This window comes from Acipenser ruthenus, chromosome 15 (assembly GCF_902713425.1).
Source record: "Acipenser ruthenus chromosome 15, fAciRut3.2 maternal haplotype, whole genome shotgun sequence".
Classification (NCBI taxonomy): Eukaryota; Metazoa; Chordata; class Actinopteri; order Acipenseriformes; family Acipenseridae; genus Acipenser; species Acipenser ruthenus.
In genome coordinates, this window is record NC_081203.1 from 26,591,410 (window position 1) to 26,879,767 (window position 288,358).

At 36.4% G+C, this 288,358-nt stretch overlaps 11 protein-coding genes and 1 pseudogene across 34 annotated transcripts in view; 8 read left to right on the plus strand and 4 right to left on the minus strand.

Annotated features, from left to right (window-relative positions):
* The first annotated feature begins 21,345 nt into the window (after positions 1-21,345).
* On the plus strand, positions 21,346-31,542 carry LOC117422672 (G2/M phase-specific E3 ubiquitin-protein ligase-like). 2 transcript variants are annotated; one of them, XM_058987644.1, is made up of 15 exons: positions 21,346-21,500; positions 22,355-22,448; positions 23,340-23,437; positions 23,636-23,737; positions 25,264-25,388; positions 25,517-25,685; positions 25,952-26,058; positions 26,350-26,466; positions 26,963-27,087; positions 27,323-27,455; positions 27,764-28,077; positions 28,528-28,709; positions 29,289-29,461; positions 29,563-29,774; positions 30,416-31,542. In XM_058987644.1, exons 2-15 carry the CDS (start codon positions 22,403-22,405, stop codon positions 30,649-30,651), a joined length of 2,139 nt encoding a protein of 712 aa, XP_058843627.1. In that variant the 5' UTR covers positions 21,346-21,500; positions 22,355-22,402; the 3' UTR covers positions 30,652-31,542. The 2 variants fall into 2 exon arrangements, with proteins under 2 accessions (XP_058843627.1, XP_058843628.1); XM_058987645.1 differs by having other exon boundaries at positions 22,376-22,448.
* Positions 31,543-32,228: 686 nt separating this feature from the next.
* On the plus strand, positions 32,229-62,763 carry LOC117422480 (sec1 family domain-containing protein 1). Of its 2 annotated transcripts, none has more exons than XM_034037588.3 (25): positions 32,229-32,358; positions 33,314-33,384; positions 33,891-33,979; positions 34,222-34,312; positions 34,423-34,545; positions 34,770-34,857; positions 35,341-35,430; positions 37,153-37,208; positions 37,936-38,021; positions 39,231-39,330; positions 44,801-44,940; positions 45,225-45,315; positions 46,161-46,234; positions 46,599-46,680; positions 49,263-49,359; positions 52,591-52,661; positions 52,808-52,887; positions 53,427-53,489; positions 55,294-55,369; positions 55,693-55,746; positions 57,704-57,756; positions 59,460-59,493; positions 60,792-60,857; positions 62,069-62,137; positions 62,521-62,763. In XM_034037588.3, exons 1-25 carry the CDS (start codon positions 32,328-32,330, stop codon positions 62,542-62,544), a joined length of 1,899 nt encoding a protein of 632 aa, XP_033893479.2. In that variant the 5' UTR covers positions 32,229-32,327; the 3' UTR covers positions 62,545-62,763. The 2 variants fall into 2 exon arrangements, with proteins under 2 accessions (XP_033893479.2, XP_058843629.1); XM_058987646.1 differs by lacking the exon at positions 32,229-32,358 and adding an exon at positions 32,696-32,717.
* Positions 62,764-62,876: 113 nt separating this feature from the next.
* LOC131697645 (pinopsin-like) lies at positions 62,877-66,770 on the plus strand (annotated as a pseudogene).
* A 6,710-nt stretch (positions 66,771-73,480) lies between these two features.
* On the plus strand, positions 73,481-84,229 carry LOC117422217 (cochlin-like). The gene is made up of 12 exons (XM_034036950.3): positions 73,481-73,623; positions 74,525-74,576; positions 75,556-75,600; positions 76,629-76,785; positions 78,800-78,933; positions 79,712-79,774; positions 80,030-80,077; positions 80,161-80,308; positions 81,300-81,403; positions 81,747-81,973; positions 82,228-82,744; positions 83,350-84,229. Exons 2-12 carry the CDS (start codon positions 74,543-74,545, stop codon positions 83,520-83,522), a joined length of 1,650 nt encoding a protein of 549 aa, XP_033892841.3. The 5' UTR covers positions 73,481-73,623; positions 74,525-74,542; the 3' UTR covers positions 83,523-84,229.
* A 1,005-nt stretch (positions 84,230-85,234) lies between these two features.
* LOC117422286 (striatin-3-like) lies at positions 85,235-109,996 on the minus strand. Its single transcript, XM_058987661.1, has 16 exons — positions 109,507-109,996; positions 99,044-99,147; positions 98,441-98,514; positions 96,450-96,531; positions 96,035-96,211; positions 95,200-95,350; positions 94,845-94,986; positions 92,940-93,073; positions 92,279-92,454; positions 91,732-91,779; positions 89,803-89,924; positions 89,308-89,475; positions 88,529-88,669; positions 87,709-87,816; positions 87,024-87,110; positions 85,235-86,941 (listed from the first exon to the last, which is right to left on the minus strand). Exons 1-16 carry the CDS (start codon positions 109,753-109,755, stop codon positions 86,772-86,774), a joined length of 2,133 nt encoding a protein of 710 aa, XP_058843644.1. The 5' UTR covers positions 109,756-109,996; the 3' UTR covers positions 85,235-86,771.
* LOC117422287 (AP-4 complex subunit sigma-1-like) lies at positions 109,206-118,994 on the plus strand. 5 transcript variants are annotated; one of them, XM_058987663.1, is made up of 7 exons: positions 109,206-109,367; positions 111,419-111,602; positions 112,580-112,756; positions 114,145-114,231; positions 115,989-116,057; positions 116,743-116,779; positions 117,628-118,994. In XM_058987663.1, exons 3-7 carry the CDS (start codon positions 112,619-112,621, stop codon positions 117,666-117,668), a joined length of 372 nt encoding a protein of 123 aa, XP_058843646.1. In that variant the 5' UTR covers positions 109,206-109,367; positions 111,419-111,602; positions 112,580-112,618; the 3' UTR covers positions 117,669-118,994. The 5 variants fall into 5 exon arrangements, with proteins under 5 accessions (XP_058843646.1, XP_034761464.2, XP_033892985.2 ...); XM_034905573.2 differs by having other exon boundaries at positions 109,207-109,367; positions 116,768-116,779; XM_034905572.2 differs by lacking the exon at positions 109,206-109,367 and adding an exon at positions 110,063-110,138 and having other exon boundaries at positions 116,768-116,779.
* LOC117422284 (E3 ubiquitin-protein ligase HECTD1) lies at positions 118,319-150,737 on the minus strand. 13 transcript variants are annotated; one of them, XM_058987648.1, is made up of 42 exons: positions 150,513-150,737; positions 148,027-148,255; positions 143,678-143,912; positions 143,224-143,451; positions 142,827-143,108; positions 142,317-142,587; positions 141,909-141,985; positions 140,867-140,965; positions 140,651-140,765; positions 139,976-140,147; positions 139,702-139,840; positions 138,677-138,847; positions 137,932-138,175; positions 137,297-137,572; positions 136,712-136,788; positions 136,224-136,358; positions 135,782-135,928; positions 135,568-135,662; positions 135,374-135,479; positions 134,784-134,918; positions 134,534-134,673; positions 133,661-133,984; positions 132,637-132,803; positions 132,168-132,344; positions 129,216-130,031; positions 128,112-128,333; positions 127,720-127,865; positions 127,133-127,289; positions 126,734-126,956; positions 126,545-126,599; positions 126,113-126,295; positions 125,410-125,623; positions 124,944-125,029; positions 124,276-124,403; positions 123,571-123,772; positions 122,902-123,039; positions 121,506-122,113; positions 120,810-120,888; positions 120,625-120,718; positions 120,118-120,268; positions 119,568-119,712; positions 118,319-119,306 (listed from the first exon to the last, which is right to left on the minus strand). In XM_058987648.1, exons 2-42 carry the CDS (start codon positions 148,164-148,166, stop codon positions 119,169-119,171), a joined length of 7,737 nt encoding a protein of 2,578 aa, XP_058843631.1. In that variant the 5' UTR covers positions 148,167-148,255; positions 150,513-150,737; the 3' UTR covers positions 118,319-119,168. The 13 variants fall into 13 exon arrangements, with proteins under 13 accessions (XP_058843631.1, XP_058843640.1, XP_058843637.1 ...); XM_058987657.1 differs by having other exon boundaries at positions 129,216-129,890; positions 137,309-137,572; positions 137,932-138,154; positions 148,027-148,326; XM_058987654.1 differs by having other exon boundaries at positions 137,309-137,572; positions 137,932-138,154; positions 148,027-148,326.
* Positions 150,738-152,819: 2,082 nt separating this feature from the next.
* On the minus strand, positions 152,820-185,571 carry LOC117422320 (HEAT repeat-containing protein 5A-like). 2 transcript variants are annotated; one of them, XM_034905584.2, is made up of 37 exons: positions 185,368-185,571; positions 182,683-182,893; positions 181,851-182,062; positions 180,610-180,718; positions 179,362-179,511; positions 178,467-178,638; positions 177,589-177,746; positions 176,549-176,798; positions 175,623-175,778; positions 174,110-174,360; positions 173,801-173,912; positions 173,215-173,367; positions 172,287-172,386; positions 171,375-171,484; positions 170,131-170,294; positions 169,869-170,044; positions 169,650-169,755; positions 169,286-169,476; positions 168,561-168,720; positions 167,689-167,878; positions 167,206-167,375; positions 166,545-166,571; positions 163,557-163,701; positions 163,165-163,344; positions 162,270-162,509; positions 161,541-161,722; positions 161,303-161,371; positions 160,880-161,059; positions 160,565-160,784; positions 159,827-160,066; positions 158,185-158,312; positions 157,889-158,036; positions 157,085-157,357; positions 156,410-156,634; positions 155,831-155,982; positions 155,381-155,594; positions 152,820-154,863 (listed from the first exon to the last, which is right to left on the minus strand). In XM_034905584.2, exons 2-37 carry the CDS (start codon positions 182,806-182,808, stop codon positions 154,556-154,558), a joined length of 6,147 nt encoding a protein of 2,048 aa, XP_034761475.2. In that variant the 5' UTR covers positions 182,809-182,893; positions 185,368-185,571; the 3' UTR covers positions 152,820-154,555. The 2 variants fall into 2 exon arrangements, with proteins under 2 accessions (XP_034761475.2, XP_034761476.2); XM_034905585.2 differs by lacking the exon at positions 166,545-166,571.
* Positions 185,572-187,759: 2,188 nt separating this feature from the next.
* Positions 187,760-190,357, minus strand: LOC117422591 (D-aminoacyl-tRNA deacylase 2-like). Its single transcript, XM_034037767.3, has 3 exons — positions 189,895-190,357; positions 189,291-189,360; positions 187,760-188,353 (listed from the first exon to the last, which is right to left on the minus strand). The coding sequence occupies exons 1-3, from the start codon at positions 190,003-190,005 to the stop codon at positions 188,028-188,030; spliced, it is 507 nt and encodes a 168-aa protein (XP_033893658.3). The 5' UTR covers positions 190,006-190,357; the 3' UTR covers positions 187,760-188,027.
* A 40-nt stretch (positions 190,358-190,397) lies between these two features.
* LOC117422590 (iron-sulfur protein NUBPL-like) lies at positions 190,398-213,717 on the plus strand. Of its 3 annotated transcripts, none has more exons than XM_034905784.2 (11): positions 190,398-190,644; positions 191,845-191,992; positions 192,565-192,599; positions 193,080-193,170; positions 193,639-193,678; positions 195,688-195,778; positions 197,006-197,099; positions 203,450-203,535; positions 210,051-210,171; positions 210,905-210,987; positions 211,980-213,717. In XM_034905784.2, the coding sequence occupies exons 1-11, from the start codon at positions 190,516-190,518 to the stop codon at positions 212,040-212,042; spliced, it is 981 nt and encodes a 326-aa protein (XP_034761675.2). In that variant the 5' UTR covers positions 190,398-190,515; the 3' UTR covers positions 212,043-213,717. The 3 variants fall into 3 exon arrangements, with proteins under 3 accessions (XP_034761675.2, XP_058843647.1, XP_058843648.1); XM_058987664.1 differs by lacking the exon at positions 190,398-190,644 and adding an exon at positions 191,022-191,373; XM_058987665.1 differs by lacking the exon at positions 190,398-190,644 and adding an exon at positions 191,022-191,220.
* An 18,591-nt stretch (positions 213,718-232,308) lies between these two features.
* LOC131697596 (rho GTPase-activating protein 5-like) lies at positions 232,309-265,437 on the plus strand. 2 transcript variants are annotated; one of them, XM_058987667.1, is made up of 7 exons: positions 232,309-232,694; positions 235,142-239,047; positions 239,713-239,863; positions 258,915-258,992; positions 259,627-259,758; positions 261,872-261,977; positions 263,372-265,437. In XM_058987667.1, the coding sequence occupies exons 2-7, from the start codon at positions 235,319-235,321 to the stop codon at positions 263,700-263,702; spliced, it is 4,527 nt and encodes a 1,508-aa protein (XP_058843650.1). In that variant the 5' UTR covers positions 232,309-232,694; positions 235,142-235,318; the 3' UTR covers positions 263,703-265,437. The 2 variants fall into 2 exon arrangements, with proteins under 2 accessions (XP_058843650.1, XP_058843651.1); XM_058987668.1 differs by lacking the exon at positions 232,309-232,694 and adding an exon at positions 232,703-232,830.
* Positions 265,438-269,253: 3,816 nt separating this feature from the next.
* Positions 269,254-288,358, plus strand: part of LOC131697597 (A-kinase anchor protein 6-like) — a 111,473-nt gene continuing 92,368 nt past the window's right edge. The window contains exons 1-2 of one of the 2 annotated variants that reach the window (XM_058987669.1): positions 269,254-269,397; positions 283,009-283,363. In XM_058987669.1, the coding sequence (XP_058843652.1) occupies positions 283,052-283,363 (312 nt within the window). In that variant the 5' untranslated portion in view covers positions 269,254-269,397; positions 283,009-283,051. Of the gene's footprint in view, positions 269,398-279,466; positions 279,688-283,008; positions 283,364-288,358 lie in introns of those variants that run through there. The other variant, XM_058987670.1, reaches the window with a different exon arrangement.

Consider the following 288,358-nt stretch of genomic DNA (forward strand, 5'->3'; position numbering starts at 1 on the left):
TCTTAACATGGTACGCTTACAGCTCAGTTTTGACATACAAAATGAATTTAAACGTAAAGACTAATACCCGTTTAACGGTTTTATAGGGGTGCTTTATGGAATGTTATGCTCCAGAGCAATTTTCCCTATATTAAACAAATACCATTATGTAACATTTACTCTGACAAGGCATGTTCAAAATGGTTTTAAATTAACAAAATGGCGTCAATGTCAGTAAGCACCTCACCATACATGTGGAGGTTAACTTTCAAAACTGAGGACGCTGTTTGTACAAAAATAATGTCCATCCTCCTCTATCCTTTGTGTTCTTAAAAGCGTATTGTTATATAAATATGTGTCCAATTTGGGACTGTGAATTGGCTTCATTGAATTTCTTGTTAGACGCTTCTCCACAGTTCATTAAGTCTGAACTAAATTTACTTTTGCGCTTGGTCATCCAGGAAAACTCCACGCTTAGGAGCCGAATAACCCTAATAAGGGCTCGAAATGGGGGAATGATCAGCTAATATACTTTTCGGTTATCCTACTGGTAGATCTCTGAGCCATGGCATTTGCATCATTAATAAGGGCTGGTCCAATCTTGCTGGAAAAACTGAATAGACAGATTAATCCACCCGCATACCCACTGATCCATTAGCCCTCACTCCTTCACAGAAAGGTTCGTTTTTAAATTTATTATTGTGATAATTCTGTGATATTTTGTAAGAATTGTAAGTCGCCCTGGATAAGGGCATCTGCTAAGAAGCAAATGATAATTATTATTATTATTATTATTATTATTATTATTATTTTCAGCTAGAGTGATTGAAAAAAAGCTAGCACTTACCAGACACAAATGAAAATAATCATTAATTTCTGACACCCCAAATAGAAATGTAAAGCTTTGAACTGTTACTTCAGTGCTGCCTCAATATTTTGCAATACATCAAAAAATTGGAAATATTAAAAACAGTGAATTAATGAAAGGCTCTTTTACATGTAACACTTGTCCAATTTTCTGTCAACATGGACTAACCATGGTAATGTTGTTCATATTTTGAATTGAAAAGGTGATCATTTTATCAGCAGGCAACTGACTGGTGATTTTGGACCATTTTGTATGTTATCCAAATAGAAAACAGAATCATTTTTCATAGACATAAACATGGACATTAACATTAGTTTTCTGGTAACAAAGGATATTTGGCCAAAGTGTTTTAATTCAGGCAATGTAGTATACATATTTTTTTTTTTCTCTTAAATGTTGAAATGGGTTCACATAATTCCAGCAATGCCAAAAATCCCTGAGCCAGCTAATACCTTGATCTTAATAACTAAGATTCAAATATTTAAACTTAAACTTATACATGGAATTTATGTAGTAAGTAACAATATCAAAATATTATTTTATTGTTTTAGGTAGATTTGTCGTCAGCAAAGACGTATTCTGTTAAATGAAAATATATATAAAAAATGTTTTCTTGTTTGTTATTTATATATAAAACTGTACTTGTAAAGGTTGTTGGCTGTGTGTCACTTCATCATTACTACACTTTCAGTTCTTAGTTTTATTGGAAAATTCCCTAATAAAACTTGTTCTACCACGATGAAAGCCTATCAGGTGTAGAAAAACATGGTAAAAAACATATACGTAGTGTTATCACAGATAACTCAATAAGGTAAAGCATTGTTCAGGCCATGTTTAACCTTGGTACAGTAGTTTAAATATTGAAAAAAAAAATTAACTGCAAAATTGCTGTGAAAATGTATCATCACAAAAAAAGACAAAACACACCAAAAAAAAATAAAAACATAAAATAACAATACTGAATAATACTGGGACATTAACTTTCCTATGACAGTCAAATTAAAGTTTAAAGTGAATATACAGGTAGCTACAATGTACAATACTGTAGGTCAGTTTGTGATTCCTGTATATTTCACTGGGCAGGCAGAAACCATTACAGTTAGGATGTGTGGGCAGTTTTGTCTAAATAAAACCACAACAAAGCATAAAACAATTAAAATGAGTGTGATAAATCTGGTTCGGTACTAAAGGCCAAACAAAGCTATTGGCGTCACATCAGATTACATGCATTTGTTTGATGTCCCTGAGTTGCCTGGTTAGCAGGTGAATTTAGCCACAAAGCACATTATATGGTAATGGTTCAGTGGCCTCTAAGAGGTCATTAATCATGCAAAGATTGAATTTGAAATAGGTGAATAAGGCCAAGTGCTGTATTAGTACGTATGTTGATAAAGGGTATAATGGAACATTTTAATGAAAAGCAGTTAATCACATTTTAAACCTCTATTCCCCAAAGGGACTTGAGGTGGGAATGGCTACTGGTGCATCAGTGATGCGCCAGTGATTGGAAACAGGAGATCACACCCTTTGTCTAAATAAATAATAACAGCCTATGCAACGTACGTGCTTCATCCACTGACGGCCCCATGTTCTGTATCTCTAGAGAAATATTAAAAACTCCAGCTGCTTTTTTTTTGCCTTATCTTTAACCCAAGGGAAAGGTATCACAGATGAATGAAGAGTTTATCTTGGCATGGAGAACTCCTGACAGCCATTATTTCAAGCACTTTGTCTAGATGTTTACGAAAACAAATTGGCAAAAGCCCCTTTCCTTTCGTGGCAAGTTAAGTTTATGCCTATTATTATTTTTTTTTTTCCATAACGTAAAAATTATATCGGATAATTTGGTTGAATAGAAAGAAGCTCAAATAATAGTCTTTCTATTGTACTGTATTTTACACCAGTGCAACACACACATGTACTGGTTGTTTATTCAGCTCACTATTAATTAAGCAATGCTTTTGTTCCCAGGCTTTGATTTCATGTATCCCTCTGGTTCAGACCTCTGACCTCCTAACTCTTCTAGTGGAAACTCAGTCATGTGGGTCTATAAAATTGATCCGAGGAAACCTGCAACAAACACAACCTCTTTTGGCACAGCTCTTTATTTCAGCTACGCACTCAGAGCTCAGCGCCAGACAGGGACACACTTCTTCGAGTTGTCTTCAAATAAAGACACAATTGACTCTTTATAGCCCTGCACTGGGACACTCATTCAAGGTGATGTAGAATTGATACCATTCAATATGGTACTTGTGACAGGTATGGTGACTATGAGGGTCAGCTGAGTAAGTGATATGAGAAAGAAACCATCTGAAACCATTCAAAAATCATGGATGTTTTATTGTTCAGTTACGGGTAGTTCTGTTTCGATAGACTTCAGAGCTTTCAGTGCCTTCTCCACATGAGCACTGTCTCTTTTTGAGTCATAGAAATCACCAGCCCTTTGTTTGTCCTATTGGTGTGAAAATGGAAATAGATATTGTTCTCTTTATTGTTGTTCAAACTCCCTACATTGCAGTTCCAGCACAATGCCATCCTGCCGAGAAGCTCAAATCTCCTTCTTGAACATAATTGAAAATGCTCTTTAAATCCAAACAAATATCACACACTTCCAAGAATGCCACCTCTACTGAGTTCCACATTCATGCATGCCCTGCTAAAACCTGCTGAAAGAGCTCCAGTTATGTTTGGACACTGTGGGGTAGATATACTAAAGTGTTGTGGCTGTCACACTAGTCACAAACCAGTTTTAAGCGAGTTGGGATGAAATGTACTAAACAAGCGCAATGCTGTTAGTGACTTTTTAGGGAATGCTTTGTGGCAGCAGTTTTTCTTTGCAGTTCAGCCTTAGATGGATATGTAATTACTGCATAAATTTAAAGATGAGTTCAAATAAGGGTTCTTAAATATTATAATGAGATGAACTAAAGTTGCCAGCAATTGTGACACTTAAAATTGCATCAATTTGTTAAGAACTTTTAAACAGTCGCAATTAAAGGCAGTATGAAAAACATTGTCCCCTAACCATGGCTGCTGTGAATGCAGCAAGGAGACATTGTCTTCAGCAAGAGTGAGTGATTTGTAGGATGAGAAGCGAAAGGATATTTCATACCTGCATTACTCTCTTCGATTTTAATGAAGACCAAATTTAGCACAGGTAAAGGTTTGGCAAGCACATAATTCTTGAGGTGCTGTCTGAATTAAAAGATGACCTGGAGCCTGTCACCCAGAGAAGCCATGCTATCGCTGCAGTGGTCAAACTGTTGTCCACCCTGCATTATCTTGCCTCTGGGTCCAGTCCACTTTTTCTCATGCGTTGCCAGTTGTGCTCAATGCATTTTTGAGGCGAACGCCCTAATACCTATTTTTCCCTAAAAGCAGGGTGTACTTATAAGTCTTGAAAACAAATTTCTATGACATTTCTGGTTTCCCCAACGTGTTGGGAGCAATAGACTGCACACATGTGCCGCTAACCCCTCAAGTTCATTCTGAGCATCTGTATAGGAATAGGAAACACACCTATTCTTATTAATGTGCAGGTGGTTTGTAATCGTGCACAATTTAGCACTGCATCACTGACTAACTTCAATAAAAACTGACAGTATACATTTGGCTTAGAGGCTACTCATGATAATACAAATTAGTGGTATAATGCAAAATGTGTTGCTGGTCCCTTGAAATGTGTATTAACGAGAATTGACTGTCCTCCCATAAGTATCACTTGTCAATGCGGCAGAATTTTGTGTTCATTGTTTAGGCTACCAAGTAGGCCTTTAAAAATAATAATACATTAATGTTATTTCAGCGCAATGATATATACATCTAAAATACACTGAGCACTATAAATGTATGTGTGTGCGATTTTATTATATTGTTTTAAACCTGACACCTCCTTATGTCGGACAAACATGTCCAGTTTAGCGAGTGGCTCATGTACGATTATGAAACGCTTTTTGATAGAAACACATTTTTTATTTGGGGGGTGAAGGTGGGGGCCCCACTATATAATCTGATAGGATTAAACTGCCTTTCATTATTTATTTGAAAAAAAAAGTCCCACAGCTCTCGCAATGTATAATGCTAGAGATCTTGCTAAGAGGACGCAACAAATATTTAAATTAGTATATTGCGGTTCTCTTCATTTACATAATTTCTCTTATACGACAAAATGTATACTTTGCGAATTGTCACAACTAAGATGCAAATTTTGCACTGCGACTAGCCCATCTTAGTACATCTACCCCTTAGTTTAGAAAGTGTAATGGTCCACAACCTCACTGCCTGTCTTCATTATTTGTGGGCAGCTGAACATAACATTGTCTGCTTCCTTTTTCATTGCAAAGTGGAAAACAGAATCAAGCAAAAAACTATTAGGGTTATATTGGTAAGGCAAAACACCCGCTTTTGTGTCTGGTACAATTCCTCATATTGTTTGTATGCCACATGATTATTCATCCTGTGTATGGAAATAGGATTATGTGGCATTTTGAGGCTTTACATAAAGAAATGTATTCATATTAATACATTATCTGTTCAACCTTTTCACAAACATTGACTTCTTTAATGCTGTAATTTGGCAAACTACGTATTTAAATATTCAAGTGAATTCAGAGGTAAATAAAAGACCATGGTCTGCATTCATTCAAAATAATGGTGGTAGCATTGATGTAACAGACAGTGTTGAGTGATACACTGTTGTTATGGATTCTGTCCCCTGTCATTGAGGTGAGGGTAAAAGCTCTATAACCACGAATGCCAACAAGCACGGCTCTTTTACATAGTGATTAAGATGCTTGATTGCGTTGTGTGAGGCCACCGGTACATGCCCAGCCTCTACCCTGCTACACCATAATAATTATAATGTATAGCTATGGATTAAGACTCCTTGCCCCAAGTGTTATGTGTAATGTATTAACAGACTGCTGAATTAAGGTCATGTAGGAAATTAAAATCCACTAGAGATATTTATTTTCTGCCTAATAACTCCACCTCCCAATCACGACTGAATAGTCTACCATAGATGGGCTCTGAATCTGACAGCGCTTTTGCTGACTCGCCACAACCTCTATGTTGCAGCAGTATTAAAAGGGAAATAGTTAAAGAAGACACATTGTTAATAAAACATTACCAGTTAAGTTTATGCAGAATTTCCTTACAACACACAGTCTTATACATTTGACTTCAAGCCATGAGGTACCATATTGGAGGATGCTAGACAGGTTAATCATGTACACACATGGGCATCTGTTTAAATCTGAATAACAGGATCGTCATGTCCATTGGATAAAAAGAGCCATTGTGATTGAAATAGAACCCTATATAGTTATTTCTATATTTTTGCTATTCTAGGAGAATTATAGGAGAGCTACTAGCATAGAGGAGTGACACGCATGTTGGCTCAAAAAAGTACTGAGTCCCCAGAGGCAGCAGGTGTGGTATACAGATAGACAGAAACTGTTTTCCAGTCTCTCTCACGTGCTTTCCTGACAGTTTTAATGTAGAGTATAACCATTCTTTTCAGTTTTCATACATTTTACAATATTTTGATGTAGCCTTATCAGTACTGAAACAAACAACTAGCAGTTGCCAGCATTTCTCCAGATGTTGTATATATAACACTGCAGAAAATGAAAGCCGCAGGTTGAAATCATTAGCATTTCTTTGCAGTTCAAAGAAATTGTGGATGTGTTGGATGGACGCCAAATGTGCACAGCTGTAATGCAGCAAAAACCTATACAAGACCATTGAATAAGGCAAGCGTCTCGGAAAGGAACTCCATTAAACATTCTTAACTTTGTGCTTTTTTCTAGGCCTTATCAATTCTTTTTTATTTTGTCATGGATAGCGTACAGCGAGCATTACAATACTGTTATGGACTGTACTGTACATAAAATTGAATTTTAGCAATAATAAAGTATTTTTATAGCTTCTGAAAATGTAGCATACGTTAAAACCCAACTGAATGATGCTCCTGTACATGTCCAGCCCCCTTTCCTGTGGTGGCATTTGCTCACTATTACTGAGGCTGCAGGGAGGCAAGGTCCAAACATTTTTTTTTTTCTTATTCGGTTGCTCATACTGTCATCTATATAAAGACTTTAACAGAGAAATTACATCTTGTATACAATTCTATACATAAACAATTATATATATATATATATATATATATATATATATATATATATATATATATATATATATATATATACATACAAACTTCCACTACAAAGTATACTCATCTTTTCAACATGTTCCAATGTGTTCACTGGCACCTCCCTCACAATAAGCACAATCGTGTTTCTAAGCAATTGTCCTTTTATCAAAATAGTTCTCAGTCTCATGTGGTGCCATCAGTTATTGTGGTCATCGCTAGGAAACTGGACACAAGTGTGTACTGACAGTGGACACATCTTCCTAAAGTCATGTCACTGCTGTAAAGAGCAGGCTTTGCTCACAAACGGTAATGCACAGCTATGTTCAAAAGTTTTGTATCGCCCTATAGAATTAACACATTTTGCTCCATAAAATCCAATGTAACCTGCTAAATAATGTCACGTTAACATATTAAATCGCTTATACTGCTTAGTAGTTTTCCAAAAAAACTGTCAAATTGAAAATTTTGACATTTCGAAATGTAACAAGAAATACTGTACTACTATTACGGCTTCCAGTAGACTTTTGTGATATCATTTTGTAGTTTCTTTGATTACATGATGTTAAATAAAATATCTAAATTATACATGGGAACCTCTTGCCCTGAATTTGATAGAACTTTCATTATTATTATTATTTTTATTATTATTATTTTAAGACTCTTATATGAAATATCAAAAACATGATCTGAGTTTCCACCAATCAGCAATCTCCTGTATTAACTAACACAAAGCATACACTAACTATAGTTTTTATATGTACATGTTTTTAATGACTCAAAGCCTCAGCAGAAAGAAAAAATCAGTTTTATATCTGAATCCCAGAAGTGGATCTCTTCAGTGGGGGCTATAGCTAAATAGGGTAATGTTGGTAAATAGTACACCTTGAATGGGGATTTTTTGAGGATTAAATTATTTGCAGGCCCCCCACAGGCCCCCCACTGTGTGTCCTAGTTATGCAGAAACAAAAGGCTCTTTGCAAATAATCCATACAGAGATCAAACTAAACCACTAAAACAATGACCATGATATTATAATGGGAAACTGACAATATCTGGGTTTTATTCAAGCTTACTGCAATTTTAATATAGCCATTTTCCCAATCATGGGTGTTTTTTTGTTTTTATCATATTTTAAATGTTTCTTAATTCAACCCATGCAGTGTAGTCTTCTAATTGTATTATTACTCAATTTCAGAGAGATAATGATCTGTGTATTAAAACATTTTGGTGGGCAATCAGTCGTGATATTGCTTTGTTTCCCAAAGCAATTGCAAACAATTAGTACAGGAAACAAGTCATATCTGACAATACAGTAACATTCAATGAAAGGAAGCCTAATTGAACATTTGAAAAATAGTTATTGTTTCATTGTTGTGAAGATTAAATAGTTCATAACAGTACTGCTATGTCCTAATCATTTGTCATCACAGATAATGGCTAATTTGTTGCCGTGACACTTCACTAATCGATTGACAGCAATGGTTACATTTGAAATCTGTCTTCCTTCTAGGCCCTCAATGCAGCCTGGCATCTTCAGCACACACAACTCTATTTCTTATTTCAATTTTGTGTTTCGTTTTTTTTTATCAAGATACATTTCTAGCCAAACACAGCAGGTATGCATCTATTGAGAAAATCCATCTGACTTGAAACCTTTTTAGTCTGTAATGTGGCAGATGTGTTCAAATGACTTAAAATTACAGATACTACAGAGCCCATCTTGAATATTCACTGATTGTTTTACTACACAAAAAGGCTTTCTCATTGGCTCAGCCTGCGTGTTGTGTTGCGGTCAAAAGCCCTGACTGGTCTTGCTGGTTTTACTGGCCTTTCATTTGCCTTTCTGACTGAAGTGCTTTATATACTTTTTTTTAATAATTATTGTATCTTAACATACAAATAAAAGTAACATATAATTTGAAAATGAATTTTATAAGGGGAGTGTTATTTAAATCTTATATACAAATTCCTGAGTTCAAACAGATTTTATTTAGCTGAATAGAACCATGGAAAATGAAGCAATGTATATGAATACAAACAAGGTTAAGGTCAAGGTCAAGCGCTGAAGACAAACAGCACAAAGATAAACGACATTACATGTGATTGCAATTCCATGTGAAAGAACTGTTTCCTACAGAGGAGTGTAATTATGTAAGGTTGCTATGAAACATTACAGAAAATTCACTGAACCTGCATACTAATGGGCGGAATATTAATCCTTTTCTTGTTTGCATAATAAATTTGGCTCTTCAGCTGTGCGTTTCATGCTTGACAGCTAAACACAATGCTTGAAAAAATGTTAAGGAGTCAATGCTCTGTAAGAAAATAATGTTGAAGCAAGCTTGTTTACTGGAACATAGCCTTCCTCTACCTGATGTGCAGCTGTATAAAGAGGAATGACAGTAGATATTTACACACTGTAATATTGAATTATTAAATACTTTCAACTGGGAGTTGCATGGTGTATTGAAATTATATTTCAAGATTATTATTATTATTATTATTATTATTATTATTATTATTATTATTATTATTATTATTATTATTCTCCAACTTGGAGAAAAAAAAGACTTAACAGATTTAGAATGAAATAAAATAAAACTAGAAACCTTTTTGTACATTTCCACACGTAACTTTTAAAGATATTTTAAAAATAAATAAATAAATAAAATACTACCCCCTGAAAAGTTTTTTTTTTTTTTTTTTTTACTTAATTTAGGCCAAAACTACATTCCACACAAAACTAATTGCAATTATACAACCATGCAAACTAGATTACCTATTTTACATTTTTTTTTCAACTTAATGTTTTATTAGTCATCAATCGAACATTTACTTCCATGAAAAAAAATGAAAAGGCTTCTTTTAATTATCAAACAGAATGAATTAATTATAATCAAGCAAGGTATAGCAAAGGCAAAGCAAGATACATCAACCTTCAGCAAGATCATTGTATTTGTAACAACTTGACTTTTGTTACCTTACAGTTCTTTTATCTTCCAAATGTTCCTCTTCAATGTATACAGCAGCTTTTATTGTGTCTGGCCTTTTGTTTTGGGAGAAGTTTATCTTATATGTTGTTGAAGTAAATTATGCCCAATGATAGCGTAGTTGTCTTTGCCCTGCACTGGAACTTTGTATTTCAGCAGTATTTCCTCCACCCTCTTATGACCTCATTGGCCTGAAACCAAACAACAGAGGGGTTTTCAAACAGCAAGCAAGCAGATGACACCCTTGACACAGTTACTGAATCAGGGCCATATCACATGCATGCAGTTTTCTCTTTCACTGCACAATTTCACTTGAAGCATAATACCAAAGAGGCAAAGTTTATTTCATCTTTTAAAAAATCAATAAACCAGTAGAGTTTTAGTAGAGCTTTAAATGGTGCAGATTGTTTCAAAAGGCAAAAGGTCCTTGTAAGGAATTTTGATTCATTTCAGGGAACAAAGTGTCGATAGTCTCTTGTGTTTCGTCTCCTCAAGTTATACCTAAACCACAGGGACATGTCACATTCATGATTACCAAGTACATTTTATCACTTGGTAGAAACTCAATTTTCATTGACAGAGACAAAGAGGTGACAGTGTGAGCCAGACCAGTGACACTGTGCTAGGGTGGGACTACCAAGCTGAGTAGAGGGGCTTGATAATTAGACATTACACTTTTCAGTCATTCCTCAGGGTCAAAGAGACAACATTATTTGGCTTGTGCTGACAGCAATTTCCCTAAGCCATATGAGATCATATACCCCAAGCTGTTACAAATATATGTACTGGAGCGATGAGTCAATTCCCTGCAGCAAAAAGAATATTGGAAGTGGCTACTAACTGGGGACTGATGATTTAATTTGACTTTTTTCAAGGAGTGTCCCACATAGTCTCCAATTTGTAGCACTAGTTCACAGTTGCTCCACAGCCTAATAATCACATGTGATTTCTTTGAAAAAAAAAAAAAGAGAAAAACTATAGGAGTTCTCCTGGTTGATGGTCACATAATCATAGCACACATCAAAAGTTGTAAAAAAATTAATGATGCCACATGACCTTCTTGCTAATGTCTAGATATACTCCTACTGCTAAGCAGTGGAATTTAAAATGATTTTCTATGCATGTTGCCTACTGCTCAATTTATATTTCTAATTCTAAAATGCTACAGAAAGAGAGTCAAAATGAATACATATTGAGTACATTTCTACATAATCATCAAAAAGATATATTACTGAATGATCTCTAGTTTAATCCTTATGCCACCCCATTTTCAAAAGTTTGTTTTGGATGCCTGTTTGCTTATGAAAAAATGTTTCAGGCAGGATATTCTGAGATTGGATGACTGTTCTGTGACACTTCAATTAATATGCTTGAAATAGGGTTTGTAAGTGATGAATTAGCACCTCACCTGTGTTTAATTAACTTAATTAGTTTCTGTAATTCCAGTCCTTTGTAATTCCAGACCTTTGTCAAACTAGCAGGTTGCTGTCTTATTAAGATGTTCTGTTTACACTCATATAGAAGAAGACGCCTGGATGTGAAATCAGTGAGGGCCAGTATCCCTTCTTCATCTATGTTTTTCCAGATTTCTAAAAGAAATAATAAATGCATTCAAACTGCAGGTATTTAAACAAATCTGTTGGGAATCTGTATAATAACAATAACAATAACAATAATGACTGCTTAACTGTGAATCAGAAACAAAAATAACACATAATAACAAGAACAAACACAGCCCAGCCTCTTTACCACAATCAACAATTCTGCAGGATTTGATTGAATTATGCATATGACATGCATACAAACAGCAGGGGCCATCCTTCTGTATTCATACAATATGCAAGACAAGTTTTCCTTATACACGTCTATGTTGTAACAGATCTCTATATTAGATTAAAAAGACACTAAAGAAAGAAGATAATCCATATGTGTTTTTTCAATATTATCAATATTATGTTTCCATCTTAAACTGCATCATAAATTTCAGACATGCATCCTTGTAACAGCTAAAATGATCAATAGAAGTATTGCTTTGTTGATAACAATTTAGAGTTGTTTAGTTAACACATATGAGGATACAAAAAATAACATCTCAATTGATGCATAGCTTAAACGTTTAATGTATCTAGTATCTAGTAATGTTGACAGCATTAGAAGTAAAAATGTGCCTCAGTAATACAATGTCACCCATTGTCTACTATTTAGTATCATATAGGATTCTATAAGGCTATAAGGAACCTGCATGTAAGAGACTTTCTTCTACACTTTGGAAAAGACTTTGTTATCTCTTGCTAACCTGATTTTCTGATTGGAGTGGGAATCTGAACTCTTCAGTCATCGCAGCATTGATTCAAGGGGAAGCAGAGCATATCATTGGTGAATAGCAGCCAGTATTGTTAGGGAGCTGTGTGGAGTTTGGAGAGATGATTGTCTGATTATGCTGATAGCTCTCCATTGCACCATTTCATGTGTAAGATGGGTTTTCTGAGTGAAGAACAATAGCCATGCAGATTCTGGAGCTTAAGAATTGGTCCTACCAGGTAAGGGTATAGAAACAGCCCTATAGGAGGAAACTGAAGAACAGAACATATAGTATGGTCTATCATATACAGTATAGTGCATTTGTTATCCAATAGTCATGCATGCTTATTCTCCCATAGAGGACAGGGACATGTGTTGCAAAATTGACACATATTGTGTTTTTTACATTGGGATAATGAATGTACTGCAATACCATAATGACTAGGTGGCACACTGTTTAAACAACAGGATATGAAGCCTGTTGCTACAATTTCAACTAGTGATTTAAAAAAAGGTTGCTCAAAGCACACAAGTGAAATGAGTTCAGGATGTATCACTTAAATTCCTAGTGGATCATTGCCAAAAAAAATGCAAAACAATAACATCATCTTACAGTACTAGCTTTCTTAAAAAAATAAAACACAAGTAAAATAACAATTTAGCAGGGTTAATTCAGTAAATTCAAAAGACACAGAAACATATTCAGAATTAACATAAAAAGGTAAATCTGTCAAATATCAAGAAATGGGTATTGCACACCAGACAACTGTATTCATAAAGCATACCTGTAAGCACATTGCAGTCCTGCTCTGTTGCTGTTTTAAGAACAACACTGGTCCAGTGTGGAATGCATGGTGTTACTGGATTATTTTTATTTAGTGCACACTCCTCAACCACATCACCAAACCCTCTCAATATTATAACAGGTTCATTATTGGCAGACTGATCTTTTTTTTTTAATATACAGTGCAACCTTTTCATTTTGCTATTATTATTATTATTATTATTTTTATTTCTTAGCAGACGCCCTTATCCAGGGCAACTTACAATTGTTACTAGATATCACATTATTTGTACATACAATTACATTATTTTTTACACATTATTTTTTACCTACAATTACCCATTTATACAGTTGTTGTTTTTTTTTTTCACTGGAGCAATCTAGGTAAAGTACCTTGCTCAAGGGTACAGCAGCAGTGTCCGCCACCTGGGATTGAACCCACAACCCTGCGGTTAACAGTCCAGAGCCCTAATCACTACTCCACACTGCTGCCCATCTGACTTACACATTGGAAAATATTAAAAACTGTGAATTAGTGAAGGGCCCTTATATAGAGAAATACTGAACATACTATTTACTATCCATATGGCCTAACAGTGCATTAATCAAATTAATGAATTATTAAATGGTGACATATTGAGGGAGTATTGTACCTTTAAAAAGCCATGTGTATTCCCAACATGTATGGGATTTTACAGTCATCTACTGATCTACAGGTACAGCTGCTAAATCTATGGGGGATAAGTGGAGATAATACCTGAACACGTTCTCCCAAAGCTCACAGATAGAAGAAAAAACTAGACTGACAACAGAGACAAGTATCTGAACAGAATGACAAGGTATGGAGTTCACTGTGTTTATCACAGTACTGTACATTATATTTTAAGTCTATTTAAAATATTCAAGCTAGTGCTTTATTGTTTGGGATTTGTTTTAGCTGACTCTTTTTTTGCTTAGTAGTAGCCTAACTGCCTTTTAAACTGATATTTTAAACTCTAAACTCTATAGTATTGGTATTTCCAAAACATGATTGTCATATGAAGCTTATTAAGAGCTCCATTTGCTGTATTCGTTCGAGCCTTCTACTGTTTTTTGTTGTAATTGGAAAGCAATTAGTGTGTTATTTATTTTCAATAGTACAAAAATGTAAATATTTAAATTATTCCACCATAAGAAAAACAAACTCAAGCTTAGTGACAGCTATAACAACTTTGTTTTTTATAGTTATATACTGCCATCTAGTGGCATTCGTAGCTATACAGACCAGATCAATCCATTAAAGCCATGATTTTATGTTTGTATTTGATTTAGCAAAACCCTAGAAAACAGTGTTATGTTTCGTAATGCAAATTGCCTGTTGTTGTGAGCTATAACCAAGCATAAGATCTGAAATATTTTTAAGTGTGTTTATTTTTAAAAACTATAAGTTGATCTCTATCTTTTAGTCCAGGTTCTAAATTCAGTATTGTGTTACCGGCTAACACATCAGCATTGCTGGTAGGTTAATCCACTGTTAAACAAACTGCTTGAGATGAAAACATCTTTCACAACAGATTTTAAAAACAACTTTGTATGTGTGTGTGTTTTTTTTTTTTTTTTTTACATTGATAAAAGCCTATACAGTAGAGTTTCTTTGCAGTGTGTTATTGTTAGTTTCTTAAAATTAGGCTTTGTCTACCTTCATGCAATCTAACTTTCCTTTCTTTCCTAATTGTATAGGCCTATGTTATATAAGCTAACATCATTCTGAATAATGTATTCAAGAACACCATATAACTGTGCTAATGATACAAAGTAGATGCTCAGCATTTCACCTTTTTTAAGTTTGATCACCTTTGTCATCTAAAGGAACTGCATTTTTTAAAGCACAACATTAAGTTTATTAACTCTGCTAACAAAACCAAGGTGTTACTTACAAGAGTGGTTGGAAGGAGTTCAGGAGAGCTTTTCCTAACCTTCTGGCAGATGTATGCCCTGGTGTACAGCTAGACTTGTGAACTGCCGTACAGATGGGACTTTGTGCCATGCCCTAGTGGAGAAGGGTGACATCCTGTCATCGCTGGAGTGAGGTGTTTGTGATTTTAAAAGGATGATAGCTGAAGGTGATTATTGCGTGTGAGTTTAGTTTAGTGAGTGTTATTGCGGGGTACCATTTGCACATCTGTAGCATTTCTGCCTAATGAGGGACATGGACACCGTTCAGCTGGTTACATAGACAGATAATTAACCTGCCGTAACACCAAACTTATTAAACGTGTTTTTCAGTTTCAATGAATGCAGGTAACCCCAAATTCATACACATGTCTTTTTAGTATTGACACTCAACAAAACGCATTGTTTGCATTCAGTATTGGTCTGCTTTTGATAGTGTATTGATTGAGGGCTATATTGAACCTTCAGTCTGGTTTATCACATTTCACTTGTACAAAAAGGAGCCTGTTGAACTTGCCACATTTGTGGCGGATATGCAAAAAAAAAAAAGATTATATTTATCATTGATAAACAGTCAACAATTTCAGATGAAGGGAGTCAGCAGGCTAAATTTGTAACTAAAGTACTGTCAGCAAATATTCATAACATTTTATCGAGGTCTAAAATAGGTTAGTATTTGGCTTGTCACTGTATGGGTAACAACCTTTGCTTTCAGTTAAAAGGCAATACTACTAATTAAACAATGATAAAATGGAATGGAAAGATTGGTCATATAGGATTAAAAAAAACTGTTATTGTAATATGACTGAAGACAAGATGACACAATGTTGAGCCAATCTTTATATTTTTAATAATTAAGATTTGAATGGATTTTTGTGTATATATATATATATATATATATATATATATATATATATATATATATATATGGAACAAGTTCTGTAATAAGGTTATTAATAACACTGTAAAAACTATTCATTACATAAAACTTTGTTACAAGGGGGAAAGAATCAGCAGCCTCGCAATTATCACCTTTGAATGTTAAGTAGAGAGAGATGTGAAACTTTCTAAATGTGTCAATACAGATTAATTCATTTCCATCAGCTAGCAGATACACTGTGAACATCAGCCTGCTGAAATATATTTTGTTGTGGTTGAGTATCCTAAAGCAAAGCCGCACAGGAGTATCTCACATGCCTTCTGAACATCATTAGGTTTCTTCTTGCATAGATGTATGTTTGTGTGTAGGCTGTGCTGTTCACCTCCCACTAGCTTTATTGACAGTATTAACATGTGCCATACAGAAACAGCAATGATACAGTATGTTAAAACACACATTATAAATAACTGATTTATGACAAAATGACATGTTCACCCCATAAGTTAAAAATAAAACTCAATCTAAAATAGAAAGTTATGTTCTCCTATGTTTGTCAATAATAGCCTATTTTTCTGGTAGTTTCTCCTTTTTCATTTAGTATAGTATTACTGCCATTTTGAGATCGTTGCTGTACTCTTTAGTTTTAACCATTTTTGTTGCTTTCTTGAATCGCAAATTTCCAGTTTATTTTTCAGCACTTGATTATGTATTTATTTATTCTATAATTATCATCAGGTGTTGGTTTTCAATCATGATAATTGTCAATAGTTGTTAATAGTAAATATGTTGATTGCCCAAATACATTTGATCAAAGTATGAAATTAGTTTGTGCATGCTATTTTTCATTTTATGCATGTTATGTACTAATTTGTTGTTTTATTGTAAAGCTGAATCTCTACTTTAATTTATTATTATCATTATTAATTTCTTAGCCGACGCCCTTATCCAGGGCGACTTACAATTGTTACAAGATATCTCATTATTTTTACGTACAATTACCCATTTGTACAGTTGGGTTTTTACTGGAGCAATCTAGGTAAAGTACCTTGCTCAAGGGTACAGCAGCAGTGTCCCCACCTGGGATTGAACCCACGACCCTCCGGTCCAGAGTCCAGAGCCCTAACCACTTCTCCACACTGCTGCCCATTTATCTCTTTCAACAGAATAATTAGAAATTATACAAATCACTTTCTTTGTGTTTTTTTCTTTTTCTTTAACTGCCCAAATACTTTTGTCTGTGACTGTGTATATATATATGTACAAATATGGCCAAATGTTTTGCATCACCTACAATTTTAGAACATTATTTTGCTATTTTATTTAACATCATGTAATCAAAGAAACTACAAAAAAGTCTAAAGTCTACCGGAACACATAATAGTTGTACAGTATTTCATGTTAGATTTCGAAATGTCACATTGTTCAATGTTTGTCAGTTTTTCATTAAGTACAGTATATGGAAAACTACAAAGCGGTATGTAATTCAATATGTCAACTTATTCAGCAGGTTATATATATACAGTCACTAACAATTTGTGCCGTGCACAGTCAGACACCGAGAGACCCAGAACTACCTCCTGTTTCTAATTATACCTGTCATGGAAATATATTGCATCATTCCTTGGACCACATGCTCTTATTTTAGGGTAATTCTTTTGCCACCCTGATGTGCACAGCAGCACAATTAAATTGTACTTAGATGCAATACCTTCAACCAGAACTAGCTTTGTCATACGTCCAACTATAATAGGCTGTAGGTGTACTATATTGATATGCACCGCTGTGGTATTTTATAAAATGTAGAGGAAATGAGTTACTGTACAGCCAGCAGGTACAATCATTATTTTAAAATGGATTCATTATGAAAAAAAAAATTGCCACCCATGTATAATTTTAGTGTTATTATTTAGTGTTAGCTCTAATTTGCTGCAATAAGAAGCAATTTGGAGAAGATGAGTAATTCCTATTTTGAAAGACATAGGCAGTTTAATATAATATCCATATGTATATTTGATATTTATATATCATTTTGTTTGTATTAGGTATAGTTTCAACTTCATTAAAATAACAACAAATAACACAGGAGTTAAGCTGAGGCACAATCACTATTACAAGAGATTATTACAAAAATATTCAAAGCAAGCTTCAGTGTATGTGACGTAAAGAAATTAAGAAAACGTACTGCCCACATCTACAAATACCAAATTAATAAAAGTGTTTATTATTTTATGTTTACATTTCTACATTTACTTTGTTTGATGTCAAGTTTATTTGCATTCTCTAAAGGAAGTTGCTTATTACTTTCATCCTAAAGATCAACAAGCAGATTGATACAGTGCATTCAATGTTACAACCTGTTTGTAAACTGGTCCTATAATTTACACCTTAAAATGAAATGATTTGCAATTTTCGTAACCTTTGGGTGTTTCAGGGGGCAAGAGCTAGGGCTCCTCCCCCATTCTGCTTCCTATCAATCTCCACTATTCACAGTCATAGTACTCCCTGTCAATCTTCATTCCCTCTGTATTTAAACCCTGGTTCACAACCTGTTTTCTCATCTTGCTTTTCATTTTCCTCCTTCCTCCTTCCTCCCAATGATTATATAATCCTTGCTTCCTCCCTCACTGTGCTACAGCACCTCTGAAACTGTTCTCCCTCTGGGGGTAAGTGGAGCTCACTTCCTGTTTTTGGAGGATGGCTGTGCCGCCTCACCCAGTCTTCCCCCAGGTGATACGTGCTCTCGTTCCGAGCTGGTGGTCTGGCCACAGCGGCCCCCTCAGCAAGTGGTCCTCTGAATGTGGGGGGATGACCCCTTGGTACCTTTTCTTTCTTATTCCGCAGGCTGTTTTTCCCTTGGGGGCAATGAAGCTCAGCAGAACAGCTCTCCAAGTCAAAGGGAGAACCTGGTTTTTCGTTCCCTAGTTACAAGAATTCTCATTTCCTTTCCAAACAAAGAGGCTTCGCCTCTCCGTCGCAGCCCTTGCTCCTGTTCTGTGAAATTTGCTTTGAATAATATGGACGCAAGAAAGATGAATATTAAGTTTTATCAAAAATGTCCTGTAATTTAGCAGGTAACAGCTTTAAAATCAGATTTTTCTAATAGGGTGCTTGACCCCTGTATTGTGTTATTTAAGGTGACACTGGTTTTACGTGCTGCCTCATCTCTACTGTTCTGTAGTTGTTATTTTTTATGAAATAACACTTAGGATGCCACGCAGGACATGTGAGCTTTAGAAAGTCTTGCTGTTTTTTTTTTTTTTTCTCTTGATCATTTCATTGTATTTATTAACATTTTTCCTATTACACTGGGAAATGTTGCATAAACCATTCATTTAGTTGTGAAAAAGCTTTAAAGGTCCCTGTTATAGCATTGTGTATGGCTGTAATTAGTGTGCGTATTTAAAGCCCTTGGCCCTGCAGCAATAGCTGATTAGTAAAAAGTGAATGCAGAGCCTGCAGGATTATTGTGTCCGGGACAAAGCTTGACCAATGTAATTAGCTGCATTTGGATAAGTTCTCAATTTGCTATTCAGCAATCTAAATAGAAAAATCATATACTTCACTGGTCCTGAATAGGTTTGGAAATGAACATTTGGATTATATGAGAGCATCTTAAAAGGAAAAAAGACTAAAGATTTCAGCCCAACTAATAGGTCTTGTCTGTGTCTTTGTTCCCTGATTGAAAAATCCCATCTCAGATGTATTTCTAAGGTGTTGTTTTTCAGTTGATTTCATGAGCACAAATCTTTATAGCGTTATCAGTGTGTGGTATTAAAAAAAAAATGTTTTGTAGCCCTATTATATAGCAGGACATTTAAAAATAATAACATAACATACGTAGCTCTAGGGAACAGTCGGTCTGCAATCAAATTACAATTAAAAAGGGAGTCTATTATGTAATTTCCTGACCCCAGTTTTTATGCTGGAACTTTACTAAAGCGTGGATCTGATTACAAAGTACAGCTCTGGGATACCCTGTGGCTCAGCTGGTTGATTTATGAGAACGAGAGCATGCTGGTTTTCTAAACTTGGACATACCAAGTGACCTACCTTGCTGGCCAACTACCAGCTGCCACAATTTCACAACAGCCACGCTTCCACTGAAGCTTTTTTTCAGATCAAGTGATTTTACAGACCAGCTTGTCCGTACTATCTCAATTAAGTAAGGTGGTATACACTGGAGTAATGTAAAGTATACACACCAGACCAAGGTATATATATATATATATATATATATATATATATATATATATATATATATATATATATATAAACACTCATCCTCTTGCTTGTACAGGTATTCACAATATACTGAGTTTGTAAGTACAGAATATAACTGTCCTAAAACAGAGTAGAAACTGAACATATAATTAAAAAATAATGCAGACACAGCAATACATAAAAAGTTTCCTCAATGCACAAAAATTCAGTAAAAGCCTAGTATTTTTTGTTTTATTTTTGTAATTTTGGTAATTTGCTGTGAAAATTGCATGTTAGAGCACTCAAATGTTATTTGCTTGTTGATTTAGAGATCCGTTGTTGAATTTAACACCTTTGCTAAGTAAAGGGCTGCCAGTTAAAATACCAGTAGAAATGAATTACACACATTGGATACATGTACTGTGATTTGACTTGATTTTGACACTTCACTCATTTACCATACAGGAAATGCTTGTATATTTGTTTGCAGTGGAACAGATCCTGTCAGCATGCCGAGGGTTCCCTCTAGTGTACATACTGCTAAAGAATAATACAAAAAAGTGTGGTTTGCATTGCTGAATTTAGCCCGGTTCTGTGTATCCCCACACAGAGTTGGATAGAATTTTAGTACATAATAACAGCGCTAATTGTAGTTTGATACAAGTCCCATTTTTTCAATCACATTACAACATTATTTTAGCTGTGCAAAGAGATGCAGGCGGATTTTTTTTTTTAAATGTGCCAGAGGATATCATTTGTCGAGACAATTGCCAGACAAATGGTCGTTACACATAGTAACCTACATGCAAACTTTATTGACATTCCAATCAAGACGGGACTTGCTAAAGAACATGGGCAGTTTCCTGGAAAGCAGTCTAAAAATCAACCTAGAACACCATTGCCTTCCAAAAACACAATCTTAACGTTTTATGTATGTATGTATGTATGTATTTTACTTCTGAATAGAATTCCAGAATAATGTATGTTCCATATCATTGGAAATACCATGCTACGTTGTCGGTTGCAAATTTCTTTTTTTTCCCCCCTTGTTTTGTCCTTCTCGGTTGACATGATTTGTGACTACGTATTACAGAAACACGTGGCTGAATTCTCAATTTAACAACAATGGACACGTTTCAATAAAACAGCACGCCAGACAACTCGAGGAGCCACTCCCCAAATATCGTCTCATTAATGCAAACGCTCGGCCAATGAAAACACACAACAAACTGTAACTCCAATCAGAAACTCTGGTTTTGTATCCACTTCCTGTACTCCACCGCACCTCACCCGGATGTTTGAGTTTGAATTTTGGAAACACAATTTTCATTGGAGCAGCTGAAAGAATGTGTACGAAGAGTCAGATTCGAAATAGTTGGGGTCTATTTAAAAGCAAGAAGTAGTCGCTGGTAAGTTCTTCGTTATTGTTATAAGAAAAAGAAAAAAAACTCATGTACAAATAGTTTTATTGTCTGTGCTGTCGTACAACATATTTGAAATGTACATTAGAAATTGATTTGTTTTGGTTTCACTGTCATTATTTTGTCAATTTAAACTTTTTTGTTTTGTTTTGAGTTTGTTGTTTTGTTTTACTCCGCTTTTTCACATACTGTATCGTATCGCGACTTGTATCATGACTTAAGTATTGTTTGGTTTGATGTTGCTTCATACAGTGTATTTTTATATCGTTTTAAAATTTAACAAATGGTGGGGGGTGGAGGACACAAAAACCACATAAACATAAGTGTCATGAAACACTGTACTGAACCGTAATGTGAATCCTAAAAAAACAAAACCAAACAAAAAGTAAATATTGCAATCTGAGGCGTAAACTGACTGAAAGAAAATTAGAAATACTGATAGACCTGATACGTACGACTTCATGATGTATGTGTGTGTCCATGGTTCTGAAACCCTATACAAATACAAATACAATACATACTTGTGTGAGGGTAATCTTATTAGCTGCTTTTTTGGCATTTTGACGTACAATGTAGTGAATGCTCCAATATTCAATATCAACCTAACTTCACCGGGGTCTGCACGTTTTATCTATACAGTGGGGTTAATCAAGCTCGTAGTAAAACCTAGAATGGGTGAAACTGTTATGCAATAGGAATCTTATTTCCATCCCTGAATTTTGACACCCTGTTGTTATTGCAACCAAACAGAGACACACAGTAATGTATAAGATATGTAGAGCATCCGTTTAAGTTGAATTGTTTTTGTTTTGTTTGTTTGTTTGTTTTTGTTTTTTAAACAGGTGAACCATTCTCTTATTTAGCATCTACTGTATCTCGCTTGCTTAACAATGAAAAAAAACAAACGTGCAGAAGTGGAGAACATTCAGAACCAGCGTGAGTATTATACACAGAACACCACCACACATATCCGCATAGGCTTGTGAAGAAATGTTTAGGCTACTGCCCTTTTTAAGACAATTGAAAAAAAGTATGGCTAAAGATACAGTACATTGCCTATTTGATCATTTTATTTAGACAATAATTACATTAATTTTTGTTACGGCTCAGTTATCCGTTCATTTTACATTATTATATCAGTAACATGTGAATAGAAACAGATGTTTGAAAATTCTGTATGAGTTTATTTCAGGACTGCCCAGTGTATTTGTTTATCAAAAGTTGAAACCTTAAGAGATGATATTTGAATTTTCCGTTTCCCCCAGCTGTCATTTGCTGTTGTGATAAGATGCAGTTCTGCTTCTTTATTTTAATTATTTTAACAGACACGTGTTGGGTATAATTTATGGGGTATCTCCTGTTGACCTTCTATAGATATAACTAGGCCAGTACAAGACATAGGTGACATGTTTAACTGATGCCTTTATCTGTCTTTTATAATTGTTGTTATCTGAAATGTTTGTCCACTGGAATTGGTTTGATATTTTACCACTAAACTTATGACTGGTTGTTTTTGGACAGACTTTTCTCCTGAGAAATAGAGATCCATCAATAATGCTCAATATGATTTTTTGTTTTCAGAGATAAGTTGTAGTAAAAGACAAGCATTATTGAATCTCTCAACAAAACAAAACACCTGCTTTTATGTTTTTATCACATGTGAAGCAATAATTTCAGCCTTGGTCACACGCACTATTTATGGATACCTTCTGTTCACCAACAAATTCTGTCTCGCCTTCCAGTCTAGAAGGAATTCAATTAGAAAGTCGTCATTTGATAGTGTTAAATTGAAAAAATAATTTTCTAAAATAAACTTTGTTGTTTCAGCTTGTGTTTTCTGTAAACTGCCTGATGACTGTCCAGAAAAGTATGGGGAGAAGAAGACTTGCTTAAAGCACAACATTACACTTCATTATTTCTGCCTGGTAAGCGACAAGCTAATTCTTGGCTCAAAAACAAAAAAAATGGTGACAACCGTTTACTCTTATCTTTTATAGCAGCCAGTGCTGTTCAACTTCTTTTAAAAGTTGGTTTTAAAAGTGTGTGGCTTTCGAGGACAGGGAATCCAACGTTAGACTGAATGTAAAGTTAAAAAAACCTTTGTTTTTATTTTATCAAAATAGCTTATGTCCAGTGGTGTCTATCAACGTGGTGAAGAAAATGAAGGGATCTGTGGATTTTTAGTTGAAGACATACAAAAGGAGATCAATAGATCTTCTAAATTGGTGAGTTAATAATGTACATTACTGGTACTACAGTATATAATGAAACATGAAAGACTTGAGGTCAAACGAGGCATTAAAAAGAGTTGGTAAACCAGGTTTTGCTTGGTCTGTTAATTTTGTTCTTTTCGTCAATTACGCTGCAGGCCACACTAATATATACAGTATATACAGGCTAATTTCACTATAACAAACCCCCATGGGACCTGGAGAAATGTTCATTATATCAGGGTGTTCACTATAATAGGGTTTGGCATTTTTCTGTATCGAACATCAATATATAGTACTTTTATGAAGATTCCTTCACATTGATCAACATTTCAATGGTATTGTGACAAGGTACTCATGTCACATGTGTGGGTAACCGCATTGCAAGACAGAGAGACATGGGAGTTGGAGTTGGAACGCCGGCACAGGCGCACAGGATTTATTAAACACAAAATAGAAAGTAAACAAACGGGTCATGTGACACTACCAACGATGGTAACGCACAGAGGACACATACAGAAGACAGGCAGGCAGCAAGTCTCAATCGAGCGCCCGTCTGTTAACAGTCATTTGATTAAACACACAAACTCCAAAAAGCACACAAAACAAACCTGTTTCCACATATAAATTACACCAAAACTAATTTCCCCATGTGCAGGGCAATCGCCCTGCTGCAGGTATGTTTAAAAGAAAACAGTAAAGAACTGAAAAAGGAAATAAATGTACACTTACATGCTGAATACAGTAATTACATGTCCTTTCTCTTGAAAAAACTATCCAGCGTAGATTGCTTCTCACGCCCGTTGCCTGGTTGCAGTTTGTTTGAAGATGACGGACAGGCAACGATTGTATTCGTCATGCATGATTCGTACTGCAATAAGTCATCTTTGAATTAGCGTTATCTTTGAATTAGTCAACCATGGTCTTTGTTTTCACTGAGAATAACACACTTGACACTGGAGGAAGTTCAGTGTTAGTCAATACTGAGATCGTTGTATCCAGGTCGATCCTGTACGTGATCGTTCTAATAGGGCTAATTTGCATTGAAAAAATCGATTCTTGCTGTTGGGATCGTTAAAAACGGGTGTTCGTTATAAGAAGGGTTCGTTATAGTGAAGTTTGCCTGTATTGTTATGTAGTATTTTTTATATATATATGGGGCGGCACGGTGGTGTAGTGGTTAGCGCTGCTGCCTCACAGCGCCAGGATCCTGCGTTCGAATTCGGCCTAGGGTACTGTCTGTGTGGAGTTTGCATGTTCTCCTCGTGTTCGTGTGGGTTTTCCCCGGGTACTCCGGTTTCCTCCCACAGTCCAAAGACATGCTGTCCAGGTTGATTGGTCACTCTAAATTGCCCTCTGTGTGAGTGAGTGTGTGGTGCCCTGCGATGGACTGGCGTCCCGTCCAGGGTGTAGTCTCGCCTTGCGCCCTGTGTATGCCGGGTTAGGCTCCAGCTCACTGCGACCCTGTAAAGGAGTAAGCGGTTAATGATAATGGATGGATGGATGGATTTTTATATATACCGGTATGTATTTATTTCTAGGCTTGTCATTTTTGCAAGAAGAGAGGAGCGTCTGTTGGATGTTCGGTTAAAGAGTGTCGAAAGAGCTTCCATTTCCCTTGTGGATTAAAGAAAGAGTGCATTTTCCAGTTTACAGAAATGTTTCCGTAAGTTCAAGGGCATTTTAACGGGGGCGGGAGGGGGGGAGAATTTCCTTAATACCTGGTTGTTATAAAGTTAGTATGCCAAAAATAACATTTTACTAAAATGCATGAATTGCTTCATATCTACATAGGTCATTCTGCTGGATCCACAGGCCTGTTCAGAGCACAGCAGTGTCAAGCAGGTTGAGTGGTCCATACTCCTGTACCATATGCCTGGAATTCATTGAGCCAGCCTTGTCTTACAGTGTTTTGAAATGTCCCTGTTGTAACAGTAGCTGGTTTCACAGGGACTGTGTACAGGTAAATATGTGAAACATGTTTGTCACAAACATTTCGTTGGGATACTTCCTTTTAAAAATATGTATTAAAAACTGGAAAATAAACATACGGTTATATTACTCCCATTGTGCGAACTGTCTCAACAAGTCTCAAGTGTATTAATTTGAAATATATTTACATTTAAACATAACCATCTTTATTATATGAGAACAGCATTACCTTATCGACTATGAGGAACAGGTGAATCATTTTATATTTATATTTTGTTTTTGTTTTCCTCTCCTTAGCATCAGGCCTATAGTGCTGGAATGTTCTTTTTTAGGTGCACTATATGCAACAACAAAGACAAGTTTCAGCAAGAGATGCTCAGGATGGGTATATACATCCCAGAGAGGTAAGTCATTTGTTATAGCAGTTACAGTAGCTCTTTGTGTTTTGCCTTTTTTTGCATGATGACTAATGTAAGAGCAAGTGGCACATGCTTACAATACTTTATTTATTTTGTTTACTTATTTATTTATTGACTCAATCCCATTTAATATTTAATAAGGAAATGTGCATTTATTGTGCAAGGTACACTACCTAGTCGTGTACAGCATGCAGATTTTTCTTGTATTATCAGATTCTCTGTTTGGGGTACATGATAGGTTTCAGTGTTTTAAAGCAACATCTTTATTTCTTTCAGGGATGCCTCCTGGGAGCTAGAGGAAAATGCATATAGTGAACTCTTGCAGTCCTATCAACACTGCGATGTCCGTCACTGTTTTTGCAGAAAAGGAAGAGAATACAGTCAGCCCGACAGGTATAACATACGTTAGTCTACTAGCTTTGAAAAGTTCTATGCTTAGGGGTATAACGAGGCACTAATGTCACAATATGTTGCGTACCATGATGCATATTACAGTCCTTTATGGGCTGCTCTGTATGAAGTGAAGTTTTGTTTTGAATCTTAAATGGGATAAGGGTCACATGTATTCATACCAACTTTAAATCATTTTTTCATCAATCAAGAAACTATTTAGAATGCTTTTATTAGAGCTCTTTGAAGAGGACCCTTATTGTTTAAAGGAGTAATGCTAATTAATTAATTAATTAATTAATTAATTAATCAATCAAAATAATTTACTGTGTTAAACATAAATGTTGGGAGCAATTTCATCTTTCATATTGTATTGCTGTCACTATTGTATATTGAACTTATATCAGGTTACAATTCCAATGAAAATTCTAGCTGCTGCAATAATATAAAAACCTGCATTATTTACAGTTTGGTTTAAGTCGAACATGTTATCTTTCAGCAAGTGGGAAATTGTAAGGTGCCAGTACTGTGGCTCCAGAGGAACTCATCGATCCTGCTCTTCTCTAAAAAGGCTGCAAGAAAATTGGGTGTGCACAGAATGCAGAGCCATCATTCACAAAACAGGTAATGATGACCCTCCCAGCCTAAACTTCTTAGATTTTGTTTGTCTGATCAGAAAACAGTATTAATATGTTTATTCGTTATTGATTGTTGTGGGAGAAAATGTAAAGAGACAGTCCAGTAGACCATTTAAGCAGCAATTTGGGGTTTTAGTATCCAAATTATAAGTATAAAGGATTAAGGAATGCTTTGCAAAAGTTAGATGCTAACATTTTTTTTTAACCTTTTTCCTTCCCAGGGACTTTACAAAGGACCAGTGTTAGTTCATTGGCCTCTTCCCCAATGAAGAATGAAACCGCAAAGCAATTATTAAAACGTTCTCCAAAAGGGTCAAGACTGTCGGCCCCTTACCACAGGGATATTCCGAGCAGGTGTGTGTTAGAACTAAAGCAGTCAACAATAATGGCGATGAATGAGAAGTAGTAGCCTTTGTCTTATAGAAATGTTTGCAGTTTTAGCCCGTTTACAATTACAGAACTCTTGAAAGCCTCAGACTGCCTTTAAAGTGGCTCTGAACAAATGTGTTGCGAATCACATTGTAGTTTTGTGTCTTGATTTCAACATATTTTGTATTAATCAGCAGTTAAATTATAATCCTTAAATATTTTGAAATCAATAAATATATTTAGATGTTTATTGTATAGTTTATTTCTAAAAATATTTTTAATTTTTTTCACAGGCAATCATTACAGACATTACCAGCTATGGAGATTTTAAAGGAACTAGAAGTGCAGATTAACCCACTTGAATTCACAAGATTTACCATCAACAAAGATGATGTCTTTAGGGGTGCCTTGTGCGCTTTGAGGCGTAAAGGGTTTGATCCCCACCATCTAATTGCTGTGAAGTTTACAAACACAAGAACCAGTTTTGAAATTGTGGCAAACAATCATGGACAGAGGAGGGAATTCCTTCGTCTACTGATGCATAAACTCGAAAATTCCTCACTATTTGAGGGCTCTTGTAGCAAGAACTTAGCACTAGACCCTCAAGGTAACAAACATTCTTAATTATCAAAAATGTGTCAACTGTTTCAGATATACATAAAATATGTAATAATTTACCACATCATGAAGAATTTAATTTAGAAATCATGAGGAATCATATTGTCCAAAGAAAATATGCCACTGATTTTCTACTGTGAATCTTGGGGAGACTAGGGATGTTAATAGTTTACATTTTAAATATTTTCCACGTATTAAGCATTTTACAGTTTTCTTCTCTTGAACTTAAACAGCACAGTGGGTTTAAACATTTAGGCAGTTAAATGGAATCTTAACTCATTTACCTTGCTCACTGGCTTTGCATAGAGACATTAGTATTTGTTTATATGAGATGTTTTGTTGTGATTAATACATTTAATTACCTTATGTCTTTTTACTTACCCAGCACAAACCTATTGCACTTGTACTGTTTTGACACCAGTATTTTCTTTCATTACAGCTGTGAGGGAGGATCTGTACTATGATGCTGGACGGATGATTGGACTGTCCCTCGTACACGGTGGCCCTGCTCCTGGGTTCTTCTCAAAAATGCTCTTTAATTGCGTGCTGTACGGACCAGAAAATATTGTACCCACCCTTGAGGACCTGGCTGATGCATGTGCCAAACAAAAGGTCAAGAAGGTAACAAATCTAAAAGCTGGAAATAAAAATGAGGATGCCAGGTCCATGTTTCTGTTCTTTTCTTACAAATATGGGGGATTGGGCGAGGCAACCTAAGGAAACTGCCAAACCTTGGAACAGTCAAGAAGATTTGGTTTGGCATAATACACTTTATAAGCATTTCTGTTGTTATCAATGTGTTACTGGTGTATAAAAAGATTGGCTTACACATGCAGTCAACCATTTGAATCTGCAAATGTTTCAAACCCTTCTGTATAGTGCTTCCAGGCTGAATCATTTAAGAATCCCGTTGCAGAGCAGTGTGAGCCATTCCAGGCTTAAAAGTAAGTTACAAATGATGCATTCAATGTTAAATTAAGCTCAAACTGCTATGCAATGGAAGTCTGAAATGATCTGCAACAGGGTATTTGGAATAATTTAGCAGTTTACAATGAAAACATAAGGTCTTACACTGGCAGCAAGCGACTGGATGAACTTGAAAGCTGTTGTAGCGTCACCCCTCATGGGTGTCACTATGCAGCTATATTAGGGGATTGGGATAATTGACTAATTCGCTAAATCTTTTTTTGTGTCTTTCAGATTGAAGAGGCATTGACTCAGGATGAGCTGCAAACCGCAATTAAGGAAGCTTCTGAGTACCTGGATGTAGCCGGATATTTAAGACCAGACTGGACTTTGTGTGACAAGGAAATATTGATGAAAGACATTCTGAACTTCCATTTGATTACACGAATGCATGTGCCCATTCAAAGGTGTGCAGTCTTTGATACATTTTGTTGTTAAACGTCATATAATTTTTGGGCACCCTCCATCATGCAGATTGTTTAATGTTGTGCTGTACTTTTGTTTTTAGATTCTGTGAAGGGTTAAAAATCCTTGGCCTTTTGGAAAAAATTCAGTTGTTCCCAGAAGCCTTCGCTGAATTGTTTTGCCACAAACCACAGAAACTTACATCAGTTAAACTTGGTGACCTTTTCACAGTCCACTTTTCTCACGATGGGAATAGAAAGCTACGTGAGACTAAAGTTATTGGCTTTTGGAGGCAATACTTACAGGACTGTGAAGGTAGGCTCCTAATGTGTTTTATAATGTTTATAAAGTACACCCTCGCTATAACAAACCTGTTGGGGTCCAAGCCTTTTGTTTGTTATATCGATGGGTTTGTTATAGCGAAAGGACAATCATAGTGAACGATAAACTGTTGGAGTAAGTTAAGGAGATGAGATTGTGAATAAAAGTAGAATTACATGTACCTGTTTGTCACATGTATAAAGTATACTGTCTTTGCTTTATCCTATTCATTAAATAATTACAATGCAGTACAAAAAGCAAAAATCACAAATTGAATTTATTCAAAATCAATCTGACATGTATCGTTAAGTGCACCAAATCTTAATCCAACATGCAAGAATCCCAAACTGAGTTTTTATTCCAAATCAACCCGACGTGAAAAGTTCATCAGATCCTCAAGTTTTGTTGTTGTTGTTGTTGTTGTTTTTTCTTTAATCAATTTTGCTTTACCGCATGGTTGCTGAACAAGCCATTAAACAGTACTTTTTGACAATCTATATTCACAACAGAGATATGCCTATGTTACTCCTTTTTTCAAATGATCAGTATAGTTTCCAGCTTTGTTGCAACATTAAATGATTTTCATTTCGGATGCTTTATTGATACTATTAATTATTTTACTGTGTTTTTTGTAGATTCTGCATGTCCTGTATCTCTGGAGACCATTCTTGTATTTGCAACAGCAGCTGATGCAGTTCCTCCCATGGGCTTTGTCCCTGAACCCTCTATAGAGTTTCTCCATAGTCAAGGCCAGCTTCAAGAAATGTTCCCACAAGGGGAGACATCCTTCAATAGCCTGAAACTGCCAATAGTTCAAACTTACGAAGAGTTTAGAAGGAACATGGACTACGCCATCTGTTACAGTATATAAAATAGTAGAAAGAATGTACTTTTCCAATTTTTTCTAAATATTTGTCTGTGAAATATTTGTGAAAATGTTCTATCTGTAAATATTATATGTCTAGAAATTGGGGGGTGTCTTAGTAATAGCCATGGGAAAAAAAGTAACTTCCAGTGTACCCACTAACTTATTGAAAAGGTGTGTCTTTTTACTTTATTTGGTCAATATCTTAAGTATAGAGAAAATGTTACATGCGCATGCTGTACATTTCACTCTTTGTAAGCCTGAATGAATGATACTTAAAATCAATGACCATAATTATAAATAATTAAAAGAAAAATGTTTGAAGTGTGGCGGGAGAGGCTTTTTGAAATAACTGTCTGTTTTTGCATTTCTAAAAGCTACTTTTATTTCTACTCCCCAGAAATTACTGTGAAAAACAAAATTATTCATATTAAAACTGATTTCAGTTTATTGGTAGTATCTTCATTGCAATCAAAATAATTACTTAGCTGGAAGTCTCACATCTCATTTTGCACAAATCTTAGTTAATTTTATTTAGGTTTTATATTTATTTACTGTATATTTCTTTTTTCTTTTTTTTTTTTTTAAATGTACATAATTCAAGCTGCTCACACTATGCTGAAGTCCATTGCAGACATTTAAGTGTGACATACTATAGGATTCACTGGACATTTTATTGTTTAAAGTTGTGTGCAAGTTTATGTAAATACAGCCCTCAAATTATTGTAGTAGTCACTTATTAAGGATTTTTAGGAGGCCGGTACCCTCTAGTTTTATTTACTGTTCAACATTTAAAGAGAAATGATTGTATCAATGAGAAAGCTATCCTTCTTTGTGTATTTACTGGCATTCTTCTAAGTGTGTGCACCTCATTACAAAATAAAAAGCATATTTGTGCATTGCTTAGTTCTTGACTTTCTTTGAACCTACAACCCCCAAAGTTTATAATTACTGTAGTGCCAAACATGGCCTAATAGAAACAGTGGGTGTCAGGCATGCCACAATGAAGAACATCTGTCATGGAGGTAAATCAGTAAACAGTATTTTCAAATAATCCTAATGTGTTTATTTATTTTTCTGTAGTATAATATATATATATATATATAATATGAAGGTTTTGAGGCCTATGTTGAAAATGTCATGCTGTACATGTTATATACCACTACAGGAGGTAGCAAAAAGGTTTTTTTAGTTGGTGCAACCTTCTGCACAGCACAAATCACATTTGAGAGATGTAAATAAACTGGACAGTAAACAAAGTCGGCTTTATTAAAAAATATATATGTTGGTTCCAAAAAATGTTTTTTTCTTTCTTTCTTTATTTATTTATTTATTTTAATTGAACATGAACTGAGAATCCTCATACAGCAGCTTTAAATCATTCGTGCCACATTTCCCAAATGTTCACGTGATATTGCAAACAATTATTATTATTATTATGCCACTATCACTTGGATCGCCAAAAGATCTGCTTTTCCCAACTGACAGTAGTGTATCTGTATTTATGCCTCTTTCATATTTAATACAACGAAAACAAAAATGACGTCCACCTACTTACCGTAGATACTGCGTCATATTAAGTGTTTAGAAAAAGAAGACGATCCCTGACTTCTGTTCCCAGCACCCTCGGACCTGCCACGTCATTCGATGATTCGTCATTGAATGGTTCAGAAACATTAAAGATGGCAGCGTCCGTCAGAGAAAAACAGGCAGGTTTGTAAATATATTATTTACATCAGTGAGCGTTTTATTTTTCATTTACAAAAAAATTATTAAATATATGAGATGTAGAGTTTATCCAGGGCAGCGTTCTCTAGGAATGTAGCTTATGCCAGATTTTTTACAGAATTATTAAGTGATCAAATTCCATTGATAGCATAATCTTAATATCTATGTATGTAATAAACAACATGGTTCATGAGTCGCGTATAAAATGTCGGAATTGTAAATCATATTGCCTAGTTATACTGTTTATTTTTATAAGATGATTTGAACTGCCAGTGGCTAAAAAGATAAAGACTGACACCAGGAAATACTTTAAGTTACCGTAAGATGAGCACTGCTTTTTCTACGTAGGTATTTAGAACGGTACAAAATAAGTTTTTTTTTAACGTTAAATTAAATTTGTTTTGTGGCTTATTAATTAGACACAGCATCCGCAGTCTGTAATAATAATAATAATAATAATAATACACTATCACTAATTCAATTGGCAAGGTGTATTGATTGGCAGTTTTGTGCCTCTGTTGATATACACATAAACAGCTGCTTAATTAATACAGTATAAATACATTTTAAATATAAACACAGTGGTCGACAGCATTTAGGTGCAGTTGCCGTGTTTATTTTTTATTGCTGCAAAACACAGCCGACATTAAATAGATGTTGACTTGACCTGGGTGTTTTTTATACTTCGACTAGAAAGTACTTTATCCACCTGTGCTAAGGGGATAACAATACAATGATAAAGCACTTGACTTAATGTTGATATTGGATTTTGAAATGTTGGTTGTTACTCATGTAAGGCGATTAAAACAAAAGCTACGCTATTTATGAAAAACAGCAACAATTTCCATATAAAAATGCACTTTGTTTTATTTCATGCAGCTGCATGGAAGTTTGTTGCAGTCGTATTTTTTTTTTTTTTAATCGTATTTCTTTTTGACAGCTGCTTTGAAGCGGATGCTAAATTTCAATGTCCCTCCAGTGAAAAACAGCGCATCGGAGCCAGTATGGAAGGTAAGGGAATATGGACATATAAAACAACAGCCATTTGTAACAATAATATAATTGAATAACATAGTAAGGAATTGTGAATGGCTATTTCTTGTCAATTCGCTGATCCTACTGAAGGGCTTGGTAAAACAGCCATGTTTCGATCTATATAGTCACACCCTACTTATTTATTTTATGTATTGTATTCTAGATATAGATTTCTGGGGGCCCCTCAGAATCTGAGGTTCCGGGCTGCAGCCCCTAAAGCCCCAGCGTTAATCCAGCCCTGCATGTGTGTATATGCAAGCTGTATTGCAATTCAATGTACAATACCAAAGGTGCCTTATTAAAAACAAAATAAAATATGTATTGTTGTATTTGCTTGTACTTGACAGCTAGTGGGTTATGTGCTTGTACAGTAGATACAGAGCCATCCTGGAAATGGTTAAAAGAATACAATAATGCAAATTCACAGAATCTTGACTATATGTGTGTAATTCAGATTATTTTTCTTTTGCTGCCTGGTGTAGGTGCTAATTTATGACAGATTTGGTCAGGATATCATCTCGCCACTGCTTGCAGTGAAAGAGTTAAGAGACATGGGGATCACACTGCACCTGTAAGTTAATATTATCTTTCTGCACACATTGGGGTTGATGTGTATAAACCTTATTCAATTTGGATTTTAAAAGCATGATTTTACACGTGAATCTAAAATAGTTTTCATGAAAAATAATGTATATATAAACTGTAATGGCAGAGCCAAGTTAATTGAAATAAAGATCTTTCATTAACTGAGTAGTTTATGTTTTTCTTTGATAAAAACCCTAATTGTTTTAAAATGTTATTTCTGTTATTTAGCTTATTGCACTCTGATAGAGACCCCATCCCAGATGTTCCAGCCATTTATTTTGTTATGCCAACTGAAGAAAATATTGACAGGATATGTCAGGTAATGTAAAATAAATAAATAAAAAATGGTTTGTCCTCTAAAAAATATGCAGGGCATGATATAGAAATTCTATATATATTTTTCTTTTCTTTTTTTTAATTTTTTTTTAGGACCTTCGGAATCAGCTTTATGAATCTTACTACTTGAACTTTATATCTGCCATTTCAAGAAGTAAATTGGAAGATATTGCAAGTGCGGCCTTGGGAGCTAATGCAGTAAACCAGGTTACAAAGGTCAGTCTGCTGTACAGATTGTTGTATTGTGTAGTGTGTAGAAATGTATTGTCTGTGTTGAGAAACTTGATGGTTAAATACTTATTCAGAAAGTTATTTGAATTTCTATTCCTTATGGATTATTATTTGTTGTATTTCATTGCTTGTGTAGTTTGCAGTCACCCCTAGAAAATGTGTTTAATTTGTATCCACCATATTAATAGGAAATCCAAATATTTTGACAGGTTTTTGATCAGTATCTGAACTTTATTACACTGGAAGATGACATGTTTGTACTCTGTAATCAAAACAAAGAGCTCGTCTCATACCATGGTAGGTTACAATTTTACTAGTTGTTTATTGTTGAGTTTTAGAAGTATTGTTTGTTGAAAGGGGGAGGGGGAGGGGGAGGGGAGGGGGGTAAGATTCCAACAGGTATACGTTGCATTTTAAAACTGTATACAAAGCTATGGTATGCTTATAACAGCGTTTTGTTTTTAATTGAAGAAAATACAGTTGCTTTGCTGAGGGTAATTTTAAGGACCTCTAATATCATGGATCTGTTGCTGTGAGAGTCTCTTCTGAGAATGCCAGTCAGATACCAGGTTGTATAGTACTTGCCAGGTTTAAATAGGTACTGTAGATATACTTACAGGTAAATCATATATCCTGTATTGAAGCCAAATCTCAAAAATCCATGCAAGATGGATTTTCTTTTAATAATGCATATTGTTACAGTAACATAACGTGATGCACTTAAATGAAAAAAATGATCTGATGAAGTATTGGTTATGAAGAGTCTCATTTATTTTAAAGCCATCAACAGATCGGATATCATGGACACAGATATGGAGATCATCATGGACACAATAGTTGACAGTCTCTTCTGCTTCTTTGTTACACTAGGTAAGTTCATTTTTGTGCTTGGAAATCTGTTTTTGGAGGGGCACCAGTATGCCTTGAGATAAAATGTAACCATTAAACCATTGTCTTGTTGGAAGTAACCTTCCAATACGGGTAGGAAGGTCTAATATTTAAGCCATCTAATGCAGAACCCCTAATTAGCATAATGAAGTCTAATTTATTTCTTTGATTGGTTACTCTTTGCAGATTGATTGAACAATAATAACTGTCATACCATTTTAGAAAGCCAGGTGGCACCAACTGTCTAATGTGAAAAGTAGGACTACAGTTGCAGTTTTACTATGAGATATTATTAACCATAATTCCCAGGTTTAGTCTAATTTATACCAGACCCTGTTGAAACTTTGAATACAGCTACTGTTCTAAAGAAACGTGACCCAAATTGGTGCATTTGACCTGATATAGTATTATAACTAAGTTTCAGGATCCCTTGTGTGATATTAAATACATTTTACAATATGTTTCATATGTTTCCCAGACTTTGGCTGCTCTTGCCTTCCTACTGTTCACAATAACTGTGGACTTTTCTTTGTGTCTTTTGCATAATCTGTTTTTATTCGGTTTGCATTAAACCTCCAGTTACACCAGGAAATTCCTTTCCAGCGGGAGCTGCAGTGTGTCTTTGTCCAACAAAATGTCAGTCAAACACATAGAGAATCAATCAGTCAGATATTCAAAGATTTTGTAAATGTATGCAACTCTGCTTGCATTGTGAATGTCTTGCACATATTCACAAGTCTGTGAAATACACAGAAATTGCTAATTTCGTAAGGCTGCGGAAATTAATACATCTGAATGAATCTAAACAGGAAATTAATCTATTGGTGTTTTTTTTTTCAGTTCTCACACCACACTGAACAACTAGAACTAAAGTTAATTTAAACAAAGATTAGTGATCTCTAAGCTCCCTTTTGATAGGAGTAAATAGTATTTAAATAGTATTTTAACTTGTTTGCAAATTAGTTAAGTGAAGTCAAACACATCTGTAGAGTTGAGGAAAAAACAAAAAATGAGCGAGGGTTTTTTTTTGTTTTTTTCTCCCGCAACTCTCATTTTAAACCTGGTTCACATGCACAACTTTTGCTCATGGCAGAAGGGAAAAAAATCCCTGCAACTGTTCTTGTGAAATTCGCATTTGTTTTAAGCCCAGCAATCAAACACAGGTTACCTCCGACTTGCGTCAATTTTGAAATGCATGAGAATAGGCTTTCCATGACAGGTGAAGATTTGAGATGCAACCTCAGTGTATAAAAAGGGTTCTATCACTTTTATTGAAAAAAGATAACTCGGAATGCTATCGAGGACGTATTTCGTATTGTTACCATATGCCTAAATATTATATTTCCAGACACCAAAGCAGCACCCCCTTCTTCAAGGGCTGTGACAACACACTCCTGAATAGCTTTCCAGTGGCCCAGACTTTGATTATTATGTCAAGGAGTCTTTATTTGTCTTAAGGTTTTTGTGGCAAAGATGCTCACTTTGAACATTTGTTGTTATTAGATATTCAGCGGTGATTTTATTTTGCAATACACTGTGAAAGTGAAAATGAATATTTGAATACACCTTAAGTTTCTTTTTTTTTCTAATATTAATAGCACACCCTTAAAACGCTTGATGGACGTGTCAATGTACACTTGGCAAAACTACCTTCTGTTCAACCCATTAGCCATGTTTAAAAGCATATTACATTTGTTTTATTAGGTGCTGTTCCCATAATAAGATGTCCAAGGGGGAATGCAGCTGAAATGGTAGCAGTGGTAAGAATTGGCAATTATTTTATAATCAATAATAAGTATTAACGTTTATTTTAGTAATTTTACTCTAATGTATGTATAGAGAATCATTGGGAATTATATATATTTGTAAACATTCTTTGAGATCTGCAAGTCTGTAAACAAATTGAATGTCTTAAAAATAGAAGTTGTACATTTAAATTAAAGATGTATGTATTATCCAAATTAGGACTTTCCCAACTGTTTTTCAAGGAATTCCCTGTACATCTTTAAAACTGTTGACTCGTTTTTATTTAAATTCCAAGTACTGAAAATGTGGGCTTGTTTTGAAATTCCCAAGTAGAAGCCAGAGAATCAAACACCGGAAACCAAGAAAACAAGAACCCAAGAAAACTGCCTTTGTGAAAACATACCTACAGCAGCGATTGATTTGTGATGTTTTACTGTGATTTAAAATTTAAAACCTCAAGTGATTTACTTTGGGGTATACAGTAGTTGCATCTCAAGGTTCTGGTGAAGTACACCTCGATGAAATTATAACCGTGTAATTCACAGCAGCCCATCTGTTGATAGATATCTATCTATCTATCTATCTGCCACTGAGAGAGCTAGACAATCGGATCACACAAGATATTTTATATTCATCATGAAAATCTCATGGAAAACTGCCTTCGTTACTACTAATCATGTACAGTACATTATATTTTGTGGTTAAGACCTGAAAATCTAACTTTCTGTTTCACCCTTTAAGAAACTGGATAAGAAGCTCCGTGAAAACCTAAGAGATGCGAGAAACAGCCTTTTTACTGGGGACACCATCGGGGCTGGACAATTCAGGTATTCCATGACTGCATCTTTGATATATAGGGCCTCATTCACTAAGCAGCGGTAACGTGTTTTGCATGCAGTAAGCCCTTCTCTGTTTGCTTTGTACACCTGCTGTATTCACTAACCAGGATTGTGGAGCCATGCCTAACAGTGACACAGTCAGGCAAGAGTATCTATATGCAGCACGCAAAGAATGTTTAAATGTAAAAATGAATGATTCTGAATGAGCCTGTTTGCGTTGTATGCGACAAGTACACTGATGAGTTTAATATTTTGGGATTAAAAGCAGCAACATAGTTTGTGGGAATTCCAAAGTCATTGTAATTAATGTGTTAACATACACTTTTTAAAGGATTACAAAACTCGAAAATGTTGCTGAATATGTCATTCAAGGTTGTTTTAAAAAAAAATCTGTTTTGTCTGCTTGTTACTTTTTTTGCAGCCAACACATTCCATTTTAAATGACTCTTGTTTCCAGCAGAAGTTTGTTTCATTTTTAAAGATTGTTTCAATAGTGACTCACATTCCAATGTTCCAATGTACTCGTACATCCTCATACAGTCTGGGATATATGAAGATTACAAGGCAGGTGTATATCCAACACTTTTGGCTATGTTAATATATTTATATAGTCACCATGCACTTGAACAAACACATTTATTTGATTTGCAGAGTTAAACATAAATGTTCCATCAACAATTTCTTTCTCTGCTTTGACTGTCTCGCAGGACACTGTGATTTGGGACAAGACCCCCGCCCTCCTCCTATGGAGCGCACTTATTTTGTCCTTTAATGTTTAATTGTAGTTAATGTTCTCACTGCTTTAGCACCATAAAGCCTTTCAAAATTATCCACCACTTCTTCTGCCAGTACATTTAGCTCTTGGTCTGTAAACTTTATATTCCTCACTCTCTCCTACTTGAACCATACTTACTTTTTCTTTCAAGCGCCTTTATATATACTATAATACCGTGTGGAAACCTCATGCATAATTCCGCGTGTTGAATTCTGTGTACTGAGTTCTGCACGTTGTGACAACTTGCAAATGAATCATTTAGCTTGCTTTATTTGTGCATATAATTAGCTTAGTGAAAAGAGCTACCGCTGGTTCATTTTTGAGAGCGGTGTGGCTTCCCGCCCCCCCGCCATGCGGTAATTCTGGTAATTTAGGGATATTGAACACTTGGCTTATGATGAATTTCTGATTGTTGTCTGCAGCTTCCAAAGACCTTTGTTAGTTCTTGTGGACAGAAACCTAGATTTGGCCACCCCACTGCACCATACATGGACGTATCAGGCATTGGTACATGATGTTTTGGTAAGGAAAAACTCTTCCTTTCTCATTGTCTAAAAGTAAAATGTTTTGTGTAAAAATAATTGTGCATATCAGGGCTCACTGAGTGGCGCATGCAGTAAAGGTGCTCCGCAGGATGCGCCCTATAGCCTGGAGGTTGCTGGTTTGAGTCCAGGCTATTCCACAGCCAACCGTGGACCACAGCTCCCAAGGAGCGGCGCACAATTGGCCGAGCTTTTCCCCGGTGGGGAGGGCTTAAGTCGGCCAGGGTGTCCTCGGCTCAGTGCGCACCAGCGACCCCTGTAGACTGGCCGGGCGCCTGCGGGTTTGCCTGTCAGATGCCCAGAGCTGTGTTGTCCTCCAACGCTGTAGCTCTGAGGTCGCTCCCAAGTCAACGCTGGGGTGGTAGCAGTGAGCTCAGCCTAAAATAATGCAATTGGCCATTTCAAATTGGGAAAAAAATGGGGTAAAAACAATTGGCGATTACTACATTTTTGAAGAAAAAATGAATAGTGCATTTCTCCTCTCTCTCTCTCTCTCTCTCTCTGTCTGTCTGTCTGTATCTCATTTTCTATATTTTGATACCTGTCTCCAATGTCATTTGCTTTTGCTAAGTCACTTCCTCCATCCAGTAATTTGGAGAGGCCTACATATAGTTGGGCCAGGCCGAGTCTGATGTTAAATCACTCTGGTCTGCTTCCATTGGAAAAGTTATGATTGATTTCAAATCACACTTTAGGGTCTGTTTTATTTGTCGTGACAGATATAAATGCTGCCAACCTTAACTCTATATTAATCCATCTGATATTTTCCGCCTGGGGTGATTTATAGACCAACTTTTTAGCACTACATACAATAAAAAATACATTAACATTAGGTTCACTAAAATTATTATTATTATTATTATTATTTATTATTATTTATTTATTTATGTATTAATTACTGCAGTAACACCACTATTTAGATAAACTCCTTGTTTGGTGTACTAGTAATTCATTTGCAAGTTGTTTTGTAGACTTCCATGAAATTAATTGTTAATAATTTAATAATTTTATTCTAATTAGATAGATATATAAATATATGCAACATCTTACCCTGTTGTTTGTAGTAGGAAAGCTACAAGTACAAAAAAATTGTAAAACAAATGTCATACGTCATTTAAAGCAAGAACGTTGTGCCATGAAGATTTCATCTGTCAAACTGTTTGTTTGGCATGTCCATACTCTTTACAAAGGACAGGATGTACAACTGTGAAAGCCTTTTGTTCTAGAGAATTTAGTAAATTATATCCATATATATGTATATATTTTTTTTTATGTCAAGCCAAATCAAAAAGAATATTTATTTGTCTGCATCAATATATTTTTCTTTCTCAAAATAACAATTAAAATCTCATATCACACATATGGTAGCTGTTAGGAAAAATGACTTGAACTTTATGACAAACCTGTGGAGCATGTTCAGTATTTTAAAGCCATTTAAAAAATAATATTAATAGTTTTTCAATCTTTAAAGATTTTTTTTTTAAGGGAAGTCGCACTGCAAAGGTAGGCTCTATTTTTCAAGCCTCAGCCCATTGTTATCCTGTACTACTGTAATGTCAATGCACAAAACAAGTGGTATCTTCTTTGTCTGGGTTTTCATCATTGGCTATTTATTTCAGATGTTTATTGCACCTTTAAGTCATTGTTTTGAATGTTTAATGCAGTGCCTGAAGTGTTTACACTGTTGAAATTGAACTGTACAGTATTTGTACACAAATCTACCATAATTGATTTTCGGTTGGAAGATGTTTGGTGGCATTGCAGAAGCATAGATGACTCTTGTACCTTGACACGTTTCTCCTATCTGCACCTGTCAACAAGATATGTAACCCTGTGTCATGTTCATTCAGGGACTAACAAGACTGCAATTGTAACCGTCCTGTACTGGGCTCCACAGGTTAAGATATGTAAAAAATCAGCAATCAAGTATGAGAGAGCAAATCCAAATGTAAAAAATGTACCAATCTGTGCAAAATGTATTAATGGAGTATATTGTTTCTGAGGAAAAAAAGCTTGACCTCCTAGAACCACTGCCAGTATGGACATGATAAGATGTTGTGTTAATCCATCTAAACGTTGGATGTCATGTCACTCAGCAACAACACACGTCTTACTGCTCTCATTTGCTTGGCCTTGAATTAAACTTTGACGTGAACTGAATTCTGGGGGAAAAAACAACAACTGTGGATTGCTTTTATAAAATTGAATTAAAAATATATGATTAGAAAAGAGGGCCTGATTTGAAGATATGTGGCTAACGCATTTGTATTTCTTGAAATTGTATTTAATTGCATTTACTAATGTTTTCACCTATTATTTTGGCCTTTCTTTTATAGTAGTAATTTTATAGAATTAAAACAGTGAAAAAAATGAAAATGGATGTATAATTTCTAATAATACACCACTTCTGACCAACTGTGGGTTAAAGACTTTCCCCATCGGTGGTATGGAAGCCTGTGATGTCCTTTTCTTTTTTTTTTTTTTACACATCAGAAAATAATGATGACATATGATTAATCATTAATATATAATGAATAATGAGTGTGCTGAATAAAGTTCCAGTATTAGATTAATGATGGTAACTGATGGTAACTATTGTAAGAAAATATTGGTGTCAGGACACATGGAAAGGCACATTTCTCAGAAGAGAACAGTTGGTAATTGTTGATGCTGGAGTTTAAAGCCATATTTCTAATTGAATTCAAAGTAACAGACGGGTGAAGCAAATGTTTCCAAAGATGTTCAAAAGTTATGCTAAAGGCAAAAGAATAGTGGAAAATGGATGGTTGGACTGCTAGTTCAAGGAAAGTATCGGTTTTGGCACCAAGTGCTTGAACATGTCTTATATTACTGCATTTTGTTCTTTAACTCAAATTGTTAAAATGCACTTACTTAACCTTACAACTTTAACCAAAAATATATACACTGCTGTGCAAAAGTCTTAAACATGTTGCATTTTACTACTCTGATGCATTATGAGCATCAACAATTTACTCAAAGCCTCCACTAGTGTTTTCTACTATTATAACAACCTTGACTTGCATAAGGAAGGAAAAACATTGAGTGAAATAGTTCACATCACAAGATGTGGGTATCCAAAGCATAATCAACAAGTACAGAGAAACATCATCTGTAATTAACAAACCCAGGACTGGAAGACCCAAAAAGCTGTCTAACAAGGATGAGCAATACTTGAAGATAATATCCGTCAGGAATAGAAAGAAGACGAGCATTGAATTGACAACAGAACTAACAGAAGGCACAGGCGTCATTGTCCATCCATCAACAGTCCAAAGCACCTTTGACCATTGTTCCATAGTCCAATTTCTGTGTTCTTGTGCATATTTTAGCCTTTTAGTCTTGTTCCCCTTTCTTAACAGAGGTATTCTTACTTACTGCAACACATAATTTAAGTCCTGATTTCAAGAGTGTCCTTCATACTGTTGATTTTGATGGACAACGACACCCGTGCCTTCTGCAAGAGTAAATTTTTGATGCTCATAATGCATCAGAGTAGAAAAATGCAACATGTCTAAGACTTTTGCACAGCAGTGTGTATATGTGTATGTGTGTGTATATATATATATATAATATATATATATATATATAAATAAATAAATTTGCAGTGACATGAACACAAAAACAAAATTCTTCATCATACACGTATTTATTTAGCAAGCCAAAAAATTACATAAAATAAATACTTTGTATTTAAAGTGACTGAAGCTAACAAAATTCCATAAAACTGTATTTGTTGTGAAAGAAACACATGGTATGGTAAACATATACAGTGCTACCTCGTTCTAACTCACCTGATACAGTGCAGAATCGGTTATAACACAGTAAGGTCGTGTCTCCCATTTCCGCCATAATGCAACGTTCCAAATATACAGTATGAAGTACGGCAGACGGCAAAAAAAGAAAATCTTTTTCTGTTACAATGAAACTCGATGCGGTGGACAGATTAAGAAAAGGTGAAACTCAAGCAGCAGTTTCAAAAGATATAAATGTTGCAGAATCTGCTTTGCGTGGATGGTTAAAAGACAAAGAAAAACTTTTCTTGATGAGATTGACTCCAAAGAGGGCTGCTGCAGGAAAAATAAATGTGCTGCGCTAAAGAGTGAGACAAGCTGCTGTGTGAATGTGATGCTGTGAGAGTGCAAGACTGTTTGCTTTTGGTGTGGCCCAGACTAACGGACTGTGAATATTCATCCCAATAAACCGTGGATTCGAGTACCTTTGTGTCTCCTTCCTTCATTTTCCACCGTACGCTACAATATTAATTTGGCTTGTGGGCATTGTAAATCATTTTGGGAACAAAAATGCCAATATACGTTGTAAGGCGAAATGCAAACAATGCGGTCTCCGAATTATGAACCCTGGCATTGTATTCGTTCTTTTTGTTTTTCTCAAAACTTTATATCTGGTACTACACTTGCTTTGTCATGTGACCCCACGCCTTCAACGCCTTCTTTACCAACCAGCTGCTTCCTCTATTCACTGACCTGTTTTCAGCTAGTAACGTGCTTTGACCCAGAAGATACTGCTGAACAAATATGGTTTTTCCTTAATCCTTTATTGTAACTTGGCCGGAGTGACGAACATGACTCCAAATTTGGCTATTAATCACACAAACATCAAAAACGTTATTGCGGTAATGGTTGTACTTGGATTTTTAGATTTAGTGGCTATTGGGGAATAGAAATTAATATTTTCTTTTATATTTTGTATAGATTATTCCCAAGTGTCCTGAAGAGATTGATCATATGTTTGATGTTTGTACTATGTTTTGGATGATATAATTGTTTTGGAAGGCTGGAATAGCTAATTTTATATACATGTGAATGCAATTTCTGTATATTTTTTTATTTTTAAAATTTTGGTCACTTTCTTGGCGGAAAAATCTTTCAATGACCTTTTAAACTGTCTTTAAATCTTCAGTGTACACCACAATTAATAATCAAATATTATTATATCCAAACTGCCAGGTATTAGATTTGAAATGACTTCAAAAACATGCCACATGTGTTTTGACTTTCATTTTTTCTTGCTGTTTATCCAGTATCATATGTCGTTAGCTATTTTCCTCTTTGTCTGGTACTTTTTGCTTTATTTCGGTTAACCAAATCCCTTACAAACCTTTTAGAGCAGTTATGAGAGAAGTATATTAAATAAGTCAGTTTAAAGGCATTTTTACAAAACCATTATGTTTTAACTGCGGTAGACAAAAGCCTAGTGCCGGCAGAAATTCAGTTAATCAAATAAAAAAAAAACATTGACATCATAACTTTTGTAAATCAATTGTAAGTCGCTAAATAAATGAAAAGTTGAGTTTAATCTTTTCATGCATTTGACTGCTGGCAACAGCCTTTAACACATATGTAATGAACTGCATAAGCTGTTCATATTTGTGCTGCAGACATCACTTGTTGTTATTGTTGTTGTTGCAGGATTTCCATTTGAACAGAGTAGACATGGAAGTGTCCACTGGTCATGAAAACTCACCAGCTGGTGCAAGACCAAAGAAAAAGAACAAAAAAAGCTATGACTTGACAGCTGCTGATAAGTTTTGGCAAAAACATAAGGGCAGGTGGGTGCTCTCTTGAAAAAATAAAGTGTTAAATATTGAGTAATTATATATATATATATATATATATATATATATATATATATATATATATATATATATATATATATATATATATATATAATAGTGCTGGAACAAACACAGGATTTTCATGTTCGGATATTCGTTCAATGCATTAAAACCTTGCATGTTTGGCAATTCCCCAGTTTCTCTCCAAACTCTGGTTTATTAGAAGGATTACCTACATCTTTCCCTCTCTGTATGTGTAATGTGATGTGTTATTCTAGCCCTTTCCCGGAAGTAGCAGAGTCTGTACAGCAGGAACTGGATACATACAGGGCCCAAGAAGATGAGGTTAAACATCTTAAAAGCATCATGGTAAGAATGTTGTCAAGTGATACAAATTAATTACGCACAAATGTGTGTTTAAAAAAAAAAAAAAACACCTTTATTTCTAACATTTGAATGAATACTGTGATAGGGTGCTGTTATCATTGTACAGTACCTTTTATACACGGCTGAACATTACTGGATTCAATGAGCACTACGTCAGTACAATTGGCAGCCTTACATAAAGGAAAACTTGGAGTGAATGTACAAGTATTTGATTGCACCATTGTGGGGGATCCAGGCAGAGACTTGGTCATGGATAATAAGAACGCATGTCTCCAAAGTTGTCAGTACCTCATTGTTATCATGCATGCTGAATTTATCACCTAAAATAATAAGGGGCACTAATCCAAAGTTTAAAAAAAAAAAAGACATCTGAAAAAATAGAGAGGTAAGAAACAAATCCCACAGCTAATTAATAATTATCGTCATCATCTTAACCGCTCTAATCACTACATTCTAGATTATATAAAGCTTCATTTACTCCCCCATACATATTTATGTAAACTCTCAAGACCTTTTTAAAAATGTATAATACAACATTGTTGCACAGATCTGTGGTAGTGAACAACAGTAGGGCAATAGATTGCAATCTGTTTCAAACACTAGATGCTTGAATACATGCACAAAGAGCTATTGTTTAATATCTTCGCACACAGTAACTATGTTTGTAATGGCTAGTTCCGCAAGCTTATGCAGAGAAGTAGGAGAATGTCATGGATATTGTATTTTTTTTTTTATATAAATGAGAGGTGTATGTTTATTATATATCCTTTGCTATGTCTAGTAACTGTGTATGGATTATGCCTGACATTTTTTTTGGTTTTGCACAGGGGCTAGAAGGAGAGGATGAAGGTGCAATCAGTATGTTATCTGATAACACAGCAAAGCTTACCTCTGCAGTAAGGTAGATAAGCATGTTCAGAACTTTTTTCAGTATGAAATGTATAAACAGTGCTTTGCCTTTTCACCTCCGTTCTGATCTCATGGAACACTGCTATTTCGTTGTGCCACTTGTGCATTATATATTAGACGTAAAGAGTAAATGTGTTTTTGTTTACGACTGTAAGTCACCCTGGATAAGGGCGTCTGCTAAGAAATGAAGAATAATAATAATAATAATAATAATAATAATAATAATAATAATAATAATAACTTCAAAAAGCTAGTGTGACAAAATTACATTATCTTGATTTAAGATAAAGTTGAATATTTCTATCCTGAACCTTCATCAAAACTTTTGTTTGTTTGTTTGTTTGTTTATTTTAAAGCTCCCTTCCAGAGTTGCTTGAGAAAAAGAGACTTATTGACCTTCATACAAATGTTGCAACAGCTGTGTTAGAACACATTAAGGTAAGCCTGTCCTAGTATTCCTACTGCTGCATATATGACTCTACGAACAAGAATGTGTGTTTTATTTAAAACATGTGTATTAGGCTCATGCCAATATTTGTTATTTTTCTATTCTGTTAAAAATATGTATAATGCCCTTCCTGTGAAGTGATTGGAATACGAAGTCAAAAACAAACAGAAATGTCCAAAGCTTGCCATCAGTAGGACCACACAAAAATAAAGCTATTGGAACAAGTTGTTCTTTTTTTAGGTTCAGATTCAGGTTGCTGATCAAGTCTTTCAGATCGAAAGAAACAGCTGTTGAAAAGGCTTTATTTTCTCTTTAAGTTTCCTGTAATATCACATTGCCAACATTACAGAATGCCAACTTTCTTATTCTGTTGGTATTTTAGTTTTCAGTGGATATTTCTTCATTCTTTCTCTTTGATGCATTACTGTTGTTATATTATTTGTAGGAACTTGGTGCCCCTTTTGTTTGTATTTGCACTTGATATAGGATTCTAAAGAAGCCACAATCAAATAGTTTGAGTTACTGTACTTTTACGAATGGTACTGCCTTGATCAGAGTGACCTCTCCAGCTCACAGACAGGCAGACGACACATGTGTATTTAGAGGAAAGTGTGCCTAGAAACAAACAATAATAAATGCTCTCCAGTAAACTTTAGAAGAGATAATTGTCCACATGAGATTTTATCACACAACAAAACATCTTCTAAGGGCCTATCCTTTCGATGTTGTGTTGTTCTGGCACCGAAAGACACCCCAGCAGCTAGAATGGGCTATTCTTCGGGGTTAGGTATGGAATAAATCAGACATCTGAAGTGTTTACTGAAACTCTTAGTTCTGTTTTAATATGAGCTGTCACATTTGATTGTACTATATACTCACTCACTCCATCTAAATAAACTCTTAATGTTTTTTAAGAATATGTTTATAATAAGGGTTGTCAGTTATTATACTTTGAAAAGAAAGACACTTTCCCTTGGCTCATTTAAGTTACTTCAGGCATTGACAGATGAATCAAGTTGAATGTATTACATCATGCAAAAAGACGAGGGTCTCATCTGCTACAACTTAAAACACTTGTGAAGATGCCAGGTTAACTACAAGTGCCTCGGTGTCCGTCAAGTTTTGGTAGCTATCTTTTGTCTTTTACTAAAAATAATACACTGCTACTGTGTAAATATAACCACTGTAACAGATACAAGGGCTGACCTAATTTTAGCATTAGGTGCTGGAATAATTACTTCCCTTTGTGGCTCTATTTTATGTTTTAAACTAAAATCAGTTGCAAAAAGATTTTGGTGGAAATTTCAATGATCTAACCACCCTTGCATCCATCCTGATGGTGTTTTACCCAGGAGCAAAATCAAAAAGAAAAAGTAATGTAAGTACACAAAAATGTGAATAATTGATGATAAAAAAAATGAATTAAATCATGAAATTTCTTTCCTCTTAAAGTCCTTCAGCTGAATGGAAAAAGCAATGCTATAAACAAGCTGCTATAAACAAGTTGTCTTTCAAAAGAAGAGTTCCAGAGGATGACGACATGATGTAATAGTGTCTGTCTACAAAATCTGTATTGCTCTACTGCACCCTAAACAAGATTTAAGTGTAGAAATAAAAGTATTTGTGTGGGCCCACTGGTATCTACTATGGATATTCAGTAATAGTTTGACTTCAAAGTAAAGTATGTACCACAGTGCACTATGGGATTACTGCAACAGGTCCAGTCATTGACATTGTTTCATGAGCTTTTAGTGTTTGATGTGACTGAGACTGTGGGAGAGCATCTACTGCTTGATTTTGATTTTGGCTCAAGTGGTTGTTTTTTTCTTAAAAAAAACAAGTCAAGAAATAGGATAGGCAGTGAGTGTCCTGCCATGAGAACATAGCAGTTAGGTTTTGAAAAATACCCAGCGTTGTCAAAATGACACCATTTAACATTTTGGATAAAAAACAAAAAAACACTTATGTAATACCCCAGGAAACTGTTCTGTGATTTCCTGCGATTTTAATTAACAGGCAGCCAATGGATAAGCAATTCTGCAATTCTATACTTTTAATACACACATATCCATCAAGTATTGAGGCAGTGTTGGTGTAGAGGGTTACACCCTGTAGTAAAAATGGGTATCATTTTTTTTTTTTCTTTGAGTTAGCATAAATCTTGATATTCATGAATAGATAATTCATAATATTTTGAGCAAACAATTGCAGCAGTATCCCAAAATGGTCTGTTTTCTAAGTTTCAATTTTACACTAGTCAGACCCCTAAAATATCATGGTATGCTTGAATAGCCCCATGTTCACATAACACACAAAATTGCCCCAAATATTATCCATTTATTTCCAAACACAAAACCGTTGGACATCACCAAATTAATAAATATGATCTGATGTCTTTACCTACCAGCTGACACTTGAATTATACAAGATAAAATAAAGGGTTTTGAGTTCATCCAACTCTTAAGAATGATACACGTTTAGACATTTTAACAGTCGAGTAACTGGGAAATCTCAGTGACTGTAATTCCTGAATGCCTCAATTATGTGATATTTCCTTGAAACGTATTCGCAGACCCGCAAACTTGATGTTTACTTTGAGTGTGAAGAAAAACTGATGAGCAAATCTACACTGGACAAATCTTTGCTGGACATGATCAGTGATCCAGATGGTAGGTACAGAAACTGCATGATTTTATAAGCAAAATGTTAAACAATGAGTGCAAGCTCAGGATGTAACTATATTACTGCATCCTTCTTGAAGCAGAGGGTTTACTTGTATCCCATGTTCTCAAATCAGTTAAGCTACGTCCTGATTTGGTAGGAATTATTTGGCTGTACAGTCCTTTTGGGTTTAAGTTTTTCATACTGATCTCACTTTTGCAAAACTTCCTTTCAAGGAAAACTCTTATAAAAGCCTGGTGCCAATAACAGTTGTGTGTTTGAGACTGTGTACTTCCTGTTGGAAGAATCAGTAGCAGTTTGATTAAAGAACAGGATTCGGGCCAGTGAGCAGTATGTCTGTTTATCAAGTACATCTGAATAGTATCTGCTGCTGTAGTTACTGAGGCTTTTAAACAAACATTGAAAGATATTTCCTAAGCATGCAGAATTCTGTTTTCATTTGAAAGATGTTGCCTGGTTCAGAAATTTAAGATTTGTTCAAGCAAGTACTGTATTCCCTCGAACTTAAGATGCAGCCCAAATGTACCACCCTCACTTTGAGGAAAAAATAAAACATCAAATAAAGATGCATTTACAAAAATACAACCTCAATTCCGCATGTAAGAAAATGTTGTATGGAAGCAGTTTGCGTCTGTCTGCTGTCACACAGAGCGTTACAGTTATGCGCTGCTTCTCATTTCCAGTCGTGATGACTCACACCTATTTTTCTCCCTGTTTCTGAACTGTGGTATTGTTTTCATGTCATGGGTGATTTGAGATCGGGCAGTAACGTTTTTGTTCTTTTCTCGGGCAGCCAGTTACGTTCCTGTTTGTGTACTTGAGCAGTCAAGTCTTTTGTTGGCGATTTTTTTTTTTTAAGATGCAAGCCATTATTGAGGGGGAAAAATTGTTAAAAAGTGCGTCTTAAATTCGAAGGACTATGGTGTTGTGTTTAGCACCAATGTAAAATAAAACAATAACCAACTAGAATTGTGTCTTTATGGATTCTGTTTTGGTTTAGCATATTAAAGGTTCATTTAAGTAAGGTAATGCATAATTTAAAAGCTTTTTAATCTCAGTGGCCTTTTAAAATGTTTTTTTTTTTTTTAATTAGCCTAATCAATTATACTACAAATAAATGGATGAAAGTGCAGATTCATAAATATCAAAGGGTCACACAATAATAATAAAGAAAACACCGTAAATGCACAATAGTAATATTGGAAAAGCATTTAAAGTATAATATTACTATCTAGTCTTTTTTTTTTTGTACATTTTCTGGGGGATCACTTTGGAAGCCTTCATAATGTCTTTTTTATTATTTCCAAGTGTAGCTATAAAACTGGCATTAAATAGTCAGATTTGGGAATATTAAACAATTTCAGACCAAAGTTTTGCTAGCATTTGGCTAGTACCTCATGATGATGTCTGCTATTTTGTGTTTTACGTGTCTCAATGTTGCATGACCATGACCATGTACAGTAGCAACGTGTTTTGTAGGAATAACATTATGGAACATGTCCATATACTTAGACCTTAACAATTTAATTTTTTAGCTTGCTTGTTGTATTTTTTATACACTGGGAAGCATCTTGGTAATATAGGCGAAATATATTTTATGCTCATCTTTGTCTTTAAATTATTTATATTCCCAAATACGTCATTTGGCATGATAGAGGGGATCTGCAATCGTTAATGTACATTCATTTATAAATAGTTGATGAACAAAATGTATTTTAAATTGGTATTTAATTATTTTATTTTTTTGCTGAAAACTCACACGTCTCTTTTTAGTCAATTTAAATAATTACTGGCAAGATGTATTTATTTTTTTAGTCGGGATTCATACACTCATGCTGAATCACAAAATCTAGTCTAGCGTTTCATGACAAAATGGAAAAAATGAAGGAAGGGTATTCAGTCATACTAATGAAAGATTTCAGGCAAGAAATTAAAGTGATGACATATGTAAATGTAAAAAAAAATAAAGAAAATAGCTCCTAGCTGAAACGAAAGAAAGATCTGTGTGTTTTTGCTGTCAGACGCGAGTTATTTGAAGAAAATAGCCAGCAGATTTGTGCTTTATGTGATGGTTACATTTTTGCTTGTCATTAGGCAGGTGAAGCCAGTTAGGCAGACGGAAAGAGACAATTGCTCTCATGTGAGGAAGTAAAATATGCACATCAATTAATAAATTATATTCCTCAGTCTCTTGCCAAGCACAGTTTCTTTTTACATGCATATTAACCTACATTTTAAATTGTGATTAATCAAATTTCAAAGCAAAAATGCATAACAAGCAAACAGTGATTGTGCCAGTGGACCTCTGACTTGTAATGTGTAGCTTCTGTTCTGTTGAGAGCTACTCTTATTATAAGCTATTGCTTACCAAATTGTCATGAAACTTACTATTAACTTTTTAGCATTGATTCTTGAGAGTATCAGATTCTGGAGATATGGAGGGGGGGGGGGGGGGTCTGTCTCTCTTTTCATCCATCCATCTGTATGTCACACTTATATATTAGAATTCACCCATCATTCCAGCATGGTGAGTGAAATGTGTGTAGGAAATGGATAAACTAGTCCTATTCAATTGCCATCCAATTTGAGAAACAGTAGTTGTATTATCATTATTTTATTTTCATCAGTAACATTGTAATTATCTATCAGGGATTGAGGGTATTATAGTGCCATTTTATCCAGGTGATATTTTCATAAAATGATTCAAAGGCATTGCTACATTTACAGTATTACATTTTAGAATAATTGAAGAAAAAAAGGATATTTTGATAACCAATGATGTTAGCTGTTATGACTGATGCAAGTTCCCAAAAGAAGAGACAAGAAAAATATATGTGTTCAAATACTGTCTATAGGGAGTAGAATATACCAGCATGAAATACATTGTTTTTAACCTGGCCTTAGCAATAACACAGCTCGTACTACTATCTGTACGTTTTCTATAATTTTTTCTATAATTTTTTCTATAATTTCTATAATTTTCTATAAGTGTTGTCCAGTGAAAATTAACAGTTTCACTGCTAATATTGAGTTAACTAACCATTTTGCTTCATGTTTACAAGCTACTGAATTCTATCAAATATGCTATTCCCCTTACATTATGCCTCAAGAGATAATTGTTCACAACAATTTACAATTGAGCTAAAGGATTCCTTTCTCCTGCTTCATTACATTTTGAGTTTACAAAATGTTTACAACCTCATTTTCAATTTCCACAGCGGGCACTCCTGAGGATAAGATGAGACTGTTTCTGATCTATTACATCAGTTCACTACAGCCACCCTCGGAGGTATTTCATCTTATTTTAATACCATATATTATTTAGGATATGTTCGGAAAACCAATACTTTGCTCCTTCATTAAGCCTGTCTAATATTAGGTTCTCAGTTTGTCCCCATTGCAATACTAAAAGTATATCACATATGTTGTTTACAGTTTGACCTGGAACAGTACAAAAAAGCATTAACTGATGCTGGATGTAACCTTTCTCCTTTAAACTACATCAAGCAGTGGAGGTAAGCAACTTTTATATAGTTATATATATATATATATATATATATATATATATATATATATATATATATATATATATATATATATATATATATAATATAATATAATATAATATAATATATATATATATATATATATATATATATATATATATATATATATATTATATTATTTATATATATATATATATATTATATTATTTATATATATATATATATATATATATATATATATAATATATATATATTATAATTATAATTATATATATATATATATATATATATATAATTAAAATCTTGAATTTATGTTAATAGATAGATAGATAGATAGAATGAGGAAAAAAAAAGTATTAAATTAAGAAGCTGCTTTTACTTAAAATGTCTTGGAAACATTGCATAATGAAGCCTCTTTTCTCAACCAAATGAAATATTAGTTAAACAAGTCAAAAGTATGTTCTTTCATAAACATTGTTAATCAAAACAAATAGCATTAGTATCCCAATTAAACAAATTAATAATGTGTTTTTTTTCTCTAATGTCAGAGCTTTTGCCAAAATGGCTGCAGGGCCAACTAACTACGGCAACAGTGGAACTAAAACAATGGGGTAAGCACCCTTTGGGGGTTTTATGTGCCATGCTAGGAATTATAATTGATTACGCAAGAACCACTGTGATAGACGTTCAAGTCAATATTTGTCATTTTCCTTGGACCTAAATTGGAGGTAAAGTACTATACAAGATTCATAGAAGGAAATTGTCACTCTTAGAGTTTGTGGTCTGTTTTCTATAAACTAGCATTTTGTACACATCAGAGTGGCTTTGAAATATACAGTTGTGAAGAGGCAAAAACAAATGTTGTTTTTTAAATGCTCAATAGCCTAGCTATTCCTCTACATATAATTAAAAATATATATATATACCGTAAAAAATGTTGAATAAGTCGATTTTCTAGACATTTTTGCGGGGCCCGTAAAAGGGGGGGGGGGTGACTCATACACCGGTGCGATGTATGCGCCGATGTGTCTAATATTAAACTACTGTACCAGTGCCACAATGGGATTACTACAGCCACGGTTATGTCTCACACAAACATAACTGTCAACAACCCAATTTATTTGTTCAGGATCTATGGCATTCAGGTTATGTTGTTAGGTAGAAACACAAAACCGCTGTTCTAATTAAAAGTTTAAATTTCTTACTCTCAATACCCTTCGTCATTTTGAATGTTAAACGCAAGCTTTCAGACTCTTGACTGACCTCCTCTCAAAAACCGCTATACTGTTTCACTTAGTGTTAACACAATAGCTGTCAGTCTCTGTGAATGTCCTTATTCTCACCCTCCCGAACCATTGATTAGATTGGTTAGAAAGCCAAGTAGTAAACTTTTCAAGTTTACTGTTCGTTGTAACTGCAATGCTATAATAATACAGGTGACTTTGAGACTGGATAAAGTAGGACAGTAAAGAAAAAAAAAAAAAAAATGAAATGCCTACTCAACAGATTTGAAATTGCATTTTGTTGAATTTGCCGAAATGCATGTTAATCGCAATTCTGAAAAAACATTACGTGACTGGAGATGAAACAAACACAAACTTTAAAATGGCCAAAGAAAAACAAGCTGATAGGATGAAAGTGTTTATGGCACAATAGAGAAAACATTTTGTTTGAATGACTTTAATACATACTGTAACTTGTTCTACATGTCAGTGCAACACATTGGTACACTTGTAAAGTATGTGTATGGTTATGGTTGTGATTAACAAAACAAAATGAATGTATTTGTACAGCTGGAAATTGAATGCAATTGAATGGTGCACTGTTTAGTTTATTTTTTTTATTTTTTTTTATTTATTTTTTTTGCTTTTAATTGATGAAGCAACACTGTTTAATTATTTTTCTTTTAAATTTGAATTCATACAATGAATTTGTAAAAGCCAATGCAGCGGGAACTATTGTCTAAGTATGGTTTTGGAAAGAAATGTTCAGTAAAGCAAAGAAGATATGTTCTTGAACGTGTTTGGGTACTTGATAAGCTAAAATAAAATTTTAGTTTTCCTAAAATTGAAGCCTCGAAGTGGGGAGCGACTTTTACGCCAGTGCGACCTATAAACCGATTTTTACGGTATGCCCTGCACACGTTGAAGTGAGTTTTTCATTACTGTGTTTTGATCCATCACAAGTGCTATGGTCACAGAGCAGATGTTTTAAAATCATTCCTGATTTAATAAATATATATAAATAAATGTCTTAAAGCAGCTTATTTATTTTCTTCATGCTGTTTAAATTCTGTCATTGGCATTTCATAATGTAAGTGGTCACAGTATATCTGTTCAGGACTGCTGTGGAGGCTGAAATGGTTTACCAGCAGGTTTGTGAACCGTGTGTTTAATTTCTTTGTTTCGGTTCCAGGCTGTTTTCAAGGGTAATGAATTCAGGGTCCCAGTTTGTGATGGAAGGAGTGAAGAATCTAGTATTGAAGCAACAAGTGAGTAGAACTGTAGCAGATGTATTGTGCAAAATCTGTTCTGACTTTATGAATAATACATTGAGGGATTACATTTGAATAACAAATGAAAAGGGTGTGTGCTACATATTGTATGTGTTTTGAATTGTTTGCCTATAGCATGTAACTAACATTTTAAAATATGATATATACATTTCTTGACACCCTTGACTTTAGCCTTCTGAAAATTATTCAGTGGTCAAACAAAGCTTCTTTAAAATTAATAACTTGTATTCATAAATTCTAGAAATATAAAAGGAAGCAAATGTAGCAGGTTTTTTTAATAATTTTTTTTCGCCCTACAGAATTTGCCAGTGACTCGCACCCTGGACAGCCTCATGGACATGAAATCCAACCCTGTAAGTTATTCAATCATTTTGTTTATGAATCAATTTAAAAGGTTATTTTTTTAAGGTTGCTTTGGAATTGAAGTTGCTTTATTGAAAAAAAGCCAGGAAAATACTTTCAATACTGGATCATGGGGAGGTTGAATGCTACAAATATCTCTTCATTAGGAATGTAACACAAATTATCTTTGATGCTGGCATTCAGATTGTATTTGATATGCATTCGATGTGTGGAAAAGTTTGGTTTTGTTTTTCATTTTGTTTAAATACCACTCGCTGGAAGAAGTATCTCTTTATTCCCCATCTTTTTCACTTTTTGTTTTTTAACCTAATTTTACTTTTTATATAATATAATTTTTTCTACCCATCTTCCTAAAAAAAAAAAAAAAAAATCTTAGCAGCATATGAAATGTATATAGGTGTACATAATCATATCTGAATGAAAAGAACAAAGGTAAATCTTTAAATACTGGGCCTTAGTGGCACCCCTGCATATTGCGGTGCTTATCCAGACCCTGATGCAGAGATGTTGTACAAAGGTTTGGAACACCTGCACATTTATATAGAATTTATTGTCATAAATTGGCACCTTCCTCATTATTTTGCTGTAAGATTTTAGAAACATATATATTTGGAAACTGGACCCCTCCAGAAATTTAAATTCAGCGTTAATATAATAAAAACACATTCTTTGCAACATTACTCGTGTCTGGATCGAAGCTCCCTTTTTGTCTTCTAATTACCCCTTTTGCTTCTTTGCTGTTACTGATGCCTGACATTTTATGTCTAGCCATTTATTATATTTAATTTAAATTGAAGTACTGCCAACAAATAAGATATTTAGTTAGAAAAAATGATTAGAAACAAGAGTTTGTTTTGAATTGTGGATGGAACAGTCTAGAGACTTCCTTAAACAGTAAAATGTGCTTGTCTGTGGTTTATTCAAAATGTCTTTTGCACTTTGCACAACCGTAGTATGCACATGTTTTAGATTCATAATAAATTAAAAGCAGACTTGCCAGTCTGGTAATGATTTTTCATATTGCAAATAGTCTTGTTAAGTCTCATTCTCCATAGGGTTATTTTAAATCACAGAATACAGCGTGTCTTTCTGACTTGCAGTATACCACTGCATTATCTCCAAGTTTCAAAACCTCTTGTTCACATATATTGTATAGCTATGGCCAAAAGTTAGCTGTATGTAATCTAGCATTATGTGTACCATAATGTACCAGTGAAATACTGGACACTGAAATGATTTGAATGGTGTAGGTTTCATTATAATTTATTTTTCTGTTGCATTTTTTTAAATGCATTCACAGTATACATTTTCATACTCTTGTTTTTAAAGTAATAAAACAGACCTAGCCAATAAAGCCTCTTTAGTAGACGTAAGGATCTTCTGCCACAGTCTATCCCATATCAGAAATTGAAAACTGTTCAAATCAAAGATTTGGATCAGAGCCTCATTTACAGCAATGACTTGTATTACTGACAGCTTGTGCAGCATGTGTCTGAAAGGAAAAGGTATATTTAAAATGTCTCTTTGTTAATATTTATATATTCCAATTTAAAATGTTAAAATGGAGTGCGTGGAGGAACCACGACAATGTAAGTAAAATTGGTACGTTTCTGTAACAGCATTCTGAAATCTTAGTTGTTATAAACACCTATTTTAATGCAATTTACATTTAAATGTAATGTATTTTTTTTCAGGAATAGTGCTGCCATCATAGCATGCTACCTTTATTTTTGATTGTAAACATAGCCACTGTCCACCATGGCCAAGGTTTAGACAGTTCTCTAAATAATACATCCTGAAAATACTGCATATAAAATGTTTTAACACAGCAGCACAGCAACTAGTGCAGTTTTGTTTTGCCATGGTTAGAAATGTTCAGCATAATTTTAAATAATTGCATGTGAATGTTTCATTTAATTTGAAGAGCCGTTTTGTACTGCTTCACAGGAAACGGATGACTACAGATATTTTGATCCCAAAATGCTTCGTGGCAGTGAAAGGTGAGATGGCTTCAAGTCGTCTTTTTGCATATTTCTGAACACCTGTCGCTTGTCACTCTGGACAGCTGTCAAGAAGAGCATTCAATTCAGAATAACATGACATTGGTATAAATCAGAAATGGATGATATATTCTAAACATGCAAAGTTTGCTATGTGAAATACAGAATTGACTTTTAGGGCTTAAAGTTCATTTTTTAACATTCTGAGTGTGTCCTTTCCTTTAGAATGGATAAGTTCTTAAATAACACATTTGACTACATTCCAAAGCTATTTACTCCAAATCATGATTTTTCTGTTTGTAATTCTTGTGTGTGTTTTTCTTTTCTGGAAAATATATTCTAATGACGATTCAGAGTAAATAGCTTTGAGAATCTAACCTATTTGTCCGTTCCTCCATTAGCTGTATTTAAGTTGGCCCTTGTAGCACTGGAACATTTCCAAAGATAATAGAAGTGGCTAATACAGAGTCGCGATTCTCAAGAAGATGTTCTCTGTTTGCCTAGCAGATTTTCAAACTGATTTTCTTTACAAACATGGTGTATCCTTTATATATTCAACATAATGGACCATATTTACAAAGAATAACACAATAACAAACTGTCACATTGGTAGTTTGGTAGTGAAAAAAGCTGTGAAGAAAATGTAGCCCATGTATGTTGGAACGTTTTGCTGACTAGTTTCTAAGACAGCTTTGTGTAAATTTGTGGATTTTCTACATCTGGAAAATACTGTCTGCTGCTTAGATTCATTGTGTTCCTTAATGTGTGCCTGGCCTCTTAGAGTGGTTAGAGGCACAATTACTGACAGACATAACAGAGTGGACTGAATACGAATCCTTTTATCTTCAAGAAAGCAAGCTTGCACTTGAAAGCCTCTGCTGTTAGGTTATGGTACGAACATGGCACACAACGCTCCGCTTACAAAACTGATACAGTTTTGCATCCCTAAATAGCAGAAGCAAATCTGTTTTGTGGGCAACACTTACAATTGAAGTTTCTCTGCACTAATTGCTTAAGAAATTACACAAGGCATCTATCCTTTTATAAATCATTCCTTTTGTTAGGTGGGTAACTGGGAACCCTAAATCCATGGCAAACATAATAAGACAACAGTTAGCACTTACCAAGATTCAGTAATCAGGATAAAATGGGAGAATAATCATTAAGCTTTTGAATGCGGTGGTTATTTTTTATTTATTTTTTTAGAAATTGTACTAATGACTTCAGGTTAGATTACAGACACAATAATTAGGACTGCTACCAAATTACCAAGCAATATATGGATTTCAAAGAATTTTTTTTTTTTTATATGAATACATTATATTCCTTTCAAATACCACGTAGCAAGATGTATTTGTGTCAATTTACTTAACACAATAAATGTCCTTCCTAAACATGCTTGAAATAATTCCAGTAAAAATGTTTAATGAAGTTTATGTTCCTAAGAGCACATGTTCTGCAGAGATGCTCTTGGAATTTTAGTGTGAATAAGATACCAAATGACAAAGATAACGGTATCTGCCTTTGTGATTGGGACTATTTTTAAAACATAAAGATATATGCCTTATTAAAGAGGCTGCATAGAAAGTTGTTGGGCATTATTCCTTACCAATTAAAACTGGTAGTAAGGAACCGGTTTTAATACAGGTGCATTTTCAATTGAATATGTGTCTCATTTCCAGCATATCTTTTTCTATTTATAGTTCTGTCCCAAGAAACAAGAATCCATTCCAAGAGGTAAGTCATACAGAAAAGCTTACTAGATACTTTGACTAGTTCATTGTTATTTTTGAAGGGGAAATATCATTCATATCGTATGTATACTACCTGAATTATGCTTCCCTGGTTAACTGTGCACCTTTTTGTAGCTCAGTAATTCTTTTGTGTTTTCAGTTTGTGTAAACTTGCGTACAGCCCCTAATGAATCCTGGTTCACTGCCATGATTAAGAGCGGTTTGTTTTTTCTTGCCAGAATCCTGCTGAAATGTTGAGATTACACCGTAGCACAAGCAAGAAAGTTTTAGTACCCAAATTGGGACTGCTCAAGAGAGGAGCTTCAGTGCCCTTTCAGCTGTGAGAAGTGAAAAAAGCAGGTCTCCTAATGGGTATAATGGCCCCTTGAAAAGCACTGGATCCCCACATAGTGGCAGCGAAAACATTTGAAAAGTCTGATTTTAGGGTTTGACAGGCTGAATTCATAAATTAAATATAGATATATATTAAACAGTTTGGTTTGGTCATAGTTCAAGTTGATTTCTACGCTTGTAAAAGAAATGCAAAGTTTTTTGGTTTTTTTTTTGGATTTCAGAAATTAATAGATAAAATACTCCCTTTATAACGCCATTGTCAGTAGCCATAGTTACAAGAATGTTCTTTCTGTGTTCCACCTGGTAATGAATATGAAAGGACTACTGTAATGGCACTATGGGGCAAATGAGAAAGGGGAAGCACTGTGTAGACATGCTGGAAGTACTAACATGGTCATTTTGATTTATAACACATTATCCTTTCGTAGCATTATAGTGTATGTTGGATTTAACAGACAGACCTAACTTTTATTCTCCTTTGCATGTCTGGTTCTTTCTGGCCCCAATCGGTAGATGATATCCTCGAAAAGTCACATTGTAATGTATTAAGAACATAAGAACCTAAGAAAGTTTACAAACGAGAGGAGGCCATTCAGCCCATCTTGCTTGTTTGGTTGTTAGTAGCTTATTGATCCCAGAATCTCATCAAGCAGCTTCTTGAAGGATCCCAGGGTGTCCGCTTCAACAACATCACTGGGGAGTTGGTTCCAGACCCTCACAATTCTCTATTCTTGGTTTGTTTGTTTAAACAAATAGATGTTCTGTAATCAACTTTCTGTATAATCCCCTCTTTAAAAATATATCTCCTATGAAACAGATAGAAAGGTTAACTCCGAGGGCAATTTAAAGTGAATAGACACTTGTCAGAAAATGTGATATCAGCTTATCCTTAGTATTTTTCCAAGCCATTAAAATATTATATTTGCCTTTTCATGTTTTTTTTTTCAGGCAATTGTATTTGTGGTTGGTGGAGGAAATTACATTGAATATCAGAATCTTGTTGATTATACTAAGGTAAGTAATGCATTTTAAATGGGGTTTATAATCTGAGCTCCTCTTCTACAAATCAAATGTCCTAAACGCCAGCCATTGTTCCATTTTATACAGATATCATCTTTACTTTGTATAGAATCTGTGCAACAGGGAATGCACTTGGTATTGGTTAATAAAGTGTATGTAAAGAAGAAAACACAGGCGACTGCAATAGAAAAAGTGCACTAAAGTGAACGCAGTCTTAAATATTATTATTATTATTATTATTATTATTATTATTATTAGTATTAGTTTATTTAGCAGACGCCTTTATACTAGGTGACTTACAGAGACTAGTATGTGTGAATTATGCATCAGCTGCAGAGTCACTTACAACGACATTTCACCTGAAAAACAGAGCACAAAGAGGTTAAGTGACTTGCTTAGGGTCACTCAGTGAGTCAGTGGCTGAGCTGAACCGGGGACCTCCTGGTTACAAGCCCTTTTCTTTAACCACTGGCCACACAGCCTCTTATGTGAACAATATCCCCACGCAACACCAATAGACACAATGGAGGGACAAAATATATGCTATAAATCCCCCAAAACATTCTCAAGTGACCAGTGTGATTTCTAAGTGTAATACTGTTTGTCAAGAGTGCCTCTTGGCAGATATGTCATTTAGCTTTGTTTCTTAGTTCTGTCACCCAAACAGCACAAGGTAGCATCTGTAATACAAGAGACACCCTATGCACAACCTAACTTAAACATGCTCATCTCATATTGAAATACATATACAAGATACTGGATTGAATTTTGATTAAATGAGTCGAACAATATTTAGGGTTTCATTGTGCATCATTTTATAGAGGTAAGCAATGAGGCTTCAGGTTTTCAGGAAACTGATATACAAAAATATTTTGTTAATCGCATACTTGAAATTAAAACTTAGATTTGTACTGATGCTTATAGACCTCTGCCTAGCTACATTTTTTAAATAATTCAGATAAAAACCAAAAGCCGTCAATGTTAGTTTCTAGTGAGAATCATGTTAAGTGTGGCTAAGCCCTGCATTATCCAGAGGTGTGTTGAGTTGATGGCATACAGATAATGAAGTAATGTGTGGCACAGTAGGACAAAGCCCATGAATATTGGACTTTTAAACTCACATGTAGCATGTCTTATACACCATTGATCTTTTGAATGCAAAGCCCATCAATTTTTTGCTTTAAGTTTGAAACCTATTTTTACAGGCAAAACCCGGAAAACATGTGCTATATGGATGCAGTGAACTCTTCAATGCGTCCCAGTTTCTAAAACAGGTATATATATATTGCTGCTAAGTTTATTTTCAATACTGCTTTTAAATATTGCACCTTTTGGTATGTTACTGTTTCTCAGGTGTGTGGAAATAAAAAGGGGGCAAATTTCCACTTACACATGAAGAGACATTGAAGGTATTGAATGCTAGTGTTTAAATGTAATATATGACCCCCAGTATTTAACAGTACTGTTTTAACTGTTTTTGTATGTTTGTTTTCAATACATGCACTCATTTTCTGTATAGATATCTTATTACATTTGTAAATATTTGTTATTTTTTGGATTTAAGTATTTATTTAGTTATGAAAATGTATTGAAGATTTTATATGACTCTTTGCCAAACTAATATCTTTCTTTTTTTTTCTTCTTCTGCTGTTCTTAGTTATCACAGCTTGGGCAGAAATAGAAAAATGAAGATTTGTGTTTTCCACCTTCGTTGAGATCCTCAAGAGTACAAATAATACCCTTTCTTCATAGACAACCGCTGTAACTTTCCACTAGTATCTTAAGCCATGGTATTTCATGTATTTGATAATGTCTGATAAACTTTGCTATTTTAAAACCTTTGCTTAATTCCATTCCTGTACACATAAAGCAAATAAAATGAACTAACAATGAAACATTATTGATATTTCTGTTTTTTGTTTTCTGCACAGTATAAGGGATTTTGTGACTAGAAATATTTTTCTCTGAAGCATACTGTAGTTGCCTTCAAACATGCTCTAACAATGTGTTTAAAGCACTGAATTTCAGGAATGCAACCTGAATAGGGTTGCATTGCATTTTGAGATAGATGGAGCTACTTATAGTGACTTTTTCAAAAAGTCTTGTCTATTGCGACGATAGAAGGGACATTCCATGGGAGTATTGGTTGCTGCACGTGTAAACTTCACCACTGACATTCAGTTCATTCGCCTTTTGATTACTCTGAAATGGCTAATAAGATTGCCTGGCGCTATCTATCACAGAATCAGTCTAAGTAAGACCATTAACTGATTAAGAACGCGGAGGGCAACGGTGTTCAAACCAATTACAAACCAACAAGATTAAAGGACACTCTTCCGCATGCATGGTTCTCAATTGGGATAGCCTCCTCCTCTTCTTTGAAATACTAAATCTTTGTCTGATTGACAGATGTGTTACAAAGATGATACCGCGTGCATCAGAAAAGCTGTCAAAACAATACGACTGAAGAGATTTCAACAACAGTTCCCTGTCACTAGCGCGTCTGATCTGCACGTGGCATGAGTCTTTGGTGAGGTACCTACGGGTGGAATCACAGCAGATTGCAATGGAAAAAATTGACAGGTTGCTGCCAGACAGCTCCACCATGTTGCAACACAGCAACTCTGTCTACAGGGTCTCTGAAGAAAGAGAAACAGCAATAGGAATGTAGCTAGTGGCAGTAAGTGAGTAAGCAAATTGTGTTAATAGAGTGTGGCTTAATTCAATTTAACCGCTTACCAGAAGGAATAGTTACAGTAAGAAGTTTTTCTGGTCACCTGAAAAGCATACTGTGTACCGGTACTGGGATTTTTGTGGAGTTGTATATAAACAAAAAAAACAATTGTGACAATTTATTTTTACTTTAACTTTACTGAGAGTCAATACCAGTACAAACTTATGTTTTACTTGCATTTACATCCATAGAGAATCAACAGTCAAAATGTTGGTAAAATTATATAGAAAATTGAAGCTCACAAAGAAACACCACTCTTTCTGTACTTAGATACGACTCCATCTTAACCTTCAATTATATAATGCTAGAACACTAGTGACCACCAGCCAGTTTAACCACAGCTTTACTTGATATTCTCTTATTCAGCTCATAGATAATGTGCTGGCCTTATAAATACTGGTACTTTCAGTACTAAGAGAAGAGCAAATTGGTATCTATGGTATTAGTTTGTCTAAAAGCACCTGCCCTTCACTGCCCTTCATGCTAATCTGAAAAGGTTCTCTTTGTCAGGCAGATGGATTCCTAATCCTGCTCTTTGGTCTAATCAGCATTAATACTCTGACAGCCATCAGCATCATTGGATACATCAAAGGATGCCAGCCTCACCAAGGTATGCCAGTCCCCTGCCAAGATACTTTGGCTGCCGCTTCCTTATTAAAGTTGCTGACAGAATTATCTAGCAGATCTTTACGCTCCCTCAGTGTTAGAACGCTGAAAACTGCAGTGTTCTCAGTGTGTTCGCTCACAAACAAGGAACAGGATTCTTACTAATTGCAATAATAGGGGTTCAAATGAGCAGTAATCTGAGGGCACTGATTTATTTTAGACAGAACACAGTACTATAAAAAGCCTACCAGGCTACCCAATTTGTGAATGCACTTTATTCTTTGCCGTTCTGCTTTAGACCTGGCATTCGTTCCCATATCTTTCTTGTAAGCTTTGCTTTGCAGTATCATATAGGTTTCTGGTACGTTTTCAAATAAATGCCCTCGAGAAATTGTAGTTCAAAGCTGTGTTTTTTTTTGGTTTTTTTTTTCCCCACACATACACATGACTAATACACTATTTTTTTTAGCAAAATGCTTACAATACATACTCTAAATCACTAATCATTTCTAAGACAGATTGTTCAGCAAAAACAAATTCCTTTTTTTGTTTGTTTGTTTTTTGTTATTAATTGAAGTCTCAGTTCAGGCAAACAGCTAAATTCAAATCTCATTGTCATTTCCAGGTGTCCTTTCTGGTGGGCACTGCCTTCCTCCTTGCCTGGTCTCCTTGCACTGTCCTCTCCATGCTGTCAGCCTGTGGATTTCTGGTCCCCCCTCTCACCAGTGTGCTGACTAGCCTGTTTGCCAAATCCGCCAGTTTCTACAACCCCTTCATCTTCATGTGCATGAGCTCCAAGTTCAGCAAAGATCTCTGCAGCCTTTTCCATTGCCTGAGCAAGAGGCAAGAGCAAGAGCCTATGAAGGTGGACCAAAGGAAGATAGACCAGTCAGACAAGCTGAACCAACTACAGGTTTCTCCACAGACAGTGGACAAGGAATGTGAGCCTGACTCAGGGACTCGGGATAAGTAGATGAAGAACCTCTTCCTGTGCCCTCTCCCCCAAGCTCTAGACTGGAAGTTAAACTCTTTCACAGAAAGGCAAGTGATTGTGGCTGCCTCTAAAATCACGAAAATGGGCCCTTCTTCCTTATAGGACCCAAGTTTGTTAATGAGCGCCACATCACCAGATTTGTGTCTGTCATTTGTCCTGTCTGTTTTGGTAACCTTATTGATTATGTTAATGAATTGTAATTCTCTTTGATAACACTGTGTAACAATTTTTTATTTATTTTTTTTTCCTGGGTAGTAAGTGTTATTTCCTAATTGCTTATGCCTCAAAAGTATAGAAAATGGCTATTATTCCCCACAAACTTTGCTTTTGGTGACCAGGACAGTGATATTTTGAAATGTACCTATTTTCCAGAACATTCCAGATAGATTCAGTGCTGAGTAAACTTGGAGTAACTTCTAGAACTTTCCAGTAATATAAATAGTAGTATAAATACAGGGGCCTTAAGCCCACCAGTTCAGTTTAGTTCCAGCTGCCTAAGTGGATACATATCTGCATTTTTCTGAGATGGCATCAAGGTCATAGGAGACTTCAAAATGGTGGCATTCCTGATGGGTCTCCAAGGCGGTTTTACCAAGTTTCCCTGCTATCTTTGCCTTTGGGACAGCAGGGACACCAAGGCGCACTACCACAGGCGAGACTGGCCACAGCGGATCGAGTTCTCTGTGGGGAGGAACAACGTCAAGTGGGAGCCACTGGTGTACCCCCTGAAGGTGCCGATTCCACCACTGCACATCAAATTAGGCCTTATGAAACAATTTGTCAGAGCTCTAGATAAGGAGTCGGCAGCCTTCAAGTACCTTCAAGACTTCTTCCCTAAGCTGTCTGAGTCAAAGGTCAAAGCCGGTGTCTTCGTCGGACCACAGATAAAGAAGATCCTGGAGTGCAATGAATTCCCGAAGAAGCTCACTAGTAAGGAGAAAGCGGCTTGGAACAGTTTTGTCGCAGTGGTTCGAGGCTTCCTGGGCAATCACAAGGCTGAAAACTATGTGGAGCTGGTTGAGACTCTGGTGAAGAACTACGGCACAATGGGCTGTAGGATGTCCCTCAAAGTCCATATCCTTGATGCTCATCTTGATTAATTCAAGGGGAACATGGGAGCGTACTCGGAGGAGCAAGGCGAGCGCTTCCACCAGGATATACTGGACTTTGAACGCCGCTACCAAGGACAGTATAACGAGAACATGATGGGAGACTACATTTGGGGGCTGATTCATGAAAGTGATTTACAGTATAATCGTAAATCTCGCTAAAAATAAATCGTAAACTACTCACTTCTAAATCTTTTGTAGTCATTTTTGTATTACTTTAGTATAAATTGTAAAAGAATCGCCCTCACCGCGGTTCGTTGCCCCTTTAAAAACACTGACCCGACACGCAAATGGATTTTTGAAAGCGCGGTTGCGCTATTTTTAATGAACACAAAAACAAAAATAAACAAAACAAACACCTAGCTCTCTTTGAGCCATAACTAAACAGGAACCTAAACTAAAACAGGACAGCTAAGCTGTTTACCTGTACACAACAAAACAAAACACACAAAAAAGGCTTCACACTACCTTTTTCTTTTAATTACAGCTGTACCCACACCAGCACAGTCGGGCTTCTGCCCTCTTCAGCAGCCGCCCAGAGCAGACTGACTGCTCTCCTTAAATACCCTGCACCTGGCTCCAATTTTCAATAGTAGCCAGGTGCAGGTAATGATTAATCAATAAAACAATTAAACAAAACAATTAACAAAACAATTAAACAAGACAAATGTGCATTCCGCACATGTTTTTTCCCCAGAGAGGTTTTAACCCCCTCCCTGCCATCTCACAAAATACATGTTAATTTGGATTCATATGTTGGTTTTTTCTGACTTTATGTGAACGAAAAGACACAAATTCGCCCGTTTTCTCATTGGAAATAGGTACATTTCAAAATATCACTGTCCTGGTCACAAAAGCAAAGTTTGTGGGGAATAATAGCCATTTTCTATACTTTTGAGGCATAAGCAATTAGGAAATAACACTTACTACCCAGGAACAAAAATTGTGTTACATAGTGTAATGTTGTGTGAAACAATGGCACGGGTAATGATATTGTAACAGAGACTTGTTAATTATGGGACTCTGCGTTTAACACTGTTGCCTGGCCTAGCTGCTATGATTTTTTCAATTCAGTTGTGAATGTATTATTGTTGAATTTCCAATAAAATGTTTTGTATTTCACTTTTGTCAATCAATCAGTTTTTGAAATATGGATCAAGATAAAATGGGCTAACCTACCTTATTGCTATCATTGGGGTAATGCAGCCAATCAGAATATTAGGAGAGGAAGCTGCCAAAAGGAAGTAGTGTTGAATTCGAACCCAGTGCACAGCAGGTTATTCATGAATCAGGGACCCTGATGGACTACATTACAAGTGATTAACAACTGGATTAGAACGCATTCATTAAAGTTACAGAAAGCAGGTTCTTGGTATAAAAACTATACATACACATTTTAACAAGTTGTCTGCCAATAAAAAAAAAAGATAAATCTCGGAAACTGAAGGATCTTTCAAGAAAGTCACTTCATCAATCATAAATTTTTTCTTAATGCTGTAAAGTAGGAGCATTAGCAATACTTTCTGTATGATCACTCATTTTTATGGATTACGGCCAGTTCAGAATCAGCTGTCTTTTTTGTGATGAAGTGCATACTTCTCATAAATAAGCTGCTACGGGTAGGCAACTGTGATACTAAAGGACCTCCCAATATCAGGTTTAATAGATATGATTAAATGATAAAGTATTGCACTCAATTACTATGTTCTGTACTAATTAACCATAATAACACAATGACAAATCCACTGCAAAGACTTTGCTGTGAAAATAATGAGTAAGTCAGCAGATACAATGGGGATTTCCAGCATTCCTAAAGCACCAATTGAACACTATTGCCTAATCCCTTCCATTCCATCTATGTGCCACTCTGCTGCTCTGTGCCCTTGTGGTGGGAAAAGGGCCTTGGGAAAGTGTACAGCTGAGACAGGTGAAGGCATACAAAGTAAACCAACCAAAAACCATGTTATTAATAGCAAAACAACAGAGTGTGTGCATGGTTTGACAAAAAGCATTGCATTGGCATACTGTCCCCCCATTTTTTTAACACTCCAGTGAACTGATAATGGGGAAAGCAGGTTCATGCTAAGGGGAGATGTTGGGGTGTATTTTTCACTGGTGCATAAACTGACTGCATTTTGACTTTTATTTTATTTTATTTTATTTTATTTTGTCAGTATATCTTGTTTGGAGTTTGGAGTATTTAATATGCATACAATTTTATTATAATTATTATTATTAGTAGTAGTAGTAGTAGTAGTATTATCAGTGGCGGTGGTGTTTTTGTTGTTGTTATATATACATTTTGAAATGCGGTACTATAACACACTACTTTGTTAAGGACAGAATACAACCCAGCTGTTTCAGTGCAGGTTCTTATCAGTCTTCTTTATGCTCTGGGAACATTCTCTCTAAATGATCACATTGATGTAAATTTGAGTCTCTTGGACTCAGCAGAATCAAGCGTGTCACTTCATGTCACTTCACTATTCCACAAAGCTTATTTTTCTCAGACCAAACGAATTAGCAAGAAAAAGTACTTTGCGTTGTTCAGCCAATTTCTTCTTGTGATGATCACCTGCTTACTGAAAAGATTTTATATCACACTTGGGTGCTTTCCAGTAATGAACCAGTGGCATTTGTTTTATAAAGAGCACAACGGTGCCGTGAGCATATAAATGATCCTTTTCCATTTCAGACATACAATGAGGAGTTTAATAATGAACCCATTTATTTTCTTTGAAATAAATCAGAACACAAGCTGTATTCATGTAATTATATTTAGACTTAACTTTTGTGGTTAGAGTAAGTTATTGTAACAATATAGTTGAAGAGAACATTTAAATAATGGGTAGATGCCAGTTAAAATTGCTCCAAAAATTACAAAAGTAGCCTGTCCTCAGATGTGGACAATGGCACTTAATGGGTTAATAGTATACTGTCAGTTATTTGGGGGATTTCAAGTCCTTTTCCATGCTGTTTTTACACCCCAGTATTTTAAAAAGTGGTTATCTGTAAAGCCAAAAGACTGTAGTTTTCACTTTTCTTTATCTTGTATAAATGCTGTTATACTGTATATAAAGTAAGAACACATGACTGAGACTGTCTTTGCCAGGTTCATACTGTTTATATTAATATGTAAAAAGAGACTTTTTGAAAATACATCAAATTAAACCCAAAATATAACCAGATACAGCACAGATTTAATTTGTCACTTGCTGTATATATTTTATTTCAAAATGGGTTTTCAGAAATGCCAGTAACTAATATTGAAACAATCAGCTAATGCAATTCCTAAAGGAAACACTGATCAGTGTGTAAGTCTTGGGTGACTGTTCCTAATGTTACCATACTAGTAATGAGATCATTCCAGCCAATAATGACGCATAACCCTTTAATTACTGAAGCCACTCAGAAGTGACTCAGTACAGGTCTGATTATTCACAAGCACAAGTTGCTTGGAAGGTCTATTTATCTTAATCATTTTCAGCTTTACAAATGGGAATTGGTTTGCTAGGCAGACTGCAGCCAAAGAAAAAAAGAGTTTGAGACCAAGAGTAACAAAGAAAAATAAATAATATAGTAGAGGTAAGATCAAAACAGAAAATTAGTAACTTAATTCCCATTACTACCTTAATAGGTGTTCTTGTTTGAATGTTTGTTTGTTGGATTCTACAAATCTTGGCCGGGTTATAACTACTGAACCCCTTGTTGGAATGGTTTGAAAATGTGCTTCATCGTTTGTTTATATCAAATCCCCCAAAAAACTCAAAGCCCACCTGCTGTCTATTAATACATCAATGACCATAATCATTGGTGAGGTTTGCCATCTGTTGCAAACATCCCTCTAGTTAAGATAGATTTTAGGATTTTACCCAGAATTGCCCAGTTTCTGTCCCTGAACCACATTCTGATTATTGGCATCTTTGATTCAGAATACAAGCGATGCTCTTCCATAAGGTGCTCATAAAGACTCCCCAAATGCAAATACATAGAGATAAACCAGTTTAAAAAAATCTAAATAATTGATCCTAAAATAATCCTTCATTTATTTCAAACCACACTAGACTTGAAGGGTTTTATACAAACCACAGTTTGAGAACTACAACTGCTATAACCATAGAGTTGAGAAACAATTCATTTGGGAATGAACTGGGATAGATCAAATGTACATGAATATAAGAGTACAAGTGACAAGCACAAAGATTTCTAAAATACTTTAGAGTAAGAAACCGTGAAGTGGTTCCCTTTGTTACAAACAGATTGTCGATGCTGATATATGTGACCTGAACCTGTCCAGAAGAAATTTAATGTACAAATTACAAGGAGAATAAAACATGTATGGTATTCGCTTTTCTGCTGAATTGTTCTTTACTGTGGCTTCCTTCGCAAACCAACAGTTTTCTGTGGATTGGTGCTACTGTAGCAGCAGCAGTAGCAGCAGCAGCAGCAGTAGCAGCACCCCTGCTGTGGTTTTTTGCAGAATGAACAATCTAGATTCAAAGACATGTAGACTGCTCTGTTTTGATCATTATGTTATTGCATTGTCATTTAGAATATTAAATGTTAAAGTTGTTAACCGTGGTAATAGCATAACCATGTACAGCAAACCAAAAAACACAGTGAACTATGGCATACTATAAGCATGATGAAAGCATAGTAAACTGTAGACTTTAAACCCAAGCATTTAGATCGGCAGCCATTTAGCAATATAACTGACTATGTGTCTACTGCTCTGGCCAAACATTTTGCATCACCTAGAATTTTAGGATTGAGACATAATTAAAAAAAACAAACTATGAACATCATTTTGATTTAATTTCATTTAACATCATGTAATAGAAACTACAAAATGATACCGCAGAAGTCTACCGGAAGCCATAATAGTAGTATTGTATTTCATGTTAGGTTTCAAAATGTCATTTTTTTCCATTTTTGTCAGTTTTTCGTTAAGTATATTGAAAACTACAAAGCGGTACAGTATGTAATTCAATATGGTGATGCAAACCTTTTAGCCATAGCTCCATAGCGTCCAAAGAAGACTTCCAGAAATACATACACCCTGTTTGAGGTTTGAAACTATAGTGTCCATTTACAAATCAGAAAGAAAAAAAGAGTTTGGAAAATACTCTGTGGAGTGGTGTCAGTTTCTTGGACAAAAAAATGGTTTCTGGAACCAGCTATGTACATTTCAGTGGGAAAAATGTGTAAGCTGTAAATGCAGTTCCATGCAGTAGGAGGTGCATTGTAAAGACTACCTTCTCCAATAATAGTTCATTCAATTCAGTTCAGTTCACTGCATTAGAAATTTGGGTCGTGAGATACAGCACAATTTTAATCTGAGTACTAGGTGGCAAATTATGAACGGCTGTGGATGATTGATGTGCCATGGGGGCACAAGTCACCCTCCTTCCCTGTCGCCTTGCATCCCACCAGATGATACTATATTAGATTAACAGATTATCTAATTATTAATAAAGTGTTTTAGATAAACTAGTTGTAAAATATAGTAACAACCTAGCTTTACAAATACTTCAGAGCTGTTTATTTGTTCTTTTGCTGTGACATTTGTACTGCAGAGTGTTTTGAATAAATATTTTAAGAAGTTAATGTTCTGTTTATGTAAAGCAGATCTACGGACATGAATCTGTCCAATAACATGTAGCAATGAATACATTTCATTTGTAGTTTACATTTTTCAGTTGAATAATATTATTACTGCAAGATGAATAATATTATTACTGCAGTAAAATAAAAATAAGGAGGCAGTGTGGTCCAGTGGTTAAAGTCCAGGGCTTGTAACCAGAAGGTCACTGGTTTAAATCCCACCTCTATCACTAACTGACTCACTGTGTGACCCTGAGCAAGTCACTTCACCTCCTTGTGCTCCATCCTGCGGATGAGATGTTAAATCAATGTCCTATTGTAAGTGACTCTGCATATAATGCACAGTTCACAGCCTACCTCTGTAAAGCGCTTTGTGATGGTGGTCCACTGTGAAAGGTACCATATAAAGATATTATTATTATTATTATAAAATGTACAGTATACGGCCTTAGGTACTCAATATGTGTGCCAAATGTGGCTTGCAATGACCTTAAAAGTGCTTTAACAGATAGTTCATATCCAAATTGCTTGTCTACAAACACATGATAATTACTTCATGAGTTTGTTGTAAATAGTAGATAGGGGTCTTGCTTAAGTTTTTATTAAAGCTAGTTTCCGTACATCGTGGTAATCTCTGACTCCCTATGACAATACATCGGTCCCATTTCATGAAAGCAGGGCTTCCCAACCCTGGTCCTGGGGACCCCATGTGTCTTCTGGCTTTCATTCCAACAGCTCTCAAATACTTAACAAGACCTTTAATTGGACTATTGATTTGTTTAATTAGACATTTTTAATTGTTCTCAGCTCCTAAAAAGTTGAGTGTTCAAGTTACTTATAAAATGTTATAGCTAGCTTGAAATCTGCAACTGTTTAAAAGCTGAAAACAAGTAAAAAGGTCTAATTGAGCAAATTATTAGTTCAACTAAGGGTTTAGTTAAGTAATTGAGAGCTTATTTGGAATGAAAACCAGGACACATGGGGTCCCCAGGACCAGGGTTGGGAAGCTCTGTCCTAAAGGAAGCCTGTTGAGAAATCAACCTGGGTATAACTGGTTTATGGTGTTTGTCACGTCAATATTCTTATGGATTTTTGTATTTTGTATTTTGTACTACACAAAGTCTGTAACTGCTGGTGCCAGGCACATCATGTCCAGTAACTGGATACCTTGTCGACTTGCGATTCTAAAAGTGATTATTCCATTCCCCAAAGTTGCTGAAGTGTGATTAATCAGCTTCATATACTTCTGTTTTGGGCTTGGTTTCATAAAAATGCATAATAACCAGTTTATTATGATTCCCTAAAAGTATGATCTTTAATAAAATGTGCAGTATACACTTAGAGGTAATTTAACATCATTTTAGAATGCTTGTCAAGTTAAGCCATTTTATTTCTACAAAATACAGTTATGTAAGCATCTGTAGAAGGACTTGAAGTCAATATTTGCTAGAAAGTAACAAAGAAGTGGGAAGAAAAAAACACTCACCTCAGGAACGCCTCGGCTTGATGTCACAAAGAATGTGAGCTAGATTTGGGAAGTTCGGGGACAATATTTAAGGAGGTGCAGCTGTCCTTTCCTCACAAAATAGAGGAAGGAGGAGCTGGAAAGCGTTTGGGAGAAAAAAATAAAAAAAAGAACTTTTTCAGCTAGGATTTCAACAGGACTTTATTTCCCTCCACCTGAATTTTACTGTCAAGGACCCGTCACTGCATGTAAGAATTTAGGGTTGTATGTTTTTATTTAGTTATTTATTTAGTCATTTTATGTAAGAAAAATATAAAAGTATATACTTGCTATTTTTTTCATGTGACATATAAATTAGCAAAGCAGACTGCGCTTATACAGTGTGTATATAATTATGTGGAAAACGTTTTAGTTTAGGTGGAGTTCTGTACTGTTAAAGCAGAGTAAGGTGTTTCTTTTTAATACAAGCTGCATGGCCCCTAAGGTACCTTCTGAACAAAGTATCTTAATAATAATAGTTAGTCAATAAAAAATCAGCTTCCTCTACCTGTCTGGAAAATATTATAAAAGAGTTTTAACAGATGTCATGTGTTTGCAATTCATTTCTCTTTTTGAAATATGCATTTGATCAGAAGTTTGCAGTTTGTATTTTAATTAACTAACTAATCTATGCATTGTCTGTTTTGATATCCTGTGTAATACAATATAGAGAAAACTAATATGTTGTACTGCGATACAACTTTTAAGTTTAATGGGCATGTCATTTTGGGAGGTTATATTGACAATGGACCAAATAGGAAATGCCTTTTTTATTATTTAAACAAAAACATGCAATTATAAATTGTTTCTATTAAACAGGATGTACTGACAATATACTGTGTCAACTGGCTACTACACTATATATGCATGCACCAATCTTTATGTATGTATTTATTGATATTGTTATACATTTTTATTTAGTTGAACAATTTTGTACTTGTTTCTGTGGTTCCCTTTTTCAAGAACAAATATTGGCTTGGTTAGAAGCAAGTGCATTTGTACTTCATAAAGCATTAACTACAATGCAGGATATATTATATTATATTAATATTTTCTGACATATACCTTATTAGCAAGCTGTTATAACAGGTATTTGATCCTTTTTTGTAGGTGTGAAATCTTGTCATCATGTCCATTCTTTCTACAGTTTTGTTTGCTTTGGGTATGTATGCAGCCTAGACGGAGAGGTCCACACATTTTACAGTAATTGCCTTTGCACAATACAGTATGAGATTCCTATTGTTTTCGTGCACAGAAATGTGAATGCAATCAAACCCATTGTATAGCAACTAAAAACAATGCTGCAGTGATCTGTTCAGATCCAGTTTTCTGTCAGTTGGTAAAAGGGTACCAAGACTTTGAAAATCAGTTCTCTCAGTTATCTTTTAGATAAGAATTGCTATATTACAGCACTGGTTACATTTTCTCATAGTTTCCTAAACTAAGAGGCTGCAAAAACAGAGAGAAAATGTGTGCTTGTTTTACATGAATAATACTATTGGATGTGAGCTTAAAATGACCTGAAAACTACCCAGGTACCCAGTATTTTATCAGAATTAGTATGAGATTCTACCAGTTCTATTTTTATATACACAACGTAATAGCAGTGATTTAAAGGGTAAGTAGCGGGGTTACGAAAAAGATAGCGTTATACATCCCCATTTGTTTCTACAACTGTATAATAATCTATCTGTCATTTTTCTTTTCATTGTTAACATCCTGACAACTTTTTACATTTATAACATTAAAGTCCGTTTCAAAGCTTTTTTCGAAATGGCCGCTCTAGTGCACTGGGGTTTGAGATATGTCCTCCAAATCACTGCAGGTACAGCGATTAAATAAATAAATAAATAAATAAATAACAAGTGCTCTGTCTTTTCAGTTCCTTACAAATTTTGAAAAGAGCTTTGAAACCATCTTTAAAATTATAAGTGTAAAAAGTTGTCAGGATGTTACAATGAAAAGGCAAATGACAGGTGAGTTATTTAAACAGTTGTAGCAACATGTGGGGACGTATAACTATATTTGTCGGAACCCCACAACTTACTCTTTAAGCAGTATTGCAATTAATAAAATACTCATCGTCATGCATGCTAATCATTATTGAGAAGTCTTTCTAAACTCCCATTTCATTTGTTTAGGTATCCTTTCACTAGCTTCTACAGCAGTAGGGTCCGAAGCAAATTGTAAGTATGTTTTATTTCATGTTTGATAGTCAGGACTAGATTGAATACTGAATAAGCTGATATTAAGGGTGTGGAATGGCATGTTATCTAGGGGGCAAATTTAGGTTTATTAGGTAAGATGCAGTTTGTCAAAAGGCTTTTTTCACATAAATCAAATATAAATACATTTTAAGAAATACAATGAACATGTAATGTAAAAAACGATATAAAAACAAAAATCAGTTATATGTGTTCTTAGTCTTGATTATCTACCCTTATCAGCATCTTTTTAAATGTTATTTCAGAGAGGTTTTAAATTATTGTAAAAAAAATGTCTACATGCTAGTATTGACTTTAGAGTCCTTAAAAATGATGTATATTTTGCAGTGGAGCAAAAACTTGATAAATGTCATTCGAAATATATCACACCATATAGGAAAATTCTGTCATACACATTAACCATTATGTGTTTTTTTGGGGGGGCGTGTAGCCCATAATTCATAAAGTTTGAATAAAGTATAATATATATGGGGGAGAATGGGGACAGATGTAACATTTTTTTTTACCTTTCTCTCCATTACGCACAGACGGTTTGAGCTAGTTTGACTAGACTTTGATACAAACAACTTACATCTATCTTCTACCAATCCCCATGTTTTAAGAGCTGGTATACATACAGTTAGAGCGCATGAAATGTAAGATGTTCGATGTTATAATTGACCCCATGGTCATGGTCAGTTGTAACAGGGGGTAGGGTCAGCTGTAACATTCTGTGAAGAATAATTAAATAAATAACAACACATTTAATTTAACTCAAGAACTGAATGTTTTATTGAATAAGATCAATTTTTACATAAAGCAAATATTTTTGTTTTTATTTAACTCAGAAACTGAATATCTTTATTGAAAAATAAATATGTTGATATAAGGCCATTTTTTAATATCCTACCTTTTACCATCCCTAAAATTATAGCCTTTTCAAGCAAGAATATGCTACTTTGAGTCACAATTGTTGACTATGTTTAACACCAGCCTACTTGTCCTTAAAGCCCCCGTACCTATATCCTGTGCAACCCGCGGGGCTGATTTCACAGATGAGACAGCATTGGTGGAGTGCCCCTCGGACTGTCCTCTCTGGCAGTTCTCTGTGTTCGGGTCAGGAGTTTATGCCTCAGTCTCCAGCATTTGTGGATCTGCTATTCACAGGTAATAAGGCTCAACATATTGGATGCAAAAATGCCATAATTCATCATCTTACCAGAGGACCTAAAACCAACTTTTTGATAATGCATACTATTATTTTTCATTTGTGTATCCAAACCAGCGCCTGTTTCTCTACTAAAGCCTGATGAACCAAAGTAAAAGTAGTCTCCAAACCTACTTGAATAGTGACATCTGCTGGTGTTCTGAAACAAAGCACAGCATGGTTGTATACTGTAGATGAGTTTATCATGGTTGCTGTATTGCAGGTGCAACCACTTTAGTGTAAGGGGGGGAAAACAACTAGTAACAAGCAACTGCAACTTCAACATACCTTTAATTCGTTAAATGATCTGCTTGTTTTGACTTTCGTAGGAGTGGTACACATTGATAAATATAATTCTATGTTGCATATATAACACCTTTTTGCAAGCTTATAAGTATTTATACAAAGCTTTTTATAATAAAAGCCTTTATGAATAACAAATGCTGCATTGTGTCAGCTTTTAGTTACATTTTGCCTGGTATTGAAAATATTCATGACACAAATAGAAAACATAAAAACATTTTTTTAGGAAGTTCAAAAAGTTTTAACTTGTGACCTAATTTATGTCTATTTTGATTAAAACTGGACTGTTTTTGGCTTTTTAACAAAAGTCTAATGCAGGCTCATCAGTTTGCAATTTGCTGCATCAACTAATGTCTGTATACATACATTCCTGATCAGGAGCTAGGAAACCCTAAAGGACTCAATTTCCTCAGTACTTATCAAAATAATCCTGCACACAAACACTGACTCAAAAGAGCAGAGGTCCTTTTCTATACCAACCATCTGCAATTCTGCTGTTCTGGAAAGAGATTCAAAAGACAGCACTGCCCTCATCACAAGCCTTTTAAATTTCATCAGCTTCATTTATCTTACGGACAACAGAACATGTCTCATTCATTTCCCCCAGCCTAGCCAGTCTTGAAAAGCCAGATAATTATTTCTCCATGAAGCCGAATGTATTTTCAGCAGCAGGTAAGACTGCTGAACACAGGAAACAAGGCGCCAGCACAGTGTGAAATAAAGTCCAAAACAAGTTCAAAGCAGCAACATTCTGCACAGAGACTCTGCTCTGTATGGGAGCAATGCTTGCCCGTGTCGCTGCATGATTAAGCCTGAAACAATGTGTCACACTGTCAAGCTGTTGGACGAGAATGAGTTTTTCACCCAGCAAGAGGCCTCTTCCATCCTGCAACCTAACTGAGATCCCAGCCCCAGGTTAAAAAGTTAAAAAGGAGGAGGATTGCAGCCCAGAATTTTTGCATAGTATCCATTAGTTTCCCTTTAAATAGCTCTTTGTTCAACTCCTAAAAATAAAACTCTTTCTAAAAGTCTAACTCCTACATTCCCCATAAACAAAGAAGTATTTCTATTGTAAAACTAGCACAGCCTAGAAATGCTACTATTCAAACTATGCCCTGGTGTTCCTGTGACTGCTACAAGATAAGCTGCAAGCTCCGCATTTGATTTACTTGAGGCCTAACCTAGACAACCACATTTACACTTAAATGTATAGCCTACTGTCTACTTGCTTAAAATAAAAAGGTCATATAACAGATGAAGGTATAATGATGTATACATATATTTAGAATATCTACCAGAAAAGGCAACAATATAGGTGGAATATAAAATTAAGAAATGATTAAGGCTGTGTAATAGTGATTGCAATGTATTAACTTGGCCTTGGGTAAACATGCATTTTGGCAGTGCAGTTGAAAACTTTTAAGTACTTTTCTGCAGCTGTTCAGTTGCCAGCCAAAAGTAACAAAGCAGCTCAGTGAGTCACTGGTTGTTGATCAGTATGAATAACTGAGAGAAAAGACCCAGACTGATGGGCTACTAAACAAACAGGACTTACCAAAAGAACATACTTTTTAAACAACATAATACATCATGAACGTCTATAAATAAAACCTTTATAAATAAAAACAAATGAAGACCTGATTTATATATGCATCTTTTTGTCCCTCTCAGAGGTGTGATCAGCACAGCAGGCGGTCCAGTAAGAATTCAGAAACTGTCTGGCCAGGAAAACTACCTCAGCTCCTATGGACACGGCATCAAATCTCAGACTCTCTCCAGATGGATTTCATCCTTCTCTGTGTCCAGTAGGTGGCGATGTTTTACCAATATGAAAAGCCTTTAACTGTCTGTGTATAGACAATGGCTTTATCAGCTATTGTACCAATTATACCTGCCTAATAAATAAATACGACCTGTGTAGATTTTGTGCTATTTTGCTATTTCAAGGATTTCTTTTTTGGGGAGTAGATGACTCAGTTTCAGTTTGTGTATTTTTCTTTAGATGTATGTCCTGTAAAAATTCTTCAGCTTTTGTTATTGTCTTTTTAATATATATATATATATATATATATATATATATATATATATATATATATATATATATATATATGTATATATATAGATAGATAGATAGATAGATAGATAGATAGATAGATAGATAGATAGATAGATAGATAGATAGATAGATAGATAGTTATATATTATTTTAAAGATCCCCCTTTTTTCAGTATGGCTTTGGTTACATTATGAAACATTTCTAAAAAGTCTTTGCTCTGAATCTGCATGATACCTTTCATTCACACCTTGACGTTAACTTCTTTGTACTATTCTTTTATAATGAACTCCTTCTTTGATATTTAAAAGGTGGAAAACAGCTGTTAATGTTACAGAACTAGGAATGCCTAAGAGCCGTTGTAATGTTAAATTAGTTGCTTCATTTAGGAAATTCGATGGGTGTTACTCTAGCTCCAGAAAGAAATGGCTTTGTGAATTGTATTGCCAGCATGGATCTCAGATTATAACTCACTTCAGATATTACCCCATGTGAACAGTAATTATGTTGTGTTCCTCATTCTCTCTAAGGGGCTCAGACCATCCCAATCGAGGTCTCTGGTCAGCCAAAAGCAACTGCACTGCCAAATTCAGGTTTGTATAAGTTTAAGTCTCATTAAGATTTTCTGTCGTTACACTGTTATAACAATATAGTGTATCTCCTAGGAAGAAATATAAAGTATCAAATTAAGAAATGTTTCCACATACTGAAGAGAAAAGCAACAGAGCAGAAACAATGGGTGATAAATAGGAAAGCAGGGTGTTACACAGGGCAGGATAGGGTCTGCTATTCCTGGATAGAGACTCCATACAGCTAACAGACTCGACTTTTCTATTTGATTGTTTTAGCAAAGAAAACTAAGAAAAACTTGAAAAAAGCTAACAATGGAAACAAAGGTAAGATTGTTTTTCTACTGCGCTTCATCTGACTGGCTTCTCTATAGTACAACATGTGAACTGATCCACGTCTTTTCCTTCAGACTGTAAAGTTGATATTGCGTTTCTGCTGGATGGAAGCTACAACATTGGAAGACGCAGGTTCAACCTGCAGAAGAACTTCATCAGCAAGCTAGCCCTGATGCTGGGGATAGGCCCTGAGGGACCACACTTAGGGATTGTACAAGTCAGGTATATTACAGCATGCAGGGGCTCTGCCATTAAAACATGGTACAACTGTGTATTAGTTTTACACTATAATAGGATTATGTATTGAATAAGCAGTTGTGAGAAATAACAATGTCCTTAAATATAATTTACTTTATGATGCACTGCATTTTAAATTGTCCAACCAATGTTCTCAGCAGAATGTTTTTACAACGGCAAACAAACTAGTATTTAATATGCCTCTACTACTAGCTATTTTTATTATTTTATTTTTATTGCAATACAATGTGTGAATATTTTTTTTGAAATATCTGTAGAATTACTAGATATATGTCAGTTAATAAAATATTCATTATCAAATTAATGAAAGAGTGATAGGCAAACCTCACTTGTGCTGGGTCTTCATTTTGAATCAACAGTAAATTAATGATAAAATAATACAGTGGCGGAGTGTCCCGCCCCTATGTATTATTATTTGTATTTTTGTTTGCGGCGCGGGTAAAAGCGCTGCGTCTTTTATTATATATGTAAAAACCCCGTAAGGATGCATGACTGTCAGCTAGTTAAATAATCAGTAGCTGATCAGCCATGCATCCTCACTGGGTTTTTAAATATATAGACGCGGCGCTTTTATCCGCGCCGCAAACAAAAATACAAATAATAATAATACATAGGGGCGGGACACTCCGCCACAAATACCTATATAAAAAATAACATTAACATGCATCCTACTGGCAGTTCAGCTAAATTGACAGGGTCAAGGTCCTTTAAGGTATTGTGAAATGCCACTCCTTCATACAGTAAAGCCTGCCTTGGAGAAAATTCAATGTAATGTAGGTCAGTTTTAATGAGCAAGTGAAAATAGAGAAGTAATATTACCACTTATTCAATACAGGAAGGGTATTCCAATTAGATGGAAGCTCGCATGAAAAAAAAAAATGGCATTGAAATGCTTTAACAACATGGTACTTATAAAACCTTTAAGGATGGAGGTATTTGTCTTTCTTTTTTTCAGTGAAAACCCCAAAACCGAATTCTACCTTAAAAACTTCACACAGCCTAAGGATGTTGTTTTTGCCATTAAGGAGGTGGCTTTCAGAGGTGGAAACACGAATACAGGTGAATATTTAATACTATCTAAAGATTACATCTACAAAGGTGGACTTTTGCTGTTTGAAGCTAAACTGTGACAAAAATGATTACATGCAAAAGAAAAACAAAACTTCATTCATAATTTAATCATGAATTAAATATTCATTTTAAAGATGTAAAAGCACATGCTTGGTTTGGTTAATTGAAAGGTGAATACAAAGGTTTAAATTGCTGGTAACCATAAGGGAGGTTTAGAACGTATTTTTATCCCAAAGGATACTAGATGAAGTAGTTTAGTATATTTGAGCTTGATTTAATGACGGTTAATGATACTTGCTGTGTAATTCTCATTGCATTGTCTCTTTCACAGGGAAGGCCCTGCGGCACACTGCAGAGACGTTCTTTACCCCTGAGAACGGGGCTCGGAGGGGCTTCCCTCGTGTGACTGTAATGTTTGTGGATGGCTGGCCCTCTGACGACATAGAAGAGGCTGCCACAGTGGCCAGGGAGTCTGGCATCAACGTGTTCCTCGTCTCTGTGGCAAAGCCGGCACCCGAGGAGCTTGGCATGGTGCAAGACAGGGGGTTTGTGCAGAAGGTAAAGCAGGACAGACACTGTAATAGCTGCTTTAAAGTGAATGTACCACGGGCCCATTTATTTAGCAAAGTGAATCCAGACTATGACATTCAGTGGATGGGAGAGTAGCTTCTGAATGGAAACCCATTCCAGACAGGGTAAAATGCATTTGCTCTAATTACCATTGTTTGCAGCCAGACAGCATCACTAGGCAGGGACCAAATCTGAATTTCAAATATTAATTTACTTTATTTTCATTTTTGTTTCTCATCCAGGCTGTTTGCAAAGACAATAACTCATTTTCTTACAATATGCCCAGCTGGTTCAGCACAACCAAGTTTGTGAAGCCTCTAGCACAGAGGCTGTGCGCTGAAGAGCAGATGCTTTGCAGCAAGACCTGCTATAACTCTGTGAACATCGTCTTCCTGATCGATGGATCCAGCAGCGTGGGGGACAGTAACTTTCGCCTGGTGCTTGACTTTATTGCCAACATTGTCGATGCTTTTGAAATCTCAGATATTGGGAGCAAAATAGGGGCTGTCCAGTTTACATACGACCAGAAAAAAGAGATTGGATTCCATGACTACACGACAAAAGAAGATACTCTTGCCGCTCTCCGTGGTATTCGCTACATGAGTGGTGGGACGGCAACTGGGGAAGCCATTTCATACACAGTCAGTAACTTGTACAATCCACTGAAAGGAGGCGCCAACAGGAACTTCATAGTTATTATTACTGATGGCCAGTCTTATGATGAAATCCGAGGCCCTGCTGTTTCTGCACAGAAGGAAGGTATGTTCTGTAATAAAACTACTTCTGTAATAAAACTTTGTATTGTTTATATTAAAGAATATCTACTAGATCCCCCCCAATTACGGTTTTAAAAATAGTAAGCACAGCAGATACAAAAGCCAAAAAGCAAGTATTGCTTCTGTGGGTTAAGTAAACTAGTAAAATATCTAATCTCCACTATCTGTTTTCAGCTTGACAGGTATGAGGGAGTGTACCTGTTGGGTATCCACGTGCCCAGTCTCAAAGCCACAAACATGTACACTGCAGTTTATCGGCTCTAGCCATTATTTGGCTGCTTCTGCATTGTGTTGTCAGTTCCCAGCCTACTCCCACACATCCTTGCATGCCAATGTTGCTTCTATTGTGTGGGATAAGTTCCTGAGGGAAAGAGGGAGTAGCTTAGATGTCAAAGTTTTAAAAATGTGGCAGTTTCAGACTTCAATTAAAAGCAAAAGTGCCAAGGTTGCTTTTGTTTTTTAACAAAAATGGTAGCTTAGACCATGTTTTGCCTATTTTAAAAGGTTCTTATCCAAGTGTACCTTCAGTGTATAAATCCTAAGTGTGCATTCCTGTACGTTTTTAAAACCCTCATTTGTTTCTTTTAGGCATTACTGTGTATTCTGTTGGGGTGGCCTGGGCACCAATGGAGGACCTCAAAGCTATGGCCTCTGAACCCAAAGAGTCGCATGTCTTCTTCACCAGAGAGTTCACAGGATTGCACCAGTTTGAGCAGCCCATCATTAAAGGCATCTGCAGAGATTTCACAGAGCCACACTAAGAACAAAAAAAAAGATAGAGCTGCCTTATTTAAAAGAGGAAACACCTGGAAGTGGCACAATGGCTTAGCAGGCTTGCAACACTAGCGTAAATGCTTTGCCCATGTATGACGTGAAGTCTACCCTACATAGCCTTGCAGAATAGTATCAAAGCCCAGTAATGCATACACTGTAAAACTTACACCAAGCACTAATTATCTGTCCATTTTAGTTTAAAACGGTAGCAGTGTTGAATGGATCTCTTTGCAGGTTATGAAGTCTGAAATGAAAGCTAAAAGCCTATTGGTTGAATTAATTAATCCTCTGTACAACTTTTGATATGCAGGGAAGAAAAAGTTAAATCCAAACTAATATAGAGAACTCTTCTTCCTTGTGGTATGGTCATTGTATATTTGGCACAGAATTACTTGCATGCTTGCTTCTGAGTTGGAAACAAATTGGCTTGTGCTATACTGATTCAGCTGTACAAAAGGAATTATTCTAGAAGGTAGAAAGTGGACATCAGAACCAGTATATAAACCTTTCTTACAAGACTGTTCACAACAGGATAAAGCGAGTAACTATTTAATTTTTCTTTTTGCATTGGTTTGTGGACTATTACTGTTTGCATGTCAACATTCAGTATTGTGTGAAATAAATGTATTTTATTTTCAACCTCTATAGTGTTGTATTTACATGGAATAATAAACATTTAAAGCTTTCAACTGAATTGGATCTTTGTGTTTGTTTAAGAATAGCATTCTTACATTTCATCAGGGATCTGAGTTTATATTAGACTGGGTGTATTATGAACTGAACTAACCATACAAAATCACAAAACTAAATGACAGCAACTGACAACTACCAATTACCACAAGAGAAAATATGTTTTAAAAAGGTAGAGAAAACAGTATGTCATTTAAAATCATCCGTGTAGCATTGGAGGACAGCAGTCACTAGCTGTGTTGAGACTGGATCATTGATTTTTAAATAATATTTTCATAGGAATATATATCTAGTTCCATTACATAATATTATTACAGGAAAACAAAAAAGGGCATCTCGGTAAACAGTGGATTCTTTGAATTAAAAATAATTTGTTGCAAACAAAAGTATCCAGTTAAATAGCTCAGCACCTCACATGCCAGTACCATGAAAAAGTAAGTCATTAAAAGCTACATTGATACAATTTAGATCACCTCCTTGTAACAACATCCATGTTAAGTTTGTTTTTCCAAAAAATATAATTTTCAGCTAATCAGGTATCACTAATGTAAACCTGCATTCAAAGTATGCTGAATGGAAACAATCCTTGGATGTAGCTGTACCAGACTTTACGCTGATACCTGAACATGTTTTATCTTGAAACTTGATTACTGAACAGTCCATTGTGGCTTTGGACAATAACAATCATATAACTTGACCAAGAGGATCATAGAATACAGTTAGGTACCACATTTTAATCAATGACATAAAAGCATCTTGTTTCCATCGTCCACAAGGCAAAAAGTCATATGACTGCAATAGGACAGATTATAGAATTATATAGTACTGTATAACCAGGCATTAGAAATCTAGGTTGGATGAGGTGTAGATTTGTCAACCTAATTCATCTACAACTATATTTAAGAATAATCTAGAAACTTATGGCTGACATCCTGTCTTAAATTATTAGATATTTTAAAAGGACATATCAGAGATCAAACTTAAATAAATCCAAGACAATACACAGGTACACCATTTAATATTTATTATAGACATTTTATATACATTACTTTTCAACAGCTGTACTTTTGCTATGTGGTACAATCTTAAAAACTTGCTGATTCATAGTTTGTAAAACAAAAACCTTACAAAACTCATCAAAACTCGCAAACTGATCAGAAATCTTTTTTTTTTGTGGAAGACTAGAAAAAATACTTTATTGTATTAATCATGCATTACACAAACAAAAAAATCTGTTACATCATAAACTTATGCACAGTTCAAAAAAATAAAAATAATAAAAATCAAAGCAGGGAAAGATTCACCAAACAGCAGATTTCGAATCGTGATTAAGTTCCATTGCATTCTATTTCAACCCTCCCAACAAATACATTGTGTTTCTCTTGGGACTTCACCTTCCAGTTCCACTGGGGCAGACAAGCCCCTATTATCTGACATAAAATAAACTTGGTCTGTACTTAAAAACATCTGTTCATACTAACTTTATAGTTTTTGGAATTCTGTTTTGTTTGCCATAGCCCTGTCTTACACAAACAGGGCTTACAAGGACTTATTAATACAAACAAAAAAAGGGTATAAAGACCAACAGAAAAGTGAAATAAATAACAGGGCAATAGCATTAAATTGTCTAACCCGTGATAAATAAACTTGTAAATACAGTAAGATGTACAAAAATATCACATAGTGATAGGAAGCTGCTATTTATTTTAAAAAAGAGTTCACTGTAAGCACTGAACTCCGTGTTCCATTTAAACACATTGTTTCTACAGTCCTCAATAATCTGATAAGACGGTTTAAAGCAATTGTTAAAAATAGCATCCGTAAGTAAGGACTAGCTGAGATCATCTCAGAATGAAGAAGGGTAGAGTGTGGTTACATTGCAGTGGGTCAGTGAGATCAGTATAACCAGGGCATTGTGAATAAAACCTTTCTTTCTTTCTTTTTTTTTTTTTTTTAAAACAAACTTCTGAGCACTGTTATGACAGGCCATTTATATATAAAAAGCTTATAAAAACTAGATTTTTTTTTGCAAAAAAATGGTTTTCATGAAACTAATGCTAAAATATTGTCTTTTTTAACGCTAAATGATGGATTAAACAGGCAACTGAGCTCATAAATCAACTGCACGGCACTAACTGAATGAGTATCGCTATTTTGTGATGTCACTTTCCCAAGCAGAGCACCACATTCCTATCCCTAAGGCAGCACAGAGTCCAACATAATTGACCGTTGTAAAATTAGACTCCACTTTTACTTAAATACACCTACATAACAGATATAGCTCAGTTCAAACCCAGTCAAGGCTACAAATACTGGTTTTCTGTTTTTACTTGCAGTAATACAGTTACATGAATTAGTTTGAAGTTATTATTTGAGGATTTTGGTGAGAACTTCACCACTTGGTACCTGCGCTGCCCATCTTCTGAGAATCAAGTGGAAAGACAGATACGATGTAGTGTCTAAATGGTAATCTTGTTACTCAAGGCAGTGAAGTAATCCCTCTTTTGTGTCCAAGCTCACCTGCTATTAAGGGCTAATATATTACATTACACAAACACTTTGGCAAGGGCATCAGCTCCTGCACTGGCTATATACGCCTTTGATGGATGGAACGCTACATCATAAATGGATTCATCCGACTTTTTCCGATGGGCAGTGATTTCCTGTACACACGTCTTGCTGTCCAGGTTCCAAAGGCGAATAGAGCAGTCATGGCCTAGGAGTTAGTAAAGTTAAATGGATTTAGTAAATCAAACTTTTAATATGGCTGATTGTTGCCATTTTAATATCATACTTACTTCCTGACATCAGGTAGATTCCATTTGGATCCACAGCCAGACTTGTAACAGCATCCAGGTGAGCCACCATTGCATGGATCAGTTTACCTAGAGCCCGTAAACACACACATGCATTTATCTTCATCGTTTACATTGCACAAATACAAACATTAAGTTACAGAAATAATATAATTAGGTAATAGAACCTGATTAGAGGGTGTTAACGTTTGGTACTTGACTGTGATGTAAAGGCAAGAGGCCAAGCCGTAGGTGAAGACACTTAGCAAGCAGACTAGGTCAACTTAACTGCAAGTCCATACAACGGACAAAACTAATAAATGCAATGTACTGGGAATTAGCTTTTTTGTAGTAAATGCTATTCCCCACTACATGGTGCTACTTGTAATTGTACAGGATGGCTGCAGATTAGCACGCTCAACTTAAAGAATTACAGTGGGTTATCACAAAGGAACAGCAACAAATGGCTCTGCAGACAACTAGATAGTGTTTCATGTTTTGTACAACCCCAGTGTAAACACACACCTTGAAAATACATTTGAGCGACTTGTAAAACAGAAGTAGCATAAGTGTCCTCTACTTTCACTAGATTTCCCCTCAACGTTTCAAGATGAAATTATGATGCTTTAAATCTGATGTTTTAAATATAAAATATGGAGGCTCTAAACGCACAATAAATATCTCTTACCTGTTTTATTGTCAAAGAACTTGATGTGTCTATCTTCATGAGCAGTAATTGTAACAGGTAATGTGGGATGACTGACCACACTGTTTATATGACTACCTAAAGGAGAATCTGAAAAAAAATAAACAAACACTTTAGCCAAGTATAGAAGCAAGGTTTTATTATTATTATTATTATTATTATTATTATTATTATTATTATTATTATTATTATCAAGCTATGGAACATCATTAATTTCACAGCAGGTTTAACAACCTAAAATGAATTAACCAATACAGAATTAGATTTTCCTTTTGTCCTACAATAAGATTTGATTTAGGAAAGAAAGAAATGATGAAACAAAGAATGAATGCCTGCACACTACGCTGTGCAGAATATATCCTGAGAGACATCAGATCCTATTACCATGATTATTATTATTATTATTATTTATTTATTTATTTCTTAGCAGACGCCCTTATCCAGGGCGACTTACAATTGTTACAAGATATCACATTATACATTATTTCACATTATACAAATATCACATTATTTTACATACAATTACCCATTTTTACAGTTGGGTTTTTACTGGAGCAATCTAGGTAAAGTACCTTGCTCAAGGGTACAGCAGCAGTGTCCCCCACCTGGGATTGGACCCACGACCCTCCGGTCAAGAGTCCAGAGCCCTGAGCCCTAACCACTACTCCACACTGCTGCCCTGTATGTCTATTTATTTTGAGAGGTTTGTAATAAATGCATAGCTCTGTGCAGGTGTGTTGTATCTGGAAGTGCCCACCTCAGAGGGAAGCAGACTAATTGTTGTGCAGACAGAAGAACTTACTTGCATCCACCTGTGATGCCAAAACCACAGCTGGCCGAGATGTCTCTAAATCATAAATAACCGTGTTTCCATTATGAAAAGAGGCCACCATGTGAGCTGGGTCACATCCATTAAAATCAACAGATGTAGGAATTCCATGCTCTGCAAAAAAAGAAGAAACAAGTAAAACTGACACATATGCAACTTGTGCAAAAACATTTTTCACCAATTAAATTTGATAGATTTTTTTATTTATTTATTTTAATTTAAAAGTATGGATTGACTTTGAACCACATTATAACGTTTACCCTGCTTTTTTTTTTAATTAATTTCACCTAGCTTGTGTCTTAATATAAAATAATAATTGTATGTAAAAATAATGTGATATTTTGTAACAACTGTAAGTCGCTCTGGATAAGGGTGTCTGCTAAGAAATAAATAATAATAATAATAATAATAATAATAATAATAATAATAATAATAATAATAAATGTATATGGGCAATCAAAAATAATACGTAGGACAAATGATTTGCTTTGGCTTGATCCATGTATTGGATTAATTAAAATCCAAGTACAAACTGTTTTTTGTTTTTTTTTAGAGGTTGCAGAGAACCATGGGGTATGATATAAACATCCAATGTGTTATAAGTAGTTTGCACTGTTGGATAGTAAGCACCACATTAAGAGTTTCAGACAGTTAATACATTTCACATGTCCAACAAACTTCAGCTATTTATTTATTTATTTTTAACATTTTTACAAATGGAGTAAATGGAATGTAAAATTTATTAAATTTACCCTTTTCTGCATTATATGTACTTATACAAGGCGACTTCTCTGAAGAATTCCATAACCTAATAGTGCCATCTGCTGAACAGGAGAGCAGCCTGTTCTTAATACCACTAAATGCAAGGCCCCATACAGCATCTGTGTGGCCAAGAAACGTGCCAGCAAGAACATTCGGATCTGAAAAGCATTAAAACAGCTTATGAAAACATAGCAGAAATTCTTAACACAAATATTTATACATTGACTCTCTCTCCCTCCCGTTATGGGTTTTAGAAGACAGGAGGACCAGATAGTTATTAGGCAGACCTGTTTTACTTAAAAGTATGTCAGGGACTGAAAATATCTGTATCCATAAATGTACAGCTAGGTAAGATTCTCCTATTGTATTCAATTTGTTTTTTTAAAAAGGCACCTCAGGTCTCAACTATAACAGTTAGATGTATTCAATGTACAAGGTGCAATAGGTCTACCAACTTTACTTTTAAGCAAACAAGAGATACCTACCGTATGTGTCGTAAGGATCTACATTAGGACTGGGCATGTTCCACCACTGAATAGCAGCATCAATACCACCACTAAAACAGTGTTCTCCATTGGAGCTGATTGCCAATGACAATACAGGTCCTCTGTGAAGGGAAACCAAGGAAAAAGATGTAACAACAATAACACATTCATTTTATACAGCCCCTTTCATGGCTCACCGTAAAACCTGGTGATACCCTGGCTGTATCAACCTTAACTGAATGCATTACTAATGTGAAGAAGTGGATGCCCCAAAAATGATTTGCAACTAGAAGCCACAAAATATTTGCAAATAGATCTGGACAATTTAACCTGTAACACACATACAGAAAAATGTGGGGATCTTATTTATCTTTTGAATGAGTCTTATATCTGTAAAGTCACCAAAGTTCATTTTTACCATCTGCGACACATTGCTTGACTTCAGTAATTTCTCTCTTGTCTGATGCTGAGAAACTAATCTATGCCTTTGTGTGTTACCGACTTGACAACTGCAATGCTCTATTTGCTTGGCTCCCAGGTCATGCCATAACTTGTCTGCAGCTTATATAGAAAGCAGCTGCTAGGATTCTGAGCGAACTAAAAAAAAATAAAAAAGAGACCACACAACTCCTGTGTTGGCCTCACAGCACTGGCTCCCACTGAAGTTTAGAGTTGATTTATTTTTTACAAATATATATTTTTAACATTATATTAGTGCTGGGACAAATATCTGAATATTCGAATATTTTTTGACATGTATTCGGATGACAAAAATACCTTGCACTTATTTACCACCTCATCAAAAGTGCGACAGTTTTAAAAATGGCAAATGAAAAAGAGCTCTGTGTGACATGTGAGATTATATATATAAAAACACAGACAGCAGCTCTTGAGCCTCTATTTAAAAGTTTTAGGCAGCAAAAAGTAAACAAACCAGATTATGCGTGCGCACGCATAGTGATCTCTATGGGAGGCCATCTGGGTCAAAAACTCGTTTCGCTGCTTTAGAGCGAGTCAATCTCATGGGACAGAAAAAAGGCAAGCACGTCATTCTGAAATGCCTCACTTAAAGAGTGCCCAACTTGCTGGAAATGTTGTGTTGTGATTTTTATATAGATTTTATACATTCTATATTTTTTGTTGCGACTTTCTGTTATGTGGAATGTAATAAACCAGAACCCCTTCATTTTACAACGCCATTTCCACGTTTGTTAAGTTAAATTTCAGTTTTGATTTGCTTGTTCAGCTACAAAAAGACACAAGTAAACCTTGTTATTACTTTATGAAGACGTGTCTATTGCCACTGTTTACTGTGAAGAAAAGGCAATGGCAAGGAATGAACAAAAAAGTAAAAAATAAATAAAATACTGTGTCAACTTTATGTACTATTTATTTCGGGAATAAACAAAACGACGTTTAACTTGAACTGCTATTTGGCATCCTTTGTAGTTTTCACTGGGGTAAAGTAAGGCCTATACAACGTATTCTTTACTCCTGGGATATTTTTCTACTTTAATGTGTTACATAGTGTAATGTCTTGCTGTAAAATACACACGGGCCACGTCCACTGCCCTTGCTGCTATGCTGTCTCGGCCTGCGTTCTGAGCAATATAATGTCTTATTACTTTTTGAAAACGAATGAATATCCGAACGGACATGAAAATCCCGTGTTCGTCCCAGCACTATATTATATTGTACCAAACTGTTTCTTTTTGATCTTGCTTTCTTTTTACTCTATTTCTCTATACAAATGTATTTTATTTTGACTTTCTTTTGTTTTGTCTTGTACAGCGCTTTGCATCAAAGAAACTATATGAATAACATTTGATTTGACAATAAAAAATGAAAATTGGGTCGATGTAGTAAAAAAAACAAGATACTCAGTCAAGCAATACTTGACAGCCTGTATTCAAGTAAGAAGACACTTACACATGGGCTCTGAATGTATAAATAGGCTCAACATCTAATGATGCACTCCTGCAAGAACAAGATGAAAAAGTAATTAAATATTTACAACAATGTGACAATATGTAACAACACAATTATTCTTTCAGGCTTTGTGAACAATGTGAAGAACACAGGCATATATCTATACCTTGTTACATAAAATAGGTCATGTGCAAAACATTTATTGGCGTAAGCTGACCCTTGTGTAAACAAAACCAATTCTAATAAAAGCAGCAGGCAGATGATACAGCAATACAATTGCGTGAGGGGAATTCATACAACACAGGGTGAATCATAGTAGATGGCAAGTGTCCTCAACCTTTAAAAATGCATATATGCCTAAGCGGTTATAAAACTATATACTGAATCATGGAAATAATTAGTTTCCATACTGAAGACTGTTGAATCTTTATTTTACTGACATCTTTACAGAAATGCTGTTTAGAAGAAGACGACGACAAACTGGCATCCTATACCACAAGTCTAATCATTTGAAAGACTGGATTACTTTGAGTAGTAAGATACTTGCTTTTTGGCAGGAACTGTTTTCTGCAGGTTCCAGAGTTTCAGCGTGTGGTCCTCAGAGGCTGTTACCAGCACAGGCTCTACTGGGTGAAACACTAAGGATCTCACTCCATCAAAGTGGCTACGTAGTGTATACTTGGGATTCCATGTCTTCCTAAAGGCATCCTTATTAGCTGGCAACTAAAGATAGAACAGTGCAGTTACACAGCTGTTGTATAAAGGCCACACAAATCATGAACCCCTGCTACTATCCATTTACAACGTTAATAAGTTAATGCTCATACAGATTCTTTCTCCTAAAATACACTATAGATGACATCACTATCTTTTTTTAACTAAATATTTGAATGAAAGTTATGTTTTACTGAACATAATTAAGATGGACACAACTGTCTTAAGATTAAATCAGAAATAAAAATATAATTATTAAGTCAGTTTGACAAACAGATGAGAGGTATCGGCAGCAAAAAATACTTATAAACTAACATTCTTAAAGAAATATATTTGATTTGTCATGCATCATCTACACAAAGTTTTAGTGAACCCACCAAATACTTCTTAGTCTTATCTACAGTACAGTATTCCAGGGGGAGGGGGGTATTTTGGGAGAAGAGGGTTACATTTTTATCCAGCTATCCATTATTCCACATCCAATGAGTACTTACATCATAGCTGTAATCAGCATCATTTGTAACCGTTAGATCTGCCAAGTCACCAAGGCCCAGGACACTTTCCAGCACGTCATCAGAACCCATAATAAATGACTTGCCACCACCAGATGGAAATGCTAAAGGCTCAGCTAAAAAAAGATATTGAAAACTGAGAATTGTAAACAAAAGCCAAGCTATAGCAGAAAAGAGGTGAAGGTGAACAGAGGCAAGTTTATTGGACATAACATTCATGCAAATCATATAATTTAGTTCAAGAAAATACATCTGGTAAACTGTTTACCTAAAGAGGTATCAGATAATTTATCTGCTTGTTTAAATGAGGTGCTATTTCACTTAGCACAGCCTAAAGAAAACATAAAATGTACATGTTCATGGATTACATAAACCATACAATTACACTATCATCATTCATCTGGATTTGTGGAGATGCCCGATTACTGAAGCATACTTGCAGAAAACTGCAATGAAAGTGCAGATTATAAAATAACTGTCTCAGTTGTAGAATTAACATAGGAAAGATACAAATGTTTTGAAAACACACATTCTAGCAGAATCACAGGACACTGTCATTTTAACAGAACAGCCACACAACACTAGCCAATATGTACACTTCACCTAACATGACAAGTTTATTTATTTGAACCCTTATTACACAGGTTAATGTAACTGTGTACAGAGGTTGCTGTTTTTTTATATAAAAAAAACCAAAAAAAAAACAGGGACCTGTTCTGTTTTAAATAAATTCCATCATCACCACACTAAAGAAAGCCAAGAATGCCCATCAATAACAAACAGTATATTAAGGTAACTACTGCAGTCAACATTTTGTAGAGCTGAGTGTTCCCAGAATTTAAGCACAGTCTTAAAGCTCCAGTTTTTCTGGTTTTGAATTCAACAACAAACGAAGTGCCTGAAAGTCAACCCATAGTAGCAGCTGTGCAGATTTCATGGGGGATGCATTCTCATGGTGTAAGCATAACCCTGAATATATCTGTGCTTCTAGAAATGGCAATTCATAGTCTCCAAAGATTGGCAGAGCAAGTTTACAGTATATGCTATAGTATTTTAATACTGCTGTTACTGATATGCCCTGGGGTAAAACATTAAATGGAACTACATTGAAAAAGAGTGGAAATGGTGTGTTCAATTTTCATTAAAAAAAATTAAATGCAAATTCAAAAATAAAATTACATTCATGTTGTTTCACAAACATTTTCAATGCGACATAAATAGCATTTACTGGTGTGTTTACCACTTTCTTTCTTTTACAACCAGCTGTGCATCAAGATCCCCCCCTACAAAAAAAACCTCAACACCCTACAAGCCGCATATTAAAATTTCCATATAGTCAAGAGCCGCAAGACCCGTACTGTAAAACATGAAATGTTTGCGAGCAAGACATTTTAAATACTAGCACTGATGGTAGCAAAATACGCAACAAGGGATAGAACATTGCAGAGGTTTTCCTCTGTACCATGACTGCTCCAAAACGCCTGAATGACCTGCTTTTACACTTTACAGAGCCATATCCATTCATATACAGTGAAGCTGTGCTAGTACGGTTTTAATGATGATCTGATCAAAGATAACCGACTGGCTTTTTAGTTGGCAGGTGGAGGATTTTTTTTTTTTACATTACACTACATTTTAGACCTAATGCAGAGGGAATGACAAGGTTAGGAGTGTTCAGAGGCATTTTAGACCGCCAGTTAAATACCTACCCAGTATAGCATATTATAACATTTAATACGCTCTTAAATACTCCTCGGAGTATAATACTGTAAATCAGCAATTCAAGCAAGCAGAAAAGGCAAGAGGCAAATCAAAATTATTGTTTACACCGGCATCCTACCATTTGACGACTACTGCAAATCTCAAAATTTCAGTAAGCTGCCTTACCCCACTCTGTTCCATCCCCTGAACTTCTTGCTTCCCCAGCTCCTTCCCCATCTTCCGCTGTCACTAAGAAATCAAATTCCTTCAGGGCCTCCTCTGTGTCTGGATCATCAGGGAGGTCTGCCGCCAGTCCCTCATTACCGATCTGCAATTACCACAAAAATATCCCACCACTTGTACAGAGCTTCTATACCAGTCTCACTAGAACTGTATTGTTAAATATATGGCAGAATAAAATAAGTATAAATATCACACTATGATACGATTACATTTGTACAGTTCCAACTAACTATAGGTTTCCTGAATAACCATATGCTTCATAACATATCATAATAGTTCATTTTTGTGACCAGATTACCTTGATTTTATGTTTCTTGTTTATTCTGTGCTTTTGTTTTCCACCTGTGATGTCTGCCACAAGATCTCCCTCTTCATCATCGTCATCATCTTCGTCACTGTCATCTGCATTTTCTAAGAAGTTAAATGTTTCCAGAACATCTCCTGGATTCCTGTACACAATACAGTTAAGACAGCTTGATGGTTACCACGGATACACACATTCATCAACTAAATCTTGCTAAAAGCTGATGAATTTCACAAGACAAAACAGTTTTCAGAATTAATTTATTGGTTATTTTGAAAAGTGTAAGGAGTTGTTGCAAAGTAACACTAGATCAAGGCAGACTCTTGACAGAAGTCCAAGTAGCAATAGATATTTTTCAGATACGCAATAAAATCCTTGAAAGTAGCACTAAGCAAATATATTAAGGTTTGCAATTCAACTTGGACAATCTATTACAGATTAATGTTAACGGTATATGTTTTTTGTTAGAAAAATCATTACAGACAAACTTAAAAGTACATATTTACTTTTAAAGTAGTACTAGAAGAAGCGCACACCTAGAAATTCATTCTTATTAATATTTGTGTTACTCATGTTCACATAGGTTTTCTTTATGGTTTAAAGCATTTACACAAGAGCATAGAAAAAAGGATGAAATTTAGATTTAAAGCTCTTGACTGGGTAATTAAAAGACAATGATCAAACCACAAGATAAATAGAATTTCCTGAATGCGCCATTTGTTGTCCAATACCAATAATTGCTATAAATATGTACTTTGAAGTCAAACTTAAAAATGAACTTTTATAACTTTCACATCAAAGGCAGTTAGCAAAGGAACAAACATAGTACCTTTTTAAGTCTTGTCCCTTTTGTTTTGCTGGAGATTCTCCTCCATTGAGAATCTGTTCCAGATTTTTTGTCTCTACAGAGCCATTTTGCTCAGAGCCCGACAGCCCTAGTAAAGACCGTACCCTTTGGGACCGTACATCTAATATTGTATCTGTGTAACCTACTTCCTGAAGATACCTGTAGAGAGATGAGAAAAAAAAATAAGCATATTACTTCCAACATAAACGTAGCATTTAAAACAAACAAAACAAAATTTTGGTATAACAAAACAATGCAATTGGAAATGTGATTGTTCAGCTAACCTGTACATGAAAATAATAAATAGGACACTGTAGACAATTTGTAAAATCTGTTTAATAACCTGTTCCTAACTGGAAAACTTGTTTACAGGTTTATCTTTCATATCATTACTTACTGTCTAAGCAACTGTCTGCCTTGTTTCCATGTTAACTGGCTGTTCTGAGGTACTGCTGGGACCTCTGTCTCTTTGGTTTCTTCTACAAGAGAAAAAACAAACAAGCAATTAGTTAGGGAGATTAGTGACCTTCTGCAGCACTTATGATAAACAGTGTATTATATCCTCTTACGAACAGTTCTTATAACACTTAATTTTGTATTATCCATTAATCCTCATCTTGCACCAATTATTTTGCAACTTTTGTTTAAGTAATTATATTTAGTAATAATGTATGCAATGTCTGGATTAAACATCAATGGCCACAAGTATTTACCACAACTGGTCCTTTATTTGCAAGTAAAAAGCTGAAAGTAATATGGCAAGTGAATGAATAGATTTAGGGAAGTACAAAAATAAATTGAGATTTTAGATAAAAGATATTTCGTAAATAACCTATCCGGTATTAATTACAAGTAGTACAACCAGATCTGCTCTCACGAAAGTCTTTGAGATTATAAAAATCAGACATATTTTTTACCAGAAAGGGGAAATTATATCCTTTTGTGCTCAACATGAAAAGACTAAACAGACAGTGGCATTGTTCTTTTTACTGTACAGTATGGTTACATTTAGCAGAACTACTGTACTTGCTGTATGCAGGATTCTACAGAAGTTCTTCTTTTCCAGAACAAAATTAGCTAGGAAGTTAAAATGACAAACGCACTTCAACATTTTTTATTACTATTTTTTTTAATGTGATTACTAAAAAAGGAAAATACCACTCTTGTAATACAAAAATACATGTTAGGAATGGCACTTGTATTCAACTAATTCCCATAGCATATTCCTTAGCGTTCCAAAAAGCAGTGAAGAATGACTGAAGTGTAGACAGGTACATCAGAATACCAAACGGCAATCACATCTTCTCTGGAAAGCTATAGAAGTACTGAAAAAAAAACACCTATGCTAATACAAAACTTTTAGATAGGGCTGTAGATCAATCTTAAACTTAAGCAATTATGTACACTTATACAATTATTTCTAAATGTATCTAGTGTCATTAATAATCCAAAAAAACATGAAATGCAATCCATACTACTTAAATAGAGTATAATCTTAAATTACAATTTAATTTTGAGATTAATAGTCTTCACTAAAATCAACGCCAACAGTAGTTTCTTTTTTCTTACTGTCAAAGGTCCAGTAATTATACATTTAAAAAATCTTGCATTCAGAATGTCGCAACTAATGACTAATGTCGTAAAAATGTTATCTTTTGTGACCGGAGACAGCTGAATTCTTAATAGGACTGAATTTCATTCACTGCATAAGGAATGCCCTAAACAGAATAGAGGACAATCTCAAAACTCATGAATAAAAAGCTTGCTAAAAGACTGTAGACAATCCTCATTGCACAAAATTGAACTATTTATGTGTAAAGGGAATGCTTGGATGAAGATGAAGACAATCACTAAAGGATACCAACTTGCCCAGTTTTACACTTTCAAAACATTTAAATACAAAACTATATATAAAAAAAAAAAAAAAGTAATTTATTGTTACAACTGAAAAGTGGAACGCTCCGGTAACATACAATTCTTGCACCCAAAATGTCAGCTACTGTATACCCTAGAGCAAAACACACAAACTTAATAATTTAAATAAAAAATGTTGCTGTTTAAATCTAATATCCTTGAAAATAAAGTTCTCCAAAAATATTTTTGCCACATTTGTTCAAATGCAAATAAATTCAAAAATTGTGATTTACAAGGTACAATATCCCATTACGGCAACATCAATTTGGGAATTCATTAGAGGGCACGCAAGGTTTTGTTGTTTTAGAAATCACTCAATAATAGTCATATTTAAAACTTGTAATAAATGCAATTCCCAAAAGATACACTTAATAAAACAGTTATTACTTAAGTTATCATTCAAGGTAAGCACCTGGATAGCTGTGATTTATTTTAAAAAAAAGAAGAAAAAAAGAAAATAATAAAATTTGTTACCTGATTCAAAGGTTGGCATCTTTAAGTCACCTTGATTTAATTCTGTGCCGTATTTTAATTTATGATACTTTGCCCTAGAAGTGGAAGAGAAATTCAATTTTTCAGAAGCAGCTAGAAACCACAAATTGATTACATCCTATAAGAACATTGTGGTTATACTGACATATATTATACTCAAATGTATTGTATTAACAGAAAGCAAAGATGTGGGTAACATTTAACCATAAAGCTAAAGAAACATTGGCAGTTCATAATGAAATTTCCAATTCTGAAAACTAGGGGCAAGCTTTTAATGGGTTATAAGTGACAAGAAGTTTGGTATCAGCTAACATTACATGAATGGCTTCAACAATTCCATTAAACATGACAGAACAGTGAAAGGTCTTCCAAAACTAACCCAAACATTTGAGCCAAAAATGTTAACTGCTGCTGACACAAATTAACTTTTTTAAAACTTTTTTTTTTTACTAACTTTCTGAACTGTGGCTATCATCTGCATTTGTGAACATTTGTGTAAATAAATTATATGACACTTAAAATGGATTATAAAGCTATATACAAACATCAACAATATAAAAAAACTACTTTATAAATGTCACTTACCTTTCTTGTTTTAATGCATATTCTAACATTTTTATTCTTCTTACTAGATCATTCTTTAAATTTTCTTGACCCTTTCTTTCTCCTTGTAGAAATGCTATCCGAGCCTAAAAAAGGAGAACAATGTATTTATCACCACCTCAAAACAGGATTATCCGCAACTTCAAAACATTATTTTTATATCGGTAATGTTCAAGCAAATTATTTTAACAACTGGACAAGTAAGCTTTTCCATAATGAAGAAAATTTGAAAGCGTTTAATTATTCTCTGAGCTATTCCAAACATCAAAGATGGAAATAAGACTCCTATTGCATAGCAGTTTCTCCCATTACAGATTTTACTACGAGCTTGATTAGCCACAGTGTATAGGTAACAAGCTCAGGTGCATCTTATTACACTTACAGTAAAGCCAGGAATGGATCAAACTGCTATGCAATGGGGGTCTTATTTCCATCCCTGAAACATGTAAACATCGTTTACTGTAGAACTTGACAATGATATGCAACCTTAAAGTAATTGAATGAACTTAAAAGCTATTGTACAAATTGAAGTTTGAGGTTCTACAGTTATATTTACACCTATGTTAAGACACAATTGGGGTAAACTTGACCTCCTATCTTCCATTGCAGTATGAATGAGTAGCAACATGAACAGAAAGTGAGGCCGACCTTGTCCCAGTTGTACTTCATTTTAATTCTTGTCACATACCCACCGTTACCCAGAAAGTCCAACACTCTTAATCTACTGCATTTACAAGATGTGAAAGATCTTGTTGGTCTTGTTATAGAATAGCATACAACTCAAAAGTCAGTACTATTGTTAGATAGTTTAGAATCCCTGTTTACAGTTCACCAACACCATGTGCAATATATTGTAATATGATCTACATTACTAAAAAGCAACCATAAATAACTAAGACTATTTTTACTACTAGGAGTGACCAATGCCAAGTTCCCTAGGACAACCATTTTGTTTACCAAGTAAACTAACCTTCAATTATATTTACAATCATCCATCAACATATATTTTACCTGCTGTATCATGGTCAACTAAAATATGCAATGTCCACTAGAATTTATATGAATGCATAATAATATGAATCTACATATACCTTTGAGTACTGCAACAAAACACAAAACGAAAAAAAAATAATCATCCTGGTCATTCCTGGATTTAAAAAATAAATAAAAAATTATGCACCATCAGCCCCAAAAATATGAAGCAAACACTTTCACTTCAGGATTCATTTAAATTTGCTTGTATATAGTTTTTTCTTTTTTTGAAGAGGCTAGTCATGGCAGTTGTGGACACGATTGCAAGAGATTTCCATAAACTTAAAATAGCACTGAATAGAGCTGGCTGCATACTGTAGGATTCAATCCCTGATTTCAAATCCAGTTCCTAGAATGTACAATGTTGCAAGTCTGTGCCCCGTATACTACAGTAATTGTATGGAAACAGCTTCAGTGATGGCAAGAAATCTTTGGTCATTTGTTGTCTGTTAACTAAAGACAGTTAATACCAATCATCCTTTTTGTTTTATTTTGAAAGTTTCACACCAAGTGCGAGTCCAAAAGCTGTTCCATCCTCCACAAGATCTTGAGTCGTGACTAAAAGCCCTGCTTACACTCTGTAACAGGAACAGGCAGCGCGATCAGCAGGGTAGATTCCAGCGTACCTCTCCTGTGATTCAAGTTCACATGGTTAGTGTTATAAAGGGAGTTCAAATTGATCATAACGCTTTACCCAGGTATAATCCCATTTGTCAGACTGCAACCGACGCCATCTTTGCATGTGTTTCTTTTGAAAGTGATGATATCATATTTTTGGCTATAGATCGGGTGCATGGGACTGATGCTGCATTATGCTCTTCCTCTATTGGCTGTACAAACATTTGTAATTACATACAGGATGTGAGAAGAGGTTTATGACCTCAGCAACCTTGGAACAGAGCAGAGTACAACCTGCTTTGACCCACTTTTATAAACAAAATAAAACTGAATGTATGTATGTGCTCAGCAGAATAAAGGGAGTGCATTTTACTTTTGCTTGTATTGATTTCACAGTACAGGATCTGGTATGTATTAAACTTTTTTTATTAAAAGAAATTCAAGTTGAAAAACAAGTGTAACATTTTTACAACTGTGCTGAATAGGACTGCATACAGAGAGGCCATGTGTTAATTTTAATTTAGATGCATACATTTGAGGGGGTGTTATTGTTAATGTGTGTTTTAAACTTCAGGCATGCCTGACAAACAAGTGGGTTCGCCTTAAATTAAAAAGATCGCCACATGAAGCTGTCAACATATCTGTACAAATTCTTGCAGATACTAATCTATTTATCTTGGTTAAGGATCCACCAAGTTAATGTGTGAAATGTTTGCAATACACATTCAAATGCCATATGTCATGTGAATAGGCTACTGTATGGATGACTGGCTGACAACTCTGAATTGCAAGATGACACTGTTATAACTGGAAAGATAGGTGTCAAGAGTGTTGATTCCAGTGAGTGAAAATCAGGGCCAAAGGGAAATGTACTGTGTAATTCATTTGCAATAGTCTCGTCTCGTCTCTGTCATCATTAGCCTGTGTATTTGTTGTACTGTGTAACTCTGCATTTCCTTTCATGCAGTATCTGTTAAATCATCTTTTTTTTCCCCACAAACACACCAGCTGACACTGATACAACAGAAACCGTTTATGTTCATGTGGTGGTGACAAGTTTTATCTACATGTTCAAAGTTCAAATCCTTTCCCTACCCGACATAATGGGACCAAATACAAATACATGGGGACACTGCACCAGATGCATGAAATATCACCACCTTCAAATGGGAAGCAGAGTACAAACACCAACTGTAAAGTTAATAGGTTGCTCAAAAATCCTAACCACACTGCAAAACGAAAGGATATGGTGGACCACTGCGGGCATTTTATGCTCCAAGACTCAGTATATTTAATGATCATTGTTTTATTGCCGTCTTCCAGAAACTAAAGTAAAAACCATGACAATTCCAACGCACAGGACATGAATCTTTTTAGCTGCTTAATTACATTGCATAAAAACTTACAACCAACCCACACTCTACTGTAGGTTCAATTTCTGCTTTTCCTTCAGGAAAAGCCAAATATATAGCTTTTAAAAGTCATTCACAATATAAAGCAGAACATATTATATAATTTGCTATCAAGTTGTGAGTATATAATGACATTGAGACAGACATATGTGTGTGTGCTGTATTACTGTAAATGTGTGTGATAGTTTTAGTTCTACTGTCTTTTATTAAAGAATGCCTTTCATCTGTTGAGAAATATATTATTGAGAATGACCATTTTTTACAATTAACATTTTGGAATCTCACCTCCTGCCTTAGTAAAAGGGACTGAAATGATATGTTGAGTGTCTCAGTTATCCACAGGAAAATTTAAGTCCTGACTTGCACACTATTTTGCAGTTGTAAAAAGTTTTGAAAATATTTTCTTCTGATGTAAAGAATTACAAATTCTAATTGAGACATGTTATGCGGTTTCTTTGGAAGTTGCCCAGTCCAGGTGTGTATTTTCCCTGTAGCTTTGTGTCTGTGGCAAACTTTGTTTCTCAACACTTCTGCATTTAAAAAATGTGCAATTGAGTAAGGGGGTTATGCAAGCATAGTTTAAATCCTGTTCGTGCCAAGGTTTTGGAAGAGGCAATTGGCTTGGTAGCGGGAACAGAGGTTGCCCATTGGTCTTCTGTCCTGACCAGCGAGTGGGTTACAATATGGTTACTAAATGAGCAAATTATTTTTGAAAAACATATATTCTAAAAGGTCCTGCAATGCCTTGCAGACAGGGCTTGTAGCGGCCATCAGAACTAAAAACAACAACCACTTGTACAGAAATGGACTCCTTGACTTCAAAAGATGGTGTTAACCCAGATTTTAATCCTGACGATCACTGATGTAAACATTAAAGTATCGCTCAATTACATGTTTCCAGGCAGCCTACTCTGCTATGGTGTTTAAAGCTTATTATGCAAAACATTGTAAAACTACTGCCAATGTTAATCCTAAACAATCTTGACAGAATAAATAAATATCACCTTGGTAGCAAGTAATTAGGGAGCACATTTCTAAAAAAGCGAACAATTTTGGACACACAATTACCATGGGAATCATAATAAAAAATATGTGTACACCCTTTTCAAGACAGAAAAATTTAACTCAGTAGTCTAGTATTCATCACTAATGTATATAAATATATAAAAAATTATATAAAAAAAAAACATACCCAGAAATCAATGAGACCTGGGAACATGAGAGTAAATGATCCAATCACAACATGACTCTCCCACAAACTATTCGTGAGCACTTACTCTTGGAATGTGAGGCTAACCACCCACCCATTCAGTATTACTCATCTATACAAGCGCCTGCTTTGAAGACTGTTCTTGTTTAAGAATGAATCATTTTCTGTCAATGTCACCTACCGAAAACAATCTCAAATAAGGGTAGGGCTATGGATTTTAAAAAAGCAATCTAGAAACTAATAATGAAACGGGATTGACAGTTGCTATTTAACAGTTTTTGTCACCAAAAAGTAATTAGGCTTAGTGGAAACAGATTAGGATGTGCGATCACTACCGGCTAAAGTCACTGTGCTGCTTGAGATTTGAGAAGCGAGTCAGTATTTTAGACAGCAAAAAGTAAACAAACCAGATTCTCATGGGACAGAAAAAAGGAAAGCACGTCATTCTGAAATGCCTCGCTTAAAGAGTGCCGAACTTGCTGGGAATGTTGTGTTGTGATTTTTATACATTCTATATTTTTTGTTGCGACTTTCTGTTATGTGGAATGTAATAAACCAGAACCCCTTCATTTTACAACGCCATTTCCACATTTGTTTTATTTGCAGTGTTAAGTTAAATTTCAGTTTTGATTTGCTTGTTCAGCTACAAAAAGGCATGAGTAAACCTCATGTTATTACTTAATGAAAACATGTCTATGGCTACTGTTTACTGTGAAGAAACGACAATGGCAAGGAATGGGAAAAAAAGTACAAAATAAATAAAATGCTGTGTCAACTTTATGTACTATTTATTTCAGGTATAAACAAAACAATGTTTAACTTGAACTGCTATTTGGTATCCTTTATTTTGTAGTTAATTCACTGGGGTAAAGTAAGGCCTACACAACTTATTCTTTACTCCTGGGATATTTTTCTACTTTTACGTGTTATATATTGTAACATCTTGCTGTAAAATAAAGGCACACACACAGGGGCCATGTCCCCCTGCCCCTCCTGTCTCTACCTGCGTTCTGAGCAAGATAATGGCTTTTATTACTTTTTGAAAATGAACGAATATCCAAAAGAATATTTAAATTTTGAGCGAATATCCTAACATGAAAACCTGTGTTCGTCTTGTGGGATATTATATATATATATATATATTATATATATGATATATATATATGATATATATATATATTATATATATATTATATATATATATGATATATATATATATGATATATATATTATATATATATATGATATATATATATATGATATATATATTATATATATATATTATATATATATATATATATATTATATATATATATATTATATATATATATATATATATTATATATATATATATTATATATATATATATATATATATATATATATATATATATATATATATATATATATATATATATATATATATATATATATATATATATCCCGCAAGATGGTAAACTGGTGCATGGAACAACAAGTTGTGATATGCATTTCTCATTTCTATCAATTCTGTAATTTCATGGAGTACCAAAACAGATTGAAAGCAAATTTAGTTTATTCTGTCATCAACAATGAACCAATTAATTTGTCCAGGTTCTAAAAGGAATTTTATTGAATTCTTCTAAACCTGGAATGGAACTGCAAGACTGTAAATGCTGACAAGTAAAGCATGCAAAAACATTATTTTCACTGTTAATTTTCAAAGGAAAAAAGTTAAATGTAAATAGGTCATGCCCACCGACTTCTGTGTGGCACAGTGCAACTGCTATGACAATGTCTACGAATGGCACTGACTGCAAATAACAGATGATTCTAGTTTCTTTCTTGGGGGAGATTTACAGTAAGTGGGATCCTAACAGTACTTCCTGCAACATTTTAAATCTGTGAGAGTTATTTAAGATGCAAGCCTGGAAATCTGATGATTTGTTGAGAGTAAACCGTGATCCCTGTTCCTGTTTGAGTACAGGAAGAATTGTACAACCTGGCCCAGAAAGATTTCCGACAGGAAACCACAGCAAACCAGCTTTAAGGAAAGGCAGACACATCCCCTCCAACCTACATGATGCAAGTGTGTTGGGGGAGAGGGAAAGAGTTAAACAAAACAAACAAGAGGTCACTAAAGTAAAGGGAGACCCTCCTCTACCACCCCAATTTATTTATTTATTTATTTTTTACATACAAAATATGCATCCCCCAAGAAATACCCTAATTCAAATGTACACTAATAAGCTAAATATGTTGTACAGCAATTACAAGGACTGCTCCCTCTTGAACAAATAGATTTTCACAGCAGGGACACTCCACCTGTTCTGTGGTGGTTTCTATTCTAGCAATCTTCTCAACAAGTTCAGCCTGTCTGTGGGGGCGGAAACATAACTTTTCTAAGTCCCAGATGCACCACATGATCCAGAAACACAGTTTTCCCAAGTATATGGGCATTGGCATGTTAAAAAGCCCCTACTGCAAAAAACAGCATCAGGACAAAATAATGTTTTTTTTTGGTGCACAGGATTATGAAATGCTCTTAACAAGTTCCAGTCACCTCTCTCTAAAATTTAAATTCAGATGGAATACTAATAGATTCTGAATCACATTTTCAAAATGATACCCCAATTACCCAAGCGACAATAACATTGCAGTTAAACTGTGGTCTCCCAAAAATTGCAAGGCACAACATGCCATTACGAACCTGTTCCTCATAACATCTATAAAAAAAATTGTTAATGATTTCAGTAGTAGTCTACACTGTTGTTATACCACCCTCTGGGAATGCATAACTCTGCCAGGGGATATATCGGAGACATACATACATACGTCTCAATGACAGTTTTACATATAGAGAACACTTTGCCCAATTGTGATCAAACTTGCTAAGGGCATTCTTTTGCACAACTTACTAGAGTATCATAATCTGTTTTCCATTCTTCCTTCAGTTACACACATTTTTACATATCTAGAGATGTGTTTATCAAGACTGTCCATAATCTGCATGCATGTCAAACTTCTATTGGTGGATATGTTGATCTACTTTATCATGACACAGATATCTATAATTTTATATTCACACCTGTGGTGGGTGATGAATGTCACTGACAGGCTTGTTACACTGATTATTATACATTTTTTCATTTGTCCTTATTATAGATACTGTCTTACTTTTAGATTAATTTAGTTCCGACTGTGTATCCTACTGCAACTTCCCGTGGTGCTGAATTTCCTCATTCCAGAAAGTCATGTGATCTTTGAACTCTGTTGGCTCCACCTGCTCTAGATTTATTAACGAATCTTGAAAATGGCAGAAATATGTGCTTTCCTTACTGTGTTCAATGTTCAGTACAGATTTACAAGGTTACTTTCAAAGAATGCAATTCATTCAGAAGTAAAACGGTAAGGAAACTACAAGTTTCTATATGAATTGGATTTATTCATGCCAGAATTATTCCTTCCCACTTGCTAATTTTGCCCACAACATGCTCTGGCACAGAAATATGTTTCCAGTGTTTGCTTTTGTTATGAAATGTTATAAAGATTACAGAACACAGGCAGCAGTGCAAGCTTAACGTCAAGTTCTGTAAACTCAGGTGCCCCAAAGCACCAATGATTACCAGGAAAACCTCCTGAAACAGAAACATCATCTTAACTGGTATGCAGATAAAGCTTGTTAACACATTAACTTTATAGCCTCACATCCAGCCTTACTGACCTCTACATTCCAATGGAATACTTGGAGCGCCGTAGATTTTTGCATTGCATAACATCTACATTCAACACCGACTTTCTGTTCTTTAAATTATTAAGCCATTGTTACAGTGTGCTGCCTACATGGTTACCTCCAACAATGTGTTACAGCTCTATTAAAATATAAAAATAAAAAATAATTTCATTACAGACATTGCATCTCTACAAGAACAGAATTATTTTTTTCTGAATTCAAATATCAAAAGAGGCCTTTTCTATCTTACTTGTCAAAAGCCCCTTTCAAAAACTTAAAATGTGTGCATTATTTTAAAAACAGGGTTTGCGATTATCAAACCTTTTTCACTTGCCAAAACCGGATTTAAACTTAGTATACAATAAAACATAATATAAACCTCAGAACCACATACCATTCTTTGAATTATTCTATTGGACACAAACAGTAAACAGCATTAAACATGTGTCTTTTTGTTTTAGTAATATAATCTGGATATTATGCAGATGCTTTGAATCAATTAAGCCTCCTAGAATTTGCTACCTTTAATTTAACTCTGAAGATGAATCAGTTACCAACAGTTTGATTGATCAAAGCTAACTTGGATTAGCCTACATTTAAATAGATAGAATTCTATTGTTTTTCCTTTTACTTTTCAAACACATCAGTTAATGGAGATGAGAGCCAGAGCATGGCTGTTCAGTGCAAAGCTAGGGCAGGCTTTCAAGAACAGCTTCAGCTTCATTTAGTACAGACTAGGCCCTGTTTTGCTCATAGCTTCTCCCACAACCAGCATAATGTATTGTATATGTCCAATATAGGCTGTGCAATAAAAATAAAATAAAAAATGAATAAATTGGATGTGCAAAGTTCAAACCAGATTAAACACAAGTAAACTGGTTTGTTTTAAGTAATTTACAAACACAAAGACAGCATTACCAGTATAACTTCTAAATCCTGAATGTGATACCAGTGAACCAAGATGAATAAAATGTATTTTCCCATTTGTCAAATGTCATTAAAAGAAGCATGAATTGACCAATAGGGTATCAAAAGATAAAATTGTGGAAAACTGTATTACCCACAGCTCAACATATATTGAAAAAGAAGAGAGCTTTAATAAAGAAATGTGTAAGAGCATAAACGTCTACACCTGATTAAGAAAATGTAGCCTGTCAATCAACATCTAAAGAACCTTGCAACCAGGCACAAGACCACACACTAATGAGTTTGCAGGTCGCTGAGTTGCTAAATCCCATTATAAACTGAAGCTGTGCCAATGATAATCAACTCTCTTTGGAAGGAAACTGTTCCTGAGTAGAATGTAAAACCAAGTTGCATTTTCTTGCATAGGAATTCAGCTTGTGGGAGATACACTATTAGCCATTCCTTCTTGACGTATTTTTTAGACACCTGTCATTCTCTGTCTCATCAAAGCCACAGTACTGGCTCCAGTCTCTCCACTAAGTTGTTACAGTTGGCTCAGTTACAAACCAGATCCCATTGACTTACTCCAAGTCTCACCATTTTAAAAATAGATGGACCTCATCTAATGTCACCAACAGTGTTAACCAAAAAAAAAAATGCATGACATCAAACAGGCCTTAATTAAACTGATGACAAAAATAATATCTACAAGCGTGTCATCAACTAAGGTACCACCGGTATATATAATTTATTAAAAGCTTAATTTTTAAAAAAAGTGTTTCAAATTGCATACAGTAGCTCTACAAATCAAGTTGGAATACACATTTAAACAATGACAATGGGATGGTAAGTTTCCCGTCTCCAGAGCAGTGGAGTTGTTGTCACACTTGAAACAACGTGCTTTGCTTCTGTCATAGTCACTAAACGGAAGAGTACTATGACTGGGGTTTATTTTTATTTTTTTATATCTGTTGCAGTGCAAATTATATTGATTAGCCTTAACTGCCAGCAGCAATAAGGGTAACGTAAATACAATATATACACTGATGCAAGTCAGCCACGATCTGTGTATTGCCTTTCTGTCAGTGTCACAAACTGCATTTGTTGTATAAGTTTGATTTCTGGAAACGGCTGTCGATGCAACGTACTGCATCCTATTTAAAAACTAGTGTCGGGTCCAGTGATAATATGAAGGGTTACAGAGTACGCGTAATTTCGATTCAGATCGGCACAACAACAACAACACAGAAAGCAGCACAGGCAGACGCCATATTGGCAAAACCCAAATGGCTGCTTGTAGGCTCGCTCAGCAGTTGTAACAGTTACAACATCACTCGGTTTTCTTCTGCTTTTCCTGATTTATACCGAAAAAAATAATAACCTGACAGTCCAGACTTCGCACGGAAACGACAAGCAGGTAAACGCCATCCATTCCACGCTGTATTCCGTCTGTACCGTTTCAATATTTTCGGGTTCCCCTGTCCTAATTTACTAGTCTGTGTTGGGTTCAAGAGGCTATGTTTTTACTGATACATTTGTCATTTGGATACCGGTACCTGAAGCTCGGCCCTCTCGACCTCCCAATGAGCCCTCTCCATCTCGAATCGGGCCCATTCGTGCTGGATGTAGTGTAGGATCCCCGGGATTGTGTACTGCTGAGGACGAGGCATCTCGTCCTGTTGTTGCTGTCCCATCCCGGCACCCCCTCCAGCTCCAGGCTGTGAATTCACGTTATTATTATTCCCTTGCTGTTGCAGCTGCTGCCTTGGAGCGGCTATTCCGCCTCCTCCGGGGTGTTCATCCATTAAAAAAAAAAAAAGTACAAAAAATACTACAGTCTGTTCTTGTATAGGTCCTTTTTAATACAAATATCTCGGTGTACAGTTTGTAAACGCCCTTCCCGTGGTGCCGCGGAAGGTTTGTTATGTGGAGTTTGGATTTTGTGTCAGAGCAGCGCCGAGCTGCCGGCCGCCATTACGTTCCCTGGATGTGAGTGTGTGAGTCAGGCTGCTGTCTCCTCACTGCGGGGGTGAGGGAGAATGGGCACGCAGTGCATGATGGGACACGCACACCAAGTCCTTTTTTTATTACCCATATACAGTACTGTCAAACACTGGGCATGCGTGCTCATTACATGTAGGCAAAAACTAAGGAGTGGTTTGGCTGGTGTTACACACTTCATAAAGATGTGGGTGAGCTAAGGTGTTGTACCTGCTACACATTTTGTGGTATTTCTGAATGCCAAAAATATGTGTGCACTTTAATATAGTGTTTTTTCATGCTGTTCGCAGCATTGCTAAGTAATACTTCATTTAGATTTATTGCAGTATTCCGGAAGGAAATCGGATAGACTGGATTTTAAATGATCAGCATCTGGCATTGAGTGTCTGTCTAAACCATGATAAAAGGCTGAAGTGATCTTCAGTGAAAATATGTGTTTACCTGTTGTTATGTAATAGTAGATATTTAAGTGCTATATGTAATGAGTTCAACAAAACAAATAACTATATTAAACAAACAGCTGGGAATTAATGAAAAATGATGTTCGAGGCCTGCTGTCTGTAGTTGCACCAGGATATTAATTAACAAACAGGTTAACTTGACATATTGGTTTATATATGTATTGCTACTGTTATATTGAGATCATTATTATTATTATTATTATTATTATTATTATTATTATTATTATTAATAATAATAATAATAATACATTCTGTAGATTGTCATTAAAAATAAATTTACGTTTTGAAGTTTTTTCTTGGGCTAAATCTCACCAGAACTGAACAGCTACACAATTCCTGTACAACACATAATTGTAGATTCATATTGAATATAAACTAAACGTAAAAGCATGGATCACTGAGGATTAAGCATGTATGTCTGTCTGTGGTAATCACTTTATAAAAATAATGTTCTTGATTACCCTAGTATCTTTTTTTTAAAACTAAGTTATTTAGGAAGCGGTTGTTTACAGTATTTTGACAAAAGGTAGTGGCTGAAAAATGAGATTTTTTTAGACTTTGAGAAAAACGTCAGGACACTGGGACCTTTGATGGAAAAAGCGGGACTTCTGGTCTCCCTAGATAGGAATCATTTCGAGGTTAGGTTTGTAGGTCAGTAGGTATATACGCTACTGTGCTGTGTGATCCAGCAAGCAAGTCACGTAGCTGTAAATAAGGGTATGAGAAATGACATTGGCTTTGTCTAAACCTAGGTTAATCATTTATCTATTACCTTGGGTTGCTTGTTAACTGTGGTAATCAGTATTTACTTTGTTTTACTGTTTCAGCATTTTACTGTCATTTTGTAATGTTTGGAAGCACACAAGTTTGTGTATGTGTGTGTGTGGTTCATAATGTTACTGGAACACACAGACAAACAATCAATTTTGTCTAAATGGGCTTCACAAGACTGATTATTCTGTCTTGACATGCCGTATTATATAAAAACTGCATATTGATGTTCCAGATCCATTTTAGGGAAGATGATGGAGACAGTAGAGCTGACAGACTGAAAGAAGGCTGCTAGGAAGCAGGCCAACTTCGGCAAATTACTCCATGGGCCATTCTGGTGATCAGACTTGAGGAAAATCAGAGTTGATAATAATTGAGATAGACATATATCCCTCCAGAACTCTCTTGAGTTATTGCAGGTATTCAACATTGTATTGTAATACAGTTCAGTTGACCAGATGATGAACAATAGCAGAGAATAAGAAATTGATCCACAGCAAAAATAGCACGAGGTGCAGGTGGTATCCCAATCCTAAAACACAGGAAATGAATTTATATACAGTAGTCTAGTGCTAGGATAAGTGATCTACACCGAGTTAAAGTGAAACTAATAAAATCGATTTAAAAAAACATTCATGCTTCTGTTATACTAGCACACATTCTGTGCAATTACGCATTCATTAATGCACTAAAAAGTGACTGTAAAATTATTTCAGGAGTGTGGGATGCAACATTACCCCAGGGACCATCATGCTAGAAAAAAAAGGGAGATAGATGTGTGTAACAAGATTGATAATAGGCGTTGAAAGTAACTTGGTGAGTGTTAGACATGTATTAATCACAAGGGCCACAAGCCATGGGAATTACTGTCTAAGCACAGCTTCTGGGTGAACATATCCTGCTGTTAACCTTCCTTGTGTCTTTTCATTCTCCTCTATCAGTGGCTTGATTTCCATTCTCATTAATGCAGTTCTATTTAGTATTGCTATTTGGAATGTAGTTCATATACAGTATTAATGTGTTGGCACTGTTACCTGTAATACAGGTTGATTTGAGGTAACATTAAACAAGCAGAATGATGCATTTACACAGGGATGTAACCCCTCTTGATGGACGCTGTCATTTAAATCCCACTGTATAGACCTCATGCACATCAGAGGCAGAAAGTGGCATAGGTTTACTCTCAAATGAAGTAAACCCCGCTTCCTGTTAAATGTACTAGTCTCACTACTACATTTGAAAAGCTTGTGAAGAGGATAGATATACCATGGAAGAGTTATTTGTTTCTGTTGTACAATAATCCTGCATTTTGATAGATCAATTCTCTTTACCCTTTCTTTTCTTCTTGTTTGCACACACTCTGGGAGTTTACTGAAGTTGTACATTTTAATTACAGGTCTTGGTGTTTAGAATCAAAGAAAACCACTGAGTGAAAATGATCAAGTTTTTTTTGATGGTGAACAAGCAAGGTCAAACCAGGCTGTCTAAATATTTTGAACATGTGGAGATCCATAAAAGGACTTCTTTAGAAGCAGATGTAATTAAAAGCTGCCTCTCCCGGACAAAGGACGAGGTAGGCAACTATGGTTCTGAATCAGCTTCAGCATTATTTTAATGTTTGAGATGTTTGCGTGGTTTATTTACATTTGTTGTAAAACAAAATATCAAATGATGTGTTAAGATTTATAAAAAGGTCAGATGTCAGTTGGCCACTTTGCACTGCAGCTATGTGTAAAACAGTATGCTGTTAATTGCAGTCTTTCAGAATGTTTTTTCTGTTTATCTTTTTGCCTTCTGAGCTTGCTTAGATGATATGTCTAGTTGCCCGTACAACATGACAACATGTAACAACATGACCTTTCAACCCCATCTCCTCTTTACTATAGAGCAAGTGGGCCCAAGAGGGTTGCAAAGTCTCATTCTCACTTGATTTAACTGGAATGAGGAAGCAGACCAGCATGCATGTTGTGGCCCATTGGTCTCTCCACCCTGTCTAGTTATATTGCTCTGTAAAGCGTAGAAATGTGCATGTAATCTATCTGTTGCTAGAGATGATTAATAATAGTTATATGCATATTGTTGTAATCTCTGTAATGTATTAAATACTCAGGAATTAACAAATAATATTAATGATGTTGGTGTTTTCAATCAGTGTCCATTTTATAAGCTGTCACAGTAGCCATGAGAGTTATAGTGCAGTGGCCTGCATCAAGGCCAGTTAGAATACCGTCTACAAGGCTCAGATCTTAAATTCAGACAGTTGTTTGAATCTTAAATGTTAAAATTAAGGGTGGTTGGATGGTTAGTGGGTTATTTATTGCCAATTACATGCTGCAACTCACAATATGCATCTTGGGGGAGCTTGTAGTTAACTGCTTTTTTTCAAATGAAAGGCCGATTTATAGAAGTGGAAATGTCGTTCTGTTGGTTATTTCAAGCCACTTTATTTATGTCAATTCATATATTGTAAAATAGCTGCATGCCACACAACGAGTAGCAAGGACGAGAAAACACTGAGGCAAAAAACACCTTGAATAACTTGACAGGTGGAAATGTAACTGCATAAAATGTGCTGGAAATGCTGGGGAAGCATAGAGGTCAGAATGTAAGCATACTTTAACTACTGTGAAAATTCTATCAAGCAGGTACTCTCAAATGGCTGGGGGACTTTGTGAGAGCATATGGGCCATTGCATTTCAAGTGGTACATTTTTAGATCATATTTAATGAAGCTCCATTACAAAGCCTGTTTCATTGCCTTCTCAGAAATGGTTCGAGATTAATTTTGTTAAAATAACTCCAAATACAGAATTGCTTTAGCGCTGCACAAACCTCTCCCCAAATCACAGTTTTTATATTCAGCCCTTGATTCAAGTCACCAACTAGCCAGAAAATTTTTATCACTATAAAGCCATTTGTCATGTGTTGTAATGCAAGCTGCTAATCCATGCCTTTTTTCCAGTGTTCCTTCGTTGAGTATAAAGATTTCAAGCTGGTCTATCGACAGTATGCAGCACTTTTTATTGTGATTGGAGTGGACGAAGCAGAGGTAAGCAGTTTTCTTTTATAACTAATAGATAAAAACTTAATTGAAAGCTAATTGTTGTCATTTTTCACATGTTCTTAATTGGTAGTTCATGTTAATTATTGTATTTTAACTGTTGCCTTAATGTTTAAGAAGTACAGTGGTACTGGGAGTGTGAAGCATTTAGAATTTTCACATGACAAAGTGTAGTTTCATTATGCGATCATGGTGCATAATTAAGTCTATAGATTGTTTTACTACTTTTTAAAGTAAGCAAGGTAATGGGTGGTTACTGTATAATTTTGTCTATATGTATGTGTATTGGGTGGCAGAGTCACAGCTGGGGGCTCTGCTCAAGTCCTAAAATAATCCTGCTGGGAACAGGAAGCCAGCTGACCTGGGAATAAGTATCTGCAGTGCCAAGACACAATAGAAACATCACTTCAGCCTGGACATAGACAGAAATAGATACTTGCTCAAGGGGACAGGAACACAGCAAATGGTGCTTTACTCTGCACCAGCGTTGTTACTGTATATGCCAGCTGATGAAAGGCAAAGGAAACATGATGCATTATGAAGCTTCTACATAAAGTACCACTGGGTGCTTTCCTCAAACTGTGCTGGGACCCAGCTGCAATAATATTTGTAGTATACAAGCCAGTTTGTCTTTAGGGCTAATATTTGATATTTTAAAAAGACTGGCAGCTCCAGCCATATTTCTGCAGTGCTGAATTAGCTCACTTTGTCCAAGCTTGTGATTTGAACATGTTCAGACTAAACAACAGCAGCCTGCCAAACCTTTGGGCAGATGCAGGGTATCGTTACAAATTGACTTCTGCACAGTATGGCTCCCTGCTGCCAGCTTTAGCATGTAATGACCATGCCAAGGAGCCCCTGTTGCAAAGTGTGATGAACCTTCATATTCACAAAGCATTTACCAGTGTGATAAGTTAGCACCATTCTTTTGTTTCTCAAAAAACAAACTCAATTGCAACTGAAACCACTAAAGCACTATTTATTGGAAGCGTATTAACATCACTGGTTTCTTTGCTTTTTAGAAATAATGCTGGTGTTAAATTAGCAAGGTGGTAAATGATTTATGAATATGGTTCTCTATTAGGTGTTCGTGTTAGGGTATTTTTATTTACCCACTGTGTCATTGATGTAGGCAAGGAAAAGAGTAGGACCAAGATTGGAAGTAAGATATTCCAGTAAAGCAGGCATCCAGATTTTCAATCAGCCTGGTGTGCCAGACTCTGTGTAAGGAGCTGCCATTTTGCTTTTAAGAGATGTATTCCAATTGGCAAGCAAATAACAGGTTGCAAATCAGAGGATGCATCGTTGTTCATTAAGCAGCCCTGTATATGGGTACTTACCGGGTTATAATCTAGTAATAGCACCACTGGTGTTACTGACACTGCACTGCATTGTTGAATCTGCATAGCTGCAATGTGCAGTGACATTGACCTCGCACTGAATAATGCTCACATACTACAGTCATGTCAAACACTTTGAGATGTTGGCTTTATATTTGACACACAGCTGTATTCTAACAGTCTTTGGTCATGAGTTTTGTGCAATAAAAATTAACCCTTTGGTGGTAGTCAGAGAATGTTTTGACTTGTGGATGTCGTTACAGCCAGTGGCACCAAATCTATTGGAGCCATTTCCAGTTGGTTCATTCTCTATATTTTGTACTGTGTACCACAAAAAGGTAGTTTCAGTTATATAAGTCCTAACAAGGAATTTGTTTAAAAAAATAACTTATTTTTTGTTTTCAGAATGAGCTGGCAGTGTATGAACTGGTACATAATTTTGTGGAAGTTCTGGACAAGTATTTCAGCAGAGTGGTGAGTTAAGGTTTGTTCTCATCTGTGTTGAAGTCACATTGGGGGAGTTTCCATGTATGTTCTAATGTTACTCAAGACATTGTGCTCGAGTCAAATGAAAATGGTCCTATACATTACAGTTGCAGTTTTCTGCCACAAACCTGATCCTCTCAAGCTGCTAAACCAAATGTGTATGCGAATCGCCACGTCACGTGTAAATAACCACACATGGAAACCCCCCTGTTGTGTATCATTTTATAAAAAATCCAAACAGCGGTCGTACTTTCTTTGTTTTTTAACTTTGAAAACACTATAGTATTTATGTAGGACAGTACGACTGGGTAGGTGCAGTAATTGTGTTGGTAAACAATTTACCTAAATATTTATCTGTGAGGCAATTACTAGACAACAGGTATCATGTTACCATTATTAAATAGAAAAGTACACAAGCCATCCGTGCTGATAGTTCTGGTATGGGACGACAAAAAGTGGAGAGTACAATGCTTTCTTGGGTGATGGGCAGGGTTGTTGGCGCCGGTATTGAGACATCATGGGGGAGCCACGTGTTGTTTTCACAGCTCTCCTCCATCTGTAGAATAGCACAAGATAAGCTGTTCCCTTATTGCCACATTAATGCTTAATTACTCAAAGGCAGCAATCCAATATATCAATATAAGACTATTGTATTGTTTCCTAACTAATTCAGCATTCATGTTTTTCCCTTCACCTAGAGCGAGTTGGATGTATCCTTTTTCTATAAAACAAATGTTTCAAGCTGTTACTGTAACTGCTACCTCTGCCTGCTCTTTATGTTGCTGTCTGTCATATATCCAGCTGCAGACAAATTGATAAGGCAGTAAGAAAGCGCATTGAGGATTGGATGCTGCAATAATGGATGGGTGTCAAGAAGGTGTGACTGACATGTTGATGATAAAAAGGGGGCAAAATACAGAGAAAACTGCAAGATAAAACTCACAAAAAATGTAATTCTATTATGAAACACAAGTCACTTAAAATGCAATAATGCTAAGTATGATCCAAGTGATAGAGGTGTATATTGTATTACTCTGAAGATTCCAGGCATGTTTAATATAGGTGCAATTGATTTCAAAGTATGTGGTTAAAACTGTTGTTGGAGCCCATCAAGATTAGCTCCCCTAACAATTCTTTAATTAGGTAGAATTTACTACCCTTTATACAGGTAGAACACCTTCTCCAAGGTACCGATTTAAGAAAGAAATTAAAACATGTATCAATGCAAGTCTTGCCTCAAATCCATAACCTTCCAATTCAAAGACATATGCTAAGAAAATTGCCCCACATTCTGCAATCCAGGCAGCACTTTTAAAGCTGAAATATGCACATAAAAATAACTAACTATAATGGATAAACAACATAGATTTGTTGCATGGCATTCTATACTGAAAGCATCAAGACTAATGTTGTCAAATAAGCAATTTTGATGATTGCCAGGATATTGGTTATTTGGATGGTTGAGAAGCATTATAAATCGTATATATATAATCCTTCGTAAACATATTGCTCTACAGCATTTATTTTAGTTTGTGTTCCTTAACCTAAAGCCTCTCAGATAATGTTCAACCTGGACAAAGTGCACATTATTTTGGATGAGATGATTTTAAATGGCCGCATTGTGGAGACAAACAAAAGCAGAATACTGGCCCCTCTGCTGGTCCTTGATAAAATGTCAGAAAGCTAAGCTAGACATTCCTTCCTGAAGACAATTTTTAAGACTTTTAAAAGTGATCATGGGTGACTAATACTAAAAATACCTTCCAGAGATTGTGTTTTCGTAGCATCTTTTTAGAATATTTGTCAACATTGAAGGAGACACAGGAACCAAAAGAAGAACGGAGCCTAGCATGTGGATAACAAAGCTTATGCATATTAAGACAACTGTATTGAAAAAGATCACTTTTGCCTTCTGAATAAAGTGTGTTACATACTTGTGGTAGAAAATATCCATTTGTATTGTGTGAACATGAGCTTATCTGGTTTCAACTATCAAATGTTCATATAGTAAGATATTTATGAAATAGTTTGCTATTTAAAAATTACAAAAAAAAAAAAAACAGCTGGTAACAATTAAGGAAAATGTCAGTTCTGCACATGCCTACACCTAACCCATCGGATAATGGTTTCCCTGTCTTTGCCAAATGCTTTTTCTGACATAACCACAAAGCTGTCTTGGTTAGTAAAGTCAGGCACCTAAAACAGTAATTCAATGTGACAAATTTAAAATAATAAGCAACAGCACCACCTTTACTTTTGCAAACATTTTAATGATTATTTTTGGAGCATACACATTTGAAAATATTTTGTTTTACTTCAAACTGCAACTTGAGTTAAATAAATGTTTATAATATACAAAGAAAATACAAGGAAAAGCTTAGCTTGCTTTGTGTGCCTTGCACCTAGAACCAGTGTTTTTTCTATAGCTTTTATTGTAAAATTACACAAATGCACTCAGGGATTTGATCTTCGTAGCAGGGCATTAAAGAATCAAAACAAACTCACACAGTAACAAACAAAGGATAAAGAAAGCATGTGCATGACTGTATACCAGTAAAATGAGCAGAAAAATAAAACCTAAAACTCAAAACAGTGCAGGCACTAGTAAAAGTAAAATCCTCTTCAAGAAATGCCCATACACTCTACAGTTACAAATCTACAGAAGCAGGCTTTAAACCATTTTGCTTAAGGCTAGCAAAATGGGGTGGGCAAGGAGGTTTGAATAACAATGGCAAGTGTAGTGAACCATGGTACCTAACAGTGCACAGAATTACATGGAACTTTACACAAATGCACAGTCAGAAATGAAACAGTAAAACACGGAAAACATGAACAAACTGCCCTGGGTTCCAGTCTCACAAGCCCTTGAAGCAGCACACAGTGCTCTGTGCCATTATTTGCTGGCCGTGTGGGGTACAGGAATTTTCCCTGTGTTTTTCAGCAGCAGTTAATAGAGTTAATATGTAACTTTTTTCCTAAAGCTCTGGAAAAAAAGAAAAGTTTTATCAGAGCACAGCTTGGATTTTTTTTCTGCACACAAACACAACAGGCTTTTCTAGTATCAAGTTCAGTCAGCCATCCGTCATCGCAACAGTCTGCTCAATTAAGATGAAAGCCTTTCTCCATGGTTGCAGCAAGCAAGCGGTCTCTCATGATCTCCTCAGATGAATACTCAGGCAACTTAAGGTAGTGAACACATGTGTTTACTGATGGATAGCTTGCATCTGCTGCATCAACCTAGAAAAAAAAAAATATACTATTAGTACCAAGAAAATTATGTATGCTGAAATGGATTTTCCCACTGCTGGGACCCTACTCCGGCTTGATCAGTTCAATTTCATATTTCAAAAAATTGGTTCCATGTTATAAAATATACCCTACTCTAGTTTCCTTCCACTCTTCTACAGTTCACCATTAAATATGTTAAAAGAAGAGATACTAACAGATAACTAAACTATAACAAGAGACTAATGTATACACATATATATTATCATGTACCTTGCGCACTATGGTCAGCCGTGGGTGAAGGTTAGCCAGACCACCGGGTGGAAGGGTAGAACATCCAGTTGTGAACTGCAGGAATGCTTTCCTTTCATCTGAGGACATGCCACAGAGTACCCTGACAAATCTCATGAATCCAGGGCTGTGAAGGCAAATTGAAAATACACACTGCAATTCCAGAATCCATAATGTGGTCAACAGAATTAAGATTGAAATTCTCCATCAGATTCCTATTAGTAATCATCATCATAAACAATAGTACTTAGTTGTAAAATGTAACTTTCTCTAGGTACATCATGATTAATACTTCAAGGTTAAAACATCACAATATGTGTATCTCCCCCACAATCTATCCAGAATAAACACCAATTTTAGAATCTTAAATTAAATCTGCAGCAAAAAGTTACAGCCCCACCTAGTGTACTGCCAACAAATATGACAGCATCATATTTATTTTACTCTAACTCACTCATGGTAAGGAAAAGTAATGGTATGCATCATCTGCATCTCATGTTGAATTAGGATAGCTGTATTTTAAATCCTGTACCTCTCACGGTTGTAACCCAGTTTGGGTTCAGTATAATTAATGATGTCCTCAGCTGTCCATGATGGTGACTGATTTCCACACAGAATCATCTGAACCTCCTCATGGCTGAAAGAGCTCAGCTTTTCCATTGGGAAAACTCTGTTAAAGCCATCTAAGAAATAATACACAAAGCATATTTTAAATAAAACAAATCTTATAACTGAGACTCATTGCATACATCACAATATATGGGACTTCTTACTAAAAACATTTCTTGGGTCAACTCCAAACAAAATAAATGTATTTTAGTGGTTAGTTTGGTAGGCTGCAAGTTTTACTCCAGTCATCTTTCTCCTCGTAAATAACATCCCACATAATAAATACAGAGTAGAATGTTTATTGCCATTTAACTTTTTCTATATAATCTTTTATTATTTTCAACAGTTTAATCTGAATAGCATACTTTTCAGCTCAAAGCTAGCATTTCATATTCTGTTTTCATTACCCATCTACTGGAAATTGCCTTACCTCTAAATGATTCCATCTGTTTCTGAATAGCTGTGTGCATACAGAAGTCAAACATTAGATCAACATACTCTTCAGCATTATCGATTGTCACCATCTAAAAAGACAAGACATGAAATAAGTTAACAGTTAATGGGAATGCATCTGGCATCTCGTAAATCATGGGTTAATCTACGGAAAACACCTACCTCATCCTCCCCATTGGGTTTCAGATCCACTGCTGTAAATCCATGTACTTTGGATGAAGGGCAAAACTGAAAATTCAATCTGGGATTAAAAAATAAGATGTCAAATTAATCATGACTGCTTAAGATAAGTCTTGCATAAACAGTTAAGTACCACACAAATATACACTGGCTAGTTATGAGTCTTTTTGACATCAATTCCTAAAATGTAACACAAAGTTGTTTACATTTTTATTTTATTTAGATATAGTTCAAAATGATTTAATGGCAAAAAAATAAGTTGGAATTTGGTTTACTATTTCTTCTTTAAGTAGTAGGGCTTGACAACCACTTGCACTATAGTTCAAGCTGCTGACAGTCCAGAAGCTGTTTGCTTGCAGTTTGCCAGCTGAGGTGTCGTGTTGACTGACAACCTGTAGTAACGGTCTGAATCAGTCACTAGGTCTCACTTAGTCTCTGAGGTTATTACTTAAACCTTTTGTTTAGAATATTCCCTTCAGTCTGTTTTTTATTTTTTGTACCCATGAGTGACAAGACCACATTTGTGGCCTCAGGGCATCAAGGGGATATGTAAACTTGCAATTACTATCAGTAATTTTTACTTCTCAAAAGTGTCTGACATTAATCCAACTAAACTAAATCCCAAATTTCAACAGCTTTTTCTGTTTTACTGTCAAAACATAACTGAAAATTCCATACCCTAAATCTTCAATGCTAAGTGGTGGTCCTGAACCAGATTGATTCTTTAACATGAGGTCCTGCAGTCTTGTATTCTTTTCATCCTCTGACAAAGCCTTATTACTCAGTATGAGACGCCTCTTTACTGCAAGTTCTTTAACTTTCTTCAGGAACTTGGCCCTGTGGGGGTTCACCAATTCAAAGTCTTCCCAGGTCAAGATGCCATGGTACCAAGCTGGTGGCTTGGGTTTAGGTGGGTCAAGGATAAACTCAGATTTAGAGTCTTCATCAAAACTTCCAACCGAATAGGTATCATGCCCTTCTTCAGTTGATGCCTCGGACTGGATTTCAGAAAAATGCAAATCTCCATCCCCCCTTGACTCATAAAGCAATTTGCTCATATTGCTTTTGATGTCTCCCATACACATTAACTTAAAGAAAGGTCTACTAATTGGCAAGTCCACCAATCGGTTGTCTTGTATACATTTTGCCAGGAAAACACCCAGGAAAAGGAAGAGCTTGCTAATTCTGTCCAGTTCATCACTATCCTGTGGGAAGGGAGCAGGGAAAAGTCCACAGGATCGTTGGACATAATAACCAGGCGGTTTAAGTCCACCTCCCAGGTCAACCTGCAATGTAAGCAAAATTAAATAAGACTGTAAACTAGTAAACCAACAAATTTAAATAGTAGTTTTTTTATATATTTTATTGTATACTATATTATATTATTGTATATTTATTTGTCATGTGAAACGCTTTGGGATGCCTTGGCATAAAAGGCACTGTACAAAATCAATTTGATTGATTGATTGATTGATTGATTTCTTTTGGTAAAGTTGTGATTAAACAGTAAAGCACCAACATAAAAGCACTAAACTAAAAATCTGAGTTTCGAAAAACAAAAGCATGCCAGGGACATAAAGGGGAATGGCATATCTGAATAAAAGGTTTATATAAAACCTCAAAAAAGTGAGGTCTGGAACATTGATATGACCAATGGTTTAAACAATGTGGCAGTGAATTTTCTGCAAAACCCATAAAGCATACAGAAGCCAAAATCTCAAAAATGAAAAAAAAAAAGTCCCATAAGCCCGATAGTCATTTTAGGTCATAAGTCAAAGTGAAAGGTAGCATTAGATTTTGCCTAAGGAGTTTCCATAACACAAAGTCTGCATATCATGTCTTATTAGCTGAAGTAGCGGCAGCAGGTTAACAAGAACATAGAAAAGCTACTTTCATAGGGATGCTTAAAATAACAAATGTATTTTAGTCTTTGATTTTAAAAATACTGTTTCCTGAATTAATGGAATACTTTATTAAATTTAGTGTCATGAAAAAATGTATACTACAATTTCACTTTGCTTGCACGAGATCCTCAGGATGTCAATTTGTTTTATTGTATCAGGGGGAAAAATACCTGTCGAGATTCATCATCTGGAAAATCATCATCACAAAGCCAAATTCCCAGCGATTTCCTCTGGAACTCTGCTGCTACCAATGCATAGAACTCCAATGTGGGTCCCAAACCTGTTCCTTCTTCACCCAAAAACTCCACCTGTAAAGAAAAAATACAACATAAACTCACAATTTTGTAAACCAACGACATTAAAATAGTGTTTTTAAAACCATCAAAGCAGACTGAACGCTTTATTGTTCCAAAATGGTAGGATATTGGTGTGAACATTGTAATGTAGGGCCTTATCCACAAAGATTGAGTTATTTAAAGGACGTTATAAAAAAGAAAGTCTGATATTTGTAAAACTTTGGTTTACCAATCTTTAATTTTGACACACTGCTATAACTCAGGAATTGAAGCTTTATGAATAGGACCCAAAGAGTGATAATCACAATATTGCAAACAGGCTTTGAAGACCAGTTCCTAACAAATTGTCACTTTGAACCCTGCTGTCTGCATGCATAAAAAGTATACCAATATGAAACACACCAAATGGGGAAAAAAATAACTGAAGTGATTGTACATAAAATATATATATATATATATATATATATATATATATATATATATATATATATATATATATATATATATATATATATATATATATACACACACACACACACACACCTCTAAAACAGATTTTCTATCCGCATGAATTTGCATCACATTTTCTGCCCACTCCATCAGACTGTCTCCTCTTGGAACCTTCACTCTCTCGTGTTTCAGTCGCCCCACTCGGAACTCCCCAGGATCATCTCGCCTCACTGTGGTAGTGGACCTTGAGCGTTCCATTGTTGCCTCGCGACGATTCTGGAGCCACACTATTGCTCTGAGTAAACAAAAAATTGTAAATGATCATTTTACCACCATGTAAAATGTCCAATTACATTCCATCACTGTAACAATTCCCCACAACAGATAATGAGAAATGAAGGTCAGAGGACACCCTCTGATCCCACGACCAAGCCAATTGCCTCTTTACACCCAGAAACTGTAGAGTAGATTTCAGCGAACTACCGGCCTTTGGAAAACAAAAAGGCCTTTGTCTTCCTAATCTGCATGAGCACCAAAGCCAATGCAACACTCCCTCTGCAAGGACCGGATACTTACCACAGCCAGGACTAGAACATGCACTCCCCTAAAAAGTTTAGGAACCAAAGAATATCCATAGGGCAAATTATTACTTATTTAAAACATGATAACCACCAGTCCCCATACATAATGACTTTTGACATTAAGTAGCACTGAAGACTTTTCGGCGACTGTAATGATCTCGCCAAAACCTTGGCCAACTTGGCTGACAGATATTCATAATTATATATAGATGCTTACCTTGATGCCCCAAAAGCTGTGCAAGTAAAATAAAGCTGTCTTGTTTCAAAAGGTATCAAGAAAGGGCACTTGCTGGTTAACTGCTCACACCAGTCAGGCAATGCACCACTAGCTAATGCCAAAGGTTCCTGCATTCAAAAAACAGAAACAGAATTTACATTAGTTCAAATATTGTTATCAGTTGTTTGGCTAAAAAAAAAAAAAAAAAAAAAAAAAAAAAAAACACACACAATTTATGTACAAAGCTACAATTAGGCATGTGGAAAGAAACATAATAAATTAAATATGTTTTTTTTTTTTTTTCAAATTTAGCACTATTGAGTGTAATTATTATTATTATTATTATTATTATTATTATTATTATTATTATTATTTATTTCTTACCAGACGCCCTTATCCAGGGCGACTTACAATTGTTACAAGACATCACATTATTTTTACATACAATTATCCATTTATACAGTTGGCTTTTTACTGGAGCAATCTAGGTAAAGTACCTTGCTCAAGGGTACAGCAGCAGTGTCCCCCACCTGGGATTGAACCCACGACCCTCCGGTCAAGAGTCCAGAGCCCTGAGCCCTAACCACTACTCCACACTGCTGCCCAAAAAGGCCTTTGTGTCTTCCTAATCTGCATGAGCACCAATTATGGATGAAAACTGAAATTACCTCAATCTGTTGCAGGATTTTGGTTGTAACCTTTTTGCTAGCGAATTCCTCTGGCGAAACATTGAATTGAAGCTGTTCATCTAGTTCTTTAATGAAAAAGAAATATGTTATTTAGGTATGACTTATTTAAATGTAAAAGATCCCACCTATAGGTTAATACACAGGTGACAAATAAGGTCCCCCAATTTTTTTTTTTGTTTTAGGTTTTCTATTGAGGTTTCATAAGCCAGTCTGTACAGAACACCTGTACAATTTCATTAACACAGGTAGTACGTTCCCATTCTCTGGCCACTCAGCTCCATGGTACACAACAATAAAAAACAAACAAAAACAAGCTTGCAAAACAAATTTAAATTCTTTAACAAACCACAGCTAAATAATAAAAAAAAAAAAACATTTTTGAAAACCCCATGCAAATACCAACTTCATATACAAAACAAACAAAAAAAAAATCTAGTAGGTGTACCTTCCTGTGGTGTTCTTGTTGAGTACGGATCACTGCCAATAATGAAAAGAATACGAAGCAACTGCAAGACATCCTCCACACCACAAGCATTCTGACCACTGCCTGCTTTGGCCTGAGCCTGCTCTCTTGCAGAACTAAGAATATCACAGATCTGAAGAGAGGAAAGGGATCCATGGCTTAGTCCAGAAGACTTTGATCCATGTTCGCAGAAATCCTGTAAAAAAAATGTTTAAACAATTGCTACATTTGTTGTGACAGAACTGACACAGCAATAAAATCATATTGTTTTGTACTTCAATCTCTCTCATACTTCACTTACTGAGATAACATTTTAAACAATATTCAGGAATAATCATTATGCAAAGCATGTTAATAGTAAAACTGATTTAAATGTCAACAAGGAGAGCTTTATTAATATTGGCAATACAAACTATTTTTTTTTATTTATTTTTTTTATCCAAAATGGAATAAGCCACCCTCTAGTGGATGAACTAGTCAAGTACAAGTTTGACTTTTTTTTTTTTTTGCCTTAAATTTCAAATTCATACATAGTAAAAGCTTTGTTTTACCTCCAACGTTTAGACATTTGGCAGCATAATTTCAAAACATCAAACCTCAGAAAATAATTAACACGAACATTTTGTCTCTAAAATTGTGCATAGCTTTAAATTAAAGGAAAAAAATATCTGATGCCGTTCTATACCTTGTATGCAGCTATGAGCTGAGAACAATTTCTGTTTTTCCTAATACTTTTATTAGTGCCGGTTAATTTCCAGCGGCGAAGGAAAGCTGAGTCTGCATTCTTCTGCAGGTAGGTTATCAAGTCATTCTTTGGTAATTCATCAGTGCCAAGGTACTGTTCCACATGCTCTACAGACCAGCAACCCTACAACAGGAAGAACCAAATGTTGGTCTTTCCTGATTGTAAAGTCTTATGGAATACACATGCATTACAACAGAATTACCACTATAGCAACATGCAGTTTTAAAAAATACACATTTACAATGCCATAATGAAAAGGTTAGTATTTGTTTCTCTACAATTTCTAACTAAAGAGCATCAACACACCTCATTTAAAAAACAGCCAAAAATACTTAATAGTAAATGTTTAGTAAGCAAAGAGTAAAGGATTACCATCTTTCTGCTTTCCTTTTCTTTGTCAGAATCCTTCATTTCTCTGTACATTATCCTACAAACACATAATATTACAGTTAATTGAAATTGCATCTCTGCTTTTATGTGGGTGGTTTTACAATCCTACTGGAACATTTCAAAATAGTTAGATTTATCCACAAAAAAAACACACAAAAAAAAAAAACGTACGTATATGTGGGCTCCCAAATCCGTCTAAGTTTATCTGATTTCACGCTGCCGTTACAGGAAAGCTGCAGCAATTTCTGTACATAGTAGAAAATGGTTGATTTGTAGTTTGAAAGAGGTAGTTCCACTTCTCTGGTGGTTCCAAGCCCTGCTACCTTTAGGATAAGGGATAAATGTGGAGATGGTGCACACTCCACTTCCTCAAGTACCTCTGAACGAGGAGTTCCTGTTGAAAAATAAATTGCTGGATATCAATCTCATTCAGAATATGACAAGAAGTAATAAGTAAACAAGTGTGTTCATTCTCAGTTCCCGGTTACTACAAAAACTACAACTTATTATGTAAAAAATAAATTAAATCAAGGTCTGTGATATGTAAGAGACTTAAGAAGTTTTGAGTACCTGGCGGTGGAATTTCCAGGTCCGTTGTTTGCTGAACATTTGTACGACCCGGTCGTGGGTCAAAAGCAGGAACTAAAGCAGAGAATTGACGTTTAAGTACAAAGTCATCATCCCAGGTTCTACGGCGACCACCTTTGGTTTCATATTCTTCCTCCTCCTTACAAACAAAAGGTTAAAAAAAAAAAAAGTATTTAAATCTCTCCATGCATTCATAATTACTTGCAACAATTACATATTTAATTTGCCATAAAAAAGGCAGAACCCCTATAAAGAGGTTCACCATGTACTGCGGATGAAACAATTTAGAAACCGGATACTTACTGTCTTTTTCTTTAAATAATAAAAAATATATATATTTTATTGACTTAATACAATTTTACTTAAATCATTCTGAAACGTGTACATTTAAACATAAGATTTCAGCATTGTATTTATTATGAGTTTTTGTTGTAGTATATTGCTATTTTCAGTTAAATGAACTTACAGGGGAATTTAAGTTTTAGTACTTTTTAATTAAAGATTTTAAACAGATAAAAAAATCAATAAGGTTTTACCCTATTTATATTAATGTGGAAACCAAGGTTTACCCTGCATCGTACCAGAACTTCCTCATACTCCTGGTCCTCCTGATTGTCATCTTCATTCTCATCATCATCTTCATCTGGTTCTGGCAGATCCTCCTCATCATCAAGCTCTGCCAATAACGTATTAGCACGGCAGCTGTCCAAGAAATCTGTTGTGGTTAAAGCAACAGGAACAACATTATCAATATGAAAATTAGTAAACAGATTAAAAACAGTACATTAAAATGAAAAGTTGAGTAGATAAAATAGAGTAAAAAGAGCACCTACAAAATAGATAAGAATGGGTATGACCAGGGTGTCATTTCATTTGGTTGAAAAAAAAGTCAAATAATCAAAAGATTATGGAGGAAGAAAGAAAACAGGAATTAATGTTTTTAATCCTAAATATAGCCTACCATATAAAGAAAATTCAGCTTCCTGACCTGTGTCGCTCTCACTAGATGTTGAGGTCAGGCTGGTCGTTAGAGTATTACTGAGCGACTGGCCGACTGACAAACCTGTGGTTGCCGTGGCTACATTATTGCTGCTCGTTACTATGGAGGTTGACATTGTAACAGTTGAGGTGGTACCAGTGGTTGTGAGGTTAGGAAAACTCTGGGCACCCATGAGCGAAGAAGCTGCAATCGAAAGCGAGAACGGATATTAGTTTATAAAAAATATTTAAAAAGCAATTACTAGCAGCATCTAGATTTTAAGAAGATATTTTATAACTATGGTTAGCTTAAAAACATGCTTTGCAAAAACATAACACTCATTAACAAAGATGCAAGATCAAAATATGCCACACTGGTGCTGCTGTTCTTACAATGGTCTTAAAACATTCATGGAAATTTAGAATGTGTTTATAAAATTGATTAGATATCAGAACCAAATGATTGTTCTCCTTAGAATTTGTACTTGTATAAACACACACACACACACACACACACACACACAATACAAAAAAATAAAAAGCTGCAAGGCCATGTCTGGGAGATCCCCAACTGACTCAGCTTATTTCAAGGTAAAACTAAAAACCAAAGTCAAATACATATGATGAGTATCACAAAGGAAAATAATAATTAACAGAGGACTGGTATAACTTGAAGGTTACATCAGTCCTCTGCTGATCTGAAGGGATAATCACTTTACTATATAATCCACCCCACCCGATTGTCTCTCCTTCCTGTTTTCTTTTCTTTCTTTGGTATAAATTCCCTAATTTTCCACACCTGTACATAATAACGCCCTCATCATTATCATACTATATCATAATGATGAGTTCTGTTCATACCTATTCTCATAGGGAGGGGCCAGCTCTTTGCAATTGACATGAAAACCACCAAATATCTCTGGCTGAGGGAAAGAACACTAACTACAAAATTCCCAAAACTAAAGAAACAAATGATGGCTGATTCATGTTTTCACATTCAAATTTTAAATGCACACAAATTATTATTGTTAAATGTTGTAAATGCCTATTGAAACTGACTGTAATACTACAGTGGAGCAATACTCACTGGCTGTACTCAGGACATTCCTTCCTAAAGTGTTAGTGTTGTTGTCACTGCTACTGCGGCTCAGGTTCATGTTATTAGTGGCATTTGTACGTGACATGTTTGGAGCTCTCCGAACAAACGATTCCATTAGGCTTGCTTCGCGAGATGATAAGTTGGGAACACTTGCACTGGAGCTCATTGGTGCCCCAGCAGCCAGCAAGGAGCTCACAGACAGTCTTGTATTAGCTGCTGAGCACAATGGGCGCTGCGAATTAGCTTCTTTGCTGGAGGATTCAGACACTGAACTGACATCTGGTGAGCTCACACTAACTATTCCCATAGATATTGCTCCAGATTCAGTATTGGGGCGGTTTGTAGCGTTTTCACTTCCTGTGTCTGCTGTTAAAGTGCTGGTGCTGGCGCTTGAAGCCGACCCCACTTCAGCATGCGGCAGGCTGTCAGCAGTTGACAGAACAACAATGGGTTCGTGGCTTTCCAGGTTTGTAGCTGTACCATGTTCCATCAAACTTTCAGATCGGCGTTCGAATTTCGCCGAACTCAGACTGATATCGCTGCTACTGGCCACACTACACACAGAGCTGCTGCTTCCCTTCCTGCTGGAGGAGCTCGCCCCAGCCGTAGAAGACTTGTCCGGACAGTTATTTTTCACCAAGCTGCTCCACGTCTGCGCTGTGCCTGAAACAGTGGATGAAACAGGTTTGGGTGACGGCGCTGACTCAGGGTCGTACCCTGGCGCAAGCTTGAGGTCATATTTTCCTTCAGCACCCATACGATAAGAGTTTGAGCCACCAGCATCCCAGGTGACATCAATCCAGCCTGGAAAGGGACATGAGTTTGTGAGACCCAGAAGAGAGCAGACAGCAGCAAGTCAAGACAGCAGCTCCACTTAAAACTGGACCAGACTATTACACCTTCAACAACTCCTGCATTATTAGGTGGGAGTTACTCAACACCTATTATAGTCTCAGGATTTAAGTTAATGCAACAATGGATATCTGTCCTTTCAATTAATATAGTATATGTTAGGGAAGCCTTTGTATTTTGGATATATGGTCACTGCGCACTTTTATGAAATTTGAGTTTTGTCCTTTATTGTAAATCACCAATTTTATTAGACATTTTAGTTACCAAACATAAGGTTCAGAAATATTTTAAATTTAGATCATACAAAAATTACTTTTGGCTCCAATGTCCTCTCTAAAAAGGGCACTTATGAAAGATGGCACCACACCAAAACCTTATTAAGGAATGAATACAAGCCATAACAGCTCAAATTACTGAAAAATCCTAATTATATAGTCTGGTCCAGGTGAAGCAATGAGTTACAGAAGATGAAAGCAAAGTAGAATATTGCAAACGCCAAGCTTAAAGCCACTCAAAGAAATGAGATTGAAGAATACTTTCCTTCATGAAAAATATCATACTGTGATGGAAGTTTATATTTCGTGTGCACAAATTATAGGACATTCACATGCACCGAGCCAAAAAATGAAAATAAACTATGAAAATTGGAAAAACATTAAAAAATGTGACTGCCAAAAAGATCTAACTGCAATGAAAAGAATGCTTAAGTATGAAAATATTACCTGTTAAGTTTGTATTGTGAAAAAAAAAAATATCAATGTAATATTTAAAAAAATATAAAAAATGAATCCATTAACATATCATAAATTTACAATTGTATATAAGCAGCTTAAAACAATGAATAAAAAAAGAAGTTAGAGGTAAAAGTCTGTATGTATAAAAGTTTTTGGTTTGTAAATAACTTTGTGGTACGTGTTTCATTTAAGTTACAGAGATGTACAAATGAGGTTTACGGTTTTATATCGTCTTTGCGGTTGTGTATGTTCAGGTCAACAAATTATACTTTCGTGTCCATCAGCACTTCATTTAATATTCATGGTTTGTAAATGTAATTTGAATACTAGTCTAATTTACTTGCGTTCAATGTATAAACTTTAATCTGTTCATATCTGCTTCATAATATGTAGCGTGATTTATTGTTTTTAACTATGTTACTCTCCCCACCCACACACTATAATAGGTACATATGGTCACTGCATTTTTTTTCTATATCGCTGCTTGATTTATTATAATAACTTTCTCAGTCGATGTTGGGATTTTCACTTATGATCAAACAGTATATATTTTTTTTTAGGCTGGGAACTAGAATGCATGATGATCCTGCATATGCATTTAAGGTCCCAGCACCAAAAAATATACACATACTCCATGGCATTTGAAAACATGCAACAATACAATACGAACATGAAAGCCAAGTTGTACTTGAATATGAAAATGGTCACGTGTCGATCATGTATCTCAATATATGTTAATAAACCTGGTGTATAATAAACCTCCATATTGCTGTTTAGTATTCCTTCACAACTTCTTACAACAGCCACTATCAAAACAAGGCAGGTTTACACATCACAGGTAAATTAAATCCGAAATAACAGGGTTATAATTTCGTTCTCAAACCCCATGAAAACAACAGCCTTTATGCATACAGCCCAAAGTGTTTTACGCAAGTAAAAACCAACATTTAAAACAGAGAAGAAAAATGGAGGGGGAAACATAACAAGATAATAAAAATGGTAACTATCATATAAAATGTATAACTATACAGCTCAGCCAGATGGTGAATGTCATTGGGAAGGGAATCCAAAATGAGCAGTTTAATATTTCTTGTTGAAACAGAAATGTGAAAATAATAACTGCCAACCTGGTACACAAAGGAAGTAAAAAAAATCTTAAGACACATTCACTGGTCATGCATTCTGAAATAAATTCAGTTCATAAATACATTTCATTTGTAGCATATTATAAACAGCAGTATTTCAACAGTTTGGTATTTTTCAATGGGATACATATTTTAAATATCAACATTAATATTTTGCTCCTTTAACAATCTCCATTTAATGCAGGGAAAAAAAAAAACAAGCTCCTCACCATTGTGCGCTTCTCCTGTAACAGTTCCCTCTCCTAGTGGATTCCCATCCTGGTCTCTCCATTTCCAGTCGATACCCCTAACCACACGAGCTCCAGGCACAATGTACTTCATAACCTGAGAGCGAAACAAACGCCTCTGTCGTCGAAGATTAGCTTCTGCTTCTTTAACTGCTTTTCCTGTGGGAATATTAATGTAAATATATAGACTGTGTAACAAATTCTTTTTTTTTTGTACCATAAGGAAACTGTATCCAACACTGAAAGACCAATAAAAATAAAAAGTTTTGCACTGTTCAGTACATACATGTATTTTATTTTTCTTAGAATCCTGCCCTTAACAAAGGAATTAATTTTGGCAAAATGTAGTAATTTATGTACTTTACAGTTTTAGAGTCATACAACAGTAAATGTACCGTGGCCTGTTAAATTCTATAAACTTACCACTTCCATATAAAAAGACTTTACTTACCTAACTGGTCTTCACATACTCCATTAACAGTTCCATAGAGTTCAAACCCTGACAAAGAGAGGTAGTGTGTCTGGCCACTAGCATTCTTTCCCATTTGCTTAATTCTAATGTGTCTCCATCCTTGCTTTTCATCCTTAGATGGATCCAAGGGCCAAGTAGCTGTAGACCTGAAAAAATAGTATTTGCAATATTTTGTTAAAAAAAAAAAAACACACACACACACACATTACACAAAAAACAAAAAATGTTTTTATTTTCCGTTAGTGGAATTAGGTTTTGAAATATCCATACAGAGATGCAGAATAATACTTTCTACAGAAGTACTTTCCAAAAGCCATATACAGTTGAAGTGGATTGCAACCAGGATCTAGCACTCAATTCTGGATCTTATTTTTATAAAAGTTAATTGGGATGTCAAATCTGGGTGTACAATTTTTATTATTTTTTTTTTTAAATAAAAGGGAGGAATTTCTACACTACCATTAGAATTTAAAATCAATGGACCTCCCTGCTGTATATTGTGGATGCAAACAGATAAATGAAACCAAAAACACTGTTGGTTTACAATTAGTGTACTGTCTGCAAATGCCTTTTAAAAATTAAGTAGCGGGGTCCCAAAAAATATAGTGTTACATGTCCACATGTGTTACTACAACTGTTTAAATAATTTACCACTAAGTTTTCTTTTCATTGTTAACATCCTGACAATTTTTTACACTTATAACTTTAGTCTGTTTCAAGGCTCTTTTCAAAATGGACACTAGTGCACAGATAGTGTGAGGATTATTGTCCACGTTGTCAAACCGGTAACACAGCAATAATGATCCATGATGTGGTACAGAACAGAAAACCCAGAGCACTTTATTTATTTATTTATTTTTTATTTTTTTAAAAGCGCTCTACCTGTAGCGATTTAGAGGACAGATCTCAAACCCCAGTGCACTAGAGCAGGCATTTTGAAGAGCAAAAAGACATCATGCAGTTCACTATAAATTTTAGAAGGCTGAATAAGTTAAGGACATACCCTGGCTCATTGAGACTACAGTCATCCACATGGGTATACATTGTTGTCCAGTTCTGTCCATCCTTGGAAACCTGGAAAACCCAGTTTCTCAGGGCAGACCTTCCATATCCTCTCGCGTGTCGCAAGCTGTAGGCAGAAGGAATCACCCAGAGTCCAAGATCTATTGCAAACCACGCATTCTTGTCATCATTGGTGTGGCAATTCAATGCTGAGCTGTCTCGACTCAAAATGTCCTCCAAACGCCCATATGGCAAATTTCTCCCTTCTGATGAAGTTACCACCACCAGGCCATAGGCTGCAGGATTAACCCATTCATATGCGGTCCTAAACAATATAAAAAGAACAGTATTCAAAAATTAAAAGCAAAGTCAGTAAAAAGGAGATTATCATAGTATAACTAATTCAAAAGTACAAATCAGTTTGGAAACCAAAGGAAACTAAGAACCAAAACAAAGCATCCCCAGGGGCATAATCTAAGGGGGAGTATCAGATAGAATGGTGTGTAAAACTGGAAGTGTGAAAAAGATTTGCATCATTGCAATAAGAACATAAGAAAGTTTACAAACGAGAGGAGGCAATTCAGCCCATCTTGCTTGTTTGGTTGTTAGTAGCTTATTGATCCCAGAATCTCATCAAACAGCTTATTGAAGCATCCCAGTGTGTCAGCTTCAACAACATTACTGGGGAGTTGGTTCCAGACCCTCACAATTCTCTGTGTAAAAAAGTGCCTCCTATTTTCTGTTCTGAATGCCCCTTTAACTAGTTCAAGAGATCAAAGAGGTTAGACAATGAATGTGGCAATGATAATAGTTAATTTCTACTGGGCACCACCAGTGACAATTTTATTGAGAAAACATTAATTCTGAAACTTACTTTGCATTTGTCCCAATCCAATACACAATCCCATTTTCATCAAAGTCATGCTGGTGTCTGAATGTAAATGTCTGTCCTTCACGCAGTTTTTTGACAAACACAAATGACGATCTATCAAAGTCATACCACTGTTTTGCCACCTGCAAATAAATTAAATGTAAACATCATAGAAATGCCCATCAAGCTCCAATTTCAATAGAGTAAAAAACAAAAACAAGAAAATACACAAAAATAAAACACCTCAACCTACCATTTTCAGGAGGTACTGCTCCAAAGACTCCACAGTCGCTAATGGTTCCATTTTCAGCATTCGTCCCGTCCGGTCTATTAAAGCCGTTTCTCCTGGAGCACGCTCCAATCGAAACCTCAGTCTTCTTGTGAGAATCTAGAACCACCATAGAAACACACTTTTATATATATAAAAAAAAAAAAAAAAAAAGCCTACACGTACACAGTATTAATCTTACTTTTGCATTGATACGGTCCTAAAATGCAGGACAACAACCTTTAAACCAATCTGTCATCCATACAGGGTAAAAGTGTACATGCTATACATAAGTACCTAGGTAAGATTTGTATTCACTGAATGTATATGTGTTTAATGCACTCTATGATAATGCACTAAAAGAAAGTGAGAAATGTAAACATCTAAATCCTGGGTTATTTGGATGGTCACCCAGTAGCTATATACTTATATCTGTCTTTGTCATGCACTACATTTTCTTCATTAGTAATGAACAAAAATATTAATTAATTTAATAAATAAATAGTTAATTGCTGAACTACAAATTTTGTAGCTGGAGAAGAAAAAATAGCTTCATTATACTTTATGTATTTTACCTGCAGGTTATATGATGATCCAGGGGTATCATATAAGTGAAGAGGTAGCCTTTCAATGGACTCCAACACTGCTATCAGCTTTCTAATTAAGGCAACTGCAGGTTGACTGAAAAAAATATATATATTAAAAACAGATCAAAGAAAATATCAGTTAAAATATGTGGGGGAAATAAGTATGTGCAAAATCCTCTTACCTTTCATCATCTTCATTTTCACAAAATGCTGTTTTAAAGACATTGATTCTTTCCATTAATGGCCTACAATCGTTTTTCACATCTAAGTCCACACTCTGTAAAATTAAAAAAATATTTTTACAAAAATAATAAAAAAAACACAAGTATTAGAAGCAAGATCAATGTGTTTGGGAATAAAAACAATTACGATAACCTTATGACATACAATACTTACATTGTTGAGAACTGTAAAAAGTGCTTGCACTAGGCCACTGCTACACATTTCATAAGGTGAGATAGTGGTTTCATCCTTCAAAACCACAATCAGGTTCTCCAAAGCAGTCTTCATTAAATCCCTCCACATGTTTTCTCCCTCAATGCACTAAAACCCAAAACAAGACATTTTTAAAGTTTGTATATAATTTGTAATAAGTATGTCCATTATGTATATAACATTTACATTTTAAAGATATGTAAACTGTTGTAAATGCTGAGGACTCACTTAAGTTTATTTAACAAATTTAAAATATTAAAAACTCAAAAGACAAAACACACATTAACTATTACTCAGAACACAATTTTACACACAAATTTAGTGTCCATATGTGGTCAAAATAAAACCAGTTATACAGTCTTAGAGATCAAAAAGCTATACATATCCACCATCATTTACTTGCCTGTCTGTTTGTATGTAGCTCCCATGCAGACTCCAGTTGGGTAGCAATGTTCCTTAATGTGACAACCACTCCTCGAGGCATACTCTCCACAGCTTTGAAGTGATCGCCATACAAATCTCTGGCCATGGTTCTCACCTTAAACAGAAAATAACAAAAAACAGACCAATAAAAGACTGTTTCCCAACACACTTTAATAAAACATTTTACTGCAAGATAACATTTTTTTGTTAATGAATCCCTAGAGGCACAGAATACAGGGAAGGCCATCTCTGTTAATTTGTAAACAAAATGAATAGGCTAAAAGAAGGTTTGCATCATTAGTGGACCACACTCATAATGGAACGTGACAAAACAAACAAACAAACATTCATAGAATAAATCAGTGTACCAAAAATGCATAAACCATAATCGCATGCAAAAACACTGTAAAAACATAAAAGTCACTACCTCAAAAAACTTAATTTGATCATCTCTTCTTTCCAACCTACCTTTTGTTTAGTTTTCTCTAACTTGGACTTCAGTTTTCTTCCTCTTTTGCCAGTCCAACCTGTTACAAACTCTGACCCTATAAAAAAAACATAATAAATAATAAATATCAAGAAATTAGTAATAATTAAAAGGTTTACACAATAAAAATGAATTCAAAAACTTTCCTCGTCAGCATGTGTTAGGTTGAGTTGTCAGGGAAGGAGTTAATCTTTCCCTGCCAACTGCACGTGAGAATATGGCTGGAGTGAATAATAGAATAACTGATGATTAATTAGGCTCCAGCCACAGGTGTATAAAAAGTCAGCTAGGATCCTTTGTGAGGAGAGGGAGATTGGGTGAGTTACCTGTGTGCTGAATTGGGGATACGCTGTGTACTGGTCAGTGAAGACGAATGCCCAGCCTGACAAGTGTTTGTTTAAACCTTCTGTTTTGGCCCTTGTGCTTTTTTCTTTGTTTGTTGGTAAATAAGTGTGCAACAGCACTTTTAAACTACAGCTTCTGTCTCTGGGTCTGCTTCCTGACATTCACCAGCCTTGGCGTGATGCTAACCTTTCACACCAATAGTCCTCAATTTATACACTTACCTACAAACTTACCAAGGGATGTTTCTGCAGTGAATGAATGCTTTGTCCCTCTGTTAGACTCGAAGACAAAGCCTGGCAGATCTTCCTTTAATATAGTTGCCTGCTGACCATCCGAGTTGTGGATAGCGATTTCCCCTTCCTTCAGGCAGGTGAGAGACCAGTTTCCCACAGTTAGTTTAGTAGGCCCAGGAGTGGACAGTACAGGCTGGCTTGCAGTGGCTGGTTTCACTTGACTGCGAGCTCTTTGTAACTTCTCCAAAAATTCACTTCTGCTTTCTGTTTGAACAAAGAATTAATATTATTAGCAAATGCAAAATACTTGATGAGTGGCAACTTCTTGTGATGTTTTCCCCAAAAAGGTACTTATTGAAGAACCTGCACACTAACGTATTTCAACTTTTTCATGAACATCCAGAATTTAAAACACCGAATCATACATTCATAAGACTGTTTCAACTGTCTAAATTCTCCTCCCCTCTAAGACTGACTCCAGCTGTGTCCAGATGACTTCTACAAAGCAGAATCTTGTAATTCATAAAATAAAAAAGGTAAAACAAAGAAATACTATACATACCAGTTAAGTTCAAAACTGAATATTTTCTTCTCACAAGGAAAAACAAAACAAACCACTGTACCTGAACTGTCAGATCCCCCTTCAGGACTGCCACTTGAGTACATGGTAGCCAATTTGCCATCTAGTATAAATCTAAACCAGCCATTGCTGCCATTTGACAACTCCAGTGCAGCTGCATCACTCCAGATGTATAAGCAGTCTCTTCCCCTGATGATTGACCAGTCTCTCCAATGGTAAGGTTTACCCTGCTGAATCTCTTTAGCATCTTCCTGAGGTTCATCCTCCTGGAGGAACGGTAACAGCTGCTTTAATGTAATGAACAAATATGTGTGGGACAAATGGCAGCTCAACTTGTACACAAGTACTGAACAAACCAAAACATCTCACCTTATGTGGTATCTAAGAAGTAACTTTTTTTTTCAACATCTGCTCCAAATAGTCATTTCCAAAACAGTAAATTAGATACATTTTAGATTTCCTGCAAGTCAATTGTTTGTCATACATTGTACATTTTCTACATGCATTTAATGAAATTGCTGAATTCCCTTTAATTTAAAAAGGATTGATTTACCCAAATTGAAGTAAAACAAACTGGTAAAAAGTACAGGCTCAGGAAATACAAGTTTCATTATAGTACAGACAGGACTTCAGCTGCATTTTAAACTTCTATATTAAGTTTCAACATGGTAAATTCAGCACAGAACATAAACAAGAAAGCTTTCATGTATAGTATGTAAATCTAAAACCGAAAATCACTGATCCACAAGCTTAATTAAAGTTTTTTCAGAATCATCAATTCATTTTACCTTCTCTGGCTTGGACTCTTCTTCATTTTCATCATCTGAAGTTGGCCCTGCTAGAGTTGAAACTTTGTTAATGACCCCAAGTCTGGCTAGCTGATCGAGAAACACATCACCTCCTTTATCCACCAAGTCTCTTATGATCTGCAAGGCCAATAAGTGTCCATCATCATCATCCTATAAAAGAGAGAGAGAGAGAGAGATTACACTTATTTTCATACAGTAACTTACGCTGCTATCCAGGTATAGAGACCAGACTGCTTTTACTCTTTCAGTAGGGTCATTCAAAAATAGCTTTTTTGTATACTGGTAAATTACATTGTTAATTCAGAAACTTTTTTTCTTCTTCACAATTTTGACAAAAATGGCCCAATCAGTAAACAGCTGAATATAACAAGACAGCAACTACTATAACAAAATATTTCAGAAAGCATGGTTTAACACAGCTTTAGATTTACTATCTCTTCCAAACTATAGTTCTTGTAGTTAGGATTCTCTGAGTTAGGATTCTCTGCCCTGTCTGAATGACAAATCCTTAAGAAAGTTCAACATGTGCTGAAGATTACAGGCCATTTGACTGCTAGTTCTCATTAGTATCCAGCTGAGTGCATATAAAAAAGGAAGAACTCCCTCCAAGGGGCCATTTCTATTTAAATTAAAATTCTAAAGTAAAATATATATATTTTTTAAATTTAGTCGTTGCCAATTAGTTTTTATTATTTTCTCCCCAATTTGAAATGCCCAATTATTTTTAGGCTCAGCTCACCGCTACCACCCCTGCGCTGACTCGGGAGGGGCGAAGATGAACACACGCTGTCCTCCGAAGCGTGTGCCGTCAGCCGGCACACGCTTCGGAGACGTCCAGGCTATAGAGCGCATCCTGCACTCTAGCGAGTGCTTTTACTGGATGCGCGACTCAGGAGCCCCTTAAAGTAAAATATTAAAGAAGAAAATAATACAACAAGATCATTACTAATAAAATACAGCACAGAAACTTCTGGAGTACACCAAAAATATGAAAATGGACTTACCTCCTGATCAAGAACAGTGGCTGTAATCTCAACTAATACTGTGGGTAAATTGTGACCTGCATCAGAATCACAGACCTCTTTAAGAAGAGCTTCAGAGCAGTAGTGGATCATTTTCCTGATTAAAGCTAGGCTTGCTTTTCTGTTTAAAATGAAAGACCAAAATAAAAAAATGAAATTAAGTCCAAGTCATTACTACACTGTACAATCACTCCTGATGAGGGGGCAATTACGAAACCCAACAGGACCTTAAACAGTTATATTTCCGTGTACATACCGTATTGAAGGCAGCATAGTTTGTTGGAAAGTCTGTGCAAATACTGGGAGCAATCTCTTCAAGTAGATGGGTGCCATTTCAGGATCTCCTTTTGGTTCACTAGTCTCTTCCTCTTCTTTATTAACATCTTTTTTCTTTTTGTCATCTCCTTTCACTGGGCACATCCAGTCCCCTACAGGTTGGTGAATGATATACAAATCCTCAAGGATACATTTACATATTGTGGGACTCCATACAGGTGGTAGGGCAACTTTAAATGAACAATTCTCCAAATAAATGACAAGTTATTGAACTAGTGAACTCATCTAATAGATTAATCTAATCTATTAGATGATTAATCTTTTAGTGCAAGTTTCTGTAAAGTTACTTGGTGCTGAAAGAGTTAAACTCCATGTAAATCAAACTTAATTTGATCTAGCAGCATGTCCCAGTTAGAAGGTCCTTGTTGTTGGCAGAACCTTATCACTTGCCATTTAAACTTCAACTCAAATTTAGCTTTTATATCGTGGTTACCCTCTCAACAAGAAACATCTACTGCAGGTCAAAAGTGATAAGCGCTAATAAAGATTTTTTAAAAAAAGGAAAAGATCTTAAAATAACTAAGAACTATGTTGTAAATTGTTGTTTTATGCATTTCTCTCCAAATCATTTCCCAGCCCCACAAGTTTTACCCACCTGGAGACTGCAGAATTGCCACCACCTCACTGTGCCCTCTTTCTCTGGCTTTGTCTAAAGGAGTTTTGCCATCTTCGTCTCTTAAATCAGGGTTGGCTCCATGCCGTAGCAAAGTCTGCATACACAAGGTTTATATAAAAAGTTGATCAGAGAACAATCTTGGTGCAAATTATCAAACACATTTGAGAAACCAGTCGACCAACATTTATACCATACCTTTGCAACTTGAGGCCTCCCAAAGCAAGCTGCATAATGCAACGAAGAAGATCTCTGACCCCTATTGACATCAGCTCCTCTTTCACATAAAAATTCCACCTATAAGAAATAGTATTTTAGACTCTTTCAATTAAGACACGAATTGAAAACTAGTTATCATTTGGTTGCTATAGAAATAAACCTCAGCAAGGTAATCACTTATTTTTCTACGACACTTTAAACATATGACCTCTGGTTTCTCTTCAAATGTGGATCAATTCTTATCAAACACTGGAAAGTCATAACACTAATGAAGGCATAAAGCAAAGATGATGGTACACAGTTGAACACAATGCTTTGTACCCCTTAGAGTCTGAGCTATTTTGCCATGTTTTTTTTTTTTTTTTTTACTGTTGTTACATTTGTGGCTATAACTAACTATAAAGGTTACAGGTACCTGTCATACATTATTTTGAAGAAATTGGATAAAAAAATAAAGGAATTATGGCCATATAAACAAAAGGGGCCAAAAATGTTTAATTGAAAATGTGCAAAAGAAAACAAAAAGAAAAAACAAAACAAAATTCAAATTATTCGTCCCAGGCACCTTGATCATGTGGCACAAGATGGGGCTGTTCACTGTGTCCTGAATAGCCACCATGGCAACATAACCCTAAACAGCTCTGGTCACATGCATATGACACACAAAAGCAAAATTATAAAAATATATGAAAATAGGTCCTTGTGCCTTTGATGTAGCCATTTCTCTTATTTTGTAAAGATTGTGTGAAAATGTTTGTTTACTGCACCAAGGTAGGTCTGTTTTCAGCTCAGCAGCAACATTCCAAACCACTTGCATTCAAGGTTTAATATGGTCATCTACCGGAAATACACAGGTAGGACCTCGTTTTAGGTCTGAATCTCCTCTTTCCAATGACGTATGAAGCAAGGCTGTCTCTCACAGTGCCCGAGTGAAAACAGTTCAAGGACCAGGTTGCCGGGATATTTAACATCGGGCGGACCCAAAAAGTTAAGTCACAAAAGACAATGTAGGTATGCTTACCATTTCTTGTGTACCAAATGCTGAGGCCCAGTTCAAGAGGGTTTGTCCTACATCATCCATGAAATTTACTTCAAAGGCTAAAATATTGAAATTAACAATAAATATGTTAAAAATGAATACAACTGCATTGGAAAAGGAAATTATTAAAAAAAGATTAATTTTACATACATATCCCATACCACAGCTATGAAGAACTAGATGTGTAAAAATACATATGACATATACACCTTCAATATATCACCGGACACATTCCCCGCTGGGGAAAATAAACGTATACTTCTTATACATCCTGAATACTATGACACTAGTTGAAGGTAAAAAAAACACACACATCAAAAATTATAAAAACAAACTAATAATAATAATAATAATAATAATAATAATAATAATAATAATAAAGTAATTTACCTCCGGTATCAATAGCATCTATTAACGCATCTGTGTCTTTACTGCGAATGCAGTCTATTAGCTGTCGATGAGAGCGTTCCCCAGAACTGTCAAGCCTTCTCAAGCCAGGGATTCTACCAGTGGATCCAACATTAGACTTTGGCAAAGCTTTCCTTCCTTCAAAAAGCAGCACCAGGAGGAGATCAACCAGTCGCATGGTGTCCAGCACACACCTTTCATCACCCTGCAGTGCGCTCTCTATCGAGTCAGGGAGTTCAGATCTCAGAAGATCCTAAAGAGAAACAGAAAGAAATAGAAAGTTTAAAAACACAAGCTTTTTTTTTTATTTATAAAAAGGAGGAGACTAAAATGTTAACAGCACACATCTGCAAAGTAAATATACAGTAATCCCCATATGCAATGCCACTTCAAATAGGATTAACTAAAGGCAATTGGGAACTACTTATGTCTGATTATATACATATAATTTCTTTTGGAAGTTAATGCCAAAATCAACATAAATATCCTTACATGTGTTACAAGAGGGGAACCCCTACAGAGTGTTGAAAGCAGGCTGACAATAGTGGACACTTGATTGCTGAGTTTGGAATCTGCTGCTGTTGTGGTTGCTCCAGGGGCACTCCGCCCTGGTTTGCATGTTGAAGACGGTCCAGACACAGCGCCTCCAGCTGCTGCCATTCGAGACAGCAGCTCCTCTGTCAATCCATGTTTAGCTAAAGGGGCTGGGTCAACCCCACGGCGGGTAAATCTGTCAGCCAACGAGGCAAAACACCGCAGAGCCCCGTCGGAAACCTAAACAAATTAAATATATGAAAATGAACAAGACACTGCCACTTGCTGCACCAAAATAGTGGACAGACCAGATGTTTTTGTTGTTATGAAACAGCTGATCAAGTTTTCTTGTTACCTGATGATCTTCATGTTTAAGCAGACTCGATAAAGACTCCACACAGGTTTCCAGTGATGAATCCTGGGGTTCCATTTTCCCACATAGCCTGGACACCACAGCCATTGCAGAATGTAAGGTGTCTTTATGAACAAGATGACCACTGTCCCGAATAAAGCTAAGAACACAGTTTAGTCCACCAGCCTCAAATACAGGACCAGATTCTCGAGTGCATATCAGTTCAAGCACCTAGAAAACAAAATGTATTTATGAATACTGACATGAATAAGCAATCTGCAAATCCCTGTCTAACACTTAGGATGGGATCTAAATCCACAATATCAAAAAAAGGTATACATTTATTATCATTGCTTCTACTGAGGATACTAGTTTAGCAAAACTGTGTCTGAATACAAGTTCAAAATGTGTAGCTATATTTTTTAATGAAAAGGGAAATCAAATTACAATTTTTTACCTTCACACATTGTTCAGCTAGATCCCTGCTGGTACGGTTATTGAGTTCTACAACAACCAAGCGGTTACAAAGTGCTTTAATAGCTCCATCCACTCCCACAATCCTCCTAGTACATTCAGCAGACACATCCAGGTAATAGGTTATGGCACGTGCTGTCACCTCCAACACATTGTCCGGAGCACTTTCATCCAGAAAAATCTTACATAGTGCTGGTAGAAAAGTACGTGGGGGACACCTGCACATTTTGGGAAAAAAAAAAGTTTAAAGAGTTAACACCACTGGTTATCTTCACAGGACATAAAAACAGTGTCACAAATCAGATGAGTATTTGTCTGAAAGGAAAAAGGATGAGTAATTAGGCACTTAAAGTAAAATACAAAGCATAAATAAAAACAATGTATAAAACATGGGAGAGTCACTTTACAGTGTTTTGGAGCTGAAGCAAAAAGTTAAAAATGCAGAGATGCCAACTTATAAAAGGAGAAAATAGTAGCATTTGCCGACCAAACGAGCCGATTTTTTTAAGGCCAGTGGCTGCTAACCCCTAGAAATTAAAAGGTTCTTAGGCTCTGGCAAGCCAATGGCCTCATTTTTGCTGTTCAATCTATAATTTTGGTAATTGTAAACGCACTGCATTTTGCAATTTAAAAACCCCAATAAAATTACTTAAACACTGATTTTTTCTTTGGAATTCTGTTTATTCTGGATTTAAATATTAGTAATGAAGAATGTTTTATGATCTCGTAGTGCTATCAAACCTGGACTGAAATATTCAACCTCAAAACTTTATCAAAATATATCAAAATAACAATTTCAAGAAATATTTAACTTTTTTTATTATTATTATTTAAAGTTGTACTACTCTGCACCTATCAAAACACAAAATGCTGTGTAGTATCCAATAACATTAATGGGGAGTGTCACATTTTGCGTATTGCTGGCGTTTCTTCGTACCTATGTGAGCGATACAGTCATGATGCCCACCATGTACATGTTTCACAGAGAAGTCTGTCCAGCAGTATTCACAGTAGACGTGATATTCAGACACTCGACTTCTTTTAATGAATGATAAGTCTGTAGTAAATTCCTCTCTATTTCTGACAAGCCAGCTTCAATCTTTTAGATGGAGGATAGGGACATTTTTTGTTTGATTTGTGATTCCTATTTTAATAACTGATAAGCAACCAAGTAAACGTGTGATTGATAACGATAGCAAGGTGACATTTGCATAGCAGTTTCTGAAGGACCCCTAAACCAGTTACTAAGCAACCCCGACCTCTCAGAACTGCATTTCCCATCATCCTCCTGCTCACAGGTAAATCCATCTCAGTTACATGTGAGCAGGAGGATGATGGGAAATGTAGTTCTGAGCGGTCCATGCAGGTACATGTGAAGCCATCTTGAGGCAGGGAATGCAATTTAAAAGTTTTTAAAAAAAGTGGTCAAAATGTAAAAAGAAAACTTAAAAGAATACATATACCTTACGTAAACAGTTGTAGCAACACATGGGAAAATGTAACAATAAAATAAAAAGGTCCTTATGTACCCTTTAAGAACAATTAATTCATTAACAAAATTAAACAGGAACACACACACATGGTATTGAAATAATATTTCACACACGTTCAGGAAGTATCCATTATTTATTTATTTATTTAATTAATTAATAAAAATCATAATATTATATCTGACTATATAATACTATGATATTATAGATGACTAAAGAATTAATTTAACCATTTTTGTTCCAGTTACACCTACAGGTATAGAAGGTGTTAAAGCCCTGTATCGCGTTGGGTGCCCGCGGGTGAGCCGCAAAAGCGGGTCAGGTTTGGGTCGGAATGTGAACTTTCACGGTTTGCAGTTCAGGTGCGGGTCAGAATTTAATTTTTGGGTGCGGCTCGGGTCTGAATTTGAATCACCAAAAACGTTTTCTGTCCTTTAAGCGTACTCGTCTGTAACCCTTTCCCAAATCATGTATTAAAAAGGTCAATGTACCGGTATTTCCTGCACTAAAGCAGGAGGCGATTAGGGAGGAGTCAGCCAACTAAGCAGTTTTCTCTGTTTGTATTGCCGCTTGTTTGATATGTTGCAAGATCCATTTGTCTTGTTTGCTTGGTAGTATAGCTATTGAATAAACTTGATCTGTGGAGAATGGTAGAGATATCTGTGCGTGAATTTGAGAGGGCGAGAGAGGCAGTCGGCACAGGCAACAGGTACAGGACAAACACTTACAGGTTCGGGTCAAACTGCAGGTCTTATTAAAGCAGGTCTGGTCGCGGGTAAGAAGACAGTACTGCAGCGCACAGGACTCTGGAGGGTGTTGAGTACATCTTCCATGGAAAACATTCTTTTTTTCCCCCACCATAATTCTAACTTTTTTTGTTGTATGACATATATCCCTTTGAGGAAAAGTTGTGGTTTAAACCCAGCCCAGGATATATAGTAAACCTCCAGGGAAAACAAACCTGAGTTCTATCTAGTTGTGACATAGAACATGACCCTTTTGTTGACATCAAAGCTTATAATCTACCATGGATAACCTAATCATGTGATCCTCTGTCTAAACAGTTTGCTATCCACTACACAGGCTATCTCTGTTCAAGAAGACTTCTGTCCAGAATGAATATGCCTGACCCAAATTCAGCTTACTGATTAACCTACACACATTTGATTGTTCCATTAATCTTCAGCATGACAAAATGAAGGAAAGCCTCTCACAAAGAAGGCAAAACCTAAAAGGGTGAGCAAATTAAGAAATGAAGACCGAGGTGTGTTTAAAACTTTTACTATTTTGTATCAAAGCACAGAAAAGAACTAAAATAAGAAGTCAATGTTGCCTGTGAAATCACAGCCCCTTTTAACAATTCAAGTTTCTGACCCCAGGAATGCTGACCAGTACAGATCCATTATTTTTAACATTGTAACAATGTCACCACTTGCATTTTCATGCTGTTAACATTCCTTGTTTTAGCATAGTTATGAAATAGTAGAAAAGCATATGAAGAGAAATGCAAGATGGTCCTGATTTTCTTTGACTGGTGATAAAAAGGCAAAAAAAATTATAATTTAAAATCAATTGTTTCATTTCTAACTTGCATGAGCAACCTTACCACTGAACCCCCTTTCGTTTTGATGATCTTTTGGTTCTACTGCATCAGTATTGAATCCCATTCTGTGTTGTAAATTGTCTCACCACTTCAGTAAAATTGACAAAGCACAGTATCTGACTTAACATCAGATATGTCACTCCTATAATACTGACAAAATTACGTCACCCTTATTTGGCCCTGGAGATATTTGGAAAGTCACCAACAAACGATTAACAATGCGCATATTGAAATATGTTGTGGGACAAATTTCAACTTGCCAAGCAGGCTGAAGGTTGTGGTTTTGTCTTGCCCTGTTCCAGCCCCAATGATGAACAGAAGGATGTACAAGGGCAATGATGTACCAAGCCACCATCTGGCTGAAAACATTTCCCTTCCTATTAAAGGGCTGCTGCTTGATTTGAAACAAAGTACAATATGCTACATGTGAATCCATTTACTACATAGCCATCATAACTTGAAACATCTTGTTGATATCAGTAGAGGTTAAAACTATGTAACAGTTAATGTTTACTGTACACTACCTGCAACAGAACTTTTCCACAAACAATTCAAAGAGGTGGTGTTCACACCTCAATTAATGTTTGTTGGCCTCGAGCCCTCCTCAGATGTTTGCGAGACTATAACCCAGCTGTGCCACACTTCCCAGCTCAGCTCACTATATTGGGAAGGTGAGCTTCTACCACAACAGGAGGTCATTTAATCTGTGCCATATGGGATGTTAGTTTACATGTGTGTGTCTGTGGGGGAGTAGTTTAAGGCACCTATAACAATAATGAGCATTTATTGCTCATTAATCAATCTGTAGGCTTTGGATAAGCCCTTTTTTATGTTCTTTTTGTTATAGATTGGCAACACAACAGAGAAAGGCAAATAATATTTACCTACACAAATGAATTTACCACATGCTAATGTGCAAATTACCTCATGCAAACATGGCTATATTAAAATTCACACAGCATCAAGTAGATAGTCATCACTCTTCTAAAGTTTAAAAGGCTTTACACACAACAAAAACATTCCACAAACACTATTAGCAAATCAAGCTAATTTATAATAGAAATTAAATTTTAAAAGCTTATACATTTCACCAAGTAGCATAACACAATACTTTACCACATCTAACAAAGGGCTTTACTTTTTTTCTGGTTTACTATTCATTAGTGCACCAAATTAGAGACAAAAGTTAAGATAAATGACCACAGCAAGGTGAAAGCAGGCAATTGTATAGAGACTTACGTTTCAAAACACCGATCCACATTGTCGGACATCAAAAGCAGCATGCACAGCTGTTCCAGTGCTATCAACTGCATGTCCCTTTCGTCTCCCTGCCCCATCTGCAGCCATTCCAGCAATGTGTCGGGGTCCACATCTGCCATGCTTCTTGCCAATACCCAGCCAAATCAACTGAGTTGAACTCAGTGATTAAAGCCTAGAACTGAGAGAAGCTGAAATACAGCAATAGTTGCTGCAAAAAAAAAAAAAAAAAAACTTCACTTCCTTTCCACCTTCAGCCTCATGCAGTCTCCACCTGTACAACTGAAAAACAATAATAAAATGTTATATTAGTTCAGCCAATATTGCTTTATTTTACATGTGCTCAACCTAAATATAATCATGCTATCTCAAGAAACCCAGCTATTTTCACTCACGGTAATAAGCCACCTTTTCAAGGTTCAGAGTCTAAACTATAACCGTTTGGGAACAAAAAAAGCCCTTGAGTGTAAGCTGATTAGGTGGCTACTTAACTCAAAACCAGAAGCTTGGCTTCTTTATCAGTCTGTCTGCCTAAAAGAAGGCTTTGGATACAGTCAGTGTCTTCAAACTGAATCAAATGACAGCTCTGCAGTTCCCTTTAGTGTAATTAATTACTTACTGCAGTGATAGCCTGTACTTGTTTAAATATTCCTTAAGTGTACTGTGTTTACATGGTGGAAGTCTGAAGAATGATGCTATTGTGTGAACAGTTTTAAAAAGATAGCTAAACTTTAATCAACAATAGTACTGTTAATCTGAATACTGTATTAAACTAAACTTTTTGAAAACTTCAGCTTGGTATTTGTAGTAACATGCAGTCCTTACTGCCCCCATTCTTATAAACAACCTATTTGGCTTAATTCTATTTTTAGAATAATTCAATAATTTAATACATATCATAACAATAATCAAAATGGTACAATATCAACAATAAAAAATAACAAAAGCTTATATCCCCGACAGCACATGGCTGACCCAGTATTCGGGTGTCAAAACATTGATCTGAATTCAGGTGTCAAAGCAGGATAACAAAAAATGCAAGTGGTATGCAACATTGGACACACATGGTCTCCAAGCAAAGTTTTGTAGGCCTGAGGCTTTTTACTCAAACAAACATTTTCAAAACAATGGTTAAGAAACTCAGTTATTGAGCTAGTCAAGGACTGTTTTCATTTTTTTTTTTTTTTCCACAAATTAAAATACCATAGGATATTAGTCAGAGAATAGTTGTATCCATTATCAAGCAGGGCTGTTCAGTTCAGGTCTTTATTCAACCAAAAGATATTTGGCGACTGATGAAATAAACCACTCTGCAAACTCAATCCAGTACTACAGTTGTCATTTTTTTTCTTTACTGTCCCCAGTTAACTAAAACCACACGCACTTAACCTACTTTGATTAAACAATACTTTGCCACTAAAAACAGCATGTACAGAAAGCTTAGCTGTACATAGACTTGTATCTTTATTTAAGGTTTTTTAAAAAAAAGTTAAAGTAATCAAGGCAGTGAATATTGTACTTTGCTGTGTTTCTTTAAAATTCATTCTGTATTCCCTCAGGACACCCATAAGTAGTCAAAGCTGCTTAAAAAAAAAAACTATTTACAGGTATACAATGTTTTAAATGGGCAGGGTTCGACAACAAACAAGCAAATAAGTATTTTCAACTTTGAACAAAGCTTCTGTGACATCATTACAGCGATTTTCTATCTAACATTTTCTTTCAGTAAACAAACAAATACTTAATCTGCATTTCATTTTATGTATTTATTTTAAATGACTTACATTTTCCTTAAGCTTAGACTCTTATGAATATCCGGTATAATTTCCAGACCTATTGTCTTTGTTCATATACAACATTGTGGTAGCCAAGGTATATCCTAATTACAAAACAAACCATGGCAAGTTGTTTTTTTAAGTATACAAACTTTCTACTGAGATATAAAAAGAATCTGAGCCTTTTTTTGACAGAGATTTTTGTTTGTTTGTTTGTTTACAATTTTACATTAAAACAATACTGTAACTGCGGTTAACATGTCGCATACATATACATGTCTAAACGTAATTTTAACCAGTACTGGTAGACAGCACTGTTATATTTTCAATTGAGAATTAAATCATTAATATGTTGTGGAAAAGTTTTTAAAATATTTCATAATAATGTTAACACTAATTCAAAACCTCAAATACTGTGGCTAAAGTAAACTAACACACGCCATCAAAACAACCTCGTATTCTTCCAAGATCGATTAATTTCTGTAATATTATATTCCTTTGTTCGAAAATGTATGCAAATAAATGTTAAACTGGTCGTTGTTTTGGTCATTCGCCGAAATAAGGCCTAACATCTTATGTCAAACCTCGAAGCTCAAGTTACAAGCTATTCGTAGGCCTCTGCACTGAAATCGGCTCTGCGTCCCAGGAAATCGCGGCGTTACGTTTAAACCCCGACAGTCAAGATAAACTTACCCACTGACGGGAGATGAAGAAAACAAAAATAATATTTACAGACAAATAAAATCAGCGACTGACAAACGTAACAATAAATACACTATCGTTCCCCTTTTCTTTCTTAACGTAAAGGTCAAAAGTGGAAGAGAGGAATATTTTTCAGAGTGAAATGGAGAGCTGCTCAGGGGAGAAGTGAGTAAAGCTGAAGCTCCCCGTCAGCATCACGAGTCTCTCTGCATATCATCACACAGACCGTGTTGTAATACAGCAACGGGAGTTATTTTTTCCGTCTGCAGGGGACGCTCTAAAGATATTGTACGCTGTACTCTACTTACTGTATTTGAATACAGACTTCTCTTAACTTTCTTCAACATAAAATACATTCTAAAAACCCAGGTTGCATTTTTTTTTTTGTAAAAACATGAATTTATGTATTTATTTGATTGTAATTGTGTTGCATTTGTTTGCTTGTGTATGTATTCTGTACTCAATGTATGAATGTATGTATTCGTGTATTTATTTTGTTAATGTTTGTTTGTTTTTTTTTTTTAACTGGGATACACCTGCCTACATAATGTAAATAAAACATTAAAAAAATTAATAAATGTTATTAAACCTTTAGACACTGTCGATTTTTTTCCTACTCTGTCCGTAAATTTGAGGTGTTTTGCTCTGGTTTGAAAATGTATGTGTTTTTCATTCATGGGATATTATTGCTTGTGTAAAGTGATAGATTGACAGTGCTGGTTATTGACACCTATTACCCTGCTCACAGGTTATAGTTATAGCCCTCCCTACATACTTTACTACCTGTATCCTTTCAGTTCCTGTCACATTTGAGAGACTTCAGTACTCTGCTGACGATATAGATCTAATGCAGGCTTTGTTGTGTGTAATTCACTTGTCTGGTAAACAAGACCTCCAGGACCACACTGTTTATGGTTTATGTTTTGGGGGTCCTCCTCAGTTTTGTTTTCTACCAAATGTTAAAAGCCTTTTGTAAAAGTGGTAATGCATTGACTACAATATGTCTTACAATTGTGTGAATATGTAATTATTATTATTATTTTTTTTTTTACAAAATCCTGGCCTGTCTCCTATCAATTAGAATCATTACCATCAATTTACAGTATTTCACTTTTAAACACAAACAGCCTCACAAAGCTGGCGCCACACACACAGGAATGTGGGCAGCAGTGTGGAGTTGTGGTTAGGGCTCTGGATTCTTGACCGGAGGATCGTGGGTTCAACCCCAGGTGGGGGACACTGCTGCTGTACCCTTGAGCAAGGTACTTTACCTAGATTGCTCCAGTAAAAACCCAACTATATAAATGGGTAATTGTATGTAAAAATAATGTGATATCTTGTAACAATTGTAAGTTACCCTGGATAAGGGTGTCGGTTAAGAAATAAATAATAAACAGGGTTACTAGAACAGCAGGCCTGTTAAAAGTCAAGGGTGCCCTGTGTAAAACTGTTTCATGATTGAGAAAGTTGCATTTATTGAGAAAGTTTTTTATATTGAGAGTATCATAATTGGAAATAGCCACTAGATTTCCATATGTCCCCTTTTCCTGAAATCACAATACAGTCATAGTTTCTATTTTCAAGAATCATGGTGGTAGCTGTATTTTTCAGTAACACCACTCTATTAACAGAGTGTCATTTTGTAACACTCTTTTAGTGATCCATTTATAGGCATGCACAGAAGGTTCTCAGCTTGCTTACTTTACTTTCAGGAAGTCTGTTGTTTGGTCATTTCATCACTGCAGTGACTTTAATGCAAAGCATGACAGTCAAATCATGATCAATGGCTGATGTTCTAAAGTACAGCAGTACTACTTACTGAGTTCATATGTTGGATTGGCAGATTAGGATTTTCTATTCACATTTAAAAGAACAAAAGCAAGCATTCTAAACATTCAATACCGTTTGATTTCTTCTTATGTAATTATTTAATTTGCTATCATCTCCCATACTGGAATATTCAAAAAATATTTGTTGGTTAATGCAATGGTTTGAAAGGGCCCTAAGAAAAAACATAGTTTGGCTTACCTAAATTGTGTTTAACACAAACGGTGTTGTTCTTAAAATCAAACATACCCGGGAATGGCTAGAAAACATCCAATCCTTATTAAGCTCACATGCCTCCCTGTACCTATGCCAACCCATCCAGGAAGATGGATATTTGCTCCCAGATCAAAAGGAATTTGCAACAAAAATAGCATCTGTTCTTGATTTAAGAAAATGGCAGTCACATTCCTCTGTAATCTTATTTAGCTCAGACTTTTCATGCATTAAGAAAAAAAAACATCACACCAGCAATGAAAAAAATGAGGCTTTATTTGTCAAGCATATTAGAAAATGAAATTATATGTTAGGATTTAAGTCAAATTGTTAAATCTGTACAATTTACAATGCTATGTACAAAATATGTTTAGCCTACAAATACAGTATGTTACATCCTTCTTGTCTCAGCCATAAGTGCTTCAAGTGGTCTGGAAGGAAAACAGGTGTTCAGACTAGGACACTTAACAGGGGTTGATTTGCCAGGAATAACGGTGACATAAAAGGATTAGACATAAACAGCCACAAATAAAAACAGGTTAATACTTTTTTTTTTTATTCAACTGCACTAATTTTCAATAAAACGTTAGAAAATGTTGGATAAACATTTTCTTTTTTTGCCCCCAAGTACCTTCTAATTTTTCATATCATATACACAGCAATGATCAGACACACAATAATTGTGTAGCAACATAAACCACACAAATTAAATTTTTCAGTTAACAATATGCCCGAAACAGATTCAATAATGGCGAGTATGTGGCTGCCTCAAGCGGTTTGTACAACTGTATTTTTATTCAATGGATTGTGAAGACAAGTTGCATAGTCAGAAAGCCCTATGAGCACCAGTGCAGTGACTAGAAACATACATTTTTAAAACACATCTGTGCAGCTCTAGTAGTAGCACTGTATTGTTTTGCTAGGGTCAATATTGTGAGTTCTGCTCTCTTACCAAATAATAAAAAAACAATACAAGGTGATCTATAAAGAAAATTAGTCAGGGGTTAAATCTAGTTGTTTAATTCCATAGATAGATATACAGTACTTAAATATTTAGTCCTGGTTTGAGCTTCAATTACCTAGGACATATGTGAATGGATGTCAGAAAATAAGAGCTATCCGTGTTATCATTAATGCCCCTTTTAGGCTACTTGAATCCTTGAAAACATTGAGAACTGAGACAATATGTAAATGTGGCTCTTAGTTGAATAGTCTGAGTCACAGTGCCCCTTTTAAAAACTATCCTACATCTGAATTACAATGACAGTCACAAAGAAACCAACACAAACCCTCCAAAAAAACAGGACCTCTGATATTTAAATGGCACCTTAATGCAAATGACAGCATGGTTTATTATTTTAGAACCCTTTTATGAACAACGTTTCTAAATAGTGTTATTGTAGAATTACAGTACGTTATATCTGAAAATGTATATATACGAAGCAATAGTGCAATTAGATCAGGGATTTGCAGTTATTTTTGGTTAATACTTGCATGTTCAGTTCAGAAAACTGGCCTGAAATTGATTCCTTAATGCAAACTAATTGAGCAGTTTCTGTGGTATCCGCTATGTCTACTTACTCTATATTATAACTTTTTAGAGCAACTTTTTAAAGAATGACATCTTGTCCCATTAAAAGTGCAATAAAGACAAGCACATGTTGTGTTCTTCTGCTTCATTGGCTGTGATATTCACCTATGCCAGATCAGCCCTGTGGTAGAGATAGTAATTTCCTTCATGGGGTTCACTCCACATCTAACAAGGTAACAACAAACTGACCGAAGAAAACAGCTGTCTCTCCTTTTGGCAAATTAATCTGAAGAATTACAAAACCGTGTTAACCATAAAGGTACTGCTCTTGATTAATAATAAAACTACCCCCTTGTCAAGTCAAAACCTAGCAGATTCTGTTCAGTGTAATGTAAGGAAAAGGTAGAAACATTTTTTTTTTTTTTGTTAGCCCTATCTGAAACCACAGTATATTCTGAGAGAATCACAGAAAGTTGGTCTTGAGTTGAATGCTGGGAGAATTCTTTTCTGGAGGTTTGGACTGTAGAGCAGCAGTTTTGGCCTTGACACTCTCCTGATTGCCTTTGACCGCCGTTTCCAGCCGTGCCTTCATAGATGGAGAACTGGCCATGAGGGTTTTGAAGACAGAAGAGTACCGAGGGCTGATTCGCATCAGGTTCTGGAGAGCAAACTCATGCAGATTTCGTGCTGGGTTTTGTGCAGAGGCCAGAGCGTTCTCATCCAGCAAGAAGGAAATAAGAAGGGGCAGCAGAATAGCCATGAGCTGAGATCCTAGGGGAAAGAAAAATAAGTTATTTACCATACAAACTAACATTCCGAGCATAAGCAGACATGACTCATATTTTAACAGGATGCAAGGGTCCAGCTTTTCTCTTCAGCCAATTATTTCTTGTTCTAACGAAAACGCACACACAGAAGTTTGGTTAAACCCAAACGTTGGCACCTGCAGCAACACAGCATTCCCCAGCACTAAAAAACAAGGGTGTTAGCAGACAAGTTCTAGGAACAAACAAACATTTTTCTTGTGAAATGGCTCACTTTGAACTCATGGCTTGTAAAACATTTCAAGGCTATCTAGAGCTACTGCATATGCACAATAAACAGAAGTACAGATTGTGCCCGTTCATATATGTTTACAGTACAGTTACTTATCTATTTGGCAGCTGAAATAATTACTCTATTTGGTTTTCTTGAGGGTGTATCCTCATGAGTTCATAAGTGATTGTCTTAAACTGGCAGCATGTCTGTAGATTCTTCACATAACCAGGCTGCAACTGTGCCAACTTACGATGTTCCTCATCAGCCATAGACACAAGGACCTCAAGAGCTTTAACCCCTTCCTGGATAGCCTGCAGCTCAGCAGAACTCTCTGGTTTTCTCTTCTCCACTCTCTGGAGCCTGCTTACGATCACTGACCCCAGGGACTGGATGTAGGGGACAGACACAGCCTGGCTGGGGTTCTGAAAGATCGACAGTAGCAGCTGGTAGCACCTGGTCATTATCTACGAAAGATGAACAAAAAAAAAAAAAAAAACATGTGTTATAGAGGTTGGCCTTATTTAGAAGAGAAATGTAAGTATAACCCCTTTAGGTACACAAGGAATTGATCTGCTGTTAAAACAGTTTCTTCTAAAGCCGAGCGCAATATAAAGGATTTGTTTTGTACGTAAAATAAATAAAGACATATATAAAATTAATGTGCTGCAGCAACAAAACAGAGAAAATGCTTTGTCTTTACCAAGGGATCCTTCGAATCCAGGCTTCTTTTAAACTTGTCAATGCACCGACTCTGAAGGCACTGGACAGCTGTAACATCAGGACTAGCAGACACAATGAATATAGTGATCGCTGTAAGCAGGCTGACGTCATCTAACTCTGGGTGCATCTCATCTAAGGAGAAAAGATTTTTATTATTTTCAAGTTTTCTGTTGATTCTTATATTCCACTCACTCAAAATGGCACCATTAAACACTACATTTTGTTATGATCTATTTAAAGTGAGTGTTTATAGGCATGGAAGTTCAACAAAATGGAGCACACCTTTGCTTTGTTTAATATTCCTATTACTCTGATTAATCCCTTTAGGCTAGTATATGCAGTTTCAGCAGTAGAGTATTTAGTATATAGAACAATAAGTTAATTTACAAACACAATAAATATAGGCACTATAGATAATAATCTGTGTTTCTATAAATTTACCTTACCCCTTTGATTAAAGACTTTGTCAGCCACATTTAAGAGCATGTTTTTTCTTTGGTATGAAGCCGTGTCAGCACGCATGAAATGTATAGAAGCCACATCTCTGGTTCAGACTTACCCGTGTTCCAGAAGTCCAGCAGGGTAGCAAGAGCACAGCGGAGCAGACGGGTCCAGGCAGCACTGCTCTTTTCTGCCCTGGCCATAGGGGAGGAGACCACAGCTTTGAGAGCCTGCAGAGCTGCAGAGACCGGCAGGGAGATCTGACCACTGGGCACCTTCACTGCCGTCTCCCGGAGGACACCAGTGATCAAGAACAGAATGGTAGGCAGGATAGAAACACTGCCTGCAGACAAGAGGGTTTGCAGATAAATGTATCAGCAGGGTTTATTTGAATTAAGAGTAAATCAAAACAAAAACAAGAGAAAATACAGGGCAAGACAAAAATCAGAGTTTGTGTGTGAAACAAATGTTTACACTTTAATGCACAGCTTTTTCAAATACAAAAATAAATAAATAAATAATAATATGCAAAGAACCAACAGATTTTCATCACAATAAAAAGGGGACTAGTGACTGAATTATTACTGTATTTGACTTAAGGACAGTTTTACTTTGAACTATACTGTATAAATAGTTATGCAAAACATATTTCCTGTAACTCACTCCCCTGAAAATAGTTTCCTGGGTTGACTTTGGCCTTCTTTGTGTAGAGATGTAATGGAAAACAGATGCTGATTCTCATTTGGAATTTCTTTTGAAATTTCTTTAGCATCATCTTGTATCCCAATCCTACCTTCAGGTGAGCAGATGCAGGGAAGGTCAGACAGGATTCCCAAGGCTGCCGATACCAGCTTGCAGTCATTTTCCGTCAGGGTTTGTGGTTTGCCTCCATGGCCACTGGGGCTGCCTACAAGCTTGGGGTTCAGCTGTGGTAGCTGCCGTACAAGAATACAAAGGGACAGTTCCAGCGTTGCAAAGACCAGCGATTTCCCAGGCACCAGGCCTCCAGTATCTTTTCCCTCTCCAAACTCTGGCAGAGTTTCCTTCTCTTCAGCACCATCATCAACTGAGAACAATTAAACAATGTCATTAGCACCTTTAACAAGTACAAAGACCGCAGTTAAACAGCGCATCTTCAGGCATGCAGATTACTGGGAGTACACCAAACAGGAGTTCTGCAGGATTTACACGCCAGTAGTATTTTACCAGTCATTTCTTAACACCACCACCACCGTATTCTGGCATGCTTCTTGTGACCTACAAATACCGAACCGCAAAAAATTAACCGTTAGGGTTCTCTTACAGGAAAAAAATGAAGCATTGTGTGTACAATATTAATTTTAATAATGGAAATGCTTCCAATAAAATAATAAAAAATAAATCATCATGTGATCAGACACACACAAGCCTGGCAATGTTTGTATTTTGGAGGTTTGTAGCAAAATAATTTCTATTATCTGGTTAAAGGTAGTTGTTTTTATTACAAGTTTCAGGGACTAAACTCCCTAGACATTACCCAGTGCACCAACTCATGTGATCAATGCAAGCAAATCAACATCTGGCACAGGCTGGGAGGAGTGATTCAAAAGACACCAACCCTCTGCACTCCTTCGCTTCTCCTTCACATGCTCCTCCGCTGCACAGATGATCTGCCTGACCAGCTCCAGAACAGCCAGCTGGACGGCTGGAGACTCCCTGGTCAGTATCAGTCTATGGAGGACATTCAGCAATTCAACACTCAGAGCCTGCAGAAAAGGAGAACACATGCTACGCATTACCAATGAAGTCTGTTTGCACAGCAGATCAGAGCCCTGTAATAGATACATATGAACATTCTCACACACCAGCTAGCAAATGAATATTGGAAAAAAACTGAAGCCTGGTAAAAGCTACCTGATCATTACCAATCTTCGACCGTGGCCATGGAACATCCAGCAAAGACTGCAGTGACTGCAAACAGGCCGGGATACTTTCCATTGGAGCATCCGAGCGAGGAGAGCATAGAAACTCTACACATATACCTGCAATTAATAAAAGCAAATCAGTCAAACGTTATACCAACTCCTTTAGGCTGCAGTACAGGTATCAGCCACTTAGGCCCTGTCCACACTTTGCCTTATAAACTAGCTTAAAAGTGCTAAATACGGTTATCATCTACACTACACAGCGTTTAATACCGTACTCGAGAACCAGACTCAAGACTACCTCAGGGGGTAGTCTCAAGTCCGATTCTAAATTAGATTGCATCAGGTAGTGCGGTTTGTCAGAAGTGTGTAATACCGCCGTAATACCGAACTACATTTTTTGTGTATCCTCCAATATCCCAAAATGCTATCCGCTATGCTTTGCGCGTGTGGACATTACAAATACAGTACTCAGAACAGGCGCCTGAAGGAGTTGAGAATATCAATACTGCTGTACCGTATACAATTTCTGAGGCTTGTTGTAAAATGGTGGATAATGGAGCGACACGATCAGATATCAACATGCCTCAATTTCGACATCTGGAGCAATTAAATTGGTCAAGAACTTCAGAGCTCAAAATGAAAACGCAAACATTATGATAAAATGTACCTCATGTTTTTAAGAAACAAAGCCATAACATTCATGCTAAGAAGCGCTATGTCTTCCGTGGGCACCAGCTCCATATTTGCCGGGTTGTAAACATAATATACAGTGTATGGTGGGATAATGTCATATTAAGTCCCACATTCCATTGCGCTGCTAGGAACTGTAACCAAACTATTTTAGTGTTTGTATGCATTAAGTCAGACTAAACATGAAACGCTACTTCAGTGTGGACGCTTTGAGCTGGATTAATTAAAGCTTTTTTGAGTACAGTTCGAGATCGGTTATGTAGTCTAGACAGGGCCTTAAAACCATATTTTAAAAACACATAACTTTCAAGCATCCATAATGTATGAGTATTGGCTTCAGAATTCACTTCTAGTACTGTTAGCAGACCTGGCTCAATACGTAATCAATTTGCCAGTTTAATATTTATTTATTGATTGATTTAAATTTTGTTTAACCAGGAACATTTCCATTAATCTAATTTACAAGGAGGAATAAAGCTCCCTTTCCTACTGCCTGACAAGGACTCTTCTTGTTGCCTTGGCACTCTAAAGCAATGCACGCTTCACTTAAAAACAATGCTTGTTTTCAACTAGACAAATAAAAGAAATTATTCCAACACTTTTGTTTTCTGCATCTGAAATAGTACCCAGATTTTTAATGTACACACTTTATATATAAAAAAAAAAAAAAAAAAAAACACTGTTCAATCCCAATGATAAAGGGCTTGTTTGACAGGTAAAGTTGCTGTAACCCATAAGCTTGGTTTAGTTAGTTCTTTTTTACACTGATGGGCTTCTAAAGTCAACACAATGAAGTTTGTTAAGTAATGGTGTGCTTTTCCTATTTTTTGTGGCTATTTTGCTGTTCCTGAGATGTAATTATTTTTAATTTAAAATGAAAATATCTGTGAAATATTATCAGTACAGTGTAAAACTGAATATAATTGTGGGACACTGACCCAATATCAGATAGAATCTATCTGTGTTAATATCCTCAGGAGACTTGACGTTGGCCAGCGAGGTTGACTGCCCCATTGTGGTGGGAGTCACGGGTCGGGACAGGTTAGCGGGCTCCTCGTCAACCACGATGAAGCCTGTGCTGTTGAGCCACACTGCTGTAGCGTGAAGAATGGGAGCCCAGGAGCTAACGTAGTGGGATCTGGCATGTTCTACTGTTTCTGCTGTGTAAAATGCACCACCTGGGGAAACAAAGGGAAAATACACGTTCAGAAAGTAAGCTGGTGAATCTTAAAAGAACCTTTTGAAAACCTGCAGGCACACTAGAAAAGAAAATCACTTTGAGCCATATTCAGAAACAACATGAGTGTTAATGCTTACAAACTCAATGAAACCCAAATCTCAATGTAAAACAAACAAAAAAAAAGTATTATCTTGGCACACTAAAAGTAAACTATGTTTGTTTAAGTTTCTCTAGCACAAGATGTAAAACAGATCTTGTCTAGTTGGCGATTTGTGTTTGATGTATTGCAAGCCAGCAATTATACTTCAAACTTATGCAACGTAAAGCAGCTTTGGACTTAAAATACCATAATTCCAAATCAAAGACTGCCAAGATGTACATATCTTTTCGTATTTCCTGTTAATTATGCTCTAACTTAATGCGTCTCAAATGTTATGATGCCATTCCAACCAGTTTATCTGTACGCATACAATATGCTTAGTAACACAAATCCTACCTCCAGCAGGGAGCTGTGCTGTGTACTCTTGCGGTAGAGTCAGGAGGGCGTAATCCTGCAGAGCTGCCAGCCACAGCTTACTGAGGGTTGTTAAGTCTGCCTGAACCAGGTTGAGAAGCCCTTCTGCTGATGGACTGCTGTAGTCTTCACAATAAATCTTTGAAAGCTGCTTTGGAGGACTGTCACACAGCTTCTGGCACTTTATTGCAACAATATAGACCTAAAACAAATGACAAATATATTGTTATTGCGCAAAGGGACAAAACAAAAAGCTAGCTTCAATCCAGTTACTCAAATTCCATCTGGTGCTCCTACCTCAGCCCAAGCCTTGAGCACTGCCAGAGTCTCCATGGTGGATGTGCTCTCATTGTACAGCTGGTTCTGAGCCTCCTTCCCAGCCTGCACTTTCACCAGCGATGATGCCAGCAGCTGGTGGACTCTCCGCAGGTCACCAAGGTCACTTACAACCCCACTGGCTATCCAGGCACTGCAAACCTGGAAATGGAAAGCACGACTCAGGTTTCATTTCAGCTTTAGTGGTAATACAAAAAGCTAGTTTATTCATTCATTTTCATAGATTTACCATCTGTTGCACGTCTTATATAAAGCACTATATAAAAGTAAACTGAAACGCTGCTTGGACTGCATTGCCTCCGCTGAAATAAACCAGTTCTCTCTCAGAATGTTCTTTCTTTTATATAGAGAGCTGCTCTGGGAAGGTCAGGTTTATTTTCTTACCTGGCATGCTTTTGCAGTCACATCCGGAGGGGTATCAGGAGTGAAGGCTGGTCTAAGTGCTGCACCCACCTAAAAGAAGGACCAAACCAAAACTACGTGGGAACGAATTCAAAATCAGGAGGTGGCATGGTCAATAAGTTAAGATACAATCACTTCTGCCATTTCCTCTTCATTTTCCTGCCATTGGACCATGGCTATTGCAGCTTCAGATCGGGAAAAGAAAAAGAAGAATGCTTACGCTGGCTTGATACTGCTCCAGGATCACATGCCCTGGAAACTCTGGTTCTGGAACTGCTGCGAACTTTCTGATGATGACCAGCAGGGTCTGCAGACCAGAGAGGCGCAGCTGGTCACTGTGGTCAGTGGCAGCCATGAAAGCCATTCGGATCAGGTCTGCCAGGTGCAACACCAGGAAATCACCTGGAGGGAAGGCAAGTTCATCAGCATCTATAGAGAAAGGCAGTGCCAAGCTGCGGAGATGTACATGTACATGTTTGATAAGGACAAGCATGCTTCTAGCTTCTTTGCCTGTAACACACCTTTCATCTTGCGTGCAGCAACAACATTCATGACTAGATGGTGAAATTTGGTAGGTACCAATAGATAAGAAGCTATCATAGGAGGGTATATGGGACGATGCATTTGATTTATCTTACAGGCACCACCTAAACTGATGGGCAAATAAGAATTACAGCACAACATAACACACTACTGTGCCTTCCTGGCACGAATACCTTTGATACTAGAGCTTTCTGAATCGCCCCACCCTAATTTAAAATCACTCTCTAGATCATACATTAGTGATAAGTTACTTATGAGAATAATAGGTAGTTAATAATATACTCTGGGATAAAAATAAAATAGAATGCGAGATTCAAGCTAGAAAAGACAAGAACACATTGAGAACAGTCATAGTCCTACTCAATTTGCACACTTTTAACCCATCCAGAATCCCATCCAGACTTACTGGTGGGGTCCCGCAGCCTCCTCTCCTGGGCGAGGGCCATGTCGAAATGTGCCTCATCTTCGTTCTCACACTGGCTGATGATCCGGCAGACGCACTCGGCTGCGAACACACGGGTGGCCCAGCGAGGGTTGGTGAAGGGGCAGGATTTCTTGGGTTTGGAAGTGAACACGGAGGCGTCATCCACACGATCCCCATCCTCCTCCTCTTGAGTCGTCTCTACCGGGGCAGCAGTAGCAAAATCTGCAAGAGCACATACAATACATTAAAGCTAGATCCCCATAGGAATTACTGCCTTGTTTCACTGAATATTTTATTAAGCGCAGAATCTGTTTCTAGCTTTGGCTCTGCAGTGATCAACGAGTGGGAGCTCATAAAGGCAGGAAAGGTCAGTATTACATACAGCCTGATCAAGGGTTGTCTTCAGGAATTTTGGTTGACGTACATAAAATCAGAAAGATTTGAAACTTCAGCTATTTTAGTTCTGTTTTAGAGATCCTTGTAGATATACTGATATATATTGATAATAAGATAAAAACGAAGTCGAGCAATTACATTGAAATATGCAAAGTTGTTATGATCTAGCAGGCAAGCACTCAAACGTCGCACTGACGAGATCAAATTAATGTTTCATGATCAGTTAATAACTTCAGCCTAACTCAATAACCGTGGGCAGAATTAATTTTAAAAGTGAATCATAAAAGTAAACTCATGATTGTGATCATGCCCAAAAGAGGCATATAAAAACAAGGATGCATTGAGATGCACCAAATAAATCCTATGGTCAGAAGCAGTTTTTACTCATACGGTACTGCAATGAAACAGAAAATGTGACCTCTGGGAAGTGCTTTTTCCAAGAGCAGAGCTCTGTTACTCACAGGAAAAGCTTTATTCTTACCAGCAGAGGCAGAAAGCACATCTTTGCAGAGCTTTAACCATTGCGAGAGCTTCCCCACAGCCATGGATGTCAGCATGTGACCCAACGTCTCCTTGATGTCTCTGCAGAGGTGCCGATCGGACTCCCTGTCCAGAAGGCTGAACAAGGCCCCCTCCAGGCCAGTCTCTTTGATAGTAACATCTACAGACAGAAAAGTTACATCTTCCAGTTAAATACATGTTAATCCTCAACTGGTAAAACATCCTTAACTTCTAAACTTAAACTAGCTTCTTGTAGCTTTACCTTACGTTCAGAATCTACTTACCTTACAGCAAGAGGGTATCTAAATCTTTCTTTGAGAGAAAGCATCTGGCAGGTGTAAATAATGCTCAACTCCTAATGAAGGATCTTACCCAGGAGAGTGTGTTCTCTGTTTGAAACGTCTTTCACGAGGGTGACAGCATGTTCAGAAACCTCAGTCGCTTCCCTCTGTGCAAGCTGACGCAGGCAGGCCACCACAGCTCTCCTCAGTGACAGATAAGAACTGCACAAATTCACCTGCAAACACAGTTCACCAGGGCAGATCAGCACCTGCAACACACACTGCAGGGTTTCTTTCACAATCACTTCCCCTTGTAACTCATTTGAACACGTATGGTTCTTTTGAGATACGTTTGATTTTCTGATTTTTATTTAACAGTATAGTGGAAGCTAATGTGCACCATTCTCTTTTTCAGAAAGGAGAAAACACAAAATAATGTAAAAGCACTTAAAACAAAATAAAATGCAGCTTTTATTTCTAGTTTGGTTACAGTCACAGTTTTGCCTTTTCATATTATTGGAATTTACACTTAAGCATTGAATACAGCCTCCCCCCTTACTTGCACCATATGCAAAAGATTAAGGAGTTAAATAAGTTGATCAGTACTCTTTGGATTTCCTTGGTTGTGATAATGGAAGATAATGGAGTCAACCAGAGGTAAATATGGGTGATAATCAGGGATCCTAGGAATCAATTTACTGTGGAATAACGAGGATAAACACAGATTTTCAATGCGGTCTGAGAATTTTTAGTTTTACACTTGGGGCGTAGCAAAAAACATGCAAGGCTTTTTTTGTTTGTTTGATAAACAAATCAATACACTTCTCATATAATAATCATGACATTTACGGAAACATACTTGTTCAATAAAACTGCTTCTGGTGTACAGAGGTGAAGGCTGAAGGAGGCGTCACATTTATGTTGAAATGTAGCTGCAGTTTACTTCAGGATCTAGTGCATTACTACTGAACAAGCGGTTTAAAAAGATGCCGAAAACGATAACAATCACCCCTTAAGATCGAGTTTGGCAATAGCCATACAGACAAATACTATTTGTAAAGTTTAGATTATTGATTGATGGCACTGGTGAACTTGTAACTTCCTTAGAATTTAACAGTGTACCAATAAATATTTCCTGTGTCAATTTTAGCCTTTTAATTGCGGAATAACGCAGATTTATTTATTTATTTTTTATTGAGGAAAACTAGGATCCCTGGTGATAATGCATCACAAGCTTTACTTATGAAAATGCAATGGAATTATTACTGGAAAAAGAGCTGTAATACAGTACAGTGGCTTATCACACTGGTGTTATAGTTAGCTAGCTCCTCCCCCTGCTTAAAGTTTAGCTGTGCCTCTTGGCATAGAATAGTCTCCTGATCTCAGTTTCACATGGCTCAGATGTCTAAAGGTACAGAACTTGTAAAGTTATATAAATATGATTTTATTTCAGAGTTACTGCTTCAGCCTTTCCTGTCTCACCCCGAGAAGCAAATGAGCATGTTGTGCAAAGAAACTGAGCAATGAGAATGAGGATGCACAGTTTATAACAGAATGCTGCATACAGTGGATGACAAGGACACAAGGATTTTTCCCCCATTCGGCTTTCACTCCTTCAGCCCACAAACATGCTCAGATTACAACGATAAACGCCATTACCTGTCATTACACCAGAACACAAGATTACATTTTAAAAAGATGCAAAAACACAAAAATAAATCACACACACACAGCAAATATTTGTCATCCATGTTGGAAAGACAATTGTTAAAACTAGAAAAAAAGCCCTGATATATATACTGATATATATTGATAATAAGATAAACTGAGCAATGAGAATGAGGATGCACAGTTTATAACAGAATGCTGCATACAGTGGATGACAAGGACACAAGGATTTTTCCCCCATTCGGCTTTCACTCCTTCAGCCCACAAACATGCTCAGATTACAACGATAAACGCCATTACCTGTCATTACACCAGAACACAAGATTACATTTTAAAAAGATGCAAAAACACAAAAATAAATCACACACACACAGCAAATATTTGTCATCCATGTTGGAAAGACAATTGTTAAAACTAGAAAAAAAGCCCACACACACACAAACAAACAGAAATCACAACCAGTAGCATTATTGTTGCAGGCTTTTGCCGCACTGGCCATTTGTCTGTTAAAACCTGCAGTATGCAATGAGAAAAGCATAAAACATGTCCTGTTCCAGCCACAAAAAAAAAAAAAAAAAAGGTGAGAAGGGGTATATCTGAGGCTGGGACAGTGTTAAGGTTTTTTTCTTTTCTTTAGTACATTGCTTCAAACTGAAGAAATAATATTAGACTATTTCCCTGACATGGACTTTGTTTTCTCTTACAAATGAAATAGGATGGGTAGCCAAAGAACATTCTATATTAGATACACAGCAGTATCATTGAGACCAGCTGCAAGGAGTTCTATTGAGAAACTGCTGCTATTAGTTTGAGTGTGTGCGAGCTGGTTAAAAGGGACTGATGGCACAATACAGTAGGTTATTATCATGGGAACATCTAACAAACATGTTTAAATATAAATAAAAATGATGCGTCACTGACAGTGAAGATAATAGTCTTAATCCTAGTTATGCTGCCAAACCGGTGTATCTTTACCTAACTTTTCTTTATTATTTGTTTTGTTTTTTATGTGTTGGGCTCAACTCTCAAAAGTGACCTGCGTACAAACCTGTTGTTTACTGGATACGTGGGAGCCGTGAGGAGTATCATCATGATGTAAAATGAACTAGAGAACGATGTACAATGCTACCCCGGGGTACCGCGTAGTGTCTCATTTGTGAAGTATCCTCAATAGAACAACATTAGAAAAGTTCCAGTGATCCTGCAGTATCAGTTTCCAATAGAAATATGAAGCACAGCCTTAACACTACCCCAGATTGAGGTACAAAGAAACAGCAATGCCTGGTCATGCTCCCTTTTCTATGGATCAGGTTAGTTATTAAAGATAATGAATGAATAGATGCATAGAAAAACATAACAGTGGATGCAAGGGAAATGTGACACAGCAAACCTGCTAGGGATAGGGACCTACCAACACAGAATTATCCAACAAGATTTCCTGTATAAGAGAGCAGATTACATAGCAGTTATAACCCCACTGCGGGAACAGAAACATTGTCATTTACAGTATATTTATTTTATAGTTCTTTTTATTTAATGAACTATGAAAATTGGAATACCCAGGACATCAGAGATGGTGACTAAATCTAGACCTAGGCGTGGAATGTGGCCCTCAAGACATGTGTCTACTTGACCTTTGTAGGTGAAAAATCAGAGGCCACTTCACAAACATTCGGCCACTTGATAAAGAAGAATCATCTCAGGGAGTTGACGCAATACTTTTATAAGTTAAAATGCATGAAAAACAAAAAACACAAAAAAACCACATAACAAAACATTACAAAGAAATGGTACAGGTTTTACTAAAGTATAAAAAGATCGCACTAGTACTGGTCTGGAATTACCAGCAATTTAATTTTAAGGGAATTTACTCAAACTTCTCCAGGAAAAACTAATATTGTCAGACTAGGAGATAATATATATATTTTTTTTTTTGTGGGCAACTAGGTGATACAATTCAGAAATGGATAAGTAGATGATATTTAGGTGTAGCCCAATATCTTATATAAGACACATATACCCACACACATTCTCTACATGCTTTCTGACTCGTATGGTTGTGTGTGACTTACACAGAGGCTGGGGACAAGGCTGGTCAGGTTGACGTGCCGCGGTGCAAACATGTGAAGCTGCTGCAGGCAGGAGATGGCCTGAGCCTGGACCAAACAGTCAGGGTTATCCTGCATCACCGCACAGCCAACCAGACACGAGGTCCTCAGGGAAGAGACAGAGTAGCCGCTCCCTGGCAGGAGGGAGACACATTCACTGCCATAGCTTTTCATCAGGTCAGCGTGACAGAATAAACCAATCGCTCGACACAGCTTTGAGAATAAATTAAACTACAGTATCATGTTTTAAAATGACAGCTTGAGACATATATAATGAATGAAGTGCATGACAAATGCAATACATGTAATACAATATAATAAATGGAATTATTATTATTTTTGTAATCCAAAAAAAAAAAATTACCATGCTTCTTTATAATGCAAGTCGTAATTTACAGTGCATGCATTAAAATAAGGCGCCAAGACACCTTTGTGTAAATGGAGTACCTTGCAGCTCAGGACCAAGGGTTGTAATAAGTGCATTTAAACAGCGACCAAGGCTCTGATGAACTTCCACATAAGCAGGAGGCACAGTCAGTAGCAGCATCAGAACCAGTGAAAAGGAGGACTCCACATGGACATGGTATAATGGTCCTCCAGAGTCTATCACCAGTGACAGGGAATGCAACGCCCACATCTATAAAACAAGGAAACACATCAGAGATCAAACTGACTCAAGGGACAAAATGCTTCAAATTTAATTTTAAATCTTAATTTAGATGTTACAGAAAGTGCAATTAGACTAGTTCAGTAATGATCTGTTATTGGAGACCCCCTCCCCGACTCCAATAAATGTAAGCCAATTGAATTTTGAATCCTTTATACTGTAATTTTGTATCATTTAAAACAAAAAAACAACTTTCACTATTCCACTACTTAATATATTTTACAACAGCCTTTCACTGGACCACACAGGAGGCTGTGTGGTCTAATGGTTAAAGAAAAGGGCTTGTAACCAGGAGGTCCCCGGTTCAAATCCCACCTCAGCCACTGTATTTTACAACAGCCTTTCAGATGGCACTGGACCACACAGGAGGCTGTGTGGTCTAGTGGTTAAAGAAAAGGGCTTGTAACCAGGAGGTCCCCGGTTCAAATCCCACCTCAGCCACTGACTCATTGTGTGACCCTGAGCAAGTCACTTAACCTCCTTGTGCTCCGTCTTTCGGGTGAGACGTAATTGTAAGTGACTCTGCAGCTGATGCATTGTTCACACACCCTAGTCTCTGTAAGTCGCTTGGATAAAGGCATCTGCTAAATAAACAAATAATAATAATAATAACACTGAGTAAAGTCCCAAATGTTATTATTGAAGGCCCTACCTGAACTTCTGGTGAGGTGTTGTCCTGAGAAAGGGCACTTAAGATTCCAACACAAGCGCTGAGGTGCTGACTTGAGCCAATTCCACCCAAATAGCGGTACAGAGATCCCAGAACCAGGGAATGTCCCGTCCGTGATACCACATCCCTGGCTGACTTTAACCTGAAGAACAGTGGAAAAGAGATTACATTAAAAGTGGATCTTCAAAGAGCTTGTGAAGGTTAGAATTTGATAAGGGTAAAGGCAGGTGTAGCTGTTTAAAATACGTCAGCTGAATCTGAGCATTTGACCACCTTGTGTCTCTGCTCAACTTTCAACACAACAGACCTGTATACAGGTCTAGGAAGGATTACTGCTGACTGCAGTATAACAAAGAGAATGTTCGGCAAAGATATAATTCTGAAAATAAATCTGGCATATGTAAACTGTACAATGCATTTGCTTAAGGAGTATAGCATAACATGACAAGGATTAGAAGGAAAAGGAGTTGTGACCTCAGAAGATGTAGTTTAGACAACAATCTTTCTAAATACAGGGATGGAAATAAGACTCCCGCAGCATAGCAGTGATCCATTCCTGGTTGTACTAGGAGTCTAATAAGACACACACACAAGCTTGTTACCTATACACTGGAGCTAAACAAACTTGGGAGTATAACCTAGAATTCTCTTATTTCCATTTCTGAAATATTAATATGCACAAATATAAGTCTTCAATTTCTACTTACTTATCAAAGCTGATTTGTGCTATTCCGACAGTAAAGGCCCCATCATTTGCAACTTGTGCCAGTCGAGACAAAGCCTCTGCTGCAGCACATCTCAACAGAGGGTTGGCACTTTCCAAGGCTCCCATAACCAGTGCCAAGGCAGGCTTCCTCACCTCCTCCGGGCCCAAACTCACACGACTGTTACCCAGACACTGGACAAACAAACTTTACTGTTTAGAAAGTTCAGAACAGTTTAAGGCTTAAACAATGTTATACTTGTGTGTACAGTTAAAAGTGAGAGTTTCATTTGTTCTTTTTAAGATCAGTTATAAAAGTACAACATCCCATTCTACATTTAGTTTTGAGCAATAATCAAAAGCCTTACTTTTAAAGCACTGCAGAATGCAGATACCACATGGATCTGGACAGTCTGCTGCCGAGACCCTTTGACTTGTTTGATAGATTCTGAGCACTGCTCCAGGATTTGGGCCCTAAAAAAAAAAAAAAAAAAAAAGAAAAACCAACACACAACAGTTAGTGACATACACTACTGGCAGACATACCTAATATGGTTATATTTCCATAAACTACAGCAGCCAGTTACCTCTGTTGTGCTGAAATGTGGGGGAACACAACTCCAAAGAGACCAACTGCTGCTATGATGACTGACGGAGCTGGGGACAGCGGCGTAGGCACAATATCCACCTCCGATACCTTCTCACAGATAGCAAAGGGGTCGTATTCGAGGCTTCCTCCCCCTGTACTGCCACCCTGCTGCAGCTGGTAGAATTACAAAGCATACCGTTACAAATCCGCACACAAGAGTACTTAAAAAATAGGAATAATGCAAACTAAAGAAAGCACACCTGCTCCTCAATGAACCTGTGGTCAGTTTCCTGTAGTGCTGGCCCCAGTAAGAGAACATCATCTGGGTGGCAGAGAGCCGGAAGCAGGAACGATGCAGCAGAAACCAGGTTTTCAGGGCTAGTCAAATCAGTGACCAGCTGTTTGAGGATTTGGTTGAAACCTCCTGCAAGTATTGACAAACAAGGAATATTTTTTTTTTTTTTTACTACCAACAAAAGCAAAGCAGTACCATGGCTAAAGTGTAAGAGAAATGATCACTCTTGTGGAATGGTTTTATTGAAGTAAATTAATAATTGGAATAATGAGCACTAAGGAAAATGTATACTGTATGGAGAAATGGGATGCATGTTTTTATTGTATTTTATGCATAAACCACCAGACCAAAAGCAATACAAAAATGAACTTAGCTACCCAGTTTCAAAATGCAAAAGTTGTACTGGGCTATGTTCTCCCAAAATGTACAGCCACAATATTCCATTTTTTACTTCCACAATATCCACCTTTAAACGTGCAAACGTCATCTTAACTGAAGAAGTGCTCCAGGAACGTGGCCAAAAGACAGTCCTGAGGCAGACTGTCTAATCTGTAGGCAGTTATAATTAATGAACAGCTGTCCGTTCAATACATAATGTACGCTTAGTACTGCCTTCCAGATCGATAAACATCAATGATGCAGTCAGTGTCAATATAATGGAGGCAGCTGCCAAAAGTGAAAAGCAGCATCAGATTGGTAGATTAGCAAGCTGGTTTTTGGCAGGTTATACAGGCAATGCCTTTGCTTCTGGAAATCTGCAGACTCATTAATATATCAGCCTAATTCTTCTCCAACGTGTTTCATCATTTCCAGGATACAGCGGATCAAACTCAAGAATACAGTATGAATGTATACAATACAAAAAAGCAAGCTATTTCGGTTCAAAAGAAAATTAAGATTTAAATGTATTTCCATTCATCATTCAGGCATTCTAAATTTAGCAATGAACAGGATCTATTCAATGGATCCAAATGACTGTATATATAAACACTGCGGTTGTTTATCTAAATAAATAACTTCAGCAAGAAAAGTGCCCCTATTTTATTGATCTAAACAGTGGCTGTATTAAATTCACTCAAAATCGACCCGTTACAGGAATGTATTGATAGAACGTCATCCACATTTCCAAATAACGATTCTCCAAAGTGAACTGTGTAATATCTATACATTACTGACAAGCTGTGCAATGTGCTTGATTTATGTACTTACCCTCATAGGTCTTAGGGGGCAGCAAAGCAAGGATCTCATAAAGTCTTTGCCTAAAGAGCATAGCTATAATTTTCATGGGATTCCCATATGCTTTGATCAGCGAAGGCAACCTAAGAAAACATATAATGTGCTCATTACATGCTAAAGCACACATTTGTATTAACACAGCAATTAGAGTTAATCTATTAATTAAAGTCTTGGCGCCAGCTAGAAAAAGTACGACGGAGCATTTTGTGATTTTCCCCAAAGTTTCTATTCAGGGTAGGTTTGACAGCTAGAAAACCCCAACATTCTCATCCCCAGTGGATATTCTGATCTATACAACATAGGAGAGAGATAAACAGAGCACTGTAGTGGATTTAGTCACTGTTCCAGACTCAGTAATGCAGCTTTTTAAAATACTTTGTGCCGGAAACCCACGATTTGTTTAACAGGTTTCAAGGGCACCAGTAGACAAAGGCTTTCAAAAGAAATTGGCAGTGCTTCTTAAAATGACTCAGGCTTCTGTTTCAAGAATTAAACCCTCTTGCATTCAACACAGTTTGAGCTTTTATCCAGTAAATTGTGAGAAAGCAGGCTTTAAAAAAAAAATCATTTTAAAATGGTTTTAATAAAATTAAAAAGTGTGTGCTTTGGCCAATTTCAACCCTCAAGCCAGAAATGGAAGTTAAATGATTTTCTATCTACTTGACATGCATAAAAAACACAAAGAATAGTCATCCCTCCCTAATGGCAACAAAATACTGAGGCTTGCTCAGTTAAACAACAACAACTGGAAGTAAGCAGGGGTGGTCAAACATTTCCCACAGGGTCAACTGTTAGAGTTGTAACCCTCTGGAAGCGAATCAAACACCATCAAACAGACACAGCAGTTGTAAATACAATGCCTAAACACATATGCTGTGAACTTACTGTGTTAATAAAGCTACAGCACAAGAAAGTGGTGGCAGAAGTCTCTGGATGACATCATCAGTAAGAAGATCTCCACAGTGTGAAACAAAGCTTTTCATTGCTGGGGAAAACATGAGAAACAACAACAACATTTGAACAACACTTTGCAGGCTCTCCCCTGTGGGGACTGACTGTACTGGAGAGGCAGGATTAATGGAATCTCCTTTTCTCTCAGCCCATGAGCGATAACATACCCATCAGCTGAATATTAATTTCTACAAAACTGAATTATTTAAAGGTTCTGCTGTTTGTCAAATTTCTACATCGACGTTTAGAGGCTCAGATTGCTGTAATTTAACATTGTAGTCATGTTCATGTCATGATTGGTATAAAGCCAGCTATTCTATTTTTAGATAGTTAAATGTTTATTATGTGCCTATGTACACTCAATAAAATGTTATTTTCACAGAACTGTAGATTCTGGGAGGGAGACACAATATGTTAGGAAATGTATCTGCTAAAGTGATATGCTGAATAAAATAACTAATTTCAACCTGACCTAGATTCTGATAACTGCCCAACTGGTTATCGCAATTCCCATACCTAGCACAAACACAACTGCATAAGAGGTTGTCAAGACATGGTTAAAAATGTATGAAAACACACTTATCCTGACAGACTCGCTTTACCAGCAATTGCCACCTCTTGCCAATTACACGGGGAATTGTACTGTACTGTACATACAAGCTCTCGTTTTATTGGAAAACAATGTTCACTAAATTAAAATAGTATTACATTGCCATACTCTATGAGCAGATGTAACATTTGTTTTTTTATTGGAATGTGTGTGCCGGGCTGGTCATATCAGCATTTTTATGCAGCTTGGAACATGGTGGTATAACAAGAGCATACTTTACACTATTCCACCTCATTAAGCTACTTTGCTTACCACACAGTGCTCCAGCACGGCCTTCCAAAGTCACCAGCCATGTAAAGGAATCTCCCCGGCTCCTCTCCGTGTCCAGGTCCTTCGGGGATTGGGGAAAGGCACACTTCCACAGCAGCAGCATTCTCGGAAGATGATGATGAACAACCGCAGGGCCTGCAAATCCCAAAGGACACATGAACCATAAACTCCCAATAAAAATATGCTAACTGTATTACACTTTGGCCAAAAACTGCACAGTAATTCCAGAATTTAATAAAAAAACTATTTACATATGATGCACCACATTTTTTATTTTGAAAGAGTGGAAGGATCCTAGACCCTGTTTACGGAAAATCGGTTATTATTATTATTATTATTATTATTATTATTATTATTATTATTATTAAATGGATTACTATTTGATAGTAAAAATTAGTCTTTTACTGTCTGGGTAGCAACATAATGGGCACAGTAATTAAGTATTCAAATGAGACAACTTGTATATAGTCCATAACTTACAGTACATAAAATTACATATGTATGAAATAACTTACCACATACCAAGAGGCAAGAACATCTAGTTTATGTATAACATTTATTGACCTACCTAATGTCATCAGTGCAGACAACAAAAGCCAACCAGCTTGTACCCGATGAACTGAAATGCGGCTGTTTTGAGCTGCGGATCGAAGCAGGTCCTCCGCCAGCCTAATCACCATCTAAAAAAAAATATTAACGTCACGAATAAATATCAATTAATGTAAACAGCAGTTACTTCTTCGGAGGACATGTTTAAGAGGACAAGGGGGTCATAAATAAGTAATTGGAAAACAGATTAACATATGTCACTAGAAGTCTATTATCAACAATCCCCCCTCCTGTAAAACTATTGAGCAGAGCATCAAAGACCCATTACCTTGCCCTTCCCGTGTGGTATTCCCAGGGGACACTGCTGCACCGCTCCCAGCAGAGCTGCAATGGCCGCGCTGTAACCTGACACTGCTTCAGGACAGGACTTGAGAGCGCCAAGCCTCTCCAAGCAGCGATCCAGCAGCACAGAGACGTGGGAGGGCAAGGCCACGGCAAGGCAGCGCAAACACCAAGCTGCTGACAGTCGGGCTGAGGCACTGGGGTGGAGTAGCACAGAGATTACCGTGTCCAGGACACCTACAAGAGAAAAACAAACGTTTGTAACCACTGCTGTAAATACAATACGAGAGCCATCGGTATGATCAAACAGTAAAACACTATTATCTACAGCCACAGTAGGTACATGTGGAAATGTAAGGGTGCCAAATGCACAAGGGGACAGACGTGTACCTCCAGATTGAGACATGAGAGACATCAGTGATGTATATTAAACTCTTGTATAACATACTTAAATAGAGACGGGTGATTTCAGTATATCCTGGTCGCCACGGGAATAAAAAACCTTAACTGTACCATTTCACAAAAATGAATACCCACAGAGCTTTTGAAATCCCCAAGTAATATGTGCTTATTACTGTAACTATCAATATATGTTTAAGTATAGGTCTGAACTGCTTTGGGTAAAGTGAACCAATGTCAAATGTCACTACGTAGATGCAGTGTATATGCGATGTAGCCACACTGTCTGTAGCGGAATTAATAGACATCAACTGTAGAAAACGTCAAGAGATTGATATTAAAACTCCTGCTGAAGCAGTGCAGTGCCGAGTATTGACTAGAGTTCCCAGAACCCAAAATGATAAATGGAAGCCAGTTACTGGCCACCACCCAGCTACTGAAGCAGAGCCTACCTGCCAATGCACAGCCCACTATAAGCACAGCACAGAACTCTCACAACTAAGCAATAAAGCCAAAACATCAGCTCTATAAATAATTAATCAAATCAATATTACAGGGCATCGCTGCACGAAGACAGACATTCAAGTTAGTTTATAACGTCTAAACAAAAGACCAAAAAGTTAGAAAAAGGCAGTTATATAACTTAAAATACGTGACCAGAAGTTAATGTCATGCTAAAAATCAAGTATTCCTCCTTTTGAAAAGGTTTCAGTTCCAATGTAATACAGATCCCTTTTGCAAAACACAAAATCTGAATGTATCTGGTAACAGCAATGCCTGTTATTTATTTGAAACTATTAATAGTTTGATTGTTTACTGAAGGTTGATACTGTGGAGTTTTGAACCTCTAGTATTGTCTTGTGAGTTTTTCTGAACAGGCTGTAGAGTTTGCAACAAAACATTTGACTTACCATTGCTGTCTGCTGCGTTACACGCGTTCCTGAAAGATCTCAACATAATCACGATTGTTTTTATATTTTTATTCACACGTCCTTATTCATAAATAAGTTTTGATGTAACACCTGCTATCATTGGAGACCCCATCTGGTCTGGTGACCCCATGTACTGGCGTGTGTCTTCAACTTACATACACAACATACCTGTGTTAGTATCCTGCAGAAGAGGTGCAGCAGTGGTGCCCAGACCCAGGATGAGGCTGCCCAGCTCCTGCAGCGCACACACAAGCACATGCTGGCTTGCAGATACATCCGTCGTTCCCACTCTTGTCTCTATGTTGCTGTCGCTCATGGCTGCATCTACCATTTAAAAAGACAAGATAATGGAATGATCACTCAAAATGTTACTAGGGAAAATCTGTCCTTCAGATGCCTTAGTTAACAGAGAGAAAGATTACAAAGGATTGCTGCACCTAAGGTAATAAAATAACAGGTATGTATTGATCACAAGGGAAACTACTGAAATGTTTTAATCACTGCATCCATTTGGATAACCATCACAAACAACTGCATTATTAAAAGGTTTCAAAATGTATATATTTGAGTGTAAATTATTATTATTATTTATTTCTTAGCAGACGCCCTTATCCAGGGCGACTTACAATTGTTACAAGATATCACATTATTTTTACATACAATTACCCATTTATACAGCTGGGTTTTTACTGGAGCAATCTAGGTAAAGTACCTTGCTCAAGGGTACAGCAGCAGTGTCCCCACCAGGGATTGAACCCACGACCCTCCGGTCAAGAGTCCAGAGCCCTAACCACTTCTCCACACTGCTGCCTTAAATCTTGGACTACCTTGCCTAAGATGGGTATTTTAGTTTAGCGCTCACCAAGGTCTGTGAAATTCGTGTAGCGTGTAATTTATATTCCTTTCAGCTTCAAACAGAATTTCTGGGATATTACTAAAGATTTTGAAAACACTGCCTTGTGTTAGATTTCAACCTGCGTCCAAGTGTTGAAGGAAAGGGCCTTAGCCCAGAATGCATTCCTGTTTCTCAGGCTCTGGCATTCATGCCGACACAATGATGATCAATCAAAACCAAAATAGCCTCTTTCCCGTACCTACAGCTTTCTTTTGTTTTCCTACTGCCTGGCAAATCTCTTTGGCAGCTGTGATTTGTGCTTTCTCTCCGAGCAGGGCCCCCACAGTGGCTCGCAGGATAAATGAGATACAGCGTCGACAGCAGATAGCATCCATCTGGGTCTGCGTTGCTTTGGGATGGGAAACCAGCTCCAGGATGTGCTCGAGTAAGGTAGAGAAATTCCTTTCCAGCCACTGGCCCCCGAGTGTTGAGATGAACACAACACAGGACTACAAGGAGTTGAAATACAGTCAAACCCTCAAAACAATTAAATATGCAACATGTTTGTAGTCCAACTAACAACATCACATTAAGTTTGAGTTAGTAACTTGGTGAAAATTTCTTGGCTTGCAAATATCACATTTGCCAAAGGGCCCAATTTTTATTAACATTTAGCTTGGAAAAATGGTGTTTAATAAAATACAAATCCATTAAAATTAACAGAAAGCATGTAAATCCATTTCAATTTTGTTAATGGCGTTTTAATGTGCTTTTTCCAAAAATGCCTTTTCCCCCCCAGATTACATTTAATTGAATTTAGCCCCTAGTAGCTTTAAAAAAAAAATGGTCAGAAAATGCTTTCTGGTGTTACACGACTTTTCAGAACAGCTACATACAGTAAAAAGGCTTAATTGCAAGCAGACTGCAGTGTGTAGGTTACAGCTACAACCAAGAGAACCCTTTATTTTTCTAAAGAAACAGTTATACAGTACAATGTGCGCTTAGATGCTCAAATCAGTCCTTTTGTATGCCTACTGAAATATTCAAGGCACAGTGCAGTAAACAAACACACTGTAGATGTGGAACATGTTGACAAAATCAAGACAAAAAAAAAAAAAAGACTGGCACTTTGTACAAACCACCCAGCAAGTTATGGGTTAAGACTGAAGACTGAATGCCGACACATTCTAAAAATATCTTCCTCATGGATGCCTGCACTTGCTCTGAAAGCATCTGCTCTGCAGGCGAGTTCATAAACAAATGGCAGTCCTTCGGCACCACAAAAGCTCAGGAACCAACCTGAGTTACACCGATTCTGACGTCCCTGCTGACTGAGCTGGTCCCCTTCAGCATATCTCCGCTGGCTCGCAGGAACCCAGAACCCCCGCGGAGGAAACCTGTGGCCAGGAGGTCCATGACATCCTCCAGGGAGCTCTTACGAAAACTTTGCCTTGGGCCTGGACGGGGGAAGATCATGGGAGAGGGGAATGCAGTGAAGTGGCTGATATCACACCCGCACATTAAAATCACAGTACTAATGACAACGACGACAACGACAACAGAAACAAAGAGATACAGCATTTTCTTTTTATTGGTAGTACCAATAAGCCCCAATAGACGCAATAAACTGTATTTCCATACATTCAAAGTAAAATACAATTACCATAAATATAATTCTGAATTTGAGACAAATGGGAGTCTGCCATTTCTCAAGTACAGTGGCCTATTGCCTACTGCCTAAAAAGCTAAAAGCTGTGTCACCTATCTGAATAGCATTCTGTAGTACTAATCACACTTTAATTCCCATTAGCCACGAGGGCACAGCTTTGCAATTACATCTTGTTCAGATAGCTGCTCATTTTTCAATGTTCATTTATTGACCTGAGATAAGAAAAGAGAGACCATGGACCAATTCCTAAGTCCCAATTCTCTGTCCGTCCAAAAACACAGTGAATTAAAATTGTTCTCAGTGAAAGGGTCAGGACTCTTAAGTAGTGTTATCGTCTCACAGTTATAACAGGTATGTAATTTTTTTTTAAATGTTTTTTAAAAAAATGTAAAAGTATGTAATTTTACTATACTCATGATATTTTAACTTCAATACATTAACAGAAGCCATTAGTTATCAAAAATACTACTTTAAGAGCATAAACAAAGCTCTTTTTTCTTTCTCTTACCTGGAGCTTGCTTGGGCACTACAGCTGTAGCAAGAATTGTGCCTAAAAGCTTTGAAACTGCCACCCGCACATCATAATTAGAGCCCTCAAAGGCCTTAAAGCACAGTGTAGATACATTCTCCAGCTCAGAGCTCCACATGAAAACAGCCTCGTTTTGAAGTTCAAAGAGACACTGTGGGGGAAAATGTGTATTAAATAGGGGAGTCTAAGGTGGTAAGGAAATTACAGATACTTACAAAACCATTTATGCTACCTTTACCCTTTGGATCATGCTACAGTGAAAAATAATAAATAAATAAGACATGCTCAAATATTATATGGGAAAGTCAGTTTGAAGCTTTAACAGGACCAGTTTAAATATCAAACACTGCAGTGTAATGTATATAAATCATTAGAAAAGCAGCATATTTTTTATTTAACAAACAAATCTTCAAGCCCTACAGTATCAGCAGAAATCGGCACAGTGCTTATTAAAATAAGTGCTGCAGAAGACAACCCCTTGTTCAGCTACTGCAAGCAAAACTGGCTCTCATATTACTCCGCAGTCTGCATTTTCATCTAAACCCAGGGGAAGGCATTTTCATTATTCTTTGATTTTTGCTGGGTCTCAGACTGAAACTCTCAATGAATTTCGGAATTGTTGCAGCACCTGATTTCATAGGTCAAATCTTTCCATACTGGTAGCTAATTCAAGCTGCCCATCACTTGTATTGGTAACCTCGTCTTTAGCAGATACATGCATCTGTTTTAGTGGCATTCACTTACGTGTATGTATTGTACACAACACAGTATGCTGTACACAAGTACAGATAGTAGACCAATTGAGTTTTCAGCACAGAAACGATTTCCTTTCAGTCTATGGCGATGTGGCATGTTATGCCATGGCATGGCATACCTTAGCAGCAGCACATCTAACTGCCATGGACCGATCAGTCAGACAGGAACGAGCAGCTTTGTAGATATCTCTGTGACACGGTACAGCACTCACTCCTTGACCACGAAGAATCTTCTCCAAGCTCAACATAATCTCATAACGGCCCTGCGACTAGCAGAGAAGACAGAAGGATTCAGGAAAATGGAAGCTTATTGCTAAATTCTAGAGATCTAAACATCAGACATGTACCAGGACATAGATTTATAGATTGTCATGTTTAACAATTAAATCTGAAGTTTTTGAGGGTCTTATTCAAGTTGCCTTTGTCAATCAGTTGTACAGGACAGGTGACCGCTTAATTCTGATTTCTGTTATTCACTAGATTTGTTTGGTTGGAAAAATACATATTTGGATTCATCTTTGGACACTCATGGTTACAATATTCACAAATAGTGAGAGCTGTATTATTGGCATTTGACCAACCCATTCAATTCTACTCAATGCTGGAGAGAATACAAAATCTCAGGTACAAAATTATGAACACACCTGCTAAAAATGGCCACCTATAAGTTACCTTGGATCAGATTCTCTACAAACTAAATCGGCACACATTTATACGAATGTAAAAGAAATCCAGTCAGACATTTTGGAGCAATTGTGATAGCTATATTGTATAGGAGGTTAAAGTTATACACAAATTCTTAATTTGTCGTTGTTTCAAGTCAATACAACAAATAGCCCCAAAATATACAACCACCACCAACACACCAAGCATCAATCATCAATTTATCTTTGGACTGCTCCCCTGGAAACCTTACTTATATTGTTTGATGCTTCCCTATTTCTGCCTCTGTCACTTCTGCTCTAGTGCTGCAGTGTCTTTTCAGTGGCTATATACTGGACTGCTACACGTGGGGTTATAATTATTTATCCTAGTGTAAATCAAGTATTTCAAGACTAGAAAGTAAAAGGACACATACACTGATCCAATAAACCACTATGCATTCATCTCTCTCTATATATGATTAGATATACAATCATATATGATTACAAAATAGATGCATGCAATGTGTCATTTCTATGAAGTCCCTAGCCTTACCCAGTTCTACAGCTGGGTGGTGTAATGCATAGTTCAAGGTCAAGCAGCGAGTCGCTGGGTAATCTGGATGCTCACACCCACAATCAGCAGCCTTGGCTCAGTAGCTCGCACAGCTCCATAGTAATGTTTCCTATAATTTTGTACTCCGTGATTGATTCTCTCTTCCTTACCTCTGCACTCTTCATTGCTTTCAGCAAGTTCCCTACGGTGTCAGTGAAGGTATTCCCCAGCAACCTGCCCAGTTGCTCATACAAGGCACCCAAGCATGCAACTGCAGCACTGAAATTACAGTATAAAGTTTAATCAACCTGTCAGTCTACTGACATTTATATGACTGCAAAATAATAAAAAAATCTTTAGAAAAAAAAAAAGGAAAAAAATGTGCTCCTAAAGAAAATACTAAATAAGTACATTAAAAAAGCTGATGTTTACGTTTTTCTTAGCAGTGTCAACTTTAATAGAAAAATGTTACTGCTTTCAATACATTTTATTGCATATTTCCCCCGCTACATCCCTGCTGCCTCGAGTAATAAGGATATTTTGTGGTGGTTTATTTTTAATATGTAAAATAATTACAGTTCACAATCAATGTCTAGTTAGTTTCTCTCCATTGATAACTGAACTAGAAACAGATTCAGTGCACTACTATGTATATTTGGTTGGTCAATCTCAAATACATTTAACATATAAAATCAACACTTTACAGATGTCAGTATCATGAAAGTAGGTCACCAACATTGAGCTGCATGTAGAATAGCATAGCAAAACAAATGCAGAGGACTGTTTATGAAAAACAGACAAGTGGTTGCAAAGACAAAGCTTCCATTTCTGCAGCTGAGGTTACTAGGATCTTTCTCAAGCTGTAGCTCAAAAAAGTGTAAAATATATACAGATGTTCATTATATCTCTTTTACTGGGAATGTTAATCTATTGTGATTGTATATATATATATATATATATAATTTAAAAGTGCAGCCTGTAAGACAGAATTCAGCTCCAGTTCACATGCAATTAAAGTAATAATAATGGAAGTTGATCTGAATAGCTTTTCTGCTGCATTCCAACATTAGAACCGAAAACATTTCCACATTTCAGGTGGCAAAAGGTACAGTTTCCAGACAGAACTGTTCTGTTACAACATTCAGCAAAACGGATAATCGCTCACCTACACATGTTTAAAGCATTTCATATTGTACGGTTCCCCAAGCAATCGTGGGTTTCATTTTTGCTGTTATGGTATATTGTAATGCAATATAAAAAAATACATATGTAGGGTAAGCTCCATGAAATGACCCATCATGCTTTGAATAGGGGTACTGTTTGTGTAAATTCGGAGCAGCCCAGTAGATTTTTCAGATTATCACCCATTTTAATGAACACAGGTTTCTAGCAGCACCTATATTGGACTCACAGTTTGGTGGGTAGATAGCTGGGGGAATCATCCTTGCTGCGAATGATTTCATTGCATTTATCCACAGTTTGGTACACAGAGAACGTGTCCCCTACGCTGTAGAGCACTCCAAGGTTCTTGGCAATGAGCCTGCGGGTGGGAGGCCCTGGAGAGCTGTTCAGCAGAGCTGTCAATTGTTCCACAAGTTTCTTCTGTTTCTCCTTCAAATCAGCCTGTAGACACATGACCAAAGCACAAAGATTTTAAAAAAAAAAACACACAGTTAATACATTGACACTAAGGATTAAGCCTGGATGTTACAAAACTACACTAGACAGAATTTGGTGACATTGTGCATAGAGAGTACCAAAGCTTAATGTCAACTTACTGTAATACCCATAGTGCCAGGAGAGGAGCCCATTTTAAGAGTTCAGGCACTGCTGCCATCCTTCTCTAAATAATCTGGCTCATTGGCCACTAATATCAATTCCTTACTTGTTAAAGTCTAGCAGTATGTTCTGGCAGATCCAATGCAGGATTTGTACGTTCCTTGTATTCAATACAAAATCCTAGAGGAAGCCCATGAAACTGAGACTGTAAATGTGTCAGGTACATCTAGTATGTGGTAGGATCCTCGCTAACGCCGTTGTATGGACCAGTAAAACGCAAGAGCAGACACAACACTTTGCTTTAACCTAGGCTCAGTACTCAGGCACTCAGAGAACACTTAAAAATGAACCAGGAGAGTTCAGATGAGACTACGATGACTTGCAGAAGAGAAGCTGCCTAATTGATGAGACATGCCCAGCTCCAATCATGCAAACCTTGCCCACATTAGAGTAGTCCTACTTACCCTGTCAGCAGCAATTAAAAGTTTCTTTAGGAATCTCAGCCATTCGAATACAAACTCTGCCTTCTGATGCTCGCTGAGTTGACTGCAGACTTCTTCATTTAGCAACAGGCCATGGGCCAACTCCATTCCTCCCTCTCTGTGACAACAGCTTAACACCCAGCCAACAGAAAAACCAGGGCTTCTTACTGCTAATGCAACAGCATTTCAGCATCTGTAACAAAAAAAAGCTTAAAAAAATGCAATGCTTGGTTTTCTTTTAAACTCAGAAAAACTGATCAGTAAATGAAATGTGGAGATGAAGAAACACCATATGTGGAATTGTTTCTTCCAGCTAATGTTTTCAAGAACTCTGACATTTGGGATGGAAATAAAATGATTACTGACCACAAATAATACACCTCCAACACAGAACTATTTCTTGCCATTCTAGCTTTGCAAGAGTTTCAATATCTCAAAATCTGTTTCTGAAGGTCGCAGAGGACCACTGAAAACACTAGACACACTAGATAGTATCAATATTACAATGTAAGCTGAGCCATACTGTAGACAAGACGGTGTGTAACACAGTGTGAATGCCTGGCTGAATAATTCATGAGTCCTGTGCATAGCAGGTGCACAGCTGCAACTGCTGGATACATTACCACAGCTCCCTGGAGAGAGACTCTTTCACAGGTGACCCCCCTCCCCCACCGTGAGAGATTAGTGCCAATGTAACCTTTGTACACTAGCTCAGTTTCAGAACAGCACTGCTCCAACTACTGGTAGAATGGCACTGTAACTAATTAGCAGAGCTTTCTCAAACTTTGACACATAGAGGCATAAATAAATTGATTTCCTGGTAAATAGTGCTGGGTGAATTGTGTACAGCACTTAAAAGCCATTTTTACTCCACACGTCCATTTGCAGCCATTACAGTATCCTTCTCTGACACATACAGCTTTATGTTTAACTGATGCACCAATGCCATTAAGAGAGACTATCATAAGAGAAATCACAGCTTATACCTTAGCTCAATTTCATACGGAGATAAGCTTTGCAGATTAATGAATGAATTCATATGAATTTCAGTGCTGTTTATTTTTAGTCAGGTTTTGTTTTGTGATTTGTCCTGATTGAAACCTTTTGCCAGTAACAATTTTTACAGCAATATTGCTTATCTGTACAGTCTCTCTCCATGCCCATGACTGACTGGTAGCAAAATTAATTTTTCAATCCATCTCTAAACTCGGAAGTTACCCTTTCAAAAACATCTACGGAGGAAAGCAGTACAGGGACATTGATAAGCACAGCTCACACTCTGACGCAGCTATGATTTCACAAAACGACCAAAACATCTCAACTTGAAGGCTGCATGTCAAATCTCAGTATGAGGTCAATTTGTGTGTAGTAAGGTAAAGGATGGCGTGGGTGCGTCAAAACTGGATGCTTTACATATAACTCCATGTGCTGATGGGGGTACATCAGATGCACATACAAATACTACAAGTAGCCTGTAAGGTGCTTGTGCAACCAATTCAGCTCATTAGCAATCCTACACATCATATTGCTAATTTAAGCACAGTTAATCATTGCACATCAGCAACTGCCAAGCAAATTTACATCCTTCAGTTGTACTTGCATGGAACCTTTTATTACAATGTATTTATGTATTCTGCCAATGGGTGTTGATGAATGTCTGGGGGGGAGGCTGCATTTCACCTATTTCAATTACATACCGTGTGTAAACAGGTCAAACAAGCAAGATAGATCAAGACTCCAATAAATTATACTGTCCGCGATTTAAAAGCCCTTTTTTGGCAGACAAGGTCAAGGTACAGAGAGTGGTTACTCGCAAAATAAAACACACCATTCTTGAGAGTCTCGGGTCCTCAGACCAGAAATTATACATTATGGCAATGAATCACAGTCTTCTGCTTGTCTCTGGGGCGGATCGCTACACTATCACTCCCTGCTAATGCACTGACTAGGTAGTTTTTGTCTATGGAACAAAATAATCTGAATCAACAATTGCCAGTCTTGGACAATCGTATTCTTCACTCAAGTCTATTTTAACTAATGAAAATGTGCTTCAATTAGAAACAGTGTTGCATTATTTATAACACGCTTTCTAGAATATTTACATTGACAGAAACCACCGCTGTATTTCCAGATGTTAACATCCAAACAAACAAATCCTTAAAATCTGATAAACCAGCCTGAAACGCACTACTTGTTCTCGTCGTTATTATTCATTTTATAAATGTATTGGTTCAAACAGGAAACGAGTTATCTTTCAGTATTTCAAAGATGCAAAACTTCTGATGGTATAAAGGTGAACATAATTATTTAGGTGTTTATTTATTTATAAGTAAATATGTAGCACAAATAATTAACCAGTGGGATTTGTGTTATCAGACTTTAGAGAGTCAATTATTCATTCGAAATCATTCATATGCATTATTATACAAAAACATATATAAATAGTAAAATACATATATTTTTTAACGAGAATATGTATTTGTAAATCACCATCGGAAAATACAAAAAATATATAAATGTAAAAGAAGTCAGCCCCGTGTAAGGGTGGCATACAACCCCGGCCTGGACAAGAGAGAGGAGGGACACTGCATACACCCCTTCTCCAGAAAGCATGCCAGCCAATTACAAGAATCGCACCAATTACAAAAAAAAGTTTTCCGTCTTTACCTGTTGATCGTGAATTCGGAAATCTTCTTATTTCCTAGTTCCAAAAGCCAGGGGTGTCCGATGTAGTTACAGCAAAGGAATGCTTTGAAAAAGACGCGCTGAGACACCGCAGCAGCTGCCTGAACTCAGACAGCAGTGTGAAATACTGCGAGTCGGGAGAAGGCAGTCGAACTCAGAATCAACGAGCACATCAATGGAATCAGGGAGAGGGAATCGATCATAGAGCTTAAAAATACAGCAGTTGAAAACAACCATATATCGGCGGGCAGTTAAGTAACGACCTAGGGATCCTGTACCATTTTACTGTAGGCTAGGTCGCCAATACTGTTCAATTACTATGGTGTAATATAATGAAACGAACTAATATAATTAAAAAAAAACAAATGTGGGAAACATTCTTCTTCTTGTTATATTCTTTTTCTACGGTGTTTCTGACTAAAGGTGAGAAAAGTGGACTTGTCAGCAGTGATATCTGTTCATTCAACCAATAGCCATACTCCTTAAGAGTTTGAAGGTTTTATGAGCGTACAAAGGGCCACGAGTCAAACTTGGAAATAACAACAGCAATCACCTTAAAACACAAATAACATTGACTTTAATAACAATAAAGAATATTTCACCAATTAACTTCAGCTTCTGATGACTGTCTTAAATTATCTCCCTGCTATAGCTTCTAAAGACACTTTGGTTTAATGCCACTTACCAAAACTGAATTTAAAGCAAACTCCCTTGGCTGTAGCAGTATCAAGGCCTATAATACAATACGATTTCTTACATCTATTAATACTTTCCCTATGAACACTGGTGTATTCGAGCCAGAACACCGTTCAGATACTTTTCAGAACCTTGACTTAAGAATTAACTTAAGAATCTTTACCGATTTGTTATGAAAATGCTTATGGCACCCGACCGGTGACTGGGCAAAAATGAAGCAATTTATTTTCGGTGTGCAAATCAAATTAGTCTTTCCATTGAATAGGCACTAGGAACACAAAAATCAGTGTCCGATTTCCCACATACCAACTTTGATGGTACATCTCGAATCGGCGTCTCTGATAGCAGTACAAAGGAATATCTACATCAAAGTGTCCAGAGGGCATCAGATGATTTTTAATGGTTAGGTTTAGGGTTAGGTATTTGGTTAGGGTTAGGTTTTAGGGCTGGGGTTGCTTAAGGTCAGGGTGGGTTGATTTCGTAGAGTTGCCGAGCTCTGGAAGTGAGATCTGCTTTGTTTGTTCTTTTCTCACAACTTAAGCCACTTTCACACTACACCATCCAACCCCGGGTCGAGTCGACACGGGGTGGCCCTGGGGTGACTCACCCGAGTTCAGCCCTGCCTGCATTCAAATTTGCCTTGCTCTACAATCTACGGGGTGAGATTCGGGTTAGACACGATCGTTTCACGCTACATATTTTCATCCCAGGGCGCGCTGATGCGTGACCCTTGCCCCTCAACGTTTGTTTTGTGGCTACTGCCATGCACGTTTTCAACCAGAGGCGAGCATAACCCTGTTGCAATCACATTTAATTTTTCGTCGCGGGTTGAAACTGGCAATGTGAATGCGCTTGCCTGTTCGCCCCAGCAGTACTGGATTATAAAGGATCCTTTCTACATCGATTTTTTAAATATTGGCCTTTTAATATGGACACATATTATTGGCATTTATTTAGTGCATGGGACAATTTTGGGGGTTTATAAACACACACAAAAACAGGAATGTGCAAATACTGTAAAACAGAAAAATGTCACCCCCTTTATAAACTGGCCCTGGTTGCCAAATGAGATTCTAAATTTAACAAGCAATAATATATCAATTCCAATTTCTGAAAGGAAACAGCAAACATTATCAGCAACACATTTACAGCAGGACATCATGATGCAAAAGGATTCTATTTTCTTTAATTTTAGGTGTATATTTCTTTCAGGAATGCATGGTAATTATTAATTTTATATTACATGTAACCATAGTCATTATGTAACAACATTATTCTTGTGGATGATGCAAAATGTACTGAGAAAAATCACATTTCTTGATGCAAAGATGTGAATGTAGTAGTTATGACACTAAGAGCCAACAGGGATGTTAGTGCCACTTCAGTAGTCCTGGTGGTTTAAATAAAGTTTGACTGTAATTCTTTAATGGTTTAAGAACTATTTTTATCCCTCTTAGTTGGTAAGGTTTTTCATATTTCTTTCTCAAATTACATTTTTAATAAAACAGTGGATGATTTTGTCTAATAAAAGGGCATATTCAGGTCATTCTAAATAATTCTGATGTGATAATGTAAAGCACATTTTTATAATATATAGTAGACCCCGATACTGATGTGATACTGCAATCTGACTTTTTTTGGGCATCAGATCACATTGTAATGTCACGTTAAGGTTAGCTATATTGTTTAATTTTCTCTCACATAACTAGATATTAAAAAAATATATAAAACAACATCTGGAGTATGACATTTCAGCATTAAACAAATTCCACAAACTGATGAGATACTGAGAAAGTTGATAGCTACATTTGATTTAGCAGCAATATATTTATTTTGAATCTCACAAATATAATTTGGAACAGAAATATAAAAAGATGTGTCGCAACAACTGGCCCCAAAACAAAAACGAGGTAACGGAAACAGGACAGAAATCAGGAGTGATGCAGTTAAAATTCAATCAAATGTGTATAAGGTCCATTAGTGTCCAATTTCAATACTTGTCTATTCCCATAGGTCCCATGTTTGACCAATACTCCTGATTCAGTGCATTTGCTGGAAGATGAGAGCTCTGTTTCACACTGAGCCACAAAGCTGGCATAGAGCTGCATTCCCTCCTCCTTCCCGATGTTGGCGTGGTACTGCATGCTCTTTCCTTTGGCTTTACCGCCCAGGGTAGCCTGTGGGACTATCAGAACATTCCCAGGCAGGTCGAGAACAGACACATACCTACCAGTCTCTGTCTCGCACAGCTTCATGTTTAATAGTGTGCTCACTGTGAATACAATTAATACAGTGCTTATCAAAAAGTGTTTACAGTCTGTATTGCTTGAAAGAGGCATCTTAGCACTAATCTAAGGTAAGGTAAGGTAGTCCAAGTAAAAACTAGATGTAAAAGTGCTACTTTCTGTAAAATGAAAAATAGACCTTAAATGTTACAATTAACATAGTATTGCAATTTCTACACCCTAACAAAGGTTTAGTGAATCTGGTGCTTTACCTTGAACCATTATTTTTACCTTCATGCTGTGCCCAATTCAAAATTAAATTAGGAATGAAGATATTTCATAAATCTTACCTGATGTACATTTCCCTTACTATATATATGTTTAAAATGTGTAGTTTTGAAATAAACACCTGTTGTAGCAAAGATGCATACATTTTAAAACATGACATCTGGTACTACGCTAGGTTAAAAAAAAAAGTTGCTATGCCTTTCTCACAAGAAAGTATATATGGCCTTCTGGGTCAAAGTCTGTTACTGGCTGAAAACATGTCAGTCAATAGGGTAAACATCTAGTTGGTTAATGACAGGAAAGAAGGCCCTGAAAGGGGTGGGGACAAGTCTCCAGGCCATATAACCAAGAAAGTAGGTCATCCAAACAGAGATTTCGTTAACCTAGTGTAGTACCAGATAGTTGTTTTAAAATGAAAATACATGCTTGCTAAAACATAGATTCCTTTCAAAACTACACATGAGACCTCTAGTTAATGGATGTGTGTGTTGTAGAAAATGTATGGACTTATTGTGCTAGCTAGCTACAATTACATTAAATTATATTAACATCTTCTAGTATGCCCAGTTATACCATACCATAGAATATTTTACCCCATGTTAAACATGAGCCCAGTCGATCTTTTTTTTTTTTTTTTTAGATCACTAGTAGCACATAAGAAGCTGGTGTAGTGATGCATTTAAAAATACACTGTACCTATTTTAGGAATTATCTCTTCAGTGGCCCCTTTGAAAAAGCAGATATAAATCACCATTCCTCTCTGAATCTAAAATAAAAAAAATAAAGTCAGAACATGTTGTTATTCAAATCCTGTAATATCCAAAATGTACTCTCCGATTTTTTATTTAGTGTGTGCACATTCCTAAAAACAAAACCATAAACAGGGTCCCCTGTTTATTTCCTTTGATGTGGTGCAACCCATTCCAAGGTGCTGTTTTTAGTAGGATTATAGACTCAGGGTCAGCACGCAGATGTGCAGTTTAGGTTACCAGGAGATTTGGTAGGGAACCACCTTCATGACATCTATTTAACACAACCCGTGATTTAAAAATATGTTTTAAACATAATCCACTGTCAAATATACATCATATACCATCTGCTTTGCTGCTGCATTTACTACAGATTTGTAAATACAACTTGATTGTATTAAAATTAAATAATGATGAAATAATACCTTAATGCGTTTTTTTATATTCTGGTCAGGTGTCATGTAAATACGACTAGTGCTAACACATAAACATTTCTGATCGCTGCAGAAACGCTTAAAAATATACCAAAAACAAACTGTAGTTTACAGTACCTCAACCCATTCTGCTTCCGAGTCCTGTGTTGGGGGCTTCACTTGCAGTCTGCCATGCAGGCATTGCTGAACTAAACTTCGTGCAACTACAGCCCTGTCTGATTCTGTCATTTTGTCTGTGTAACTTGAAAAACACTCCCCCTGGAAGCCAAAACCCTACACACTTCGATACCGCGGCTCACGTAAACAGTATTTCACGGTTTATTTTACAATTCAAATATTTTGTATAATTAGTTATACATTACTGAATTAATTTGCAGCAATATTTGATCACGTTTCTTCAAACCTAGGACGAGACCGAGGCTACATGCATAGGTTTATGCTTGAGGAGGGGTTTATGAGCAGCTTGACAATGCTACAGTCTAATTATTCATTTGACACTATGTAACAGAGAGCGTGGAAGTTGCAACTTTGTCAAATATTAACAAAAACAACGACACCTGAAACGCTGCTCGGCGACTTTCACTTTGCCTTTTCTTTGAACTTAATTTATACGTCAAAGCTCGGGTTGTGTTGACGCCCGTGGGTTTTAAAAACGTCATCAGTAATCGACAGCGAATTTGACTGCTAGATGTTGCATGTTTTCAAAATGGATGTTAAAGGTTAATCTGAAAACAAAAAATGATTTACAGCAGTGTGTTGCATTTCCACAAACACGTCATTAATTGCAGTAAAGTGAAGGCAGCCATCAGGTGTGATGAGCACATTGTCATCTCTGCAGCATGCAGAAAACATTCCCTTCGTTTCAAGGTGAGCATTGTGACATATTGTGATAAAGTAATTTCAACTTGGTAAATATTACATTTTCTTTACAACAACTGAACTTGTATGGCAATCAGCAATAGGCTGTTCTTTGTAAGCCAATGTGTAATGTTTTCAATTGAATAATTAATCAATCTGACAAGCAGCATTTGAAAGCTCGTGTGACAATTTTGCAATCAGAACAACAACCACACTTTAATTCCAAAGAATAAATATAGAAAATGGTATGCTGGGCATGACCTAGCAAGCTGATCTTAATTGGACACACCTGTGTTTAATAAGACAGTACAGTTCCACAAACAATCCAGTCTAAATAAAACCAGGAATGGCTCAACCTGCTGTGGAATTGGCCACTTATTTTGCTCTTGATTGTACTTGTGTGTGGCATTTAAAATCCCAGATTTCAAGTTAGGAGAGATCTTAACTATAACTAATGATTGGCTAGTTTACACAAGGCAGATTATATAGAGCAATGTGTGTTGTTGGGTCTCTTCACTAAGTAACAAAGTCACGCACACTGGCAGGCTAGCAGTATGGTCAGCTTTCTGTCAGCTATCCACATGTGTAAGCAGTGACATGTGTTTTTCTAAGGGAGCCAGGTCAGAGTGACACCAGTGAAAGCAGCCAACAATGTTATCAGGGGAATTTAACTGATTGTTTTTTTAAAGGAAGCTGTTATTTGTCGTATAGCCTAATTACAACTTGGTCATGTTTATTGTAAGTATTGTCCAAATTATGAAGACGGTTTGGCACTTCTTGAAATCCTGTCTTGGAGACGCAGTGGGTTCTCATTCTCTGTCTCAGGCTGTCTGTCTCTAACCCACTGCTGGCAGTAAGGACGTTTCTTTCAAACCCCAGCTGGAACAGCAGTTTGTTTTCCATCTTATTTTCTGGCACTTAACTGGTTTTAAAGAGATATACATAACATATATTCTGTTTGGAAACCACACAATGTTTTGACATGTGTAATATGTTATTATTATTTTTAATTTTTAATTTTTAATTTTTAATTTTAATTTTAATTTTAATTTTAATTTTAATTTTAATTTATAAATTTTAATAATGAACCAGAAAAAGAGAGAAAAAAAAACTTTGTCACAAAGTGTGCTCATCCATGTCAGTGATGATAAAGAATGAAACTCCCTGTTTGAATTCATGTGTTTGACTTTTTGCTCTTTTCCCCCTTAGTCTTCGGGTCCTGCTGGACAGTCTGCGCAGGAGAGACAAAGGCAGCACATGGCACGAGGACTTCCTAAACAGAAACCCATACTGGGGGTGAAGCAGGTTGTGGTAGTCGCTTCAGGCAAAGGAGGTGTTGGGAAATCCACCACAGCAGGTAAGCTGAGTCTTATTACAGGCCTCTTAATGCGTCTGATCTGAAGGTCTTCACATGGTGTCTCTTACACAGATGTTCTTTAAAGGAGTGCTAATGTACTATAATGACATTAGGAGGAGCAGACTTGCCTGGTATTTTTTGATTTTTTTTTTTACCCTACATGGTATCCTGCAGTTTCAACATTCAGCTTTCATGTTTCCTGCATATTGCTGATGCAGTGTTGTGTCTTGTTAGTGGAGTAAGACTGCAGCATGATGTAAATCGAGTACTGTAGTAGTAAGAGCGCCATCTGCTGTTTGCTTGTTTTCAGTTGTCTAACATTTCAGTAAAATGACAGGGACCACTGTTATCGTCTAATAAGTCAGCATAACTACATAGAGTAAAGCTCCCAGACAGCTATTCAGTAACTAATTTTGCAGTGACATAATGGTGAGCAGAAATTATTAGATAAAATACAGTGTTAATGCAACTTGCTCAATGGCATGTTTTGCAATTCATGTAGTAAATTAAATTCAATATGCACTGGATAGGGGGACTCTATCTTTAAAAAATGTACTTTCTTTTTGCTACAGTGAACTTGGCCCTTGGAATAGCAGCAAATGATTCTGTAAGTATTGCATTCATCTTTTTAAACCAGGATTATATTGTTCCATACACCTCGGCTTCAAATAAAAGTCAATGTGATATTTTTATTTAACTGTATATGTATCATTTAAAATAATGCACAATATTTTTTTTGAATCCCTGGATTACAAACACCTCTTTGAGTTTTCCTTGCATGGCATCTGTTGTAATGCCGGTAGTCTCTCATTACACATTGACATTATATCAGTATATCTTCGCCATACTACTTAGAAACTGTATGTATTATATGAAGGAGTAATTTTGAAATGTTACAAAACTAGCAAAATGCAACTCAGAAAGTTAAATAATTCAAAAGTATGCCAGGGTTGTTATTTACAAGATTTGTAAGATTAACATCATGATTTTCCATGATTTAATCACTCTTCTATCCCAATTTATAAATACTTGACAAAAACTGCTTTATGAAATGTACTCCCTTATAATCCTGTTTCTGCTGTGACAGAGTAAATCAGTAGGATTACTGGATGCAGATATTTATGGTCCATCGATCCCCAAACTGATGAATCTGAGAGGCAACCCAGAACTGACTGACAGTATGTCTGACTGCCATTTCACTTTCTTTATTAGCGATTTATAGGAACAGTGCTTGATATTAAATAAATCTACGGTACTGCTGTGGTTCCACACACACCTCCAATAAGTCAGTGCTGTTAACCCTTTCATGCACGGCGACCTCATATGAGGACATGTAAAGATGATAATGCATCACAGACTCATATGAGGATGTCATTTTCCATAGATAAAGCAATGGACAATTTTTTAAATAAATAATATATTTATTATGTGTCCAAAACTACTTTTTTTGGCTATTTTCAATATTTGAAAGTGTAAAACTAAAGTGAAAATAGTATTACCTGCTTTCTGGAGGGATATCCAAATTAACTTACGCTAACTATTTTTTAAATAATGTAATTATAATAACCATGACAATGACAATGGTGGTTATGTAAATTTATATATAAATTTACATAACATTTGTTTTATTATTTGTATTATTGCAGAAAACCTAATGAGACCGCTGGTGAATTATGGTGTTCTTTGGTAAGTATTTCATAATTTTAAAATGAATGTAAAAAAATTCAACAATTATTATTTCAAGATTATTTTAGTATTCAGCTGGATTTGAAAAATGGCAAAAAAAAAAAACATACCAGGACTTCTACCAGGGAAATCTGCAAAAGAACTTGAATAAATATTAAATTAATACATTTTATAATACAAAAGAAAATCTGCATCATCGCTTTAAAAAAAAAAAATATATATATATATATATATATATATATATATACAGACGTGCTCAAATTTGTTGGTACCCTTACAGTTCATTGAAATAATGCTTCATTCCTCCTGAAAAGTGATGAAATTAAAAGCTATTTTATCATGTATACTTGCATGCCTTTGGTATGTCATAGAATAAAGCAAAGAAGCTGTGAAAAGAGATGAATTATTGCTTATTCTACAAAGATATTCTAAAATGGCCTGGACACATTTGTTGGTACCCCTTAGAAAAGATAATAAATAATTGGATTATAGTGATATTTCAAACTAATTAGTTTCTTTAATTAGTATCACACATGTCTCCAATCTTGTAATCAGTCATTCAGCCTATTTAAATGGAGAAAAGTAGTCACTGTGCTGTTTGGTATCATTGTGTGCACCACACTGAACATGGACCAGAGAAAGCAAAGGAGAGAGTTGTCTGAAGAGATCAGAAAGAAAATAATAGACAAGCATGGTAAAGGTAAAGGATACAAGATCATCTCCAAGCAGCTTGATGTTCCTGTGACAACAGTTGCAAATATTATTAAGAAGTTTAAGGTCCATGAAACTGTAGCCAACCTCCCTGGGCGCGGCCGCAAGAGGAAAATTGACCCCAGATTGAACAGAAGGATAGTGCGAATGGTAGAAAAAGAACCAAGGATAACTGCCAAAGAGATACAAGCTGAACTCCAAGGTGAAGGTACGTCAGTTTCTGATCGCACCATCCGTCGCTTTTTGAGCGAAAGTGGGCTCCATGGAAGAAGACCCAGGAGGACTCCACTTTTGACAGAAAAACATAAAAAAAGCCAGACTGGAATTTGCTAAAATGCATATTGACAAGCCACAATCCTTCTGGGAGAATGTCCTTTGGACAGATGAGTCAAAACTGGAGCTTTTTGGCAAGTCACATCAGCTCTATGTTCACAGATGGAAAAAATGAAGCTTTCAAAGAAAAGAACACCATACCTACAGTGAAACATGGAGGAGGCTCGGTTATGTTTTGGGGCTGCTTTGCTGCGCCTGGCACAGGGTGCCTTGAATCTGTGCAGCGCACAATGAAATCGCAAGACTATCAAGGCATTCTGGAGCGAAACGTACTGCCCAGTGTCAGAAAGCTCTGTCTCAGTCGCAGGTCATGGGTCCTCCAACAGGATAATGACCCAAAACACACAGCTAAAAGCACCCAAGAATGGATAAGAACAAAACATTGGACTATTCTGAAGTGGCCTTCTATGAGTCCTGATCTGAATCCTATCGAACATCTATGGAAAGAGCTGAAACTTGCAGTCTGGAGAAGGCACCCATCAAACCTGAGACAGCTGGAGCAGTTTGCTCAGGAAGAGTGGGCCAAACTACCTGTTAACAGGTGCAGAAGTCTCATTGAGAGCTACAGAAAACGTTTGATTGCAGTGATTGCCTCTAAAGGTTGTGCAACAAAATATTAGGTTAGCGGTCCCATCATTTTTGTCCATGCCATTTTCATTTGTTTTATTATTTGCAATATTATGTTGAATAAAAAATCAAAAGCAAAGTCTGATTTCTATTAAATATGGAATAAACAATGGTGGATGCCAATTACTTTTGTCAGTTTCAAGTTATTTCAGAGAAAATTGTGCATTCTTCGTTTTTTGTGGAGGGGTACCAACAAATTTGAGCACGTCTGTATAACTGAAACAAAACAAATGCATTTAAAAAATGAATTTATATGCGGTGCTGGATAACTGTGTGTAGTTGGATTTCATAAGGGGTTCTGAAGCATTGCCTAGATTTTTTTTTTTTCTCTCTACCAGCATGTCAATGGGCTTTCTTGTTGAGGAGACTGCACCTATTGTGTGGAGAGGACTCATGGTCATGTCCGCAATAGAGAGGTTATTACGACAGGTAAGGAGATATGGTACTTTGCTTGATCCTCAAAATAAGGTTGCGTTGTTTTGGAACTAAGGCTTTGCGAAGAGACAACTACAAAGTATATTCTATAGCTTCAAAGTGATTCTTGATGTATATACATTCTCTTTGTTTGAGTCTTTATGATGAATTGTGGTGCTTGTTAATTGACAGAATTGGAGACTTCGGGTGATACAGGCAAGGTGAAGTTCCATCTCAATGCCTTAACAAGCCTTAGTAAGCTGTACTAAAAAGAGTAAACCACACAAGTGCATGTAACGCTAGCTAAAGGTTGCAGGTAAAGTCAACACATGAGTAGGTGTGTTTGTTTGTGGCTGGGTGAGTTGCCCCCACACATCAAGGCACCATGTCATGGTTTTGGAATGTTAGTGAGTTCTGGGGACCAGGTAAGGCCTTTTGGAAGCCAGCCCCTGTGGGTAAACCAAACATTGGCTTTTGTTAAACAGGACTGAACAAATGAACAGGCTAGCCACTGGTCATTTCAAATCCCCTTATTCTCATGTGTCTATGGATCTGTCATCAAGCTTTAATGTCAAATGACCAGGACCTTTAGCTGCTTAGTCTCTACTAATAATAATAATTCTTATTAATTAGTCCTTTAGCAGACACTTTTATCCAAAGCGACTTACAGAGACTAGGAGGTAAATTTATGTGTTAGTAACTGCTGCTGCAGAGTCACTTACTATAGGATTTCGGTCCTCATCTGAAGGACGGCATTCACGCTGGCTGTGAGCTGTGGTTTATATGAAGCATTTTAGTCAAGACTACTTGGAAAAACAAAAGTACTGTTTGTAGAATTATTAAGATCTTTACTGCCAAGTAAAATTCCTATTAGTTTTGAGGACTGGAAAAAAAAAAAAAAAAAAAAAAAAACCTAGAAAGTTCATGTAAGGACTCAAAACGCTGCCCAGATTGTTTTTAACTAGCTTTGTAACAGTTTGATTTTGCTTTCACAGAACTGTGCATATTGCACGTAAAGACTTTGATATTTTTTTCCATTGACTTTTATTTATGATATAAGCCTTGGTTTAGGCATGTATAGTGTATGCCTGTGGTCGATACAGACCGAATAAAAAACAAAATAAAGATTAAAGATTAAAGATAAAGAGTGAAGGTTATGCAGAAGGAAATCCTGCTCACTGCTTCTCTGTTGTATTACTTTGTGTTTTTAAGCTATTGCCTTCTTGTGTCGTCCTATGGCAGGTAGCATGGGGACAGCTGGACTATCTGGTGATAGACATGCCTCCAGGTACAGGGGATGTGCAGCTATCAATCACTCAGAATATCCCAATTTCAGGTAGAGAAACTAGCCTAAATTATTCTCTACGGTGTGTGTTATATTATACAACTGCAGCCATTGTCCTTCTATTCATGTCAATGGGCTATGTGACATAATAATCATATCTCCGGACGTTGCCACGGTTCTTTTTAGACCTATTTTTGATAGTTGTTTTAGATTTCAAATGACCTCATAGCCATTGCATAATTGCAATATGGCACTTCAGGGTGTGTGTCATTGTGGAATGTTGACAGTTCTTGGGTGATTGAAGGCACATTGCAATTGAGGTGTAGCAATATCCCACAACGACACACGCACCCTGTCGTTCTATATTGCTTAATTATGAGTCAGAAAGAAGTCATTGTAATGGATTTATTGTTGCATTTTGCTATCTCCTTCATGTTACTTACAGTATGTTACAGTAAAGCTCTGTATAAAACACTATCTTCTAAATATTAACAGATTCTTTATGGTCACTTATTTAAAATCTTTAATTCTATTGAAAATGAAAAGGTGAATAAACTGTGCAAAAGCTTTATAAATCTGCCAGTGATCCTTAGTAAAACAAAAAGGTCAGAGTATGTGATTGAATGGAGTAATCTGATTGGACAGGAAGCTTCTGAACATATACAATAATTCATGGGCGGCTGTCTCGGCTAATCAGAATGCATGTTGGAGGTTGTCATGCGGAGTGATTTTAATATACTGTATGCTGTACCAATGAAATGAAGTCTGGAAAAGGAATTGAACAATCTGCTGGTCTGTTTCTATTAGAGTTAGAGTAAATCATCTAGAAAACAGACACACAGAAGGCAATTAAATTATAATAACCACAGATTTATTACCAGTGGGTTCGTTTTTTTATGGAGATGAGCTACATTTAAAGCTACAGTGTTCTGTTTTATGTGAAACCCCTGGGTACATGTGTTCAGTTAATTCAGAATACCTGGTAAAGGCTTATTTGGCAGATGTACAGGGTGAGTAAAGCACTCCGGGAAGCACAGCTTTACACCTTGACTGTGTCAAATTCCGATCCCATGATGAGCTCATCTTACTCCACCTGTAGGGATAGCCTCTCTAGGACACACCATTTCTGTCGACTTCTGTCCACAAGGGGGCATCATCACATAGACGAACATTGACAGCTGTGAAAGGTCTGTTGTGTAAACATGTATGTATTTGGTCACAGATTGTATATACAGTGCCTTGCAAAAGTATTCAGACCCCTGACCAATTCTCTCATATTACTGAATTACAAATGGTACATTGAAATTTCATTCTGTTTGATATTTTATTTTAAAACACTGAAACTCAAAATCAATTATTGTAAGGTGACATTGGTTTTATGTTGGGAAATATTTTTAAGAAAAATAAAAAACTGAAATATCTTGCTTGCATAAGTATTCAACCCCTGTGCTGTGGAAGCTCCCAGTTTACACCGATGAAAGAAATTGCCCAAACGAGGACACAATTACTTACCATTGGCCTCCACCTGTGAACCATTAAAGTTGCTGTCCATTTTCTGGATAAAAACCCCACTGTTTAAGGATCATTGGCCAGGCTGTGAATCTGAAGGAAAATGAAGACCAAAGAGCATTCTACAGAAGTTAGAGATAAAGTAATACAAATACATAGATTAGGGAAAGTGTACAAAATAATATCCAAGTGTTTGGATATCCTAGTGAGCACAGTTGGATCAGTAATCAGGAAGTGGAAGCTGCATCACACCACCCAGGCACTGCCAAGAAAAGGCCGTCCCTCACAACTCAGCGCTCAAACAAGAAGGAGACTTGTGAGAGAAGCCACAGAGAGGCCAACAATCACTTTGAAGGAGCTACAGAGTTCAGTGGCTGGGAGTGGAGTAATGGTGCACCAGTCAACCATATCAAGAGCTCTGCATAACACTGGCCTGTATGGGAGGGTGGCAAGAAAGAAGCCGTTACTCAAAAAGTACCATCTGAAAGCACGTCTGGAGTTTGCCAGAAAGCATGAGAGTGACCCAGCTGCGATGTGGGAAACGTTTTTGTGGTCAGATGAGACCAAGATAGAGCTTTTTGGCCAAAACTCAAAGCGCTATGTGTGGCGCAAACCTAACACTGCCCATGCCTCAAGACACACCATCCCTACAGTGAAGTATGGTGGTGGCAGCATCATGCAGTGGGGATGCTTCTCATCAGCAGGGACTGGGCATCTTGTTAAAACTGAAGGAAGAATGGATGGAGCAAAATACAGGGAAATACTGCAAGAGAACCTGCTTCAGTCTGCTAAAAAACTGAAGCTTGGGAGGAATTTCACCTTTCAGTAGGACAATGATCCCAAGCACAAGGCCAAAGCAACATTGGAGTGGCTCAAGAACAAAAAGGTGAATGTCCTACAGTGGCCCAGTCAAAGTCCTGTTCTCAATCCCATTGAGAATCTGTGGCACTATTTGAAAATTGCGGTCCACAAGCGTCGTCCAACCAACCTGAACAACCTGGAGCAAATCTGCCAAGAAGAATGGGCCAAAATCACTCCAACACTGTGTGCAAAGCTGGTACATACTTACCCCAAAAGACTTAAAGCTGTTATTGCAGCGAAAGGTGGCTCTACCAAATATTAATGTGTGGGGGTTGAATACTTATGCAAGCAAGATATTTCAGTTTTTTATTTTTCTTAAAAATATTTCCCAACATAAAACCAATGTCACCTTACAATAATTGATTTTGAGTTTCAGTGTTTTAAAATAAAATATCAAACAGAATGAAATTTCAATGTACCATTTGTAATTCAGTAATATGAGAGAATTGGTCAGGGGTCTGAATACTTTTGCAAGGCACTGTGTGTATATATATATATATATATATATATTAGATAGATAGATAGATATGTGAGTGCTGAGTGTAGTATGTCCCTGTGAAAATGCAAACAACATGTGTTCTCTCTGACAGTCCGTGCAACACCATTTCTAGGCGTCTGCTAAAGATCCATTATGACCAGTGGTGGTGGCCCTCAAATATTATTGCCCATTATTTGGTGCCTCCACCTTCATTGCTGTGTACATCATTGCAAAAGGGCATCAGATTTGTATAAGCAAATGGAAATATAATGCTTAATAAATGTGATTTATAGTTCCCTTATGTTCCCTTACATCATTTGTGGGGTGTTTTTTTTTTTTTTTTTTTTACAAAATAGTCTACCTAATGATGGTTTTATTCCATCACTGTATGCATGTAACCCATCAGGACCAAGACATGATACATATTGTACTGTGACCTGCATGTCAAGATACACATTTTAATGATCATAGAAAACCGAATTGCTGTTTCCACTGAATGCAGCTATACTGAAATAAGAGTTCTAAGATGCAGCATTGCAGGTAATAACATAACAGCATCGGAGGAGATGCTACGCTTCATAATTAAGGTCAGAATACTGTGCTGGGAATATAAAGTAGCATTATCAAAAGAAAGAAACTGATTTGGGGATGAATGGATTGGAGAAAAAACAAGATCAGGAATCTTCCTCCTAATGGAGCTTGCAATTTGGTATTTTTAGAAGAGAGAAAGAATGCAATGCTTTAATGTAGAATAATGTAAATAATTAATAAAAAAAAAAAATACAATACATAAGGTATAAATGAGTGCCAATAGAATATTCTGCTTACAATGTGAACAGGATCTTGCATGCAGGATCACAGTGCCACGATATTGAGGGGCAGCACACTGTAGCATTCCCATACATGCCCATTCCTCTTGGTTACATTCCTCCACCAATGTGGTTTTGCTATGTTCAAACAAAGGTTTGTACGTGAATGCACATTCAGGTGAAAAAGCTCAAAGTTGAAAAGCATGAACTCACAGCTAATGCCTGCATGTTTTGATGATCATAGGAAAATAGCTAATTAATGTGTGTGATCATTTACTGGTATAATTGTGATTTATACTAGATTTTGGATAAGATGATACGTTTTTTATTGAGTAAGGTGAATTTATCAGGATTCACCTGTGTCATTTCCCTGTATTTATTTCTGACCTCATAGCATTAGGTTGAATCTCACCATTATATATTGCTGCCTGATCATTTCAATATATAAATATATATGACAGTAAAGATAAATTGCCTTAGAAAACTTTCATTTCAGCTCACTCTCCAACTCTATGAATAAGGTGCTATCAATTATACTCTGCCTCCCAGCTTTTTTCAATACTGCAAATCTTTCTCAAGAAATCTTAAATTATTGATGAAAAACACTCTGTCTTTCCCTATGGGTCATTGTATATAAAATAAAATACTAAACTATGAAACTATAACCGACCGCTCAGCCTCCTGGACAGCACAAACAAATCTGAAATTGCCTCGACCCTCGTTGCATCAATGCACAATTATTTTCGTGTTCTTATTACTCTAAACATGAATTGTGTCACTTCAGATTTGTTTTAGCTATTTCAATATTATTATTATTATTATTATTATTTGTTTATTTAGCAGACGCCTTTATCCAAGGCGACTTACAGAGACTCGGGTGTGTGAACTATGCATCAGCTGCAGAGTCACTTACAATTACGTCTCACCCGAAAGACGGAGCACAAGGAGGTTAAGTGACTTGCTCAGGGTCACACAATGAGTCAGTGGCTGAGCCGGGATTTGAACCGGGGACCTTCTGGTTATAAGCCCTTTTCTTTAACCACTGGACCACACAGCCTCCAATATAGCAGAGAACATCGATGTATAAAAACTCTAATTGTGCTTCACAAACCTCCTAATAGAATTTAAGAGGCTGCTAGAACACGGTCTCTCACTGTAAATCAGCATGTAGTTAGCTATGGCTCATCGTGGCTGAGACTAGGATCCAGGCTTTTAAAACCTTTTGACAGGTGTCAATAAGATGTCAGAAGGAATCTCAATAATAAGAGACAGCTGAATGTTTTACCCTGCAATCATGCTTATTTATCCATATTTAGCCCTGGCCAACAGCCAGCCTCTTTATTCTATTCTTGTATATCCTCTGCCAGCTGAGAGTTTTAATACTGGCGGGTATTGTATGTCAAGCAAAGCATCCATCCGTTCTTCTTTTCCCATTGCACTTGGCAGCAGAGGGGCTGAGCAGTGTTCCACACAGTACTTCTCTTTTCCTACTATTGGCATTCTGTATAAGAGTGATTGTGATGAGAAATGTGTTCTGCTGAGGTTTTACCTGCACTCTTCAGTGAGGGATTTTGCACTACAATGAGTCTTTTTGCACTACAATGGTGATGGACAGTTGCATATAAATACTTGTCTCATCCCACAATCCCTCTTGTTATCCTCAAATCTCTGATCATGTATTATTTATTGCTTTTTTATATTTCATTAGTTTGCTCACTGTTTAACATTTTGGAAGTCGTAGTGCAGCAAAACTAATTTTTTATATTGCTATGTTATCATAAAGAAAGAATCAACATAAAATGTAATCTTATTCATTTTCTTTATAGTGTGTCCTGTCTGCTATCTACATCCATAGTCAGGAATTATTGTTACTACTTGACCCAGCAATAACAGCCTTTTTTTAACAGTGGCATGGTTAATAATCAATACATTTTCCCAAACTGTACGAGAGATCATCCTGATTGTGTCTGTTTCCTCTTTCATTGTCCCTTACCCAACGAAAGGAAACATATTTGAACTAACATTATACATGTATTGTATAATAAACATGTTTGTTTTCAGACTTAAGTCAAATTAGTATAAAAAATATATTTGTAATATTTTCATGCCCAAACCTGGATACAGATACCTATATATGTTATTTACATCCTAGAGTATTTTATGTTAACATTTTATGTTATGCTGTCTTTTTATCTCCTTTCATGTTGTGTACCACGTTGCAGTTGCCACTCCCCCAAGTAACTATCCTGCCTGTCGCCCCCAAGTAAAATGCTTTCCAATCCTATGCAACTTGGATTAAAAAAAACTCCCCACTTTGTCTTTGGGGGAACTGAAAAGCCTGCAGTGATAAACTGAGGAACAATGTTGACCCTTTGTGCTTTGAGTGACTGATGTTATGGCCTGCTGATAAATCAGCTGTCTGGCAGTTAATTTGGCAAAGCCATTGTCAAACTTGTTGTGAACCAATAACATCTTTAGAATGAGCCATTCAGCTTCACATAGGAGCATTCAGTTTGTTTTTACAAAACTTTTATGGGCTCCTATGTGTTCCTTTCCACCCATTTAATGTCAGTTCACTAAAACTGCCTGTTGCTGCTCATTGAATGAACTGGTGTCCCACACAGCTGAAAGGGTCACCCAGGATTCAGGGCAGTAACAGGAAAGGGTTTCTGCTTCTTTGATTTTACCACCTATTTAAATGTGAATGTAAACTGAAGGGCTTGTTAATGTGTGATCTCTTCCAGGCGCTGTGATCGTGTCAACTCCACAAGACATCGCTCTACTGGATGCGCGGAGAGGAGCAGAGATGTTCAGAAAAGTCAATGTGCCTGTGAGCATTTACAGCTTTCCTTTCTCAGCACTGCATTTGCTTGGACAGGACAGGACTGATTCAATGTAACATGAAGTTCTTTCTTATTTCCATGTTATGCATTAGCCGTAGTCCTTTTCTTTTTTTTTTTTTAAATGTAACTAAAACCAACTTCTTATTTTTTCATGTAAAATGTAATCCATTACCACATTCTTTACCTCTCTGTAAAAGGAGCCATTACAGTTACAAGTTACTGAAAAGTGTAATTCAATTACACTGTGTTACTCCTCAATACTGCTGGAGGTACACATAACCACTGTCACACATAATGGAGTGAAGTGTGTTTCAGACTGATCATTCTTGTAAAAATCTGAATCATGTAAGAAAGCACTCTAGTGCTGTAATTAACTGAGAATAATTGTTACACTAGACAGTTACTTTACCTTACAAATAAATATAGTAAATGTATTCAGCAGCAGCAGCCCCCTGAAGAGTTAATCTAAATTTATTTGATTACATGTGTGCTATGCCATTGGAATATGTGTTTTTTATGATCAGTCTATTTCTATGATTACTCACAGCAGAATTACTTCACTGCTGGGGAAAAAAGCCCATCATTTTTACCTGCCAGTAAGTAATTAGAATTTAGTCACAGCTTTAGTGTAATACCTTTCCTGCTTGGTTTTCTGTTTTCTATTTCACTGCTTTGTCACTACATGATCTTGGCTTGGTGCCAGAGATGCTTGTTGTGAATTATATTATGTGTGCAAAGAATAATTTTAATATTATTTGTTAAATATTATTATAGATTACATTTCCAGTTTAAGGTTTTTTTTTGTGTGTTTAAGTAATGAAAGTTGGTTTAATCAAAAAACAGCATGATTTGAATGTACAAAAAAGTACAACAGGCTGCAGAGTAGAGATCATTTTGTTCTAATCCATGCTGATGTTGGTATTGCTGACTAGAACCAAGAAGGCCACCAACTGAGGTCACATGATGCATTTAAAATGTTTAGGCCTGCACTGTCAAGGTGGATACATTATCTTTCAATCTACCTTCTCCTTCTGTAACTGTCTAATATTGTTTGTATTTGTCACACAATAACTCATGGATAAATTGATCAAATATATAATGCCCTTTTGCATATTGGTAGACACAAAATAACGTGTATGGGGTCATACACTTTTGTACTGCATGCTAGCAGCAGATGCAAGGAAACAGGAATGTTTTTTTTGTTCCAGTTTTTGTTTTCCAGTCTGTTGGGGGGCTATGTGGCTCACCTGATTCACAAAGCAGTGTGACGCCCCTCAACCCAAGGGGGCTTATTACATTTTAATCCAGGTTTGATTAGTGTCAATGATAAAGCGTATATACCGTATTACTTTCAATTACCGTCGTCCTTGAATAAACGCCTCACTCGGATATCAGATTTGTAATAGATGCCGTCCTCGATTAAACGGCACTCTCAATAATGAAACGTGTACAGCACTTAATAAAGAAACGCCTACAAAACACAGTATGGCAAAATGTAACAAATAGAAATTGAATAAACTTGAATAAAATGTATTTAAAAGCATACAATTCCACACTGGAGCATACCGGTATTTTACTGTAAAGTTTATGGAACCCGAACAAAAAAGAATACCATAGGTACACAGCACTATGTACTGATACAGACAGGAAGTTCAGAGAGTGGGGGGTGTGATGTTTTGAGTGTCAAGCAGAAGCTAGTGTAGCTCTCGCTGTCGCGTTGCTGTTTAGGGGATAGCCACGGGATCATCTTCCTCACGGAAGCCCTACCTGGACCAGGAGATTGTCTTCCTGGTTGAAGAGAAAGAAACGCATCGTATATATATTAGAGTTCAGCCCTGCTTAGAAACTGTTGTAAGAAAGTGGAAAATAAACCTACCTCCTCAGTGTTGAATTGACATTTCTCTCTTGTTGTTATTTCTCTCTCCACCCTACACTGGTATGTGTCCTCATCTAGTCAAACACTGATCTGATCTGCGAGCTCAACAGCTTTCAGTTTAAAGTTGTAGGCCACCTTCGCCATCCTGATCAAGTTGTATCCACAGAATTAAACTTCAATATACGCCTCCCCCAAATACCTCAATAAAAAATTGCACCTTTCGAAAACCATAGTGCTTATAATTACTGCCGCCCTTAGCAATTTAAAATAAACGCAGTGCCGTTAATTCAAAGTAATACGGTATAATGGGTGTGCAGCAAATTCCGATTACGACAGTGAGTGGCGAAAATTAACACCTGGCAGCACTGGACACAAGGTCACACATGTAAATATCACGAAGGGATGCCAACAAATCTAGGATATTCATGTTTTGCAAATATCTCTAATGCATATTGTACTGGAGCAGTTATTAGCTAGCATTACCACATTAATATATTTTTCACCATTACAGAATCCTAAATCATAATTGATGACAGATTTTATGTACACCAAGTACATTTTTCTGTACGGAGTGCAGCTTGACTCTGCTGACCCATCAGGTCCTGACAGGTCATTAGTCAGAAGTGAATAGATGGTGGGTTGTGTGCCCCTAATCTTAACCATGGATAGTTTATAGGCCAGTCTGGGGTGTCCATGTGATTAATGGCAGGTGGGGTGTTTACGTCTTGTCTTTGTCTTGCTGTTTGCTTGGGTCATTCATCAGTTGGGCATGACTTGAGCACTGAGCAATAGATGGCGAGGGTTGTTTGTCTTCAGAGCTAAATAAGGTGGCCAAAGCTTTTTGATAAACTGAAGTAACCTGATGAAGAGGGTTAGTGTTTTCTTTTTAAGCATTATCGTAACAGCAGGTTGCCAAAATGTAGAGTGGTATGCTTGATCCATTGATGGGCAGGTATGCCCTCCGGCACTGTACAGACTAAAGGGTTAGGAAGGAAAGCCTATGAATATGAACACAGGCGGTTTGTTTCGTGTTTTTGTGCCGCTGCGTCTTTCAGTCCATGGATTTGTTGTGTGCAAGATAGGCCATTCATTCAAACCAGACCTCCATTGGCACCGAAGCGCACATTTATAAAGCCTGTTCTGGTTTTGGTATAAGAGTCAAAGTGATGGATTGAGCTGTCATGCTGTCTAGTTCAAAACGAGTCATGCAGATCACACAGAAACTTAAGGCACCCAATCCACACTTTGTGGCATCTATGACCATATGGTAAAGGAATGAGCCAAGATGGGCGTGTATTTATGGGTAGTTATGTGAGCCATCAATCAAGAGTCCAGGAAGTGATCCAGGCCAAGAAAGGTCAACATAATAAGGTGTTTCTGCTGGGTGTTTTAAATGTTATCTGGGTACATAATTGGTCCATTGTTGGTTTTGATTTAATGATACTTCTAGTTACATTGTTGCAGTTTCAAAATATTATTTGAATAACATACAGTATGTTAAAGGAGGGTTGATGTACAGCCTAGATTACACGGACTGATGTGGACATGTGAAAAAGCAAACATACATCACTAATTGCGATGAAATGTACAGAAGGTTTCTTGTGAAAGTAAAATATACATTTAAATCTCTGCACCACAAAAGCATTGATTAATAGAAACAGGTTGCTATTTTTCTTTTCTGAAATACTGCTTTGCATTTATATCCTTTCCTGCTTGTCAACTGATTGTGAATGCCCCTGTTTTTGTGCTTCGTTCTTTCTTCCTGTGGCATTTTGAACGGGTGCAGGTATGACAGTGTATTTCCTTGCAGAATTAGCTGTTTAGGAGCTCTGTACTGCTTCTGGCATTCCCCTCCGTGCACTGACAAGGTGGAACCAAGATTGATGCGAGAGGTACAGGTGCAAACTTGGTTCCAATCCGTTAGCCTGGGCTTCAGCTGTGTCGTTAGCTGGGACCGTTATCTGGGCAGCCTGTCTAGCTCAAAACATAATCCCAATACTTTAGAAATATAGCACTTGGAAGATATTGCACTTTGAGATATTGCTATGTCAGATATTTTATTCCAAATGTGTTTTTGTTTCTTCACATTTAGAGACTGAGCATACGCGGATGCACTTGCATTGACAAATAAAAAGAAATCTCTCTGGAAAGAGGAGGTCTCTGCCTTGTTTAGGTGATCATATATACTGTACTGTGTATATTGAAATGGACATGGTTTCTTAAATTATTACTATTAAGTAAATTCTCATTTCATTTAGCCAGTATGCGGCAGAACTTGGTTTCTTTCAAGTTGTCGCTGCTAAACGTGGGCGTGTTAGATCCCTGCGTACACTTGATTTTCGGAAGAAGGTTAAAACTCAGATGATCATAAGTTGTGGTTTGTGAACTGTTCACATGTTTGTCCTTCACTCAGTAATTCTACTCTGTTCAGCAGTCCTAGTGTTGCTGCTGACGTATGCCCCACAACAGACTAATTGAAGCTGTCAAATGCAATAACTTGCTGGCTGTCATTTCAACACAACATTTTTAATAGGCTTATTTTAGGGACTTCTGGAATGTATTTAGCTGCACTGCAAGGATTTAGGGAAAAAAAATGAATCAGTGTTAACATCCTGAAGGGATAATATTTTTCAAAATATGGGGGGGGGGGGGGGGGGGGTTATCCGTCTCCCCTTATGTCTTTCAGACTAACCTTAGCTATTCAAAATTACGTAACAGTGGGGTGTCAAAGCAATCTGAGCTTTGCAGTGCCTCTATTTATGGGAGGATTGGTAGTAGGTTGTCAGTGTGTCAGAGGTGCAGGCGTTTATAAAGTGAAGGGTTTTAAACTTCAATTTTCAGAAGGGTTTGTATAATAAGCAAGGGAACAGGGCTTGGATGCAATTTCAGTGGACCTGTGTATAATGTGTTGCATGGGGTCATGAATGAAAAGGCTGATATCATCCACTTGGTGGAAAAAATGTGTTAATACCCTGCCAGATTAATTCCCTCAATTTCAGGCTTCAGTATAGTACACGACATAGCAGGCCATGCTGACATGTTGGGCCTCGTTTAAGCACGTATGTGGGCACGTAAACGGAGTAGACTTTGCTTTTACAACCAGCGATATACTGCCCAGCCCTCATACTGGACATTGTGTGTAGACCTGGTATGCTACGACTGTTGCTTTCTAATTACTTCTCAATTTAAGGTTTGTGTAAAATGGCTGAACAAACTCCCCACCCCTTTAGGTACTGGTAGCTTTAGAAATAAAATACACATTTGGAAAGTTACAAAACAGCTGTCAACAACTATAAAAATCAGAAGCGAAAAAAAGCATTGTTATCTGAAGGGCCATCTTTCTAAATAGTATGAGCTGCTGCTGGTGGGTATTGTGCAAACAGAAGTTGGGATATTTACGATAAAAAAAAAAAAAAACACGCTTACTTTATCCAGACACATCTGTCTTGCATTGATTATCATTTTGCACCCAGTAATGATTGCAGGGCTTATCAGTTAAAAGATCTGCTGGATTATGCACATTTAAAGATGACTGCTGTCTTTATACAGATAGTGTTGTGTTTTTTTTTTTTTTTTTTTTTTTTGTTTTTTTACAGTAAATAAATATGTCAATAGCTTTTTCTACAGACTCTGGTGCGTTCAGTTCCATTGCAAAGTACACCACCATCTGATTCACTTTCAACAAATTACATTTACAAAATTTACAAAAACAAATTAGCCTTAGCAGATTAGCGCGGCAGCTTGCAGTACCAAAGAAAATTAAATGAAAAAGTAACAGGAAAGACAATGTCGTGGAATTGCAAAGGTAAGATATAAATGGATAATGAAGTAAGCAGTAGGTTTGCTTTAGCCTTGCCGAAGTTGGACATGGCACACTAATGACTATTTTAGCTTCATTGCTTGTTCACACACTTTAGTTTCAGATGCTAATTATTGCTGTTAAAGTACCCTCCAATTATTAAGGTGTACAGATCTGCTCCAATCTTATTTCATCTCTTCAAAGAGGACAATAAACTTGATATAAATTACAGCGACCCCTGTATAGCATTGATTTGTGTGAAGTGTCTGTCTTGAATAGAGATGATGCTGGATCTGCTTTTCATTTTTTCTTTTTTTAATAGACAAACAAAAAATGTAGTAGTGACCTAATTCAGTCTGGGCATCCCAGCAGTGGTACTACTGGAGCCCTGCAGTGATCATAAATCAAGAGGTGCTTCTTGCTGCTGCTTTTTTTTTTGGTTTTGTTTTGTTTTTTTGTTTTTCTTCTTAAAATGCATTTGTTTCTTAATTCTGGTTATTTCAAGCAAGGACAAATAATGCAATCTGCCTGCTCTAGCTAGAATCATGGCAGTTCATCTATGTGAAGCATCCACAATAATTAAGGTAAGAGCAACTAAGTCTGCCATTGGTAATCCCGTTGCATTCCTTTTTTAAATGGCAGTGTTTACATGCAGTGTATTTAGTGAACTGTGTTTAACCTTTTGAGGTATAAAATGGGTCTACCAAACTGGACCTAAGCCCGATTTTATCTCTTGCTTCCAAAAATGTCCCTAGTTTATTATCCCCTGCCCCACCTAGCCCTCTCTATCATGTTTTACTCATTGAAGCATCTGTTCATTCTTCCAGGTTCTCGGTCTCGTCCAAAACATGAGTGTGTTCCACTGTCCGAACTGCAACCACAAAACCCATATATTTGGAGAAGATGGGGCAACAGAGCTGGCAAACAGCCTTGGAGTGGAAATCTTGGGTAAGGATACAGTAACAAGTCCAGGGATGGAAATAATAACCCTGTTGCATAGCAGTTTGATTCCATGATTTATTGTAGTTTATAGATCATAAGTCCATTTGTGTCTAACTAGGCTTACAGTAAAAACTGGAATAGCTCATAGTCTTGGGCAGAACTGTCACATTAGAAGTGCTCAATGGATTACTGTGCTTTACTTACTGTAATGCAGTAATACATTAGTCATAGTTCAACATTTAAATGTGATATTTCAAGTGTAAGCCTATGTTTCAAGGAGTATGGGCTGTACCTTCATATGTTCTTGTCAACTCACCGCTACTTCAGATGTTAATATCTCATAAAATATACTTTTATATTTTCAGTGTCATGGTCACTTTGAGACATTGGCTTCATACTTTGCACACCAGTGTATTCTATGATTCTTTAGGTCGCTTGATCACAGGTATCTTACAAGAAAGCTAAGCTGTTTGTACATATATACAGTTATATTTGAAGCATATATGTAAACATACAATTATTACACAATAAAATATTGTCTTTATAGGTTTTAAAAAATACATTTGTACAGAACAGAACTGTAATGTTGCCTGTGGAGCTTAGCAACATAGAAGTGTAACTTGGAAGTAATCCACACCTGTATGTTTTGCACCAAAGTCAATACTGCAGCAATTTAAATGTGAAAGCTGCCTAAAATGTGGGGTGACCCTTTGAAATATATTTCTTTGTCTGTTTGCAGGAGATATCCCATTACACATTAATATAAGAGAGATGTCAGATAAAGGGCAGCCAGTGGTTGTGTCCAAGCCAGACAGCCCAGAGGTTTGTTGTATTTTATAAAGACGTTTATCCATTCGTCCAAAATGACACGAAGACAAACATATTGGCCAATGCATTCATCAGTGTTATGCACTGTTATTACTAATGAAATATGCATGATAGTGATTTAAACTTTTTTTCTGAAGAGTTCAGGTCATAGTAGTAAACTCTAGGTTGCTGTTTGCCAGCCATTTAATATAATTACCAGCTTTTCATCAGGGCCTGTAACTACTCTATACTTGCCAGTAACTAAATGACATCCCTAATTACCACTCTACTTTCACAATCATTCACAATAAATGGAGTGTCTGTTTTCTTCTCGAACACCAGATCAGAAGATATGGGGGGGGGGGCTGTTTCTATGGTTTCCTGTCCCTGTATTATCTACCACAGCGGTGTGGCATCCGTCCCAAATTAGATTTTTGCTATGTGCGGTTGTCCCTTCTTATCCCTCGACCTCTAAACCACAGAAAAATAGGCATGTGCAGGATATAAAGAAATGCTGATCACTACATTGTGCAGTGATCACAAAATCTGTGTTTGCTTTTCTCAATCAAGTGTATTTTTAACAATGCATTAATAATATCAATATCTTAATTTTATGTTCATTACCAAGGATTTATTATCCCATGGTGTTGTACATATTCCTGGCAATGGGAATATAATGGAGGCCCCTGTGTTTTATTGTGGGTGATTGAAATGCCTTTTAAATGCTACGAAAAAGGCAATGGACTGCATCAATAATTTGCATATTGAATTTGAATTCATGTCAAGTAGAATACAATTCCTAATCCATCTATTTTACAGTTACTTTCAATATCGGTTACACCTACTAAAAGTTTAAAGAGTGTTTTCAAGTCTAAAACACTGCACGCAGCCCATTGACTTTTCTATAGATTTTAAAGCTGGAGGTCTAAGTCCTTTAATAATTCATTACAGGCTTTTCATCTGGCAAATACAGCAGTAATGGTATTAGCATCGTTTCTTTGTTCCAGGCCAAAGCCTACCTGAAGGTTGCTGCTCAAGTAGTGAAAAGACTGCCAGCTCCATCAGCCTGAGTGCCAGGAATGCTGAAATGCGGAAATCTGGGCAGGAGCAGCCTTGTCAGTGCTGAGTAGCTTGTTCAGCGATGGTGTGGACATCAGACCCCTCTGAAAGCGAATAGAACTCCTGTTATTACACAGCTGTCACATTTTGAAATGCGTAAAAGCAAATTGTAATAAAGGCAGATCTACTTTCTGTTTAAATACATTCAGGGAAAAGGTGATTCATCGCATTACAGTTCTTTACTGTAAATAAGGCTGTCATGAATAAAGTTAACTCTCTTGTTCTCTGTTAGGTCCTACGTGCTTTAGTTGGCAGCCATTGTTATTTGATGAGAAATTGCATAGTAAAGTGATTACATTGAAGGTTGTAAAAGAAAATAGAAATTTTAAAGGCGTAGTAATTTACTAAACAATTAACTGAAAACAAACTTTTATTGGTCCATTGATTCACCATTTATATTTATTTGATGCACTGTAATTGAATTATTTCATAATCTGTATGCAATTTTAAGCAAATACAAGTAAAATATAAAGGTGACTATAAACACTAAATCAAGTCTGGATTTTCCTTGAACATATTTATGATATTTTAAATGGCAAGGGGTTTGCACAGGGAAGTGTCAGGACCATGTCACTAAAAAAGGTCTAATATATTCAAGATAAACAAGACATAATTGTTAGTCACAGTGTTAAGTGACCAACTGGCTGTATAATGTTATGTTGAAAAATGTAAGAGAATGTTGTCCTTTTTAAATGGCAGATGCCATTGTGGTGTGTGTACTCCACCTGTTTGTGTGCCCTCTATCTACTGTAGTATCATTTCTGTATTTAATCCCCTGCTTTGATGCATTTCACAAAGACAGTACAGAAATCGTTTAACAGACATAATTAAGCATGGTTTGCGTCAATTCATTATCTCCTTGGAGTTCTAATCCTGCTCTTTTGCAAGGAAGCTGTATTTCTAGTCTCATCATCATTAAATAATCTCTTTTGCCTACATCAGTGGGTAGTGCATATCTGACAGATCTCATTTCTAGGTTTCCCCATTACCATTTATATGCATTCCACTGATCTCAGCAACACAAATGATTACATCTACTATAGAATCATCATTCATGCAATACAAAATTATACAAATAAACATTTCTAAATATTCTGGTTTCACGGGCAAAGACTCCCTTAGCCCACATGATTACCATAAACAGGACAGGACATGCAGATGTTAAAACAAAGCTACATTTAATTGACTTTCCAGAAGTGTGTATGAGTGCATGGAGCCAGTTCGCCACCCACAAATGAATGAACTGCCAATACGTGCCAGACCTGGCTCTCTCAGCTCTGAGCAGCCCCCATATTGTTCCTGTATACCACAATAGCTCTTTCAGAAGATGTTTTATAATGGATTATTGAGAAGGATTTGCAGGTGATTTCTGCCTATTTGTATTTCTATTTACAAATTCTGTGGACTGCAGGATATATAGAAAGAGCTGAACCATTCAACTGTATTTTCTGTATGCTATACTGCTGTATACAATTAAAAAATGTACTAAAACCTTGAAGGGCACAAGACTTTTTTTGTAGATTTTTCTATTGTTATGGGTACAGCAGTAAACTGTTGCTTGAAATAAATACTGTGGAATTACCCTGTTTCCAATCCTTGTTACGATTAAAATCTCCCATTTAATAATTTCCAGTTGTCTTGTGTAACACTGCATATTTACAAGAGGTATTGGCAGCTGCCATTCAGATGTATCATGCAGAGTCAAAAAGCTTTCCAAATTGGACTGTGCATTGTGCATGTCACTGATTGCGTCACCTTGGGTATCGCTACAATGAAATTCATGACTTTATTTCTCCTGAAGAAATAGGGGTTCTCAATGGAGAATGATCCTATAATGAGAGTGGCCGTTATCATATTCAGGTTGTGCCGTCGACTCAAAAGAAAAGAGAGGTGGATCGAACTTGTGTTACGTTGGGAGGGCCTGTACTGTATTTGTACTTCCTTCAGTGCACTGAGCAGCACATTCACGTTTGGCAGTTAATAAGTGTTTAGAAGTACTCAAGCTAGCTCAAGGATATTTAGTTTTGCCTTGGCCTCGGTTATTCTCGGCCCTCGGATTTTAAGGATAAGGAAAGGGTGTTTTAATATAGTCACATACAGGTAATATTAATAATGATTAAATATTAGTAATAATTAAATCCATACATATTGAATATGAATTGAAAATTCTGGATGTAAATCGGATTCACAGCAAGTCTTAGTGTGGATCAGGACAAGGGTCAGGTGGGGTTCTGTTTTCTTGTAACACAGGAGGTGAACTTACAGAATTGGGCAAGAAAAAACGTATATAAATAGCAATCTTGTAAGTGTCTCGTGAGTAATGTTTTGCTAGTTATATCACTCATTTTTTAAAATAAAATAAAGTCTAATTACTTTATTTAGCCACCACGTGCTGCTGTGTGTTAAGGGAAACCTCCATTGTATCCAAAACACCATTTTATGAAGCTGGAACATGCTTTATCGTCCATGTTACAATCTAATCTTTAAATCTTATTGAAACAGAACGTATAAAAACAATGAAAGTGCATGACTTTTTATTGCAGTTTGCAGAAAGAATAATGCATTTGACCTTGACTAGCACAGTGCAAGCAGCAGTTATTAAATCAAGCATTGCTAAAATTACCGTACTTAGGTTATTTTCACCCCCTCACAGTAATGATTGTGTCAAAGCTATAATGCAGCATAGTGCAGACAGTCAAATCTTCAAACTCAAAATGAAATAAAATTCTGTCTATATGTTTCTGTTTTTAAAAAAAAAAAAATCTCAAACTGAATTTCAGTGCCTTTTTGTTGCTTGGCATTATAAACCCGAGGGACTGTCCACTCTGCATTAATGTCTGTTTCAGAAAAATAACTTAATTGCATGGGTTTGCTCAAGCATTCTAGTACCCAAGACACAGCCTTTTGTATTTAATTATGACATAGAGTTATTGCTCAGACAGTCTGTGGTAAGGTTGCCCAGTGTAGCAATACATAAAATACCCGAGCAAAAGACCATCATCAAAGTATTTTTTTTAAATTTAAAAGGCAAGCACATTTAATATTTCATGGATACTTATTATGTATGTGCAAATACAACACAGAAAGGTCATTATAAAATCATCCCCTTTGGAAGATATTTCCACTAGCTTAACTAATATATAAACCACAAACTCATTTTAATATTGCATCTCTTTATGCGTCCTAATAAACCTTTCAAAGCTCAAGGCAACTGTTCTGCAGTATATAGAGAGCTGGGTCATTCTTCATGTTACCCAGAGAGTGACAAACAGGATTTACGATAATTATGATGGTAACAAACTGGTAACGATGATTTTTCAAGGTGATTTCACCTGTATTATGCTACAGTTATGCATGTACTTATTAAATGAATACTTTGGGGTAGTCTGTGAGCAAGGTAGAATTTGTGTAATGATGGGTGTGCACCAGTAATGTATTTCCCCCTGAAACATTGAGTTGATATGCAATTGAAGATCTTGTTTCTGGAAGAAATGGCTGGTGCACACCTCTTAGGGTCCCTTTACTTAGATCTCTATATATTGATTCAGGCTTTCTATTTTATTTCAGTCCCAGCCCTGTGTTACTCAGTCCCAGCACTGCTTTTGATTTGTTAATACCTCTTCTGTGTCTGAAAGTGAATTTGCATATACAAATGTGTTTCTAAACTCACCCTACACCTCTGAGTTTTCTTTAAAACATTCTTCCATTCCCTGTCGTAAGAAACTGCCAGATGGCAACTAGGAACGGTCGCTTGCAACACCAAATGAGTCGACCTGCAATTTAGACCTGTAATGAATCTACAAAGGAGCCTGTAAACAGGGGTTCTAAGGAAAACAACTGGAAACATCTGGCATTTCTGAGGGGGGGCACAGACAACATTTTTAAAGGGGGAGGTGTTATATTTATTACCTATATTGGGTATTATCATTGACAGATGAAATAGATGTCTAGATGGAAAATATATGAGTTTTCTAGACAGCGACTACCCTAGGATAACTAACCAAATTCTTTCAGTCTCTTATACTGAAAACTAGATATTATATTGGAATTTCCTGGTCTGTCATTTTGAGTGGAGTTACTGTTAGACCTTTATACAGATCTGCAATATTGAAATAGTTGACCAGTAGCATGCCATTTTTCTGCCATCCAATTGTTGAAATGGTACAAGGCTGCAACATGAACTATATTCATGTATAAACAGACAGCATCTAGATTATTTAGTTGAATAACATAAACAAATCTAAATAACACGTCCCAGATAGAGTGTATTGTCCCTCTAACATATCTGAATACAATAAAAATTATGGTAGAAAGAGGTTTGCAATAGAGCTATCTCTCTAGCTTTTTGTTTAGATCATGTGACATCTAGACGTTTATAATACAGTATCAGTTTATAAAAAAAAATACACATGAACTCATAAAGCTATCCCCTGAAGGTACACCAATTACACAATACCTCTGAAGAATCTGTGGAATGCAGAAGACAGATAATGGGCTCCTAGAATGACAGAGATGGTTTGGTTGTGTTTTATACAGATTTTGTATGACGTTACATCATTTTCAGTTTCAGATACATTTATATGATCAAAATAGAAGAAAAGAACAATAATACATCCAATTGGTATTTCTAGTTAACATGATTGTAGTCGTAAGCAATCTTTCTTACTTTGGTTGCCAAACAAAGAAAAATGTCCTATTAAGTGTTCCTGGAAGCATCTTAAATGGAACTTCTGTATGCATTACTCCTCCAATCATTTTTTTTTAATCCAGGGCACACTTTGCAGCCGTTCTTTTTTCTTGAAAGAAAAGGAACTGTTGTTTTCATTCTCCTGTCCTTGGATATCATTTGTTAAGGCTGAGATCTGAGCTGCAACCTTTTTGAATAATAATGAACTGTGTACAGGACCTGCCTAGATTCTGGTTTTTCCCCACCAAAGGTATTCAAAAGAGGCAATGCAGTGCCCACACAGATGTATTGCTACTGTATTTCTGAGAATTAACTGCAATTTTCAGCAATTTTTTTCTTGTAATACAAATATACAAATAGCTTGTTTGTGATTAAAAAACAGGCACAGGGATTCTAAAAAAAGGCAGATACAATTTTGAAATAGTTGTAAATGGTGCATATTTGCTTTAAAAAAATAAAATAAAACGTTAGATTTAGAGTTTTTTGGTGCATTTTTGTAGGGATAATACCCTCTCTGCACGAACTGACTCAGATTTAAAAACATTTTCTAAGTGCTGTAAAAATGAAGCAATAATTAGCAACCCTTAGTTTTACGATATTGATAAGGCTGTCGTAATCAATTCATGATTTAATGGGGAAACGATAACATGTTTCTAAACCATATGTGTTTGATGGGGATTTTGAGGTTTGCTTTTTATGGTGTACAGTTCAAAGTAATATGCATATGGTTGTAAATAAAAGTTCTGTTACAGAACAGGATCTCATTTTAAATCGGGGTTCATATTTATGACATACTCATTATGGGTCCCAAGAATTCAACTTATACCACTGATGTGTTGATAAGGTTTCAAACATCCACTTTAGCTAAATAGCCTCAATATAGCACTGGACCACATATTCCCAGTCCGTAAATTAACACAAATTCTAATCTAGTACACTACACTGTACATGCATGCACACAATATACTAATGTATAATGCTCATATTCAAAGCCTTATTTACTAAGCAGTACTAGTTTCATTCTTTTGAGTCAGTGTCAAATACTACCTCATTTTTATGTTGCTATGCAGTTAGTGCCCTTTTAACAAGCCATGGTTTTGGCACAGCAAATAATGTTCAAGTGTCTAATACTGATGTTAGTAAAATTAATGATCCATTTTAGATACTGTATAGAGAAGACATTCATTTAGCAAGGCTGAAATCAGTGATATTAAAAAAAAAACAACCATAAACACACCAGTATTCCAGTATATCTTTAATAATATTCAGTACTGTATTTTTTCTAGAGACGTCTGTCTGTGAAAATTTCACCTATAAACACAGAACACTGATCTGTAATTTCACTGTGTTTTAAAACATACAATTTTAAGTTAAGTTGTAAATGGTAGTGTGCAATTTTGTTCACTGCATTCATTTTAACATACTGATAAAACCAAACTCATGTTTTGCAATTTACATTTTCACTATGTACACTTCCTCAGAAGGGAAGGTATGCTCTATATAAGCCATAACAAAATAAAAAACCTGTCTGACAGTTTTTGAGTTTCTGTCAACAAGATTGACTCTACATCTCTGGAAAACCTAGCTTGCTCACTGTATTTTATGGGAATTTAACAGCCAAACCAATAACATTGTGCCAGCATTAGCTTGTCATTTCAAAACTATTCAAGGCGTTGTCTCATGTCACCCAACAGAGCTGCTGTCTGAAGGTCCTGGCTGGTCGGGTGTCATGGTTTGTAATAAGGGCAGGGCAGGAAGAGCTTCTGGGGAAAGAAGATGATTACTGCGCCTGATTATAATCTCATACCAGTTCACGTTATGTGATGTGTTTGTGATTATTTCCAGACTTTCTACAATATTCTTGAAATGTATTTTTGTTCACGACTGTTATTTGTTGTTGTTTTATATGAAATACTGGTATACAGTAAATTGCAGGCTGTCCTATTTATATTACTGGCAGTGCATCATACATGATTCCAGCCCTTCCTGGTTCTTAACTAAATCCCATGAATACACATTATTACTGTACAGGCTGAATAAACCACACCTTCAGCTGGGAAAGGCTTGATATGAGTAGCTGCCAGGTACCCATTGACTGACAGGGAAATATGAAACTGCGGTCTTCAGCCTTGGGTAGAAAAATGCAAGCGTGCAGCTACAGTATGAGGGAAACAAACACTGTGGTCACAGGCTGCATTTATTTAATGTAAATGCTGTATAATTATAGACCTGACTTCTGTAACACACACATATATATCTGGGACATAACCGTATTCATACAAACCTATAGTGGATTATGTATTAACATTTACGATATTGGCACAGCTCCTAAATCAATAAGGCCACAAAAAATCATGGCAGTTCTTACAGATTTTTTTTTTTATATACCGATATGTAACACAGATAGTCACAGTAAAGTGTTTTACTAACGTGTCTGTAATAACTTATAGCTGTGTAAAAATTTATGACAATGGAATTCATTGCTTGCACAGTTATAAAGAGAAAATGTGTGCTATCAGTAACATTCAACAGCAAGCGTATGCACATGTAAATATGTACGTTTGACACACAGACATACCCTTCCCCCCACCACTCACACACACTCAGATCATCGAAATGTTGAAATACACCTTTAAATATGCAAATGAGTTGAGATTGTAATTCGACGTTTGTTGTTGTTTTTAGTGCATCAACTAAGTGTCCCTTAAAGTAAAGGGTTTTGTTTTGCATTATCAGTACTGAAAGAAATGTTCAGAAAAGCTGATGCTTATCTACCAGACAGCCTGCTTGCTTCCCCAAACTGGCCCCTTCAATTTACCTTAACCTTGACCTGGAGAGACCTCCCTCCTCAGAGTATGAGGATTACTCAGTCTCCATGCTTGTACAGTCCCAGGCCTCTTTTATAGCAAACTGCAGCTGGTACCAATTGAACTAAATCAACTGATTCATTTGACCAGCAGGGACTGAGGTGAAACTACATGAGACAGATTTCAACTCAGATAAAATGGAGAAAAACACTTCTCAAATACATGAATGTTAAATACACGATTGCACTTCATTAATATGTACTAGACATATTTGAAACACTTCTTGCTTGAATGAAAATATCATGTTTGAATCAAAGGTAAACAATAACACCATAATAGGGAAGTGCTTTCTTTATTACATTTTTTTGGCAATATTAGTCAACGTAAGTACATTTTCAGTAAATTAATCCTATAAAAGTCAAACAAAATAACTTCATTGTGTTTCTTTTTTTTTCTCCTGGCAGATATTCAAGTTGTAGATCATACAGACTGCTGTTGGTTCAACTTCCTCAAGAAAACAGTTTCACTTTTACTGTGCCCCTTCATCTGATCAAGTTAATTGGCCTTTAGTCAAGATTCTAGGTCTGGAAATTCTCTTTCTCCATTGTTAGTCAGTGTCGCATTCTCTTTAGTTCAAAACTTCTATACCAGTCTTGAGTCACTAATCTACTAAACTTATTTTACATTCTTGCATCACAAGCAACAAAGGATAGTTTAAAATGAGTGCTGCAGACCCAGTGTACGCCTCATGCCAATTTCCATACAGATACAATAACGACTCCTTTCTTCTGGAGTTGTCTTTTCGAATCACTCAGGTTGATAATGAATGTTGAAAAATCTACTACCATGTCCTAATGTTTTATCCACAAAACTGATTCACAACTCATCCATAAACAGGGCTTCTGTTTTTCACTTATTATTATTACTATTTCTTTTTTTTTCTTAAAAATGTTCATGCTTTTTGAAGATGCTCAAAAACTCAGTAAGGGTTTTATGATTTTGATTTTTTATGTCATCAGAAAAGTTAATTGACATGTTCTATCTACTATTGCCCAAACATACTCTTTTTTAAGATTTGATATGTTGAAAATTGGGATGCATACTATACCTATTATAGTAAAACTGCTCCATGAAAGTGGTAAGAGAACATTAGCAGTGGTCTCTAGTGTTAAAACTGGTTAAAACCTTGAATCAAACCCCCCTTTCTTAATCGCCTATATAAATTCAGACATCTGTAGAAGTCTGCAACTCTTAACATTTTAAAGCTGGGTGATCCACTGCGGTTTTTCCAAAACTAAATTAGGCCTTTGAAAAGCGAAAGAGCAAATAGTTTATCCTTTTTTTTCTAATCCACTGCAACACAGAAGCGTTTTGCAGCTGATGAGTCACCCTAGCAAGCCGCAGGGGCTGAGAGAATTGAAGCTGATATTCCAACCCGGCCCCTTCTGTTACCTTCAGTCCAGTGGGAAAGGACTGTCAGAGCAGGCAGGATTTACTATCGGCACATATCAGTAAATGGGTATCTGATTCATACACGTTTATCCATTGCTTGGAATCAGCCAGGCATGTCAATGGGATCTCGTGAGATAGCTGTACATCCAGATTTCTGTTCAGTTGAACAGCCCTCATATTTCACCACTAAGTTTTATAGTCACATAAATACACATGTGTGGCAGGGCTGAGGCCTGCCCCTGTAAATTAATGTATTTTGGTGGTGGTTTTGTTTGTAAATAAAAAAGTTGAGTTTAATTTAGTTAACTGAAAGGAATTCGCAGCAGGTGGCCAGGTGTCAATTGAAGAATTGGTAATCAATTAACCCTGGTCACCTGCCTTTAAAAAGATACTGTTTCTTTGTTTTTCGTTTGTTCTTTGTTTGGTTGGTATTTTCATCTGCAAGCCTGAAGGAGAAGAACCCTCACCACTGTGTGTGGAACCAGGGTGAGCTACAACACGGTCACCGCGTGTTTAAACCAGGATTAATTTAGGGGAATTATAATCCCACAAAAATGTAATTTAGTTTGTGCAGAGGGAAGGTTCCTGAAGCGGGACCTCCCTTTTAGCTGTTTTTATCATTGTGTTTTGTTTTGGATTTTTGTATTATTATGTACACGTGCGTGTATTTCCTTCCATAGTAGGGATACCATTGCTGGTACCCTAGTGGCAGCCACCAATAACTGCAACTGCCTGCAACCCCTGTGATTCCTACTAAAACCTGGACGCCTGAGTGGTGTTTTAACTACAAACCTTCTGTGTCTCTCTCGTTTCTCAGCGGATGCCCACACAGTAACAGAACACACCTGTTACACTTGGTGTCACACTTGGATCTGCTGAGTCCTGCCGAGGCAAGGCAAGATCACCCGCCAGAGAGAGATGTGGAGAGGTACGAGAGCTGGTGTCTGGACCTCAGCGCCCCCTGTGGCTGAGGACAGAGGGGAGAAACCTACTGGGGGTCAGCCACCTGAGCATCCTGGTGGATTTTGAACACCTACAACCAGAAGTCCAGCTCAAGGGGATCTGCAGGCAGTACCCGGCACTCACAGAGTCACTGGAGGCCATGGCAGAGGTTGCGGACTGGATTTATGCTCCATTTATCATTCAGAATAGGTTTTTTATGCATCATGTTAAGGCTGGAGGTAACGTAAAGAGGTTTTCAATATTCAGTCACAGAAGTCAATAAAAAAAATAATTTAAAAAAAATTAGCATATTAGTGTCTGGGTGTTTGCAAGTATGCCTCTCACAAAGAGATTTATCTAAGTGCTCCAGGAGATACTGACTTGAATAGTAATTTGTTCTGTCGTGTAACTTTTTAAAGGGCAATTGTGTGTCAAATGTCTGGATTTCAATACAAGTTGTGTCTGACTCATTGCGTGGTTAATGCTGTTCATTTTAGGTGGCCTACATCTGATCCAAGCTTGTTTAGTTTTTTCCCAAGCTTCCCTAGAACGGAACATTGTAAAGATGTAGTTTTCCCATACAGGTATAATTTTTTTTTTTGCATGTTTAAGAAGGTTATCTCATGTTAAATATTAGCTTCATTAGGTTTTCTTGCATGTTATCAGTACACAGGAAATACAGTAAAGCTACACAATTAATTGTGCGAATTGCACAAATACCGTACCATATGCAGGCTATAGTGTATAATCAGATACTGTGATCAAAACTGCTGTTTGTCTTACATTTGAGAACTGTAGAAATTGTTATTTGCACTGTAGATAAAAACTCTAGAATTTAGCTGCCATTTATAACATATTGCTTCTTAAAGAACCTAAACTGAAAAGAAGTGGTTTTATGGGACATCTGCTTCAAACAATTACTTCCCTTATCTTACCATAGGCTTAGATTGACTCCAGATTGAGACTTCCAAAATATGATTTATGTCAGGGAAGAATGCATGTTCTCCCTTACAGTCTATGACAGGGCCAGGGCAAAGGAGAATGGGCTTTGAGGTTTCCATTTGTTCAAATGACCTTCTCCACCAAGACCCAAACAAAGCAGGCAAGCAAGGGAATGCCATTCCATGTTATAGTCTGTATCTTAAGCTAAGGTTTTATAGTCATTCTTAAAACTGGACTTACCCTGTGTTGCACAGGGTAAAAGAGGCACACGATGACCCAAGAAAATCGACATACTCAACCCACCCCGTCTAAAGAGAGTAATGGCATGCTTCTCATCAGTGTGATGGTATTATACTATTGCCAATACATAGTACAAGGGCTTATGGGACTGACTGATTAAGTTTGCCTGGTGTTATTAAATAATAACATTAAATCAACTGGGAACAGGTGTTTTGTATTCAAGACGTTCTCAAGAAAGTCATTGCTTTTTAAATGTTATTTAACTAATGTTATTTATAATATACCATGTCAGACTGGTTACTGTATAGCCAATGAAAAATAGAAACAATAAATAAATAGCAAGTCTTCTGTATCTCAAGTGATTCTACATTATGCAAATCCATTTTCAAAGAAAAAGGATGAATAGCCAATATGTAAATAAGGTGGAAACAAACATACTTGGTGGACAAAGCCTTTTTACAACAAGAATGTGCAGAGAAAGGACATTCTTTAATTTACAAATGTGATAACACTACAGCCACTACAGCATCTGAAACACTTCAGCCACTGTAGGCTTCAGACCAAGAAAAAGAGTGGTCACATTGTTCTAGTGGAGAGCTTGTAATGTATTTACCCAATTGCCAGATACATTTGGACACCAGGTATTGATTTCTTTCCAAAATGTAAGTAATGGAAGATGCTATTACAGATCAGTTGGCCACCTTGTATTATGTAAGCTAATGTTAATCAATGTTTAGATAAATCAGACACTGTGTAATTAAAGTTTTTTGTAGCTGTTAATCAGAAGCATACACTTGATGTATGTATATGTCTTTATTTAGGGAAAACCTACAATCATATGTTTTGTTGCAATTATTCATATGAAGAATGAAATGGCAGAAAGGCTTTTTTTATTTAAACAAATGAGTTGGGCTGGCTTCCTTTTCCCACTGAGACACCAGTTTCATTGGATTACCCTCGACAATAAAGACATCATTGGACATCTACGAAATGATTTGTGAAGATTGCAGTATATTGCAATTTCTGGCTGTTGGCCAGAGATTTGATTTTGTTTCTTTAATGTATTTTCTGTATTGCATTGCATTTTTAACTTTGTCACTGTCTCATGGTAACATGTACTGTAATGCTATTACTGTGACTTCCCAGGATCCTGTCTAGGAAAGTTATCAGTATATTCCCTCAGACACAGATTGCTTTTTTTTCTTTTTAATGAAGGTGATACAAAATGATTATTTCTTTCAAGTACAAACTTGTGCAGGTATACAAATTCAGTAGGATTCGGCTTAGAGCACATGCTACCACTTTTTCTTTATTAGCTCTATTTTAAAAACTAGAAATTAACAGTACATTTTACCTATAAATGATCTTTGCTGTCAAGCAATAGAATTACAATGGCAATGCAATGGTTTTCTACTAAGGGGCAATAATAGTAAAGGGATATCTTTAATGTTGTACCAGTTTTGCATATGTTCAGTAGATGCACCATCTCCTAGGTTTTCCTGGTAATAAGAGTATAAATAAATACAATGTCCTCATAACTGAGTGAAGAACCTTCAGACTGCTGGGCTCAGATCTCTTGCTGTCTATCTTGTTAATTAGATTTTTTTATTGATGTTTGTTTCAGCAGTATTGGAAGTACAGTGGAGAGGTTATATTCATGACTCAGTGGCCAGGGATTTAGTAAAGCAGACAAGGATTATATTAAAAATGAAACCAGGAAAAGTGCCACAGTATTTGAATTTACACAAAGAAAACCATCATACAATATTCTCAGCAGTGGGTCTCTGTTTACAAAGAAGAGGACAAACTAAAAAAAAAAATCTCAGCAGCTAAAGTAAAGGACAATGGTTAAACCGTGGGAAATGGTGCAGAGCATGGCATGAAAAAAACCACACGAATGCTGAAAAAAGATTTTACTTTGCCATTTCGCCTCACTTTCTGAAACTGTAGATAAGGGCCTAGATGCAGTACATAGAGCTGGCTACAGGGCCAGTTATTGCAGCTTTTTAATAGGGATCGTTTAAGCAATAAAATTAAGAGACGTTTTTTCGAGCAGCTTTGAACGTGTTTGATTCCCATTCTGAGATGCTTACGAGCAATTCCATTTTTACAGCCTACATGTTTTTCGCATTGTGCAATGGCAAAAGTCCAATCCTGTGGGATGTGGAAAATGTTGCTCTGTATTTATTGAATACACAGCTCTTTGAGTTCCAGGCACTTCTTGCGAGGGTTCCAACATGGAAGCTGTGGGAATTCAGAGTCTCACCTGTTACAAACAAGGCCTGGCATAGTCACCCTGAACTTGCAGTTACCCTGGCTAAATCACTCTGAACTTGCAGTCACCCTGACTAAATCACCGTGAACTTACAGTAATAATGCAAGGTCTACCTTGACTTGACATCTTTTCCACCAGTTGCAACCAAAGTCTGGTAACTGTTACCAGCTGTGGTGTGAAAGGGGTCATGAGGTGTAGAGGCCTGTTCTTTTGCTGTGGTTTCTGTGAGTGTGTAAAATAATAATTAAAAAAAGCAGCATGCCTAAAGATATGAAGTGCTGGAGGTTTTGTCATATACAAACACTGGGGGTTTACTTTAATAGTCCCATCCACACCCAACTCCCCCATCAGTTAAATGGATTTTCCTGCTTGAAAAGCTATTTTTTACCAATGGGCCCTGGGCTTAAAATAGCTTGTACTATATTTTATTCTGCGGAAGATCAGCACACCGTTCTTTAAAACGGGCACTGAACGTTGTTGCAATGTAAAACAAGCTCATTTTCAGTTTGGTTGCCCTGGAGGAAGCACATTATTTGGGGAAGTGGGAGCAGTTCATCTCCCTGCTTGTCTAATCCTTGGACTCCCACTGCTTGTGCTACCCAGAGCACTGGGTCTGCAGATACATAGGAAAGGCCTTCTCTGCTGCTTACATTTTCTAAATTGTATTGATAGTATCATGCCAAGATTTCAGTCTAGAGACTGAATAATTAACCCAGAAATTAGTTATTATGGTTATTTTAAAGCTGTAAATACATAACACAATTACATTTAAAATTGTATTATAATGCATTTGTCTTCTTTCAGGACTTTTTACAGACCTCAAAATGAACAGTTTGTTCAGTAAAGATACATATTTTATACAAGTCTGGCCCAACCGACACAGAATAAAATTATTTTTATTTATGTGTCTATTGTGTTGTACTGAAATATTAGTTTCCTAGCTCCCTGGATTTTGGACAGCATCCTTTGGCTTATTTTCGCTAATTTGTTTTACTTTTGTGTGTGCCTATGTTTGAATTACAGCATATTGACTTGAGCCTTCCATGTTTTTGCTAAACATTGCATATTCACTTTGAGCAGCTGCAGTTCTGGGCTTCCTCAATTCAACAAACTGCCTGTCTGCATCCAGCCACCTTCGACGGGTTATAGGTTTATTTAGATTGTGGAAAAAACAATCCAGAGGTAACTATATTTTACTTTTTTAATATTGTATTATTCTACACTTTTCTCCTCAATGATAGAGTATTGGTCTGCCTAGGTAGTGAAGCAGCTCTCCCTGTATTTCTTGCTGGTATATAATAGGTGTGTTATCAGACCCATGAGGTTTGTGGTCAGTATTGTAAGAAATCAGTTTACACTGTTCTTTTTAACAGTGTGCAAGTTTAAAAAATGTGTTGTTTTTTTTAATTGCGTTTATTCTATATATGCATTTTACAAAAACAAATGTCAAGACCTGAATTGGCATACTCACCATAGCCCAGATATATGTGCACTTTGCAATATTACTTCAGCAAAGTTAATTCTGGTTTCTCATTGAGTGACTCATTTCTGTAACCTGATAATCTACCTGCAGCACTCATGAGATGCATGACATTATGTTCATGTCATTTGACATTGTCACACAATATGATAAATAGCCATTTTATTGCTCATTAGCTGTATGACTTTCAACTAGGATATATTATGTCAGCTAGCTAATCCCCACGTGGATGAGACATTAAGTAACTAATATTTTGAACAAAAACAAGCAACAACATTACTAAGTAAAGCCTTTCCCAACTATAAACTGTTCCACAAAACCAAATTAATTGTGAAACAGGCTGAGGAAACATATTTTCATCAAGCAGTTTTTACCATGATAAATATCAATAATAAATTACAAGATCTCCTATTTTAAAAAGTGTTTTCAGTTTTCCTAGAGCGGCCGACGTTTTTCTTGGGTTTTCCTGTGCCATGATTCATGTGACTATGGTCATGTAATATGCTATTGACCAGTCTGTAATATAGTGTATAATTTATTTATCTATGAGTAGTCTGTGTATACAGTTTGCATATTAAAATAACTCAAAAGTTAGCTGTATTATCCAGAATTATTTATTTATTTATTTATTTAGACTTCCTTTTGTTTAGATTTTAAAACAGACGTTACCCTACTCATGGCTGTATCAAGGCTGAGCTGCTCTTAATGTGTAGGTTTACACAGCAGCTTGCTATTTATATCATGAATGGCTTCATTAGGGCTGGGCTCCTAGTTTCTGTGCCATTTGTCTTCTTGTAATCAAAACTGGTTTATGAGGAATGCCTAGTTTCATCGGAAGTCAGATTTGAGATGATCTTATGATAAGTCAGTTTGTTCCTAACTCCCTTTTTGCACAGGGTTATAATATTCCTGTTTGTTTTTTTTCTGTAATGGCATTTCAATCTTCTGTGTAGCACTTCCTTTATGCATGTTTTCCCAGAGTGAAGGCATAACAAAGTGTAATAGAGCATAGTGAGAGAATGATAAGACACATATTAGCATAAAGCACAGAGAGGAAATGTATAACAACCATGGGAAAAGCATGAGATAACTGCCAAATTACCATGCAAAGTTACTGTGGTAAACCTTTAGAAGTGCTTAGGCATGCTAAAACAAGCAATCATGTTAAATGATTAATGTCTGTTATAAAACACGTAACCTAAAAGCGAGATTGGAATGTGCAGATGGTCTGCTTTCTAATTTGATATGTGTATGTTTATCATCTTCACAAAAAGAATCCCCTTATGTCTATATGTTTTTTTTATTGCAGTGGACTGAGCGAAGCAGCTAGACTAGGCTCATTTCCACAGGCAGATCTGACTCTGCATGTTTCTATTCCAGTACCCCTATTGCAGACTGGAATGACCATCATGGATTCCTTTACATACCACTAATGGGCAGAGATAGAGGAAAGCACAAGAGAAAGCTAAGAGTTAGCAGGAGAAGGTTGACATATCGATTGTCAAATTGGATTGATTAATGAGAACAGTCCAGAGGAAATTACCTGAAATAATTAAAAAACATTGCAAGTGTCTTCACCATCAACAGGCACAACCGCTGTGACTGAAAGACATCTACATAAAAAAAAAAAAAAACACAAGTCTGTTTGTCTATACAGTACGATATTCCTTCAGGCCAGAATTAGTTAGATGGGAGAGATGGATTCTAACAGAGTAAAAAAATAAAGCAGACGCAGAAACATTTTAAAAACAAGCACAGAGACTGTTTCCAAACATGCATCTATAATATAAAAGGTATATTGATAGAATATGACTGCATCGTGGGTTTTGTTTGAATTTTCTCTCATTTTAAGAGGATGAAACGAGGTATGTTGCATGGGGTGCCACTCAAAGAGAGCCACGGATTTAATGTCTAGTCTGTAAGGAAATCCATGACAACTACATGTACGCTTCACAATGGCGAACAGAAATGTCACGAAAAAGGACGAATCTGTGCTGAAGGATCGGAAACCAAGTATTAAAATCTGAGCATTCTGAGCATTTAACATTTCATACAAAAAAAAATAATAATAATAATAAAATAAAAGAATTTATATCACAGCCATCCTTATGAATATAATGATTAGGCTACGATTATTAATATGTGTATTTTGTGTATTGAAAATGGTTTCATTATACTGTACCAAGAAAACAATGCAATTATGTTGCCAGACACCTTTAACCAGAAGCACACTGATAACATATTTAGGAGAGTAAAGAAAGTAAACGTTCCTTACCTTTCTCCTAACTATTTTTAATGTTTTAACAGAGCAGTTTGAAAATCTGATATGCAACTAAGAAAAAAAAGAGAAACATACCAGTGATACACGACCATTTTGAAAAAAAAGTGTTAGAATAAAACAAATAATGACTAAACCTTCCTCTAAACAGGCACATACCAGTTCATAAAAATATCACTTTATTAGTTTTTTTGCAGTTCTTTATTAGATTTGTCAAGCAGTCAAGACTGAGCAAAGGGTCTCAGAATGGGTAAATAACCTATAAGACATTTCTGCCAAACCATATGAGGCATTCTAGTTCAGTGTTAAACGCAAAGAGATGCGAGCTATGAGATTGTGGGTTCAAATCCCAACTCAGTCACTGATTTATTTAATCTTGGGCAAGCCCCTTTTTTAATTGGATATAACCAAATATTGCATACATAACACAGTTAATCTTTGTTTTGCTTCCCTGAGCTAATACGGAATAACATTCATATGACATACACAGCAACTTTACCACCTGCATTGCATGAGGTGTACACACATAATTTGCAACAAAAGATGTAAAGCTGTTTTTGCCATTTGCCATTGTTCCCTGTTTTTAAATTAAATTGATCTTGATTTGTCTGTTGCATGTGTTGTATTAAAATCAATCATGACCTCATCTGGATGGTGTGAACCAAAAATGTGAGCTCAATAGCTGTGGTATTGGAAGGAATACCAGACTGCATCAGTTATAGGTCTGTATCCTTTTAAATATAATGAATGGAAATATAAAAGATGCATTAAAAATAACAGTCTGGCTGCTGTTCATTGATGTCATGCTAGCAGTGTAATACTTGTTCAGCTGCTCTATCTATACAGTATAATCTTACACTTCACCCAGTAATGAAAAGAAGAATCAGAATCTATTACAGTGCATACCATTTGACTTTATAACAATAAAATGAAAAACACACAAGTAAAAAATACTACTAATTTTTTACAAGATTTAAGCTGTTTTTAGGCTGCTGTTGGCTTCTTTAACAACTGTCTTGATCCGTTTTCTGATTATTAAACTTCATTTTAAGGTCTAGTTAATTGGGCCCATAGTCTAAAAAAAAAAATAATTTCAATGAATGGTGATTTTATTTATTTATTTTTAATAAAAAATTAAATAGTAACACAAAATAACATGCAGCCTTTTCCTTTGAGATTGAATATCTTTCTGATTAAAATGAATATACAATTGTAATCTAATGAAAAGTAGAGTGGTTGTTTTATCCTCTAAATCTTGAGCAATGCCTTTACACTCCCAACTTCTGAGCATGATAAATGTACTACTCGTCTCTATCTGTGTCATTGTGATACATCTTTGAAATCAGGTTATTATTATTATTATTATTATTTATTTCTTAGCAGACGCCCTTATCCAGGTCTGTAATTGTAAATGTCCAGTATTTTATCAAATAACTGTTGTTGTGATAGCTGAAGTGCTTTTTATTATAGCATTACACTTAGAAAAAAATGGCCACTGTGACATTGTCATGCTTGCCAGGAGAAGAGCAAGTGTGTCTGAAAGCACTGGAAACCAATGTGGCCGGAGTTAACCAGGCAGGCATATACATTTTAACTGGGAAAGTGCATTTTAATCCAGCCTAGGTTTTACTATGAGCTCATTTATTCAGGAACAATTTTGTAGTGAACACACTAAACAGGCGCCAATAACTCTAGCTGTGAACCTGAGATCTGGTTGCAGATAAAGACATAGCCAAGGGTTCAAAGATAAGCTACACACCAATTCACAAACTCACACACACACAACCTCTTGTGTCTTTCCTTATAATGTTCTCCAATTGGCCTCCGCTGTAGATTGGTGTGAGCTCCTATGGTAAATCCCTACATTCCCCCAAAACATTCCAATCTGAATAACTTTTTAGGCTGCTAGGCGTTCCACCTCAGACACTGGGCAGCAAGTACCTAATGTTAATGAGAAAAGTCAATTTCAATGCTGAGTTTAAAAGTATGCTTTTGTTGTGCTTTTCTCAACACTTGGACACTAAGGGTGGGATGAAATATAACAAACCACTTAATAACATGCCAAAGCCCTGACTCTGCTTGCCTGTTGTGCCCCCCACTCTCCAATCAGCCACCTTCACAGCTATTGCTCAACACCTCCACCCCTTACTTATCTGCAGTACCATTATGCTCCAGTTAATGTGGCAGCTCTTGCTACCCACCAGCTGGACTCTAGTTGCTGGGTTCCTCTCCCAAGATACTTCTAGCTCAGCGCAGGTTTCAAGAACAGCTGTTTCAAGAAGTGTGTTTGGACAGTTTTCATTTTATTTTAATTTTTTTTGCCTGAAGAAAATTAAACAGAGTATATTTTTCCTTTACAATCAAGAATTAAATCTAATGCCCCTCTAATCCAAAATATTGGTAGGATGTCGTCATAGAAATGTTGGCCAGGTGCTGGCATCCTCATAAAATGCCTTAGTTATAACACTGCCCCAGCTAAGAAGAGCTAGTTATATTTGTGGACAAATCACTGCCCTTGAACAAACAGCAAATGATTCAGAGCATAATACAATTCTTGAAAATAAATCAAAATCCCATCAAATACACACCCCAGTGCACATATCACAAGACTTAAAATACAATACATCACCTCCTTAAAACACAAATACCATACATGTGTGAGTGATCACTGACAGCATTCCAGAATTATATATACTAAATCTATTTAATATTCAAAAACTTGCTCTGAATACATATCTAACTCTACAGTTCATTTTAACTCAACCGAAGCCAATGTAGCCACTTAAGCCTGTATTAGTGAGTACCTCCCTTTTTTTACACAAAGTACAAAACCTGGTGGCTTGGATGATTACTTGATGTTTTTGTATTAAATATTTTTGGTGTGCTAATATGTATTTAATTATTTCCATGTTTCTCATGGATATGCATGCATTCACACACACACACACACCACCTTTATGTATTTCTAACTTGTACTTTTTTGCCACACATGCCTAAATTGCTTGTTTCATAATACAAAAAAAAAACTGGACATCTAACCAAAGTTAATAAAAATAACTACTTAATAACAATACAATCTCTACGTTTTGCTTGAAATATCAAAAGCCCAATACACAAACATTGCTGATTGTGCACTATCAGGCGCGTTATCGAAGACGGACCATCGCACGCGCGGAGCGCGCACTCAACCGACATCGTAGCCGAATGGAAAAGTTGCTGGGGGAGAGAGAGAGAGAGAGAGAGAGAGAGAGCTGGATCCATCGCCGCCATTACTGAATGGAACAGGAGGGGAGGGAGCGAGTCTCGGATTACACATACCACAGAAAATTAAAGAAAAATAAAACTTCTGATATTTTAAGGGATTTTATATAACGTTTTCCAATGATCGAAAGGAAAAAAGTGATGCTGTTTAAGGAAGACTGAAAAAAATATAGAAAAGAAAAAAGGAAGAGTGAATGCTACCGCTTTTTCGTGGTGTCGGAGCTGGGAGCGACCATTAGGTAGGGGAATTTATTCAGGATCAAACTGTTTGTGTTACACTTTCATACTCAATGGAATGAAATAAGAATTAATTATTGTTACTGGTTGTACCTGGTCTGGGCTGCAGTGTACTGCAATTAAATCATAGGACTGGAGGTTTGTATTTTTCACGTTACTGTATGCGATCAATTTGTTACATAGGTACAAAAAAAAAAAATTCAAACAAGGGATTGTATCATTCTTCCTTGTCTGGGCAGGTGATCGATGGAGCAGGCCTTGGAAACTGGGCAGTGATTGTGGTTTTGTTTCCCCCATTACATTTTGAACACACCGAGCTTGTGGTTGTTTTAATTTAATGATAAAACTGTGGTTATTCCGAGGCAGATTACTATATTCTAAAATGATAGACAGGCGGTCGACTGATCTGTGTAACAAGAAGCCCAGGAAGTAGCCTACAGTTGGAACTAGAAAAATTGACTCAACTGTGACAGGGGACTGCATCTAACCCCGAAATCAATTGGAGAACAGTGCTATCCAAACTGCGTTATCATGTCTCAACAAATGTCATACCAATTGTATCGACGTGTGTTGCAGATATATATAAAATAATAATAATAATAGTAAAAAGAGCTGTACTAGTGCCATCGTTAGAACAGTACAGTACTTACATTTGTTTTAATGCATAATGACTATGTCTGGTAAAAGGTGCACTTTACTTGTATATGACTGTACTGCATTATTAGTAACTTGATAATGTTTAGAGATTTTGTTCAACAAAGCATTTTTACCACTAATAATTGAGAGCTGTGTTTAAAAAACAAATGTACTGATGTACATTTTGAATGCATACTGTACCGTGATGTAATCGGAATACATTTCACATTTTAATTCATGGGGTGACATCATTTAATTACGCTGCTAAAACTGAAAGCTTTACTTTTGCATTAAAAATGTGTTATGAATATTTGCAAAGCGGTACGGTGTAAAATACTGGTAGTGTTATAAATACCTTGCTTTAAATTGGTAAACTGTTTAGTGGAAAAAACACATAAGCAGGATTTTTTTTTATTATTATTATAGGGATATGTTTTAAAGTTGTTTTTTTTGTTGTTTTGTTTTTAAATCATAAACGCACTTAACGTTTCATAGAATAATGTGTACAATATTGTATGTGGATTGCTGGATTGTCTGCCGCGCTCTTTTAAGTGGTAAAATGGGGAAGTGGTTTGTGATGGCAGGGCATAAGACTGAATATTTGCTGTTTGGTTAAATTATATATATATATATATATAATGGTCAGCCCGACTTAATCCTTGAGACAATTTCTGACAGTTTCCTGAGACATTCCCGTTTTAGAAGTGACGTAATATTTTGCAGTCGATAAAATATTTAGGTTTCCCATAGTTTATTTATAAGATGTAATCAAATTTAGACGCTATTTTGTTAAGTTTTTGTAATAAAATCCTGTCAAGGGTTCTCATTTATAAATAATAAATATGAATTGATTGCCGATTCAGTCTTTCAGTTTAATCTTATGTTTTCTCGTTTCCAGTGGCAGCAGTAATGTTCAGAATGCCATCAATTTACGTGTTTGCATTCAAGTTTTTTGCTTTGTGAATGCTGTAGTGCAAAAGGTGCTCTGCTTATGAGTTAAGTTCTGGTTTGTAGTTGTACGCACATAAACAGGCCCACCTGCGCTGTCGTGCATTCACTGTTTGTTACCTGTTTTCCCAATATGGATGTTAACGCTTCAAGCCCAGCAGTGCTTGGCATAATTTTATGTAGTGATGAATTTGAGAAGACTTTTCCGTTTCTATATGGAGTATAGCCAGAAGGTCCAGCTGTAATACATATGCCTGAAGCTGGCAAGGACCCAGCCTTCTTGCTTCAGGTACGACTGTACAATTAGTTTTATATATATTGAACAAAAGCGACTTGGAGATTGTTTATTGTCCTCAGTCATGACACAAGTTGTTGTTTATTTGAATTGTTTGAGAGACTATTTGAGACACAAAAAAGTGTTTCTAAAATAAACATTACACAGAAAGTATACACTCAATGTGTAGTACATTTTTTGCATACAATTTAAAATTATTATTTGAATTAGTGTGTGGTTGATTTCAGTCACAGTATTAACATGCTTGTTATCTGGTAGTTTGGGAGGATCACCTGACACTATTCGTAAGTCATTTTACTGAAGGGATTAACCCTTTTAAAAGTTTACCACACTGTGCAAATTATCAAATGGTGTATGCTGAAATATCCTGATTGAGAACACTGTTTACATGATATTAGTTTTCTGGGAGAACCTCATTATTGATAATTATTGTATTAAAAGACGATTGAATGTACAGATATCTGGAAGCATTTACATCAATCAGGACAGACCAGTTCCATGTTTGATTTTCTTCTGTTTTAAATGTCTCCTATCTTTTTTTTTTAATTGAATTTCTATTACTTTTTACAGGAAGATGTTGAAAAAGGGGAAGTAGCAGCCTGGAATTCTGAAAGTGGATAAAAGAAAATCCAGGATGAACACCCCCCTCCCTAAAATGGAAATACTGCTTCTTCCACATGGACTGGAAAAAGAATGATAATCACATTAATTCTTTGGTGAAGGAAAGAAGATGACTGAGGGAATATAATGGCAAAAAACAAGGAACCTCGCCCCCCAACTTATGCTATAAGCATAGTTGGGCTGTCTGGAACAGAAAAGGAGAAAGGCAACTGCGGAGTTGGGAAGTCTTGTTTGTGCAATAGATATGTGCGGCCAAAGGCTGATGATTATTACCCAGAGCATACCTCTGTCTTGAGCACAATCGACTTTGGAGGACGGGTTGTTAACAATGATCATTTTTTATACTGGGGTGAGTTTACATATAGAAATGACGATGGATTGGAGTGCAAAATTCAGGTCATTGAACAGACTGAGTTTATTGATGATCAAACCTTTCTGCCTCACCGGAGTACGAACTTGCAGCCCTATATTAAGCGGTCAGCTGCAGCAAAGTTGCAGTCGGCAGAGAAGCTGATGTATATCTGCACTGACCAGCTAGGCTTGGAGCAAGACTTTGAACAAAAACAGATGCCTGATGGAAAGCTTAACATTGATGGTTTTCTCTTATGCATAGATGTGAGCAAAGGGTGCAATAGGAAATTTGATGACCAGCTTAAATTTGTAAATAACCTGTATGCACAACTGGCAAAATCAAAAAAGCCTGTTGTAATAGCTGCAACAAAATGTGATGAATGTGTCGACCAATACCTGCGGGAAATCCAGGCATTTGCTTCCAACAAAAAGAACCTCCTTGTGGTAGAAACCTCTGCACGGTGCAGTGTGAATGTTGATTCCTGTTTTAATACCTTGACTCAGTTGATAGATAAAACGAGAGGCAAACCCAAAATAAGTCCCTATCTGGATGCTTATAAGATCCAGAGACAGTCCGTTGCTACAGCAACAGACAAGTTTGAAAAGCTGATTGTGCAAACAGTGAAAGATTACCACACAAGTTGGAAAGCATCGAGTCATAAATTAAAAAACCACCCTGATTATGAGAATTACATAAACTTGGAAGGCAGCGGGAAGGCCAAAAACACATTTTCCAAACACATAGAACAACTGAAGCAGGAACATATCAGGAAAAGAAAAGGGGATTATCTTGGAACCCTGCCTAGAATTCTTGATAATCTTCTTGGTAACCTGGATGAGATTGAGCATTTGAGCTGGTTAGAAGCCCAAAATCTTTTGGAAAACAGGCCTGACTTTCCATACTGGTTTGTAGTATTGGAGCACACCCCATGGAATGAAACAGACCACATAGACAAAGTCAATGACAGGAGAGTTCCTTTTGATCTCCTTTGTACACCAGAAGGAGAGAGAATTTATCAAAATCATGTGCAACATTTAGTTTCTGAGAAGAGGAGGGTGGAGATGAAGGAGAAGTTTAAGAAAACCCTGGAGCGGGTACAGTTTATCAGTCCAGGGCAGCCCTGGGAAGAGGTCATGTGTTTTGTAATGGAGGACGAAGCTTACAAGTATATCGGCGAAGGTGATCGCAGAGATGTTTACACTAAGCATCAACAGGAAATTGTTGAAAAAGCCAAAGAGGAATTTCAGGAAATGCTTTTTGAACATGCAGAACTGTTTTCTGATTTGGATCTGAATGCAACCCCAAGCTGTGATAAAATGAGTGAAATTCATATGGTTCTGAATGAAGAGCCCAGATACAGGGCCCTACAGAAACTTGCACCGGACCGACAATCTCTGCTGCTAAAGCATATAGGATTTGTGTATCATCCTACAAAGGAGACTTGTCTCAGTGGCCAAAATTGTATTGACATTAAAGTTGAGCATGTGCTTGCTAACAGTCTGGTTCAGCTGGATCATGGACACCCACATTTTTATCATGACAGTGCCAACATTGATAAGGTTAACCTGTTTCTCTTAGGGAGGGAGGGGTTTGCACAGGAACTGGCAAATGAAATTCGAGCTCAGTCTACAGATGATGAATACACTCTGGATGGTAAGATCTATGAACTAGAGCTTCAGACCATTGATGCCAATTCAACATTGCTTTTGAGCCATTTCTGGACATCTGCCTTCAAACCTCATGGCTGTTTTTGTGTGTTCAGCTCCATAGAGTCACTTAATTTTATTGGTGATTGCATTGGTTTAATCAGGGCAGAGACTTCACAAAATAGAAGAGACAAATATGTGGCCCCACTGCCATTTATTCTAATATTGGCAAACCAGCGGGACAGTGTTTGCAAAAACCTGCCTATTTTAAGGCATCAGGGCCAACAACTCGCAAATAAGCTACAGTGTACTTTTGTAGACATACCTTCTGGTACATTTCCACGCAAATTTAACGAGACCCAAATAAAACAAGCTTTGCGAGGAATACTTGAGGCACTAAAGCACAACTTTGATGTCATGAGCCCTCTGCCTTCTATTAAAGACATGTCAGAGACTGACCTGCGGATCGTAATGTGTGCCATGTGTGGAGATCCATTTAGTGTGGACCTCATTCTTTCGCCTTTCCTGGATTCACGTTCCTGTAGTGCTGCTCAACCTGGTCAAAATAACACACTGGTTTTAGACAAGATTATTGGTGATAGTCGACGACGAATCCAAATTACTATCCTCTCCTATCACTCTTCCATTGGAATAAGGAAAGACGAGCTAGTCCATGGATATATCCTAGTTTATTCAGCAAAGCGCAAATCCTCCATGGCAATGCTTCGGGCATTCCTAGCAGAGGTACAGGATGTGATCCCTGTCCAAATGGTGGCTATCACTGACAGCCAAGCAGACTTCTTTGAAAATGAGGCCATCAAGGAGTTAATGACTGAGGGAGAGCACATAGCCACAGAAATCGCGGCCAAGTTTACTGCACTGTATTCTCTATCTCAGTATCATAGACAAACTGAGGTGTTCACACCATTTTTCAACGAGGTGCTGGAAAAGAAGAACAATATCGAAGGTTCCTTTTTGTGTGACAGCACCAAAGATTCAACAAATGCAAGTGAAGATGTGTTCTCGCAGTCACCCCATGGAAATTCACCAGCGTACAATTACTATCTAGATTCAGAGGATGACACTGAAGCACCACCTCCATACAGCCCTATTGGAGATGACGTGCAGTTGCTTCCAACACCCAGCGAACGCACTAAATATCGGATTGATTTGGAAGGAAATGAGTATCCCATTCACAGTACTCCAGTGAACACCCATGATGATCGCAATCACAAAGTGCCTCCACCTGTCAGACCTAAGCCAGCCATACCCAAGACAAATGTTAAGAAACTGGATCCAAACCTTCTTAAGACCATTGAGGCAGGGATTGTAAAAAACACAAGGAAACAATCACGAGTCCCTCTTGCCCATGGAGAGGATATAGAGGCATCTGATAACTATGCAGAGCCTGCTGATACACTACTAAAGTCCAAAGGCTACCGAGATGACATCTATGATGTTCCAGAAAATAGTCAGAATCGAACTGTCAAAATGAGAAACACCTTTGGAGGGATTCACGGCACTCATGGTGACGAGGAAAATGGCTTTGATCGAATGTCAAAGTCCCATGGTGGAAGGAGACCTTCAAAATATAAACACCGGTCCAAGATCCTTTTCAGCAAAACTAAAGCTTATCATCGAAGAGCACATTCAGACGCCAGCGATGATGAGACTGGGCTTTCGGTACAAAAGAAAAAGAAAGGTAGGGGCCACCGTGGGAGTGAAGAGGATCCCCTTCTTTCCCCAGTCGACCCATGGAAGGGAGGAATAGATAACCCTGCTATTACATCTGATCCTGAACAAGATGATAAAAAGCTCAAGAAGAAGAAACAACCAAAGATAAAAGAACCCAAAAAGGTAATTCCATTGAACTGATCCGATTATTTAATATGATGCTTCTCCGCGCATATATAAACGTGTCAGTCAGGCACTGTGGTGTGATATAGATTTATTTGGTGCAATAAATATCTGTTCTCTTTTGTAGCATTGTGTCACCGTTGCACACCTGGTGAAAGTGCTTCACAGTATTTTAATACATATTTGAACATAGTTACTCAGTATGAATACTAACTGCAAATAATGTGTTTTATATTCATTGACATTATAGTACAAAATTGTATGCTATTTTACATTTCTTACACAGCTGGTTTTGGGCAAGCTACAGTCTTTAGGATTGGTTCAGCGTGTGCATTAAATACAAAGGACACATTTTTGACCATTAGGGAAGTGTTTTTCTTTTTTTTTTTGTGAAGTAAAATGTGCTTCTTTCCGGAATGCCAATAATACCAGGCTATTAAAAGAACCATAGAGCTCACATAATTTCATTGTCATATCAGCAGGAAGACCGGTTGCTTGGCTTTTAATTATAACTTCAAGCAGAACTGTTATTTTGAGTTGTCATTAACAGAGATCTAGTAAAAGTAGCAATATGCCAAGCAAAAACAACAAAATGTGGTAGAATACCTCCAGAAGGTAACATATTTGCTGTTGGGGCAAAAAAGTAAAACTTAATTTTTTTGCAGCCAAAACAAAAGGCCACAAAGCCTCTGTATCCACCTACCCGAAGAAACTGGGAGAGTAATTACTTTGGGGTTCCTCTCCAGGATCTTGTTACTCTTGAGAAACCTATCCCTCTGTTCATTGAAAAATGTGTGAACTTTATTGAAGCCACAGGTAAGCCAACTTTGCTTTATTCCAAACTAGTAGGTGCCTAAATATGCTTTAACTGTTTTGGGTTGATAACATTCAGTGTGTTTAGTGAAGCATAACTGAATATACTGACTTAACATTCAAACAGTGGCTGCAGTGTTGTAATGCAGCCTTAATATTTTGTAAAGATCTCCTTACAGATTGCTCTGGTGTATCTTACCCTGTTTCTCTCTAGCAGACCAAATATACTCTCGGGCATTTAACCACACAAATTTTAACCACACAAATTGAGTAACCACTGATAGTTATTTTTATTTCCATCTGGTGTTTAACTTGCTCAAGGCCATATTTTTGGCATGCAATGTTTAAGTGCAGCACCTTTTAATCAGCTTTTGCTGTTGTCTTGTTTTATTTAATATTTCAATGTTATTTGGTAACATAAAACCATTCAGTTTACAAATGGTTATACTCCTGATTTAGCATGTAAACAATTTTCAATGCCAGGTTGACTTCTTTGTTTATGTGGCCCTTGGAGACTGATCTACGTGGGGTGCAAGTGTTTGTGCCAAGTGGTAACATGTCTTTTTTTGTTCAGTTGTGCAGAATTCCTGTTTGGTTCTTTTGTTGTCTGCTCTTAGTGCTTTTCTGCCTTCAAAGTGGTTTCTTCCTTTAAAAATGATCATTTTCTCTTGTTACTAGAAGGTTGTCTGGCACACTCTTGCTTTAGCCTTTACCACATACTGTATCTGCTTTGAAGTGACTGTCATTGTAGTTTAGTGGTGGCAGTCCTGCATATTTACCTTTTTGACTAGGAGAGTGGATGAGTTCTCTAAATAAACTCTGTCTGTCAGGGAGTCTCATCCACTGTGAGTTTTGGAAACTGTAGCAGAATGTGATACTAGCTTAGTATAATTCAAGTTGATAAAAACACAAATAGTGTAAGTAACCTAGGTTGATTTTTTTTTTTTTTTAAGAAACATAAGTAGATTTTAATATCTAGCCTATATTTTGAAAGCAGCCCTGTCAGCTTCTTGGCTAGAAACATTTTGTTTGTTTCTTTTGATGTATTTTTTGGGAAATCGTTCTTTTTACTGCACTGAATAAAGATTGTCTTCACGGCACTCATGTTTGAAATTATAATTGGGTTTATTGATAATTATTTATTTAGTGACACGGGTCTTTAGATTCAGTGTGTGTGTGTTTTTTTTTCTTAATGATTTATGTGTATCTGAAAATAGCTTGGCCGAGCTGTTTTTATAAATGTTATTTGGGCTTTGGAGTTTGTTTGGGATTAATTCGCAAAGTAGCTTGTGTGGTATTGACTTCAGCATCCGTGTATGTTGATTCCAAATTCTATTCTTTGTTTTTAAAATTGTTTCACTTGACAATAATACAATTTTCTGTTATAGGCTATTTTTTTTGTTGTTTGTTTGAATCTGTTGAAATTATTTGCATACAACACCCCAGGACATTCTGTACCAGTAATTCAAGTTCATATTGAGTACACTGAAGCTTGATGCATTCTCTTCATCAGTTTTGATTCTCTTGACCTAAGTCTTACCAGCGGCACTTTGGCTTTCAACCTGTCCCTCCAGGTACTTTTTGTGAAGTTTGAAATAGACAACAATGACATGGTGGTCGCTGGACCTGTGACCTAAATGGGGAAGTTCAGCATGCATTATTTCTGCAGATGCACAGATTGTGGTATTTTTGGGCCAATTCCAATCACTTGTATTCCATATCAATTGACAGAAACTGATACTGATTCCAATACCCTTTTTACAATTAGTAATACAATTGTAAATCATCAATTGAAATTGTAATTTGACACTCAGAAATCTATTTAAGCTTTAAACTGAACGCATCACACTTTAGTAATTGTATATATTTTCATAGGTTATACATTCTGTCAGTAGTGGATTTAGCAAAACACTGGTAAGTCAACAGCAAGTAACATGTTTACTGAACTGTATGCATTCACTGATGGGTGAATTTAGTAAATAGTGGCATTCTATAACCTGCATTTTATAAAGGCATACAGTAAGTTTTATAATTCTGCGTTTAAGCTTAAAATCTGCTTTTTACAAATTGTATTGCATTATTATATTGCATTTTCATTTCAACATTCGAAACATGAAATACAGCATGGTTACTTGCTGTTACAGAAAACGTAAACACAACATGTTAACTATGCAGAATAATTCTTATGTTTATCCCAAGGTCCTTTGCAGTTAAAAATGTAAAAGCTTGTAGGCTGTACTATATCGCATGTATACAGGCCTATTTATTATTTGCTACTGATACCTGATACAAAGGGCCAAGAAACGCTGATGATGAACCGACTGAAAACATTTGGAAAGCCCCAAGCACACAAACAGTGGTTATGCATAAACAATATATTTTCATACTGCGTTTACCGGACTGAAAGTTTGCAACAACAAATAAGTTATAACCAAGATTGCACTTCCTCTTGCTCTTCCTCTATCACATCACGAGTCCCCGAGTGGCTCATCCACTTAAAAGCGCTGCCACTGGGAGCGCAGGATGAGTCACACAGCTTGGACAGCGCAAGTTCGCATCCGGGCTGTGCAAAGAGGCTGAACTTTGCTGGGGACTCCAAAGGGGGCGTCACATTGGCTCTGACGTTCCCGGGGTGGGGGATGGGAAACCGACAGGGATTCTCCTCATCATGCAACAGCGAACCCTATTGGCCAGACCGAGCACATTTAGAGTGGATAAAAAGCAGGGCTGATCTCTGTTCTCCTGGATCAGTAGCCCACCCACCTCTGCTCTGGATTGCTCGGTGTAAAAGCGATTCTGGCTTTAGGCTTGTGAGATCGGAGGACGGTCACATGCCTCAGAACGTCTGTGCTGTTCAGGTGAGTCAGTGAGTGAGCCGGGATTTCAACCGGGGACTTCCTGGTTACAAGCCCTTTTCTTTAACCACCGGACCACGCAGCCTCCCAAAACTTTGTTGCTGATACTGAATTAAATGTGAACAGTACATTATACATCATCCCCTTGCATCAGCAGGACAACCCTATGTTGTGATGCTGTATGTATATTTTGTTATGTTCCGTTTGCTATGTTTACAGTAGGAAGCTATCAGAATAGTGATGGGCCTTTATACTGTAGATCTGGCCTGATTGTTCAGCTTTGATTCCCTCAGACAACAGTTTTGATGTTCAAAGTTTCCATATAATCTAATTATTGTACTTTTTCTCTTTATGCCTAAATAGTGTGTTTTGGAATTGAGAGTAAAATGTGTGTACTAAAAAAAAAAAAAAATTAAATAGTTGAAAACAAACATTTAAACTCCAATTTACCTTAAGTTTTTGAACCTTCTGAAAAATATTTGTACTCAAAATATGCCCTATTTGATCGTGTGACCAACAGGATTGATTTGGCTAAACTGCTATGAATACAAGGAACCGTAATTAGGGTACAGTTTTGTTTCTGCAATTCCAGTGCCGTGACTGCTGTGGCTGAAACTCTCAAGAGCCGCAGAGAAACTCTGAGCCACTGCTGATTCATGCAAGATGGACACACAGCAAACTTCCTATACAATTTCATTTTTTAAATCTACATTTGCTTCATAAATCTTTCCTTTTTGTCAGCAGCAAGTTATCTTACAACAGAATAAAAGGGATGGTTTGTACCTACACCACATTATCTGGCATTCCTGTTTTGTCTTCATTGGTTTTTGATTTAGTAACCTAATTTTCAAAAAAAATAAAGCCCCACCATTCTTTCAACGAAATCATCAAATAAAATGGAGCGTTGCATGAGAAATTGAATATTACAGCACTGCAGTTACTACAGTGGGATTTTTAAGTGCTTGAAGCAAAGGGCTTAGTCATGTATGTTGCTATTGATGATATTGCTACCGGTATGTCATAATTTGTATTCTTACAAAAGCTTCAGTAATCATAGCATGGTTCTGAAGCCTTTTCAAGAGGTGTTATTTGGAGTGTATGTATTTGTATGTATTTCAAACCTAACTGATACTGAAGTTGTTACTTTTTTGGACCCATGGCAGTGCATGAATTTTTTTTTCTAAAATTGTACAGATACAGTTTTCCGGGATGTGCCAGGAGAGCTTCTCTTCACAGCTCTGCACCTCAGTCCAGGCCTCTACCATTCAGTCCCTCTCTTATCCTACAGTGTTTGCTGGGGGTAGTTTGAATTAGGGTTGGGACAATTTATAGAAACTTGTTAATATTGTTTTGAACAGAAGTTGCAATAAAAAAATTGCATAATAAGTTATCGTAAATGTACTATATTGTATTCATTATAATGATTTTTAATGACAGCTGGATTTATGCTATTTTTTGTTTAATTATTCCACAAGTAATTCAAGTATTGCATCTGTTCTAGTAATATTGAATTAGTACGTCTTGTAGTGTATTAAAGCAGCCGCCACCCACCAGAACGATGACCCAGTGGTTGTGAGGCGTTTGCGAGATTTTGTTGAGAAAAGGTGGTGAGTGAACGCAGCAGTGAGCACTCTCTTTCAAAACACTACAAGTTCATTATCTATTTCGGTATTCTTGGGGAAACAATGGAGGTTCTGTATGTGCAAAATACTCCCACATCTTGTTATATCGCCCCTCGCTATACTGCAGATTCTGATATATTGTGGTCCTGGAGTTGGCTCCCAATTTTTACTGTCTAACTGCATGTGCCTTAGCTACAATATACATAGGCACTTAATTACTGTTTGTTTTATTTCATACTGCACAAAACAATATACAAAACAATTAAAAACAAAGCATTAATATCGTACTGTTGTCCTATACACACATATTGCACAATAACACAACACAAATTAAATATCTACTTGCTGAAGCAGTTTTTATTTTAGCCAACGAGGTGTTCACGTGTGGAAGCACTCTGCAGGCCCGTCATGCAGCCAATCCAGAGCTACAGCGTCGTAGGACAACGCAGCTCTGGGCAGTTTACAGGCAAGCCAGCAGGAGCCCGGCCAGTCTTCTCTCGCCGACCTAAGTAGTTGGGTAAAAAGAAAGTGCGCTAAATTCCTAAAGAATGAACCAGTGTAGCTATTTACTATTTTCTCTTGATGTGGAAGGAATGTACTTAATTGTTTTGTACAGCCAACTTATTTCCAGTACATTACAGAACTAAAGTAGTTGGGGAAGCTTCTTTACACTTGTCTGTAAATTCACTATCGGTTGAGGTTTCCGCATTGTCAAAAACTGTCCGGCACAATCTTTTAAGGTGGACCCTTTAGGTTTCATTAAATGTACTGGGACAAGAAACAGCAAATAAAGCACCGCTGCTCTTAGAACACTGCTGCTCAACAAGAGGCGATGGGCTTTGTTTTTCAAGTGGTCCTTGGTTCTTTTTTCTTTCTTTATTACAAGGCTCCCTGGCGACCAAGAGGTTTGACAGTAATCCCACATGAAATATTTTTGGTTTCTATCTATCTATTTATATTCTTCATGCATGTCATAGTTTTTCCAATTTTGACTGGCAGTATTTATTCTTCTTTTTCTGTCTTGAAGATAAATTATAATACTTGCTTAAATCCATGAGGTGTATTCCCCTTCGTGCGAGTGTGTGTGCTTGCAGGCAAATTCATTTAAAGGTGAAGATGGTGGAAAGGTATGCAAATTGTATTTTTAATTCTAAAATGTCTGTTCAGAAAAAAATGCAGTCATTTGGCAGAAAGGAAATATCATCTCTTGATTCTAGTCATTGCCTCAACTCTGTGACAAGGGGATAATGTGTAATGTACTTTGCATAAAATACCAATACATAAAATGTTGTTTTTCTACATGATTTTTTGTATCAGTGCTTTACTTACTATTACACCAAGAGTGGTTGACAATCTTAGCTTTAATAAAAAGAATTGTGGTAATATTTATAAATGTACAAATTTTAACTGTCAACATTATATTTATGTTCAAATGCCATGTTTAATTATCAGAAATTGTCATTTTTTGACAAACGGAATTTGCTATTCCCCAGAATAGAAAATCAGTAGCCCTGGCTCCCCTGGTATAGTAAGTGTTTAATTTAAGCAGCAACATGGAGAGTTTTAAATTAGTTTCTTCAAGGAATCTAAAGTGATTTGAACGTGCATAATTGGCTAAAAAAGAAGTCAAAAGAAGAGTGTGTTTTTAAGTCTATTACCGCAGGACATCTTGAATGGATTTCATTTTAAGCCTTTACTTTGCTTGCAATGTTTAGTTCCAGGTTTTAAAATTGCATACTGTAAACAGCGAGGATGTGAAGGATTCATCTTGCATTAGCTATTGGTTTCAGGGCACAAATGCCATTGCATCTGACATTGATGTACAGTGACAATATAAATCCATGAATTTCTGAAACTGGTATTTTATGTGAATCCTACCTAATCCAGCGTTTTGTGTGTGCTTATATGGCTTTAGCAAAATCTATTTTATGATGGTTTTCATGATTTGTTTAAAAGATAAATATCAAGATTTACAATTTGTTCACAAAATCATACACAGATTAAATGTGCCTGTGTGATTTAAATTATTATTATTATTTATTTCTTAGCAGACACCCTTATCCAGGGCAACTTAGAATTGTTACAAGGTGTCACATTATTTTTACATACAATTACCCATTTATACAGTTGGGTTTTTACTGGAGCAATCTAGGTAAAGTACCTTGCTCAAGGGTACAGCAGCAGTGTCACCCACCTGGGATTGAACCCACAACCCTCCGGTCAAGAGTCCAGAGCCCTAACCACTACTCCACACTGCTGCCCATAAATTGTCATGTCAGTAATACAACTGCATGATCATTAGCGTTAAAAAGTGGTATTTCAGATCATGAAAAAAGCTCCAGTATATGTTGAGTTTAGCAGTACCATATGTGGAATGGGTTCCATCACGAAATATGTAACAGCACATTCAAATTAGTTTAGGGCTGTGCTTTGTGGATTTTTAATAATACTGTATTTTATTTTATGTTTATTGAATTGAACTCATCCAGCTACTGCTGAAAACCCATGTCTGTAATATTGGCTTTTGGGGTTTCTTCTTGGGGCAGATACAAATCTAAATAAATGCTGAAGGTGAAAAGCAGTACTGTCTGGACACATGGAGAACACACATTTCTAATAACAATTTGGTTTTATAAATAAAGGGTAAGTTTCTTTGGTGCAGGTGCTTTTTGTAGTGGAACGTAATGACATTTACATTTTTATTTCAATGTGTAGTGTACATAAAGTTAAATATGAAGCAGGCATTTTTAGCAGCATTTTGAAATGAGGTGAAAATGTATGGTAAAAGAAATGTCTGCTTCACAATAGTCTTTGGAATATCTGTTGATTTACGGAAACTTCTAAAACTGCCACATTTTCAAACTGCCATTTTTAAAATCTGATTTTTGCATGTTAACTTTTCTAAAACTATTTGCCTAAACTTGACCTGCATCTGTTTAGGCACTTGAAATACATGTTTTAATATTTTCCCCATCATATTCTGGCTCAACACACTTGTGTGCTCTGCGTTAGTAAACTGCGTTTTGAGGAGAAACAATGAAGCATTCATCAGCGTTGTGTTTAATGTAAGATTTAATGCAGATTGACATTGCTGTTTCCATTAACTTTTTTTTTTTAATCAATCCATCACCAACATTTCTGACTTTGCAACTGAGAAGGTAAAACATCTTATTTTAAATAGACAAGTTTGATGGTTTTTCTTGTTTTTTTTATGGGGGGGGGGGGGGGGTACGTCCTTGCTCTCCTTCCTAATTTGTTTAAAATTAGGTTGTGATGTCAATTACTCACTCAGGCTTGTTTGAAAAAGAACTTTCAGTTCTGAACATAATTTATGCTACCTGCAAATGTTGGAGCGCAGGGTACAGTACAAAATCAATTATGAATATTACTTGATCGAGCAAAGCAAGAAAGTGCATGTTACTCTGTGAGAAGTAACCTAACCTAACCCTAACCATTTATTGTAATCATTTGTAATTTGTATCATTGTGAAGTGAAGATTCAAGCTTAGCCTGATGTCCCTAACGGGTCTTTGAAATGACACAGTTCTCGTCTGAAGCATTCTGATGATCAAAAGGAAGATTTTTCTGACAGTGATTAATTAGTATGGTAATTGAATTTCAGCACTGAATGAGCTGCATTACAGTGGGCTGTCATTTCAATGCACTGCACAGGCAAAGTTCCTAATTGCACTAAACAGGCAGCGATTTTAACCAACACTTCCCGGGCACATGTTCTATAGAGCACGGCTCATCGGGGTCACTTTAATGTGGGTTCAATGAAAGAGACAGAACATAGAGTATGTATTGTAACCAGTATCAGTATGTTTCCTAACTGATGAAAAATGAATCTCCTGCCATGGTAGTTGGTCAGTTATTCTCCTTATGTTATAAGACATCTTGCAGAACTGCACTGTAGTACAAAACATCAAATTAAGTTTTTGTTCATCAGCAGTCATGAGAGCACTTTGACAGCATTGAAGGAAAAGGGAAAGGGGCTGGGGAAAAGGATCCTGGGTTGTTTTTGCTGTAATCGGAGAAGAGAGCTTTTCATAACCACACCAAAAATTAATGCATAGAAGAATTTGTGTTAATGGTTCTCTCTGCTGCAAGAAAATAATGCAAACCACCCAGTTATCCTTTGTTGTAGAGAATAAAAAGATCAGGATGGTGTAGGTTTTGGTGTGGCTGCACAGTTGACAGAGGTTGTGTGGGTTTAATGAAGTACTGTGTTTTTTTAATAGTAGCCTGTATCAGTATTGTCTGGGAAAAAACCTTACATTGAAAAGGAGGATGATGTCATTGGGTGTACACAGTGTGATTTAAATACAAAGTGCTACAGCTCAGCAGACTACAGTATCAAATGCATTCACTGCAACAGTAAACTGTAAGATAGTTTGAATCTACAGGCACCATGGGAAACAAATACCAGGAGTTAGCACATGCAAGTATTGGGGATGCTAGCAATAGGGATGGGAATTCTAAATGTATAAACTCTAAAGAAGTGGTAAAACGTTTAATAATATGCTAGATGTATAGCCGGTCATGTGACAAATGTTACCAAACGCATATTTTTTTATGCATTCATTTTAGTAGTACGTCGCGTATGAGACTGCTCTGTTGGCAATTGCCTCAAAGTAGCTTTTCTAATTGGTGCAACAGAAAGATTGACACTGGGGCGGGTTTTATTCTCGGTCGATCTGGCGCTTCATTGGTGCACTGTGTGTGTGTGTTCATGCCTGTAGTAGGCGTGGTGTGGTATCAATTCCACGGCGGGGTAATAATGTTAATGACAGGCGTTTTTCTGAGTTTGTTCTATATTTAAAATGGCATCTTTAAACAAAGGAAGCCACATTTGGAAGTATTTTGAGGAACCGGACAAGAAAACCATGGTATGTAAATAATTATGCCAAACAAAATTGCCGTACCACAAAAACACAAGTTCAATGCTTCACAGTTTGAAATGAAAACTTTCAGTATTATTGTGGATGGAGCTACTGATGGCAATAAAAAGCAAACATCCATAACAACATTTGCTATAGATTTTGCTGAACAGGGCGTGATCACGTTATCCCCTATGAGGACAGTGTGTGTGTGAATCGTGAATGCAGCAGTTTTGAAATCGATGTAAGATTATACATTTAAAATAGAACTTGTGGCAATGTTTGGGAGGTTTATGTACACTAGTACAGTATGAGAGGAGAGTGGCGTTTGATGCGAGTACTCGGGAAATTGTAATGCTCAAGTACTCGTCTCGAGCAACAAGTTCTCAAAAATCCCACCACTACTATCGAAGAACGCAAACGTTTAAATCCCTGAGGCAGACTTTTTAATATCAGTCACAAAGCTTGCTTTATTTATTTATTTATTTATTTATTTAAACCATACCATATTGGGCAAAGTTACTTATAACAAAAAAAACACGTAATAGGTTCCTGTTTTTTTGTTGTTAAATGAACCTTTAAGAAACGCACTATTCTAAAAACATTATTATCTGAAAATGTGTTCAATATGTATATAGTTATATCTTCACTAGCAACTTTAATTATCATTGCTTTGTTTTTTCATCAATCCAAATCCATCTTCCTCAAACAGGAAGCTTTCATACTTTATACACAAACTTGACAATTACACTAAACCTGATATATGACTTCAGTGGGTGTTAGATGGCTGTTGGCTGCAATACCTGTATGTTTCTACTCGCAGCAAGGTATGAAGATATTTAATAATGCTGAAACTAAACGGTGTACTTTTCAACATGATTTAAAAAAGGCACATTTCTCTCTATTTAAAGTCTTTAAAATTGGCAGAAGTGCATTAAAAGGGTTCCAACACAATGATGTTTTTTTCCTAGTTGATAAGAGCATCAAGAGAAGAAAGAGAAATAGACTCACATTTAATAAAACATCCCATGAATATAGGCGAGTTTCTGCCTCGGGACAAGGCCTCAAAATAAACATAGTTATATTGTGGTGTTCTTTTTAGTTCCCACGTTTTGTAAATGTGGGAAATTCACATGTAACACACACACATACACACACACACACACACACACACACACACACACACGTCTGCTCTGTATAGCGTCTTTCTTTGCTTGTCAGTATGTGACAGGCAAATTTCATGACCTGAAAATTGATCAAATGTGTGTGCCATAAAATTCAATAGACAAAAAGGCATTAAGCCAAGTGGATGCAAAAAAGTTAAGATGCATTTTTAGGAGCCGTCTGAGGTCACTTTTAGCTCAGTTCACCCATAATTGTATTGCACAGGCCTATGCACTGTACAATTACTTACAATACTTAACTTAATTCACGGCCCTTGCTTACTGAGGACAGCAAACCAAAAATGTTTCAATACTAAGGGTTTTGTTAACTGAGTTATGAGACTTTAAATACAGTGCTGCTTGTACCAGTTATCCATACATGTTCAATGTACAGTAGCCTAGTCTGTTTACACAGTGAGCCATCATTCATTAAGGTGTGTCAATAACTTTACCTGTGTTTTATTAACATTTCTGTGACAACAGGTACATTCAAAGGATCAAGGATTACTTGCATTTTTTTGTATGATGGGCGTGGGTGGATGGAGACTATTTTATTGTAAAATTGTTTTGCATTGAGGCTTATTCCCATCCCATTAAGTCTGCTTTTTCACATTTTCAGTCTTTTGTCGCAATTCATAGTTCTTTTTAAAGTATACATATATCTATACTGTACATTTATGTATGCTTTATTTGTAAGGTTATTTAGTTTAGGGTTATGGGATTCTGCAAGCTGTAATGTATGTGTGCTGCCCAGTAAGGGTGGGGGAGATTTGCTTTCTGAAATGCTTGCTGATTTTGGGGTTGATTAAAATGTTCTCTACATTTTATTTGCTGTACAGTAGATATTCAGGAGATGCCATTATCGGTTTTGTGTTGTGCTATACATTGAGCAAGACTTGTGCAGTACCAGCCTGCCTGTCCTAATCTCCTGTAAGCGTTGTCATTTCTATCACCCCCCTCCGATGCCTTTGTTCTCCTACAGTCTCTGCTCTTTGGATTGCCCATGGCTGCATGGAGAGAAAATAGACTCCATAGCTTTTTGCCCATTGATTGTGGTTGTTCATTTAACTGCTGTATTTTCCAGCCCTACAACAGGCCATGTAGCTTAATCAGTAAATACAAAGAACATATCTTATCCTTAGCAAAAAGTAAGGCTTCCTGGATTTTAAAAAAAAAGAAGAGTTATTAAAGTCTTGTATCAATGGGTGCCAGAGGGTCAGGAAGCTGGGAGTGTGATAGTAGATACCGGAACACTGAACAGAATGATATACAGCCTTTGCTAAGTTCTTTAGATATTTACATCTGAAGTTGTAAATGACAATAAGACTACTTCCAAATGACACACTGGCTGCCAACTACTTTAACTTTTTTATTATTCTTCTGTCCTTTTTTCTAAAATTGGAATGCATTTTTGTAGTGTGTTTTAGGTGTCTAATTAGAAATAATATATAATTGTAAGTACCACAAGCTGTTTCTGAGTTTTATTAAATAATGCATTCTTTCTGCATTTAAACTTTTTACAGCACTTGTAGAACACAAAGCATCTATCAATAAGCATTCCTGTGTGTGTTTTAATGACCACTGTCCTTTTAGTTTAATAATTGGCTATTAGCTGTAGTAAATACCAAGAGAATAACTGTTTAGCAGGAGGAACAAAAACTGTTACTGCTGTTGAGCGAGACGGTGACCTTGAGCTGGATTAGCCTAACAGTGTACAGTAGGTCCGTTTCTGGTGGTTACTGTTTCTGTCACATTTTGTCAAAGTTTTTCATTCCACCAATGCTAACATTTCACCTGTATCGTACAGTGTCGTTCCACTCTCGTTATATAAAGGAATTAACTTGAAATGGCAGCCGGGGGTGGTGGTCATGAAGACTGATTTTAAACAAGCCTTCACTAAGTGGAGAGTGAAAGTGGAAGTACTGATTGCATGAACCAGGAATGCCTTTCTAAATGTCATGGGTGGAGTCAGTCCCAGACATACGGCCAATTCCGTCTGACAAAAGTTAAAATCTTTGTCTGGAGAACTTACATTTCTGTACTGTTAACATAGCACAAAAAATGTAAAACATTTGAAATATGTTGACCACACTTGTATAAATGGGCACTCCCTCATGCAGTATACTGTGGTGATGTTTCTGTTGGCTGTGCTGGAGAACAGACTTTGTTGCAGATTTCCTCTTCCAGCTTCCCTGAAGGAATCAGAGGCGTTCATCATTGTGGAATGGTCATGTATCTCACAGAACCGTTTTAACACCTGATCCTTGCAGACTCATCGTGTCAAATCATATCCACCCTGGCTGCACATTGTGGTCCTGTACCCACATTACCTCTATTAGAGAGTTTCTAAATGCATGTTATGGGAATACCGTCTTTGTAAACAAAGACGCTGTTCATGCAGGTTAAACACAAACGTGTAAAGAAGAAGAAACATGTTTAATGTGAAAATATGTGAATGTTTATTGTAAATGGAAGGAAGGTTAAATTATTTTTGTGTGTAAGTGTTTATTGAATAATTGATCCTGTTGAAAATAAAGTTGTGGGTTGTCGATGTGCATTAACAAGTGTTGTTTGAGAGACCATTTTCCCAATAGCATCTTAGCATCTTTGCATCTCCTACAGCTGGGTGTAATCTTAAGGGCAGATTTAGTCATTCTGTTTGAAATGCTGCACAGCCACCTTCTCTGGGAGAGCTGCAGGGATTGAGGTTTGCTGGCTGTCACTTTACATTAAGAAAAATTGACTTATGTTGTCATCAGAGTGAACAGTGTAGGACATAAAAAAAAGTAGCATCCTCATCAAAGGCAACTGTTTTCTTTAAATTTTAAGATGATAATCGAACAGGTAGTATTAACAATTACTGTACCTTTTAATAATGTATAGAATAAAGTTAACATACACAAGTACTTTGTACCTACTGATGATATACAGCTAGTACTAACATTTTTATTGATTTAGTGGCGATTGCAAGACTTTTATTAGTATAGATTTTAGTGTTACTGGTAATGTCCATAGAAGTATGAATAGGCATTCAGTGTATTGAAATGTAAACAGTGCTGTGCAGCGAGAGGCTGGTTGATTTACAGAGTAAGGTAGCGTGTTTGAAGGTTTTGAAATGATTACAGCACATGAAGCTGATGATTCAGCTCATAGTAATTTCTGTTCCTGTTTATTAGGCAACCATTGGTGTCTGGCATGTACTTCATTTTATAAGATGGAAAATGTCAATATCAGGATAGTCAACAGTTTGTGTGTTCATGATTTAGTGTTCTTCCACTGGTAATCACAAGTGGACTCATGATAAATTGAATTTATTATTAATTATTATTATTATTATTATTATTATTATTATTGAAAGCACTCCTAACCAATGGGATTTAGTTACAGGATTTGTTTATTTGTCTGTGATTCTATAAAGTTGATAAAGAAGAGGAAGGAACTTTTACAAAGCGTATTTTATTTGGATGTGCCTCAGGCACATCATATAAAATAAATAACCAAAACTACTATGATTCCAACAGCAAAAGGAGAAAAAAAAAACACAAACCTGCCATATTCTGTCATAGATTACATCAACTAGAATGTGTAAATTGCTTTTCTAGTAAACTGAAGTGAAATAAATTTGTCTCGCAACAAAGAATGTCAGGTTAAGACATGGATGGAGAGGTTAAAAGTCTCTCTTTGTTGTATTAATAACCAATTGCATGTAGACTACACACTAACAAAATTACATTGACTAAGACAAGAAGATTGCAGCAATACCAAGTCTTGGTCATTTGTATGTGGTACAGAGATACAGGTGCAGAAAATATAACGGTGGAAGAACATCTTATCTGTAATTTAATAATTGCGCTCAATGTATTTGTTAAACATAAAGTCATTTACAGACATGTTGTTTGGTAGTAACAGGTTAGTATGTGGTGCTGGAAGCCTTTAAAGCTTCATTCTGTACTGAATAATTAATCTTCAATCTACCGAATCATCAATCTTGACATATTGTTTAAAGCATTTATTTATTTTTACGGGACAGAGTGTTTATTGTACGCTGTCTGGTTTTTGAGAGCGATTTTACAAAAGGTATTTGTTCCCAGTTCATATCACTAACTGGTTAAAAGCCAAAAGTACTTTTCTCTTGCTTCCTGGAAAATCCAGTCTGGTCATCTTTTAAAGGTGATGTAACCCACTAATTGTTTCTCCAATTTGCATTTGCTGCACACAGAGTGGAACAGCCACCTGTTTTAATCAGTATTAGCCTCCTTTCTGTAATTTTCAAAAACATTATTTATTTATTTATTTTACTTTGTAACACTGCAGACCTGTTACTTGATACCGGGTAGATAGAAATGATATAATTCACTGTATTTATTTGGAGTGAACTACAGCGATTTAAAAAAAGAATAAATACTTTTTTTTTTTTTTTTTGTAAATACGAAAACAAGAACCATTTACTCTATTGATTATTTGTGTGCAGTGCCATGTAACACACAAGTTGGAATGTTATGGCAGTTGTTGTTTTAAAACGACATGACCACACCATTGAACACGTTTATCTTGACATTCTAACTGGTGTGAAAGAAATGCCAGATAATATTCCATGCCAAAAATATATTTGCTGCTTGTTTTTGCCGGTTTGTTTCCTTTTACGTTCAGCATTCGGTTCAGGAATGTACTGCAGTAAATGGAGGTTCTTACCCGTGTCTGGTGCTGTTAGTCATTGGCATTTACTCTCAAAACCCTTATTTTGATAGAACTCAAAAAAATAGGCCACATAATGGCACATCGTCCTATAATTCTAGTCTAAAATCCCTGCGTTTTTAAAATTATATTATTTCTACAATTAATCGTGATGGTCTTATTAGATGGTCATTGTTCACCTGTGTGTTGCACTCTATTCTCTTGCGGTTCTCTCCTGTCAGTTCAAAACTAGCATTGCATCGCTTGCTTCCTTATGGGCGGGGATTTTAAAGCGAAAAAAATCTGATAAGCGAAAAATGGTTGCGAGGGAATAGCATTCGCCTATAAAATTATTTACAGCTTTCATTGGTTGAACTGGCTGGTGCTATATCTACCAATCACAGTTTATCAATGAGATGTGTGTAAAGTAAGTAATTAGGAATTTAGCAACTCTTTTAAAAAGGGGGAAGTTTAGATAGAAATACATGGGGTGGCATTCTGAAGGGATTTTTATCCATATCAGCTTATACAAGTATAGACTGCCTTGCTTGTTCTATTGGAAGCCCTGACTCATGTGGAAGCAATCGGCTCCAACAGACAAGTGATAATGACAGTGATTATCTTCATGAAATTGTACACAGGTGAGTCACCTTGACAATTAGTCACTTCGGCTATTAATCACAAATCAATGTCAGTATATAAAAAATCAGTGAACTTTTAGATCGTAAAGGGAACAATAATGGAACAGGTGGCAGTCAAGGAGTTAACTTAAAAACCCTTTCCTCTGAATTGTTAATGACAATGTAATGCAGAATGTAACTATAGAATGGTTCCAGTTCAATATGTATTTCAGTAGTTTATACCTACGTTTTTATAGCTTACTAGAAATGGATCTATGGTTAACATGGTTAACCTAAAGGTTTAACTTGCATGCTTGTATTCTGCAGTCAGAATAGGTACTGCTGCTAGCTCAAGAAGCAAATCGTCTTCCAAATTGCTCTTGTTTTTCAGATAACTGATCACAGAAATGCCGGTAGAGCAGCCAGGCAATTTGTTGTTGAAAAGATAAATAAATGATCTAGTTGGGTGATTTCAGAGATGAAAGTGCACCTCTGTTGTCTAGCAAGTCATTGTTTTATTTCTTTCTTTCTTTGTGTAAATGATCCACAAGCCTGCACATGAAATTGAAAGGATGCACACATGGGCAATTTTATGATTTAATAATAATAATAATAATAATAATAATAATAATAATAATAATAAATACAAATTTCCAAGCATATGAAAATAGGTATTTATTTGCTGCTTATTTCTGGTGAATTATTTTTTTAGCTAAAGGGTAAAGCTGTATCACAATGAGTTCTACTGTGTCACATTGTATTTCTCTCCAGACACAGTGAAGAGCGAGCATTGTACTGGAAGAGATTGTTTGCTGCAGTATGGTGCAATCCAGAACCTGGAGCCAGCGTAACTGCTTTCTAATATGAGGAGAAAGAAATGCCACTTGAGATCAAATATTGAGATCAACCCCAATTTATGGCAGACTTGCCCTGTGCATAATAGTGTGCATAAAGTGACTCAATTACTGTATTGGGCCGAATATAAGATTGTGATTTAATCTGTGGAAATTGCATGCTGTATTTAAGAACAGTACTGGTAATTTAAACAAGGTTTATTCAGGACGTATGCTTGTGCGTCTGCCATTAAATATAAAAACGGTATATCTTTTTGTTGGTGGCCTATTGATGCACTGTCTGCAGTCATTTCAAACAAGCTAGGCAAGCAATTCCAGTTGTGAGTCCTCATGACAGCTACTGGCTTGAGGCAACATGGGACATACATTTTAGAACCAAAGGTACAGAGATTATTATGTGGAAGTTAAATTGACAAACCGCATCAATGGGTAGCCAGGATTCTGTTTCACTGTTTGGCTGAGCAAAAAGTCAAATATTTGAACGGAGTCCCAGACTATACATGTTGGGCTTCACTGTTAACCTAGGGGATGGGAAAGAGGTTCATTAAGAGAAAAATGTAAGAGCCTTGTGCCGTTTTCTTTCTTTTTCCCCACTCCATAAATAAACAGGTACGCTTGAGGTAACTAGTTTACCAAGTACTACTAAATGTTTAGTCATTAAGTAAAACTACAAGTGAGCCATAATTCATTTGCTTTGCTACATTCACAATTTAAGTACATTTTGTCTTGCTTACTAAATCTAAGTGGAAATTATTATTATTATTATTATTATTATTTATTTCTTGGCCGACGTCCTTATCCAGGGCGACTTACAATTGTTACAAGATATCACATTATTTTTACATACAATTACATTATTATTATTTTTTTTTTTATATAATAAAAATAATGCCGTTAGAATACTGTTGCCATTTTGCTGGCCATGTTCCTGCTAGCCGCTCACCACGTCGCCACAAGCGAAATGTTTTCCTGTGTGGCTCAATTAATTTTCACCAAGTTCGCCACAGTGGCGAAGGCTTTGAAAAATGTAGTAAGACTATGCAAGCATGATTACTTTGAACGTGTGCTGGCAGATGAATCAATACAGACTTGTTTAGTTTCGTTTCATTTCGCCCAATGAAAGCCATTTAGCTTGATTACATAACATACACACCAACGTTGTTTGGCCGGACAGAGGTTCTGATTAGCAACAAAGATATGACAGTGATAGTCACAGTCGCTGTTTGCTATCTCTTTAAAATATGCTGAAATATAGTTTGGAAATAGTAACAGAATGGTTCCACGAACATTCAGAAGAGGAACAATTAATAAAAGAATAAACACATTTATTATTTTAAAAAGGATTCATCTCACTATGATTTGAGTTTTAATGTCGGAATCAGTGCGATTTTACTGTCAGCAGTCGCAGGTGAAAAAAAAACCTTTTTTAAAAAAAAAAAAAAATAGTTTTTTAAATGCAGTCGTGGCTGTACAATCCTACTTAATATTACAAGCTTGTGTAACAGCTGCGGCTGGTCAGGGAGGCATTTATATTAACATACACACTTATAGCACTGTCTATGTCTACTGGCAGTTTCATTTTACCGTTCGGCAGTGTAAAGAAAACCACGACACCATCAAAATAATGTAAAGGTGCAGCGCATGAATATCATATCAGCAAACCAATTCAGAATTTAGGCATCGGATTAAATGGGAATCAGAGATAGTGCACTTTAAATATACTGTTTTATGTGTAAGTAAAGGGTAGGGTCTGGCATTTAAATATCTACGTGTTTTCAAATAAATGACACTTTTTTGTCTTGCTGAAACAGTATGTTTGTTTATAACCAGTTTATACAAAATGTTAATACTTAACAATAATGTAAACAAATGTCCACAACAATCATGTACTAAAATGGTATTATTTTAGTCTTGTGAAGTTGTAAAAGGCAGACAGTACCTATATTATGAATCCTACCAGTGCCAGTGTGTTTGTCATTCAGGCTTGCATTGGAAGCTGAAAAGCTCCCCTATATTTGTGTTTATGGAAACCTGTGGTGAGTGTGGTGTTTAGGGGAGAGGGTTGTTGGGCACAGTTGTGTACAATAAAACATTTATGGTTTTCTTTAATATTCTTTGGTGTGGCTTAAGTTTTTCCAGTGTGGCTAAAAAATATGAAGTTACTTTAGCCACAGTGGCTAACTAAATGAAAGTCTTAGAGGGAACGGAGGCTGGTAACTTTTTTTTTTTCTGTCGTGATTTTATGGTAGTGACTTTTTTCGTTGTTGTGGGGGGAATACTGGTTTTATACAAGGGATAATATCAATTTTATAGCATTATTTCTATACCATAAATATTTACTACCTTAAGGTTAACACATCCTCCAATAATGTTTTTCTCTCCTCCAGGATTGTCGACTGAGGGTTTATACCGTGTCAGTGGAAATAAGACTGATCAAGATAATATTCAAAAGCAGTTTGATCAAGGTAATGATTTGTTTAATATTCTTTGGTAACCACCTCGCATCATCGGCTTGAATAGAGATGTTGAACCATTTCATGTATTCAATCCAGTGTTTCTTAAGGTCTATTAAGCACATTGCTAGTAGGCCCTATGTCTTGAATTTAAAGAGTTTTTCATGGGAAATACAAGTGTGATCCTCCATGTACTTGATCTCATGTATATATATATATATATATATATATATATATATATATATATATATATATATATATATACACTGTAACTGTACATAACCATGTTTATAAGAGATGATGTTTTTATATAGTAAAATTCTAGCTTTTATTTCAGCTTTTTTCTATCTCTTTTTTTACTGCGCTGTGTAGAGTCCTGGGTGGAATTCTTTTTTACTTTAGTGGCCGAATTCATCACTGGATGGAGATAATTTACCAAACAGTGTAACTAATAAGCATTTATTTGCCTGGTAGCCAACCTATGTTAATTCAAATCCATGACTCTTATCTAGTTTGCTTTATTTCTTTCTTATAAAAATAAATATTTTTATGCTCAATTGTAGAGTTTTGCTTTTACATCTATTTATAGTGACAGCTGTCGCCTTTCTTTAGGCTTTCTAATAAAGTGGTTTTTTTTGTCTTCCAGACCACAGTGTGGATCTGATGGCAATGGATGTGGCAGTAAATGCAGTGGCGGGGGCTCTTAAAGCTTTCTTTGCTGACCTGCCAGATCCTCTTATACCTTACAATCTACACCCCGAGCTGGTGGAAACAGCCAGTAAGTAGAAATTAGGCTGTTTCTGAAGCAGCTTAAGCAAGCTAATGTTGGCAGGTTTGTTTCCACAAAGTAGAATTTTAAGGTCTGCAGAACAGCAGTTTATTTTATTTAAATATATTCGTTCATTTTCAAAAAGTAATAAAAGCAATTATATTGCTCTGAACGCAGACAGAGACGGCATAGCAGCAGGGGCAGGTGTGTGTGTGTCTGACTTTATTTTACAGCAAGACGTTGCAATATGTAAGACGTTAAAGTAGAGAAATATCCTAGGAGTAAAGAATATGTTGTGTTGCTTTACCCCAGTGAATTAACTACAAAACAAATAGCAGTTCAAGTTTATTCCTGAAACAAGTAGTACATAAAGTTGACAACACATTTTATTTATTTTTTTACTTTTTTTTTTCATTCCTTGCCATTGCCCTTTCTTTGCAGTAAACACTGGCCATAGACACGTTTTCATAAAGTAGTAACATGAGGTGCCTTTTTGTTGTGTTTAAAATACAATTTCAGTTTTCGTTTGCTTGTTCAGCTACAAAAAGCCACAAGTTAACCTCATGTAGTTACTTTATAAAACATGTTGATGGCCACTGTTTACTGTGAATAAATGGCAATGGCAAGGAATGAGAAAAAAGTAAAACAATAAATAAATGGTTTCAACTTTATGTACTATTTATTTTGGGAATAAACAAAACAATGTTTAACTTGAACTGCTATTTGGCATCCTTTTGTTTTGTAGTTAATTCACTGGGGTAAAGTAAGGCCTACACAACATACTCCTGGGATATGTTTCTACTTGCAAAGATTTCTACATTTTAGGAAATCATATTTCCTCTCCCTCAATCAACTTGCAATCCTGGCAGTTTTACATGTTTTCTAATAATAACTTTATAATCGTCCATTCATCATGTAACATGATAGATCTACAGTGTTGTACTAATAGTACCTTTTTACAAGTCGAAAGCAAAATGCTGCAGAAAGAGCTTAAGAATACCAACTAAGCTAGTCATGTGGTCTGCACATCAAATAGTATAAAATATACCAAAAAATACAGAATGAATACACATTTTACTTGGTGTTCTTAAGATTACATTATAATTTCAGTGTGTTAAATTAAAACTGTCAATTTGAGTCGCTTTGATACAGCCAGGGATAATTCTTATCTATATTGATAAACTCCACATTCTTAAGAGCCAGTGTCACATGGAATTATTTTGGTCTAACTGGATTTATGATCCTTTTGAAGTTTTCTTTGAACTTCACAGGGCACCAGCCACACTAAGGTTATCTGTGTTTTGAAACCATTATATGCTTGCCATCAAACTATATATATTATAAATTATAGGCTGTGTGCTATTCTGGGGACTTAAACACTGAAGTACTTTGCTTGGTGGCTCCAGTCCATTTGGTAAAAGGGGTTGTTGCTGTTGGGATACACAAAGAAAGAAAGAAAATGTCAATTCTTTCTCTTTTTCTAATATATTTTATGAATAAGTTCCTCATCGGTAGATGGCATGATGAAAATATGGTGAAGTCACTGCTGTAAACCTTCACTGGCATAGGCTTGTGCCCAGTAAGTTTCATAACTAGGTCATCTGTGGAATACAGGATGGGGTTTCATAATGTGTGTGTGTGTGTGTGTGTGTGGCTGTATGTATGACTTGAAGTTCATTGTACCCATTGCGTATAATGCAGCTCTCAAAATAATTCAGGCTGCTGTAGTTAATTATCATAGATTCATATGAAGTATTGTATGTAAAAGAAGCAAGGTTGGGCCTTTCTCCATTAACCTCTTTGAACCAATATTAAATAATTCTTAGTTCATTTTATAAGTGGTTAAATACCTTTATTAGAACCTTTAGTTTCCATTCTTATGGATACCCTTGAACTTCCATACAAACAGTTCTGATCCGATGTTGCATCCGTCCAAAACAGAAACTATGAAACACCTTAAAACCCTGGTGAATCATTTGACAAGAACAGAACAGAATGCAGAATAATATTAAAAAGGCAATATGAGATGGACGTTTTATCTTTTCTGAAACTAATGTAGAAATAAATTAGAAGAAAAGTCAGAAAACTGCACCTCATTTATCATCTTTTTGTTTTTCTACAGAAATAGTTGACAGAATAGAGCGTCTGCAGGTCCTCAAGGAAATTGTGAAGAAATTCCCATCTGTGAACTATGAAGTTTTTAAGTATGTCATTGGTCACCTGAACCGGTATGTAGACTGTCACTTTTTTGTATCTAGTATGTACAGGTATTGTACAAATTACAAGCCTAGGTATTTTCCATCTTTTAGTTTTTACTGAAATACTTTAATTTTGATTCATAAACTTTTAAATGTACGAAGAACCAGTGTTTCTGCTTGCGTTTCCACATACATTTCCTGTTGAAGGCATAAAAGAAAAAAAAAGAATATACCTTTAAAATGTAAGCATCGACTATTGCTTCTGAAATCCACCTGAAGGGACCTATAGTCTGTGGTGTTGAAAGCTTGCATATTTTTAACTTCTGTGTTGTATTAACTGCCTCTTATCTATGCGTAAAGCAAATGCTGGTGTGTTAACAACTAGATCAAAATATAGCACCAGGGGGCTCCCGAGTGACACATCCGGCAAAGGCGCTCCGCGAATAGTGCAGGATGCGCCCTATAGCCTGGAGGTCACCGGTTTGAGTCCAGGTTATTCCACTGCCGACCGTGGACGGGAGCGCCCAGTGGGCGACGCATAATTGGCCGAATGCCGCCCAGGGGGGGAGGGCTTAGATCGGCCAGGGTGTCCTCGGCTCACCGTAAACCAGCGACCCCTGTAGACTGGCCGGGCGCCTGCAGGCTTGTACTGTAACTGGATTCTGTGAATGTGTATGTGTGTTCATTTTTTGACAGGTTAATAATTGTAACCCAAGGGATATTTTTTGTGCCTCAACAGTTCATTTTGCTAGGGTTAACACAGATGACTTCTAAGTCATTGGAACACAGTTTGTTTTCTGCTTTTTCAGCGTTGCTCACGCAGCGCCGCACATCCTAAACTAATTTCTTTCAGAAATAGAATATTTATAGCACTGGCAATTTTTGGTGTCTAGAGGCACAATCTGATATACATGAGAGGAATGCAACATGAAACTCCATGGACGTTTATGACATTACATTCACACTATAACTGTGTAAATGGAGAGCATTCTGAAAAACTGTAAAAAATAAAATAAAATGCACTACCATCCAGTATTGGCTTATACAGTATCCATAGAAGCAAAGAATATATTTATTTACACAGGTTGAACAAAATAATTGAAATCTACACTTTAATGTAAGCGGAATCCCTGACACATGCAATAATATAAGGTTGCTTCTCCTTGTTGCAAATCGGCTTCAGTCACAGTTGACAATATTGCTGTTGGAAGAGTGTCAAAAAAATAATGACAATTCTGGAGACACTGCTGCAGATTTCCCCCCCCCCCCCCCCCGTTTTTACTATATTGTTGAAAAAAGTACCATTACTGAGACTTGGGAGACTGTGTGTTTGTTTTAAATTAGTACAATTAGCAATATATGTATAATGTTATTCAAAGACATGAAGTATTTACAAATGTTTTCTCTCATTTTTCTGCCTTCAGAGTGAGCCATCAAAGCAGAACCAACTTCATGACGGCAGATAATCTCTCCATCTGTTTTTGGCCTACCCTGATGAGACCAGATTTTGAAAACAAGGACACGCTTTCTACCACCAAACTCAATCAGTCTGTCATAGAATCCTTTATTCAGCAGTGCCAGTACTTCTTTTACAATGGAGAAATTGTAGAAACGTCCAACCCTGTGGCAACACCACCACCAGCACAGATGTCTAACGCTGGACACATGGTAGAACCCTTGGTACCACTGCAGCTGCCGCCTCCACTACAACCTCAGCTAATTCAACATCAACTCCAAACTGATCCCTTGGTATAATAAAAAAAAAAAATAGGAGCACATCAATAGTAGCTTTTCCATCGGACATGGATTTTAATGTCTGGATATGCAACTTTCAAAGTCATGTCATACATTCATTTTATTTCCAGACAGTTCAGCTGTACAGTTGATAATGGCAGTGCTTTCTAATTTATACTGTGGAAATTGCTTTGCACACTGCTTCTCGAGCCTTTTGGGACAATATGGGCATGACTGGAGAGATTTCTGGTTCTAACACAGCAGGCTGCGAAATGTAATTTGGCTGCTGCATGAAACCTCAGTACTATCACCTAGCAACTCTTTGTGGAAACTTTTCACAACTTCAGTCGTGGATCTAATATTTATAGAAACGAATTACGTATTTTTTAAAAAAAGCAAAGAGTCATATTTGTGTTTAATCAGTAAATATTATGTATGCAGCCTGTTTTAATGGCTGCATTTTATGTGCTTTTGTTTTTGGCAATCAATCTTTGTCCAAACATTCTGTGTGGGTGGGAGAGTGCACAGCTGTGGTGTATTGTGCAACCTCCCAGATATTTGCACTGTTTGGGATGGGACTTTATTGTGAAAGAGAATGCAGAAGTGCACTGTTAGAAACATTAAGTATCTTTGCACCTTCTATCTTTTCTGATACTAGATCCTGTGGAAATTATGCTTTTTTATGGGGGGGCATCCCACTAATCTTAATCCTACTGTCCTGCACAGCACAATTCTTGGGGACATGTTCATAACAAAGCAGTGTAATGTTGTTTTTTTCTGTTGATCTCACAATGTCTTAGTGCTATCCAGTTTCATAGACATTTTGCAAAATCCATTTGTTCATTAAGCAAAAGGTGCATGTTGGTTTTTATTTCACAAAAACATTTCACTGACGGTCTTTCATGCTCAGTCTGATGCATTTTCATAAAGAGATTTTCCTAACATGATTGAGGGGAACATATACTGGAGGGACAAGTCATTGGTCATGGCATTTTCCATTCTAGCTTGTAAATCTTTTCATAAACATCTGGTTTATAATGTCTTTGAACCAATTCAGGGTTATTCCAGAACTATTAACTGTTTTGGTTCTTTAGGTCTACTTGTGCGTTACCCTCTCCAGAAGAAAAAAAAAACAAAAAAAAACCTGAAGCATTGCTAATGTAGCAATAAATACTATGGGGTACTGACACTTAGCCTCTTGGCTATATATGTATAATCTTGTAAAACTTATATTCAGATTTTCTTTATGTGGTATAATGTACTAAAATTGAGTTAGATTTAATTGACTTTCTGTGTACTTAATTCACCATCTTATGATAAACAAGACTCATTGCTTTTTCCTCTTCTTAAATTTGGTACAGATTATTTTTTGCTGTAAAAGAGGCTGCTTTTATGTAGAAGTTGTGTTTGAGAGTGTAGTTTGGTGGAGATAATGTAAAATGGTGGACTAAACAGTGAGACGGTGTTGGTGAGAATCTGATACATGAATAGTATGGATGTAATGTGTTTCATTTTTTATGCTTTGCTGAACCCTTGTTATTTCATTACTCATCAGAAATGCTACTTTGAAACTGGGAAAATTAAATCAGTTGGTTCATATCTGCAGCTGCTAGCATACTTGTTTTTGTGTAGTTTTTCAAAGCAAACGTATTTGTTCAATGATAAGATCTGCCTCGTTCAAACTGGTGTACAAACTCTTAAGATTTTAACATCCTCTGCTATGTATAATAGTAAATAAATGATTTTGAGAAATTCATATTGAGTTTGATTTACTCAGTGTTTTTCCTGCAATAAAATATTTTTATTTTATTTTTTTTCTCCTTCAATATTATGTTGTAAGTGGTGCTATTAGCAGTAGGTTTGCAACCCTGTGCTTGGTCTTAATATTACACTCAAAGAAGGCAATGGCTTTCATGTTTATATTTAATTCTGAATGATTTTGAATCCCACCTGAGACTATTTGAAAGAAGTTTGTGTTGCTTTGTTCCCCTGTAGTAATAATGCAGTCAAGTTAATCAGCCAAATGGGCTACTACTGACCTTGCCTAGTATGAGCAAAGTATCACACCCACTTTATCATAATTACACTGTTTTATACGTAAACTGGCAGCAAACCATAAACATGTTTAATTTGAAGCTTTTATATCAATGGCATAAATTGTGAAGTAAAATGCCTACTTCTGCTTTAAGGTTACTCTGTAAAGTCCCACTGCTCAGTGTTACAATCTATCAGAGATGCTAATGAATGATTTAACACTGTTTAATTGCACAGATGTGCATTTTCTGAAGTTTTGAACCATTAAAAACAGGCAAACCACAACAACCTTGCTCATCAATGGCTTAGTAACCATTTCCCATCAATACTGCAGTGCATTCTCCACTACTGACTGAATTGTAAAGTAGGATGTAGCTAAAAAAAAAATCAAACCAGGCAAGAGAGAGAACCTTAAAATAAGGTTGAATGGAATAACCTGATAATGGAAGGAGGGGGCTAAAGATTCCCAATACTACATTTAATGTTTAATAACCTGTTGTTTATTTATTTCTTAGCAGACGCCCTTATCCAGGGCGGCTTACAATTGTTACAAGATATCACATTATACATTATTTCACATTATACAGATATCACATTATTTTTACATACAATTACCCATTTATACAGTTGGGTTTTTACTGGAGCAATCTAGGTTGAATCTAGCAATCCAGTAAATGCTCCAGCATTTTTATTTCATAATGCTGATTCTCATATTGCTATGAACATTCTCCATTTCCAAAATGATGGGAAATCGAAGGTTTCAAATGCAATTACAATTGAAAAATGGGAACATCCTCGGAGTGCCAGCATTGATTAAGCACCATAGTTGTTGTGCAACCTTGAAAGCTACAGCCCACATGTTTTTCTCAGCAAACCACACTAAATTATTTTGTACAGAAAAACAAAAAACAGTAAATGAAACTTATTTGAAGAGCATTATAGTGCTGGTGTATATATATATATATATATATATATATATATATATATATATATATATATCTCTCACAGGTCCTCAACTGGCAGCTTCATTAAATAGTACCCGCAAAACACCAGTCTCAACGTCAACAGTGAAGAGGCGACTCCGGGATGCTGGCCTTCTAGGCAGAGTTGCAAAGAAAAAGCCATATCTCAGACTGGCCAATAAAAAGAAAAGATTAAGATGGGCAAAAGAACAGAGACACTGGACAGAGGAAGATTGGAAAAAAGTGTTATGGACAGACGAATCTAAGTTTGAGGTGTTCGGATCACAAAGAAGAACATTCGTGAGACGCAGACCAAATGAAAAGATGCTGGAGGAGTGCTTGACGCCATCTGTCAAGCATGGTGGAGGCAATGTGATGGTCTGGGGGTGCTTTGGTGGTGGTAAAGTGGGAGATTTGTACAGGGTAAAAGGGATCTTGAAGAAGGAAGGCTATCACTCCATTTTGCAACGCCATGCCATATCCTGTGGACGGCGCTTGGTTGGAGCCAATTTCCTCCTACAACAGGACAATGACCCAAAGCACAGCTCCAAACTATGCAATAACTATTTAGGGAAGAAGCTGGTATTCTGTCTATAATGGAGTGGCCAGCACAGTCACCGGATCTCAACCCTATTGAGCTGTTGTGGGAGCAGCTTGACCGTGTGGTACGTAAGAAGTGCCCATCAAGCCAATTCAACTTGTGGGAGGTGCTTCAGGAAGCATGGGGTGAAATCTTTTCAGTTTACCTCAACAAATTGACAACTAGAATGCCAAAGGTCTGCAAGGCTGTAATTGCTGCAAATGGAGGATTCTTTGACGAAAGCAAAGTTTGAAGGACACAATTATTATTTCAATTAAAAATCATTATTTCTAACCTTGTCAATGACTATATTCCCTATTCATTTTGCTATATTTCCTATTCAAACTCATTTCATGTATGTTTTCATGGAAAACAAGGACATTTCTAAGTGACCCCAAACTTTTGAACGGTAGTGTATATATATATATATGGAGAGAGAGAGAGAGAGAGAGAATGATAACAAGACAGGCAAATGGACAGGCATCACCCGCAGGGGGTGCTGGCAGAGTAGGGGTTTAGATAATCTGTTCAGAGCTAGATTTACAATAGACAGTTGGTTGACTTGCTATCTACTTTTCTGTACTGTACCTAGTAGCTCAATAATGTCACCTAGTGGGCACTGATAAACTTGCACATTGTGTATTTGTATTTTGCGGGTGCTGTCCAAAAGCAGACTTTGCTATAATATATTATTCAAGCAGTAACAGCTGCTTGATACAATCTAAGCCATTATAATATTTTGAATTTAATCTTGATGGCTTTATTATAGTAGTGTAGAGAACCTAATACTGATCCCTGTGGTACACCACTGGTTACCTCGCTCCATTTTGAGGTTTCTCCTCTAATCAGTACTTTTTGTTTTCTACGTGTTAACCACTCCCTAATCCATGTGCATGCATTTCCTTGAATCCCTACTGCGTTCAGTTTCAGGATTAATCTTTTATGCAGGACTTTGTCAAAAGCTTTCTGGAAATCCAAATAAACCATGTCATATGCTTTGCAATTATCCATTGTCGATGTTGCATCCTCAAAAAAATCAAGCAGGTTAGTTAGACACGATCTCCCTTTCCTAAAACCATGCTGACTGTCTCCCAGGATACTGTTACTATATAGGTAATTTTCCATTTTGGATCTAATTATAGTTTACATTACCAAATATATTTAAAGATGAGCGTGTGAATTTAATAATTGACAACTATTAATTTGCAAATTTAGTAACCTACTACTATAATGCTTAAACAGATACAAATATGTTAGGATTACACTAATAATACTTTTTGTAAATAGTGTATAGTCAAGTCAGTCGATAATGACGATGTCTAAAGATGTTCTTTAAAGACTGATAGTGTTTATATCCAGGCAGTTTAACAAGGGGGGGGGGGGGGGGGGGGGGGGTATAAACATGCTGCTATCTACAGTATTCCTGTCGATCAATTTCTGTGTCATGGTTCACTCTAGCTGCAATCAAACCATGTGACCTTCAGAAGTGAATAGATACAAGAAAGCAACAGAATATTATATACTGTAGGATTGTGCTTGAAAAATCTGTCTAGCCTCCTGAACAAAAATGAAAAATTAGCAAGAAACAAACGACAATTTCATCACAACAAAAAGGGAACATTGATAATGTTGCTCACACTTAATAGAAAAAAAATACAGTTTAAAGACTTCTTTATCACTTCTTTTAATATGGATGTGGCTCTCCATTTGTAATTTAAAGAATACAGCTTCCCTTTATGTTGATATAAAGTAAATTTTCTTCTATGCATATGTTTGTTTTTTTTTCCACACAAGCAGGGAGTGTTAGTATCTCATAAATATTCAGCAGCACAGCATTGAAATCGCAATGTTAAAAATACAGGAGAGCTGTGTTTTCTCTTTTACTGTGCTCTGTTACTGAGCCACGCCCAGCTGAGACACTGAACCTCACCGGAGGACCACTGCACGCTCCAATAGCACTGCAGAACAGCAGGCATGTCACATCTTGGTTTCCATGGCAACAGTCTTTCCCATAATGAGCTGCATCATCCAAACTGATGTAACAGCGGCATGCAGTGGGTCAAGTGAGGCACCTCCTTGCATCGCATCCTACAGATGTACTGGAAACATCTAAAGGAAGAATGGAGTAACATGGGAAATGGTATGTACATTTAAACCGTGTGTGAGTTTTTTCATATCATTATTCCACTGTTTGGAGGCTTGGCGGCTTTGTTCCAGTGTTGTCATGAATGCTAATAGAGGCATTCCTGCTTTTTCTTGCATTGTAAAGGGCTAGAGGAGGTGGGTGTCGCATACATAAATACCTTCTGCAGACAGTGGGGTTGAGACAAAGGCCTAGAATTTGCATCACAACAACAAAAAAAAAAAGTGTTATTTGTTCTATTTTCACAACCATTTCATGATTTCCAGGGATGTAGGAGCTTGGTTGAGATTTTCAGCAATTCTCATTTGCTAATTACTATGCCAGCAGCCACCCACCTTTCTAAAACTATTTACACAGCACAGTGACCTGATTCTGTGGCAAGACTGCTTTTTTCCATGTGAGCTTTGATTATTTCTTTCAACTGCTGTCGATGATATGTGAATTATTCTTGCATCACTGGTTTTAATTCAAATTATGGCTCAAAGCTGCATTGGTATTGTGGGACTGTATAAGGGCACAGAATCTCCATTACCAAATCCATGTTGTAGTGTGTCCTGTGAATCGTGTTCCGGTCTTTTTTGAGAGGACTTGTATTGGTTACACCTTTTAAAATAAATAAATAAATAAATAAATAAATAATTGTGTTTTATACCTGAAAGCTAAATACACTCATACTTCCCTAATATAGGGCCTGTTAGGTTTGTATTTTACTGTATTGGATATAAATCTACATAGCACCTGCAGATGTATCTGACGTGGGGAGTTAAGGCCTTGCCTTAAACATTTGTTTATTTGCTCTGTATGTCCGTGCTTTTTTGAGATTTTACATTTTTAAAAATATGTGAATGTTGAGGGTATTTCTAAGCAGAATTATGTATTTGTCAGCTATATAAGCAGTTACAATAGAAGAGCTTTTGAAGACAGTCTGGCAGGCTGATGAATGTATTTTGTTTGTCAATTCCCCCTTGGCCCAGGCTGCACAGTGCTCACCGCCTGGCCCCCTTTTGTGTTGTGTTAAAGACCCTGCTGTAGGCACTCATTTGGCACATGTTTATCTGGAGGCCCTAGTCAGTCATTCCTGTGACAAGCAGATCTGTTCAGGAACACTGGCTTTCCACTCAGGGAGTGGTCATTTTCTTCTGGTAGCTGCTGCAAGGCTTTGCTCTAGTTTGCTTGAGAAGAACAAGACGGTAGGACTTTCTAGAGAAAAGTGTGTGGGGGGGGGGGGGGGGGACGACAATAGGTTGATACTAAAAAACAGATTGCAGGTGGTTAATAACAGCAGTTCACAGTAAAAGGATTATCAACTTGGGGGGGGGGGTGGTTCACTCTTATTAAAAAAAAAATAATAACAGAACACTTGTCAAAAATACTATGTATGCTATGTATATATCTTTAAAATGATGTAAACCATAGTCATTTCCCCAATGCAATAGAGACTATAGTATCTTTTCTTATAGGCCTGTCTTTATATGACTCCGCCTAATTGTAATCTATGAGGCAGATTATATGACTGTCTGGAGTATAGGTAGAATTTTGCTTCCTGACTTAGTTTGTGTAGATTTTAAATAGAAATACGAATCGGAAAATTGACTTTTAGTAGCTACTAAGGGATATGCAAGCCTTTTAGGCCTTGTTTACCTGATACAGACAGTGCACAGTAATAGGACTGGTACACTTCTCATCTGGCCTAGTACAGTAAACAGGGAGCTGAACAATCAATGGGTGATATCGTATTTCAGTGGTACTATATTGCTTCTCTTTCTACCAAAAGCGTACACCTAAAAATCTTTTCTTTTGTGCGAGTGATACATAGGAATGGGATTATTTGATGCAGCCTTATAATAAGCGTCCCCTGTTGTGTTGGAGGAAAGGGATGGCCAAGCTATTATCAGTTTTCTATTAATAATTGAAAAGTACAGGGAGCATCCCTGGAGCACAGACTGTGCCTCAGGTGGTGCTCACTGGAAATGGTCGGATCCGACTGACAGCTAAAATAGAGAGAGCCTCAAACCGGTGAGCGCAGCGTGTGAGCCTGGCCCATAGGGAGCAGTCGGCTAGCCAGCGTGCATGCCGCCGTGCCTGTCGCACTGTTTTGTTGCTAGGAATTGAAGAAGGTCGTACGTACGTGGAGGCTGTGATAGGAATACAGATGGCTTCATTGCCCTTTGGCTTTTATATTGTGACATGGATTTGTTTAAATTAATACAATGGGGATACCATGAAGATGAAAATGTGAGCAAAATGGCGCTCTATAAATAATAGAAATGGTATTCATTGTGCTCATCATGAAGGACTCACTGTTGTCCAGAATAATTTTACCTCTGGTTTCACAGACCCACATTAGCACATCATGGACTACCTTACCTAAACTAACATTAGGTAGTCTGACTAGTGGTAATTGGGGTCTGTGAAACCAGCCATTTGTGTTTTTATGTGAGAGAATATCCAACTAATCAGCATACATTTTCTGCATAGTTACATGAAGGACATGTGAAGCAAGGAAAACTGCACTGTCAGATGCAGAACATTGTTTGAAATTACAGAAGGACTTGCCTCGTAGTAGTTTTTTTTTATTATTATAAGATTGTATTAAAAAAAATTGATGCACACAATCCCACGAAATCCAAACGCTTGATTTCCTATTCCCTAGTGTTATTTGCATTGCACAAATTCAGGAGTACATGTTGTTTCAAAAGCTTGAGTTTTAACATACAATATTATGCTATTTCTTTTTAAGCAAACTTTTGAAAAAAAAAATCAGAAATTTAAATAAATACATATTAAAAAATGATTTTGTGATTTTAGTGTAAATTCATTGGCAGATTATTGTTGGTCTCCCTTTTATCATCTCTTTTACTATCAGAGCTCTTTGTGTCAACAGTAGGATCTCTTCTGCTTGTCAGACATTATGTAGAGAAAAATAAAACTGATGAGATGTTTCAGACAACATGGACAAATCAGATTGTGTGACTTTTTTTTCACTGGGATCCCTTTGAAAGGAGATCTCAAAGTAATTGAAAATACATTGAACTGCTGCTAAAGCTGTGGGGGTCAGGGTGGGGCTAGGTTTTTTTTTTTTGGACAATAAACTTGAACTGTAAGCAGTGTTTCTTTCCTTTCCAACAGGGACCCACCAGCTAGCTCTGGACTGCTTTAACACCTACCCCATCCATTGATATCTGCACCAACCAGTTTGCTGTTGTGTTTTGATTTTGACCTTGGTTTTCTGGTGAGAGTTTCATGCAGCTCTCTGATTGGGTACAATTCGTGAAAGCATCCAATCACGATACATACAACTTCCAAGTGAAAATGCTGGGCAGCACCTGTCACATGCTCTAGCCTATATTAGTTATGGCGCTTTTTAATACTTGTTGGAAGATGACATTGTAGCCACTCCAGCACTAGACTACACTATGTGCTCAGCCTAGTTTGTTTTCAGTGCCATCATAATGCAAATATGGAATCCAACATGCATGCATCTTGTGATGTACATGTTTTGCATGGGTTTACAAATGGAAATAATCTATTGGTAGGAATGTGTTTCAAGGCTACAACTAACATGTTCAAGAGAACAAAATGCTGACAAACGTATCTGTCTGGAGATATTGGAGCTCAGATATGTCCTACTTTAGAGAGGATTATTTATTATAAGAGATAAACTGTTTTTTAATTCACTAAGGCAATTAAGAGCTGTTCGGCATTTGTTTGCCCGATAATAATTTATAATTAAATTATACTTAACGTTCATATAGATAACACAATACATTCCAAGAAATGTAATATGTATTACCATCACTTCGTAGATTACATTCTCTGATACAACAGTGCAAAATCGGAAGAGGACAATTCCTAATGTAGCGAGACATGTAGGTACCAGAAGACATGTACTGAAGGTTTCAGATGTAGAAATGATGCGTTACATTGATTTAAGCTGAGTCTAATGAACACCACATTTTGGTATTTTTATTTTATAGATTCTGTAGCCAGTGCACCTCCCTGGTCTGAGGGGACCACTACCCTGGGATGTAAGAACAATATATTCATTAGCTTCTTGTGAATAAAGATGGCTAGATATGGTTAAAGTGTAGGGGAAGTAAGTATGTGTGACTGTCCACTTTGTAAATTAGATTTTACACCTCTACAGTCCGAGCCTAGATCACTGGCATTGCATAGATTTTTGTAAGCCCACAAGGTCCACCCACCCTATGTAAAATGCAAAAGTAATGGATTATACAACAAGTTATAAACTGCAGTTTCATTATTTACAGACATTCCATACTTTAAATGTAATATTTTTGTTATCGAAATATTACTTGGGGTCTTTGGACCTTTGGTTCATAGGGCCTCAGCTGAAACCGTAAATCTCTTTTCACTCTTGACCTGAGTCATGGTAAAATACATTAGTCTACTGTCTCATCCTAGTATTTTTACTATGGTGCATTGCAGACTACAATCATAACCTCAGCATTGTTTCCAGTAAAATAATTCTCTGTGTGTATTTATTGGTTTAGTCATCAAAAAGGATGGGCATCCATAAAGAAGATTGAACACGGGCACATGTTATTAAAATTATGAAAGGGTTAACTTCACTAATACTCTGTGATACACTTTTTAAATCCAACAATGTTTTCATTTAGATGTTGTGCCCTCATACCAATATCTTTTTTTAAAAAGCAGTGTCTTACACAAATACATGTGCTTACTTGATTTATAACAATGCATTATTCATAGTCAGTTGGAAGAGTCCCTTGTGAATATACTGCCGACATTGTTTCCAGCAGAATCTACTCAGTTGATGATGTCATAGTCACATTATTCCAAGAAGCAAATAAAAAGCATTGATTTTAGTCATCTTGTAGTAATTACTGGTACCACAGAAGTGCTTTTTACAAAGCTTGTATTACTACAATAGCAGAAATAGCAGATTAGAAATGATATCACAGGAAATGTATGATACAAGCTTCTTTCCATTCACAGCCATTATTAACAAATTGACCCATTTCTTGTTTCTTGTCTCTTAAAGAGAAAATGACCTTTTTCTAGTTTGAAGATCCATAATTAAATGATTAACCGCAAATTGTCTGCATATTTTTAAATAATGTTTAAATTATAAAGTCTGCTTCTTGTTATACTTTTAAAGAAAGACTTATACCAAAGCTCATTTGGATTGCACGTTTTGTTATTGGTTAAAAACCATGCAAAGCTTTTGTTACAAAGACTGTATGTGGCCACCAGGTGGTGGGTGTTACTCTGTTGCAAAACCACCATTGAAATAAAAGGTAAACTAACATCTTAAAGGGGATTTGACTTTAGTCACAGAATTTTCAGTTTGGTTGGACTGAATATAGATTTTACAATTCTGGAAGAAGGCAATTCTGGGATTTGATTAGATTTGTTTCCAAGCTAGTGCTAAACCCATGACTGTTGTTTGGGTATGTATGCCTTGCTGTGCTGTTGACACTCAGCAGACGTATTGAACACAATCTATTGTGGCTCCTGTAGGGAGAGGCTGGATGAGGATGGGGTGCGGCTGTGTTTAAATGCTTGACTCAACAACACAAGAGCAGTTCTCATCCTGACTCATATTAACTGGGATGTAATGTGATCTCATGAGCTTCTGGGGCACAGGATTGTCAGAGATGGATTCGCTTGCACTACCACTGCTGAAGTCGGTTAATTTTTAGGGTCATTATTCACTAATCATGAAAGTGCAGTTGATATAAGTGATTAACAATGTTTTTATCACGAATGTAGTAATAAAAGTATTAGAAATACATTAAGATGGGTGATCTTCTGCGATCTACTGTACTTCTGTTTAATTGTAGTCGTTTTTCTTCTGGAAGTGGGTGACTCACTGTGATTGATAGAAAGCCGGACCAATAATATAATGTCTTTATGGCTGCCTGGGGGTTGTGTTATCTTTACAGAAAAAGCACGCAAGTCCAGTTGGTGATAGTTTGGAATAGGAGACATAAAAAATGACGCTTTAAGATCTTGACTGTAGCATTTTGTATCTGCCGAGTAGATTTCTGAACGGGTAAATTTGCACTTGATGATAAATTAGGGTGATCGCGAATGTGAAGGTATTATGAGAATTTGAATCGTACTGTGTCCCCCCTGTGGGATTCAGCATAGGGAAGCAAATGATCTAAGTACAATAGCCTTGCATTTTAGAAGAATGAGTGCTTCAGAAATAATTCACAGCAGTACTAAAATAAAAGCAATTATACTGTTCTGGTATGGAGACTATGTAAGGCACTAATTGGACAAGAGCCATTTTGCTTTTGCATTGATAACTCGCATTTCAATTTGGCAATAATTACAGTAAATCTCCTAGCTGGGCATTTACATACTGATGAGGATGTTCATATGCTTCCTATTGTGCTGCTAATGAAACAGAGTAACACATTCAATTCTGTATATGATTACACCAGGTATAGTTGCAGTATTTATTAACTCTTCAGGTATATCATATATCCAGTCTATATACTGCCTTTAATTATATTATGGACAGAAATGAAAACTGAGCATTGATGACAATTCCCAGACATTCTGATTCAATTTGGTTATGTGATCATTTAAATATGTGATCAAATTATTTGCCAAACGTATTTATACATTTTGTCATAGTTAACTGCATTTGCTAAATATTCAAGCTACGTGTAAAAAGAAGACATTTTCTGGAAATAATGTAACCTTTGTGTATTAGGCTGTATAAACCTAAATATTTTCATCTTATATATTTTATATTTATATTTTATTTTGTGCAATTTATAGTGGGGCTTTTGATAAACAATACAGAAAGGACACCCTTTTGTGATAACCTTATATCTTGTGTGAGTATCAGTGCTGTGGATCTGCTATGGCAATGTAAGGGCTCTGTACTATGGTCTAGCACCGTGGTAGCTTCAATGTTATGATTCATGGGTAGAATGGTACCATGGTGGTACAATAACATTAATAGATTGTATCATAGTAGTATGAACCTGTACATATTGGCAATCCATTGCAGGGCCATGGTACTACTCACCATTACTTTCCCAAAATCCACTGAGGTGCCATTGCTGGTAATGTATTGGTTTACAAAAGGTTCTGCTAGAATTTCTGCACATTTTTTTTTCATGGTATCCTAGTGGTAATTTCTGGAGGTTTCGTGAATGGCATAAGGGACATTTCTTCAAAGTGTCCAGTCTTTAGTAAGCTGTTTTTTTTTAAGGGTAAAAACATCAGTCATTTTGAAGTTGTTTTTGTCTCACTTTTGGAACATTAACATAGAATTGTATTCCTGTAAAAAGTGAATTAAAGCATTAATTAAAGACTGCTTTGAATGGATGCCCTGTTAAGATGGTCACTCTTCTCTTCAGTATGTACTGTGTACATGTTTCTGCTGGGGAGCAAGGGTTTTAACACGTGCCAGTTATACTTTATTTGCTAATCTCTCCATGGCCGTACTGGCATAACGATTAAGAGTTTAGATTACCTGCTGAGCTGCTTGCTGGCTCAAATGTAATAATATGTTGGTCAAACAAAGCCCTTGTGGGCACCTTCCTTTTGTCTGTACATGCGTTGTGTGGACGGACTCAGTATTAATTCCAGTTTGGGTGTGACAGTACAGCATGTCAGAAGGAGATAGAGGGTTAGGTAAGATGGCACGTTCCTCCAAGATAGTGTGGATTAACTTGATTTAACCCATACTGTCCAGAGCTAGTAAGAAGCTGGTGAATTTGGAGTACAGATCCTTTTATCCACAGTCTTAATGCTGAAACTAAACACTGAATATATAAGGATAAAGTGAACACAGCATCCATTTGAATAAATTTGGACTTTTAGTTCAAATAATTTAGGCATAAAGAATAAAGACTGCTCTGCTTGGCATTTTCCACAAACCCTTTTCTGAAACAGTATACTGTATTCTGTTGCATTGTACAATGCTCGATGATGGTACTTACAAAACCAGATGTATCTAACAATTTGACTTATCATTGGATCAAAGGGTTTAACCCTACATTTTGAGCAAGGGATTTTATAACTGCCAGCACACTTCAATTATATTTATCTATTTTTTTAATTCCTTTTGAAATATACAGTAATGAATATGAATATTAATACATGGCATTGTTCATAAAGGGTTATCTGTTCCATTACTCGTTTTTTCAGATTTTCATTCAAATTAAAAAGGTTTCAAACCAAATATTGTACGCACTGTATTGTACTATTTGTATTGTAGTTTAACATTTAGTAAGTGAAATAAAAGGATTGGCTGATTGGTATGGAATATGTTGGTGTTTGTACAGTAGCTCTTTAACAACTGTTAAGCTATGTTCAGTATTTATTACAGTCTTTTCTTAAGTGGATATCCCTATGCGTACTTTAGGTCCATTTATGGATTTGGCTTTGCTTCCTTGCAATGCACTCACCTGGTTGGAATGGATTTAGATAAATACATCATTAGTTCGCAGTGTTATCTCATTTTTACAGAACCCTTAGAATGTAAGCCATACACCAAAAATAGAAGTGATGTGGGTCATGATGTTTCTAAAAAGAATCTGATCTGTCAGTGTGTCTATGTTGCATTCTGTAAGTTGTGCTCAGGGTGTTTAAAGGTGAATAAATATGTGATATTATTATTCACAGTACTACTGCAGTTTTTTGGGGGTGGTGTATCAGTACCAGTTTTTATTTTCAAATTGAAGCAGGAATGTGTATAGAATAGTGATGTTGGATTGTCAGGTTGGATCCTGGGCTATAGTTTCATAATAATTCTGCCTGTTAGCAGGGAGCAGAGCTCATTAACATTAACTGGAGCGATGGCCCGCAGCTTTGATGAAAGCTGACCTATTGTATTGTCTATATACTTAATGAATCTGTGTTTATCTGAACCTGATTTTTATCAGCATACCGAGGCCATTAAAACGGTCTTGTTATTGTTGAAAGAAATGGGTTGTTCAGTGCAACGTTTTTCCACTGAAAGTATTTGGAATGTTAGCCATCTGTCAGAAGCCATTAATATACTTTTATGTTACATACTTCAGACTTAAATTATAATCTACTGATTTATTTGCATGCAGATTTTTATTATTATATAAGACACTGTTATTATTATTCTCCACATATCCATATTTACAATATTACAATTCATATATGAATCCCTCTCTACATCAGTGTTACTTGTTTCCATACTTAAAACCACACAAGCAATGGCAGCTGGGGAAAGACATTTGAAGCTGCTCTACACATTTAAAGCTTAGAGATCACTACATAATGTACACCATATGTGCATTTAATACAAATCTATAAATCGTTTAATATAACAATTTAAAGGACTAAAAGATAATTGTGAAATGCAGTGTCATTTGTTATGTTTGTCTCCCTTTTCTTTGGTTGAGAATGAACCACAGGTCATAGGAAAGTAATCTAGTTTCATTCAGCTTGGGTATTTAATTTGTAATGATTTCTGGTTGCTTGGAATTATGTAATCACGTGACTTGTTGAAGACAAAATGATTGGGCGTTCCAAAGTTGGATAACCTGCAATAGTATCAGTGTGTGATTTTTACAATTGTACTTACATTTGAAGAGGAAATACCAGAATAACAAATATAGTATTTCTGTTAAGATACAAATGTTTAAAATGTAAACACAAATCTTTTCAAACAGGTTTCGTGCTTATTTTAATTGTTTTAGACTACACTTTAAACAGAACAAATAAACATAACAGTGTTATATAGCACATGAATACTGAATGTGTTGCATATGCTGATTTCTAAACACATAATTGAATGTAATCATTAAATATCCAAATTGTTCTGATTAGGTCATGGCTGTCTTTAAGTCATGTATAATATATACATCTGCCCTAGATTTCTAGGTTAAAAAATAAGCATTCAGAATCTTTCCTGGGAAACATTGAATGGTACCAAGCTTTTTCCTGCCTGCAGAATCCTGGATCTCACAGGCATGCACTTGGCTGCCTTACAGAGAGTGGGGGGAAGGGAACAGCAAGGGGAGGGGCTTGTCCATCCTGAGCTGACATTAGGGACAAGTGCAGAGTGATGTTGCAGCTCTCCTTGAAGGGAAAGGAAGAGAATAACCTCTGCCCATCATTACCTGATGCATTACTGGCTTCTGTTTCCTTTGTGGTTTTCTAATACAAATAAGCAAGGATTTAAAAGGCCTGGGTCTGCAATGAAAGTATTATCTACAGGATTTATAACTGTGGATCTCCTTTGGGGAATTGGAAATAACTGCATAGTGACTGTACTATGAACTATGGAACTCTTGTGTGGTATGTGATTTATTTTGTTTATATCATGATTCATGAACATACATGTTGTAAAAAAATAGGGCTGTTTTAGTTTATTTATGTCACCATATAGAAAGTATAATATTAATTAATACCTATTAATTTATACCTGCATTGTATCATGAAAGGAAAAGGGATGTTGTGTTACCCACATCGTTGCAAAGTTAGCCAGCAGGTTCCGCTGCTTTGATATAATGTTGGTGGGGTCAGCAGGTTTGAAAGCCCATTCCTGTGAATATATTAGCCTATACTGAGCACTTGTGTAGGAGTACCCCAACCACTGCTGCCCTCTTCCATAAAGATCATTATCAGACATTGAGTTATCCTGTGAACTGCAGTCTGTTTTTGTAAAATGATAGCTCATCGATGTGGAAGGCAGTGAAATAATAACAAATGACACAAAAAGCCGTACAGAGGTGGAACAAAAGCAGCAGGCTGTGCAGGAGCAGCACAGTGCGTCTGTTCACACGGACCCAGGTGGAATTAATTAAGCAAGCAGGCCTGGCTCAACTGGAGACAGTAGAATGCTGCTAAGGCAACATGTACAGTCAAATGTGTGAATTACACCTTTACAGATACAATGACTCTGGTCTCCTAGAAGTACAACTTATTAAAAGTATATTGAAAAAATGATTATTGGCTACTAAGGGGCCATTTCATGAAAATGGTACATTTGTTATATTAATAAGTCATTGATATCAGACTAATGGCAAGCTTTCCGGTAGTCTGATTTTAGTGGCTTATCCACTGTAACAAGCTGCATTTTCATGACAGGGCCCTCCGGACTTTGCTAGTAATACACAGCATGTACTTCATATTTAATAGAGATATTTTAATTATTATTATTATTAAATTAGGAAAAGCAGTCTAATGTATTTATCCAAGTTACTGCTAAAAAAGAGCTAACAGTACTGCATGCAATTAAGTATTGTTCAGGATATTCCCGCAGTGATTCAGAGTGGGTTATATATGCTACAACTGTGTTGGTTAGTGTTCTATATTTAGTGGTACTTGGACACACTATAGGGGTATTTTGATAAGGACATGTAGAGGTGATTTTTTTTTTTACAGCACTGAAAACAAAAATACAGATGAGTTGAGAACTGAATATTTCAAAACGGGACTATTATATTTTAGGGTTTTAGTTTCTCTGTTTATTTTTGTAAGTTGTTTATTTTTTATTCGGGGTGATTAATTGATTTCCATTGGTTTTGTTTAACCCTGGTGGTAGATCCCTCATGTTTGTATAGGATGGCAACATAGACATTTTTCATAACCCAGCATATTTAGGATCCCTAAAACAAACTTTATTCACTATAGAAATGACAAAGGAGCAATGAAAATATAGCTTTCACATACTAGACACTGATATCTCATCTTCACACAGTGGAGTTGAGGGGAGTTGATTTGTTTTACAATTTGTCAGTGTCTACAAAATAAATAAATGCTGTGAAAAAAATGTACAGCCTATATTGAGTAAATTGAAGGGTTTGGAACTATATCCTCTACACTACAGTGTAGCATTCACAACAGACAGACAGTAGGCTTCAAAACAGTATGCCATTGACCACTGAGCACAAAAGAAATATCCTTGAAGACATAAAACATAATAATACATGGGTTTCAGATCATTGAAAAATGTATGTATGTATAATGTTTTAAAAATCACAGCAGTGTGTTGTTTTTACAGTAGCCTATTCTGTGCTGTACCATGTATTTTGTTTTTCTTTTAAAATACACATTTATATTTCAGCATTGCCCCGTAGAGTATTTTTAAACTGAATTATTGCTTCCTTCTTCACTGGCTCTCAAACTGAAGAAGTCCCCTAGCCTATCTAATCTGTTTCAGTTTGACATTGCAGAGTGGAATTATAATACCAATACTTTTTAATTATTAGGGCTGTGTACAGTAAGTAGCTGTGTTATTAGTTTGAAAATGGGCACCACATAATATACATGCAGCAATCACCCATAAATAACTTCTATCTTGAACTTTCCATGCAAAGCTGTACTGGAGATGTGCTTACACGTGTACTGTAGCAGAGCCAAGCATATCCTAATCACACAGATACATACAACTACTGTTAATAAAGCCCATTCTACACTCTATACATGGATATATTTATAAATACATACAGTATATTACATTTATATTGAGGCGCATGTGTATTCCAGTATTGTGAAACTTGTATAATTGCCATTGGCTTTTGTAAAGCACAACACATATCCAAAACAAATTTAGTTTAGTTTACAGTACAAACATTACACATTTGTTTCTGGAACAGAGGAGACCTAGAAATGGTTTACTTTCTGTTACCCTTGTTATGATTTTGCATTTCTGTAAGATTATATGCAGCTAATTCGCCTAAATGGGGTCTATTCATTAAAAGAGCTTACAGTGGTATCAACACAAAACCTAACCTTACCAATAAGAAATATTTTTGTCATGTAAAAGCTACTACACATAAAACCTTTAACATTTTCCTAAAAAGGTTTACTGGAAGCCTTTTTTTATACTTCATAATTCACTGTACTGGTTTACGTTTGTACTTATTTGAACTGTAAAAAAATACAAATAATCCACAAGCAGGGTAAGCACCCTTTCTGTTGTAATATCCACGTCATAAAATGAATGCTTATATTTTTCTTGAGACAAGAGAAGGGCATTTTACTGTTTGAAGCAAATGATTTGTTAATGATATGAAAGCTAGATAACAAGGAATTAAAAATGAAACATTTGAAAGCAGAGTGGGAGAAAATTAAAGATATACTTTATATACTGTGTACTGTATAAAATAGAAATGTGTAAGGGTTTGCCTCAAATGGTATAACTCACTGCAATTTATGTGGTACACTTTCATATTGAATCACCTTAAGATGCCTAAAATGTTTCTTTGCCTGGATGCCTGTAGTTTCTTTTAAGAAAAACAAATGGTTGTTCCGTGTTGATGTAAAAAAAATGAATCCCTAATATCTCTGGGCATGTTGTTCCACAGAGATTTATTATTTATGGGTCATCTAGCAAGCAATTTCCTATAATGAGAGGGGGAGGTTTAAATTATATCACTTAGAAGTGATTTTCAATCAGAAGGATGTTTTTTGTCTTCTTTATAAATTAAATGCAGTTGAAAATCTCTCTAAAATGACCAAAACCATGACTAAAATAAGATAACCAGTTGACTTGCAAGTAGAGCATGAAAGCATGTGTTGGGTGGATTTGCATCTGAAATTACCCTGATGGTTTTGCGCTTCATCAATTAAACTGCTCCTTAATATCAGTGCTGTGCCATTTTATGTTCACAGCTGAACCAGAAGGGATTGTTGCCAGGATCTAGCCCATTTCGTCATGAGTATTGCAGTGTCTCCGATGGCTACCGACCCAGCATCACCAATGATCTTGACCATGACTCCTGTAGTGGAGCCGAGGGGGCAGGGGGAGGAGGGGGAGGAGGAGAGGCAGGTGAAGGAAGCTGACTCTGGGCAGCGCTACGAGAAGCCTCCTCCTCTCCACACAGGGGCAGACTGGAAGGTGGTCCTGCACCTCCCTGAAATAGAAACGTGGCTGCGGATGACCACTGAGAGAGTCCGGGACCTCACCCACTCCGTCCAGCAAGATGCAGAGAATAAACACGTGGATGTGTATTTAGTACAGCTGAAGGTAAGAACTATGCTGATAACTATGCAAACTTACTTATTTGTAAATAAAATGCTTATGAACAGTGCCTTCTTATATCATCTGTAACTACAATATAAAACATTCAGTGGTGGTATATGTAGTAATATAATAAATTCAGTGACAAATGTTTTGTCTTTCTCAGTATCTTCAAAATTTCAATTAGGATTACTACACAAACCTTCTTCTTACCTATTCTAGAGTCTTACAATTGTGGGTTGCTTTTGATGCCCATAAATGTATTTTATTTTTCCCTTAATTTACTATTTCTAGAATGTAATATCTTTATTTTTATATAGCGCCATTCATAGTGGACCACCATCACAAAGCGCTTTACAGAGATAGGCTGTGAATTGTGCATTATATGCAGAGTCACTTACAATAGGACACTGATTTAACATCTCATCAGCAGGATGGAGCACAAGGAGGTTAAGTGACTTGCTCAGGGTCATACAGTGAGTCAGTCAGTGTGGGATTTGAACCAGTGACGTTCTGGTTACAAGCCCTGGACTTTAACCACTGGACCACAATGCTAGCAAGAGTTTGCAGGAGGAAATGAAGGGGCTGGGTTTAGAAAGAAAATATGACACCAGCTTCCAGAACAAAAAAGAAGAAAAAACCCCCCCTTAAATATGCAAATATTAGAAGAACTCTGAAAGGGGATTTGAAACACAAGGAGATTAAGACATGCTTAGAGATCAATACCCCTGTTTTAAATAGTCAGACCGAAAATAAGTGAACAGGTCACCAGTCAGAATAAATCACCCAAGGATATGATGTAACAGCACTAAAGTGGCAGCAATTTGATCTGGTCTGGCAAACGCCTATCTCAGCATAAGTCAAGTTTGTCCAAAAAAAAGGTTATACAGTCTGTTTTTTTTATGCAGTTGGAAAACCCTTTTTCATAGACAGGCTGAGTGAAGTTGATCAACTTTGTTGTAGCCACCTTGATACCCCCCTGTTGTGATAAAACATAACCCACATTCCAGTTAATTTTAGGGATGAACAGAAGACTGTTCTAATATACTGAAGTAGTGCTTAACCTTGGTAACTTTTATCGAGTAAATCTCTGCTGATAAAGGAACTGGAACTAAACAAAGAAATCACATTTTGTGCAGACTGCTTACACTATTTAACTTATCTATATGAAATACAGAACGTAACGGTTAGTGGAAATACAAAAGCAAAGCACATTTATGCTTTTAAAAATCCACTTATCCAGTGATCAACCCCCTTATTTTATACCTGAACAGTATTTAGGGTGTTTCATGTCACAAAAGTGTTGGTTTAATGGCACAGTCATGCATCTGACTCTGTAATTTACTGTGTTCCTAGCCTATACTGTATATCATTGCATCCCAAGGTCTGCTGGGGCATATTGCACAAACCTGGAGCTCAGAGGACATGCATTGTGGATGGCATCCTTAAGAAACTCCACCATGACATACTTGTCTTTTTTATGAACCTGTGGTTGCAGGGGGTGAGGTGCCTACAGTGTGGGCCTCCCCGGTATTCTGCTAAGCGTGAGGTCTTACTGCATATTTTATAGTCATATAAGGCTCTAAAATAGCCCACACTCATAAAAAAGTTATTCCTTAAAAAATATGATTTTATTGCAACATTCAAAATAAGTCTTAGTAAGCATCCCAATGCATTTATTAAATTAATTCTAAATAATATATCTTAATTTGGCAAGGTTGTTTTACAAGAAAGAAGTAATTAAAACTCTGGATAATACACTGTTAAGTGAGAGTAATTAATGGTGCTTCTCTTAGAAAAACAAACACTGTAAATGAACACTTTTGAATCATTTATGAGGATATGCATGTGTGCTAGATTCTAATTTAATGAGTTGCAGTTTAAATGACTGAATCATGTATTGTTTTAAGTTCTATTTTAATGCATAGTTTGTCACACTATTTCTCCTTTGTAGACCCCACAGCGACCCTCTGATGAGTATTCAGCTGTACTTTTAGCACTGAAAATATCACATTTATTTTCATTAACCCCAAGAAAATAGGTCTCCTGCCTCAATACAATCAAGATCTAAGAATCCAGCATATGTCTAGTTCAGCTGTGAGCTAAATATGGAGGAGAGCTCAAAACATATCTGTTCAGATAACACACAATGGTGGTGGTCATTGCATTTAAAAAAAAAAAAAAATTGTCAGAAGTCTAAATTATAAATAACTAAAATACTTACTCATTGTCTTAAAAAATACACTGAGGAATTTCTGTTTTTAAATGACACAAAGTAGTATTCCTCAAGTCTCTAGTTTGACAATATTGTAAGAGTGAAATGTCAGCATAAAACCAGAGGTGTGATGAATGACATGTGATGTCAGCAATCTGTAGGCCTGGGTCAAAGGGGCAGACAGTTTTGTTCTTGATAACAAATTTGTTTTAGGAGGAACAGGGTAACTGGGCAGCTGTTTATTTAAATATATATATAGGGTCAGCCCTTTGTTTTAAAAAGTTAGATTAATAATAATAATATTAATAATAATAATAATAATAATAATAATAATAATAATAATAATAATAATAATAACTAATAACTAACTGGTGGCATTCAGTTGAACAGTTAACTGTGCCACCACATGAGATTGTGAGGTTTCATGAAGAAAATCATTGCTATATAATTAGACATTATTTGGTAACCCTTTGGTAGTTTGTAAATGACCCTAGCAGTATGTGATACACATTACAATGATAGCTTACAACATACCATAATGGATCTCAAATGAAAATCTGTGGGGACCTGTCTTGCCCTATAATAACTTCACTACTGTAAATGGGGCTGAAATGAGCCTGTGTGTGGCAGTAACAGGCTGATGGATGGGATTCTAGATCAGTGATGGAAGTGATATTCATCTGTGACAAATGAGTCCCAGACTGATGATCCATTTAAGGGTAAAAATAGAAGGACTTCATCTCCCCCTCATAGCTCTTGGACATTTAAAAAATATTTAGGCTGCAAATATATTGTAAGATTATTGGGGCAGACTGAAAGATTTATTTCAACCCTGTTTTTTTTACAGAATACAGATATTTGGTTTCTGAAAATGAACATTAGCCCTGTATACATTTAACTCATATTTAATACAGTCACGCTATTTAATATTATTGCATTTAAAAACAATATCCAAGGTTCACGTTGTTAAACCTAGAAAGGTTTACATTTTAATCCGAACTCCAGAAATTGACAGTCGGTAGGTAGCTCTGAAGGAAGCACAAATGAATTGTGTGCCCATACTGTTATTGTAGTCTAACCCTAGGATTAAATGTTTTTTACACCCCTTAAAGAAAAAAAAAATACATGCTATTTAGACCTTTATTCCGGTGATTGTTTTATATAATCATTTTTGCAATTCTAGTTGGATTCAATCATCTTGTTTTTCTTTGAATCATTGCTCCTTTTCTGCAATTCCTGGGGAATTTATAGAAGCTTACAGCACCCAATGTGGAAATAGAGCTCTCAAATCATGCCCAACCTCCAAATACAAGTAGTGTAACTATTAACCTGCCCCCCTGCAACACTGCCCCTGTTGCTCCCTGCGTTGTTGGTCACTTTGTTCACTTCCTCATCCTGCACCCCCAGCACCTTCCAGCTCTCTCCACGATTCTACTCTCTGTGCAGGGAGCCACTAGGCCACCTTCCGGTAGCCTGATGCTCAGGGACACAAACTGAGGATGTGCTCACTTACCTGCCTCAATTAGCGAGTCAGTAGAGATACTGGAGCGTGGACGCTGGTGGGCTTCAGATCTACCTCCTATTAATTCCTGTTGTGACATGCTTCTGTGTACTTTCAACTTCATGAAATAAATACATTGCTGTGCAGGGAGTGGCAGCTGCTGCTGCTGCTGTTGTTGAAACTGTTTGTCTGCCTAAAAGGGCTCTAAACAGATACAAAAAAAAATAATTCTGGCCATAAAGTCTTTTCACTAAGATAAAGTTTTGAGTTGTTTGTTATTGCAAACCAATCCCAAGGAGTTTTAACTGGCATAATATGTTCATTCACCCGTAGTGTCATCTTTACCCCCATATCCAAAATCATATCTCTACTCATTACATTCTGAATACATTATATACACACTACATGCGCAGATCTATATTTATTTATGTTATGTATTCATTAGAAATAGCTAATTAAAATGATATTCAATTATGCATCTCTTTTTCATGATAGAGAAATTCTTGTGAATAAAGTGGCTGTTGACTGGAAATTAAATATGCTTGCTCACAAAGTTAAAAATACAGCTTCAGGACCTCACAGTTAAAGAAGTACGTTTAGCACTCATACATCACACCCACCCTTACATCAGGAGCCTCACATTCTAATACTGTCTCAAGGATTCAGTGCCAATTAACATAAACCCAAACTGAAGACGAGGACATGGTCAGTTATTATAACGCTGTTATAAACCAAACATATTTTTGCACTGGATGGCTTTAGGTAGATTGAAATGTATGTAGCTGTTTAGCAATCGTCAAGATTCATATACCCTATAGAGGGACTCTACCTGTGGGATAAAGACTGCTCTACTAGGATCCTGATTGGTCGTGAGATTAGCAGTGAGGCAGGTATAAAGAGCATTGTGCCGAAAGAACAAAAATCATCCAGGTGTTTTCATAGTTGCAGATTATTTTGAAGGATGGCTGAGTTCCAATACATTTACATATAACAGCTGTACAGAGCAATTTGTTTAGTCCTGAATCATCACATAATACAGTGAAAGTGCAGTAAATGGAAATTTTAATGTTGAATCATAATATAAAAAGGTTCTGTGCAGTGTAGAGAAAAAAAATACATGTCAAGCATTCCAACGTCACCCAAAATCTACAATAAATAGAGGCAATGATGGCATATTTGAATAGCAACTGCTCAACTGTATACAGATCGAGAATAAGCCAATAGCATTGGCAGCTGTGTCAGCATTTCCAGCAGTGGTTTGCAACGTGTGTTTTTATGTACCCTA

What these genes read in the sequence shown, in the direction of transcription:
- LOC131697596 (XM_058987667.1), top strand. Translation starts at nt 235,319, where the DNA reads ATGGCAAAAAACAAGGAACCTCGCCCCCCAACTTATGCTATAAGCATA. An exon ending in TCAAAAGCAGTTTGATCAAG is followed by an intron (nt 258,993 to 259,626) that starts GTAATGATTTGT and finishes TTTGTCTTCCAG; the next exon opens with ACCACAGTGTGGATCTGATG. An exon ending in GTCATTGGTCACCTGAACCG is followed by an intron (nt 261,978 to 263,371) that starts GTATGTAGACTG and finishes TTCTGCCTTCAG; the next exon opens with AGTGAGCCATCAAAGCAGAA.
- LOC117422480 (XM_034037588.3), top strand. Translation starts at nt 32,328, where the DNA reads ATGGCAGCGTCCGTCAGAGAAAAACAGGCAG. An exon ending in CAGTAAACCAGGTTACAAAG is followed by an intron (nt 34,546 to 34,769) that starts GTCAGTCTGCTG and finishes ATATTTTGACAG; the next exon opens with GTTTTTGATCAGTATCTGAA. An exon ending in AAGCTTACCTCTGCAGTAAG is followed by an intron (nt 46,235 to 46,598) that starts GTAGATAAGCAT and finishes TTTATTTTAAAG; the next exon opens with CTCCCTTCCAGAGTTGCTTG.
- LOC117422284 (XM_058987648.1), bottom strand. Translation starts at nt 148,166, where the DNA reads ATGGCAGATGTGGACCCCGACACATTGCTGGAATGGCTGCAGATGGGG. An exon ending in AAATCCTGCAACAGATTGAG is followed by an intron (nt 124,404 to 124,943) that starts GTAATTTCAGTT and finishes TTTTGAATGCAG; the next exon opens with GAACCTTTGGCATTAGCTAG. An exon ending in CTGGGTTACAACCGTGAGAG is followed by an intron (nt 119,713 to 120,117) that starts GTACAGGATTTA and finishes TTGCCTTCACAG; the next exon opens with CCCTGGATTCATGAGATTTG.
- LOC117422590 (XM_034905784.2), top strand. Translation starts at nt 190,516, where the DNA reads ATGATTTACAGCAGTGTGTTGCATTTCCACAAACACGTCATTAATTGC. An exon ending in AACATTCCCTTCGTTTCAAG is followed by an intron (nt 190,645 to 191,844) that starts GTGAGCATTGTG and finishes TTTCCCCCTTAG; the next exon opens with TCTTCGGGTCCTGCTGGACA. An exon ending in GAATAGCAGCAAATGATTCT is followed by an intron (nt 192,600 to 193,079) that starts GTAAGTATTGCA and finishes CTGCTGTGACAG; the next exon opens with AGTAAATCAGTAGGATTACT.
- LOC117422217 (XM_034036950.3), top strand. Translation starts at nt 74,543, where the DNA reads ATGTCCATTCTTTCTACAGTTTTGTTTGCTTTGG. An exon ending in TACAGTTTTGTTTGCTTTGG is followed by an intron (nt 74,577 to 75,555) that starts GTATGTATGCAG and finishes TCATTTGTTTAG; the next exon opens with GTATCCTTTCACTAGCTTCT. An exon ending in TTCATCCTTCTCTGTGTCCA is followed by an intron (nt 78,934 to 79,711) that starts GTAGGTGGCGAT and finishes ATTCTCTCTAAG; the next exon opens with GGGCTCAGACCATCCCAATC.
- LOC117422286 (XM_058987661.1), bottom strand. Translation starts at nt 109,755, where the DNA reads ATGGATGAACACCCCGGAGGAGGCGGAATAGCCGCTCCAAGGCAGCAG. An exon ending in TATACATTCAGAGCCCATGT is followed by an intron (nt 89,925 to 91,731) that starts GTAAGTGTCTTC and finishes TTCCCTTCACAG; the next exon opens with AGGACCTGTATTGTCATTGG. An exon ending in GTTCTTTGACAATAAAACAG is followed by an intron (nt 87,111 to 87,708) that starts GTAAGAGATATT and finishes TACGGGCTCTAG; the next exon opens with GTAAACTGATCCATGCAATG.
- LOC117422287 (XM_034905573.2), top strand. Translation starts at nt 112,619, where the DNA reads ATGATCAAGTTTTTTTTGATGGTGAACAAGCAAGGTCAAACCAGGCTG. An exon ending in TCTCCCGGACAAAGGACGAG is followed by an intron (nt 112,757 to 114,144) that starts GTAGGCAACTAT and finishes CCTTTTTTCCAG; the next exon opens with TGTTCCTTCGTTGAGTATAA. An exon ending in TTGGAGTGGACGAAGCAGAG is followed by an intron (nt 114,232 to 115,988) that starts GTAAGCAGTTTT and finishes TTTTGTTTTCAG; the next exon opens with AATGAGCTGGCAGTGTATGA.
- LOC117422320 (XM_034905584.2), bottom strand. Translation starts at nt 182,808, where the DNA reads ATGGAGTTGGCCCATGGCCTGTTGCTAAATGAAGAAGTCTGCAGTCAA. An exon ending in GCTGTAGCTTTATTAACACA is followed by an intron (nt 171,485 to 172,286) that starts GTAAGTTCACAG and finishes ATGTTTTCTTAG; the next exon opens with GTTGCCTTCGCTGATCAAAG. An exon ending in CCTTGGTCCTGAGCTGCAAG is followed by an intron (nt 167,376 to 167,688) that starts GTACTCCATTTA and finishes CCCTCCTGCCAG; the next exon opens with GGAGCGGCTACTCTGTCTCT.
- LOC117422591 (XM_034037767.3), bottom strand. Translation starts at nt 190,005, where the DNA reads ATGACAGAATCAGACAGGGCTGTAGTTGCACGAAGTTTAGTTCAGCAA. An exon ending in CGGAAGCAGAATGGGTTGAG is followed by an intron (nt 189,361 to 189,894) that starts GTACTGTAAACT and finishes TTTTTATTTTAG; the next exon opens with ATTCAGAGAGGAATGGTGAT. An exon ending in AGAGATAATTCCTAAAATAG is followed by an intron (nt 188,354 to 189,290) that starts GTACAGTGTATT and finishes TTGTATTCACAG; the next exon opens with TGAGCACACTATTAAACATG.
- LOC117422672 (XM_058987644.1), top strand. Translation starts at nt 22,403, where the DNA reads ATGAAAAAAAACAAACGTGCAGAAGTGGAGAACATTCAGAACCAGC. An exon ending in TCAATAGATCTTCTAAATTG is followed by an intron (nt 23,738 to 25,263) that starts GTGAGTTAATAA and finishes ATTTATTTCTAG; the next exon opens with GCTTGTCATTTTTGCAAGAA. An exon ending in ATGCATGTGCCCATTCAAAG is followed by an intron (nt 29,462 to 29,562) that starts GTGTGCAGTCTT and finishes TTTTGTTTTTAG; the next exon opens with ATTCTGTGAAGGGTTAAAAA.